Here is a 288,358-nt window from a genome sequence, read left to right as displayed (position 1 = left end):
TGTATGTTATAAAGAACTTGAATTATTGAGATTTATGTTATAAAGAAATTGAATTATTGAGAAGTTACACTTGACTAAGATTGCAGAAAAATTGGATTAGTACCTTCTTTCCTTGACCCCTAATCCTGGGCCCTAAATTTAATTATTTTGCCATCAGATTTACAGTCATTAGTGAAATTAAAAAAAAAAATTAGCCGTTAATGGAACTTTATTTATTTATATGTGGTCCTGAGAATTGAACTCAGTGCCTCACACATCACATGATAGGCAAGTGCTCTACCACTGAGTTACAACCCCAGCCCCTGAAATTTTTGTAGGAGAGATTTCTTCTGAAATCTTTCTGAGGAAAGATAGAATTCAGTATTTGAACATGCAGTAACCTTTAAAATATGCATAATGGTTATGTTACAGAAATTTTCCTTTTTTTCTGTGAACTACTTCTGTATAAAAGTTATATGAATTTGTATGAAAAGACCATTTACATCATGTTATCAATGTCAGTGTACCAGAGTGAATTTTGTTTATTTATTTATTATTGGTACTAGGTATAGAACACTTTACCTTTGGAGCTACATCCCCAGTCCTTTTTGTTTGAGATTGGGACTTACTAAGATGCTTATTACAGGAGGTTTTTATTTGATTTTTTAAAGTGTTAAGATGAGAAATAATTTAGAATTATGAATCTAAAAATTCAGTTCAAACTTTTTTTGGGAAATATATTTTGTGTTTACTTTGCATATTAAATGTTTTTTTTTCCTTATGATTACTTCTGAGATTCAGTCAAATCCTCAGCCCTTTTTATTTTTTATTTTGAGAGAGAGTCTCACTAGGTTGCTTAGTCTTGCTAAGTTGCTGAGACTGGCTTCAAACCTGTGATCCTCCTGCCTCAGCCTCCTGAGCCTCTGGGATTACAGGCCTGTACCACTGCGCTTGGCTGCAGATGCATTTTGAAATGTACAAACTGAGAGGACTAACCAGAGTAGTAATGCTAAAGAAAGTAAATAGGAAAATTTGCTTAAACTGGGGGAAGCAAAGTATGTATAAAATAGAATGTTAAGTGTGAAAGAAAAGAAACAACAAGCATTTTTCTTCCATAATTTTAGGAGTGCATGCAATTATTTCCTCACTTGAAGATGTTTTATTTTTAAAGTCAAATGGTTATGTTTTTACATTGAAAAAAGCCTGTAACTGGAAATGTAGAAAATGCAATTAAGAAAAAATGACGTCTATTTCTTTTACTCTTTGGACTTTACAAAATTAATTGTACTTAATTGTATGCCTTAAATGTGTTTTTTTTTGGGGGGTCTGCTAATTTTAACATTGCATTTATTAGTAAATATAGTAAATCTTAATTTTGATTCTGTTATTTAAAAATTTATATTATTAGACTTTGGTAAGTTGTTTACGTAATCTGACAATGATGAGAAAATCTCTTAAAAGACATAGTACTGGAGTATTTTATTTACATTACTAGACCTTATAAGTTCTTTATGTAGTTTGTAAATAGATTTGTATATGTGCCGATTTCAAAGGAATCTCTTATTTTCATAAAGCTGTACTAGAAAATAGTTTCTTACTACATATTTGAGTATTTTAGATATTTGCTTATGATAAAACTGCATCTTTAAAACTATTTTATAACTCATAAGAGCTGGTATTTCAGGTGGTCCCAAATGTTATTCATTTTTATTCATTTATTCTATCCTGGCAATGGAGAAACAGGTAAATTAAGATGAAGTCTCTATTGCCAACACATTTGTATCTAAGTGGGAGAGAGATGCATAGATATTTAAATAAAATCCAGTGTGTGAATAGGATTCTAAGGGAGTCTTGAGAAGGAAATTAAGGATTTCAGTCTGAGAGAGATGGGAAGGGAGAGGTCGTGACACTTGTGCTTGGTTTTGAAGTATGAAGAACTTCAGCCTTGCATTGATAAAGACCAATCATCATTATTTCAGATCCTGGAACATTTGTTCAGTAGAATAGGTAGAGATGTAAAATATATAAGATTAAAAAATACCGTAGTAATGCACTTCTTACAGGCATACATTTATAAATTTTTCTATACTTCCTTTTTGAACTTTTTTCATGCTTGTAGTATATTTCTGTGGGTTGATAGCTACATTATAAAGCTCTGATACTAATGTTTTTAAAACTTGGGCAAATTATTTATCCTTTCTGGGCTATAGTTATTTATAAAATGAGGAGATGAGTGGTTCTTAGCTACAATAGAATTATCTTGGAAGGTTTTTAAAATTTCACATATCTGCATCCTTATCTGAACCTATTGAATCACAAAAAGCCCTGAAGTACTTCTGATGTTAAGAACCACTGAAATAAGTAAAATGTAAATTTTTAATAACTGTGATTTCTTTTTTTTTTTTAAGAGAGAGTGAGAGAGGAGAGAGAGAGATAGAGAGAGAGAAAGAGAGAGAATTTTTTAATATTTATTTTTTAGTTCTCGGTGGACATAACATCTTTGTTGGTATGTGGTGCTGAGGATCGAACCCGGGACACACGCATGCCAGGCGAGAGCGCTACCACTTGAGCCACATCCCCAGCCCCAATAACTGTGATTTCTTTCCCTGAAAATTATTCACTGTCATGATTTAGTTTTGTTATACTTAAATTTCTGGACGGCTGCTCATAAAGTTCTTTATTGTAGTGAAACTGGCTTCATAGTACTTAATATGCTTACAGGTCCTTTATGCTCCAAGCTGTTTTTTGGCTTTTTAAGTCATGCTAATCTTACTGATTCTAATTCTTATAATCTCCAGTAGATATTCTAATTCTCCCATAATTAGGAATTTTTAAAAATTAACCTCATAAATTGAGAATTAAATGACTTAATTTGTTTTAATTTCTGATTATGAGTAAGGAGTAAATGAATGTTGGATAAATATTGGGTGTTGTTATTCTATCCTGGCTAGAATGCAGGGTCTCACACATGCTAGGCAAAATTCTATCACTGACCTACAATCCTAGCCTTTCATGTTAATTTTTTCCCCTCATTAAATATAGTTCATGGCCACAAAGGTATTCCTGTATATCAGTGACAAATCCTCTAAAATGGTAATGAGAACAACCACCCCATTCACAATATCCTCAAAAAAAAAAAAAAATACTTGGGAATCAACCTAACAAAAGAAGTGAAAGAACTATACAACGAAAACTACAGAACCCTACAGAGAGAAATAGAAGGTGGAAAGATATACCTTGTTCATGGATAGTCAGAACTAATATCATTAAAATGGCCATATTACCAAAAGTACTCTATAGGTTTAATGCAATGCCAATCAAAATCTCACCAGCATTCCTTGCAGAAATAGAAAAAGCAATCAAGAAATTCATCTGGAAAAATAAAAGACCCAGAATAGCAAAAGCAATTCTAAGCAGGAAGAGTGAAACAGGCAGTATAGCGATACCAGACTTTAAACTATACTACAGAGCAATAGTAACAAAAAGAACATGGTACTGGTACCAAAACAGGCAGGTAGACCAATGGTACAGAATAGAGGACACAGAGACCAGTCCACAAAATTACAACTACCTTATATTAGACAAAGGTGCCAAAAGCATGCAATGGAGAAAGGATAGCATCTTCAACAAATGGTGCTGGGAGAACTGGAAATCCATATGCAACAAAATGAAATTGAATTCCTTTCTCTCACCTTGCACAAAAGTTAACTCAAAATGGATCAAGGAGCTAGGAAACAAACCAGAAACTTTGCGTCTAATAGAAGAAAAAGTTGGCCCTAATCTCCATCTCATGGGGTTGGGCTCCAAATTCCTTAATAGGACACCTATAGCACAAGAGTTAAAATCAAGAATCAACAAATGGGACACACTCAAACTAAAAATTTTTTTTTCTCAGCAAGAGAAACAATAAGAGAGGTAAATAGGGAGCCTACATCCTGTGAACAAATATTTACCCCTCACACTTCAGATGGAGCTCTAATCTCCAGAATATACAAAGAACTCAAAAAATTAAACAACAAGAAAACAAATAACTCAACAAATGGGCCAAGGATCTGAACAGACACTTCTCAGAGGAGGACATACAAACAATCAACAAATACTCGAAAAAATGCTCACCATCTCTAGCAATCAGAGAAATGTGGATTAAAACTACTCTAAGATACCTTCTCACTCCAGTAAGAATGGCAGCCATTATGAAGTCAATAACAAGTGCTGGCGAGGATGTGGGGAAAAAGGTACACTTGTACATTGCTGGTGGGACTGCAAATTGGTTCAGCCAATTTGGAAAGCAGTATGGAGATTCCTTGGAAAGCTGGGAATGGAACCACCAATTGACCCAGCTATTCCCCTTCTCGGACTATACCCAAAAGACCTAAAAAGAGCATACAACAGGGACACAGCTACATCGATGTTCATAGCAGCACAATTCACAATAGCTAGACTATGGAACCAACCCAGATGCCCTTCAATAGATGAATGGATAAAAAAAAATGTGGCATTTATACATAATGGAATATTAGCACTAAAAAACAACAAAATCATGGCATTTGCAGGGAAATGGATGGCATTAGAGCTGATTATGCTAAGTGAAGCTAGCCAATCCTTAAAAAACAAATGCAGAATGTCTTCTTTCTTATAAGGGGGGTGACTCAAAACAGAGCAGGGAGGAAGAGCATGAGAAGAAGATTACCATTAAATAGGGACGAGAAGTGCATGGGAATGGGAGAGAGAAGGGGAATTGCACAGAAGATGGTAGGAGACCCTCATTGTTATGCAAAATTATATATAAGATGGTGTGAGGGGAAAGAAAAGAGAGAGAGAGAAACGTGTCACAGTAGATTGGGTAGAAAGAGGGAAGGGGAAATAGGAAGGGCAGCACAATACAATAGACACTAGTATGGCCCTATGTACTAATGTGGCTGTATAACCAATGTGATCCTGCAATCTGTACACGTGGAAAAATATGATTAAGATTTCGTACCCCATTTGATTCAAATGTATGATATGTCAAGATCATTGTAATGTTTTGAGCAACTAATAAAAAATTTTAAAAAAACCAAACATTTTTTTTAAAATACATTCTTTAGTTGTAGATGGACATAATACCTTTATTTTATTTATTTATTTTTATGTGTTGCTGAGTATTGAATCCAGTGCCTCACACTTGCTAGGCAAGCACTCTACTACTGAGCTACAACCCCAGCCCAAAATCTAATTCTTAATAACAAAAGTGTTGACAGTTTATAACACTTAAACTAATGTCTTTGTTTCGTAAACTGAAATGTTCTGTATATTGGAAGCTGAGAAATGTTTTGGGGCAATAGTAACAGACATCTTCTGAATTGAATAGTAATTAGTATCTTATTTGAATCATTAAAATTATTCTTTATTAAGAATTTTGAAGGATGTAGTGGTTCATGATCTTAAGTCATGATTATCCTTAAACTTGTATCTAGAGAACAATAACCATAATTTCTGTATCTTTGAATCTGTTATTGGCTTTAATTAGGAAGTGTAGTTATTAATAAAATTAAATTAATTTGAGGGGCTGGGGTTGTGGCTCAATGGTAGAGTGCTCACTTAGCATGCACAAGGCACTGGGTTCAATCCTCAGCTCCATATAAATATAAAATAAAGATATTGTGTCCACCTAAAACTTAAGAATAAATATTAAAAAAGTAAATTAATTTGAAAACATTTCCAGTAATTTCAGTATACTGTCCTTTCAAGCCTTTTAATCTCAACTGTTTCCATGGATTGATTTCTTTTTTCACTTTTCCAAGTACAAGGGAAGCACTAATTTAAAACAGATTGGCCAAAATATAGGTGATATACAAGAGAAAAAATTGGGAGACTAACCACCGATACCAGAATTCCAGGTTTGATTAGCTGTTGATTGGTTTTTAAATACTCATGTACAATATTCATATTTGTTGTATTTCCAATACTTAAAAATTTATTTATCATAAAAAATAACCGGTAGAGGCCAATGTGGTATTACACAATGACTAGGGGAAACCGAAACAGGAGGGGTGCAAGTTTTAGGCCAGCCTTAGCAGTTTATTGCGTCTCTAAACAAGTTTTTGAGAGAGACCCTGTCTCAAAATAAGAAATAAAAAGGGCTGGGAATGTGGTAATGGTTAAGCATCCCTGGGTCTAATCCCCAGTACAAAACAAAAACAAAAACAAAAACAAACCGAGTAGACCGGGTCTAATAGCATAGGCCTATAATCCCAACAACTCAGAAGGCTAAGGCAGGAGGATCATCAGAAGTTCAAGACCAGCCTGGGCAATAGACTCTCTCAAATAAAAAAGGCTGGAGATATAGTACAGGGGTAAAATGTCCTCTATCCTCAATATCCTGCAAAAGAAAAGAATGACCAGTAAATTGCTTTTGCAGTCAATAATATAGATGATATCCATTCTAGGTATTCGTTTTAGTTTGTTAAAAACTAAGGGGAGAGGGGTTGGGGTGGTGGCTCAGTGGTAGAGCACTTGCCTAGCATGTGTGAGGCCCAGGGTTTCATTCTCAGCACCATATATAAATAAATAAAATAAAGGTCCATTGACAACTAAAAAATATTTAAAAAACAAAACGAACCAAAAACTAAGGGGACAATCTTGGTTCCTTTGTGTCTTCAATTTTGCAAAACCTGCTTTAAAAACTAGGGTGTTTCTTGGTTACTGAGTGAAAAATGACAGTCCTTTTTCTAGCATGAATTGGTCACATTTTATATTTTTGTTTTCTTCCTGAAAATGATTCAAAGATGGGGCTGGTTTCTGTTCCAAGACCTTACAAAAGAGCATTCTTAGTCTGACCTCTAAGAATTTATTGAAAAATTTCAATTAATTTATTGAATTAAAAATAAATCATTCTGTTCTTTAATATTTTTACAAAGTAATGTATTTTACTGATGAGTTAGATTAGAATTTAAAGCATTAAACTAGTCAAATCAATTAGATATTTTACTTTGATAGTAATTACTCCATGAATATTTTGAGTAGCTGAGGCATGGAAAGAATGTAAAAAAATTTTTTTACATAATTTTTTGGGAGTATATAGTTACAGATTGAACTTTTTTATTGTTTTGGAGTCAAATGTAAATTTGTATTGAGGTCTTGTCACATAGTAGATGTAGAACCTTGAACAAAATCAGTTTTTCTGAAACTCCATTCTTCTCTAAATTGGTAGTTTAGGCAATTCTAAAGCATGGGTGTTTTTGCAAACAAGAGTTGAGTCTTGGTTCTTTTCTTGTTTCTTTGTTTTTGTTTAATCTCTTATGAATAGATAGAATTTTTTAAATCTATGTTTCCTATTTAGCTCTTGAAAGAATATGTAGGATTAACCATGTAAAGTTAAGCCAGGGTATGTAATCTTTAAGTGTAATAGCTTGAGAAAAGGATTCAAGAAAGGATTTAAGTTGTAGGGTAGCAGACATACTTCATTCAAAATTCTATTTTAAAATTCTGTCAAGCCTAGCCTAGTCTTGGTGTTTGTAGCCAAACACCTTTATTTTGTGATCCACTTAACACAGGAGGCTAGGTTCTTATTTATTACATTTAAGTACTTTCTTAAACAGTACTATAATTTAATATGCCACATTAAGTAGTCCTAGCCTTTTTGAATTTGAAGGTTATAACTAGAATACTTATTGAGAATAAAGGTCTAATTCTGAGAACTAGAAATTTATATATTTAAATTCATTTGACATCTCTTGGAAATTGAAATTATATTTCCTATATTATGAAAACAAAGAAAGTAAGATAAAGCAAAACACAATACCTTGTTGGTTGTTGGAGGTGTTCTTTTTAAAAAATTTATAGTTTACATATAGTTTCTGTATAGTGAAATAGCCCTTTTTTTTACAATTCTATGACACAATTTGGTAGGGTTATAAAATTGGGGGATTTAGATGTAATTTTGTACTGTATTCATCTTATTTTTTTTTCTCTTTTGGAGTGTAGGGAGGAAATAGAAGTGCTCAAAATTAATTTAGTTGGTAATTTGTTAAAGATTTTGATTCAGTCTCTGTTATAAGTCTTTCTGATATGTATTAGTCTAAAATATATTGGTATATATAGTTTTAAAAATGTTGGTACTTCAGGATGATAATAGCAAAGGATTCATTTTGCATAATATTGTAGCTATAGTGGGATGAGATATGTTTTTAAGTGAGGCTATATTCTAGAAAATCCAAGTTGTCATCTTATAATTTCTTTCTTTTCAAAATGAATTTTTTGTTAGAGTGAGGAAGATTAATTTTTATAAATAGACTTCTGGTTAGATAGAATTTTGCTCTACTGCTTTAGTATAGTGTAGCTTAACTGAGTTACAGTTGCAGTTTTATGCTGGGATGTATGTACCTAGATGATAACTATTAGTAACATCATAGTTTACTTTTTCCTTGTACTTTTTCTTTTTTGCCAAGAATTAATCATATAAATGTCTCTCTTGTAAACAAATCAAGTAAGTTGATTTCAGAAATAAATAAAATAGAGCCCAGTATTTCTATATAGTCTCTATGAACCTTGTATTTTTTTTATTGGTGTTTTATGGTCTGTCAAACACTCAATTTTAAGTTACACACAAACACACATTCTAATGTGGTGAGTACAAAACTTTTTAGGAGAAGTTTGGAATTATAATCTCCACTTTAATAGATAAAGTCTCTGGTACAGAGAGGTAAATCTCTTGCTCATAGTTCCACAGCTTTTTGTTGTTGTTGTTGTTGTTTGGTTCCCAGGATTGGGGGTATTCAACCATTGAGCCATGTTGCCAATCTGTTTTTTATTTTTTATTTTATGGCAGGGTCTCGCTAAGTTGCTTACTGCCTTGTTAAGTTGTTGAATCCAGCTTTGAACTTGAGGTCCTCCTGCTTCAGCCTCTGGAGCTGCTGAGATTACAGGCATGAACCATATGGCTAGTTACATAGCTATTAAGTGATAAAGCAGAATTTTAGGATAGCCTATCCTAAAAACTCTTGTTCTTGGGACTAGAGGTGTAGTTCATTGGTGGAGTATGTGCTTAATGTGAATGAGGCCCTGGGTTCAATCCTTGGCACCAGCAAACCAAACCAAACCAAACCAAACCAGTAAAACTCTATGTTCATAAGGCTAAACTAATTTATATAAGTCAAACAAATACAGTATGTTTAAGCTTAGGGTGATTGAAGGAAATATGTGATTGAGGGAGGGAATATGGTCATAAGGAAATTAACACTAAATTGCTAGTTCTATACTCTATGATAAAGTATGATAAAGACTGTTAGTATTACTGTTTATATTAGACTTTTGGATAATTATTATCATTATTATTATAAACCACAGCTGCCATTTTTAGAGCACTTATGTGCCAATCATTTTGCTAAATGCCTTAAATGGATTGTCCTCTTGAAAGCCTCATAATAACCCTATGAGGTAAGTATTAATTGCCCCCATTTTACAGATGAAGAAACTGAGGCCAGGAGATGTTATATATTCAAGGTCCCATGGCTGATAAGTAGTGAAAATTGAAACCCTGCTAGTTTTATTCTAGAATCTGTGTTTTTAATCTTTGTGGTGTACTGCTTCCCAATATAGTATGTTTAGATAGAATTACTAAGCAGTATGGAAAAAGGTAAACTGCTTCCAATGAAAGAGAAATGAAATTTCTTTCTTTTTGTTTTCAGTTTAAGAAAGCTGCACATGCATCTATCCACACACAATTCTTTAGTTGATTGAATACAGTAAAATTTGTGATCCTGGCAAATGGGCATTATAGTCAACCGTATTTTCATTATTTGGTAATTACTAATACTGTTAGAATGGATGGATGAAATTTTGAGTAGAGTATGAAAGTAATACATATCAGAAGAAAACTGAACATTATTTGGGTGTTTTAGGATTCCATACTATGTTAAGTGTTTTTAAACTTTGATTTTCATTATGCTATTCATGTAAGGAAATGCTAATCAGTAGCTATTTCTTTTTTTGGCAAATTCTTAGTTATTTTATTTTATAATATCTTGGGAAGGAGAAGATAAATTGGAAGATTAATTTACAATAAAGAATATTTTAAAGGAATGATAGTTTATTCTGAGGAAAAGTCTGATACATGCTAATATTATGATGTTGGGGGTGAATTTATATGTTAACTTTGTGTCAATCTGATTAAAGATTATGGAGTTCTAAAATTTTAAAAAAGTTTTGGTTTATCTAATTATATTTAAGAATTAAGGGAATATTTTAAATTGCATTCCTATTCTGCTTATAAAGTATAGGAATGTTTACCTCAATTTTTTTATACTTTGGCTTAGAAGGAAGTTAGGTAATATTTTAAAAATAGTTTCAATTTTGAGCTGAAGTGCAAAAGTCATCCAATAACAATTTATTTTTATTCTTGGCTACCGTTTCTTTTTAAGGTATGTAAAATTTCACTAATGATTTTACCCCTATTTTTATAGCTGCATGTAGTCTTTATTTTTCCATTCTTTCTAACATTATTTAAGTTGGTTTAGGAAGAACACCAAGAGACTGACTGACATGGTTATACACTTACACAGTAGTATTTAGATATATATGAATAGCATAAACTCTATAAATTTATTGTATACTAAAACTTGCTACTTATAATACCTTAAAGTTGTAGCACCAATATAGTTCTAATTTTGTTTTGTTATTCATAGTCTACAGTGCATAAGTTTTCTACTGAAAAGTATGTCATAGTTTGGCAATCATTGTTTACCCGTAATTTTCTCTCTTTTTATTACAATGCTTCCCCAGCAAGGACAAGTTTGGAAGGTTTGCAAAGCTTTTCACCTTCCCTCTGCCTGCTTGCCCGCTTTCAGATCAGTTTCATGTTTCATAACTTCTCTTTCTGTAACCCACAACATAGCCATAGTCAAAAAATACTATATTTTCTCACACATGGCAGGCAGAAATAACTTTTCATAGGATGCATCCTTTTAAAAATGGAATAAAATTAAATTAAATAGAATGTTATAATTTTAGTAATTCCCTAAGAAATAATGTATGACTAGTAAGCATTTAATTAAATGTCACATAATGAAACAGTGAACAGTACTCAAGATTATATTCTGTATTGCTAATAGTTCAGGTAAAAGTTCTAATAATATCGTACATTTGTATAGTGCTTTATAGTTCACTACAGAGAATGCTGTACTGCTGATGTGGTCAAATGTAAACATTTCCATTTGTTGTGTACTTGTAGATATAGACCAGATGTAGATTCATTGTTTGAAGTGCTGCTGGTATGATGGAAAACAGTGTTGTAACTCAGATGTTCAGAGGAACAGGCAACACTCTTTAGCACTGTAAAGATAATTTTAGCAGCTTCCAGTTCTTTTGAACTAGGGCTTTTGTATTAAAATTTTTAAAATGAATAAGGAAAACATTTTGGAGAAGAGATTTAAGCATAAACTTTTATTTTAAAACACCTAGAAAGAAACATATCCAGTACTTAATATTTAATTTTGTGATATTTTATTAGCTTCAGATGAATACAATCCTACCTCAAACCAAAATTTTTTCTTTTTCTTTTCTTTTTTCCTTTTCTTTTCCTTTTTTTTTCTTTAGGTTTGAGCTTTTTCCTTCACTGCTGTTCTGCGCTGACTGCTTTGAAACTTTCCATGCATTTTTTTTTTCAGTAGAAGAACATCTCTGTACTGTCTCCCATTGCATATTTCAGCTATGACAATCCCTGCACTTTGCCTATTCATTTTATCACCTGCTCACCAAAAACAATAAATATCTCTCTAATTTCTGATTGCAGATTTGCTATTCTTCCTTGATTTTAAGAGGAGGATGCATTTCACTTTTCTTTATTACTGTTGTTTTACAGGCATGTGGAGATCCCAAGGCCAAACCATCTTACCTTATTGACAAAAACCTAGAATCTGCTGTGAAATTCATAGTCAGAAAATTCCCTGCTGTAGAAACCCGCAACAACAATGTAAGTATCTTGATATTTCTATTATTTAATTTTAACCATCTGTAAGTTGTGCTTGTAGTATCTCTTATTTATTTATTTGTTTTTATTTTAATATGCAGATTATATACATTGATTAAGGGTTTTAGAGGCAGTATTCTTATCTCTGAAGACAAAAAAATGACAACTACTTTTGCATAGAGCTTTGTTGGTTTTGGTAATTAGCTGTGTTTAGTTTTAAAATACATACTTGCTTTTCTAAGGTTTTCATTATTGACAAAAGCATTTCTGCAAAGTAATACAGTAAAATTATGGTGAATCTTTATCATTCCCATGATACCTCATCATGTGGGAAAGTTTTTTCTTCATCAACTCTTCCTGGTATGTCAACTTTTGGTAGTTCTTTATAACAACATTTTAAAATAGCAAATTTTAGAAAATTTAAGAGTTTCTTTGTGCCTCATAGTATTTTTATTAAGTTTTATTGACTTAGGATCCTTCTTCATCTCTTTTTTAGTTTTATATGATTTCTTTGATTTTCCCATGTTATAATCCATGCTATTTCTTTTGCTTTAGGTTCAAGTTTAGTCTAGAAATTTCCTATTATATGACTTCCCTATTTTGAGAATTTCTGTTTAAAAGATACATTGTTTTTTATTTGTTCTTTTTAGATATACATGACAATAGAGTGTATTTTGACATATTGTATGTACATAGAGTATAACTTCCCATTCTTGTGATTGTACATGATGTTGCCTTATACTGGTCATGTATTCATATATGAAATAGGAAATTTATGTCTGATCCATTCTACTATCTTTCCTATTCCCATACCCTTCTTTTCCCTTCATTCCCCTTTGTCTAATCAAAGGAACATCTATTCTTCCTTCCCCCTCTTTATTGTGTTAGAAAACATAGTGTTATCTTTTTGTTTTATTGAATCACATGTGTTCATTGAAGATTTTTATTTAACCTGTTGATACAGCTTTTATTTAAAACCCTTGAATATAGAAGAAAATTCTAGTCAGAATTAAATAAAAAAGATAAAGTGCTTTTTAAAGAAAAATTTTTAAGTGTGTTTTTGGAAGTACAGGCTAGTAGAGATCTTGGTTTTATAAATCATGTTTTATAATTTGTATTTTATGCATCACAATTTATTCCTGGTTATAAAATAGGTAATTCAAAGTATACACTTCTTAAAAATATGATTATTTGTGTGGAGAACTAATCTTTTGTTACATTAATTGCCTAGCCCATCTGAGATTATACATTCTAAGAGAGAAATTTTATTATGAATGTCTTATTTAAATCTTTACATATCTGCAACATGAATTCTTTAAGAAAATCTTTTTAATTTAATGTGTTCATTTGATTTCAGATTGATAGTATAAATTTTCATGTAGCATAGTTTCTGAAAATGAGATCTTAGAAAATTACAAAGAGCTCCTTAAATATATATTCTTATTCTTTTTTAAATTTTTTTTTTAGTTGTTCATGGACCTTTATATTATTTATTTATATGTGGTGCTAAGAATTGAACCCAGTGCCTCACACACGTGAGGTAGACATTTTACCACTGAGCTCCAACCTCTGCTATATTTTGTTTAATATTAAACAGTAAAATTTCTTGTTAAATTGTTAATTAAGCATTTCTTCTATTCTTGATATGCTCCGCAAACTGTTTGTAATAACAATACTGTTGCTTTTCATTCTTTAGTAGTTGAACTTTCAAAGCACAAAATTAATATTTTTAATAACATCTTTTATTGAGATAAATTATCACAAAACAGTTTACCCATTTGAAGTATACTTTCATTGGTTTTATTATGTTCAACATCCCAGTCAATTGTAGAACATTTTATCTATAACCCCTTTTTGGTGTAACTCTTTTTAGATATACATGACAATAGAATGTATTTTGACTTTATACATTAGCATTTATTCCTTATTTCTTGCCAACACTTCAGTCCTAGGAAAACATTGATTCATTTTCCATCCTTCTCTATTCTAGAGACGTCATAAAAATGTAATTATATAATCTGTGATCATTTGTAACTGGTTTCTGTCATTTAGCTTAATTTTTTCAAGGTTTATCTACATTGTAGCATGTATTAGTACTTTGTTTCTTTTTATTGAAAAATGATAATCCATTATGTGGATTATCATTTTATTCATGGGTTGTTTTTACTACTTTGGCTGTTGTGAATAATGATGCTATGAACATTCATATAAAAGTTTTTATATGTTTATATATTTTAATTTTTAGCATATGTATACACACACACACACACACACACACACACACCCCTATATGTATGTGTGTGTACATATATATCTACCAGGATTAAAATTATGGGGCTATGTGTTAATTCTGTGTTTAACTTTCAAAATTGGTTACATAGTATTGCTGAATGTTGTGACTACTCATATAGAATTTACTCTTATTGTTTGTGAGGCCTGAATTTTGTCATCATATTTTTGCAAATATCCCATATAATATGATTTTTTTTACCTGCTAGATATTTGTAAAGTCTACTGATTTCAGTTTTAATCTGGACCTCCTGAAATATTAGTGAGAGATTCCTTGCCAACTTGGGTTTGGAAATAAGAAATGAGAAGTTCAGTTTTTTATAACTCCATAGAATTAGTTACTGGAGGTTTCAAGACTTGGAATGACAAGTAGCATCTGGGATTGATAAACGTGTAGATTATGGCTACTAAGTACACAATAGTCTTTATATATGCTATAGAACATGCTTATTTTTTCTCAGGGATCAAAGTTAGCACTGGTTCTATGCTGATTCATGTACTACTCATCCCTATTTTCAGAAAAAGTACTCATAAAAATTGTTTTGGTGAATTCAACAAAAGTGCTTTTTTTTTTTTTAAGTTTTTAGAATAGAGTCTTAACAAAAAGGTTCATCTTATTTTTGCAGCCAAAAGAAATGTTGGTGTTTGTTTCTTTAGTAACTCCATTTTTTAAAATTCTACTAAAAGCTGTGAGCACATAGCAGCAGGATTGGTATATAACATGACTTTAACACTGGTGATGTTGGAGTCTATTGAGTCATTTTTACTGTCTCTTTAACCATTTAATCTTCTTTATCCCTAATTCTGGATTTAGGGAAAACTTAGTACCAAGGATTTTTCCTTGGTTATGATGTTCAACTAAATGCTTCATATGCTTCAGAGTAGCTTGATGAAATAAAATTCAAGATGAATAAAAGCAATACCAGTTTTATGATTATAGCTGTCACTTATTATGTGGTGATTATGTGCCAGGCTATGGGCCTTAATAGATTTCCGTTTAATTTCAGATTAAGCAAAGCATTTTTGAGCTGAGAAATTATTTATCTATAACATAATACCTTCTATTATCTTGAAAATATAACTGTCAGATGGAATTTGTTTCTCGTAGGTTTCTGATTTTTTTCTTAGGTATGCCTTATTAGTACATAGAGAAAATATTTGTACGGGAAATTTTTAAAAAAATCTTTTATTGATTTTATTTTTTTTAAATAAACAACAGCAATATTCCACTGCTGGAATTGCATTCGCAGTTCAATTTTTATTACACAAATAGAGCACAGTTTTTCATATCTCTGTATATAAAGTATATTCATGCCAATTCATGCCTTTATATATGTACTTTTTTTTGCATTATAATTCTTAATACGCATGTACCACAATTTTTCATATCTCTGTTTGTATATAAAGTATGTTGACACCCAATTGCACAGGAAAATTTTAAAAGGTCCTTTAAGCAAATCTTTTTTTTTTTTTTTTTAATTAAAGAGAGAGGGGGAGAGAGAGAATTTTTTTTTCAATACTTATTTTTTAGTTTTCGGCAAACACAACGTCTTTATTTTATTTGTATGTGGTGCTGAGGATCGAACCCAGTGCCGCATGTATACCAGGCGAACGCGCTACCACTTGAGCCACATCTCCAGCTCACTTTAAGCAAATCTTAAGGTGTGTGTTAAAACTTTTTGTGCTAACTTTTTTCCAAAAATTTTTTAGACTTAAATTTTTTTCTCTTTCTTCCTCTGTTTGTATTTACATTTAAAAGCTAGCTTGTGCTTTTTTAAATTAAAAAATATTACTTGGCATAAAAATGTCATTATGGAATTTGCCTATTATGCATTTTAATATATAATTTGAGTATGAAAAATTAATGAGAAAATAATATAAATTACTACCCTATGTATGCAGAATTAGAATGTCTCTAAAAAAAAGGACATTATTGGTGAGTGGAGTGTCACAAGAATTACGTAGGGATTCTGGACTCAACATGGTTTTTCCAGTTCTTGTCCTCCTACCCTTTCACCAGGGTAAGTAGAACAAAATAAAAATAGTATTTCTCTTTGGTACCCCACATATCTGTCTTCTTGAATCATGCAATTATCTTTGAATTCCTGTTGACTGGGAAGTGGTAGAATGACTAAGACTTTGATTTAAAAGGAATCATCTTACTATACAGTAATGTAACTGAGAGTTGGGACAGTGTACTTCATTGTGAGTAAATATATCTACATTTAAAAAGACACTAATGGAAACTTGAAATGTCAGTATTCTTTTTAAAAGACAACGACCTCAACGTTTTGAGGTTGAAAAAATGTTAAGATTTACTAGTGAGGAAGCAAACAGAATAGGTGTGGGGTGGAGGTGTAGTGTAGGTAATATCCAACGATTCAGGATTGAGTGTTTTAGATTTGAGAGGCCTAATAGAAATCTGAGTGTAGATGTTGATTAGTCAATTCTATATATGAATCTAGAACTCAGGCCAGGGTTCAGGTGAGAGTTAAACTGAAGAACCCTTGAGAGTTTTAAGACAGAAAAGAAGGAGTGCAGTAATCCTTAATTGACAGTAAAAATGGAGTAAGTAGTGTTCTAGTCATTCAGTTATGGTTAATGATCATGAAATCAGGTTGAGATTAAGTTAGTGTAGGTATCTACTTTCTTCTGCTGTAGATCTTATAAGGTAGTTATAATAAAAGAGACAGGAAATAATTAAAGTGATGGATCATTTAAAATTAAAATGGATAAGAAATGAAGTAGGACATGAGATGGTGAGTGACAGTAAAAAGACAGATGAATAATTAAGAGATCCCTCTTAAGTTCAAAGAATTGGTGGAAGCAGTATATTAGAAATTTTAAGTGGGGATTTATTCTCCCACTGTTGCCACCTGACCTTGTCACCCATATCTCCCAAGAACAATACATGTCCAAAAAGAACTAAGAGGAGCCAAGACAACTTAAAGATAATCTATTCCTGTTTACAGGCTTTCCAATTGAGGAAACAGTAGCATCTGTCATTCACTCTTTCAACTTGTACTCATGTACCAAAAATAACTCTTGGGTGCCCTCTAGTTCTAGGTCCTCTTTAATTTTCCCTATCTTGCTTACCATCCTCATTGCTCTTAGAAGCTCTGATCTTTCTCATTGTTCTTTTTCATACCACTATACAGGGATTTTTTTTTCCTCATTCCTATTATTACCAGTTTATGAGGTCTTTTCTCTTGAGGGAATGTGAGAATTCAACATTGTACTTTTTCTATCATCTTTGAACTTCGTACTTGGATGTTAGTTATGGTGTAAGGAATCAGCTTCTAAAACTGGATATTTACCTTAAAAAACAGAAGTGAGAATTCCTGTGTATCTATATATCCCTTGCTACATTATAAGGTTATATAGGGTAGACTTAGTGCTTTTTTCCTCAACTTCTTCCTAAAGCCTGAAAATATGATTGCAGTATTCACAAATAAATGAATAATATATTATTACGGTAACACTTTAGTTTAAAGGTCTCTTTTCATTCATTTGCCTGTCTGAGTCATATCTGAAAACAGTTGAGAACTAGGAAAGGAAACAGTTCTACTCCTGGGAAATCTTCCCAAGAGAAATGAAAATACATCTGTCCAAAACATGTTCATAGCAGCATTCATTATTCATAATAGCCCCAAACTGGAAGGAGTTCAAATGTCCATTGACTGATGAATGAATAGACAAAACTTGTTATATACATTTAACTGAATACTATTCAGCAATTAAAAGGAACAACTACTGATACATGCTATAATTGGACATCAGAAACATTAGGTTAAGTGACAGAAGCCAAATATAAAAAAGCTCTGCATATTGTGTGATTCTGTTTTATAGGAAATATCTAGAATGGCAAGTTATTGAGACAGGAAACAGATCAGAATTTGCCTAGGATTGAGGGTGAGAATAGGATTAATTTGTAAATGGGTACAAGAGAACTTTCTGGGCTAATGGAGAAGTTCTAAAGCTGGTTAGGGTTGATGGTTTCACAACTATAACTTTATAAAAATTATTTAAAAAAGAGATGATTTTGAGCAATAAGAAATGATATTCTATAAAAATAAATGAAGTTTATTTAGAAAAAGGCTTTTTGGTTCTCCTATGACTACGCCTGTTGAATTTACTGAGGCAAAATTGTAACAAGTGTATTTTGTAACACTCTACATTAAAGGGTACTTTCCTCAGAAGCAAATGATAATTGACAGGAAAAAGAAATAAAAACTTTGAAAAGTATAGCAGACAAGGAATGTTTAAGTTGTCAGATTACCTTGCACATGTCAGTAGCACCTGTTGCCATCTCAACATAAATAGCTTGATACATTTATTGATTGCAAAGATGGCATCTAGTCAGTTAGAAAAGTTTGTTTTATGTCTGGTGTACTCAGGTTATAAAAATTAGGGTAATCACATAATAGATCTATGAAAATTATTAAATGTAAAGGGACTTGCTTATTTGTATTTATATTAACTTTGTAATAGACAATGGTGCCATTAAATAAGTTGTGTTATCTCTAATACAGTGTGATGTCTTTTATGTAAAAATGTTACATGTTAACCAACTCCACTATAGTGAGGCATGTAATTAGTGATTTTCTAGTATTTATGATAAAATTAATTTTACCAGTTTGCTTTAATTTAACCATTTTGTTACCAGAATCTTAAATTTTCAAAATTTTGGCTGAGACAAATTGATATGCTTAGGTAGTGAAATACAGATCATTTTATTACTGAATTTGATATTAATCATTATTATGGTTACCTTTACAGACCACTCCATACTTATTGGCTGAAAAACAATAACAGTTTGTTATTTCTTAATTCTGTGGGTTGACTGGAAGTTTCTTTGTTGGCCTCAACAGCTCTAGATTATAGATATATCCATTTGGCCTGTGTGTTATTAAAATGGCCCAGCTGGATTAGCAGAGATACTGAACTTCTCTCTATCTCTGTGAAATGATATTTCAGGCTTCCTCATACATAATACTTAAGGACAGTATTTCAAAAGAGCAAAATTAGAAGGTGTAAGGCCTAATAATTTAAGTCCCAACTTTATAAGCAATACATTGCACTTCTGTTAGTCAGAAGGCCAGTTGAAACTGAAAGGTGGGAAAATGTAGAACTCTTACTTTTTTTTTTTTGTAATGTGGATTGAAACCTGGGTACTTTACCTCTGAGCTACATTCCCAGCACTTTTAATTTTTTATTTTGAGGCAGGTCTTGCTAGGTTACTTAGGGCCTCACCAAATTGTTGAGGCTCCATTTCAACTTATGGCCCTCCTGCCTCAGCCTCTCAAGTTGCTGGGATTACTTAATAGGTAATAAAGTTTTATTTCTAAGAGACATAGACATAACATTTGTTTCTCTGTTTAATTTTTTTGATTTTTAGTTATTTTCATAAGTAATTGATTTTTGAGAATTAATTTAAACAAATGACTAACAATGTAAATTTGGAAAAAAATCACTTTAAAATATAAAATAAAGGGACTGAATTAGAGGACTTCTGAGAAGTCTTAGTCTGTTGTGACTGATTAATTTAATGCAAATATTTTCTAAAAAGAAATCAGAAGGGGCTAGGGTTGTGGCTCAGCGGTAGAGTTCTCGTCTAGCAAGTACGAGGCCCTGGGTTCGATCATCAGCGCCACATAAAAACAAATAAAAAATAAAGATATTGTGTTCAACTACAACTAAAAAATAAATATTAAAAAAAAAAAAACAGAAATCAGAAGGGCTGTGGAAAAAACTGTGGTAGAGCACTTGTCTAGCATGCACTAGACCCTGCGTTTGATTTCCAGTGCTGCAAACAAAACTAAACAAAAGCATATACATACATATATGTACATATATGTTTATATTTTAAATAAAAGAAAACAGAGCTTTAGTTTTTTCCTTATATTATTTTTGTCTTATTGTATTGAAAATTTATTTAGAGCCTGAATCTGATAGACTTAGACTGTCATCTTACTTTTTGCCAGTTCCTTTCTATACATGATCAATTAGGTTAAAAATGGTATCTTGATTGGGGGTGGGGTTGTGGCTCAGTGGTAGAGCACTTGCCTGGTATGTTTGAGGCACTGGGTTTGATCCCTGGCACCACATTTAAACAAAACAAAACAAAGCAAATAAACAAACGAACAAAAAACAAATAAAATAAAGGAATTGTGTCCATCTATAACTAAAAAAATATTTTTAAAAAAGTATCTTGAGGGCTGGGGTTGTGGCTCAGCGATAGAGCGCTCGCCTCGCACATGCGAGACCCTGGTTTCTATCCTCAGCACCACATAAAAATAAATAAGTGAAATAAAGGTATTGTGTCCAACTACAACTGAAAAATAAATATTTAAAAAAAAAAGTATCTCGATTGGGAAGATGAAAAGAGTTGTGGAGATGAATAGTGGTGATGGTTGTACAACAGTACAAATGTACTTAATGCTCCAGAACTGCACACTTAAAAATAGGTTAAAATGGTAAATTCTTTATCATGTATATTTTAGCACAATAAAAATAAATAAATATACCTTGAAAAGTAATTATGAGGACCGAATTCAGTAGCACATCTTAAATAACAAGTACTTATTACCTAAGTTAGTCTTGGGATAATTTTCCCTCAAATTAATTTACTAATTTGCTCAGAAAAATGTACTTCTGAAATATTTACTGCTAACATAATCATTGTGTATATGATAAAAGAAAAAATCCTACAAAGAATTTTAAATAAAATTCTATAATCCTTTTTTAAAAAATGACTAATCTTTGTGTTGATTTGGATTTTCAGGTAATCTTGGGTGATTTACTTATATTTGATATGTATGTTATATACTTTTAGTTGATCCTCATTTCTCTGTCGTTTCCTATTCTGGAATGACACATGAAATAATTTGCCTAACTTTGGAAATTTATTCAAGGGATTAAATTGCTACTCTGTATGTATTAGTATGCAGAAACTCGATTGAGGTAGGAGTTTATATCTGATATTGAAAACATTTATCAGCAATGAAATTTTAATATTAAGGACTCCATCCATAATTGTTTTGTTGAAACATAAGAATTATTTGTTATTTGTTTATAATACATCCATCATGTGTTATGCTGGAGATACAGTAGGAAATAATATAAACTGCTTGCCCTCGTTAAAATTTTTAAGTTGTAATGTTAGCAAACAACTAAAGTGAATAAATATATACTTTGATTTGGAGGTAAGTGGTAGGAAGAAATGGGAAACAAGATAAGGAGTTAAAGAATAATGTGGGAGAGTAGATTAATTTAGATAAAAGAGTGCTCAATAGTGTGGCCTTCACTGAAGAGAAGTGGGGATGGGTGAGGTATGCTAAGCAGTGGCAGCAGCATCACAGACTTGAGAATGAGAAAATGGCAAAGGTTTTGAGTTGGGAACAAGCAGGAAGAAACAGCGTAAGGACTACTGAGTGAGGGCGGAGGATCATGAAAGGAGATGAGGTCTTAGAAATAGGCAAGGGTTCTTATTTAGATTCTATTCTGAGGCACTGGTCAGGACTTTTTATATTTTATTCTGTGACAGGAAGCCAGTGGAATTAAAAACAAACAAAAACCCTTTTATTTTGAAATCATATCAGACTTAAAAGAAAATTGCAAAAAATGTAGTGTTTCCTAATTCTCTCCACCTGGTGTTAGCATCTTATATAACCATCATGGGAATCACTTTTCTCATGGTAGAGTGGTGGATGTCTTTAGGAAACAATTCTCCTGCTGCTATGTGAATAAGACTGAAGAGGCAAGAGCAGTAGTATAGACCAGTTAAGAGGATATGATAGTAGTCCAGATGAGAGTTGCTAACCGTGTGATAACTGGGACAGTTTTAAATCTCTCCATAGTCTCTTATTTAAGAAAAGCCAGAATTGTTGTAGCGTTCTAAGAATATAGACAAAAGTTTTCCTTGAAGCCAAACTTGTGTATTTTGGTATATTTTTGTTTTTGTTGTTTTGTTTTGTTTTTAAGAGGAACAAAATAGTAGCATAATTAGATCAAGGAAAATAATTTATTAGGCAAAAGCAATTTCAGTATGAAGGATGGTAATAATTGAAATAGGCAAATAAAAAAAACCCTAGCCATATTCCTTTGTTGAAAATATGTGGCCAGGAGTGCTAGTACACACCTGTAATTCCTGCGGCTTGGAAGGCTGAGGCAGGAGGATCCCAGAATTCAAAACCAGCCTCAGCAACAGTGAGGTGCTAAGCAACTCAGTGAGACCCTGTCTCTAAATAAAATACAAAATAGGGTTGGGGATGTGGCTCAGTGGTTGAGTGCCCCTGAGTTCAGTCCTTGATATCCAAACAAAAAAGAAAAACAAAAACAAAATATGTTAGTCATCTCTGTTATTCATTAGTTCCTTATGTTAATTTGCTAGTACCTTTACTTTGAAAGAATGAAAACTGATGAGTAATAAATTTCAATGTTTTAGAAACTTATTTTTCTGTGGAAAATGCTCCTTACCTGAACAAAGATGAATTATCAAGATTGTTCAGTACAGAGATATGATCTTTGCAGTTTGCATATCTGATATTTACTTTCTTTATTTCTAGTTGTTAAACATTTTATTTGAATGTTAGAATAATGATCATTAGCTAAGAATCTTAATGAAAGCATCATGCAGATATTTGGCCAAAATATTTACATGTATCACATGAATATGATTTTAAAGTATGAGTGAATAGAATCAGTCTTTCCAAAATATACTTTTCTAATGTTCTGTTGTGTTACTGATCTGCATTTTTAAACCATTTTCTACTTTTTGTTTACTAAAAAAAAAAGCTTGAGCTATTAAATTAAGATGAATTTGTTCTTGAGTATAACCAAAAAGTATTTTTTGTTAGTATCTACTGATTTTCACCCAAGAACTAAAATGTAGGTTTTTTTTTTTTTTTTTTTTTTACTTATAGTTGAAGTCTGAAAATTGTTATATTGGCCTCTTTCATTGAGGGTTTTGTGGAATTTATTTTCACTAAAATAGGGAATGTAGGGGCTGGGGATGTGGCTCAAGCGGTAGCGCACTTGCCTGGCATGCGTGCGGCCCTGGTTCGATCCTCAGCACCACATACAAAGATGTTGTGTCCGCCGAGAAGTAAAAAATAAATATTAAAAATTCTCTCTCTCTCTCTCTCTCTCTCTCTCTCTCTCTCTCTCTCTCCCTCCCTCCCTCCCTCACTCTCTCTTTAAAAAAAAATTAAAAAAAAAATAGGGAATGTAATTGCAAAAAGGTGTTGAGGATTGTATGAGATAGTATTATGTTTGAAAAAGTGTCTTTCACATAAAGCATGCTCACTAAATATCTGTTCTTATTAGAAGTACTGGGCACAGTGTTAGGATTATTTAAAAGTTTTATTTTTGCATATTTTGAAGAAGTGGTCTATACATCTTCTTTATTATTTGCCTAACATGTAATGCATATTTCTGGGTGCCAGGCATTTATAGATGTTTTCATGTATATTACCTTGGTTAATTGTCCACATCAGCTCCTGTTTGATGATGAATGTACCAGGCTTTCAGGTGTCAAGTCACTTAGTCATGATTGTATAATATGAGATAGGCTTTCTAATATTACCCACCCAAACGTGTCATCTGACACTGATACAAAAGTGTGTTTTATGTTTGCATTATAATCCCTTATTTGATACTCTATCAGATGGTATGGACTGGGGAAATTAAAAACTTGTGTCTAATACATATATAATAGTGTTGGAGATAGCTATGATAAGATTTATTAGAAATTATACTCTTTTAGAGGAGTGAAATGTTGATACATGTTTTGGGAAAGAAGTTTAGTCAGGCATGGCTTCTTAAAAATGGGATTAATATTTAAACTGTATTTTTTCTTTTCTTGTAAACTGAGTTATTTAACAGTAGCAGGATTTGGATATGTGTAAGTGGTGGGATTTTGACATTTCAGTAGGGGAGCAGAGTAAGAAAACATGAGATGTATTTGAATGGATGCAGGGGAAATTTTGATTGTAAGGTAAGTTAGGGCCAGAATATAGATGGTCTTAAAAGCTTGATTAATTGTTTTGAATTTAGTTACCTAGAAATTATTCAATAGTAGCCAACATAGAGCCTAGTAATATGTGGTTTTGGGGAAAATATAATTCAATGAGAAATTTAGACTATATTGAGATTGTATTATTAAAAGAGGAGAGTTGATGGGCATGTAGAAGAGTAGAAAGATAACTTTCTTTTAAAAAAAAGGAGATGAGGTTTCTACTAGTTATTTAGCTTTCACAGATGTTTTAGGATATTTCCTTTTTTTGGTACTGAGAGTTGAACCCAGAGGTGCTCCACCACTGAGTTACATCCCTAGCCCCTTCTCTTTTTTATATTGAGACAGGGTCTCACTAAATCCGTAGCCCTTTTTTATTTTTTATTAGAAGATAGAGCATTACTAACTTGCTGAGGCTGGCTTTAAACTTGCAGTCCTCCTGCTTTAGCCTCCCAAATTGAGTATTACTTTCTTAATATGTAAAATCGAGGTTGTATAAAAGATCATTAAGGCCTATAACCTATTTTATGACTGTCATTAATTGCTCAGACTAGGACACCAAAGTTGAAAGAGAGCATTATTAATAATTACTATAGGCAACTGAAATAAATTGGAATTATTAAACCCAGTAGGAACTAAATTACATTTTGTATTTAAAACTCAAATTTAAAGGACTGAAAAGCATCAAGATATCAATCACATGTTTAATGTTGCTGAACAAGGTAAAGATGATATAATCTGAGGAAATGGTATCATTTAGATAAGTATTCACTTCAGAATGCTGGAGCAATAATGGTTAAAGATGTGCATAAAATAATGATGGAATTGTTTTGAAACAAATATGTTGTACAAAATAGACTCAGCTACTTTCATAGATGAAGCTAAAGATAGTTGCACATCACTACAAGTAAATACCTTAATTCTTCTGGCATATATGGGGAAGAGTGAGATATTTTATAGGCATTAATACTTTAAATGTCTTCAGAGTCTGTATATAGTATTTATGATATTTAAAACCCTGTAGTAATTGAGTTTACCAGACTGCTGTGCTTATTGTTTTAAACTGGCTTTTGTGTAGTTTTTTAAAGAATATTTTTTCTTATGTTAGGTTCACTGCCATAACATTTCTGACTAGTACAATTATATATGAAGGCATCTCTTCCCCAATACTCCCATGTATGCATAAATTACAATATGAGAGCCTCAAAACCATGTGGGCTTTGTAGTAACTTTAATGGTACTCTCAGGCATTTTATGTGTATTTAGATTACCTGGGTATATCTTGTTAAGAAGGCAGATTCTTATTCAATAGGTTTGAGGTGAGTGAGCTCTTTTTTAACTAGGTCCAAAATGGTTGGAAGCTGCTATTCAATAGACTACGCTCAGAATATCAAGGATCCAGATGGTTTATTAAAATTTTGGCCATTTTGTTGTATAGGGCCTTAAATATGTCTAAATTATTTCAATATAGTTGGTTTTAAAAGAATTATTGGGTCTTGCAAATTTCATAATATAGTTCATAAAATAATATTTGTCTTTCACATTTTCCTCTTCCATGTCTTAACTCTAGTTTTGCTTCTTTCTCATTTCTTTTTCATTGTTGTGGTTTTTGCTTTTGTTTAATATATTATTGTGTTTTGTGGATCTGGTCAGGGAACCGTTACTGTATTTTATGTTTGTATCTACATTTTATTTTGCATGCGTAACGTGGCTTTGCCTGGATGTTCTTTTTGGTAAGTTCCAAATCTACATAGCATATTGTTTTTTTGTAGTGTAAATTATAATGTTTTTCACCTTCTTTTCTTCCACTTCTAGAATGTGGTCATGTTCATAATTTGTTTTTAATTTTTTTAAAGAGTTCATTTGATAATTGTTTTTTCCTAACATTTTCCAATTTTCCTTAATAGTAACACATTTTCCAATTTTCCTTAATAGTAACGCAATTTGATACTAATCTGCTTTGATTTGTTTTATAGCTTCACACTATCAGTTGCTGATCACAATTAGCAGTTGCTGTCTCGAGTACTTTGTTTTTTTTTTTTAAATGCCTTAATCATTTAGAAATATTCTAAAAGCTTGTGCTTCCATGTAGCAATCATAAAAGAAGATAGTTCATAGTACAATTAAATACTTCTGTTCTATGTAAAAACACATTCTAATTTTGTTTTCACAGCAACAGCTTGCACAACTACAGAAAGAAAAATCAGAGATTCTGAAAAATCTGGCATTATATTACTTCACATTTGTAGATGTTATGGAATTTAAGGTATGTATTTTAATATAAAATTTAATATTTTGGAAGTAGACTTATAATTGTTAATTTTATAAATTTCTTTGATACTTATAGATAATGAGCTTGGAAGTCTTCTGGAACTGAAATCTAGAGTATATTTTGTTTATTCAGAATTTAACATTATTTTTACAGGGCTGATGATAAGACTCGGGGAGAGGGCTTGCCTACTGTATGTGAGGCACTGAATTTAATCCCTGATACCACATACGCACGCGTGCATTCAACACACACACAATATTAAACACATATAAGATGAAAACAAACTTTTCTTTTCAGGATCATGTTTGTGAGTTGCTGAATACTATTGATGTTTGCCAAGTCTTCTTTGATATTGTAAGTATCCATTTTTCAGAAAAATTTCTTAATTCTTCTTTCTGTTTCCAGAACTCAAGTGACCAATTTCTTTTCTTTAGAAAAAGTTTATGTAACTAGCTTATTAAATTTTAGTAGTGTTAATTTGGCTTGTTCATTAGATTTTTTAAGAAATAAAAATTTTTAATGTATTTTATATTATTAAGTCTGGTACATATTGGGAAATAGTTGTTAATTTTAGTATTAGTTAATTTTAGCATGCCCAATTATAAAAAGTAGAAATATTTTTTCCTGTAAAAGTCATACTCAATAGAATTTTTCTTAATGTTAAGTTAGTTTGAATTCACTGAAAGCCCTTTGCTTTCAGCCATAAAATTATGTAACAGATACAAAACTATTCCCTGTAACTGTCAAATTTTAGATGTTTTTAGTAAAAGTAATTTGATTGAATTACAGGAATAGGGATAAAATAACTACAAAAAATTACTAACTTCCAGTAGCTGCTAGGAATATTTTGTGTGTGTTTAAGTTTGGCAGATAGGATAAAGATGAACTTGATTCCTTTTCTAGACTGTGAACTTTGATTTAACAAAGAACTACTTAGATTTGATTATTACCTATACAACATTAATGATACTGCTGTCTCGAATTGAAGAAAGGAAGGCAATCATTGGATTATATAACTATGCTCATGAAATGACCCATGGAGCAAGGTAGGACTGAAATATAGAATATATTTTAATATTATATTATTATATATTAGAAAATTAACATATTAATATAAAAAGTTTTCTAAAATTCTCAGTTTGATGGCTTACAACTCATCAATAATTTGATATGTCTATTTTAAGTGACCGAGAATATCCACGGCTTGGTCAGATGATTGTAGATTATGAAAACCCTTTAAAAAAGATGATGGAAGAATTTGTACCCCACAGCAAGGTAAAAACTGTTTTGTTTTATTTTTACACTGTAATAATAGTCATAAGAGATGATGTAAGCATGGAGAATTAGATAAAGGGGAAAAACTCCATGGGATATGAAAAATAACTATGTATATTTTTATCCAGTTGTGAACCAGAGAAATATTTGGTTAAGTTCACAATATTGCCTAGAGACTCAGGAATATATTGATTCATTATAGTTTTTAGGTTCAGAATAGTACAAATAGTTAGCAGAGTATATGTTATTGTACTTGAGAATACTGCCATACCAGTCTCCATAGGTTGTAATCTCAGTTCTGCAAGTTACTGACTCTATAATATTGGATAAGTTACTTAATCAACCTCACTGTACCTAAGCTTTTTTTTTTTTTGGTAATACAGAGTGAATTTTGGTAAAAACATTACCTTATGTGATTGTTATGAGAATAAAATGAATTACTTCATAAATAGTGTTTAGATATATAGTATTTGATAAATTTTAGCTTTATTATATTATAATTTTTTAATGAGAAAAATAAGTTTTGTGGAAATAATTTGAAATGTGTATTAAAAAATAGCTGATATTGGAATAATTTTGCTTGTAAAGAATCTTGCCATTATGCCTTGTCTGCAGTTGAGCTAATTCATATACCTATAGTTTCTAAGTGCTTCAAGGAAATTTTTAGGTATCTCATCTACTCTCATCATTTTAAAATAAGGATTGAGGGCTAGAGAAGTATTATGACAAGGTAAAACCATTTGGCAGCAATAATGTCAAAACCAGAATTGAAATCTAGATGATTAGAATCTTGGTTTATTATTCTCTTTGAATGATAAGGATTAATTAAGCTTTTTAGTAATATAATATTTATATAAATATTTTTCCTTGACATACAGTTATTACTAAGGCTTTTCTTTTCTTTTTGTGGTATTGGGGATTGAAGCCAGAGCCTTGTGCATGCGAGGCAAGCACTATACCAACTGAGCTATATCCCCAGTCCCAAGGATTTTCTTTTTCCCATTAAAATTCTGAAAATGTTTTCTCAGTTTAATCTTTTTGCAGAGCTATACTTTAAAGTTTAACATCCCTAATCTGAAAATTCAAAATGTTCAAAATCCAACTTTTTTGAGTGCTGACATCAGGTCTGGAATTTTTACACCACAGTGGAAAAATTCCACTCCTGATCTCATAGAATGGGTCGTATTGAAAGCAGGCACTCTAACAGTATTGTACAAAATTCAGTCCATCTTTTCTTCCTTCCTTCCCTCCCTCCCTCCCTCCCTCCCTCCCTCCCTCCCTCCTTCCTTTCTTCCTTCCTTCCTTCCTGTTTACATAATTCTATTACCAAAAACAAGGTAAGCAAAAAAAAATGAGATCACAAGTTACTTTCAAACTTGGTATATGTGAAACATAAAATGAATTTTGTGTTTGGACTTGTGTCCATCCTGAAGATATCTCATTATGTACATGCACATATTACAACCTCTTTGTCCCATATCTGAGACACTTCTAAACCTAAGCATTTTTGAAAACGAATAGGAAGCCTGTACTTAAAAATTTATATATGTTTTATGTCTAGGAGTTAGTTGACTAATTAATTTGAAAGAGGCTGGTGAATAGCATAACTTTTAAAGTAAAAATCATCAGCATTATGGATTGAGGTGTCAGATAAATTGAAATGCTCAGCATGTCATGGTCAGCTCACACAACTCTGATTTTGGTGGTACTTTTTCTTACCTAAAACTCTTTTCCTTACCCCTCTTTTTTCTCTCTCCATCCATTTCTGATTTTTCCCTAATCATGCACAGCCTGTTTTTATTTGGCCATTTCAAATTTCATTATTTCTTTTGCTGGGTGATTCAAATTTTCTTAAATGTTATTTTGCAGTCTTTTAAAATTCTCTGTAGCCAGTAAATTGTATTCAGCATGTAGTATATTATCAATAAACACTTAGAATTTTTCATTTGAATCAGATCAGTTATTTCATAACTATGATTTTCCTGATGTTCCATGATACTCAGAATTTTGATAGACTATTATACATCTGCCAGGATTTTAAAAAATTAAAATCACATAAATGAATTTTAAAAACATTTTTGTTGGCTACATCAGAATCACTATGTGGATCTTAGCAAAATGATTGATTCTGGGATTCTACTCCTAAAATTTAGTTTGTTAAATTTTAGATGGAGGTGTGTATTTTCTGAACAAATTCACCTTGCAGTTTATTTGTGAAAAATTAAAGAATCACTGTACGGAATTTTTAGGAAGCAAAGATGAGTAACAAGGATAGTTAGAAAAGCAAGCAAGAAACAAATGAGATAAACATTAAATATCTTGATGATAAAGCTATAGTTAACAAAGTAGACATTAAGTAATTTATTAAGAGAGTACAGTGGATTATTTTTATAAGGCATTATTTGAAGAAATACAGAACATGTTAAGCTTTCTTAATACTTAGGCATATAATCTTTAAAGTCTTTTTCTTTTTTAGTGGGAATTATCAGACTAGAAACTTTCACTTTGTGAAAGAATGACAGTTTATCTCTGTCTCTTGAAATAAAGATCCCAAAGTTTACACAGATTTTAACCTCAAAGAAAGTAACAGTATTTCCTGAGTGAAGCTCTTGCTCAGATATGTAAAATCTACATAGCTTTTGTAGAATTAAAAAAAAAAATGTAATGGAGGGACGTCCTAACCCAACTCATAGAAAGCTTCATAATTATGTTCTGTTGTTTTATAAAGGTAGAGTTGGAAAGGCACAGCAAGTTGTAGCTGAAATTTAATTGAAAAAGAAAAAGAATTATTCCTCAACTAACTTTTTCCTCTTTTAATTAGTCTCTTTCAGATGCACTAATTTCTCTTCAGATGGTATATCCTAGAAGGAATCTTTCAGCTGATCAATGGAGAAATGCCCAATTATTAAGTCTCATCAGTGCACCTAGTACAATGCTTAATCCTGCACAGTCTGACACTGTATGGTTCTATTTTTCTCTTTTTGAGTGAAAATAAGTGTTTTTTAAAAAAAATATTTAACAATTTTGTTGAAACTTTTAAAGTTAGAATTAGACTATCAGCAAAGTTTATTATAAATTGCTCATTAAATCCTACTCTTTTGATTTTAGATTTCAACAAAACCGATGTAAATTTAATATGACTAATAGTTTATGTATTTGTCTTTTGAAATTTGTTTTGTCCTATGATATCATGGTAGAAAAATTGGAAGATATAGAAAAAAAAATCAGCTCAAATTTTACTAAGTAGATAAAATCAATATTCTATTATATTTCTTTTCAATCATTTATCTGTATATATGAACACTGCATCCAAGTACAAATCTCTTTTCAGTTGACTAAAATTTTCTTTTGGAATAATATAAACTCTGAAATAGACTTGAAAAATTGGGGAATTGTTATCTACTAGACTGAAGAAAATTTAGGAACAGTATTTTTAACAAGAGAGTTGTTAAAAATAAAAGGGGCACACTTCTCCCATTATTGACTACAAATCTACATGTAGATTACATAGCTTTATTCAGTTTTTCAAATTTGTTGTGGTACTTGATGCAAGAATTGAGGAAGAGAGGAGAGTAACTCAGTATGAAAATTTTTGAAGAATTTCTTTTAACCACAAATGTGTATTCTCTTCTTAAGATGCCTTGTGAATATCTTTCTTTGGATGCAATGGAGAAATGGATCATCTGTAAGTAAAAAAGTTAGTTTTGGGGATTACCCACTAGGTTTTAAGTTTTAGAGAAAAGAGGTAACATGTCTTACCTCTGTGCTTTCCACTATGCCAAACCACTTACATGTACTTTATCTCTTTCAGTCCTAATATTGATCCTGTCATAATGTTGTAGATAGCCTATATTATAGGTGAGGTACCCAAATCTTAGGCAACATAGCTGGTGAGTAGCAAAGACAAAGTAAGAGTCCAGGCTGACACCAAGGCTCATGATCTACTTTATGTTGCCTTTTCAATGTGACTTTCAACACTAAATGTTTGTTTAGCATTTTTGAGTGTGTGTGTGTGTGTGCTGGGATTGAACCCAGGGCCTTATACATTCAAGGCAAGCATTCTACCAACTGAGCTATATCCCCAGCCCTTTGTTTTGCCTTTGCCTTTAGTGAGTTTTTTTGGATGGTATCTATTCAGTTAATGTTTTTGATTTTCATTTACTTTCGTAAATATAAATATTGCTTATCTATTTGACAGTTTGATGAATGAGGGGTAAAATTATTAATTTTTGCTATAGAAAGCTTGCAAACTATGAGGAGAATGGACAGTGTGGCACAGAATGGGAATTGCTATAATATGGTTAAATTTCATCTTCCCACTCCTCAGGCTTACTGCCAAAGGGGAATAATTTTGAGCAGTTTATATTTTATTTTTTTGTAGCACTTTGTTTCTTGATTTATTAACTTTTAGATAGATTTTGTTGACTTTTTAATTTTCTATAATTCTTTATAGTTGCTATATTTTTTATAGTTTTTTATTTTCTGTAGTTGTCTTTAACTTTTTGGATTGATGCTTTTTTTTTTTAAAGAGAGAGAGAATTTTTTAATATTTATTTTTCATTTTTCGGTAGACACAACATCTTTATTTTATTTTTATGTGGTGCTGAGGATCGAACCCAGCGCCCTGCGCATGCCAGGCAAGCGCATTACTGCTTGAGCCACATCCCCAGGCCTGGATTGATACTTTAATAAAATAATAGATACAAAATTGTTGGTATTTCTAGAAAAATGAAATAAAAAGACATAGTTTTGATTCTTAGATTCTGTTTACTCTGACAATTAGATTAGTGGGTTTCTATTTAGAAATCATTGTCAAATTTTATGAAAAATTTAAATTCTCATAATTTGTATGCTTTTTATAATGGACTGGCACTTTGAATAGCAATATTTCTGAGTATATAAAAGGAAGAATTTAACACATACTACCTGTTCTTAGCCATTTTTTAGTTAATTGTATTTTTTATGGGCTTATGATATATTTTCTTCTATAAATATAATTGAGATTTCCATGTTTTGTCTGTCTTTCAACTTAAAAAATAAAACAGTGGTTAAGTACCATTGAGTTTAATCCCGGAAATCAAGGGGAAAAGAAAAATGGATGGGCAAGATACCTCACTGGTTCTTACTGTGTCACTAATTTATACACATGTCTATCCAGAGAGATTGTTTATGTAGTACTGAGGACAAGAACGCTTTTATTTGCCAGAAAATATCTTTTATGACAAAAAGTCAGTTTCCAGTAGTTTCTACACTAAGTTACTGTTCTTTCTCTAGTTTCTTACAGGTAATTGGACTAAATCTGTTGCTTTGATCTGAGGTTTCAGAACTTAATATCTATAGAATTGGGTACTGAAAATCAGCTTTTGAAATATTTCTTTTGCTCAAATGTGTAGTAGTTCTTAGTTGTTTTCTGTTTATGGATATCTGACTAAAGAATGGTGTTGATAAGTAGAGTTAGCTATTATGGCTGACCTTTGGCATTATGTAGGATTTTTTCCCCCCGCCTCATTCTCTGTGAATGTTCATTGTAATGAACAGGGAAGTGGGTCAGGAAATGCACAGTAACCACAGTTGTCAAAGCAAAGAACAGTCACTCTGTGTTTTGCTTTTTTTTAAAATATATTTTATATATAACTATATATGTAGATATAGTTTTAGTTGTGGATGAATCTTTATTATTGATTTATTTATATGGAATGCTGAGAATCAAAACCAGTGCCTCACATAGGCTAGGCAAGTGTTCTACCGCTGAGCCACAACCTCAGCTCTGGGTTTTGCTGTTTTTATATATTTCAACCTTGAACGGAACTACTGCAGAGCTTAAGAGTTACCTCAAACTTAGTACGAATACCCAGTTTGATTTTTCTTTTAATACTCCACTTTCTTTATAGCTTTGCAGTAGATTAATTCAAAGTGTGGTTCCTAAACCGGCAGTGTCAACATTACCTAGGAACTTCTTATATGTGCAGAATCTTGATCTCCATCTAAGACCTTCTGAATCAGAAACTCACTGAGTAGGAACCAACAATCTTGTGATTTAATAAACTTCTCTAAGTGATTCTAGTGTAAGCTGAAGTTCAGGAATCACTATTTTGGATTATAGCTTGGGGTCAAGAGTTATGGAAGATCTCAAACTATTTGAAATGTAAAAAAATTATCCTAATTTCTTTACAGAGTCTACTCTTGCTATGTTGGTTGGACTTGGGAAACTCTTTGGGATTGATCTCCTTTTAATCTGTAGAGTCTGGGATTATTAATTCCTGTCTCTTTTTATTTAATTGATAATCCATTTTCATCTCTTTTATGTTCAAAGATTTTCTCCAACTTTCTTGTCTAGTCTTGGCCTTCTGTTTTGTTCACATTTTTTATGGATATATATATCTTCTTTATTAGGATGTTGGTAGGGAAAGATTATTAGTTTTTGGTTTAATTATCCTTCTCATTTTAGGCAGTCTAATTTAGATTCATTTGCCCTTTTTGATTTTATTTTAAATAAATGTACATACTTAAATTTATAACCCATATCTTTAAAAAAAAAAAAACCAAAACAGAACCCTGTTACTTATAATATAAGTGATAAAAAAATTTTTTTTGTCAGTAGCAAATATTTTATAAATCTGAGTATGGCATTCTTCCATGGATTCTATATCCTTAGATTGAACCAACCACTGATTGATAGCATTTTTAAAAAGTTGCATCTGTACTGAACATGTATAGAGCTTTTTCTTATCATTCCCTAAAAAATAAAATGTATTAATTTAGAATTTACATTGCATTAGATAATTATAAGTAAACTAGAGATGATTTAAAATATATAGAGAATGTTTATACGTATATGCAAATATTGTACCATTTTACATAAGGCATTTGAGTGTTTGAATTTTGATATTCTGGAGGGATCCTGGAACTGTTCCTCTGTATATAATAAGGAATGACTCTATAGAAATAGGTATAAGATATTGGTTTGAGGGATTAAGGTAACAATTCAGTATATAAAGTAAAAATATTTTACATTTCTGTACACATATTTGTTTTATTTAGTTGCATATCAGACCAGGTAATTGGCTTGCTTTTAGGGACCCAATGTATGGAAAAAAAATTTATATTTTAAAAAATTTAATGGAGGTAAAAATATTTCAATATTTATAATACCACTATATATACCTACTTAAATATGTTAACTTGCTTGCATAATTGCCCTTTAGGAAAGTTGAGCTATGGAGAAAAAAGATAAGTTGCTGATTTTGTGTTAAAGTGTGTTAATGTTTGTACAGCTACAATACAATTTGGTAGTTTATAAAATGGGAGTGACTTGAAAATCACAAGGAAATGTCACAGAAAATGGGACTGGTTTGTAACTGGCCCAGCATAAAACCTTGAACATGTATAGTAGGTTCTAAGTAAATGTTGAATGATTAAAAGATGAGGTCTTATGTCTTACTGTAGATAGGACATCAATAAGCATAATAGAATTATATGTTTGTGTAGGATTTCAGGATTAGGTAATAGAAGGTAAAAAATAATTCAAATTCAGATAATAGAGAGTAGCTTAGTATATTGAAAGAATATTTGTCCCTGAAAAATGTTTTATTAAAATGACTTTATTCATAATTCCAGAAATGACATTTTTTTCCTCTCGTTTATTAGTGTGGGTCTGAAGAACTGATTTTGCAAAATACAGGAAATTGGGAAAGAAAAATATTGTTTCATTCATACACACACATACACACACACACACACACACACACACACACACACACAGACACACACACACGTTATCTTAAAAGCCTTAGGTGATTGTGGTTATGTTTCAGGGTCTTTAAAAAGTTACACTGTGACTGAAAGAACTTTGGAATGTTTTACATTTTGTATTTGCTTTTCTTTTTATTTAAAGTTGGCTTTATTTTGTGTCATGGGATCCTAAATACTGATGCTACAGCACTGAACCTTTGGAAGCTAGCTCTTCAAAGTAGCTCTTGCCTCTCTCTCTTCCGGGATGAAGTTTTCCACATTCACAAAGCTGCAGAAGATTTATTTGTAAACATCCGAGGGTATGGCACTTTCAATTAATTTGCCTTTTTTGGAAAAGGGTTGTGAACGGATTATCTTTCCTAAGTAAGATGTAGCCTGTATCATGTTAGCATAATTTTTAAAAACAATTTGCTGAGGGCAGAATAAGATGGTATAGGCTATAACTTCCTGCAGGCTGTAGTCCCAGCCAGTTGTTTTTTAAAAAACTATGCTAATATGGTATTGATCATATTTTGACAGGTACCTCCATAGATTAAAAATTTAAAAAAGAAAGAAATCTAGCATTCCTGCCCTTTAAAAAACTTGTATTCTAGAGAAGGAAAGAGGTGTCTTCTTCTAAATCATACATATATCATATTACTGAAAGCATCATATATGTTTTTAAAAGTTTGAAATTTTTAGAAGTGTTATTTGAGAACGTATTTATAAAAGTAGTGGAAGCAATACAAAAGGAATTCACTAGATTATAATAATCATAAAAGTTAGACTACTGTAATAGGAAGTCATGTTTCTTTACAGTAGAAGTTAACCCAAGTGATTTATTTTCATTTAGTTCCTGTAAAATCAATAATCCTCTGAAGTTTATGTCATGAAAATTTTTAATGCCTTCATTTCTTTCCATTTGAGTTCTATAGCCAGTATTATAAAAAGTCAAGTTGAGCCATACTTTGTAATAATTATAGAATCTTTTGAACTATGGAGCTTCTGAAAAATCCTGGATCCCCTTTACTTATTTTGAATAATTGTATTGGGCTTGCTAACTCCAGATAAAAATGAAATTTGTCTGCAATTATTTCACATCCAATTTAATAATGTCTCAATGAAATCGAGATAAAATAAAACTTCTGTTAGTTATTTTAAAATAAAGATGTGTCTAGCATTGTATAAAACTTGTATAAAGATTCTAGTAATTATTGAATAGTAAAGATGTGTTTAGTATTAGTAGTTTAAGCCACTGTATATCTCAAATTTTTGTGTGCATAAGAATTTCCCTGGAAAACAAATGAAAATCTAGGTTCTTGGGCATTTTATTTGACCTTTTATCTTTGTACCTTGGAGATGTTAAAGGAATTTGTCCTTTCCTCCTTAGGACTTTATTAAGGTTAAAAACTAGAAACAGAAAAATAAATACATCTTAGGTACATTGCTCAGTGACTTTACATGTGATTGCTCTTGTGTGTCCACCACCAAGACCAGGATGTCGAACATTTCTGTTATTCCTAGATAATTTTGTGCCTCTTTCTGATCCATACTGCAGCTCCTAGTCTTCCCTCTCCTTGCTCCATTCTCAAGTGACCACTTTCTGGCTTCTGTCACCATAAATGATTCTAAGATTCTTTATGAAGTGATATGTCAGTCATAAAGTGAGAAGTAGGGCCCTCTGTACTTTTCAGCTCTTGTTTTAGATGGTGGAATAGCCTAAATATTCTGTCTTATATGTGCCTTGTTATTTTCTAATTGATGAAAATTGAAAATAAGGAAACTTGTATTATGTCTTAGCATATTGATCACCTCTTTATGGAATCATATTATTTATATATATATATATATATACATATATACACACACACATATAAAATTTATTTATTTTTTTCTTGATGAATTTTTAAAAATTTTTATTATTAGTTGTTCAGAACATTACATAGTTCTTGACATATCATATTTCATACATTTGATTCAAGTGGGTTATGAACTCCCATTTTTACCCCATATACAAATTGCAGTGGTGCTGAGGATCGAATCCAGGGCCTCAGGCCTCGCATGTGCTAGGCAAGCACTCTACAGCTGAGCCACAATCCAAGCCCCCATATTAAATATATTTAACATTTAAAACCAAGTAGTCCGTGTTCATTGAGTAAACTTATGTATGGTACAAGTAAATATAATGACAGTACAAAACCAAGTGATTTTAATTATCCTTTTAAAATGATAAATTTGTCATTGAGAATCTCTGTATTTAAATTTGAGAGGTTTAAATGTTGATTAAATTATGAGTGACCAATTTAAAATTTGAATTGTGGTGGTTAAATCATAAGTATAAAAGCTTATTAATAAATATAGAGGCAGAAGATTATAGGATTAATGTGTTTTGACATTTGCTCAAAGAACACAAAGGTATGCAGAAGCTGGAGTTCATTTTGATGTAAGTGGCTTTACTAGTTGTCAGGAAGATATATTTTTCTTTAACATTTTAGGGCCTTTGAGTTTTTATAGTTAGTATTCATTAGTATTTGTTTTTCTAATGACACTTTTAAATTGGATGAAGAGAAGAAAACCACATCAAAAGGCTGAAAGATAAAAGGACCATGAAAAACTGAAGTAAATAGAAAGATTTCTGTAAAAGAATCTGTTATGGTTTTGAAAATAAAAGTGGGCATGTGTGTGTGTATGTGTGTTTTTAATAGTAGGTAAAAAAATCACCCATCATTCTGCCTAAAAGTAAGCAAGTGATTTTCTGCCTCATTTTTTTCCATCACAGGACCCCTATGCCCAGAGAGTTACTACTACTGTTTATCCCTTATATATGTCTTTTCAGAATTTTTCTGTTTATGGCATAATCTGACTTTATTTTAGTATCTCTGTTGGGCTTATGGAAGCAAAAATATTTAATAAAATAAAAATCTTCTATGGGTGTGGTGACATGCCTATAATCACAGCTAATCAGGAGGCTGAGGCAGGAGGATCACAAGTTGAAGGCCATTTTGGGCAACTCAGTAAAACCTTGTGTCAAAATAAATAGGGCTGTAGATGTAGCTCAGTGGTAGAGCACTTGCCTAGCATTTGTGAAGCCCTGGGTTCAATCCTTAGTACCGTTACAAATGAATAAATAAATAAAAGTCTGCATTGTAAAGTTTAATCTTATTGTTTGATTTATTTTTCTAGGAAAAGATGTGGACAGACTTCTTCCATTCATTTTATTTAAGGAGCAGTTGATAATAAGTCATTTAGATTGAATTTTAGTATTTCACTGACTCCTTTGTCTGTTAATCATCAAATTAAGATTGACATAATTCAATTTTTCTTTTTACACATAGTTACAATAAACGTATTAACGACATAAGAGAATGCAAGGAGGCAGCTGTGTCACATGCGTAAGTATTTCTCTTTTTTTGTCATACTTTTAATCAAGAGGAATTTCTTAAAGCATTGTTTTTGTGAAGTTAATATAGATTAGTGATGTGAAAGATGTGGCAGTAGAAGAGGGAGAATTTTACTCAAGGAAAAATAATAAGTATATAAGCTCCATCCCTTTGTGTAGACAGATTTTAAACATTTTCTAACGATAAAATTCTCCAAAGTACCATACAAAGGACTTTTGTTTAAGATATCATCTCTTACTGCTTCTATGGTTCCCACACCAATAAATTGTGCTCATTTTTGTATTACCTCATGAAAATTGATTCAATCTAATGCTGTCCCAATAGTGTATATGTTTGAAAGTATGCATACTCCATACCTTTTCCCAATTTTGTTTCTTATATTAGTAAATACATAGATATCCTAAATTAGAAACTAGTGTACTAAGACCTTTGAATGACTTTCACGTTACCTCATGAAATAATTCTACATAATTTGATATTTCACCTTAATTGTTATGTATGTGATATATTTATGTAGAATATTTTCTTCAATGAGCTTTAGATCATGGAGAGAAAATACTATCTGATTCATCAGTATTTCTATAAGGTGGAGAGAAGACAAGTAGTACCATTCCATAAAAGAAAAAAGAAAACCATAAGAAGTTTTAGAATTTAAATTAGGCTGTAGGATAGATATTGGGATTTTAAACCATCTTTATTCATTATATCTATCCTATCATTCATTGTGCCTACTGTTTTCACCTGAATGAGGCATATTTTGTAATTCAAAAATGATTCTCTGCTTGGTGCTTTGTTGCATGCCTATAATCCCAATGGCTTGGGAGACTGAGCAGGAGGATTGCAAGTTCAAAGCCAGCCATAGCAACTTATCGAACCCCTGAAGAACTTAGCAAGACCCTGTCTCAAAAAATAAATAAATTTTAAAATGCATTCTGCTGTCATATATACCTAATTAGAATAAATAAATAAATAAATTTAAAGTAAATAAATAAATACATAAAAAGGGGTAGGGCTATAGCTTGGTGGTTAAGCACCCTGGGTTTAAGCCCCCCCACCAAAAAAAAAAGAATGAAAAATGATTCTCTAGTTAAAATAACATACTTTGTGGAGATTATTAGAATTTCTTTCTAGACCTATAGAAGTACACATTACCATTTCTTCATGGATAGAAATATTGTCATGGTTACCTTTTATAAGCATTTTTACACATAATATATTCTTATTCATTTTATGCTTTTTTAAAATATAAATAATTATAAAATACTAAGCAGTATTAAGTTCTCTAACTTGTTACCTTGTGCCAGACCCAAGTTCTTTATAAACATTTTCTCTCAGGGTTAATATACACTCCTCATAGCAACCCTATGAAGTGAAATGGTCAAAATAACATGTGTCCATTTTCTTCTCAGAAATGATACCAGATGACTTTAATGTACTATGTCACAGAAAAATAATTCAGATATTCTATATACTTGTGTTTTAACTCAGATATTATTTATACTTGGGTTTTTGGTATGTTCATTCATATATACACATACACACACACACACACACACACACACACACACACACACACACACCATTATGTAACTATCTAAAACTTTCTTGAACTAGTGTACATTTTGCATAGTATGAGGTGTTGGAAAATGTAGGATTTTTTTTCCTTCTGTTAATATGTGAGAATAAGACCTAATTTGCATTTTTATTTTAAAATACCTTGTATAGTTGCTGGGGTTGTTTGTAGCTCAGTGGTACAATACTTGCCTAGCACCTGTGAGGTACTGGGTTCAATACTCAGTACTACATAAAAAAATAAATAAATAAAATAAAGGTATTGTGTCCATCTACAACTAAAATAATATTTTAAAAAATGCCTAGGGTATGAATATTTATGATTATGCCTTTCCATATCTGTTTTTGACCTGACTTGTTTAGACAGTTTAATGGGAATATACTATTTAATGGGAATATACTTAACAAATATGGGTGTCAGTAACTTGATATCTATTATGTTTATTTCCATCTGTAATTGACAAAAATGTATATAACAAGATAGAGTTTGCTTTCAAGAGTCTCACAGTCAAGTTTATGAAGTGCTTAGCTTACATAGTATTAAAATCATAGAAATTGTTTAGAAGTAGAAGCCGGATATTGGGAAATGTTTCTTGAAGTATTAGTTTTGATGGGTAGGATTTTTATTGATGGAGAACAGCAGAATAAACATTGCTACAAAAATAACACAAGAAAGGCAACATAAGTTTAGGAAGTCATTTAATGATAAACATAGAAGATTATTTTTATTAGGCCCTCTGTTTCCTAAAAGAACTTTGGAAGTTAACCCTGACATGCTATGTTACTTTAAATTGCTGATGATAATTTTAATAGAAACAGATAAACTATAATGATATCTTTTCCTATAGTGGTTCAATGCACAGGGAAAGACGCAAGTTTTTACGGTCTGCTCTGAAGGAATTGGCTACTGTTCTTTCTGATCAACCTGGCTTGCTTGGTCCCAAGGTAATTGATTTAATTCTTACTTCAATGTGTATGCCATACGAAAAAATTTAAAAGTGTTTTTTCTGTATGAAATTTTACTAAAGTATGAGTCAGGGACTCCATAAAAGGATTTTTGCATTTGGCCAAGAATGAATATGCTGACTTGACACTCATACATCAAACTTGCCTGCATTTTCCTCTGTTCTTATATGCATGCTCGTCCTACATACCTATAAGTTTTCTTTCGTCCTTTCATGTTAGTGTCTTCCCTTTTGAGTTTAATATTGTTTCTTGCCAATGACTTTTCACTTCGAAAACTGTTATGAATATTTTGTTTTTAATCTTTGAGAGTAAATCATTTTGTTGTTGTTTTTAATAGGCACTTTTTGTTTTTATGGCATTATCTTTTGCCCGTGATGAGATTATCTGGCTACTTCGTCATGCAGATAACATGCCAAAGAAGAGTGCAGATGACTTTATAGATAAGTAAGTTAGTGACATTAGAAAAACATTATTTTCTGTTTATTTTGATTCATGGGCTATAGAATGTGAGGTCTTACATTTGAAGCAAAGTTATTTTGAAAAACATGGGGATTTTTGTCAAGATAAGAATATTTGTAGCATATCATTAATGATATAAATTAGAAAAATCACCTGATTTGAAATTAGGGCTTATGTGTTTTCTCTAATTAAGTACTAATAATAAAGTTATTGTTTAAGTTATTGTTTATTCTTTTACTATGCCCAGTAATATTTCCTATGAATTTGTTTTTCTAAGTCATTTATTATACAAAATATTTAAATAAGAATCCTTACAGAGTAGCATTGCAACCCAGTGTGTCATTTGGAATATCTTTCATTTTTTAATCTTTATTCTTTCAACATGACTTCTTAGATAAATGAAGCAGAGAAATAAGAGCATACAAAAATTACTTATTTCTTACTCATCCTCTTTCACTTGTGATATTTAAAAATGATGTATTTATCAGATGTCCAAATTTCATTTTCATTTCCTTTCTATCAGTTTGAGTATTAGTAGTTTTTCATTTTTCTTTTTAGTTTCTATAATTTCTTTATTCATATGAAATAATTTTGAAAATAAGTATAACATTAAATATTAAAAATGCTCTTTCTTGGGCTGGGGATATAGCTCAGTTGGTAGAGTGCTTGCCTCCCATGCACAAGGCCCTGAGTTCAATCCCCAGCACTACAGAATAAAAGAAAAAGAAAAAGAAAAAAAAGAAATGCCCTTTCTCAGAAAGAGTTCTGGAAATAATATCAAAAGCATTTAATATTTTCTTTGATAACAATGCATTTCTTTGATATTTTTCTTGAATTTTTAAAAAGGCACATTGCTGAATTAATATTTTACATGGAAGAACTTAGAGCACATGTAAGGAAATATGGACCTGTAATGCAGAGGTATTATGTGCAATACCTTTCTGGCTTTGATGCTGTTGTCCTCAATGAACTTGTGCAGGTAAAAACTGTTTCATATTATTTCCCCCTATGTTCTTTCCTTCCTAATAATTTGGTAAATGGTTTGTTCACAAACATTTATAAAGTGTAATCATGTGCTCAGCAGTGGAAATATAGTATATATAAATCATGGTTGTATCTTGTTAAAAGAACATTTTATAAAGGTGAAAAAAAATTAGTTGTAGTGTAGTATGGTAGGTGTTATGCATAAGTGTGTATAAAGCTCAGGATGAACACAATAAGAGAACAGTTATTTATTCTGGATATGAAAATGTCTTAGTATTACTTTCATTTTGAATTTTCCTCAATTTTTTTTTTTTAGTTTTTTTTTTTAAAGGGAGAGAAAGAGAGAGAGGATTTTTTAATATTTATTTTTTAGTTTTCGGTGGATACAACATCTTTATTTGTATGTGGTGCTGAGGATCGAACCCAGCGCCATGCGCTCTCATGCCATGAGAGCGCTACCACATGAGCCACATCCCCAGCCCTGTTTTTAGTTTTATCTTTTATAATTTCCATTATTTCTTCAATCGTTTTCACCTTAATGTAAGTTTTCTTTATTCCAAAAAAGTGACCAAAAGGAAAATAGTATTTTATTTTCCTTTATTTTGGGAATCATAGATATCCAAAACTATGTAAGCTAATAATATAGTTCAGAGAAAGAGCTGTAAAAATTCTCTTTACATAGCTACTGGTCTTCCTATACTAATATATTTCTTCTTTCATCCACTAGATGGAGCTCAGATACTTCCTTTCTAGAATGGCCATTAAGAAAAGAACTGAAAATTTAGAGTATCATTGCTTTGTTGTAATTTTATTTGTGAATAGTTATTACTAACCAGATAATCCAGAGGTTATGGTTACTGTTCATTTTTATTCATATCAGCATGCAATCTAAACAGGAAACCAAAATTCTGGTTTCATGTGACTTTTTTAATAGCTTTTTTTTGTTGTTGTTGTAGATGAATATAATACCTTTATTTATTTATTTTGTGTGGTGCTGAGGATTGAACCCAGTGCCTCACACATGTAAGGCAAGCGCTCTTCCACTGAGCCACAACCCCAGCCCTCATGTGATTTTTTTTTTTTAAGGTACTAATGTTTTTAATTTTTCAATCTTTGCTGTGGCTATTTGAATATTTGTTTATAGATTTTTGATTTTTTGATACAGTGTTAATGTTTAAGTTACTTCAAATCTCTTGGTGTCTTTTATATAAAGTGGAGTTTACCAACAGTGAGAAAATTTAATTCCTAGCATTTCTTTTGGGATTATAGTATCAGTAGTAGTAATACCAGCAGCAGGAATAATACTGATGTTAAAGGTTGTTAAATTTATTGGTAACAGTTTATTACATCTATATAACTCTGTGAGGGTACATATAGTAATCATTATTGACTGAAGTAAAAAGACCTAATGTAACTTGCTTAGTATCACATGGATCGTAAGGAATAGAGCCATTCAGACTTAACTCCAAACTCCAAAGTCTGAGCTTTTTACTTCTCTCTTCTGTTGTAAAGTACATTCATAGTTCTTTTAACCTCTTGCTAGAATGTAAATTTTGTTTTTCATTTTTATTTTTTGCTATTCTGGGAATTAATGCATGCTAGTCAAGCATTCTACCATTGAGATATAACCCGTAAGGATGTAAATTCATAGCCAAGATTGTAAACCTTTTAATGTATTTTATATAGAATTAAATGTATTTAATGTATATTATATAGTATTACATTTTTATTTTGGTAAAGCGTGTATAATAAAATATACCATTTAGTTATTTATTTTTAATATATATTTTTTAGTTGTAGATGGACATAATACCTTTATTTTGTTTGTTTATTTTTATGTGGTACTGAGGATTAAACCCAGTGCCTTACATGTGTGAGGCAAGTGCTCTACTACTGAGCCACAACCCTAGCCCCATCATTTAGTTATTTTTAAATGTGTAGTTCAGTGACATAATGTACACTTAAAATTATTGTGTTGGTCTATATATTTGTTAGCTAAGCATTTGCTTTTTAAAAAAATATATACATATATATATATATATGTATATATGTATATATATATATATTTTTTTTTTGCAGTGCTGGGTGTTGAACTTAGAGAGAGACTTGTGCATGGTAGGAAAGCACCTTACCATTGAGCTATGCTCCAAGCCCCCAAATATTCATCATCTCAGCCATTTTGAAAAGGCACTTTTTTATAATCCTAATTTTCTTGAAGTATAATTTCTATGTTATTAAAAGTTATCCATTTTTATTGTATGTTTTGAATTTTGGCAGTGTATATATCCATTTAACTGCTACCACATTTAAGATGTAGAACATTTCCAACACCTATAAAAGTTTTTTGGTACACCTTTATGATGGATTCCCTCACAGATCCCCAACAACAACTGATTTGCTGGCAATATAATTTTGCCTGTTACAAAATGATAATATAAGTGGAATCATACACTTTGTAATCTTATTTTTTTATTTCTTTCACCTAGCAGAATGTTTTTGAGATTTTTGTTGTTGTATATCAGTATTTATTCCTTTTTATTTCTGAAAAATGTTCCATAGTATGACTGTACCACTTTATCTATCTGCTAGTTGATGGACCTGTGAGTTTTTTCTTAATTAGATCTTTTTTAATATTACTTTTTGTTCATTTTATAGAATCTTTCTGTTTGCCCTGAGGATGAATCAATCATCATGTCTTCTTTTGTTAACACTATGACTTCACTAAGTGTGAAACAAGGTAAGTCTTTTTAGTAAAGGCATTTTTTTTCTTTTCTCTTTTTAATTTATTTTAAAGTTTGATTATTAAGGAGAAAATTTAACAGTTAATTTTTAGAGAATTATCTCATCTTTGAACATATGTGGCCTTTTTTTAAAAAAACTTTGTTCTCTCTAAAGCAAATATTTTCAAAATGGGTTTGTGATCATAAGAATGGTGTCTTGCTATTTCTTTTTTTTTTTTTGGGAAAAAGAAATATTCTGTAACAAAAATAAAACAAGAAAGGATACGGAATATTCTAATGAAGTGTCAGAGAGTTTAGGAGAGAAGTTTACTTCTTCTAGCATAACTACCTCCTTTATCTTTATAGTATTTGAGAAGTGTTTCACTATCTTAGTTCTTAAATTAAAAGCTTTTTTTGTTTTTTAATTATATACATAATGTAAATTTTACCATTTAACCACTTTTGCCCATGTAGTTCAATGGTGTTAGGAATGTTCAGATTCTTGTACAACAAAGCTCCAGAAATTTTTCATCTTTAAAAACTGAAACTCTGGCCATTAAGCAACATTCCATTTTCTTCTCTTATCGACACCTAGCAAAATCGTTCTATTCTCTATTCCTATGAGTTTGACTTCTCTATATACCTCATATAAATAAACTATACAGTTTTGATTCTTTGAGATAGGCTTCTTTTGTTTATATGAGTATGTGGTGATGGGGTCTCAGTTTGTTGCCCGGGCTGGCCTTGAACTCTTTGAACTCAGGTGATCCTCTTTAGCCTTCCATGTAGCTGCGACTTCAGGTGCATGCCATTGCATTCAGCTCTATTTTATTTCACTGAATGTAGTGTCCCCAAGGTTCAGTCATATTGTAACCATGTATCAGAGTTTTCTTTCTTTTTAAGACAGAATAATATTCCATTATGCATTCCCAGTGTCTATCTGGATTGTGCCTATGCTATCAATTTAAGAACCTCACCTCATTCTCTCCTCAGTTAAAAAAAGAAAAAAAAAAAAGTTTCTGTACCTTAGTCCCAGTTCCCCACTGACTCACTGAGCTGGATTTTACTAAATGTTTAGGAATAGCCAGAGAGAATTACAACATAGAAAAATTATTTCAGTATTCCCAGAAAAAGGTACAAAGATCACCCACCACAGGAATAATCAGGGTTTTTCTCTATTAGTTATAATTCAGTTCACCTTGAAGCCAGCTCCTCTTTCCTCACGAGTGTTTTCACAACCATTTCAGCTGCCCCTTAGGGCTGGCTCCCTTTGCCTTGCTGGATCATTGCTTGGAATTTGGATGCTTCCATTCTCCCTGGGTTAAGGTTATTGCCTTAGAGGTATCTATGGGAAGAAAATGGAGAAATGTTCCTGTACCTTAGTCCCAGTTCCCCACTGACTCACTGAGCTGGATTTTACTAAATTAGAAAAAAAAAAAATTATATGCTACGTTTTGTTCATCCATTTATCTGTTAAGAATGTTTAAGTTGCTTCCACCGTTGGCTATTATAAATAGTACTGTTGTAAACATGGGTTTATACATGTCTTTCAGACTCTGGATTTAATTCTTTTGGTTATATACTCAGAAATGAAAATGTTTTAACTCTTAAATTGTATGATGTAATTATAGATTTGTGAAAACATTAATTTGCTTTGTAATTTTTCCCCCATTTTTACAGTTGAAGATGGAGAAGTATTTGATTTCAGAGGAATGAGATTAGATTGGTTTAGATTACAGGTATGAATAACAATTTTTATTATTGTTCTGTTTTGTTCTTCATTTTAGTTAACATGAAAAATTTTATAGAAGATATATAATATGTATTTATAGAAGATATATATAGGGAAAGACTTTATTTATTAGAAAGACTTTCTTTGCATATTAACTATAAAAGAAACACAGGGTACTAGTTATTAAGTTTACTTTAAGATAATATAACAGTGCTTTTCAATAAAGTAGATTATAATTTTATAATTTAAAACAAATTATAAAAATTTAAAACTTAAATACCAATCTCTTTTGATTATCCTGATTCAGATATTTAAAGTAAAAGCATAAAATCTTTTTAAAAAATATATATAATCCAGTTATTGACTGTTTTAAAATAAAGACCCAGTTAGTAAAAATTTTAGGCTGGTGGACCAGCCAGTCTCTGTTATTGTTCTAAGAGCAACTATAAACAATATATAAATGTAGGGTCATGGCTGTGTTCAAATAAAACTTTATTTATAAAAACAAATAACTAGGTCAGAGGCCATTGTCTATCATCATCAACTGATCTAGTGCTGTAAGCTTTAATTTTCTGAAATGCAAAAATAGTTTTAGATTTCAGCAGTGTTCAGTTATATAAATCTCTCACATGGTTTTAAAGGGCTTTAAAGTTGAAACTAACATCTTTCTATGTACTGTCAATTTAACAATATAATTTTGTGGCCCTTTAAATGATTCTAATACTTAGGAGAAAAGGAAGAGAGGAATTATTTGCGGATTTTATAATCTAGCTATGGAAAGAAGGCATAAAAAATGTAAACAATTAAAAGGCAGTTGTAAACCTAAAAGATTGAGAGATTTTGGATAGAATATAATTATTCATTAAATATAGTCTTCTCAAAAGGGAGAAAGCTTTTGTGAAGTAGGAATTGCTAATAATGACTTTAGAGAGAAAGCCAGATTTTACCTGGAAATTGAAAGATGGGTAAAATTTGAATTAGAAAATAGCTTGACCAGGAAAAGGGCAAACAATGAATAAAGGGCAAATAAAGAGACTTTTAGTATGAAGTTTTACTAGAAGAAGGAACAGATATTCACAAAATAAATGAATGATTTGACTTTGACTACTGATAATTGGTTTCAGTTAGAAGAGTTCTTGGAAAAGGAACCTGGCGTTAAGAGACAGAAAGAGTTCTGTAGATAAATACCAGTAGCTCCTTTGGTAGAACAGGGCCAATGGAAGTTTTTGGGAGAATATTAGTAGTGTGCTTTGTGCCTTCACTGGAGTCCCATCCAATTTTGATCCTAAAGTTCAAATTTGATCCTAATGTTCTTCAATAGGTCACTTTCTCTTTTTTCCTGCTCTTAAAAGAAGAATTCGGTCTTCATGTATTCTTTGTCATTTTTTCTCCTACAGTCTAAAGGGTCTCATTCCCCTGTTTTCCATCAGTCCCTTAGTCATCTTTAGTTCCTTTTCAAATATCTCATTCCTTTTTGTATTCTAAATTATTTGGTTTGCTGTTATCTTAGACTTTTTTTTTTAATTGTAGATGGACACAGTACTTTTATTTTTATATATATATTTTATGTGGTGCTGAGGATTGAACCCTCACACATGCTAGGCAAACACTCTGCCACTGAGGTACCAAAGTCCTATCTCAGACTTTTATTAAAAAGCATTTAATAGCATATATTTCTCTTTCCATTGTTGTCAGTCCTTTCGCAGGAGTGTTTTATATCACGTTATCTCATTTTATTAGCTTCTTCTAAAATTTTTTTTGTAATGTTCTTTAAATTCTGAGTCATTAAAATGACATTAGTTAGTGGAAGTCTTTATTGAACTCATGGCTACAACTGAGTCCTCTTTATACTCTAAAGCTGATTAAAGGTGAATAAATCTAATAAGGCTTAGTTTGTTATAAATATCAAGAGTATATTTTGACCCCAGAGTATTGTCTTCATTATTCTTCATTCCCACCCCTTTCCTGACAGACTAAGTCAATAAAATGCAAAACTCTGCTTTCTCTATGGTGTTACTATCTTAGTGAATGGTAACATCATCTACCCAACGGCCCCTTGTCATGGTAGAGTTTGAAATTTGATTTTTATCATAGACTTAGAAGGCAAATTCTTTTTTTTTTAAAGAATTTTTAATATATATATATTTTTTCATTATTTGGCTGACACAGCATCTTTGTCTGTATGTGGTGCTGAGGATCGAACCCGGGCCGCACGCATGCCAGGCGAGCGCGCAACCGCTTGAGCCACATCCCCAGCCCCAGATTCTTAATGTTTCATGGATTTTGGCAAAAGACCTGGGCCTCCTTGGGCAGAGACCAAATACTTTATTATTCACAGTACAGGAAACAGTGTGAGGATTAGCATATATGCTTTGATTTGTCCATATCTAATAAGTCCTGCAGTGGTGGCCAGGGGGAGCTGTGTAACATGCAGTGGATTTGTGTCGTAGCTAAGGAACACTGAGTTTGAGGAGCCTTGCATTCTGTCATCAACAGTATTGTATGCTTGCTGTTTGATCCAAGGAAAACATTACTTCACCTCTCAAGTTTGGTATCTGCAAAACAACTCTGAGAAGTATCCTGGGGAATAAGTAATACAGACCTTGCATTTCTTGCATACACCACCACATGTATGGGAGTGCGTGAGATCCATGAAGGACGTCCCCCAACACCCAGAACTCTGGCCAACATCTGTAATTCTTCTGTTGCCCATCATATCTAGTAATTTCCCAGATTAAGCTCTTTAATTGGCTTCTATCCTAGACCAGATCATCATAGTCTTTGTCTGATTTATTGTCACCATGGCTTTCAAATAGATTTCTGCCTCGTTTTCTCATCCTACCTGCACTTGACCATTTCTCCACTCCCTCCATGCAGAACAATCTTTCTGAGACAAAAACTGGCAATTACACAGAACCCTTTCTGGTTCACCAAAAATTCAAATTCTTTAGCATGATATATAATGCCGTAAATGATCTAGTTAAAACTCATTTTCACCATTTTTCTTCTTTTGTTTATGAACTCTGGGCATAGTAAGCAGTTTTTATTCCATACGCACTTCCCTTATTATTCTCTGTCCTCTGAAATGTCCTCTATCCACAGGCATGATTCTGTTCTTTTGTGATTTGGTATCCTAGTCATGGAATTTCTTTTCTTACAACCTGTCTTGATGATTTGAGTTAAGTTCTATTAACTTTTTGGCTGGTTTACCCTAATTTTTTACTATCTTCCAGACTTTTATAGAATCCTTCAAATCAGTGCAGTGTATAGTATCCAGTTCTTTTAGTGATTCAATATAATCTAAAATATCACTGAGTCAACATATACAATACTTAGTTTCATCTGATGTTTGCTGTATCATTTTCTTAAGAGTGAAAATTTCTTTAGGTAAGGTTAACATAAAAACAAATTGCTTTTTCCTTTTAATATTATTAACTTTTGTACTTTGTGATTTAAGATGACCCATATCTTAAATTCTATTTTATGGACATTAATTTATTTAAAAATATTCTTGATAGGAATTTCAAGTTAGGATCACTACAGACAAAATAAAAAGATGAACAGTATCACAATAAATGGTTTAAATATTTTTCAGTAATGGATGTTTCCCCCCATAGAAGATAGGTCAGTCTTTGGTCTCTACATAAACTACTTTTGTTTTTTGTTGTGCTTTTACAGGCATATACTAGTGTCTCTAAGGCTTCACTTGGCCTTGCTGATCACCGAGAGCTTGGAAAGATGATGAATACAATAATCTTTCATACAAAAATGGTAGATTCCTTGGTGGAAATGTTGGTGGAAACATCAGATTTGTCCATATTTTGGTATGTTGTAATTTTCCTCAAATCTGGATTTGAAGTTTTTAGTAGCCAAATATAAGTTTCTTGACTGTTCCTATTTAGTCTGGTTTTTGAGATAATTCAGTAAGACTCTTAAGAATAAAGGAAATAGGAGGCCAGGTGTGGTTTTCGTGCCTGTAATCCTGGCTGCTTGGAAGACGGAGGCAGGAGAATTGCAAGTTCAAATCTAGCCTCAGCAACTTAACAAGACCCTAAGTGAGACCCTGTTTCTAAATTAATACAAAACAACAAAAAAGGGCTGGAGATGTGTCTCAGTGGTTAAGTGCCCCTGGATTCACTCTCCAGTTCCCCCCACCCCTCCAAAAAAAAAAAACCCAAAAACAAAGGAAATAGTAGAATTACTTTAAAACTTGCCAACAAAATGTACCAAGATGGGGTTGGGGTTTAATGTCTAGGTTTAATTCTCTATAAGAACAATCCTTTTGATGTGAATTTTATTTCTTAGGTTTTGTTTGAGGGCATGAAAAACATCCCCTCCTTTGCATAGTTTGACCAAGGGGCCAAAAGTTGTGCATCAGGGTCAAGTAGAATAAATAAATATTAGAAGTTATTAAGTTATCTGGTAATTTCACTTCTATTGTGCTAAGTTAAATATTAGTATTATAATGATGATTCCCTATATTGTGCTTTACTGTCCTTTGTTTCAGTCATAGCCTCTTTATTAGTACTTAGAACTGGAGTTTACTTTTTGCCCCTTTTCTTCCTTCCTAGAAACCTTTGAAGAAAGGTTATGTTTTTGGTATTTAATAAATGTTTGAATGCATAAATGAACTTGTTTGTGACCAGACTAATAAACAGTAGAGCTAGGATTCAAACCTCAAGTATTCTGGCTCACAGCTGTATAATATTAGCTATATTTCCTGATATTTGGCCTTTTTTTCCTTCTTTTATTTTTTAATATTAGGGAAGTGAATTATAATAACAAAGTCTGTCTCTTTATTTCTAAAATTTTGAGGTAACCTGAGTGAATAATGGTAGTAATTTCTAGCTATTGAACAGAGATCACTGTGAAAAACTCTTCCTTTCTTTTATTTTGGAAAATAACCTAATCCATGATCATTTGTGTACTTTGTTGAAAATAGTGTTAGCAGTATTATGGACGAAATCTAACTCATCAGGTAGAAAAGGCCAGCTTCTTAAAGGAACTCATGAACACATCAGTATGTACACTTTTTAGCTTTAGATATATCACATGTCAGATTTATAAGAATTTTAAAGGTTATTTGGAGACCTATATTACTTTCTGACCCAAAGGCTATCCTAGAAAAAAAATTGGACATTTTAGGTATTCAGATACTTTTAGCCACAGAAAGGTTTCTATGACAAAAGAAAGGTACAAGAATTAGATATTCCTCTCATTTTCTTAAACTAAAAGCACTTTGAATAATGTTTAAATTTGTAATTTTTAGTCATACTTCATTAAATTTTATCCATATTCTTTCACAGTTGCATTCTAATTTACATGTCATATCCAGCATAGAAACAGGTTTACTGTTTCTGTTTTTCTCATTACTCTGAGACATTCTGCATTGTATTCACGTATACTCTTTTACATTTAGATTTAACATGTTAAATTTGAATGTAGTTTAAAATTGATGGCATGTGATTATATATTCGGCAGTGTTTTCTTTTTTCATTGGTACTTAAATTAATGGTGTCTCTTAAAATTGATGACTCAACTTTGATGAAATTAATAATGTAACACTTGAATATATATAGTCTTATTCCATAGATGTGGCTTATTTTCTCTTTAATTTTTTATTTTAAATATTTCTTATACAAATAACATTTGTATGACTCCGAAATTATTATTAGCATGTAAAAGAAGCTTTTTTTTTTCCTGTAAAATAACTATTCCTAAGGGCATAAATCCCAGTAGTTGGCAACTTTCATTCACTTGAATCAAACTGAATTAATTGTGCAGTGTTGTGTTAGAAAATTTTTGTTTTAACTATTAATATATTACTATTTATAAGTGTCTGTAACTATAAAAATTACAATTCTAATTTTCAATTTGTTTCTTGATATAGTTTTTATAGTCGAGCTTTTGAGAAGATGTTTCAACAATGTTTGGAGTTACCCTCTCAGTCAAGATACTCAATTGCATTTCCACTACTTTGCACTCATTTTATGAGTTGCACACATGAACTGTGTCCAGAAGAGGTAATTTCAGTGAAGTACTGTGATTTATGTGGTCTGCAGAGTGAACTAGATCAAACTTGTAGCCAACTAATGTTTTCACAGTGGTTTACTTCACACTTAAAGCATGTTTATACAGAATAAAAAAAAATTCTTGCATAGATAATTTGATTAAGGTGTAATAGCTAAAATATATATGTGGATGAATAAATATATGTATGTATATGTTAGAACACTTAATAAAGCCACTTGTAATTGCCTTTATTAAAATAAATATTGAGACAGTTTCCCACTGAAAACAGCATGGTGTTGTGTATTCATCTAACCCCTGCAGGAGGAATTATGACACTATATAAGTGTCATATATTATGTCCCTGCTGCAACTTTATTTTTATTTATTTATTTATTTTTTTTAAAGAGAGAGTGGGAGAGGAGAGAGAGAGATAGAGAGAGAGAATTTTTAATATTTATTTTTATAGTTCTCGGCGGACACAACATCTTTGTTGGTATGTGGTGCTGAGGATCGAACCCGGGCCGCACGCATGCCAGGCGAGCGCGCTACCGCTTGAGCCACATCCCCAGCCCCCCTGCTGCAACTTTAAACAAGCAAAATGCAAAGTTGATAATATCTAAATTTTCCTTCATCCCGTACTTTACAAAAAAAGTCATATGGAGTAGTTATACTTTGAATTTAGTTTACAGAATGAAACCAAAATGTATAAATTTTGTGTTTCCTAACAATTCACAGTGTACATTGTATCTTTGTACATTTTGCCTGACTTGCCCTATTTAAAGTATTTTTTGCTATATAAACTTTAACAGTTATTAAACAATGTTTTCTTTTTGGTTATATAATGTTCTGGATATGGAGATGTTACATATAGTTCTTACTATTGTATTAGGATGAGACTTAACTGCTCTATCTTTTACTGTACATATTGTACATTGGGGTTGATATAGCACTGCTGGAAACAAGAAGAAACTGGACTAGAATAGCACTTTGTATTTAGTCTGTATTCATTGTGGATGCCTTCCTTAATAGCCATATGCAAAAAAATAAAATATTTATGAAAAAAAGGTGGGTCAGGTAATATTTATGGTAAAGATAAGTTTGTATACTTGCTTGCTTTTCATCTTAAACTATTAGTGAAAGCACTTGAAAATTTAGATAATGGATTACTGAGTAAACAAAATCAAAAAGACATTTCTGACTTATGTTAATAGATACATTAAACAAAATCCATATTTGCTGATGTTTGTGAGGTGTACACACACACACACACACACACACACATATACACAATTGCTGAACAATTGAACTAATCAGTTTTATTGAGCCCAAGTATCAAGCACAAAGTTCCAAAATGTACCCAGTATCACAGGGTAGTGATCTATGGTACTTCATGGTGGCATAGATAGTAATAAGGTATGTTTTTAAATTGTTGGACTACCTTTTAAATGTTCTCACCACAAAAAAAGTGAATTGGTGAAGTGATAGATACATTAATTAGCTTGAGTGAATCTTTTTATTTTTTTGTACCAGGATTGAACCCAGGGAGCTTAACCTAACTGAGCTACATTCCAAGCCCTTATTTATTTATTTATTTATTTTTTTGTATATTTAGACAAGGTCTTACTGAGTTGCTTAGGGCCTCAATAAGTTGCTGAGGCTAGCTTTAAATTCTTGATCCTCCTGCCTCAGCATCCTGAATTGCAGGGATTATAGGCTTGCACCCCTATACCTGGCATTGATTGGATCTTTGTATAATTCTCATATAGTTCAAAACATTAGAGCGATGGATATATAGATCAGCGGTAGAGTGCTTGCCTCACGTGCAAGTCCCTGGGTTTGATTCTCATCACATTCTATCCTACACACACACACACACACACACACACACACACACACACTCTTACTATTTGTCAAAAGAGGGAAAAAATATATTTAATGTTTCTTCTAGTCTTTAAAGAAGAAATACCATTTTCTAAGTGTGGTAATAAGAATGTTTATTAAAATTAATATATTTCTTTTAAACTTAGTGTTTTGTTCTATAACTTAGATCTGCAAAACTTGTAGAAAAGAAACTTAAGACTAGAATAACATTGTCAGAATCTTTAAGCATTAGGTAATATCTGTTGTACATTGTATGCCAATATTCCATGGAAAGAGGACTTTGAGACATAATAGCTTGAAGGAAGGTTTTGGGGAAATACTTTTAGAAGTAATACCTGTGCAACAATTTTAATAGATTTATAGATTTTTCTTAGATGGAATGGATTTTTTTTCATCCCAAGCTTGACACTTAAGACATGCTATTAACTCTTCCTCACCGTCATGCCCTATAGATACCACAGTCTGGATACTCTAGTATTCACATGTAAGCTATGCACATCATCTCATATACTTTAAGTCATCCCTTGATGGCTTATAATACCTAATAAAATGTAAGTCCTGTTTAAATAGTTAAGTATGACAAATATAGAGAATATTGACAAAGAATAAAGTCTATACTTATCCAGTATTGATGCAATTATTTCCCTCAAATATTTTCAATCCCTGGTTGGTTGAGTCTGTGGTTGAGGAACCTTTGGATATCGAGGGCTATACAGTAAATGGATTCCACCTTTCACCTGGATTATTGTTGTGGGCTCCTTAGCCATTGTCCTCTAAAAGTCTATGTTCAGCACTGCAGTAAGAGGCAGAGGGAGGATAGTAGACTTGTATAGCATGTTGAGAACAGTTGTTTTTTACCCTCTAGCAGGTAAACAATATTGTATCTGGCTACAGATCCCTTTTGGTTTGGCTTCCTGTTGTATTAGTTTTAAAGGGCATTTTAAGAAAAGTACATTGTAAAGTCTCATGATGAATCTAGGAAAGTTAATTTTTATGTCAAGTATTTTAAAATTTTCTTATATTTCAGCAAAATAGGAATACTGTATATAATCTCTACATTTATAATTATGGAAGGAAGGGAAACTTTTAATAAATTTTTTTTTGTAAAGTATCACAAATGTATTGTGCAAAAAAAATTATGTCATTATATCTTCAACATCCTAGTTGCTGTTGAAAAGAAAAAACAGTCAAACTGTTATAACTCACCAGAATTGGAGAAAATACAGGGGGTGGGGTATGACTTAGTGGTAGAGCCCTTGCTAGCATTCACAAGCCCTGGTTTTAATCCCCAGCACTGCCAAAAATAAAAATACAGATTCCTATAGAAATGGTATATTTGAGAGAGAAGTTGTGTGTATCTTTACATATACATATATAATGTGATAAAACTTAAAATTTTCTTTTGTTTTGTTCAAAGAATACTTGCTTATTAGACTTTTCTTCTTTTTCTCTCCCTCTTTCCTCACTTCTTCTTCCTCTTCCTCTTTCTTCTATTCCCCCTGGTAAGGGATGACTGGTTTTAGAAATTTTTAATGTCTTATGAGTTTACCAACTTGATTTCTAATGCTTTTATTTAAATATTCTTTTTCTGTTTACATGTAAATTTAAAATGAGATAAGATTGAAAAACTATTAAAATTTGTTCTTACACATGTGTTTAATATTTTAATGTTACATAACTGGATTAAAGACTTTGTGGATGTGAAAATTAAATGCATAGTTTTTTATGTTAAGGATATACTGATCTTTGAAGATTCTTCCTAATCATACATTTGTATAATCAACAAGTACTTGTTATTTCATGTTAACTCTGTGCAAATACAATATAGTTGGTTAATTGTTAAAAAGAGGTCAAAGAAATCTATAACATCATTCACTCCTTATTGTAGAATAAGACTTTAGCCTAATTTTCCATGTTTACTTAGTGTTTTAATTTAGATTACTTTCTTGTAACTATTATTATTATTATCATTTTATCTTAACAGAGACATCATATTGGAGATCGCAGTCTTTCCTTATGTAATATGTTCCTGGATGAAATGGCCAAACAAGCTCGAAATCTCATTACTGATATTTGCACAGAACAGTGTACTCTTAGTGACCAGGTATAATTTGCCAATTTATCATTTAGTGTTTTAGGAAAGACTCATAGGGATTAGTACTTCTTACATTTTTGAATGTTCCTGATAGTTTATGCCCTTTGTAACAGAAAGTTCTTGGCTATACTTATAATCCTTGTTTCACATTGCCTTTCTCTGAGTATTTTAAATGTTCATTTTCTTCTGTTATAAAGTTTTCCTTTGAGAGTCTCATGATGATGTAATTCTTTGTGTTCCAAATCAGTTTTTGACTAGATGGTTGTAAGATTCATATGACATTAGTTTTCCTAGTCTTGGAAGGAGTAGTTTTTCAGAATAATTTTTCTTACTGCCCAGAACACTTTTTTCCCTGTGGTTTCTATAAAGTATTAACAAAAATAACTGCTTGCTATTTCAAATTTCCTAGGTCTTTTTTCTACTTCACCTCTGCATCTTCTCTTTCTTTCATCTCTGTTGTCCTTATCTTGTCCTAATTTTGATTTCACTTCTAGCAGTTTCTCCTCAGTGTGGGGCACTCAAAGAGAGATCTGGCTGGTCATTTTGACAGTTAATGGGGATTGAACTGTTTTAGCTTCATCAAAACATATTATAGGCCTCTTGCACTTACTTGCTTTCAACTTAATTCTATAGACTTGTGGAATTTGCTTTTCCCAGTGTCATCAATTTCCCTTTTGTTTCTCCCGGTTTTTCACGCAGACACTATAGAATGACTAAATTTATTTCTCTGGCTCGGCACTGTCCAGTAGAAATATTATGTGAGTCACATATGTAATTTTAAAATTTCTAGTAGCCATGTTTAAAGTATAAAAAGAAATAGGAGAGTCCAATTTAAAAAATATATTTGCTTTAACTCAATGTATACAATTAAAAAAAAGAGTTTTAGGAGGGGCTGGAGATATAGCTCAATTGGTAGAGTGCTTACCTCTCATGTACAAGGCCTTGGGTTTGATCCCCAGTAACACACACACACACACACACAGTTTTAGAATATTATCATATTACTAATGAAATATTTTACATTTTTTCTATTAATTCTTTGAAATTTGGTGTGTATTTTACATTTAAAGGACAACAAAATTTGGGCCAGGCATATTTCAAGTGTACAGTAACCACATGTGGCACATGACTACAGTTATTTGTATAGTGCAACTTTCCTTCTGCCTATGAATTATGCTCATTTTCTTGTTTGTCAAACTGAATGAATGATTTCCCATTTGTGTAATGTAAGATTTCATTCCTATTTAATTTAGTTGCTGCCTAAGCATTGTGCCAAAACCATCAGTCAAGCAGTGAATAAAAAGTCGAAAAAACAGACTGGTAAGAAAGGGGAACCTGAACGGGAAAAACCAGGCGTTGAGAGCATGAGGAAAAACAGGCTTGTAGTGACCAAGTAAGCCGTCTACTTCTATTGTGTCTTTTTGTTCTGGTAGAGACCTTTTCCTGCTATGGCATTAGTGCTGAGAAAATGGTAGGAATTGTGTATTCTTTATTTTTCAGCCTTTAAAGAAAAATCTTTGTGAGCCTGATTTACCTGTTAGTGCTTATTTCATTCTAAAATACAGATTTTGGGATTTTAGAAGATAATATATTTAATAGGTGGTATTTGTCTTAATATATTGACTATTGAAGGCCAAGAATCTGTCGAAAATTTTTCTGAGGTATACTATAAGCAACCTGTAATTTTTTAATTTATTTAAAGTCAGGTAACTGAGACTTTATTTTGTCATGTAGTTGTAATTACAATATACCTGAGGTCATTTTTTGAAACAAATATCAGACTAGGTAGCATTCAGGGCTCTTTGTTTATTTGTTTGATTGATTATTAAACAGTATTCCTTCTCTTATAAAAGACTATAGTAGTATTTGGAAATGATTGTTTTTGAGTGCATAATGAGCTATTACTATTTATTAACTCAGTATAATCATTATTAGCTGACTGTAGAAACAAATGAAGAGTGATACTGTCTTTTAAAAATTGCTCTTTTAAGTTATAAATAACTTATGTATATTTAGTTATACACATAAATATTTTTAACTTGTAAGTTTAAGAAAAAAATCAAATTCTGAAACAAACTCGTTATGTTTATAAAATTAGTTTTGTACCACCTATGAGGAAATGTCATACACTTTATTTAGTGTTTATTAATATTTTTTTCAGCCTTGATAAATTGCACACTGCACTTTCTGAGTTATGTTTCTCTATAAATTATGTACCAAATATGGTGGTATGGGAACATACCTTTACACCACGAGAATATTTGACTTCTCACCTGGAAATCCGCTTTACTAAGTAAGAAAGAATATAAACTATTTTTGCTTGTTAATGTGTTTGTTATATTAATTGTCAGTATCTACAGTGTTTCATTTTATGAGAAAAAGCATCAGTAGAACTGGTATAGTTTAAAGAATAATGAATTGGGAAGTATAAAGAATAGTGAGCTGAGAATTGCATGAATTACCACAGATTTTTGTTCCATACCTGTTGTTATTAATTGGTAACACTAGGCAATCCATATAATCTCTGTATTTTAGCTTCTTTATAAGCAAAATGAGATGATTGTAGCAAATGAGTACATTATAGGTTAGAAGTGCCAACCCAGTAAGGTCCTGAAATGAGTTTAGTAGGCTGCAGTCAATATTTAAATAAAGAAGATTTGGGAGAAAAAGAAGGAAGAAGAAATAAGAAAAGAAAAAAAAAGAGACACTAATGCATTGTGTAAACTTTTCAATTATGTATATACTGAGTTGTGCTATTGGAGATGTATCTTGCAGTAATGTAGGTAAGAGTCAAATGTTTGAAAACCTCATGACTAGGTGAACTCAAATATATTCTGAATTCAAGTGTATGCTGTTAAATGGATTGAAGTTCACTATCTTGAGGACTGGATTTCAAGTAGAATTTTTTAAATTGTGGACATATGTTTTGAAATGACATTGTATATAGTAAGTCAGACACACCTTGACTTTATAAATGTTGCTGCATCTTTTTTGTGAAGTTACACATTTTACTAAAGAAAATGTTAATTTATTTGACAGGTCCCCCCCCTCCCCTTAAAATCCTTAAAGCAGTTTATAAAAAAAAAATTTGCCAAAGATTTTCAAAAGTTTCTCTGGTCATTAATGAGTAATATTTGTATTTGCTATTAGCTAAGCATGTGTACTGTAAGTAATAAAAAAAAATAGTATAAAGCTAAGGTAAGACTTAAAGAACAAAGTAGGACAGTTACCTTCAAGGATCTGTCTTTATAAACAAACTAAAATCTTTATAGATCTAATGTCCAGTGGAGCTTTTAAAGAAAGTGAAATAAAGATAGCCTTGTAGTAAAAGATTGGTGTAGGGAAGTGTTTTAAAATTTGGATTTCATTTTACCCTCATACAGTTTCTTGGGACATAAACAAAGCTGCATAGCTGCATTTTAATGTTTATTTATTAGATATGTGGGCTGTAGTTAATTTATGTAAAACCTTTAAAAATTCTGGCAGCAGTGGTAAATGAATTCAAACTATGGACTTATTAGCCTGTGGTCCTTGTTAGAATCAACATGTGTTAAACAATTTCAAAAACCCTTCATACTTAAATCATTTTTGTAACTAATGTTCTTAGAATGTTATTAATCATTTATATTTCTGTTTCATTATAGTTTTATATATTCTTTGTTAGCTTTTTCCTTGGGATGATAATGACAGTAGTAATTTCATTGCTGTATAAAAATTATTTTTAAACTTATTTTTATTGCTAATTTAATATTACATATCAGTAAGTTGAATGGATTATATATACATAAATTAAAAAGTTATATCTCTTTTATTATTCTCCCCTCCACCCAGATCAATTGTTGGGATGACTATGTACAATCAAGCCACACAGGAAATTGCAAAACCATCAGAGCTTCTAACAAGTGTAAGAGCATACATGACCGTACTCCAGTCGATAGAAAACTATGTGCAAATTGATATTACGAGAGTATTTAATAATGTTCTTCTTCAACAAACACAACATTTAGACAGTCATGGAGAGCCAACCATTACAAGTCTATATACAAATTGGTAAGGAACACATTTAGAAATTTGAAATGATAGAAGTTTTTTAGTAATGAACTGCTTAGGAAAATTAATTTTTATGGATAAGTATTCATATTATCACTTGACTTAAAATTATATGAAGGATGTATACCATAATAAATTTTGAATTAAATTATTTCTATCAGTTATAAATTTACTTTTCTCTTTAGGTATTTGGAAACTTTGTTGAGACAAGTCAGCAATGGCCATATAGCTTATTTCCCTGCAATGAAAGCATTTGTGAACTTACCTACAGAAAATGAATTAACATTCAATGCAGAGGAATATTCTGACATATCAGGTGAATAATACCATAACATTGTTTAGAGAATGAAGAAAATTTGTTTTGCTTGAAAACTTGGTTTCTCTTGTTTTGGCTTTCCATTCTGTTGCAACTATTTTCATTCAATTTTATGTATAACTGTACATTGTATCTTAGAATTACTTCTGCATCTTATGTTATCTTTTTATTGCAAACTTTTTTGAAGGATATTAATAATTTGTTTCTATATTGTATATTCCAAGGTGTAATGTTCATTTTCTTAATGTATTTGCTGTGTCAAAAGTATAAAGTTAATTACATTTCCTTTCAGAAATGAGGTCATTATCAGAACTACTAGGCCCGTATGGTATGAAGTTCCTCAGTGAAAGCCTTATGTGGCACATTTCATCACAAGTTGCTGAACTTAAGGTAATACAGCTTTTATCAGTTTTACCTTTTCCTATAAAACATTTTTGAAGAAAGTGAACAATAAGCCTAGAATGTTAATTCCTTTAATATGACATGAAAATACTAGCATGTAAATAAAATTAAAGAGTGGGCAGAACCTTTCAGTGGCACCTTAATGTAGTTATTTGTTTTATAGTTGAGAAAACAGGAAGTCTGAAGAGGTGAATTGACTTGCCAGAGAGGACTGAAACTCAGATATCTTACTGTTTTCAGTCAAGCCTTCATTCTGTTGTATCATGGTGATTTTTATGAATGATTAGGTTTAAAATTCCAGCCAAAGCTGTTTGTTCAGATTTATATTCAGATGTACTGCTTTTCACAAATTGAGACATAAACATAAACATTGTTAGGCTTCATCACTTTCCTTTTCCTTCTTTCTACTTCTTTGTGGGTCTTTTTTTTTTTTTTTTTTTTTTTGTGGTCATAGGTATTGAATCCAGGGTCTTGCTCATGCTAGATAAGCACTCTACCACTGAGCCATATCTCCAGCCCTTCTTTTTCTTTTCATAAACCCTTTAAACTTGGATAGAAATGTTTAGAATGCTTATTGTTTATTAAACATATAAAGGGCATCAACATTTTAAATAACTTTTAGAAATATCTTAATTCTGAGATGATATATAATGAAAAAGTTTATATATCTACATTTATATATATATATATATATATATATAACTTTATATAACTATAGTTTTTCAGATAATTTGAACTTGGGCTGCTAAAATTTGGGGGGCTTACAAACAGATTAGAAAAGAATGTTTTGAAATATGCCTTTTTTTGTGAAAGATTTCTGGTAGTTATTTGTAAATATCATGTGGCTGTATCTTTTTATCCTAAAGAAGACCTTAATTATTTTAGTTTCCTGTTTTAGATGAAAACCTTTTGTTTGAAAGAGTAAATTTGTGGCAAAAAAAGAACTAAGCAGAGCTTCTTTTACATTGTATGGTTGTGAATAATTTGTGTATCAAACTTAGTCAATATCATATGGATGGATTTGTGGTGAAACGTGTTTGTTCCTTTCTGGAGGAAGAACAACCAGTCTTTTTCAGTGTTTACCAAGTCAATTTCTCCTGCTAGTCTTGAGAAAAGAATTATTTTGGTGTTTTACTGATTAGTTTCAATTCTTCATGGGATCCAAAAGATAGGAAATTTAAATTTAAATTATGCCAAAAAATTAATACTTTTGTTTTTAACACACTATCAAGTAAATTTAAAATAAATAATTAAAAAAACTCTCTTTGTTTTATTTGGTTTCCCTCAGTTTGTTCCAAACCATTTCATTTGTAGTTCCTGTTATTAAATCCCAGCTTTCAATGTCTTAGTTATCAGAATTAATTGCTGAATTTAAATGCATAGAGAGCCCTATTTCAGGATGTAATTGAGGAAGAAGTGGCAAATACTAAGTACATAGACTATATTTTCAAGAGAGAACATCGCGAATTGGTTTTTGTTGGTCTTTTTTTTCCTTTTCTTTCACAAATACTTTAGATTAATGGTTCCCTGACCACCACCAGCAGCATCACCTTAGAGCTTGTTAAAAATGCAAATTTTTAAAACTCTGTCTCATACCTGCTGAGTCAGAAATGGTGGGATTGGGACTTAACAGTGTGTTTTAATAAATCTATCAGAGCATTCTGATATGCACTGTTTTAGTCAGCTTTTTTTTTTCTTTTTTGCTGCTGTGACTAAAAAATCTAACCAGATTAATTGTAGAGAAGGAAAAGTTTATTTAGGAGCTCACGATTTTAGATGTCTTAGTTCATAGGAGGTTGGCTCCATTCCTTGTGGCTCAAGGTGAGGCTGAACATCATGGTGTAGCAGAGAGAAGTGGCTCACGTGAAGATCAGGAAGCAAAGTGAGAGACTCCACTCGCCAGATACAAAATCTACATGCCAAAGGCATGCCCCCAGTGACCCACTTATTCTAGCCATTCCCTATCTGTCTTTAATTACCACTCAGCTACTCAGTTAATCCCATAAAGAGATTAATTCACCGATTGGATATGGCTCTCATAACCCAATCATTTCTCCTCTAAACCTTGCACTCTCTTACACATGAGCTTTTGGGGGACATCTCACATCCAAACCATAACACACACTAAAGATTGGGGCCATTTCTTTGGAGATCAGCAACATGGATTTTAAAACAGACATACCTGAATTCAAATTCCAAATTCCCTTATTTAATATCTTGGTGATTTGGGGTAAGTTTTCCAGCTTCTCTGAGGTTCCTCAGTTGTCAAATTGGAGTAGCACATTTCATTTGGTTTAGAATAAATGCAAAAATTGTTTATACACTGTCTCATACAGGAACTTAACAAATGATTATAATTATTCTTACTATTAAGTATATACTGTAATTTATTGATTCAAAGGCATATTTATCTTATGAATATCCTGAAATTTTATGTATATTATTATATAAATTTATAGTCTTTTGCATATATAAAATAAGATATATTTTAAATTTGATATTTTTGATTTGCTAATATATAACATTAAGTTCAAAGTGCATGAGCACTATCTAGGATGATCTTGGGAACCTTGCACATTCTAGGCCTGTGCTTTATCACTAAGTTTTATCCCCAGCCCATTGCGTGTGTATTTAATCAAGTTTCAGAATGGAAGGAACAGTATCAAAGTAGCCCAGGGAAAGTAAGCAATCTTTTCAAACACTATAGCAATTGAAACTAGCCATTAATTTGATGAGAAAATTTATACTATTGTTTTAGTAAAAATTATTTTTTATAGGTTTTTTTTTTTCTCTGTAGTTTTTCATGTTCCTCTTAAATCACTTGTCATTGATCTTTTGTTTATAGCAAAACCCTCAGAGCCCTCTAACCACATACTTGCTACATCTTTCCCACTTCACAGAATTGAAATATCGTGGCATGAAGCCTGGTATATATTTGGAAAGAGCTCCACAGGTGATTGTAATGTGTAATTAAGGTTGAGACTCACTATAGAGAGCCAAAAGTAAAGATAGTTTTGACGTATGAGAACTTCATAGAGATACAGAGATCAGAAATAGAATCAAATTCTTTGGAATTGTAACGAACTAAGGAAGTGTGATAGTGTCAGACCTAGTTGTAAAGGCATTTGGTATACATAACAATGCAACAAAGAGTAGAATATCTTACTCTTTCCCCCCCATTATTTTGGAAACTCAGCTTATTGTTGTACAGGCTTTTCTCTGCAAGAATGAAATTAATTTAATTGCTGTAGTTATAATTTTAAAAAAATAATTATTTTAGTTGTTGATGGGCCTTTATTTATTTATTTATTTAAATGTGGTGCTGAGAATCAAACCCAGCACCTCACACATGCTAGGCAAGCACTCCACCATTGAACTACAACCCCAGATCTTGTTTTAGTTTTAATTTTTAAACTCAATTGCTTTTCTAGTGCTTTTAGAAAAAAACATCCTATAATGAGTTATACTCTTCCATTGCTTCTTTTTTTAAAATTTTCTCTTCCCTTTTCTCAGTGGTTCCTGAAAGAAAAGTAGATAGATTGCATTTCCACTTTATATATAATAAAACATTTTAAGTATATAATTTGTGCTGGGAAATATTGTTGTAATATAATTGTCATTAAAAGGTATCATATGCTAACAAGTTATTTTCTTTCTTATTATATATATCCAGCCACGTATTCATTGTCTAAAGACGTACTTTGACCAGCTTTGATTTCAGAAAGTTTTTGTTTTAGTTAGAACTTACTGCTTTCTGTATTCATTTAAGTGTCTACTTTTTATTATTGATACGGTTCTGTATCTAAGCATAAAATGATTCTTTATTCTACTGCTTACCTTTGTTGCTTTTTCCTGAACTCATCTTGAATTTGCAAACTGAAGAAAAACATTAATCCTTTGTAAATAAATTTAAGATTCTTTTATTAAAACAACAAAAAATGTGTAGTATAGAGCATCTGGAGTTCATGAATGGTGTTTTCTACTTGATGGATTATAATTTGCAAGCATGCTTTTTATCTTATTAGCACAAAGAGGTCTGTGCCTGACCTAGGCTCTTTCATTCTTATTTTTTTTAGAAACTTGTAGTGGAGAATGTTGATGTGCTAACACAAATGAGGACCAGCTTTGACAAACCAGACCAGATGGCTGCACTTTTTAAAAGATTGTCGTGTGGGTAACTCATGATACTTTTTATAAACATTGAAAAAATCTTTATACTCAGTATTTAAATTTTGGCCAAAATTTCTAACATAAAGCAGTAAATTATAAAAAGTACTCCCTAATTTATGAACTGAACTAGAAAACTTTTATAGTGAAAGGATCTTTTTAGTATATGACTTATCTGTTTCAGACTTTTTTTAAACATACTCTTAATATGTATCAATTATTTAGCAGATATTGTCATTGTCAATTATTTAACAGATATTGTCTAGACTTCGTTTACTTGGATTCTGTGTATAAATAGCAGCTCTTAAAACTATTAAGTTTAATACAGTAAGTCTGCATTAGTTTAGATTAAAAGTATTAATTTTCAAGTCTGTGATTTTTTAAAAATCAACTTTATTGATATATAATTTACATGTAATAAAATACACACAGTTAAGTGAATAATGTAGTAGATATCGACAAGTTTATACATCTATATAACCATTGTCAGAATCAAGATACAGAACAGTTCCATTATCTCAGAAAGTTGCCTCCTGTCCTTTTGTAGTCTCTGGCCCCAACCCAGATAACCAGTAATCTGATTTCTTTCATTATAAATTAAATTTTATATCTGGCTCCTTTCACTAGCATATGTTTTTGAGATTCATCCATCTCTGTTAAGTGAATGAATAATTGTTCCTTTTGGTTGCTAAATAGTATTATATTGCATGAAAACTTGAGCCTGTAAAATTTTGTTTAAATGTCTTCTTGATATTGATTGTCGGAGGTACAGTGTGAAATGACATAGAGTGATGAATATTATTGAAGAGTATTTATCTGGATAACTATTTGGGTACACTGGAATTAATTTTATTTAGCTTTTTAGTACTTGAACCTTTAAGGTTATAATTAAAATTTTTCAAATTCACACTTTATTATAAATCTCCCGAAAACCTGAATAAAATCCTTATATTAAGGAAAACTGAAGAAAGGTTTTTTTTTGTTTTTTTTTTTCCCCAAATAAAAATAATTCTGGAGGCAGGGGGAAATGATTCACTGAGTGTATGCACTAGGTCCTGGGTTCAGTCTCCAGCACTAATGCTGCTGTTTCTGCTGATGACAATAATCTAAAGAAAATTAAAACTAAGCATTACTTAGTTTCCCATTTGATATTTTTCTTTTAAATGCTTTAGAGAATCACTTATCTTGCTTTAAAAAATAAAAACTTGTTCAATAAGAATTAGCACAAAATGGGATTAGAGTTGTGGCTCAGTGGTAGAGCACTTGCCTGGCATGTATGAGGCCCTGGGTTTGATCTTCAGCACCACAAACAAACAAACAAACAAATAAAATATCCATTTACAACTAAAAAATATTAAAAAAAAAAAGAATTAGCACAAAGTTTAAATACACTAAAGATTGTTCTTATACAACAGATCTGTAGTTGTCAGGACTATAAAGGAAAAGCAATGAGGGAGTTTTTTGGGGAAAATGGAACTGTTTGTAATAGCAGTGATGGTGGTAACAAATTTATACATATTAAAATTTATAGAACTGTATCAAATGGAAAAATAGCAGGTTTATTATGATATTTTAAAAAATAAAGTGAAAAGGAAATGATTGACTTGACAATATCGTAGGGAAGAGAATTATGAGTAGGAAATAGGAAAAATTTTTAAAATTCTACACGTTCTTTTTTATTGTTCATTGTTTTACTATTTATATTTTTCATTTGTTCTTTATTTATATTGGTTTTATTTTCCACATTCCTCTCATTTTTAATACCCAATTGACACCTTTATTAGCTTTAAACTCTACATAACTTTCCTAATAGTAAGCAGTGTTTTGACTATACCTTCTGGTTAGAAACACATAATGAACTGAAATGTTAAATACTTTGTTTACTTAACCATCCTCCTTGTGGAATTTAAACAAAAATTCATTGAAGTTCCAAGGAGATTTTGCAAGTTTTCAAAATACAATTCATAGTTTTCAAAATACAGTTCTAGACTCTGTTTACTTGGATTCTGTGTGTAAATAGCAGTGATTCTATGACTTTTAGATTTGTCCAAACAAAAATCTAAACCATTGACTTTCTATTACCTATATTCATTAAATTTGTCTTTAAGTAGAATTTATTAAGCCTTTTTGTTATTTGGAAAAAGAAAAGCTTCACTTAAGAGAGGCTTATGTAGAGAAGACTACACTTGAGTTGAACAGTTTCGAAAATACTCTCTTTAGTCTTTGCTGTCCTTCTTGTGCTTCCTTCATCACATATCCAGAAGTCTGTTATTTTCATAGAAATTTGATTTCATAATCAACAAACACATTCTTTTACAAAGATAAAGCATTAGGATTTACAAAAGTAGCTCTGAATCAAGAAGCATTCTTGAATTTTTTATTTTTAGGAAATGAATCTCATCATGTCCCTATTTTGGACTTTCTGTTCTAACACATTTCATTGGAGCTCCTTAATCCCAGGCCATTATTTTCTTCAGCATTTCTTTCTTTCTTTCTTTTCTTTTCTTCTCTTTCTTTTCTTTCTACCAGGGATTGAACTCAAGGGTGCTTAACCACTGAGCCCACCCCTTATTTATTTATTTGTTTCATTTATATTTATTTATTTATTTATTTAATAATTTAACCTTTATTTTATTTTATTTTTTAAATGTGGTATTGAGGATCAAATCAAGGACCTCACCTATACTAGGCAAGTGCTTTACCGTGGCTAAACCCTCAGTTTCTCCCCTCCAACTTTATTTTTTGAGACAGAGTCTAAGTTGCTTAGGGCTTCACTAAGTGACTGAAGCTGGCTTTGACTTGGGATCCTTCTGCCTCAGCCTCCCAAGCCACTGGGGTTGTAGGTATGCACCACTATACGTGGTGTAATTCTTCATTTAAAAAATCATTCTGTTTACTTTTGCCCTATTCCTACCATCTACAAATCTATAAGTTTCTCCAAAGACCTTTTCTTTAGTAGTACTTTGGAAGTTGTTATTGCCTAAGCATACTTCACTGGTACAGGTGTTGAACTTTGAAACTGTTCTCAGACCATAGCCATGTTTTCCAGGTCTCTTTTGCTCTTATTGAACTTCTTTTGTCTAGCTCACTGAAACTTTAATGCCTCTCTGCTTTCTTGATCATTCTCTTCTTGACTTGAAATATCCATTATGGACTATAAAATTTGGTAAGTGAAACTCTGTTTTCTTCATTTGCCAAAATGTTTATCTCTACACTTTCTTATTCATTTTAATGGCTCATCTTTTACATTTTATCAGTGTGTGATATCCTGTTCTTCCATTCTTGCTGTACAACCCTATTGGGAAAATTTTTTCAGTTGTATTTACCAGGGAGTCTTAAATATTTATCCTCAGCCTTAACTTTTTCTGTTGAGCAATAGACATCAAAATAACAAAACAATAGTTTGATCAGTGCTTCTCAAAGTCTGATCCTTAGGCCATTAGCAGCAAGCAGCATCACCACCTGGGAACTTATTTAGAATATAAATTATTGGGCCTCACCCCAGACCTACTGAATTAAAAACTGTGGGGATGGGACCCAGAACCTGTATTTTAACAAGTCACTTTGAGAAATGTTGAATTAGACACATTCAGCCATATGACCCACAGATAGTTCACATCTCTACAATAGTGGAGTATTTCCCTCTTATGGGAGGTACAAATAGGTGGAGAGGAAAAGCCTGATATTTTTTATTGACCATTTTTTCCTTCTTTGTCTTCCTCTCCTCACATTCCACGTATGATAGCTATAGATTTTGTTTGTTTATTTTGGTGTTGGGGATTAAACCTGGGTTGCTTTACCACTGACCCCATATGCCCAGTCCTTTTTATTTTTCTTATTTTGAGATAGGATCTTGCTGAGGCTGGCCTCAAACTTGAAATCCTCCTGCCTCAGCCTTCAGAGTTCGTGGAATTATAAGCATGCGCCACACACCCAGCACAATAGCTATATTTTGTAGATCAGAATATGTAAACAGGTGGGTCACATTTGACCCAAAGACACTCTTTGGCCCTATACTTCATTAAATTTTTTTAAATGTTTTCCTTTGGACTTTATTTTTAAAATAGAAAATTTCATATAATAATCCAGACTCTTGGCTTCTTCCCTTAAAATCTAGGCAGTACTTTTCCACATGGCGAGGCTGTAGCTAATTAGTAATTGCTCCCTTTAGAATGTTTATAATGTTTCTTTCAGTCTTTTGCAGCCACTATTCTCTTTCACTCAGTTTACTTCACTATTTTATGTTACCTGCCTAAAGGTATTTGAACTTGTAATTCCTCCTGCACATCCTACCTCTTAAATGTAAAGCCCCAAATGTGGTGCTTTGTATTCCTATGGTTCCTATTTATAGCTTCATAATCTTTGTGAACTCTAGTCATACCTTCCTAGTATGTACCCATTTTTCCCCATTCTACCTATCATATTCAGAGTCATATTTCTAAACATAAATTTTCATATAGCTATTTCTTTTTTGTATTTTGATTGGTGCATTATAATTATACATGAGTGGAATCCATTGTTACATTTTCATATATACACACAATAAAGCAATATAATTTGGTCACCTTCCAACTCTATTTCAAAAACCCTAAACATCCTCCTCGTTTAAAGGACAGTATAAACTCCTTAGGATGGCATTCAGAAATCATTATTTGGATTAACCTCACACTTTACTCTTCTTTTTCTTTTCTTTCCTCTACTACCCATGGCTTGCCTGGCTCAGGGCTCAAAGCTGCTGTTCTAGCAATACTTTCTTGGGAAGTTAATGGAAATTTTGGAGACTAAAGGAGGCAAATAGTCCATTAAGCAATAAATGAAATTCATACTGTGAAGTTTATTGGAACTTTTAGTAGGCATTTACATACTCAAAGGGAGGTTATAGGGTATCGTTTTCACAAACTTGTTTGGTAAAATTTTGGAGAACATCCTCTGAAAAGTACTTATGAGATTATCACACTTATTCTAATTCTTCACTTTATTCTCAATTTATCCTTTTTATGATTTTGTTATTGATTTGTGTTTTGGCCTGCAATGTCTTTATCTTCCTGTGCCTCCTTTTTTACCAACTTGGATGCCCCCTCTCCTAATTTCTTTCCTTTTCTAGTTAGTAACAATTTCCTAGTTTTATCTTATATCACCAAAACGCCCTCCCATTTTTTCTAATAGAATTTTAAAAAAAAATTTTTTTTGTAGTCGTAGATGGATACAATACCTTTATTTTTATTTATTTATTTTTATGTGGTGCTGAGGATCGAACCCAGTGCTTCACACATGCTAGACGAGTGCTCTACCACTGAGCCACAATCCCAGCACCTCCAGCTCTTTTCAGTTTATGTTTTGAGACAAGGTCTTGCTGAGTTACCCAGGCTGTCCTTCAACTTGTGGTTCTCCTATCTTAGCCTCCCAAGGACACTGGAATTATAGGCATGTGCCACCATGCCCAGTTTTGCATCACCATTTCATTGAATATCTATCTACTAGTCTTTTATTGGGCACTCTTTTAAGTACTGCAGCTCGATAAAAAGATCTCTAAGATTGATGCTTATTTATGGAATGCATAAAGCATTATACCTTACATCATTTTGCTGTTTTTAAAATTTTCATTATTTTATTTTATTATACCTGTTCATGTTGTTTAATCAAACATGCTTATGATCATAATTTAAACAAGCTATACAGAAACTAGAAAGTCAAAACAAAACACTTCCCTCCATTCCTGCTCTTCAACTAGTAACTATGGATAGCAGTTTTCTGAATACTACTTCCAGAAATTTGTTATGTAAATACAAATAAACATATGTGTATATATCTTTCTTCTCTCACATAAATGTGATCATATTTTGTTAGTCATCTTAGCAGTCGATTTAGATTTTTTGGTAATTAGGTTCTAGATAATTATTCTATTTTCAATCTCATATTACACTGACTTACATGGGGTTTGTGTGTGTGTTTCTTTTCATAGTAAATATCTGTTAGTTTTATAAAATGTAATTGTATTGACACTTCCAATTCTAATCTCCCTTGATTTTGTTAACCTAGCTTGAATATTAGTGTATGTAATTTCTGAATATTGTTTCTTAACCAAGATATAAGTGATCAAATTCATTGATGGGCTTCAACAACCTGTTCCTGCCAAAATGACTTATGATTTCAGTAGACATTTTTTGTTTCTTGACTCAAGACCACAACAGCTTAAGAATTTAATTTTTCAAAGTTCCTCAGTCATTTGAGGTTTAACTTCTATGTACTCTGATCATCATCTTTTGCCCCTAGTCACCGGTTCTTAAATCCTATCTCCACCCTTTTTATATAAATGGCTACATAGAAGATTGAAGATTCTGGTGACCCTTCTAACCAATAGCAAAAGACAGTGCTCTCTATATATTTGAAATAATAAACTAATTAATTGAAAGTTTGCAAAGTTTAAATATTAGCTCTCAATACCTTTTCCTATTAATCATTTATTGTAATCAAATTACCATTAATTGTGCCTTTTATCATAGAAATTTTATGACTTTAAAGAGTTTTCTCTAAGGTTAAGAAAGAACTAAATTCATACTTTTTTCTTCTCTTCTCCCCATCCTTAAAATTTAGCTGTTGACAGCGTCTTGAAGAGGATGACAATAATTGGTGTAATTTTATCCTTCCGATCATTGGCACAAGAAGCACTTAGAGATGTAAGAATCCATTACAAGTATATACCCTGTATCCAAAAAATTCCTTTTGGTTTTCTGGAAAGTTACTCTTTAAATTCACAGCTGGTAATGATATGATTAAAATTCCAGTTTTCATAGTTATGGAAAATAAATTATATAGAAAGTTATTTAGACTCATTTTTTTTGTTTGAGTATTAAAAATTTTAGGATATAATTTGGCTATTATATGACCCTTTCAACTTTGCTATTCATTAAAACATTTTCCATTTTGATTATATCCAGTTTAACATTGAATATACTCCTTTTCATATATGTTGGAACTTTAGAAAAGTCACATGGAAAATAATTTTTATGAAGTCGAGAATTAATGAAATGGAACTATTTCATAAATTTAGAGATATCCACTTAAAACTAATTCTGTGTTCTTATTTGCTGTTCTGACTAGGTGTTGTCCTACCACATTCCTTTTCTTGTAAGTTCAATTGAAGATTTTAAGGATCACATTCCAAGGGAGACCGATATGAAGGTAGTAATATAACTTCTGTTTGGATTTTATAGTTTCTAAACTGAAATATTCAAGTTGTATATGAAATAAAATGTAATAAATTCTAAACTACTGAAAAGTTTCTGTTTTAGAGTTAGCATACTTGCCTTTGAAGTTGCATCCTCAACTTCTCAGCAGCAAAATACTACCTAGGCATTTTCAAAGTTAGTCATCTTTGATCATCCATAGCAATTTAAAATTGGTTAAGAACCTGTCCTTTGTCCTGATGGTCATTTGTGTAGGGTCTTCAAGTGGAATGAGAAAACCCAATAAAATGAGTTGTTTTAAATAGACTCAGTATTTTAAAATACATTTTAAAAAATCTTATAAAAGGATTTAATTATAGGTGGTAATAAAAAGTTATTTTAGTTTCTTGTTTTTAATTAGTAAATATAAGGTAGGAGATTGGTAACCTTATGTGAGCCCAGTTTTTGTTTTGAAATTTATTGAGCCATGAAATCCAACCACTCATCTAATCTCAGCAATTTTCCAGTGGTTATACATCTAATATCTGACTTACCAGTACTTCTAAGCTTTTGTGTTTCCTGGAGAGGTTTTTTTTTTTTTTTTTTTTTTTTTTTTTTTTTTTTAATTGGTCGCTCAAAACATTACAATGCTCTTGACATATCATATGTCATACATTTGATTCAAGTGGGTTATGAATTCTTATTCTTACCACGTGTATAAATTGCAGGATCACATTGGTTATATATCCACATTTATACATACTGCCATACTAGTGTCTGTTGTATTCTGTTGCCTTTCCTATCCCCTTCCTATCCCTCCTCTCTTCCCCTCTCCTCCCATCTTCTGTCTCTACCCAGTCTACTGTAATTCATTTCTCTCTCTCTTTTTTTTTCGCTTTCCCCTCACATCCTCTTACATGTAATTTTGTATAACAATGAGGGTCTCCTTCCATTTCCATGCAATTCCCCTTCTCTTTCCTATCCCTCCCACCTCTCGTCCCTGTTTAATGGTAATCTTCTCATGCTCTTCCTCCCTGCTCTGTTTTGAGTTGCCCTCCTTATATCAAAGAAGACATTTGGCATTTGTTTTTTAGGGATTGGCTAGCTTCACTTAGCATAATCTGCTCTAATGCCATCCATTTCCCTGCAAATGCCATGATTTTGTCATTTTTTAGTGCTGAGTAATACTCCATTGTGTATAAATGCCACATTTTTTTTATCCATTCATCTATTGACGGGCATCTAGGTTGGTTCCACATTCTAGCTATTGTGAATTGTGCTGCTATGAACATTGATGTAGCTGTATCCCTATAGTATGCTCTTTTTAGGTCTTTGGGGAATAGTCCGAGAAGGGGAATAGCTGGGTCGAATGGTGGTTCCATTCCCAGCTTTCCAAGGAATCTCCATACTGCTTTCCAGATTGGCTGCACCAATTTGCAGTCCCACCAACAATGTACAAGTGTACCCTTTTCCCCACATCCTCGCCAGCACTTGTTGTTGTTTGACTTCATAATGGCTGCCATTCTTACTGGAGTGAGATGGTATCTTAGAGTGGTTTTAATTTGCATTTCTCTGATTGCTAGAGATGGTGAGCATTTTTTCATGTATTTATCAATATGCATAAATCAAAGGCATTCCTGTATATCAGCGACAAATCCTCTGAAATGGAAATGAGGACAACCACCCCATTCACAATATCCTCAAAAAAAAAAAAAAAACTTGGGAATCAACCTAACAAAAGAGTTGAAAGACTTATACAATGAAAACTACAGAACCCTACCAAAGAGAGAAATAAAAGAAGATCTTAGAAGATGGAAAGATATACCCTGTTCATGGATAGGCAGAACTAACATCATCAAAATGGCGCTATTACCAAAAGTACTCTGTAGGTTTAACGCAATGCCAATCAAAATCCCAATGGCATTTCTTGTAGAAATAGATAAAGCAATCATGAAATTCATCTGAAAAAATAAAAGACCCAGAATAGCAAAAGCAATTCTAAGCAGGAAGAGTGAAACAGGCAGTATAGCGATACCAGACTTTAAACTATACTAAAGAGCAATAGTAACAAAAACAGCATGGTACTGGTACCAAAACAGGCGGGTGGACTAATGGTACAGAATAGGGGACACAGAGACCAATCCACAAAATTACAACTACCTTATATTAGACAAAGGTGCTAAAAGCATGCAATGGAGAAAGGATATCATCTTCAACAAATGGTGCTGGGAGAACTGGAAATCCATATGCAACAAAATGAAACTGAATCCCTTTCTCTCGCCATGCACAAAAATGGATCAAGGAGCTAGGGATCAAACCAGAAACTCTGCGTCTGATAGAAGAAAAAGTTGGCTCTAATCTCCATCTCATGGGGTCAGGCTCCAAATTCCTTTATAGGACACCTATAGCACAAGAGTTAAAATCAAGAATCAACAAATGGGACATACTCAAACTAAAAAGTTTTTTCTCAGCAAGAGAAACAATAAGAGGTAAATAGGGAGCCTACATCCTGGGAACCAATTTTTTACTCCTCACACTTCAGATAGAGCCCTAATATCCAGAGTATACAAAGAACTCAAAAAATTAAATAAGAAAACAAATAACCCAATCACCAAATGGGCCAAGGACCTGAACAGACACTTCTTAGAGAAGGATATACAATTAATCAACAAATACATGAAAAAATCCTCACCATCTCTAGCAATTAGAGGTTATTTTTGCATATCTTGAAGAACACTGGCTAAAAATAATAATGTCTAAACTCTTCTGTATGACACTTGAGTCTCAAATTGGTGCTTTTTAACCTTTCTGATGGTTTCACCTCTTGTTCCTTCCTTTTCATAATTCTCTTCCCATTATTTTTTCCCTCTTTTTATTAGTACATTGTAGTTGTATATGTTGATGGCATTTGCTTTACATATTCACACATGCACACCATATAACAATATAATTTGACCAATATCACGCCTCAGCTTTCCCCTACTCTCTGCACCTCCCACCCCTTGGTCCCTTTCTCCCACTGATCTCCCTTTGATTTGGGGGAGATATACCCCCACCTTTGTTTGAAGCTACCTCTGTAACTTCCCTTTGATAATTAGGAGATTTATCCCCACTTTTGTTTTCAGCTACCTCTCTAGCTTCTGCATATGAGAGAAAACATGACCCTTAACCTTCTGGGTTAGACTTATTTCACTTAACTTGATGGTCTCTAGTTCCATCTATTTTCTTGCAAATGTCATCATTTCATTTTTCTTTATGGTTGAATAAATCTCCATTATGTGTATATATGCCACATTTTCTTTATCCATTCATCCACTGATGGACACCTACTGGTTCCACAGTTTTGCTGTAGTGAATTGTGTTGCTGTAAACTTGGGTATGCATGTATCACTATAGTAAGATGACTTCAGTTCTTCAGGGTAAATACTGAGAAGTGGTATAGCTGGGTCATATGGTAGTTTTATGCCTAGTCTTTTGAACAATCTCCACACTAATTACCATAGAGGTTGCACTAATTTACAGTCCTACCAATAGTGTAGGACTTTTTCTCCACATCCTTTCCCATATTTGTTATTGTATTCTTGATGGCTGCCATTCTGACTGTTGTGAGGTGAAATCTCAGTGTAGTTTTTATTGACATTTCTCTAATTGCTAATGATGTTGAACATTTTTTTCATGTATTTGTTGGCCATTTGTATTTCTTCTTTTGAGAAGTGTCTGTTTGCCCATTTATTAATTGGGTTATTTGATTTTTTTTCTTTTTTTGGTGTAAAGGTTGTTGAGCCCTATGTATATTCTAGATATTTATCTTCTGTTAGAAGAGTAGCTAGCAAAGATTTTCTCCCATTCTTTGGATTCTGTCTTCACATTTCTAATTGTTTCCTTTAGTATGCTCTTCCCTTTATTTACTTTTCTCTTCATATGTATATTGTAAGTTAATTTTATCTGTATACATGTCACATGTACCCATTTTATCCTCTTAATGTATTTTATTTGAAAATACTGCCCTTTTCTGCCTTTTAAAATCCTGTCTTTTAAGGCCTGAATCATTTGCCATTTTCCAGTGATAAAGAATTTTTTTCTTTGTGTCATCAAAGAATGGATGTTTTGTTTATGTATTGTACAGTTGAACATATTCTATTCTGCCTTGTATTTTTCCACTTATATTTATACCATGTCATAAATATCTTAAGTTTCCAGCAAGCTTTCAGTAGAATTTCTCTTTTGAAAAACCAGATATTTTAAGTTTTATTGACTTATGATAAGTCTATCTGTCTTAAAAAATTTACTCATTTATAGTGTACAATTCAGTGATTTTTAGTACAGTAACAAAATTGCAAAACTGTCACTATGATCAATTTTTGAACATTTTCATTATCCCACAAAGAACCTCAGTACCCAGTGGCTGTTAATCCCCACTTTTCCAGGAAGTCCCCAGCCCTAGGCAATCTGTCTATAGATTTGCATTTTTTGAATGTTTCGTATAATCATACACCACATAGTCTTTTATCACTGGCTGTAATTTAGCACAATTTTCAAGTCACTGATTGTACACAAAGTATTTTCACACCATTTATGTCTTCATATATGTACTTAGGGTAATGATGTCTAACTCATTCCATCATCATTCCTACCCCTGTATCCCCTGCCTTTCACTCCCTCCCCTTTGCCCTATCTAAAGTTCCTCCATTCCTCCCATGCTCCCCTCCCCACCATCGCCATTATGAGTCAGCATCCTCATATCAAAGAAAACATTCGGCCTTTGGTTTTTTGGGATTGGCTTACATCACTTAGCATAATGTTCTCCAGCTCCATCTGTTTACCTGCAAATGTCATGACTTTATTCTCTTTTAATGCTGAGTAATGTTCCATTGTGTATGTGTGTGTGTGTGTACATACCAAAGTTTCCTTATTCATTCATCTACTGAAGGGCGTCTAGATTGGTTTCATAATTTAGCTATTGTGAATTGTGCTGTTACAAACATTGACATGGCTCTGTTCATGTGGTATGCTGGTTTTTTGAGTAAAAACTGAGGAGTGGGATAGATGGGTCAAATGGAGATTCTATTCCAGGTTTTCCAAGGAATTTCCATACTGTTTTCTATATTGGCTGCATCAATTTGCAGTCCCACCCAGAAATGTATGAGTGTGTCTTTTTCCCCACATCCTCGCCAACCCTTACTGTTGTTTGTATTCTTGACAGCTGCCATTCTGACTGGAGTAAGATGATATCTTAGTTTTGATTTGCATTTCTCTAATTGCTATAGATATTGAACATTTTTCCTATGTTTGTCCATTGTTTGTATATTCTCTTCTAAGAAGTGTCTGTTCAGTTCCTTGGCCCATTTATTGATCAGGTTATTTGTTTTCTGGTGTTAAGGTTTTTGAGTGCTTTATATATCCTAGAGATCAGGCTGTATCTGATATTTTTGTGGTAAAGATTTGCTCCCATTCTGTAGGCTCTCTATTCACCTTATTGATTGTTTCTTTTGCTGAGAAGAAGCTTTTTAGTTTGAAACCGTCCCATTTATTGATTCTTGGTTTTAATTCTTGCACTATAAGAGTCTTATTAAGGAAGTTTGAGCCTAATCTAACATGTTGGATATTTGGCCCTACTTTTTCTTCTAATAGACACAGGATCTCTGGTTTTATTCCTAAGTCCTTGATCCATTTTGAGTTGAGTTTTGTGCATGGTGAGAGATAGAGGTTTAATTTCATTTTGTTACATGTGGATTTCCAGTTTTCTCAGCACCATTTATTGAAGAGGGTATCTTTTCTCCAATGTGTGTTTTTGGCGCCTTTGCCTAATATAAGATAACTATAGTTCGGTAAATAAATTTTACTTATTTTTTCTGAATCCTCTATTTTGTACTATTGGTCTACAGGTCTATTTTGGTGCTAATACCGTGCTTTTTTGTTATTATTGCTCTGTAGTATAGTTTAAGGTCTAGAATAGTAATGCCACCAGCTTCACTCTTCTTGCTAAGGATTGCTTTGGCTATTCTGGGTCTCTTATTTTTCCAAATGAATTTTATGATTGCTTTTTCTATTTCTATGAGTAATGTCATTGGAATTTTGATTGGGATTGCACTGAATCTGTATAGTGCTTTTGGAAGTATGATCATTTTGACAATATTAATTCTGCCTATCCAAGAACAAGGTAGATTTTTTCAATTGTCCAAGGTCTTCTTTAATTTCTTTCTTTAGTGTTCCGTAGTTTTCATTATAGAGGTCTTTGACCTCTTTTGTTAAGTTTATACCCAAGTATTTTATTTATTTATTTATTTATTTATTTATTTATTTATTTATTTATTTATTTTTGAGGCTATTGTAAATGTGGTGGTTTTTCTCATTTCTCTTTTAGAGGATTTGTCACTGATATACAGAAATGCCTTTGATTTATGGGTATTGATTTTATATCTAGCTATTTGCTGAATTCATTTATTAATTCTAGGTGATTTCTTGTGGGTCTTTTAGGTATAAATCATGTCGTATGCAAACAGTGATAGTTTGAGTCGTCTGATTGCTCTGGCTAGAGTTTCAAGAACTATTTTAAATAGACATGGTGAAAGAGGGCATCCCTGTCTTATTCCGGTTTTTAGAGGGAATGCTTTCAATTTTTCTCCATTTAGAATGATGTTGGCCTGGGGCTTAGTATAGATAGCCTGTATAATGTTGAAGTATGTTCCTGATATCCCTAGTTTTTCTACTGTTTTGAACATGAATGAGTGCTATATTTTGTTGAATGCTTTCTCTGCATCTATTCAGATGATCATATGATTTTTATCTGTGAGTCTATTGATGTGATGAATTACATTTATTGATTTCCATATGTTAAACCATCCTTGCATCCCTGGGATGAACTCTAATGATCATGGGGCACTATCTTTTTGATATTTTTTGTTTTTAAGTTGCCAGAATTTTATTGAGAATTTTTGCATCTATATTTATTAGAGATATTGGTCTGAAGTTTTCTTTCTTTGAAGTTTCTTTGTCTGGTTTTGGAATCAGGGTGATATTAGCCTCATAGTATGTGTTTGGAAGTGTTCCCTCTTTTTCTATTTTATGAAATAGTTTGAGAAGTATTGGTGTTAGTTCTTCTTTGAAGGTCTTATAAAAATCAGCTGTGTATCCATCCAGTCCTGTGCTTTTCTTGGTTGGTAGGCTTCTGATGGTGTCCTCTATATCATTCTGATTTAGTTTGGGCATATCAAATTTGTTGATGCCTTCAATATTTTCTATTTTATTGGAGTATAAATTTCAAAATAATTTCTAATTATCTTCTGTGTTTCTGTAGTGTCCGTCATAATATTTCCTTTTTCATTATGGATGTTAGTAATTTGAGTTTCCTCTCTCCTTCTCTTTGTTAGCATGGCTAATGGTTTATCATTTTTAATTTTATTTTTTCAAAGAACCAACTTTTTGTATTGGTCAATTTTTTCAGTTGTTTCATCTTCTACTGCTTTTGCGGTTGATTTGTTCTTCTAGGGCTTTGATATGTAATGTTAGATTATTTATTTGTTTACTTTTCCTTCTTTGAAGAAATGAACTCCCTGCAATGAACTTTCCTCTTAGAACTGCCTTCATAGTGTCCCAGAGATTACGATATGTTGTATCAGTGTTCTCATTTACCTCTAAGAATTTTTTAATCTCCTCCTTGATGTCTTTTGCAACCCCTTGTTCATTTACTAGCATATTATTTAGTCTCCAGATATTAGAGTATCTTTTATTTTTTATTTTATCATTGATTTCTAATTTCATTCTGTTGTAGTCTGATAGAATACAGGGTAGTATCTCTACTTTTTTGTATTTACTAAGATTTGCTTTGTGGCATAATATATGGTCTGTTTTAGAGAAGGATCCATGTGCTACTGAGAAGAAACTGTATTTACTCATTGATGGATCATATATATATAGGTCAGTTAAGTCTAAGTTATTGATTATATTATTTAGTTCTATAGTTTCTTTCTTTAGCTTTTGTTTGGATGATCTATCCAGTGATGAAAGAGGTTTGTTATTATTGTGCTATGCTCTATTTGACTCTTGAACTTGAAAAGAGTTTTATTGATGAATGTAGATGCTCCATTGTTTGGGGCATATATATTTATAACTGTTATGTCTTATTGATGTATGGTTCCCTTCAGCAGTATGAAATGTCCACCTTTATCTCTTTTGATTTAGTTTGGTCAAAGACTACTTTATTTGATATGAGGATGGAAACCTCTGCTTGTTTACGTAGACCATGTGAATATTATACTTTATCCTAACATTTTACCTTCAGTCTGTGGGCATCTTTTCCTATGAAATGAATCTCTTGAAGGCAGCATATTGTTTTTTTTTTTTTTTTTTAATCCAATCTACCAGCCTGTGTCTTTTGATTGGTGAGTTTAGGCCATTAACATTTAGGATTATTATTGAGACATGATTTGTATTACCAGTTCTTTTGTTTAGTTTTTGGTATTTAGCTTGACTTGGTTTCTCCTTTGGTTGGCTTTTCCATTATTGTAGTTCTTCCCTTTGCAGATTTTCGTTGTTGTTTTTCATCTCCTCTTCGTGGAATATTTTGCCAAGAATATTCTGTAGTGCAGGCTTTCTTGCTGTAAATTCTTTTGGCTTTTGTTTATCATGGAAGGTTTTTATTTCATTGTCAAATTTGAAGCTTAAATTGCTAGATAGAGGATTCTTGGTTGGCATCCATTATCTTTTAGAGCTTGGTATAAGTTGTTCCACAATCTCCTGGCTTTGAGAATCTGGGTTGAAAATTTTGCTGAGATCCAAATTGGTCTTCCCTTATAGGTAATCTGATTTTTCTCTCTTGCAGCCTTTAAAATTCTATCCTTAGGGCTGGGGATGTGGCTCAAGTGGTAGCCTGGCATGCGTGCAACCCGGGTTCTATCCTCAGCACCACATACAAACAAAGATGTTGTGTCCGCCAAAAACTAATAATAAATATTTAAAAAAAAAATTCTCTCTCTCTCTCTCTCTCTCTCTCTCTCTCTCTCTTTAAAAAAAAATTCTATCCTTATTCTGTATGCTAGGCATTTCATTATAATGTCTCTTGTAATTTTATACATTTGGTGTCCTATAGGCCTCTTGTATTTGATTTTCCAATTCATTCTTCATGCTAGGGAAATTTTCTGGTATTATTTCATTGAAGAGATTGTGAAGAGATTTGGTCTTTTAATGGTATCTCATAATTCTTTGATATTCTTTCTGTTCATGGTTTCTTACCATCTTCACTGTGAGGACAACTTTATTTTCAAGATTGTATCTTTTGTCTTTGTCTGAGGTCCTGTCTTCCAAGCGATCTAGTCTGTTGGTGGTACTACCTGTTGAGTTTTTTAACTGGCTTATTGTTTCTTTCATTTCAAGGATTTCTGGTTTTTTTTTTTTTCATTATCTCTACTTCTTTCTTGAAGTAATCTCTTGCAACTTGTATTTACTCTCATCTCTTTGTTGGTGTGATCAATGGTCGCCTGTTTTTTCTCTTATCTCTTTGGTGGAATGTTCAATTTTTGCCTGTATCTGCTCAGTTAGGTTGTTCTTTAATTCCCAAATCATTTTAGTTATGTATATTCTGAACTCCTTCGCTGACATTTCACCTACTGCACTATCTATGGATTCTATTGTTGTAGTATCTTGGTTTGTTTGGAGCACTTTCCTCCCTTGTTTTTTCATGATGTCTGTGTGTTTTCCTCTCTTGCAGTGTAGATCCAAGTTATGACAGCTTTTGTCCTATTGTCTTATAAAGTGTCCCTATAGGTTACCAATACCTCATTTTTAAGGGAGAGATCAATGTTATAGCACTTAGTGTACCCAATGTGCAGCCATATATCAGTTAGCTATTATTTTTACATTTACAGTCTTGTCACTATAATCAGAAATGATGAGATCGATTATCTTCTACCATAGAGTCAATAGGTTTGTGTAATGGTTTACAGTTTCTAAAGGTAGAAGGGAGCCTGGGGGCTTGGCTGAGATGTTTATGAGGTAGAATGTGAAAATACGGAGATATTAGATGATTTGACTAGTGAGAGGGTAATCATGAGAAGTTGGCTGTTAGTAGGAGAAACAAGAGATAGGCAACCCCTTTCAAGACTCCCTTACCTCAGTAATAGAATAACTGTTAGCACTCCTAGTAGAGAAACCTCTGGTGCAGCCAGACCCACGGGGACCTTGGTGATGTCTTACCAGGTCCTTATTGTTGTCCCTTGATAGAAGTAGCGATATCCCAGTTTCATGGTGGTGACAGCCTCAAGCCTCTATGTATTCTGATGTTGGGCTGTGGACCCACGCTTTGGTGAATCAGGAATCCCAGCACTGGGTAACTCTCCATATGGTGTGCTGGGGTAGGTGTCTCTCTGTGCAGCAGTGTGGCGCGCGAGCTGGGCCTCTCTCTGGATATACGGATCTCGGTGTGGCAGAGCAGGTGGGCTCTCCCCTAGTATTACTTTTTTTTTTATCCCCAGAACTTATTTTTTATTATTTATTTTTTGTGGTGCTGAGGATTGAACCCAGGGTCGCACATGCTAGACAAGCAATCTACCGCCAAGCCACAACTCCAGCCCCCCTAGTATTACTTTTGACTTGATATTTTATATCTCTTTTTTTTTGAGAGAGAGAGAGAGAGAGAGAGAGAGAGAGAGAATTTTTTAATATTTATTTTTTAGTTTTTGGTGGACACAACATCTTTATTTTTATGTGGTGCTGAGGATCGAACCCAGCGCCCCGCACATGCCAGGCGTTGAGCCACATTCCCAGCCCTTATATCTCTTTTGACTTAGTATTTTATAATTATGCTTCTGAGAAAAATAGTAACTTTAGAATAACTCTGCTGAAATTTGCCACAGAAAATATACAAGTTTTGTTTGGCCTAACAGTAGGAGGTGATAGCCAGCAGTGAATCAAAGTAATAAAGCAATTGTTCAGTGTAGGCTAATTACGGTATAGCTATAGTTTCTGCTTATGCCAAATTTCAGAAATTCTCTTGTATTCTTAATAAGCAGACTCTGATTTGAACAGTAAATTTTTTCTTACTAGAGTGAACTCTCAGAAATTTCTTAACATATTTCTTATTCTGTAATTCTTGTATTTTTGTCAGGTTGCAATGAATGTGTATGAATTATCATCAGCTGCTGGATTACCTTGTGAGATTGATCCTGCCTTGGTTGTAGCTCTGTCCTCACAAAAATCAGGTAAAATGCATTAGTACACATGTAGTTAAAATTATCCAGGCAACATAGATATTTAGGTGTGGTAGTTATCCATTTATTCAAATACTTGCTTTACGTTTAAACTGTGTTTATAATTTTTGGTGTTGGTACTATATCAGTAGACAAAAATACAAAAGATCCCTGCCATCTGGAGTTTATACAGTAGCATAGTTTTCACGTAGATGATCTCTTAACTATAGGACTAGATGAGGTTACTAAAGTGGCTTAGTGTATATATATGCAGCAGTGGAGAGGATCAAAGTGTGAATTGAGTCTTTCCTTCAGAGCTCCAGGAAAAGAGGAAGAGCCACGAAAAAAACAACAGAGAAGAAAGTATCAGTGAATTTGAAGAACACTAGAGAAGAGCATCTTTCCAGAAAGAATGATTAACTATGTAGAGTTAAAGAGTTATGCTGACAAGATCAATGTCAATCGAGTTTTAGGGGCAAAAGACAAACTAGAGAGCCCTTAATGATGAATAAGAGGAAAGGAATTTAGAATTAGTTGTTTTATAGTAAGTATAAAGCAACTCAAATGTTTTTTTGTTAAGGGAAACAAAATTATAGTAGCTATAGACAGGAGAAAAATCAATGGAAGGCTGCATGTGCGCGTGCTGCTGGGGATCAGACTCAGGGCCTCCCACATGTTAAGCAAGTGTTCTAGTTCTGAGCTATATCCTCAGCCCATGAGAAGGATTTTTTTTTTTTTAAGATAGAAAAGGTAACAGTTTTTGTATGCTGGTGGGAGACGGTCAGTCCATTTGATAGCAAAAATTGGTGTCTAGAAAATGGTGTGCTATTTTAATTGGACTAGAGTTATTTACCATAAAGAATTTGTGCATCATTAAATAATGTTAAACATTTCAAATAACTTTAAGGCCAACCTTTTGATATGTAGTACCCAGAAGCTCTGATGACTCTGGATTTGTTTACAATTTAAATAGCATTTCTTCTGTTTCTGGTACTGAAATGCTTTCCCCCAACCCTTTGAGGCAATAGTAGTATGGTGTTTTGTTAGGTTTATCAGTTCCTTTCTCATTTAATGATTTTTTTTTGTTTCTTCATTCATATAGTATGTTAATTATAATCATGTGGGTAATTATTACTTGATTTGCTATAGCTATTTTTTCAAATAATCAAGATTTTGCAAACATTGTGGCTTTTTTCTTATGTTCAATTCTTAATTATATGTGATGGTAAATAGTAGGGTCCTGGAAGTTCTCAGGTATCTGATAAGAGGCCAAATGTCTATGTAACTCACAATTTGAGTATATGTTACAATAAATATTTTATAGAAAGTTACTATCTTAAAAGATTTAAGGTAGTTAGAGATATCTTCATTCATGGTGATTCCATCTGTCTTCTGAAGTAGAGACTAGAAATCCAGTTTACTTTCCATATATATCTTTAAAAAAAAAAATATAAATATATATATATATATATATTTAGTTGTGGATGAGGCCTTATTTTTATTTTTTTTTTAATGTGGTACTGAGAATCGAATCCATGCCTCACACATGCTAGGCAAGTGCTCTACCACTGAGCCAAACCTCAGCTCCACTTATATATCTTTTAAATAGTAAATTTCAAATCATAGTCATATTTACTTCAGGAAAAATCAAGGATTTGGGGGGTGATTATAATAATTTATGAGGTAAATTTTCTAAATTGTAGTATATAGAATTATAGTAATTTATCATCAGTTTTCATTTGGGAGATATTAGGATTCAGTTATTCTAACTAAATAAAATTTTAAAAATAAAATGTTGCCTTAACTGTTTTATTAAAGTCCCCTAAAATAATGCCTGAGTAGGGCTGGGGCTTTAGCTCAGTGGTAGAGTGCTTGCCTTTCATGCGTGAGGCCCTGGGTTTGATCCCCAGCACCACATAAAAATAAACAAATAAAGATATTGTGTAAAAAAATATATATATATATCAGCTACTCAGGCATACACATATATGTGTATGCCTGAGTAGCTGATAAGAGCCAGTGGTAATAAATATTTTTAAATATTTTTATTATTAGTGTAATATAGTTATGTGTAATATTGGGGGTTCATTTTGATATAATCATACATTCAGAGAATATAATTTGTTTCTTTTTAGTTCCTACTGCGTCCTCTTTCTGTTCCTTCCTCGCTCCCTATTCCCCTTCCTCTACTGGTCTTCTTTCTATTTTTTCTGTATTTCTTATAACAAAATTGTGACCAGGTTTAAAGAGTTTTATTAAAATACTTTAATTTTTTAGTAAAATAGTCAATTTTAAAATAATTATCTAAATAAATATAAATTTTTACATTTAAAAAGTTTAAATTATCAACTCTTAACTAATCTTGAGAAATTGCTTGATTTTATTCTTAATTTTTCTCCAATAGAAAACATTAGTCCAGAAGAAGAATATAAAATTGCCTGCCTCCTCATGGTCTTTGTAGCAGTTTCTTTGCCAACACTAGCTAGTAACGTAATGTCTCAGTACAGCCCTGCTATAGAAGGTAATCATGGTTTAAAATTGTTTGGGCAATGAAAAAAATCATTGGTTTTGGTATAGTAGCTATTTTTCTCTTCAGGTAATTGATGCTCCTTTATATGACTTAAGTTCTGCCACTTAACTAGCTATGTAACCTGGGGTAGTGTATTTCTTTTTTGAAGCCCTAGTTTCTGATATCTAAAATGTATGTGAGTTCACATGTGGCTGAACGTGTGCATGTTAGAGTATGGTGAGGGAGTATCTAGATCATAGGATTATTTTAAAGATTGAATGATAAAATGATTGTAAAGGATCTTATCGTCTTATGTTTCAGTGATAGTATAAAACCAATGCATGATTTCTTTTAAGGATTTTTTTAAAGTGTGTATATGTTTAATATAATACAGACCTGAACATTTTTTGTTACCTTGCTATATTGCCTTTTTTTTTTTTTTTTGGCACTGGGAATTGAACTCCGGGGTGCTTAACCATTGAGCCACATCCCCATCCCTTTTTTATATTTTATTTAGAGACAGGGTCTCACTGATTTACAAGTTCCTTGCTAAGTTACTGAGGATAGTTTTGAATTTGCGATCCTCCTATCTCAGCCTCCTAAATCCCTGGAATTACAGGCGTGCACCACCACACCCAGTGATATATTACTTTTAAAAACACTAGTCTTTATGAAAGTAAAAGGAAAACAAATCAGTTTGTGCCCCAACTCTTTTAATCATTATTTATTTATAGAGATTGTGAAGTCATCAAAGACTTGCCTTCTATTTCTTGATAGTTGAGGGTTGCACAGATATTTTGGGATCAACATAACCTTATTTGTACTTTTCTAAAAGGGCACTGCAACAACATACATTGCTTGGCTAAAGCCATCAACCAGATCGCAGCAGCTTTATTTACAATTCACAAAGGAAGCATTGAAGACCGTCTTAAAGAATTTCTGGCGGTATGTACAATCAGAAAACAAAACTCATAAAGAAAACTAAAAATTATAAGTGTGAGATGTAATAGAGTAAATTCTCTCTCTGTCTCTGTCTCTGTCTCTCTTTCTCTGACATTTTATTGAGCATCCTTTAATGGCATATTTGTTTTCACATTCTTTTCTCAAGTATATAAAGTACGTTTTCCTTTTAGTGTTTATTGGGTGTTTTATTTTGGAGGGAGGAACATGTGAAAGCAAGGCATTAAAGTCAAGGAACAGTCACTCCATAAGTTCTTCATACAGTTTCTGGTTTTCATTCATTGCAACTTTGATGAACGTTAGTGCATTAGCAATAGTGAATGATTCCCACCACTGTATTATGTCTAGATTAGATCTGTATCAATTGCTGATTGAACGCAGTCAAATACCAAGTGGATATATGTGGCCTTGACAAATTGAACAATGCATGGACAAGGGAATGATGCAGAGATTGTATTTGGAGGTAAAAATACAGCCTCTGCTTTTTCATTTTCATAGTGGACAGATTCTGGAGTGCTAGGTACATTACCTGTTAATAGACTTTAGGATTCCAACCATTCTTCCTCTTCCACATATTTTTTCACTTCTGAGATGAAGCATTGGAAGAACCATTCCATAAACAAGCAATTGGTACCTGTACTATTTCTGATTATGTTGCCAGAACATGGGTAGATGATTCTTATTTTTGAGAACTCTTAGGTTCTTCACCCTGTACCTTGTGTGACTGGCTGTATCATAGTCCCTGCAGTGTTGATACATAGTATCAGAGTTAATCTGTCCTTTAAATTCTATTTGGCATCTTCTTCTAGAAGAGCCTGGTTTCGCCACAGTTGAAGACTTGGAGAAGGTATCCTTTCTCTTTCATCAGTATCTTTGACTCTACTGAAAATGTAGCAGCAGTTTCTTCATTAGCAAATGCAGCCTCTCCAGTAATTATTATAGTTTTCAAACCAAACCTATTTGTGAATCTCTGCAATCATCCCTTATTTGGAATATATGGTGTGGAGACATTCATTTTAGGGAATCCTTTGCTGAAAAGTCTTTATATATAGTTTTAGTTCTTTCTTGCACATGTTGCCATAATTTGGAATACCTATTCTGTTTGTGTCTTCTATCCCAAATTCAATGCCTTTCTCATCTTAAGCAAGCAGTTGATATGTAGTATGGCTGTAACCTTACTATTTTGAGATGTGACAGCAAACTAGCACAAATTTCTTCTTCCTACATAATTTTAAGATAGAAGATTTGTTCTTACTGTAAATCTTAGCAGTCTTAGCATATGACCTTTCTCTAAGTTGACAGCTTTGACCTTTTTACTTACAGGAAGCAGTTAATTGCTTTTCTTCTCTTTGGCCTATCCAAATTGCCAGCATCACTGCTATTGTGCTTTGGGGCTATAACTCAGTAAATTAAGGGTTATTGGAACACAAATACTACATTAGTGCCACAGTCAATCTGATAACTAAGACAGTTAACTGAATGGCTGTTGGGTAGGTAGTATATACAGTATGGATATGCTGGACAAAGGGATGATTCATCCCCCTGGCTGTATGGAAGGGTATGGTATGAGATTTCATCACACTGCTTAGAATGGCATGGAATCTAAAACTTAGGAAACGTTTATTTCTGTAATTTTCCAGTTCGTATTTTCTGACCCTGAAAAGTGAAATCAAGAGCGGGGGTGGTGGTGGTGGTGGTGGTAGAGAAACCACTGAATATTTAATACAGGTACTGGTAAGAGAGAAAATAATGTGAATCATTTTGAAAAGTGTGTTTTCAAGATCAGTAAGAATATTTGATTACATTTATACCTTAATAGCTCTCTAAATTATTGCTTGAATGAAGATATCTAAGTTTATCATTACTTTATATGTAGTACTGAATGACTGAAATGTGTTGGAAGGTGAAGCATACTGAAAATAAATTAGTAACTGATGAACATTTTGTTAAAAACTCAATATGTACATGTACTTTTAAGCTTGCATCCTCCAGTCTACTGAAAATTGGCCAGGAAACAGATAAAACTACAACAAGAAACAGGGAATCTGTTTATTTACTGTTAGATATGGTAAGTTTTATTTTAATTTTCATTAATAATGAAAGTAATTTGAATGTCTTTTTCTTGGTGCTGAATTATTATGTTTTGCTTTTATTGGTAGATTATAATATGTAATAGCTGGGTTCATTTTTACATAATCATGTATGCATGGAATTTAATTTACCCCATTTCAATCCCCATCTGAATGTCTTCATTTCTTGTATTCTCTCAACCCAAGCCATATTACTTTGTAGAAATTGCTGAAAAGACTGGCATCACTCATTTTATCATTAAGCTAATATCAGAAAATAGTAAAATCAAAGTTAGCATTAACTAAGAGGGTATTCTTTTATGAAGGGCTTTTAAATCTGTTGGGAAATACTTGGGCCTTATTTTTTCCCAGTTTATGAGTTTCAGTTCTCTTCCAGTTTACTGATTTTTCTCCATTCTGACTATTTTGCCCATCTACTATAGTTTCCTATAATTCTTTCTGCCTTGTCAGTTCCTTCCCTGCAGTGTCTCTGATCCAGCTATGCTTGTTTCTCCTGCCTGGCTCTTCCTTTACTTAAGAGTCATTTACTTTACCTGCAGAGTTCTGTGTCTGTCTTAAAGACTTAACATAACCCACAGTTGAAATCTTTTTCCAGGTAGTCTTTCCAGGTAATCTTACTCTGGCATACGTTAATCTTTCTGCTTTTTTGAACTCTTAATATTTATAGCTTCTCACTTAATTATAGTTGGTCTTAGGTTTGATTTTGATTTCTAATTTAGTCTTGAGTCTCTAGTTAAACTTAATGGTGTGGACTATATTTTAAATATTTTTATATTCTTTTTTATGTCTAGTATATTGTTGAAGACAATGAAAATGCTCAATATTTTTCTACTGATTGATTTCATTGGAAATTAGCATTTTAAAACATTTTGATAGAATTCACTATGACACATTTACATTGTAGATTTTAAAGTAAAGGGAAAATAATTTGTGTTTATTTCTAATTAGAGCAGTAAATGTTCCTATTGCAAATAACCTGAATTTTGTTGCATTTTTGGAATTTTTCAGATTGTACAGGAATCACCATTCCTGACAATGGATCTTTTGGAATCTTGTTTTCCTTATGTGTTGCTGAGAAATGCATACCATGCTGTCTACAAACAAAGTGTTACATCTTCTGCGTAAAATATCTACTTATTCAAGACAAGCACGCATTTTTGTTGCCTCGGTTTTATCTGTAAACTGTGGAACTATTTTACCTTAAGGCCTGAAAAACAGTTTTGTGGATTATAAATTGCTTTCATACGGTTGTATTTTCTGATCATTGGTTTCTTAATATAATTGTACTACAGTAGGTTAATTTAGTTTGCACATTACTGAATTTACTGAAATTATTCCTATAATTTTAGAGTATCATTTGTTTGAAAGACATACATTATCTATATGTTTTTGATATTTGATAATGGGAAAAAAACCTTTGCTTGTTTATTTCTGAAAAAAAATTGTATTTAGTGATTATTTTAGATAGTGATATTATAGCATTCATCTGTGTGTAAATTATTTCATATAGGGAAGAGTTCTGATCTGTACCTATGTTCTTATTGAAAACAAAATTGGATGTGCATTTCTGTGATGTTATGAATACATTTCTACTTTATTTTGAAACAATTGCCAAACTAAATACTCTAACACTGTATAACATTAAAAATGTTAAAGAACTGCTTAGTGTTAGAAGCAGGTCATGTCCCAAAATTCTAAAACAGCAGCATATGTTGTTGCTTGTATAAAGCCTAGTGATAATTTTAGAATAATTTCATGGTGCCCTGTTGGCATTAGCACTACCATTGTATCCTGCTGTATAATAAACAATCTTAGACATTTATCAACTATTGATACAAATGTTAGTCCCTAACCACTTTTTATATGTTTTAAATTTTTGAAATTCAAGTGTACCTGCCATAACATAAAATAAACAATAGACTGTATCACAGTTTGAATGATTTCTTTAATTAAGATCTTTGGAAATTTATCCCACAATGTGAAAGTTCCAGTGTAAACTTAGTTTAGGAGAATCTGAAGTACAGCATTTGATACCAAGTCAGCTATTAAAAGTCGTTTTTTTGTTTTGTTTGCGTTGCTAGGGATTGAATGTAAGGCCTTGCACATGCTAGAAAAGCATTCTACCTCTGGGTTGCATTCCCAGCCCTTTGTTTAAATGTTTTAAAAAATATTCCATTGGAAAAAATATTTCAATTAGAAAATAAAATTACATGACATTATTTTAAAATGAAGAACTAAAAGAAAATTTGTGTGCCATTAGCTCGATAATTATATCTGTTAACAAATGGAGTTATTTAAAAGAATAGGGGGACATTGAATGATCATGGGACTAGTGTGAATGTTGTTCAAAACTGTAACATCAGTGAATAATGAATGGGAAATACATAAAGGGCCTTTTGCTTGGTGGTTGGCACGTAAAGCAAAGCAACTCATTTAGTTTGAAAACTTACCAGATGTTTTGCTCTTTGATTGGCATTGTAAAGGCTGTTACTCAACAGCTTTGTGTCTGGATATCATAAAGAGCTGTTGTTCACAGCTTCCTGTGTATATACTAGTAGCTTGTGTGGAGATAAAAGAAAGCTGATGTGAACTCAGTTAGAATATTTCTGAGTGGAATGAAATTACTGTGCCATAAGATTATCATACTGTGATTTTGTGTACAATTTATTCAGTTTATATTTAAGGCAGGGAATGGTTGTCACTGTTGAAAAATTTTAATAGTTCCCATGGGATTTTTTGAAAAGAAATTTTAAAAAGAATAGTTTCAGACTTAAAGTAGTCTCAACTGTTCACTGTGTAGTCAGGCTAAGATTTAATGCAGTTGACTTCAAAATATTAGAGAGGCAATAATTTTGTTGGCAATGCTATCTTGAAAAGTAAAATAGGTATTTGAATATGTGTACTTTGGAATATCTGCAAGAGAATAAGGTTACAAAATAGGCATTTTCTACCACTGTTAATAGATCACGCTTTCATAGTCATCTGAAGTTTTTCTTTTCCAAAATTTCTTTCTCATACACAAATATCCATAATGACTTATATTTTATTTGATTACCCCACCCTCCATGAGGTTGGAGGCCCAAAGGCAACTTGGAGGAAAAAGTTAAAAATAAATTGATAACTATTATTTTTCATGTCTTGTTTTACCCTTTGTTATTTTCCTTTAAACTTACACTTTTTCCATTGTTTTCTCTACAGTAATATGATCATACCATAATACTGACCTGTATTCTGCTTATTTCACTCAAAAATAGAAATTTTTTGGTATTCTTTTTAGTGCATTCATATATACCATGACTAATTTAAAAATTTTTATTTGGATGAACATGTAGACAATTTCTTGTTTTTTATTATTATAAGTATCTTGTATCTATATCTTGGTGAACTTGACCTGTTATTTCCTTAGGAAATTTCTGAGAAGTCAAATTGCTTGCTTTTTACCACTTTTCCATTCATTCACTAAGCAGATGATAAATATTTAGCAAATAGTTTTATGCTTGGTGATATTTAGCAAATAGTTTTTGGATATAATGGTGAGCAAAATAGTTTCCCTTTTCCCCTTTCCCAGTTGCATTTTAGTGCTGGTGGACAATAAAGGGAGCAGCCTTCTACTGATGATAGCAAAGTGTCTATGATGATATGCTGGGAGGCAGTAAGGGAGTCTGTGGGGGCACTACTATAGAAAGTGTCATCAGAAAGACCTGAAGAGGACATGCTTAAACTAATACATGAAGGATCAGCGTGAACCAGAACTGGACAGAGGCTGAGCAGTGTAAGTAAAGGCCCAGGAGGCAAGCACAAACTTGACATGTATGAGAAGTTAGTGAACAGTGGACCTGTTAATATCTCTGGCACAAGGAGTGGTCAGGGACTTTCTATTAGCCTCCCATTTGGCTGACCAGCTCTTTTACTTTCCCAGTCAGCCTTCTTTCTTTCCTTGCTTCTTTAATCAGTTCACATCCAGTCTAACCCTGGTTGGTTAATAAAAAAATAAATAAATGAACATGAATTCACTGATATGCTGTGGCATTAATCTGAAAATGGTAAAATCTGTTGTATACTATGAGGTCTTCTGAACTAAGCCGAAATTTTGCCAGTGAACTGTTACCTACTAGTTAATGTAGTATGTAATCATGTTCATTCTATTATAATGACTTGTTTAGGTGAGATTTCAGCTACCTATTTGTAAGATTTTTGTGAATAATCCTTAAAGTAGTAACTCCTTACATCTTTCTTTGATTACTTCTTTATAGTTACTTGAAATGACAGCATAAACCCTCAATTCATTGGATGGCATTAGCCTGCATTTCTAAATAGACAAAATGCCCTCTTTTGTGAAGATTTGCCATGATCTCTTGTCTTTGGGGAAGATTTATTTGAAAGCTTTCATGTCTTAATCTTTAATACAAAAAATGCTTTTTTGGGGGGGTGATTATGATGCTGTTGAACTGAAAGGAAAATTAAATATTTATGACTCTGTTAATTTTCAAAATGGAAAGTTGCTTTAAGTATCCTAATATTTTATCCATTCTTGGATGAGCCAAACTTTCCATACATATTACTGTTATTAACAGTCCACACATCAAGCATATTGAACTCAGGAATATTTCATTTTTAAGAGAAGTTTTCAGCCTATTATTCTGGCCTGAAAATAACAAAATGGGATAAATTGGCAATCTGAAGTCTAGAACCTAGCCACAGAGGGCCATGTCTTATTTTTCATCTAAATGTGCAACCCACTCCCTTATCTTCTTTCTCCTAATTGAGGAGTGAGATAGATGGACATAATTATTGGTATAATAGTGTCCTGGTCAACCTCTGACATGAGGTTCATGAACCTGGCAGATGATCTGGAGACAGGGCTGTACAGGGTGTGTGGCTTTGCTGATAACCGTGCCTCTCCTGTGGTATATGGCTGAGTCACATTCACAGTGCACTGAAATACACACATTTATCAAGTACTCGATGAGTCTTGAAGTTAATATTGGCCCAGGCTCAAACAGAACTTTATCATAGGATAAGCTTTTAGAATACATGAATAAATGATTTTTTTAAAAAAATTAACTTTATTAGAACATTGGTCATTTAAAAAAACTGACAGTTTAGAATCATTAGTTTTTCAGCATTATCAGCAGTTAAATTACCCCCTAAACTCATAAAATTACTCACTTAAGATATTAAATAGTTACTTTGAAGAATGGAGTAGAGAGTAAGGAGCGACCCATAATGAAGGCTACCAAGTTAGAATTTGCTTTTCCTCCATTTGTAATTGACCAGAGTAAAAGCATCTCCCCTTTTTATTTCTAGTATTTTTTCTAGTATTTACTGCATCATGTGGTTGAGGAAAAAATATTGTTCCTAAACCATGTGCTATGCTCTGAATTTTTGTGTCTCTCCCCCACCCTCAATTCACAGATTGAAACCTGATCACCTTATGATGGTGTTAATGATATGGGCCTTTGGGAGGTGATTATGTCAGAATGTGGAACTCTCATAAACTGGGCTAACCTTACGTAAGAGGTTCCAGAGACTTACCTTGCCCCTTCCCCCATATGAGGACACAGAAGTTGCCATCTTTGCCAAAAAGCCCTTGACAAATACCAAATCTGCTGGCACCTGATCTTGAGCTTTTCAGATTTCAGTACTGTGAGAAATACATTACTCTTTTTTATAAGCAAAAAGTCTAAGACATTTGTTACAGCAGCCCAAATGGACTAACATCTTGGTTCTAGAAATGTGGCAATCGAGTAATGTTGCAAATACCAATCCCAAGATGAAAATATTGCTTTTGAATTTGTAATTACATATCAACTTTAGCTGTATACACACCAATTTCAGTGTCTTTGTCTTGAGTAGAAAGAATCTTCAGCAAGTATATGAGAAGGACTTGCATTCTGAAGGTACATTTACACCAGCTGATTGGATAGAATTCAGCATATAAAAACGATTTTTATTCCACATTATATGTACAATGTTTTTATTAATCAGTTATTAATAATGAACCAGAGTACTATAGCAATTAGGTATAGCCATATCCTTTAATCACATGGTCATTGATTACACACAAGTGCTGTATGTCAGGAAGTACCTTGAAGCAGGTGTTTGAGACTTTGCCAAGGCTGAAGCTGGGGAGCAGATAATCATAATTTCCCACATTAAAGCTGAGCATCCCTTCGTTCCTAATTCTTAACCTTTAGCCAAAATATACAAGTCTTTGAGTGCAGTCTGATGCAAGGTCCAGTGGGCAGGACTTGTGATGGTAAGGAGGGAAAAGTTTGACCTTGAATGATGCTAGAGGTTTTGTCTAAGCCAAAAATTCTGGCTAGTATTTATTGAGAGCTCACTATGTACCGCACTGTGTGCTAAGTTTTATCTAATTTAATCCTCTCGATATTGTTCCTTTAGTTCTGACACTACATGATGAGTAGCCCCATCTACTAATATGGAAACCGAAGCTACGAAAAGATAAAGTCCTTTGTACAACTCACATTGCAAGGAAGTTGCAGAGGCCAAGAATTAAATCTGGTACCAAAATTGAATTCTTACTACATAGCCTCAGAACTCTCACATGTTTTTTTCTGTCTAATAGCATTTAAAGCTGCTTTACACTAACTTAACTACAGCTGAGGGAGCAGAAAGTAGCAACAAGTGTTTATGTTATGCCACTTTGAATACTAGACAGGTGCATGCCCATTACTTCATTTAATCTTCAAACCAAATTGCTCAGTGGTAGTTTTCTCCAGTTTTCATAAATGAAGAAACTGACTCAAAACGTTAGATTGTCCAGTGTCACAAAATTTTTTAATGACAGAGCTGAGATTTAAAATTTATGGCTGTTGGATATCTAGCTCATATTTTTCTTGCTGTAGCATGCTCTTTATCTAAGCACTGAAAATGTCCTGGTTAAATGACAGTGGATGCGAGGACACTATGCTCACTTTCTATCCATCCTAGTTGTAATTTGCCTCTTTGTTTCTTTTCTTTTTCTCTATGGTCCTCTTCAACTTAATCTACTGACTCAAATTCTTTCCTAGTTTATCTTCATTCCACAGATAGTTATGTCACATATTTAACAATTTTGAAAATACTCCTTTTAGGCAAGGTGTGGTGGTACACTCCTGTAATCCCAGCAACTGAGAAGGCTAAGGCAGGAGGATCTCAAGTTTGAGGTCAGCTTTAGCAACATAGCAAGACCCTGTCTAAAAATAAAAAGGACTGTGGATGTAGCTCAGTGATAAAGCATCCCTGGGTTCAAGCCCCAGTATCAAAAACCGGAAAAAGAAAACAAAGAAAAACACTCTTTTAAAAAGTCTTAAAATCACAAAATAATTGTGTTCTATGTTAATAAAAATGATATTTTGGCTATTCTGTGAAGCTAATCTAGCTGCTGAAGTGATACCCCACTTTGGAACATATAACTTTCCTAGTATTTGATTAGTGTGAGGAGCTCTCTATTTGCAATTGATTGAAAGATTGACTTTGCCATTAAAAAAGATAGGCTTATTTCAGGATAATAGCTAATCCTTGAATGGGCAAATCATTATGTTGCAATTTCCCCATATACATATTCATTCCCTAATCCTAACCCTAGCCCAACCCCAAATTTAATACTAACCCTAACCTTACCTCTATACTTAAACATAATTTTACATAAGAGCATATATAATAATATGAATATATGTATATTTTGACTCAGATATTCAATAATCAATAGTATATTTATATATATATATTATGATATATTCATATATATACTTCATCAATGCATCCCCAAATTAAGAAAAGTTACTTCATTGTATTTACATTAAACACTTCCCTATTTCAAGTCATGTTTCATACGTATTTTCATGTATATATTCTCATGAATATTCATATTTTTTATATACATATTATTCCCTAGCCCTAATCCTACCCAAAATTTAATACTAATTCTATCTCATCCTATACCTAAACAAAATTTTCCATAATAGCATATATAATAATATGAATATTTATGTGTATTTTGACATTGATATTCAATCAAGGTATATTTGTATGTTATTAAATATTCATATATAAAATTTACCCATGCATCCCAAAGTTTAAAAAGTGACTTCAGAATAAACCCTTTGTTATTTCAAAACATATATGTTTTCAAACATTTTAGCATACATTCTTATGAATATTTGTTTTCTAATATACATATTTATTCCCAAACCCTAACCCTAAAAGACCCTTCCAGGCTGCCTTCCATCAGAACAGCAATATTCAGTGCTTCCTCATAGTGCGGTTACATTAAGCATAAGGTGATTGGCTTATAGATGTTAAGGAGCTCATGTGTGATTGGTGGGCACACCCTACCTGAACTCTAACAGCTATATGCATTCCAAAAACAAATGAGCTTGAGCTTGCTGAACATCCACTGAGCTTGTTGAATGTTGACTCCGGTTTCTCATCTGCCAGCTCTCTCACCAGTGTTGATTTGACACTGCATCTCTCCCTCCCGCAACTGAGGTAGCAGAGTGACCATCTATCACATCAGTGACTAGGAACACATACAAAAGACATGCTGTCCATCTACAACTACAATAAAAAGAGAATGTATTATGAAAATATTATAAAAACATATAAATATATGTGATTTGAAATAGAGAAGGGATTAAGGTGAATCATATGAATAGACTCTTTAAATTTGTGGATGCATGGATAAATCACACATATGAATATGTAATAATATATACAAATATACCATTGAGAATTGAATATTTAAGGAAAAATACACATAAATATTACATTAATATATATTTTATCTTATGTTAAATTAGGTTTATGTAGAGAAATAAATTTAGGATTGGTATTAAATTTTGTGTAGGGATAGGTTTAGGGTTGGGGAATGAATGTATATCAGAAATTTAATATTCATATGAATGTACACATTAAAATTTATATAAACATCTATAGAAATATGTTTTGAAATAGGGAAGGGTTTTAAAGTAAGTCATGTTAATACACCTTTGAAAATTTGGGGATGCATGGGATAAATTACAAACATGAGTATATAATAACATGAAAATATCATTGGTAATTAAATATATAAGTCAAAATATACATGACTATTCAAATTAATATGTGCTTTAATGTTAAATTAGATTTAAGTATAAAATGAGAGTTAAATTTAATATTCAATTTTATGTTGGGTTAGGGTTTTATGTTATGTGTTGGGGACACATGGATAAACATATGAATATATAATGATATATATGCAAACATACCATTGATAATTGAATATATATGTCAAATATACATAAATACTCATATTAATATGCATGCTTTTATGTTAAATATGTTTAGTTAAAGGGATACGTTTAGGGTTAGTATTAAACTTTGTATTGGGTACTGTTAAGGTTAGGGGATGAATAAGTAATTGGGAAATATGAATATTCATAAGAATGTACATATAAAATATGTATAAAAACATAAATTACATGTTTTGAAATAGGGAAGGGTGTCAAGTTAGTCATATCAATACAATTATTATAATATGGAAATGCAAGGATGAAACTTAAATGAATGTATAATAATATATATGCAAATGTTACCACTGATAATTGAATATATAAGTCAATATAGATGTAAATATTCATGTTAATGTACATGCTTTTATGTTAAATTGTGTTTAGATCTTGGAGTAAATTTAGGGTTAGTATTAAATTTTGTATAGTTTTATGTTTAGGGTTAGGGAATGAATATGTGTATCAGAAACATTAATATTCATAAGAATGTATACAAAAAATATATATAAAAACTTTTTTTGGTTTTATTCATTTTATTTTTTTAATACATGACAGCGGAATGCATTACAATTCTTATTATACATATAGAGTACAATTTTTCATACCTTTGTATATAGAATATGTTCACACCAATTCACTCCTTTATACATGTACTTTTTTTGCATTACAATTTTTATTACATATATATACCACAATTTTTCATATCTCTGTTTATATATAAAGTATATTGACACCCAATTCGTGTCTTCATACATGTATTTTGGATAATCATATCCATCACATTCCACCTTGCTAATCCCCTGCCCCCTCTCTTTCCCTCCCACCCCTCTTCCCTATCTAGAATCCATCTAATCCTCCCATGCTCCCCCTCCCTACCCCACTATGAATCAGCCTCCTTATATCAGAGAAAACATTTGGCATTTGTTTTTGCGGGATTGACTAATTTTACTTAGCATTATCTTTTCCAACGCCATCCATTTACCTGCAAATGCCATGGTTTTATTCTCTTTTAATGCTGAGTAAAATTCCATTGTGTATATATGCCACAATTTTTTTATCCATGCATCCACGGAAGGGTATTTAGGTTGGCTCCACAGTTTAGATATTGTGAGTTGTGCTGCTGTAAACATTGATGTGGCTGTGTCCTGTAGTATGCTAAAACATCTTTTGAATCGGGAAGGGTTTAATGTAATATGAATACACATTATAAAATTTGGGAATGCATGGAGAAACCATATACATAAATATATAATTATATATGCAAATATGTCATTGATAATTAAACTCATAAGTCAAAATACACAAATATGTATAAAGACATATCCTTGAACTCAAAGAGCCTCAGCCCTTCCTATAGCGGGTCTACCCTCCCTGAGCCTCCGGGCATCATGGCGAGGTAGTAAGAAAGTGAGATGAAGCCCGCTCCTCTCCCAGGGACTCAGGGTCAGTAACAGTGACTAGAAAGGGCCTCTGGTGGGAAGCCTGTGAGCAGAACAGAGCCACTCCTGTTATTCCCCGGTCTCCTGAGCAGCCCACCTACTCTGAAGTATGCAAGATTCAGATGGGAGGAATGGAGGAATCTGGGAGATCAGCTGTACCCAATCCTCTCATTTGACAGACGAGAAAATGGAGGTCCAGAGGGGTAACACAGGACCCAGGAGTCTACAGAAAGCTGACTCTTAAGTCTTTGGTCAAATATTCTCATGTCTAAAAGGAGATGGTGAGCTATTGGCACTCAGGACCACCAGGGACAGCTGGGAAGATTCAGAAGGACCCTCTTGGACTTGTGGTTGTTTGCTCTGGGGGAAAGTGAGCTGTCATATTGTGAGGCTCATCAAGCAATTTATAAAGAGGTTCACGTGGCAACCAACAGAGAACTCCTGCCAACCTCTCAGCAAGGAGTCATCCAGGAAATGGACTCCCAGCTCCAGTCAAGCCTTCAGATGAGCTGCAGCCCCAACCAACACTCTGATTGCAATGGAAGTAGAAAACCTGAACCAGACCACCCAGGTCTGACTCTGACACTACCCCTCACTGACCATGGAGTGGCCTCCTCTCTGATGGAATTGGACTGAGTCACCTTCAGAAAGTACTGACTTCTGCACCTGCTCATTGTGAAAACTCCGAAGGTTTGGAGGCGTTGGGTCACATGAAGCCAGGGTAGGAAAGTCAACATGGCCTTCTGAAAGCCCAGTGTCTTGTCGTCTGAAGCAAGTGGCAGCAAAATCTTTTGTTGTTTTCCTCCTGTTTTTCATGCTCAGACCCATATATTGACCATTGTCAGTTACATGATTTCTTGTTGGTTGGGTTCCCCAGAACTCATTTTGTGTTTTCTTGTGTTTAAACTGCTGTGTGTCTCTGTTGTTGAAAAGACGGTGTTGTGCCTCAAATAACATTCTGGTAGTGCAAAGGGCCCGTCCTTCAGGGCTGCTTTCTCTAACTGTGAGTTGCTGCCTTGATAAGCAACCTGCTCTGCCTATTTGGTGGTGGTAATCACATGAATTTTTCTTTTTTCTTTTTTACATGGACGGAAGAACAGAATAATAAAGTCTTATTTCAGGACAAAAAAAAAAAGACATATCCTTTTATGTGAAATTAGGTTTAGGTATAGAGTTAGGGTTAAATATTAAATTATAGGTGAATTAAGGGATAGTTTTAGGGAAATAATATGTTCATCAGGAAACAAATATTCATAAGATTTTAGACAAAAATATGTATAAAAATATATAAATATGTTTTGAAATAAGGAAGGATTTAAAGCGAGCCCTATAAATATATTTTTTTTTCTAATTTGAGGATGCATGGATAAATCATATATATGAATATATAATATATAAAATATACCATTGATATTTAAATATGTGTATCAGATACACATAAATATTCATATTAATATATATGCTTTAAAGTTAAATTAGGTTTAGGTATGGGGTAATATTAGAGTTAGTATTACAACTTTGGTCGGATTATGGTTATGATTAGGGAATGACTATGTATGATGGGAAACATGAATGTTCATAAAAATGTACATCTGAATATATGTACAAAAGCATAAATATAATGTATATATATTTTGACATAGGGAAGAGTGAAGTGAGACATATGAATACAATACTTCTAATTTGGGAATGCATGAATAAAACATATACTTTCATAATGTATTTAGATGTACATTTTAATGAACATTCATGTTTCCATCATACATAGTCATTCCCTAATCAGAACTGGGATTGTGGCTCAGCAGTAGAGCACTCGCCTAGCACATGTGAGGCCCTGGGTTTGAACCTCAGCACCACATAAAAATAAATAAATAAATAAAAATAAAAGATATTGTGTCCAATTACATCTAAAAAATAAATATTAAAAAATATTCATATTAATATATATGCTTTATGTTAAATTAGGATTAGGTTAGAATTAAGGTTAGAGTTGATTATTATTAAATTTTGGGTTGGGTTAGGGGTTAGGGTTAGGATTTGGGGAGTATAGTGGCAAATATGAATATTCATAAGAATATATGCCTGCTATATATTTGTTTTGAAATAGTGAAAGTTTTACAGTGAGTCATATAAATGCACAATTTTTTGAGGAGAAATGCATGCATAAATGATGCATATAAATATATAATGATATATATAGAAATATTCCATTGATAATTAAATATATAAGCCAAAATACACATAAATACTCATATAAATATATATGCTTTTATGTTTAATTAGGTTCAATTATAGAGATACAGATAGGGTTAATATTAAATTTTGGGTTAGAAGAGAGTTAGAATTAAGGAATGAATGTGCATATTGGGAAATAGGAATATTCATAAGAATGTACATTTGTAAATATGTATGAAAACATATATAAGTACATATGTTTTGAAATAGGGAAGGGTTTAAAGTGAGTCATATGAATATAATTTTTTTCTAATCATGGGATGTATGGATAAATAATATGAATATATAATGACATATACAAATATACCATTGATAATTAAATATATAATCAAAATATACATAAATATTAAATTAATGTATATGCTTTTATGTTATGTTAGCTTTAAGTATCAAACTAAATTTAGGGTTGGTAACAAATTTTGGTTTTAGTTGAGGCTATGGTTAGGAAATGAATATGTATATTGGAAAACATGAATATTCATAAGAATGTATGACTGAAAGTATGTATAAAAACATATATGTTTTGAAATAGGGAATAGTGTGAAGTGACTTGTGCAGGAACACTTTTTAAATTTAAGGATGCATGTATAAATTCTCTATACAAATATATGAAAATATACAACTGATATTTAAATATGTCAAATACACATAAATATTCATATTGCTACAATCCTTTTTATATTATATTTGATTTAGTTATTTAAATTATTAAATTTAGAGTTAATATTAAATTTTGTGCATGGTTGATGTTAGTGCTTGGGAATGAATATGTATATTGGGAAGCATGAATATTCATAAAAATGTACACTTGAAAACCTATATGAAAACATTCATAAATATTTATGTTTTGAAATACAGAATTATTTAAAGTGTGTTGTATGAATATACTTCTTTTTAATGTGGGGATGCATGGATAAATCATGTATATAAATGTATAATAATATATGTGTAAATATAACATTGATAATTGTGCACATAAGTCAAAATATTCATGAATACTCAATACACTTTTATGTAAATATATATTTAATTAAATAAAGGAGTAATTTTAGGAATAGCATTAAATAGTTTGTAGGGTTAGGGTTAGAAATAGGGAATAAATATTTACATAAGAAAAGATTAAGGACTTCAAGATGGCAGACCAGGGGGAAGCAGCATTCTGTGTTGCTCTGCAATCCAGATCTCACCTAGTCGAAATACTGCATTTCTGAGAGTTTTTGAGGACCCCTATTCAGCTTCTCTCTGCAGAAATTACCAGCACTGTGACCTCAGGCAGGGCTCTGGACCTCAGTGTTCGAGTAGGATGCCGGCGTTTGAGCAGCACCCAAAGCCCAAAGTTCCAGTCCACGCAAGACTTGTAGTGGACTGTGTTGATAGGTGATTAGCGGAATCACCTATCAACACATCTGCAGATCACCAAGAATTCACTCTGCTCCCATGGAGGTCACTCAGCTGTTATCTACCCACAGCACAATGCCATCACCCGGCTCCCCCAACTTCACCAGACACCCCGGTGCTGAAAGCCGACCACCGCTATCTTGGCTCAACATTCTCACCATATTAGGAGGGGACAGTTCCCAGATCGGATCTACAGGGACCAGTGGATTTTCTCAGAAATCACCAGTACTGCGACTGGTGTGACTAGCACTTCAACAACCCATGCAGAAATCAGAGACTCTGGGCTCAAGTAAGTCTCTGGACTCCCGACCCAAAGCCCACAGTTCTAGCTCACGCATGGCTCACAAGCAGCTTAGCAGAAACATCTATCAGCACCTCTGCAGAACTCCAAACTGCACTGCGCTCCCACACAGGTCACTCAGATGCTACCTATTCACAGCACAAGGCCATTGCCCAGCTCCTCCCACATCACCAGATACCCTGGCACTGGAAGCAGACTGACTCCATCTTGGAAAACCTTCCTCTCCATGTTGTGGTGGGCATGGCTATCAGATTGGATCACTATTTGAGCAGGTACCTGATTTCCAATTCCTCTCCCCTCCCCAATCGTATTAACTTGACACAGAGGCCACCCAACGCAAGATCAGCTCTCAGTTGGACTGGAGTGCAGTGCGAACAGGGTGCTGCCTACCTGGTGTGAGCCTGGGGGTGAGAGGTCCCGCAGTTGGGACCTGATTAATAAGAGAGGGGAGGGGACTAAAGTCTGGAGCCTAACAGAGAGATCAGGATTTGGGAAACCTTCAGGCAAAAAAAGACCCATGAGGCACTATTTCCCTGCTGGGACTGATGGGCGGCACTTCCTGCTTCCAGACACTCCACATCAGGTCCAGTCTTCACAGTCTGGTTACCTACACCATCCTGAGGTCAGAGACACCTACTGGATGAAACAACCACACCTACTGGATGAGAAGAGAAAGAAACGGATCTCTAAGAGTACTTTTTTTTCTCTTTCTCTTCTATACTTGGGCCCTCACATCCCCAACATATGTAAAACCAAGAACTTTGCATGAAATAGGACTTTGAGGACTGAGTCACCTGAATAATATAATATAGAGGAATTGCATAAGCCCCCCTTTTTTCTTTTTCTTCTCTTTTTTCTTTTTTTCTTTCCCTTTTTCTTCTCTTCTTCCTTCACCCTCCAAATTGTACTATTTTAAAATCCTGTATTTTTCTAAAAACATATGTGTGTTTGTTTTATGCACTACTGTCTTTCTATGTAATTATCTACCCCAAATTACCTCCTATCTATTCTCCTACTACTAACTGTCTTCACTAGATTTCTCCTTCACATTTCCTAAGATATATTGACTCAATACCCTCACATCTTCTCCCCTCAACATTTAATCCTCTGCCTGACCCCCAGTTCATTGTCCACCACGAGAAACTATAAATCTTTTTATGAAACTACTGATTATATTTTAAATAATAATTGAATCCAACATTTCTGGACATTGAGACTATACTGTAAATGTCTTAAAAACAACAATTTGTTCATAGGTCATGTATTGTTGTTATTGGGATCTGTTAACACTGTTCTTCCCCACAAAGGAGAAATCTTGGGACCCTACAAGAGCACTAAAAATCTATAGGGTAAAAACAATAACACACCAGATCCACAGAGCTAGAAAGGAAGACACATGAGCAATTTGAAAAGACAAGGGAGGAAAGTACCACAAACAAATCAAGACAACACATCATTAGAAGCATTGGCAGCTATAGCAGAAAAAGTGACAGAAAAATAATTCAGGATATACATGGTTAAAATACTCTGGGATCTCAAAGAAGATATAAGTGAACAAATACAGGCAGTGAAAGATCACTTCCACAATGAGCTCCATAAACTAATCCAAGAAGCAAAAGATCACCTCAACAGGGAAATAGAGGTTCTACAAAAAGACCAAACAGAAATCCTTGAAATGAAAGAAATAATAAACAAAATTAAAAACTCAAATGAAAACATCACCAACAGAGTAGACCACTTAGAAGATAGGACATCAGACAATGAATATCAAATAAGTGATCTTGAAAAGAATATAGACCACACAGTGAAATGGTAAGAAACCACAAGCAGAACATTCAAGAAATATGGAATAGCATAAAAAGACCAAATTTAAGAGTTATTGGGATAGAGGAAGGCATAGAGATCCAAATCAAAGGAATGAACAATCTAATTGATAAAATAATATCAGAAAACTTTCCAAACATGAAGAATGAATTGGAAATCCAAATTCAAGAAGCCTACAGGATGCCAAATGTACAAAATCACAACAGACCCACACCAAGGCACATTATAATGAAAATGCCCAACATATAGAATAAGGAGAGAATTTTAAAAGCCACAAGAGAAAGGAATCAGATTACATATAAGGGAAAACCAATTAGGATAATGAAAGATTTTTCAACAAAGACCCTGAAAGCTAGAAGATCCTGGAACAACATATATCAAGCTCTGAAAAATAATGAGTGCAACCAAGAATCTTGTATCCAACAAAATTAAACTTTAGATTTGAAAATGAAATAAAAATATTCCACGATAGACAAAAGTTAAAAGAATTTATAGCTAGAAAACAGGCACTACACAACATCCTTGGCAAAATATTTAATGAAGAGGAAATGAAAATTAGCAGAGGGGGGTAATACACTAAAGGAAAAACTAATCAAAGAGGAAAACAAATTCAAGTAAAATAACAAAAATAAACAAATATGGATGGAAATACAAACACCATGTCTCAATAGTAACCCTAAATGGTAATGGCTTAAATTTACCAATCAAAAGACATAAAGTAGCAGATTGGCTTTAAAAAAAAAAGATCCAACAATATGCTGCCTTCAGGAGACTCATCAAATAGGAAAAGACATACACAGACTGAAGGTGAAAGGTTGGGAAAAATCATACCACCACTCACATGGACTGTGGAAGCAAGCAGGGGTTTCCATACTCATATCAAATAAAGTAGACTTCAAATCAAGGTTAATCAAAAGGGATAAAGATGGATATTACATACTGCTCAAGGGAACAAGACTAACAAGACATAACAATCATAAATATATATGCCCCAAACTATGGTGCAGCTATGTTCATCAAACAAACTCTTCTCAAGTTCCAGAGTCAAATTGACCACAACACAATAATCCTGGGTGACTCTAACATACCTCTCTCACCACTGGATAGATCTTCCAAACAAAAGTTGAATAAAGAAACTATAGAACTCAATAACACAATCAATAACTTAGACTTAACTGACATATATAGAATATTTCAACCTGCATCAAACGGACACACTTTCTTCTCAGCAGCACATGGATCCTTCTCTAAAGTAGACCATATACTATGCCACAAAGCAACTCTTAGCAAATACAAAAAAGTAGAAATTCTACCATGCATTTTATCAGATCATAATGGAATGAAACTGGAAATCAATGACAAAATAAAAAAAAATTTCTCCATCACCTGGAGACTAAACAATATGCTACTGAATGAACAGTGGGTCACAGAAGACATCAAGGAGGAGATTAAAAATTCATAGAGATAAATGAGAACATAGACACAACATATAGAGATCTCTGGGACACTATAAAAGCAATACTAAGAGGAAAATTCATTGCATGGAGTTCATTCCTTAAAAGTTCTATAAGACCTTTAAAGAAGAACTAATACCAATACTCTTCAGTTTATTTCAGGAAATAGAGAAAGAGGCAGTAATTCCAAACTCATTCTATCAGGTCAATGTCACCCTGATTCCAAAACCATACAAAGACACATCAAAGAAAGAAAACTTCAGACCAATATCTCTAATGTACATAAATACAAAAGTTCTCAATAAAATTCTGGCAAATTGAATATAAAAACATATCAAAAAGGATTGTGTGCCATGATCAAGTGGGATTTATCCCAAGGAAGCAACATACAGAAATCAATAAATGTAATTCATCACATCAACAGACTTAAAGATAAGAATCATATGATCATCTCAATAGACACAGAAAAAGCATTTCACAAAATACAGCACTCCTTTATGTTCAAAACACTAGAAAAACTAGGGATAATAGGAACATATCTCAACATTGTAAAGGCTATCTATGCTAAGCCTCAGGCCAACATCATTATAAACAGAAAAATTGAAGGCATTTTCTCTGAAAACTGGAACAAGACAGGGATGCCCTCTTTCACCATTTCTATTCAACATAGTTCTTGAAACACTGGCCAGAGCAATTAGATGAAAGAAATCAAAGGGATATGTATAGGAAAAGAAGAACTTAAATTAGCACTATTTGCTGACAATGTGATTCTATACCTAGAAGACTCAAAAAACTCTACTAGAAAACTTCTAGAACTAGTAAATGAATTCATCAAAGTAGCAGGATATAAAATCAACACCCATAAATCAAAGGCATTTCTGTATATCAGTGACAAATCCTCTGAGAAGGAAATGAGGAAACCTACCCCATTCACAATAACCTCAAAAAAAAAAGAAAAGATACGTAGGAATCAACTTAACAAAAGAGGTGAAAGATCTGTATAATGAAAACTACAGAACCCTAAAGAGTGAAATCAAAGAAGACCTTAGAAGATGAAAAGATATATCTTGCTCTTGGATAGACAGAATTAATATTATCAAAATGACCAAACTACCAAAAGCACTATACAGATTTAAAGCAATTTCAATCAAAAATCCCAATGGCATTCCTCACAAAAATAGAGAAAGCAATCATGAAATTCATTTGGAAAAAATAAGAGACCCGCGGAATAGCTAAAGAAATCCTTAGCAGGAAGAGTCAAGCAGGTGGCATCGCTATACCAGACCTTAAACTATACTACAGAGCAATAGTAACAAAAACAGCATGGTATTGGCACCAAAACAGACTGGTAGACCAATGGTACAGAATAAAGGACACAGAGACTAACCCACAAAATTACAATGATCTTATATTAGACAAAGGTGCCAAAAACATGCACTGGAGAAGAGATAGCATCTTCAATAAATGGTGTTGGGAAAACTGGAAATCCATATGCAATAAAATGAAATTAAACCTATATCTCTCCCCATGCATAAGACTTAACTCAAAATGGATCAAGGACTTAGTAATCAAACCAGAGACTCTGCATCTAAAAGAAGAAAAAGTAGGCCCTAATCTTCATCATGTGGGATTAGGCCCCAACTTCCTTAAAAAGACTCCTATAGTATAAGAATTAAAACCAAGAATCAATAAATGGGATGAAATCAAACTAAAAAGTTTTTCTCAGCAAAAGAAACAATATGTGAAGTAAACTGAGAGCCTACATCCTGGGAGCAAACCTTTAACCCTCACACATCAGATAAACACTAATATCTATAGTATATAAAGAACTCAAAAAGGTAAGCACTGGGAAAATAAATAACCCAATCAACAAATGGGTCAAGGACCTGAACAGACACTTCTCAGAAGAAGATATACAATCAATCAATAATATATGAAAAAATGTTCATCATCTCTAGCAATCATAGAAATGCAAATTAAAACTACTCTAACATATCATCTCACTCCAGTCAGAATGGCAGCTACTATGAAGACAAACAATAATAAGTGTAGGCGAAGATGTGGGGAAAAAGGTACACTCATACATTGCTAGTGGGACTGCAAATTGGTGCAGCCAATATAGAAAGCAGTATGGAGATTCCTTGGAGATCTGGGAATGGAACCACCATTGACCCAGCTATTCCTCTCCTTGGATAGAAGGTTTTAATGTGATTCATATGAATACTTTTAAAAAATTTTGGACATGCATGGATAAATTATATATATGAATATGTACTAATATATAGATGTATATCATCAATAATTGAATATATGTCAAATACATATGAATATTAATATTATTATATATGCTTTTATGTAAAATTAGGTTTAGGTATGGGGTAAAGTCAGAGTTAGTATTAAATTTTGGGTAAATTTAGGGTAAGGGAATGTATATGTATATCTGTAAACATATACTCAAAATAATGTATGTGTGAAAATAAGTGTGAAAACAAATATGAGTATATATGTTTTCAAATAGGGAGGATTTAATGTGAGTTTTATGAATACACTTTTTTAAAATTTGGAGATGCATGGATAAATTATATATATAAATATAAACTAATATATATATATCCCATTGACATTTGAATATATAATCAAAATACAAATGAATATTCATATTTTTACATATGCTTTATGTAAAACTGATGTAAGTATAGGGTAAAGTTAGGGTTAGTACTAACTTTGGGTTGTTAGGGTTAGCATTAGGGAATGAATATGTATATCAGGAAACATGAATATTTATACAAATGTATGCATGAATATATGTATGAAAACATTTACATATGTATATTTTAAAAAAGGGAATGGTTTAATGTGCATCATATGAATATACTTTTTTAATTTGGGTATGAATGGGCTAAATAATATATATGTATACATACTAATATGTATGCAAGTATCCCATTAATAAGTGAACAAGTAAGTCAAAATACAAAAAATTTTCATATCTTTATATATGCTTTTATGTAAAATTAGTTTTAGATATAGGGGTAAAGTCATGGAGAGTATTAAAAATTAGGTTGATTAGGGTTATTGTTACGGAATGAATATGTATATTGGGAAACATGAGTATTCAAGTGTTTATATTTTTTTGTTTTTGTGGAGGATAGGGCATCGTAAATTAAAGGTAGGTATAGGTTTCCAGCACCTAGAATAAAGGGAGCTTAATGATGGTACAAAGAAGCTGTTTCTGAGATTTCTTCCAATGAGATAATTCAATTGTCTGGGGAATTGGGAGAAAGAGAGAAGAATCTGAACCTCTTGTATAAATAGGCATAATGATGGAGAGCATCAGCAATACATCAGAAAGGTGTTCCAAGCCAGGCATGGTTGCATTTCCCTATAATCCAAGCTACTTGAGGGACTGAGGCAGGAGGAAGGCAAGTCTGAGGCTAGCCTCTGCAGCTTTGCTAGGCCAGCCTCAGCAATTTAATAGAACCTTTAGCAATTTAAAAAGATCATGCTGCAAAATAATTTTAAAAAGGGATGAGTATGTGGGGCTGGGGTTGTAGCTTAGTGGTTGAGCGCTTGCCTTGCATGCTTGAGGCACTGGGTTCAATCCTCATCACCACATAAAATAAATAAATAAATAAAACAAAGATGCTGTGACCATCTACAACTAAAACAAACAAACAAACAAATTTAAAAAAAAGGATGGGGATGTAGCACAGTGACACAGTGGTAAAAATGTCCCTGGGTTTAATCCTCAGTATAAAAAAATAATTATAAAAGGGACTGGGGATATAGCTCTCAATGATTAAACTCTGGGTTCATTCCCCGATGAGAGGAAGGAGGTTTCTACACTGCATAGAAATATTTTTTTTAATCTGAAGTATAAGTGAATGGGGGATCAACAGAGAAATCACAAAGTGACTACTTAGATTATTGTCCTGAAATAAAGAAATGATCCTTTCGTTCTGGTGACTCACCTCTAACCAAAGTCTTCATTTAAAAAGGCAGGAGCTTTGGACACTTAAGAGTAATCTAATCCCTTTGCAAAATCATCAGACAGCACTCAGGCTGGTCTGATGACCTCATCTTGCCAGGCACATGGGATTAGTTAACCTTGAAATTTTATCCTATCAGTATAATTCCTCATCTCTTCTCAAGATTGCACTGGCAATTCCTTTGGCAGCTGATCACACAGTGAGGACCACAGAAACTCATAGGCTTTCAAGACAGCGGAACACCCTTGGAGAACAAATGCCTCTGCTGCTGGAGGTTACAGCACCCAGAAGTGACTAGAGGAAGCAGCTGATGACCTCTCCAGTGAGTTCTGCTATTTCTGTCGTGTAGAGCACAGATCCAATAGCTACTGGCAAATGAACTAATATGCCTCCAGTCTGAAGGATAGATCATACAAATCTTAACTATAGTTGGGAAATTGATGTGTATTGAGAAAACTCAAAGCCATCCTATACAAAACTTATTATAGAAATTCTGCTTTGCCTCATGTCTAACTTATTTTACCTTTTGAAGAAGAGCTTTCTAAAAATGTGCACAGAGGTGAGTCCTCAAAATGAGTCTCCCTATGTGAGAGAAGGACCTTGAGAGTACCTAACTCTGGGGAGAATTCCCAGGTAGAGGTGCTCACCATGTGCTTTGACACACTTTTGGCTGGATTCCCAGCTTAAATGGTCACTTCTGGTCTTGATTTTATCACCCTTCATAAAATTTATTCTGGGCACCAGAAGTGTCTCTCCACAATAACTAAGAAAAAAAATCATTACTTGCTTGCAACATTATGCAAAAGATACCCTAATCAATGAAATTGTACAGCATCTATCTAGCCATTAGTCTTTCTCAACTCTCAGTATATTTTCTGTGGAGAGTTGGATTATTAGAAAGTGATTTATTTTCTTGTTTTTGAATCTTCAAATTAATAATAAAACCCCTTATGCCATTCTAAGTGGTTGAAGTTCTAAAGGAAGTCAGAAGAGAACATATTATTGTGACTCTTTTAAAATGTGGAGCATCCTCAAAGATGGTTGTAGTGTAATTGTTTTTTTTTTAAATTATTGCATTATAGTTATACATAGTATTGGGGTTCATTTTGACATGATTAGACAAGCATGGAATGTAATTTTCTTCATTTAAGTCCCCAGTACTTCCTCTTTCCCTCCTCTCTTCCCTCCCCTATTCTATTGGTCTTTCTTCTATTTACTTATAGTATTTTTAGTTAGTGCTTTATAGATCTACATAAAGGTAAATTCACTGTGGTATATTCACATATGTACACAGGGTAGTTTGGTAGTTTCATTCCACCAGTTTTTTTCCCATCCCTCTTCCCTCCTCTTCAGTTCCCTTCCTCTAGTTCACTGATCTCTTTTCTCTTGTGCAACTGGTTTTTGAGAAATTATAGAGTCTTTCAGTTTACTATTTTAACTATTTTAAAAGATTGATTTGCTAAAAGTTTTCACTTAAAAATAATGCTTGATGCAGGAAAGTTAAGGAAATATTAATGTCCAGCTTTAAATCTACTTATCTTGCTAGCAGTTATGTATCTTTCCGGAGTCTAAAACCTCAGCAACTCTAATTTCATTTCCCTTCACTTTCTTTCTCCATCACACAAAATATTATAAAACTTACAAGTAATATATTATGACATACCCTACTATTAGTTCAACAAAGATAGATTTTTTTAATACCTTCTGTGTGCTAGATATTGGAAACAGAATGGTAAAGTACAAAACAAAGTTAAATAATTAAAAACACAGTGTAACTAGTCTTCTCTACCACTACCTACCCTACCCACAGTTTTATTTAAGGGAGATATTGCTGAAGGGGGCATTTCTCTGATTGCATAGTCCAATCCGAATATGTGACCTTTCCCTGGCTGTAACTGATTAAATGAGGGAGGGAAATTGATCCAATGGAGTTTGATCAGGGGGGAGAGGGAAGAAAAAACAGAAGTACTAGGGAAATGGAGCAAATTATATGCATTCATGAATTATCAAAATGAACCCCACTATAATATATATACTAATGCACTAATAAAGACATTAAAAAGGAAAAAAATAAAAAATAGTGGGATGTTTTTTATCAGGCTTTTCTCACATACATCAGAAGTCCAGGGTTGTGGTGGTTTCTTAAGCTGAAAATCTCATGGAGTAGAGGCTGAATCTCATGGGCAGAAATTGGAAGGTTTCCTGTACTCCCAGGTTATGAGAGCAGAGAGCAGCAGAGAAAAAAGAATGGAGCAAACGCACAAAAAGAGACTTAGGAGAATGAGGGTAAGAAACCACCCATATTCTTTTTTTTTAATTTGAATGCATTTGACTGGATCTATATTTCTTGCAACTAAAAGGCCCTGTGCAAGAAAAGTCCTCAATAAATATTTGTTGATGCAATGAATGCACACGCATTGTGTCCTAAATGTTTGGTATGTACACAAACCAGACATGGTACCTGATGTCGTGGAAGTTACTGTTAGTGGAAGAGACAGATTTTACATATTTGATCATGACCATGACACTGATGTTAATACTCATCACTTGATGCATGATAATGGACAGTAAAACAACAACTATTCAACATGTTTGTGACAAAATTGAACAGGGGCTTGTGAAAGTTTCAGTGTTAGTAATCATGGCCACTTAAAAGGCGAATGCATTAGAAAATTAGTATGATATCATTAGCAAACAAAATTAATTATACTTAGCCAAAATTCAACAATGGTTGGACTTCCTTTCTCTTTCCTGCCTTCCGCACGCAATATTGTACTAGTTCACAAATTTTAATTTGGTGCAAGGCATGCTTGACAGAATAAGAGACAGCTATAAATGTTGGAGCATATATTTATTCCAATGGCTAAAGAGTAATAAATCATATTGTCAAGTTGCAATCTAACATTTAAGTTCTATCCTTACTATGAATAAGTAGCAAAGCATTTCAATTCTCCACAAAATGAGACAAAAGTACATTAACTTATCACAGTGGATCATTGAACTTGATAAATGTATTTTTCCTAATTCATACTTTCTCCTTTCTGTTGATAAAAATGTCTTACCTGAATGTGTAATTTTTACATTTTACAGGTTATAGGAAAAGAAAACTACACAACAGGATTGTTACAATGTGCTAAAAGATGGCACTTGTATCTGATTGACTTGTAGAGAGCTCAAGTGAAACCTCTTTGATCTTTGGGGGCTTTTTAACTGAAAGGTTTTGGAAATCCTTTTGGCACTGGTAAAAACAGAACTGTCGAACTGTAGTAGCTGTTTATACTCGGTCAATTTTTAGCAATGGATAAGAAAGTCTTTGCTGAAGCCAATTTATTAGTACACAATTGGCAATGTTGCCTTAAAGGCAAAAAGCAAATTTTTCTTTTATCAAAAATTCCCCAAATTTTTGCTAACATTCAAAGTTATATAAAAGGGTCTGCATTTTCTTATTCAGCCTTTCATCGGCTGAGAAATAGGAACCTTCTGAACATTTTTAGGTAAAAGGAATTTTTTATGATGTAATTGATACCACATCTAGTTAGTTGGACACACACTTTCAAAGGCTAAATCCGTTTGCTGAATTATTTCTATTCAAAGACAAGAAGTGTCCATTGTGAAAAAATGGATGAGTAATGCAAACATTCTCAAGTGTTCTATCAGAAAAGGTACCAATGCAGGTACTGCTTTCTAATGAATTTGGGGAAAAAAACTGAAAAAAACTGTACCCATCTCAAATTTGTTGAGGCAGTTAGTTGTAAGAGAATATAAGGACAGTTTCTCCTAAAATATGGTGGATTTTTTTAAAAAATTGCTTGGTTGATTGATTTTTGTTGTTGTTTTTGAGATGCTGGAGATTGAACTCAGGTACTTTACCACTTAGCTATATCCCCAGCTCCTTTTAAATTGTTATTACAAGTCAGGGTCTCTCTAAATTGCTCAGGCTAATCTTGAATGTATGATCCTCCTGCCTCCCAAGTTCCCAGGTAGCTGGGATTAGGCGTCTGCCACCACACTGTTTTTTGTTGTTGTTGTTTTATTTTTTGTTTTTAAGTTATATCAACTGCAGAATTTTTTCACAAAGTAAAAAAGCAGGTGCTGTTCAGTGTAAAGGTTCAAATAGCTTAGAGCAACAAAAAAGATATTGCAAAACTAACTGATGAATTTGCTAACTTCAGTGACTAAATACTTAAAGTTTGGTATGACAATATCAACATATTTTCATGGCTTGAGATTTTATATTTCAATTTTTTTCATATAGTCTATCTAAATCAGTGTATAAAAGATATTAACTATGTAAGTTAATAAAACCATAGTTTATTGTCATTTTTGTTTTATTCACACATTTTAGGATGGGCTATGAATTATCCCTCTACATGTACTTGAATTCTCCATTGCATCGAGCTTGGTGAGATATAGAGTCTGCTACTCTAGGGATCCACTTCCCAAGCTGCCCCTGCACTTTTGTAGGACATGTGTCTCAGACCAATTCAGTCACACATCACTACTTGAGATGTGAACTGGAGACTAATGATACAACTAGTCCTTGTTTGTGGCAGAGGAGGTGGTAGCCTCATCCTATTCCGAAGAGCAGCAGAGGTCCCTTGTCCAGCTCTGGCAAGCTGTGTTGTATAATGTTCTCGGGAGTGACAGTGAAGTCCTCTCTGGACAATTTCTATGGCTTAATTTGACTACTTCTGGTGGCACAGTGTCCAAGTCTGGGTTGCTAACTTTCTTGACTATTTAGTGACATGATTGTTACCATTTTATGAAAATTTCCCTTTTCTTAAATTGTCCGTTTTTGGGTTTTGCACCCTTGAGGATTGTGACAGATAAACATAGGGTAAAATAGGCTGTCTTTGCACATTTTTAATGCATGAGAGTCTGTTCACTACACTGGACCCATTTTTACAAGTTATGCCATCATAGTGTTGTAACAAAGTTGTGTACTTGGTATGGTGGGATCAGTGAGAGGAAGCTGCCTGGCTAATAAATGGAAAGGCAATCACTTGTTCTCCAAAAACCTGAGTTACAATCATGAATTTCCCCCATGCTCACTCAGACCTCCAAGCCTCTGAAAAATATTCCTTCTACCTCCCAAAGAATTAGAATTGACTTGGAAACACAAATTTACAAATCATTCTGGATTTCCTACTTAAAAACTATCTTCTGTGGGCTGCTCTGAGCTCTTTGCCCCTCCTCCAGAGCTGCAGACCTGTACTACCATACTGAGACAGCTGCTCAGGCTCCTGTGTAATGGGGAGGTAGGGACACTTCACCCTTCCTATAGGTGGTACTCAGCTGATGGTGGTGGAATGGAAAGGGTTGTTCATGAGCAGATTTATTTGTGTCCCCAAATAATGAATGGTTTAGTAAAGCAGCTCTTTGAGTTTGTACTCAGAGCACCTACAGGTCACTGGGGTAGTTAGTTGAGTGTAGACAGGTTAAAGAACCAGCTACTACACCTTTGCAGAAACCACTAATTCTCTTCAACTCTAGGGTCCAGCTGTTGAACTCCTTAGAATACATTTTTTTCCTTTTGTTCATACTCTGGTTTGAGTATGGTTTGTCTCAGGTTGAGGTTTGGTCTCCAATGTATAGTATTGAAGCCTTTAAGCAGTTAATGTTTTCCTGAGGGAGTGAATTCTTGCTCTGGAATGTGACTGGTTATTGTGAGAGTAGATTATTGCCAAGTGAGCCTGGCACCTCCCCTTGGTCTCTCTTGCACACATGGTCTTCCACATGAGCCCACTTACCACTCTCATATATACTGCTACCATGTAATGTCATCTACCTTGAGACCCTCACTAGAAGCCAAGCAGATGCTTGTGCCAAGCTCTTGGACCTCTGTTTTGTTACAGTTAATACAAAGTAGACAAATACAGGATCCTGTCATTTCCTTTTGTGTTTTGGTTTTCTCTGAATCCCCCACTCCATTTGATTGAGCGGACATGGTTACACGTGTCTGAACACCAAATTCATCAGAATTTGTAGTTTTTCACCAGAAAACTGTTTGACGCTTGTTAAATCAATTGTTAGAAATGGACTCCAGAAAAGGTTTTCTTAGCACTACCCACAATGCTTATTTTGACCTTCAGCCCATGTTAGATAGCTTCCTCCATTCTGAGCACTGCAAATCAAACTCAAAATGGAGCACAGAAAACTCTCTATTTCTATTAAATTATGTGTATTTTGGTGCTCTGCACTCTGATCTCTGTGTCCAGGAAAAATTTGGCTTTAAAAGCCATTGTTCACTTAAATAAAACGAAACAGTAAACCCAAGTGTCATTAACAGATGAATGGATAACAAAATGTATACACATACAGTGGATGATTACTCATCTTAAAAAAGAAAGAAATTTTGATATATGTTGATAACATAAATGAATCTGGAAGATATTATGCTAAATGAAATAAGCTATTCACAAAAGGATAGATATTTATGATTTCTCTTAGATGAGGTCTTTAGAGCAATCCAATTCATAGTGGTTACCTGGGGCTGACAGGGTAAGGGGAATGGGAAGTAGTAATGAGGACAGAGTTTCAGTCGGAGAACATGAAAAAGTTCTAAAAATGGAGGGTGGAAATGTTTGCTTAGCAGTCTAAATGTACTTAATATCACAGAACTGCACACTTAAAAATAGTTAAATGGCAAATTTATATCATATGTATTTTACCAGAATAAAAAATTCCCTCTAGAAGTGAGCACCATCATTTTTCTTGTGTGTTTCTCCAGGCATTTCCCTGTACATATATGCATGTATGTGAACATTAAAAATGTGTCTATATATGTGTGTTAACAAAGTTCTGTAGGCAGCTTTCTTTCTTATTCTGTCTTGGACTCATTATTTTTAATTTAATACTATATACCAACTGATACTCCACGTACAGTGTATGAAAACTATTTCCCCACTTCTCAGCAATGGATATTATCAAATTTTTTCACCTCTTTCAGTTTAATGGATGAACTGAATGAGGTTGAGCATCGTCTTTATGTTTGATTTGTAAGAATTTTAGGTCTACATCAAAATTAGTTTTGTCTATCAAACATTTGGGAAATATTTTCTTAATTTATCATTTGTGTTTGTACTTTTATGTTAATTTTTTAAGATTTAATTAAAACTTTTGTGGAACTGGGGTTTGAACCTAGTGGTACTCTACTTCTGAACCATATCCCCTGCCTTTTCATTTTTTTTTTTTTTTTTTTTTTTGAGATAGTGTCTTGCTAAATTGCTGAGGCCAGACTTGAACTTGCATTCCTTCTACCTCAACCACCTGAGTAACGGGGATTTTACCACCATGCCTGTTTTTTTTTGGGGGGGGTGGGATGGGGTGGGGTTACCGGGTATTGAACTCAGGAGCACTTGACTACTGAGCTACATCCCCAGCTCTATTTTATATTTTATTTAGAGACAGGGTCTCACTGAGTTGCTTAGCGCCTCACTTGCTGAGGCTGGCTTTGAACTTGTGATCCTTCTGTCTCAGCCTTCTGAGTCGCTGGGATTATAGGTGTTCCCCACCGTGCCTAGCCATGCCTGGTTTTATACATTATTGTAGCCATACAGAACTTTTAAATAGTTATGTAGACAAACTGTACTCAGTTTTCTAAGATTAATAAGCTTTTCATGTCATTTCAAGAACTTTGAACTTTGAATCAAAAATTATAATTATTCCTCAAACACTTTGTCAAGTACTCTGCTAATTGCCTTCCATTCATTATAATTATATCCATATATACTTATATAATTGTATCCATTATAATTATATCCACCTGAAAACAGGTGAAAAAGTGAGTTCAGAAAGTTCCAGTCATTTGCCCTGAATACAACTGGCAATTGGTAAAGACTGGGTCCAGGCTGGAGAAACATGGCAAAGGTCTGAATAGCTAATCTGTTCACAGAATTTATGACCAGAGGGAACCTTAGCCTTCATAGTCTGTCAATTCCTTCATTTTTCACAAGAACTGGCTCTGGAGAGGTTACACAAACAGGAGAAGCAAATTTTAAAATCTGTCTGAACTCTTGGCTCCCAGCCAGCATATGTTTTTTTTTTTTCTTTTCTTCCAAAAATTTCATTCTCACACTTTCTTGAGTCAACACAAAGGGATGTGCAAGACATTTCTGACAGTGCTGCTTGGTAATTGCACTGCCAGGATCTATGTCCCTTACTGGGTGACTTAGGACTGTGCTCCTTTCACACACACAGGCTGGAGACAGGGTGGCAAGGAGCCCAGACCACTGATATTCAACCTGGGATTGAAACCAGGACTGCTAACCTGGCGTGGATGAGGGGTCAGGTCTCCTTTTAAGCAAGTTTGAGATTAGGTTTTATATTTATATACGTGTGATTTTTCCTGGGGGGAAATAGTCCATATTGTTCATTAGATTTTAAAAATTCATGTTGCTCATTATATTTGAAAAGGGGATGTGGAAAAGCTTAAGAATTATTGAATTGTAGGATCTGTGTAAAATGTTTGTTTAATAAAAATGTTTGCCATGGACTGGATTTCATTCAATGTGTACCCTTTCTTCTTCTAAGTTTTCTCCATTAGTAACTCCCAATTAAGAAAGGCCAGAGTCTGTATTTTAATATCTGCAAATGTGTAAACATTTTAAAAGATTGCTTCTTTTTCTAGAGTTCCCTGTTTCCTTTTTCTGCAATCATTCATGTTTAAGAGGCAATGTTCTTCCAGAGTTTGAGAAAATACATGGGTGAATTGCAGGGACATAGATCTCCCCAAACATAAAATCCTAGCTGCACTGCAGCCAGAGACAGCGCCAACAATGTCATTAGTTAGCATGGCCCAGGCTGCCACATGGAGCCTGGATGTGCTCCTTAAGCAGCTATACTGTTTCTTTGACTAAGTAAGTTACTGGTGATGGGGAGGAGGGAGAGCCTTAGACAGTAGAAAGGAAAAGTGAATAGTATTGTTCAAAATAACAATTGTTCAAAATAACAAAACTTGAAATCCATCTAGCTGTAGCCTCTATTTTGACACCCCTACCCCCAAGTATTTGAAATACTCAACTGGTGTCTTTGGGGGTGGGAAATTAACATAACTTCCTTCTCTCACAGTCTTGTCTTCCAGTCTCCTGGTGGGGCTTTGCTTTGAAATAAGAGTTGTGTATGTGGAAAGGATTCAGGAGCAAGGCTTGAAGGCCAAGAAGAAAAGCAACCGGCCTATTTCCCATCCAAAGTGTAACCAAATACAGCTGTCACTTTAGGCCGAGGTGCTTGGGAAAATGATTTTATTATTATTATTTGTTATTTTTTAAGAAGCAAGTGTGCATTGCTAAGGAAATGGCCTAAAACCTAACGGGGGAGATCTAGCTTTGATGTTATAGTTTTAGATAATGTAAAATTTAACAAGTGAGCTGGGTATTTTTTTCCTTGAGAAAGTGCACAGTCATTTTTTTTTTAAGACAAAACAATTAAATGTCAACTCAGAAATACAAACCAGAGATTCCACAACATACAGAGGGTAATAATAATAATGAGCAAAACCAAGTAAAGCAACAATATAATATTCCAAGCTGAAAAATACTATTCACTTTTCCTTTCTACTGTCTAAATTCAGTTCAAGCAATTATTAAAGGACGTCAAAATTCTCTTGTGTTTTGTCTACCTGTGGGAACTATAACAAGAATTCATTGGAAACAGGAAATGTACAATAAATCCCACTTTTATTACTGTAAATGGATATGTTTTATGGTGTTTGCAACAGTCACATAATTTTGTGGAGAAAATAAGTAAAGTAAATTGTAAATTATGTATTACTAAATAGCCTCTGCTGAATAACAACCTGTTTTTTGCATTTAACCCCCCTTTGTAATAGTAGCTTGTGTCTGCACTGTAGGTAGCAGTTAATCACTGTGATACTGAAATGAAGAGAAAGGAGGCATCTGACCCTGAGTATGTGAAAGGTTATATGCAATAGGGTGTCCTAGTGAGCAGATTAGACAACAAGGACATTTTATATTTTATTAGTTTGGAAAGAAAAAAGTTTGGTGACCTAAAAACTAGAAAATCTTCCAGAAATATGGTTTATTAGTTTAGCAGTCTTTCAAGAAGTCTCTAATCCATGGAATTGGACATTAGGGAGAGGAGAGGGACATCAACCGCCCTAAATAATGCCCTCTTCTGTCTTTTGTAATCCATGCAAGAGAATGTCATCAGAGTTATCTTTTGAATACAGTCACCAGAAAGCTAACTTTTATTTTTTTTTTAATTTATTTTTTATTTTTTTATTTTATTTTTTTTCAGAAAGCTAACTTTTAAAAAAGAAAAGAAAGAAGAAACAGTCTTATTTTCTGGGCCATAAGCCAAATTCAAGAAAATTAAAGAACAAAGAAGGATCTCCTCCCGTGAGACCTCATGTTGAAATTCTCAGCTATATGCATTTCTAATCCACGTGCTGTTTTCTAAAGACTCATGTGGTTTGAGTGACAATGGAAAACAAGGACTAGGTAATTGCTTCTGTCTGTATGTTTCAGGTACAGCATCTATGTCTTGTATCATGTATCTGGTTGAATCCCACTCTTCTAGAGCTGAAGAAGAAAGTTTCCATATTCATTTCTTTAAAACATTTTACATAAGAGCTGAAAAAGAAAGTTTCCATATTTATTTCTTTAAAACATTTTACATAAGTGCTCACTTTCTACAGAGACAATTTTACCAGAAACATTCAGCTCTAAGGTGATATTCCCTAGAGGAGGCAACCGTATTTCCTTCTTTGTTATTAAACTGAGAAGACAGTCCCAGATGGATAAAGCAAGAAGCAATTGGATGCCAAAACAAATTTTCCTATTCCCTGTGCTACCCAGTCCTTGGCCTGATACACTGGATCCCATTTTGCTTGCCATATAGAGGTACTGTCTAAAATTAGATTCCTGTTTACTTTGAAAATTTGAAAAATTGAAGATGTTTCCCAAAAGAATACATTAAAGTGACCATTCTAAGTGACTTTTCAATCATGTTTCTGATGATGCGGGGGTTTAATGCCCTAGAATTGGTGTGAAAAGACAGATATACCTCAAGAAGTCCTAGGAGAGCAAATCGGCTAGTGCAGTTGTCCCCAAGTAATTTTCAGGCCAAGACTGTAATCATCAGCTCTTGTGGCACTGGAGATTCAGCTTTGCCTGCAACAAACCCAAAGGGCACATTTGTAAAACTGGGGACTGAAAAGCGTAAGCACAGAAAAATATCCATAATAATTTGCTTTTTGTCTATAGTCTACTAATTGATTTGTATATGTTATTTTTTCCCCTAGAGATAGTCACTTAAATGATTTTTTCATCTAATAAAGTAATACTTGCATATTGGAAAAAAACAAGCATTACTTGTTTTTATATTTTATCTTATTGAGGAAAATCCATGTCTATTCAGGAAAAAATACAGAAAAACAAAACAATAAAAATGTTAAAATCATCCCCAATCTTATTATTCAGTCTTTTTAAAGTTTACTTTCCACATCTGTATGTGATAGCATGCTATATGGGGTGTTATACACTTAACCATATACATATATGTGTGTGTGATTGTATTAATAGATACATTATAGAGTTCTAGGTAGGTCTGTATCTACATTTATATCTACAATTATATCTACATCTACTCCTATACCTATATCCTCTCTCATCTGTCTCAGTAGTTATATCCATATGTATTTACATGAGATCATATAGTCTCCACGGCTTGATGGATTTTTAAAAAATTTAACAAATCGCAAACATTTTCTCATGACATTCCTTTTCCTACTGTGTGCTCTGTTTAGTCATTTTTAATGCTTTAATGCATAGTAGCCCATATACTATATCCCCAAACCCCTGCTGTTTATCAGGACAAGTTCTCGGAAGTGGAGTCATGAGTTAAGACTGCAAGCTTTTCTCAGTCAGTGACACTTTGTTCTCCAGACAGTCTGTTCCTGTTTCCACCTCCTCCAGCAGGGTGTCACAGGGCCTGCTTCCCTGCCTCATGCCAAACGTTGCTTTTAGTTTTATGGACTGTTTTTTATCTGAAGAGTTCAAAGTGCTCCACAGACAGGCACTTAACCACGTCTTCTATATTAGGAAGGGGAGTGAAAAGGGTCGTTTATGCTTGGTTTATTGTAGGATCCTCAATATTTGGCTGAAATAGGAAACGAAGATTAGTTGAGTGAAGAACAAGAATAGACTCTTTGGTCAGAAGACTACCCAATTAGGTTTCTTTCCTTCAGCTATATCGCCAACATTTCACTTAACTATATAATCAGAAAAAGCTGTTATTTTAGTTAAGGGTGGCATGGTTAATTTTATCCCATTGTTCAGGAATTTCATCAGTTCAGGGTTTCAAAACAAATTCTAATATGTGAGAGTTTAGTGCAGGACAACTTCTTGTTACCAGGAGAAAATGGGTTTTAGAAGAAACTTGTAAAAAGAAACCGAAATAAGGCCGGGTGCGGTGGTATACGTTTATAATCCCAGGGGCTCTGGAGGCTGAGGCAGGAGGATGGCAAGTTCAAAGTCAGCCTCCTCAAAAGGGAGGCCCTAAGCCTCCTCAAAAGTGAGACCCTGTCTCTAAATAAAATTCAAAATAGGGATGGGGATGTGGCTCAGCGGTCGAGTGCCCCTGAATTCATTCCCCGGTATTTCCCCTCAAAGAAACTAAAATAAATTCTTCAACATCAAACTATCCTTTAAAATAGAATTAACTAATAAAAATGTAGATTAAAATTTCTGAGAATAGTTACAAAATGGATTCTTCTAAGCACAAAATACTGGAAAAAATAGCCTTAAGTTGTGGACACAACACCTTTATTTAGTTTTAATGTGGGGCTGGGAATTGAACTCAGTGCCTCATGCATGCGAGGCAAGCACTTTTCCTCTGAGTCACAACCCCAGCCCTTAAACTGTGGTATTTAATAGCCTCTTAAAACAAACTGTCTGCATCTAAGAGGAACTAGCACAAAAGGGGTTGCTATATAAACTATGTGATACCAATGCTACAGGTTTAAAGATAGATTTGCTCCAGGAATTACTGTGAAATGGAATAATCTGCATTGGACTGATGTAGAATATCAAGGGTATATGGAAATGCAGTATGTAAAGAGAGCATTTATGATAGGATAGGCTTGGTCTGGGCAGTGGTTAGTTTCCCAGGGTCTCCACACCCCAAACCGATGATGTCTGCCCTTGTTGCCAAATGCACTTTCTCTGTTCACTGTCTTCTTTAACATTCTCCTCTGTGTTCCTTCTTTTATGTTCTCTCTTATATAAATTTTAATACTTACTTGCTCTTTTTTTTTTCTTCTCCTTTGGTTTGGGCCCATGGAAATTTCCATATCCTGGTCCAATGGGGGAGAAAGAATCTACTTCTAATTATGATTTCTTATATTGACTCACTTTATCTCCAGTGAAATGTTGCTTTGAACAGGTAAATATATAATGGAGGGGAACCTTAGGTCAGGTTGGCCTTTAGCTTTAGGTGGTGAAAGGGAATGCTGCCCCTAGAGTGGGTGCTATTGAATGAATTGGGTCAGGGGTCTGAGACTCTGGACTCATATGCAGCTCCACTGTTTACCAGCTTTTTGTTATTGTTGACTTAAAATTAAGTGTTTTCATGAGTATTAAATAAGACAATGTATCTCAAGCACTCGACACAGTTTATGATACTGAAAAAAATAAAGCTGTTTTTAGTATGATGCTGTAATAGGAGATTATTTGGGACTCCATTAAGTATGTTGATTCTGCTAGGAGTTACTGGAGATTACTTTGCATCCTTAAGAGTCAAATATCAGGTGGGGCACATCGGCACAGGCTATGATCCTAGCTACTGACAAAGGAGGCTGAAGCAGGAAGATTGCAAGTTTAAGTCCAGCCTGGCAACTTAGTGAGACTCTGTCTCACAATAAAAAATGAAAAGGGCTGGAATATAGCTCAGTGATGGAGTGCTTGCATAGCATGCATGTGGCCTTCGGTTCAATCCCTAATACTGAAAAGAAAAAAAAAGTCAAATACCATTCTACCAACTGTGCTAATTCAATGCCTTTCCAATCAATGTTATGGGTTCCTGAGGAGCTTAAGGTTGGGATCACCTATGACTCCAGTCTCTCACTTCTGCCAAATTATATTTGTTAAGAGATTTTTAAAATTTGTTTTTTTTGTTAGTTATACATGACAGTAGAATGTATTTTGACATATCATACATACATCCCATTCTTGTGGTTGTACATGATGTGGAGTTACATTGGTCATGTATTCATATATGAACATAGGAAAGTTATGTCCTAATCATTCTATTGTTTTTCCCATTCCTATCCTCTCTTCCTTCCCCCCATTCTCCCCTGTCCAATCTGGTGAACCTCCACTCCTTCCTTGCCCCTGCCTATTATGAATCAGCATCCATATCAGAGAGAACATTTTGGCCTTTGGATTTTTGGGATTGGCTTTTTTAACTTAGCATGATAGCCTCCAGTTCCATCCATTTACTGGCAAATGCCATAATTTCATTCTTCTTTATGAATGAGTAATATTCCATTGTGTATATATGCCACTTTTTCTTTATGCATTCATTATTGAAGGGCACCTGGGCTGATTCCATAGTTTAGCTATTATGAATTGAGCTGCCTTAAACATTGATGTGGCTGCATCACTATAGTATACTGTTTTTAAGTTCTTTGGGTATATACAGAAGAGTGGGACAACTGTAGATATCATTCCAAGTTTTTGGAATTTCATGACTGCTTTTCTATTTCTATGAAGATCATCATCAGAAACTTAATAGGAATTGCATTAAATCTTCATTTCGATACAACTTTCCAGAGTAGTTGTACCAATTTTCAGTTTCATCAGCAATGAATCATCCTTGCTAACGTTTATTGTTACTTGTATTCTTGATCATTGCCAATCTGACCGTAGTGAGAAGAAATCTCAATGTAGTTTTAATTTGCATTTCTCTGATTGCTAGAGATGTTGAACAGTTTTTCATATATTTGTTGACCATTTGTATTACTTGTGAAGTGTCTGTTCAATGCCTTTACCATTTGTTGATTTGTTTTATTTTGTGTTAGTTTTTTTGAGTTATTTTTTTGTTTATTTTTTTTTAGTTGTTGATAAACCTTTGTTTTATTTATTTATTTATTTATATGTGGTTCTGAGGATCGAACCCAGTGCCTCACACATGCCAGACAAGTACGCTACTGCTGAGTCCCAGCCCCAGCCCATTTTTTGAATTCTTTATACTTCCTGGAGATTAGTGTTGTATCTGAAGTGTAAGTGACAAAGATTTTATCCTATTATGTAGGTTTTCTCTTTATGTTCTTGTTTCCTTTGCTGTGAAGAAGCTTTTTAGTTTGGTTCCATCCCATTTATTGATTCTTGATTTTACTTCTTGCACTTTAGGAGTCTTGTTGAGGAAGTCATTTCCTAAGCCAACATGATGGAGATTTGTTTTTCTTTCTAGCAGGTGCAGGATCTCTGGTCTAATGCCTAGGTCTTTGATCCACTTAAGTTGAGTTTTGTGCAGAGTGAAAGATAGGGGTCTGATTTCATTTTATTACACATGTATTTCTTCTAGTTTTCTCAGTACCATTTGTTGAAGAGGCTATCTTTTCTCCAATGTATGTTTATAGTACTTTTGCCTAGTTTGAGATAACTGTATGTATGTGGATTTGTCTCTGTGTTTTCTATTCTGAACCTTTGATCTTCATGTCTGTTTTGGTGCCAATATCATGCTGTTTTGTTACTATAGCTAATTTAAGGTCTGGTATTGTGATGCCTTCTGCTTCACTTTTCTTGCTGAATATTGTTTTGGCTATTCTGAGTCTCTTATTTTTCCAAATGAATTTCATGACTGCTTTTCTATTTCTATGAAGATCATCATCAGAAACTTAATAGGAATTGCATTAAATCTGTATATCACTTTTGGTAGTATGGCCATTTTGACAATATTAATCCTGCCTATCCAAGAACATGGGAGATCTTTCCATCTTTTAAGGTCTTCTTCAATTTCTTTCTTTAGTCTTCAGTAGCTTTCTTTGTAGAGGTCTTCCTCCTCTTTTGTTAAATTAATTCCCAAATATTTTATTTTATGAGGCTATTGTAAATGGAATACTTTTCCTTAATTTCTCTTTCAGTTGATTCATCACTGATGTATAGGAATGCAATTAATTTATGGGTGTTAATTTTATATCTTGCTACTTTGCTGATTCATTTCTGAGTTCTAGAAGTTTTCTGGTGGAGTTTTTTTTTGGGGGGGTCTTCTAAACATACAATCATGTCATCAGCAAAAAGGGATAGTGTGCTACTTCAGCCCTGTCATGTCACTCAGTAATTTTTGTTTAATTTCCATACATACAAAAATTTACTTGTAAAAAGACATTTATTTTGTATGTGGAAATTTGACAGGAGTTTTAGGAAGATGGCAGGATTTATATCATAGACATGTCAGTGTAAAAATCAAATATCCTGTATTTCCAATGTTGAAAGTGCCATGGTGAAAAGTGGATGCTAGTTTTTGTAAAATGATACTGAATAATAATACTTGGTTCATGGGGTTGTGGTGAGGGTTAAATGAGATAAACCATGAAAAGCATTTAACAATGCCTAGCAAGAAACAGCTAGCCATTACTCTTACTCCCTCACACTTACTTTTGTTCTCTGGCCTGTCACTGGGTGGCTTGGCCCTCCTCTCTTGCTTGTCTTTTCTTTATCTTCTGCCACACACCTTTAGCTCTGGTATCCATCTGAGGCGCTTATGAAAACATTTCTGAAACAGAAAGTTTCCTTTCCAAGAATTATGGTGCCAGCTGTTAAGAAAAAAACATCTTGTTGTCCCACTGTTTATATATTTCAAGCTCATTTGGTAAATTTATTTAAGAAAGTAAGTTGCATATACATATCCTGAATACGGGTCAGTTTTCAGCCCTGTGTCCCATATATTCTATCTCTGCTTGCTTCTACCCAGTTTGCTTGCTGGCCAAGTAGTATGCTTCTTATCTTTATTACAAAAGCATATACTCCTTAGTGACAAGGCTGTGTCTAATACATTTTGTTTTGGCAAAGATACTTGCATGTAAATGCATTCAATAAGTAATAACTGATTGACCCTCTTCCATTCTCCACCATCGCAGTTTGTGTGGTTGAATTCTTTACTTGCCATGTCTCTTCTTATGAGACTCTCAGAAGCAAATGAGTTCTGACCAATAAACATCCCACACTCTGGTGGATTCAAAATGAAAACTGGTAATCAAATCAGATACAACTCACGAAGAGACAATGGAGAAGGGGGGGTTTATAAGAAATTGTACATGTGATTGCACATGTATTTGTGCTGTATCAAGGTCACTTGACTTTATCCTATTAAGTTGAAAAAGTTGCCACTATTAGAACAATTGATCTGTTTTATCAGGAAAATAATTTTCCGCATTCTTCTTCTCTATTAGATTGTTTTAGTAATAATTATGTTAGATCACTTGTTTAGAAGAAAAACAATTGAATAAAATTGAACAATAATAGTATATTCAGTTCTTAGGAAGATATATATATATATACATATATATATGTATATATATATATATATTGTGTGTGTGTATATGTGTGTGTGTGTGTGTGTGTGTGTGTGTGTGCGTGTTGGAAGAAGTGAAAACAGTTACATGGAGACCACCTCTTGGTCCAATTTATTCCACTGGAAGGAAGGCATTCTGGGAATGATTCACTGAGGTTCAACAAGGAGCAATTCAAATGCCAAAGAGACCACTGCGGGAGTATGAGGTCTGGAAGGCATGCCAGTGTGTGTGTGTGCATGGAATGTGCATCTGCACAGCAGGAGGGGTTCTTGTGTGTCACAAAGGCAGAGGTGGCATGCTCTTTGTCTTTCTTGTGTCTACTTGAGCCATTTTTCTGTAGGGTTGGGTGCATTTGGCTTATTATTATTATGATTAATGCTGGGAATTGAACTCAGGGATGCGACATCCCTAGCCCTTTTTAGTTTTTATCTTGAGACAGTGTCTCATCAATTTACTGAGGCTGGCCTTAAATTTGTCCTGTCTCAGCCTTCCAAGCCTCTGGGATTATAGGCGTGCACCACCATGCCCACCCAGCACATTGAGGATTCTAAACAATCTTGTACATGTCCATCCTTGAGCATACTGCAGCTTAGGGCATTTCATATGAGACAGGGCATTATAGAATTCTTAACCCTCAAAGATCAATCTTCATTATTGCTAGAACCTATGGATTCAATGTCTCTTCTGCTTTTAATTATTTTCATAAAGACAGATAAATTTGTGTTTTTCATATTTTAAACCAGATGCAAAATTCTCTCCACCCAGAATGGTAACATGTGACTGAAAGGGCTGAGTTAACAGAGCTTTTCTAGAATTTCATACCAAGGTGAATAACGAGAACCAATTTGACCCCCACTTAGATGGAGCATAGGTCATGGATCTGCCTGCACCTTCTAGTCCAGAAGAATTAAACAATGAAAAGTCAGAGGTGAGAATTTCAAATGTAGGTGTGCAAATCCTTCTATACACCATAGGTAGAAACTATGATGATGGGCATATCAGGAAAGAAGGGTACCACCGAGCAAGCTGTCTGATTCAAAGACAGAATTGCCTCACTGACAGTCACCAGAACTGTTATTATATGGGAAAAACCTGTAGATGATTCTCTGGATTTCAAGAGGAGGTAAGAAGCTCTTCTACAGAGGAAGATGGCAATTATATCTTTGATGAGAAAATATAAGTAATATGGGAGAAATGCTTAGGTTGTGTCTAGGTAGAGCAGAGGCCTTGTGCATTGGGTACCATGAAACCTGGGATGCTAGATAGGTCACATGCCCATGTGACAAAGGAATGTAGGATTTTTCTTTAGCATGGGAAGAAATGCTTTCAAGAATAAATAAAAATAGTAGCTAACATTTGTTATGCTTTACTAAGTGCCAGCCACTGTTTTAAGGGTTTATACATATTAACTGATTTACCCTTAACAATATCCGTGAAGGTCAAGTATTGTTATCATTGACATTTGGGGATGAGGAAATCCAGGCAAAGGGTAAGACCCTTACTCAAGGTTACACAGAGAATTGGTGCCTTCTCTAATGATGGGGAGGGACAACAGCAGACTAACAGAAGACTAAAATCCTAGGAGGCCTCCACTGCCATTCCAGAGGTGAGTCAGAGGTGCAGATCTCAAGAGAACAAGTCTGAGCAGTTTTCCAACTTTGTAATCTCTCCATGTTGGCTATCCAGGTTGTTTCTCTTAATATTCCTGTAAAAATTCTCCTTATAACATGTTAGATAAAAATCATTTGGATACTTATCTTCAAAGATGGTGGATGAAATTGTGTTTGTGACCAAGAAATAGGTCAGGGAAACACTGATCTGTTGCAGAAAAGGAAGACACAGGTTTGGGCATGCACAGAGGTCTTAGTAATGATCAGAATATTCCAGGAAAGGCAGAATATGTAAATTGAGGAAACTGACTTAAGTCTTTGCGACGGAAGTTATGGAATATTCTTTTCTGAAGGTGTTTAGATTTTGGAATTTCCTAAGCTTTGTTTTCTAGATCTGTTTTTATGTTATCACAAAAAGGGGATGGTTTCCTGACGCATTGCCACATCACCCAAAAGATTTTATGCCAGTCACTGCCAACCTTGGCATGCTGGCTTGTAGCAGATTTTACAGAATAGAGATTTATCAATTCTCATTTAGATTACAAATACTAATAATTTACTATGGGAACAGTATACTGTAAAGAATGAGACAGCTGGGTGGATAGCTGGGTGGATGTGGAGGTGTGTGCCTGTAATCCCAGCTACTTAGGGGGCTGAGGCAGGAGGGTCGTGAATTTGAGGACGACTTCAGCAACTTAGTGAGAACTTGTCTCTAAATTAAAGAAGAAGAAGAAGAAGGTTTTTTTTTTTTTTTTTTTTTTTTAAAGAGGCTGGGAATGTAGCTCAGTGGTAGAGCACTTGTCTGGCATGTACAATGCCCTGGGTTTAATCCCCAGTGCTGGGAAAAGAATAAGAAGGAGGAGTAGGGAGAAGAATGGTGAGGGGCATACAAAAGGTTACAGCTGGGCATGATGTCTACCTGTAATCCCAGTAACTCAGCAGTAACTTGAGAGGCTGAGTCAGGAGGATCTCAGTTCAAGGCCAACCTCAGCAACTTAGGTCCTAAACAACTTAGGGAGATCCTGTCCCAAAATTTAAAAAATAAGAAGATCTGGGAATGTGGCTCAGTGGCAAAGCATCCCTGGGTTCAACCTCTAACACCAAAAAAAAAAAAAAAATTACATGTTCCTTTGATGTGAGGCATCAGAGATCTACCCTAGTTGATCTAATTAATGATAAAGTCCTAAAGAGGTGTAGACACTGCAGGAAGCCAAGGCTAGGAAAGAGTCCTGAAGTTCATTCTTATGTGTCAAGGTGGTTGGAGCAGAGGCTATGTATTGGGAAACAACCTCCTGTTGCCTTGGAGAGAAGAATGGTGGGCCCAGTGGAGGGGAGTGGTCAGCCCAAGACCAAGGGAAGCTATGGTAGTTAGGGAGGGAAGCATGGCCTAAGTGGTGGGACAATGTCAGGGGTCTGGTGGTCCTGGGACCTATTCTCAAAGGGCTGTTACTAAAACTTCAAAGGGTAGAACCCGCTTCTTGTGCATCTTGCAAGAAATGTGTGTGGAGAAGGCTGGGCACCAGACCTCTGAGAACCTTCTCATGCTGAAGATTATGATTAAGCAGCCCCCTGACCTTCCAGGACCTTCCTGAAGCTTTGGATATGAGGGGCATGGCGGGTTACTTCCAAGGTCTAACTTCTTTTTTCCTTTCATCCCACTGGGGTTGAATTTAATCTCACTAGGGAAAAGTGAAATTTTAAATTTTATATCAAAATAGTCTTTTTAAAAATAACATCTTTATTCCTAGGCGGTGCTGAGGATCAAACCCAGTGCCTCATAAGTGCTCGGCAAGTGCTCTACCACTGAGCCACAACCCCAGTCTTTGAAATATTCTTAAAGAAAAGTTGTAACACTAACATAAAAAGGATAAATATTCTATTTATTTTTTCATTTACTCACTAATTGATTAATTCCCATAATCCACATTTTCAACCCTCAGGTATATATATAGTCCCATGCTGCCCATTACTCAGCCTCCCTCTTCCTATGTCTGATTTATTTCACTTATAATATCCTCCACATCTATCCACTTTACCACAGATGACAGGATTTTATTATTTTTAAATGACAGAATAATATCCCATTATGAATATTCACCGCATTTTCTTTATCCATTCATCTGTCAGCACCTAGATTGATTCTATATCTTGGCTTCTGTGAATAGTACTGCAACAAACTTGGGAGTGCAGGGATCTCCAGTCCAGTATGCTGATTTCATTTCCTTTGAATATGTGCACTCAGAAGTGGGGTAGCTGGATCATATGGTAGAACTTTTTTTTTTCTTCAATACTGGGGGTTGAACGTGGATGCATTCTACCACTCAACTACAACCCAGTTCCTTTTGAGACAGGGTCTTGCTAAATTGCCCAGGCTGTTCTCAGACATGTGATCCTCTTGCTTCAGCCTCCCAAATCGCTGGGATTATAGGTGTGCACCACATTGCCTGGCTTATTTTTAAGTTTTTGAGGAACCTCCATAGTGTTCTCCATTAATGGGTGTATTAATTTACATCTGCCACCAATGTGTAAGAGTTCCCTTTTTCCCACAACTTCCCCAGTATTTGTTATGTTATGTTTTTTTGATAATAGCTATTCTAACTGGAATGAGGACCAAAATGCAGTTAAATAGAAGGAACAAGTTCTGCTGGTCTACGGCACAGTTGGGAAACCATAGTTCACAATAACCTAATATATATTTTAAGAAGATCTAGAAGAGAAAACCTCAAAGTCTAGAAACACAAAGAAATGAGAAAGAGAAGGAAATGTTGCTCATTCTGATTTAGTTAAACATTGCATACATGTATAGAAATATATAAATATGTGCAGTTACTCAAAGATTCCATACTGAGGACACAGGATGGATGGAACTTGGTTCTTGCCTTCTCCAGAGGTCTTTGGTTTGTGCTTACATCATGTTATGCTATGATTGAAACACCTTCTGGCAGGAAAATGTCATTTAAGTGTGTGTCTCATCACATGCACTCTTTATAACCTCAAAGCGTGGGTTTAACTTTATTTAGCTGTTCCCTTGCACCGGTGTGCCTCAGAGCAGAAAGGAATGTCCAAACACTTTGTTAAATAAGGTCAAACTGTTCTGGTTGCAATCAGTCATGGGGCTGAAATTGTCCATGTGCTCATCCTCACAGATAGTGAGTGGCTTACAGAGAAGACTAGTGCTAAAGTGATTTAGTTTTATAATTTTATTCTAATAACAAGTGATGGTTTGCACTGGACAGGAAAGAAGCATAAGGCATTTGTTGGGATAGGTAGTTTTATGACTTTTTTGGTCAAGACATTTTGTATTCCACTGTTAACAACATTAGATTTTCTTTGCAAAAGTAGAACATCAGAATGTATCTGAAGTGTTATGATTGCTCCAATAAAACAGATAAACCCTGTTTACACACATTTCAATGTTTACTTCATGTCATTGCTGCCCCACAAAGCCAAAATGAAATGAATGAGTTCCAAAACTATTGCTATAATTTATCTAAATTTTTTATTTGTTTGTTTCCTTAATGTGTAGAGATATAATCCCTAAATTATCCATACTAAGGAATCCCCCCCCCCCTCTCTCTCTCCCTCCCTCCCTCGTGCTGGAGAATCAAACCCTGTGCCTTATGTGTGCTGGGCAACTGCTCTGCCTCTGGGATATATCCCCAGCCCCTACACTAAGAAATCTTTAATTTTGGTAGTCATTAGGTTTTGAGTTTAGGCATTTGATTTTTAATATTTGGAAAAAACCAAGACTGCTTAGCATACTTTTATCAAAAATCATCAAATACACAAAATAAACTAAATTTGTGGCTCCATATGCCTGTTGAAACAAAATGGTAGTCTAGGAGAATTTTAAAGTCAATGTAATATTGTTTGGGTTTCTGGGCAATATTTCATGTGAATCAGTTATTATAGAGTCTTCAATTTTAAATTAGAAAAGTATCAAATTTCAAAGAAAAGCCTGATTCTTAGTTTTTCTTAGTTTACTTTATACCAGTCAAATAGATTTGAAATTTGTTGCTGGACCTTTTTACTTAGAATAGAATGCCTTACTAAAGAATTGGTCTTTTGCTTATGTTTTAATTGAAAGTCAGTTGCAAAGACTTCTTCTCGGCAAGCTGTGCCACATAGATGAAGGCGATGGTCACATCTTAGCTAGAGTTGATGGCATTATTCTCTCTCCTAGAGTCTATGTTAATGAGACTAGGAATCTAATTTGAATCTTATGGTGTTGTAATTGTCAAATCAGGACCATCTCATCAAGAGATAGAAGGAAGGATAGCGGTTATGTTGATATTTAGCTGATGAAAGGGCCTGGGAAGGCTGTTTTCTTCTCCCTGCTACTACTGCAAACTGATTCCCCGCCCTAGGTAGTTTCTATACATATCTCCATGTCCCGCTTTTTTCCCCCTTCCTCTTTAACTTATTATTATTATCAATGATGCAATTAACACATACTTCTGATCACATAGAGTGATTTAAGCTACAGATATTTCATAATATTTTCTATTATCATTGAAAATAGTTTTTGGAAAACCCTAACATTACCAGCGAACAACCATGCAACAAAACTCAACTTTTTGTTCTTAACTAGTCTAATGCCTTTATGAGCATATTAATTCAGTAATAAAATTGGGTAAATTGTTTCTTTTAATGATTTAATATGCATATATAGAATTGACCTAAGAATAAGTAGAGAACATAAAATAAATGAGCTTATGTATCTATCTGCACACATACATCTACACATAGAAAAAGAAAAGAAAAGGGGGGAAGAGAGTGCGGGGAGGAAGACACTAGTGAGAGAAGGAAGTTTAAAGGTCACAGGTGAGGAAGGATTTTACTTCCTTTGGAATATTTGCAAATTCGAATCATTTCCAGATCATATTCACTTCCAAATGTAGAAATATATTGCTACAATATATTTGAAGATCCTAGTTTCATTTTTTCTGTTTATCTTGCAAGCTCTTCTAAAATGTGTTAGTTTAAATGAATGTCCTATGCTCTATTGCTATTTTTGTAGTGGCTAACTTTAGACACTTTAAATAAGGACACATTTAACCTAACAGTCTAATGTCAATAATTAGACAAGCAAATAATCCTCCTAATAATAAAAGATTTTAAAATGCATTAATGCTAATGACAACCTTCTTTGGGGTTTTTATTTTTATTTGATTTTTGTCTAATAAATACATATGTTTTTAAATAAAAGAAATTTCAAGAGATCAATTAATGATTCATCATGTATATATATAATAAAGAGCTTTATTATATATACAATTAATTATATATAAAATCAACTTTATTATATATAATAAATAATTATATAACTTTATTATATATATAATAAAGAACTTTTATAAACTAATTAATGAAAATGTATAAAAAATTTGACTCTTGAAAGTGTCACTATTTGTGACCATACCATGTCATTGAGAAACATATTTATGCCTTGATTTGATGTTGGTTCACAAGGCCATGTGAACATGATCCAAATTCATTAATTTTATCAGTAGGGAGTTGCAAATAAAGCAAGCAGGAGGATCTAGGTGGCAGCAAATGATAACCTGGTAAGACACATATTGAATTACAAGCAGATTCACACAGGAGCGTAGTAGTTTCCGTGGATCTTGCTGCAGAATATTATACTATTTTATAGCATTAGCCACAGTACAGATTAGGTTCCTGAAGAATACTCATATTATAAAGCATGTAATACAACTTTGGCCTTATGAAAAACATATAGTATCCCAAAAGCATCTTCAGACTTGGATTTTCTAGGGGGCACGGGGTTATTCAGCACATCATCTGTTCCATCTTATATTCATGTAGTGTTTAATCTCCAGGGCATTTTTATTTATAGACAGGCAAAGAACATGTGATTTGAAGGGGAAATTGGGTTATGGCACATATGAGAAAAATAAAAATTTTGAGCATTGAAGCCCTTATAAACAATGTATATATTCTGTCATTCTGTGACTTATTCATTCTTTATGATTCTATTGATAAAAAAATAATCAATAATATTGTTAAGAACAGCATGTTAGGCCAGGCACAGTGGCACATGTCTGTAATCCCAGCAACTCCAGAGGTTGAGGCAGGAGAATTGCAAGTTTGAGGCTGACTTGGGCAATTTAACAAGACACATGTCAAAAAATTTTTTAAATTTCATTTAATTTAAGAAAAGGGAGAAAAAAAAGAAAAAAAAGAAATAAAGAAAGGAAAAGGCTGGGAATGTAGTTCAGTGGGAAGAGTGCTCATGGGTTCAATGCCAGTTCTGGAAAAAATAAGAGAGAAGGAGGGAGGGAGGCAGGGAGGGAGAGAGGGAAAAAAAGAAAGAAGGAAAGAAAGAAAAAAAGAGAAAAAAAAGTACTTTAAGATCCACCTATCCTTTTGGAATTGTATCCTTTCTGGTGACAAATTGCAAGACGCCCTGCACAGAGGTCTCACTACTATCTGTGTCATAGAGGAACTAGACTCTAGGGTCATACAGTGGTCCCTAAGTCCAATGGGGAAAAAATTAGATTCCTGGGAAATCTTGAAAGAACCCAATAAACAAATTTACCAATCTGAATGAGAAACTAATTGAAAAATAAGTCACAGCAGACAAACTGATGGATATCATTACTAATATAAGTTCATTGGAGACTGTGGCTGTAGATATATGGCTAACAGGTTTCGCTAGCTTTTGACCTCAGGCTTAATAAGAGTTAAGTATGTAGGCAGGGGAGTGCTGGACCACTGTGGACCTCCCCTGCAGGCTGGACTACTCCTAGACATAAACATATGAGGCACCTGAGAAGTCTTGGCATTCTAAAGGAGAAGGCAAAGTCCAGAGAACTTTCTACACTCAAAATCTCAGGTCAGAAAAATTGCTCCTCTGCCCAGGCTCCTCCCATGTTGTTAGTCATGAGGAAAGAATGGAAATATATTCTTATTCCACCACTGGCATAAAGTTCATCCCCAGCATCCTTCCTGCCTTCCCCCCACCCTTCACCTCCTTTTATTTTCTTTGTTCTTTCTATATCTCTCTCTCCCTGCCTGGGGGCCTCATGTTGTATTGATCAGGGAAATCATGAGTTTTCTCTGTACTTTCTCCTAATAATTTATTGCAATCATATCTAATAACCTTAGTAATATAATAGGAATATTAGTTGCAATAATTTACAAATGGAACTCTGTGATTTACATATTTTGAGATCTAGAAATGAAACAACACAGATTTTATTTCTCTATATTTAGGAAAGAAAAAGTATGTTTGCATTTAGGTTGAGAACTTGAAATGTATGAATACCTAAGGAATATTATATTTCTTAAACAATAACAAAAACAACAAAAACCAGAATGAGTTCATTTATCAACAGAACCTAGAAATTTGTTTTCTCAAGAAGTCCTAATAGTTAGGAGCAATCAATTGGCTATTTGGATAATTATTTCTTCTCTAAATATGATTGGACTCTTTTCTTTATAGTTTCTTGATTGCCTTTTTCATAGTCTTACTATGAATTGAGCATTACAATTTTATGGTTTTTCTGTTTGGTTCTTCTTAAATACTTTAGGGAAAATCTTAGACCATTGTGGGCTTGATCACATTCTTTAGCGAGAAACAAGCTTGAAAACAAAATGCACAACAGATGTAAAGCTTTGCAAAGTTCCCCGCCTATCTTTTCACCATACGTGATATTTTTAACACTAGGCTCTCCCTACTGAATTGTTGATGTGGCACAGAGTGACAGAGAGTTCTGTGAGGCCTGCACAAACCTGGCAATTATGGTCTTACACGTACTTCTAGTTAAAACTGTTTATACCTAGAGGAGGAAATGCAATTTTCTGAAAAAAGCATGTCCATGGATGATGTGGGTGGAGAAACAAAAATAAAATGAAAACATGGACCTCTAATTTATTGAAATGAAATATCAAATGTGTCACCTGCAGGACAAATCATTACTTCAAATGTACACAGTTGGGCTCTTACTAAGACTGACTAAATACATGTTCACTAATTGAAATATGTCAGTGAAATGTAAATAGTTTTTCAAAAGCAGTTTATATGCACCATCAAGAATGCCAAGTTAATAATTTTTCACCTGCCAGTTCTTTAGAAACCTTACTTTCCACATTATGTATAGATACTGTCTGAAGAAAACAGGGAGGTATGTGGCCTGGGTAGGGCCGTGTCATCTAAACCCTTTGGAAAGGAAAAAAAAAAAAGGTGTTTATTCTTTCTATATAACTAATTTTTAAAATATCTTTATTTTATTTATTGTTATGTGGTGCTGAGGATCGAACCCAGCACATTGCACGTGCTAGGTAAGTGCTCTACCGCTGAGCCACAACCTCAGCCCCTATAACTAAATTTTTAAGGGACTCAGTTAAGGATTTACCAAGGTCTATATTAGAAAATTCTTTGGATTCATTCAAATATTCTTGCTGCAATATAAATAAAAGCTTAGTAAGTTAGTCTTCTGTCCATTAAGACATAGGACCAATCATTGTACAGTTTTTTTCATCTTGTAGAGAAAACTTATTAGAATTTAAGTTTTAAGATGGTCCAGTCCCCGCTTTGCTTATTGTATTTTTTCCAAAACCTAAAATTGTCTGGTTTTTAGAAGGTGAGCAGTGTTCAGTGAATGAAGGAATGCATGAATTATCTTTTCCAGGATTAAAAATATTTTTAAAGCCTTCAGAAATTATGTTCCACCACTACCCAGAAGAAATTTCATTGTTTCCTCCAGATCCTGTCCAGTTTGTTTGGTCTTATTATCGACAGCATTCTGGACATGAATAGCTATATGGTCATGCGTCAGTCACTACTGTTAGCATCATAACCACAAACATTACAATAGAATCATATAAATAGACTCTAATGGACATTCCACATCAAGTTCTTCTAGAAAGATCTATACTCCTACAAGCCAATTGTATTTTACATACAAATTAAAAATGTTTTAGTTTCAAACCTGGAAAGAAAGGAAATCTAATATGTTCTTTACTCCTACAAAATATTTAAGGGATTCTAATTATTTTTGTTGTCATTTACTAAAGAAGTGTCAAATGTGAATCTCTGTTAAGACAGAAGATAAGTATTTATAGAGATTCTGTACTTGGCATGAAACTCATGTTTGTTTTCAAAATTTGGCTGGTTTTATATTTGTCAGGCTAATTTTCTGTCTCCATCTCCCTTCCCATCTCAGGTAGAATGAATGAGTGATATCTGTCCATGTGACTCCCTTTCCTGGTTCTCTCTCTGGGATCCAAACAAATATCATTTATTATGAATTATAATTTTCTAAAGAGTCTTGGAACCTATCTCTTATAAAAGAAATAAGTAAAATTAGGTTTAAGCAATAGTACAGTTCCCTTGATGTATTCCAGAAACTTGTGTGTATTATAAAGTTGTGGTAACTATGGGCTTGACTAGATCTTTTTACTTTAGGCTCAAGAAATTATTTATTTTTGTGTTCACTTAATAATATTTCATGTCCGGTGTAGTGGTGAATGCCTATAATATAATCCCAGCAACTCAGGAGATTGAAACAGGAGGATCACAAGTTCAAGACCAGCCTGGGCAACTTAGTGAGATCCTACCTCAGAATAAAATAAATTAAAAATGGGATGGGATGTGGCTCTTAGTAAAACACCTCTGGGTTCAATCCCAGTGCCAAAAACATGTATGTGTGTGGCATGCATGTATATATCTCAAAAATGCAAAAATTAAAAAGGTCATGGGGTATAGCTCAGTGATAGAGCATCCCTTGTTTCAGTCCCCAGTACCTAATAATAATAATAATAATAATAATAATAATAATAATAATAATATATCAGTCATATATCTGTAAAATATGAGTGTAAAATATGATTAAATATAACTTAAGAGAGAGGCAAGATATCTGCATTCACCTTTTGAGACTTATGATTAGGAAATTCTCAGTTACTAAAGTTGTTAGTGCAGAGAGAAATCCACTCTTCAGACCTGAGCTTCATTATAATGATCCAGTTCTTTGTGATAGAAGAATGAAGAGAAAGATTGAAAAAGAGTATTATTCAGAGGCGAAGTTATTATCCAGTGATTGGGGAAATGATATGGTTGAGGGCCACCTTGAGGATCAGGACCTCAATTAGAAGGACCCTGGGGAAAACACTGCATAGTATGATTAATACTCTTGGGTTAGCAAAAAGGTCAGCTGGTCAGGATTCACAGATGGGGACCATTAGTTGATTAGTGATATAGGAGTACTAACGCTATTCTAGAAAAGGTTCTGTTAGCAATGGGAGGATCCATATTACAATTTAATCCCTTTACATTGGCTATTTTATTTTGAAACATCTCATTTTGATCCTAGAAATTTTTCAATATCCATTTCTAACATCATTAACTTTTATTCTTCAAAACTGAGGGGAAAAATCTTAGATTAAAAAAAAAAATCTCCTGGGGCAGGGGATGTGGCTCAAATGGTGGCGTGCTTGTCTGGCATGCACAAGGCACTGGGTTCGATCCTCAGCACCACTTAAAAAATAAATAAAGATATTGTGTCCACCTAAAACTAAAAATAAATAAATATTTTTAAAAATCTCCTGAATTTAATAATCAATATAGTTGTTTGACTTCCTGACTTTGGGTAAGTGGTTCTTTTATCTCTGAGTTTTTTCTTTGAATTAAGATATAGAGACTGGGAGACTTGAGGAGGGGCATGGGTGAACTATTTGGTAGAGGTTCATTCCATCATTAAGGTATTAAGGCCCCTTCTGGAACTTCTTTCAAGCTCCGTCTATTCTTTTGTTACAATGGGGATAGAGTGGAGCTGTGACCCATTAGGAAAGTACATTAAGGTCAGAGGGCCAGATGATTGCATGGTGAGTGTTATTGAGGCCATTAGTACAAACTTTGAATAAACGATAGCGATATCTAGACCTCTCCCTACCCCCAAGTGTTGTTTAGCTGTAAGGTTACGTTATTAGAAATTTTGTTTCTGATAAAGAGAAAAGAAGTTCGAAATCATGAAATCTTTACTGCACAGGAAGAGTTTATAAGGATAAATCAAAGCTTATCATCTAGTTCAAAGGGGTGATTTATTAAAGCATTGTCCTTGGACATCAGTATTAGGTTCATCTGGGAAATGTTAGAAATGTAAATTCTTAGGCTTTACCCCAACCCACTGTTCAGAAACTCTGGATAGGGCCTGTCAATCTATTTTTCCAGAAGCCCTCTAGAAGATTCTGCTGCACACATGTTTGACAACCACTGCCCTAATGCTGCAGCAGCTAGCAGGTGGGATGCTTTCATCGAATTGCTTCAAGTCTGGAAGATAAGATCTTCCTAAAGTGGAACTGGTGGATCTAGGGAACTACTAGATCTACAGAGCATCTCAGGGAGAGGCCCCAGGAAGGGAAGTCTTCCCACTTGAAGTCGAAAGCTTCTCATTGGGCTTGACACCTTGACAACTTTGTATTCTTGGCAGGGCAGGGCCAATACCAGGCCAGTGGGATGGTTAGGGTGCAGGCCGAGACCCAGGTTCAGAGATAATCCAGTGCTTCCCTTTCACAGCTCCCTCCTGCCCATGAAAGAGCATGATTATTGGAATTGTGACGAGAGCATGGATTCAAGTATCACTCTGACATGCCCTTATCTATTTGTGAGAACTTTGGGGAACCTCCCCCTTCCTCAGTTTCTTCCTCAGAGCCTCAGTTTCTTCATCTTTGGAATTAATATAGTCTGCAAATTTGTGTGGTCTATGTGCCTCACAGGAGGTGTGTATTCAGTAACACAAGTCTCCTTGCTCCCTGGATACCTCGGACTGATACTTACTATAGAATGACACTGGATTCAGACCTTCTAACTGGTAGATGTCCATTGCTATAGTTTGGATCTAGAATGTCCTCCAAAGCCCCATGTGGAGCTTGGCCCTCAACCTGTGGAGCTATTGGGAGGTGACAGAAATTTTTAAAGGATAAGGCCTACCAGAAGGAAGTTAGGTCCTTAGGTGCATACCGTTAGGGCATTCCCCTGAAGGGAATGTCTTGGTCCCTCCTCCTTTTCTCTCTTTGCTTCTGGGTTGACATAAAGTGAACAGGCCTCCTCTGCCACATGCTACTGCCATGATGTACTGTGTTGTCATAGGCCCAGAGCAACAGGGCCAAGAGACCGAGGACTGGAAACTGAATGGTGAGCCAAAATAAACATTTCCTTTTTTAAAGTCTATTATCTTCAGGTATTCTGTCAGTGATTGGAAACCAACTAACACATTCACGCTCTACCATTTGTTATTTTACATATAAGCCCTGTTTGCAGGAATATAAGCACATTTATTTTTTATTTTTAATTGAAAACTAATAAATATATATTGTAAACACAGTGTGTGTGTGTGTGTGTGTGTGTGTGTGTGTGTATGTGCGCGCGCGTGCGTCACGTTGGGGGTCAAACCCAAGGCCTCATGCATGCTAAACATGTGATCTACCGTTGAGCTATACCCTCTGGTCCAGCACATTTCCTTATACGAAAGATGTGGGCAGTATTATAAACAAAATCTTAGGGTAAGTTTAAAGTTTACTTAAACAGATGAAGAAATGTTAAGTTATTTAACATTAAAGTTCACACTATTGACAAAATAAAATATTGACATTTTGAAGGGGAAGTGTAAATCAGTCAAATTTAAATTTTGGTAATATGGTGTGGCTGTTTCAATAACACCTAGTAGTATCTTTTCTAGACATTGCCACAGAAATCCTTGTTAGGAATGTAGATGAAATGTTAGTGGCCATGGGCATGACTCAGTCTAAGGAGACTGGCCATGATTGAGTCTGGGTATACTTCCTAAGCTTCTATAAAGCCCAAATTGACCCATAGTTCCAACTAGGTTCTAGGGGGCCTTATGTTGCAGCTCTCAGAGATCTAGGAGTACTCAGTCCTGGAAAAGACATGGATATGTCTTGTGGAGTCTTTTGCAGAGTCTTGGAATCTGGTATCCAGGAGATTTTTTTTTGCAGCACAGTATTAGTACATCAATAATTTGCTCTTGCCATCTTTTTCAAAAGTCTAATTTGCATCCTTAATTTCAAAACCTGAGTTCTAAAAGACTACTAATTGCTCTGCCCATGAAATACATAATTTAGAACTCTAATTTTCTAGCCCCTTGCATATTACCTGCAGATTTATCTAGGTGAAAATTTCAGTAGTTATAAGGAGAAGTCTAAAGCAGTTGGCTGTCTTTTCTGTAGTCCAGGTGCAGTTTTATTTAGTGATCAGTGCACTATCAGTTAAATTATGGTTATATAAAATAAAGCATAAGAGAAACAAATTACCTACAACCCATTTCTCCAAAGTACAAGGTTTCAGTGTTCTCTTGAATTTCTGTAAATTTGGGCCTGTTGAAGGCACTCACTTCTGGGGATGAAGGTCATCTGTTTCTGGCAACTCCATGCCATATCTAACTTGTGTTTCCTTCATGATCATATAGTGTGTTTTTCAAACTTAGGTGTAACTATTATCCCTAATTGTATATTATATCTATAAGACATTTAAAAAATATTTATGATGTTGTGTTTCAAATTCTATCATCCCTCATTTTTTAAATGACTTTTTTGAAAGAAACAGAAGATGAATTGTCTCGTTTCAAAAATTGTACATGCCCTTTAGGGAAGGCAGAGCACATCTGGATAAAATAATGAAAGATAATTTTTCAAAGTAACACATTGGCAGGTGTTACGCTTTTGTAAACATGAACAATATTCAAGGAGAAACAATGAGAAAAATGAAGAGACTCAGAGTACTCAGAAAGGGTACTTGGCTACAATGTAGTTTATTTTAGGTTTTGATAAAGACAAACTTGGATTAAAGAAAAGTTGCAAAGGACATGTTAGATAAAAGGGAGAGTTGACTTTTGCTCAGGGTAAGGAAACCAGACTTTATTTCAGATAGTGGTAGAACCAGTAAAACAATGGGCTCATTTCGTCTTACACTGTAAATTTTAAGATGAACAGGAAAACATATTTGGCAATATTATATTATGTCTCACTTCTTCCTTTTAATTTATCACAAATCAGTGCCATACTTTTAAAAATCTGGATTAACTCCCAAATATTCTAATATTGACTTTTTAAATTTTGTTTTTTTCCACTAAATTTTATGTGCTCAGTCATTTTTCCCTCTAATTCATCTATATTATTTGGCCTTGTTTTTTATGTGACAATAATGGTAGGCCAGGGAAAGCTTTTTTATATTAACTAAATGACTCCCTATCTACTATCTGTTGTTGTTTTTCTCTCAATGGAACAAACTTCCTTTTAACACATTTACTGCAGTCACAAACTGCTGTTAATGGTCATTTTAGAGATAAAAATTCCATAAACTAAAGTTAGCAGTGACATTTTATCAGTGCTGTTAAGGCAGTGCTGGGGAATGGAAACTGACATCTCACTGTGTGCTGGGAAGTGGGGACTTATTTTCTATGCATGTTATTGACAGAAATGGATGAATTAAAGCAGAGAAATATTTCAATGATGCAGAGCAAAGGTGACTTCCTGTTTTGCTTTAGGTTTTGTTGCCTTCCTTTCTTAATGGAGTCTGTGTTTTCTGACATTCTGCAATCCTTTCGCTCTGTGATTTCCCATTGAAAGGGCATAGCGCCGGGGTCTCCGCAGGTCATTCCATGTAGAATGTGCTGAAAGGAAGTGGGTGGTTGGACAGAGAGGGAAAGAGGAGACTTGTTAGTGCTAGGAGCAGATCAGGAGAGATCTGTTTTCTATTTTCTCCTCCCGGATTAAAACTCATCTGGATGGGATGGAAAGGGTTATTACTACCGTCATTAACTATGTGGGGTAGTTTTCCTAGACATTTCTTTCAAGTGTGAGGCGAAATTGTTGTTCAGAAGAATTAGGTAGTAAAGGTCGTTTTATTTCAGGGAAGGAAGGAAGGAAGGAAGGAAGGAAGGAAGGAAGGAAGGAAGGAGAGAGAGAGAGAGAGAGAGAGAGAGAGAGAGAGAGAGAGAGAGAGAGAGAAACTGTTTGAAGATGTTAGTTTCCACTCCTAGAAAACAAAACTCTAAAGTTCTAATTCTCCAGAGCAAATAAAGAAGAATACAGACACCGGTTCTTTGCTCCTGGTGAACTACTTATCATCACCCACAGCATTTCTGCTCTTTATGAAAGGCAATTTCCCTTTAGTTATTCGGAACGCAGACCTCTGTGGTCTTTAGCTCTGGGTTGATAAAGCTTCCTTGCTGCTCACTAGGTGGGCGAGGCGGGTGCTGTTTTCTGCGATGTGGACATTTAGTGCTGTTTAAGCCTTCCTTCCTCAGGTCTGATCTTAGAAGAAAAGCTGCGTTGTAGTTTGCTGAAAGGAAATACTCCAGGGAGTGAGGGGCCCCAGTGGGGGTGCGGAAATTAGTGGACTCCTCCCTGGGGAATTGGAGTGGGCTCTTCAGTCAGGGGCAGCGGCTCGTCTTTGGGGCTTCCCATTGCGGGACTGAGGAAGAGATGCCCCGCTCTAGTGGGCACTGCTTGGGGTTACCGCATCTTCACCGCTTAGCAAGACTTCCCTCCCATCTCCCGCAACTCAGAGACTTCTCCCCCGCACACCCTTTCCCTTCCAGTGAAGAGGAGCAGGCGTTGGAGGCTGGGTCTGCCCGGGGGGCGGAGCTCCCCCACCCGTTTGGAGGTGGGAGAGCCAAGAGCTGTAGGTCCCAGCCGCAGACCTCGGGGCTAGGCTCTTCGCAGCGCACACCGAAAATTGATCTTTCTCAGACTACGGGACGTAGCAAACTCCTACTGTACCCTCCTCTCCCATTAGTTTCCCCCCTGTTTTCCGCCTTCCTCCCTACCCGGTCCTCCGTCTCTTATCCTCGCTTTAGAGAATTGAATGCTTCTTGCTAGCATCTTTTTGGTATCCAGCGGACGCGATACCCCAAAGCTCCAACTACCTTAGCTGAATGTACTTTTTATTTCTTCCTCTGGTGTTCCTCTCATCTGATTGATGTGCAAATTCTGGTTCTTCTGCCAGAGGGAGAGGAATAAATAGATGCTGCTGCGCCCGAAGGCTTAGACGTTTGGAAAGAGCAGCCAAAGCGGCGGGAGCGGAGCTCGGTGAAGCTCGTTGGACCCCATTGGGGGAATTTGATCCAAGGAAGCTGTGAGATTGCCGGGGGAGGAGAAGCTCCCAGATCATTGTGTCCACTTCCAGGCAACAGGAGGAGACGGCGGAGCGGACCTCTCAGCGTCCACGGTAGTGTTGCTCCCTGTCCCGTTCTGCTGGGATCATGGTCTGCGGCAGCCCAGGAAGGATGCTGCTGCTGCGAGCTGGGCTGCTCACTCTGGCTGCATTCTGTCTGCTCCAGGTGCCTGGAGCTCGGGCAGCAGCCTGTGAGCCCGTCCGCATCCCCATGTGCAAGTCCTTGCCCTGGAACATGACCAAGATGCCCAATCACCTGCACCATAGCACCCAGGCCAATGCCATACTGGCCATCGAGCAATTCGAAGGTCTGCTGGGCACACATTGCAGCCCAGATCTGCTCTTCTTCCTCTGCGCCATGTACGCACCTATCTGCACCATTGACTTCCAGCATGAGCCCATCAAGCCCTGCAAGTCTGTGTGCGAGAGGGCCAGGCAGGGCTGTGAGCCCATCCTTATCAAGTACCGCCACTCATGGCCGGAGAGCTTGGCCTGCGAGGAATTACCAGTGTACGACCGGGGCGTGTGCATCTCTCCGGAGGCCATCGTCACAGCGGATGGAGCAGGTGAGTCTGGACAATGCCCACCCTGCCCCTGCCCGGACACTCCTGGTTATTCGCCTTTATCTTCTAACTCCGTTTTTTCTCTTGGGATCTTTTAATCTCTCCCTTGATCACTCCCCTAGTGAGCACCATTCTTCTTTTCAAGTTTCACCTCATCACTCTTCCAAACTGTTGCACTCTCTTTTAATAGCTTATTTGTCTTTCTAAAGCACTCTATTCATTCCACTCTCATCACACTTCTGCTCCACACTGACCCTTTATTTTCTACTCTTTCCATGTGGAAGCAGCCACATTTTGTTTACTAATGCTCTTTCCTTACTTGCTTGTTTATAATCACTGAGTTTTCTTGCCTGATTCTCTTGCAGTCTCAGTCATCAGATTTCTATGTCTAGTGTTTTAGCTGATTAAGATTGTATGGAGAAAACAGAAAACTGAAAACCTCATTTGTATCTGACCATTGAAAACACAAGATGATTTCAGTAACCTTGCTCCAATCTGCAGATGTTAGTGGTGAGTGTTTGCTCAAAATCCAATTTGAGCAATTACCTTCACCTTAAATTTCCCCTTCCTTCAATGAGATGAATTGTAATTCCATTCCAGACTAAAACAGTTGTGAAACATTGCTATGCACTGCTAATTAGCTTCTGCGGCTTGCTCCAGCCATAGAGTTGGCAGACTGAAATTACTGGACTCTTTTTCACAGGCCCACACGATTTCAAGTTATTCTGTAAATGGCATATGGATTAAAGGAGTTATATTTTAAGAGTGTTATCTTCATATACTCATGTTATTTAATCTCACCTCTTATCCTGATCTTATGCTCTGTAAATGGTTTGTCTTTAATACCTTATTCATGCTTTGTGTGTGCATCATCCACACATTCATTTCACTCTTTCTCCACCATAAAACTTTTTTGTATTTCTCCATTTAATGGAATAACCACAAGTTGGTTTCTCACTAGTTTTTGGCCTAATTATGACTTTCATAACTCTAAGTCCCCCAACTAAGCCTCGTACATTAGGGTCCATTTAATTCTAATTCAATATTACTCCCTCTGGCTAACCCAAAACTCAAATTTTACTCCTCATATGCTTTAGGAATGAAAAAAAAATTTATCATACTAGTGGTCCTCTTTTATATCTTCCCCAGATTAACCTTGTTTTTAGTTGACTCAGTTGTCCCATCCACATTTGTTCAATGGGTATCAACGTTTCCTTCTTATGTCTTTTAACTTGCTCAGCTTGGGTTCATTGTCCCCAGTCCATTTTTGGTTAGTAGTTCTTAGTTATCAGGGGACTGATTCAGAGAATTACTTCCTATACACATTAACATAAAGTCAGAGGGGAATGGAAAATGCTTGTATGAACAGTAAAAAACTGAAACTGAATAGAAAGATTTCAAGAACTTATTGAACCTTACTTAGTTTATCACTCTTTGAATATACATATTGTATTCTAATGTTAATCAAGAACCAAGAACTGGTTGTATAAAATAATCAGAAGAAACATTTCTTAATCTCTTTGGGGTAAAAGAGCACCCTTGAGCCTTTACACCCAGTAAAGTTAGGGACTCTACAGACTCTGGCAGAACTCAGGGCAGTTGCTACCTGTGGTTTGCCAGGCACTTAGAATCAGTTAAATACTGGCGCTCCCCTCAGGCCAAGGACTAGGAATGAGGTGGCAATGATTCACATTGACATGTGTCCTCTCCTTAAAGGACAAGACTTGCTCTAAAAGCTGTCTTAGAGATGGACCTGGAAGGAGTGAGATTTGGCAAGGTTAATGGCTCTCAAAAAGCATGGTCAATATGGATGGGAAGCAGTTTCATTAAATGTCCCTGAGTTACCTATCACCATGGACCAAATGTGGAACAATTGCCTCATTGAAGCATTCAAATAGGACATGCATGGAAACAATTTGTCAGTCCGGGGGACCTGATTTCTGAGCTGCTTTAAAATGCCATAATATTAGTTTTGCTGTCAGCATGCTTGCTAGAAAAATAAGTAGGGGTAGGTGATAGCTGGAATCATATTTTAGTAATGATATTCTCTCTGCCCAACCTTCAGTGTGAATCAAAGACTGTGGTGGCAGGAGGAAGCTAAAGGGGAGTAAAGTCTGGGAGTAGAGGGGTAGATTCTAGCCTGAAGGGTCCCCTAGCTTCCAGAGCCAGTATGTTGAAAATTACATTCCCCACATTGGGTCAAACTGTCAGACACCTGGAATTACTTAGGAACCACCACATGTGGCTGGTTTTATCTACAATGCAATATACTCCTTGGTTTAGTGGGATATGATAGTTCAAGAAGCAGATTTTTTTTTCCTGCAGATATAAATAGAGCCCTGTGTCTTATGACTAGAGTCTATCCAGTCAGATATAAAAAGGAGCTCTCCCTGAATACAGTGGGACCACCTTTAACATTCCTTTAACACTGAGGATTTTCAGATCCTGCCAGTCATAGAGATCTGTTCCCCCATAGTAAATTGTGACTCCACAAATAATCTTAGGGTACTTTACAAAGCAAAGCCTTACTGAAATAAAATAATGCTTCTTTGCTTTCAAGACACTAAGGGCAAACATACTTAATTTAGAAGGAATAGATTACATGTTGGCCATTACTAATAAATTCATATTGTTTATTCTTTCTAAGTATTTTATATTTGTTGTAGAGTATGGCTGCATATACTTCTTTTTATCCTTTGAGAACTCAGTTCAATTTAGCCATTCAGCTAGTTTAGTACACTGTTTAGTCAAATCTTTACTACTGCACAGTGAGTAAAGAATATGGACTTAGAGTCAGGCCAACCGGGAATTGTATATCAACTCTGCCTCATATCTACTGTTGCTATAGGAAAATTATGTGACCTCTCTGATTTAGTTTTCTTATCTATAGTTGGGGAAAAAATTTGCCCACACCCAAAGAAAATGGTGAAGATTGATTTAAACAGCATGTAAAGCATTGAGCCAGTAGTTGGTACATAGTATGCTCAGAACTAATTGTTGCCGCTGTTACAATTTTTCTATTATTATCACTGTTATATAAAATTGACTGATTTTTTCTTTCATTGTTTTTGAAATGTTAATGTTGGTAAACACAGATATTGCCTAGGACTTTTAACAATTATCTCTATTGAGCAAACATTATACTGGGACCTAACTGGAGAAGATCTTATTTCTTCTGTGTATATGAAATGAATAGTTCACTTTCTACAAAGGGACCTGGACCTCAGGCTCAAGAGGAAATCCCTTTGGGAGTAACAAGAAAGAAGAATGAGTCTGATGGGTATCTGTAAATTATAATTTATCTCAGAAATCAAGTATTTAAGAAAATTTATGTAGGATATTTTGCAGCTTTTTCTACAGCACCTACAGTTGGTCATGCCAAGGTTTTTATAATCAGCCCTCAGTTATTGCTGGATTCTGTGTAGTGCTGACTTGTCCCCTAGCTCTTGCTCAACACATTCTGCAGGCCCTCTTGCCTGGTAGAGCTGCGCCAGCTTTTGCATGCGGGAACTGCTGTTTAATCATTTCTCCACTCTCTGAGGAACAGTCAGCCTTTTCTTTAGCTCTAGTCTACAAATATTTGAGGGACCAAATACTAAGAAGGAAGGCTATGAGGAGAAATATGGAATGGAAAGGAGAAATGGAAATTTTAGATTAGGACTAGAATTTTAAAAAATCATGTTTCTAAAGATCCTTCATCATGTGAAATATGCCAAAGCACCCTGGGTGGAAAAGTATCTCAGTTTTACGGCACGTGTTTTATTTAGAGTTAACTTTCTATTAGCAGTGATATGAAATGTTACATAGTGCCTAAATCATGTGTGTGTGTGTGTGTGTGTGTGTGTGTATGTGTGTGTGTGTGTATCTGTGTATAGTGATGCTGGGGATTGAACCCAGGGCCTTGTCCATGCGAGGCAAGCATTCTACCAACTGAGTGAGCTATATCCCCAGCCCTCCTAAATCATATTTTAATAATTGGCTTTTAACACTCTCCTTCCCAACAAATTTTAAAAAGTTGTTCAAAGAGCAAAATTGACTATGTTATATTATATTTGGTATTTTTCTTTCTACTAGGCGTCTACAAAGAGGAGAGCAAGAGGAACCATATAGACATAGAGTTTTAAATAATTAAGAATTGGCTGTATTTCTTCAATCTAGAGTTTCAACCACTTAGTTGGAATTTCAGATTTGCCATTAATTTTGTACTTTGAACAAGTCCCTTGGCATTATCATTGATTGGGGATTATGAAGAAGAATAGAAATATTTATATGATGTGATTGATAATGGTAATGCACACATTTATATGTTTCTCAACATCATCACTGGGAGAGGTTGGGCCATCTCAAGAGAGGGATCATTAGCAGCAACTCTTAACATGTTCTAGGCCCTATCCTTAATTGAGTGGCAATTAAGTGGCAATGTTCCCTACATTTTCATAACTACTGCTCCCATTTTGCAGAAAAGAAAGCCAAGGCATATAGAGAAGTCAAGTGACCTATCAAGTTAGGTTAGCTGTTAAGAAAAAGAGGATTCAAGCCAGAGCATGTCCTATACTGTACTTTCTCTCGGTTGTAGCCTAGTGGTAGAGCACTTGCCTAGCATGTGTGAGGTATTGGGTTCAATTTTCAGCACTGCATATGAATAAATGAATAAAATAAAGGTACATCAACAATTAAAATATATTTTTTTAAAAAAAGAAAGAAATGTGGTTGGTAACTTTACAGAGAACTTGTGCTTTTACCCATCAGGTTGCAGTTAAAGGAATAAAGTTTTTTCTTTGTATTTTGAAAGCCCATTTGTATTTGGCTTGTGAGAAGAAAGCCCAGGGGATGTCAACACGTAGGAGGTTATCACCTTGCTGCCTTGTTGAGTTAGCAGAACACACATTTCAGGTTCTCTCCTCAAACCTGAGTCCCTCCATCTCAGCTTGCATCAGAGTGAACTCATCCTTTCCTCACCCTCCCACATTGGTTCTTTCCTAGAATTTTCCTGGTATCATTGAGAGTACCACTGCACCTCGTTGTCTAGCTTGGGAATCAGCCTTGATTCTATTCTTTTCCTCATACCTCACATAAATATTGAGTATTAAGTGTGGTTGGATCTACTCTGAGTTCAATTTCCTTCCCTTCCTCTCTAATGTCATTTTCTTAGTTTGGACCTCATCCTTTGTCATGTGGATTATGGCCATAGGATAGTGATTGGCCCTCTTATCTCCAATATTCCTCCTCCCTATTCCAACAGGACTTCTCTTTCTGAAATGAAAATGTGTTGTTTGAAGTCCTTTGGCCTACCTATAGCCTTCAGGATCTGACCCCTTCATCTTGATTTCTCTCTGCCTATCCTGCTCTGTGCTTTAGCCATACCAGAGGATTTCGGGGCTCCTGAAGAGCACTATAGTGTTCTACCTCAGTACTTTTGCAGTTGTATCCTTTATCTGGAAAAACTCTCTCCACCTTCTCCAGTTCCTAAGGACACTCCACTAGAAATCCATGGGCCATAAAATCTACTAATGATACAGAATAATGATAATGATATAAAATAATGATACTATTTTAACTCAGGATAATTTTAATGCTAGACTTCCTAAATTTAACTTTCTAAAAGCAATGTCTAAAATTTATGATCAGAAAAAAATGCTCGTTTTTCTCTTTACAATTCTAACAATTGACTTATAAGCATTTTTATTTATCTATCTATTTACTTGTGGTACAGGGGATTAGAACCCAGGCCCTCTTATGTGCTAGGCAACTGCACTACCACCCTCTAAGTATAATTAAAAGTGTAGAACTATTTCATTGTGACTATGACTATGAAAGAAGAAAAACATTCTCCTTGACTCAACTGTTTCAAAAGATTTTTCTTTTTCCATGGAAAGAGTAATTTTTAATTTTTACATAAATCTTTGAACACTAGCCATTTTAAATGTGGACCAATATCATTTTAATCTATACAATAATTTCTATGAAGATTATTTTTATGTAAACCATATTTATTTTATCACATTATTGTTCAGGAGTAGAAAAACTATCAGCACATTATCCTAAAAATTGCATATATTTACTGAATGAAGTTTAAATAGAATAAGTCATTAAGATAGTAATTTATGCTCAAGTTGAGCCAAATGTTTTAGAACTAGTGTTTGTTGACTGTTTATCTATTTATTTATTTGCAGACCTGTATCTTTTCTTGGATATAGCTTTATAAATACCAGCAGAGAGGTGGAGATGGAGCTCAGCAGAAGAGCATATGCTTAACATGTAACAGGCCCTGGGTTCATTCTCCAGCACCAGAAAAACAAAGAAACAAAACCAGCTCTCCAGTATCAAAGGAAACAAAAAACAGCTAATAATTACTAAACCTGAGAAAATAAGTCATTAGTTGTAATTGTGATTGTCATTGTCCCAAGATAGTATAAACTTTTCCTTGTTTAATTTATGATGTGACCTATGAAGAAAAATGATAGAGAAAGAATGCTATTTTCTGTTAGAATAAATAGAAGCATTGATCTCACGTAGCAAGGTGTTAACACAGGTGTGACTCTCTTGTATGCAGGTGTGAGTTGCAGTGTCAGTGAGAATTCATGGCTAGGTACACATCTCTCAGCAGGTGCTCTGCTGGCAGTGGAATTCATCAGAGGCTGCTTTCTTAATTAGAAAACCTTTATCATTAATCAGAAGACCTTTATCTTAATTCAAAGACCATCATCTTTACCATTTTTTAGGATTATGATATCATAAAAAAATTAATGCAATTTCTAATGTCACATTGCACTGGCTTTGAACAGGTCCTAGGCAGTAGATTTCCTTTCTGCTGAATAATTATTTGGTCTTCTGTTAATAGAAATGCCTAGCACACTTTCTGAATGTTTTCCTTAGGCACTAAAGAGCTCACTGTGTGCCAGCACAGTGTGACACACACCATTGTTGATCAGGAGTGTTCAGTTCTTTTTGTCATCAAGTTACAGTGTTTGGTGAACGCCTAATGTCTGCAAAGCCTTTATTGTGATAGGATGCTCGTCATTTACAACTTTTGTTTCAACCACAAGTTACTCATTGAATCCCGAAATTTTATGAACAATTGAGGATTCAAGAGTATATCACCTTTCAATCACATCACGGAATAGATCTCATCCATATTCAGTTCACAAATAAAAAAAACAGCCTTACAACACTAATAAGGTTCCATTTCCTTAAAAAATCTGGCTCTTATGCAAATCAAACTTGCCACTGAATTAGATTTTGATATAGGAATTCTTGAAGTAATAACAAATATGTTATGGCTCTTTCTTTATTCTGTCACTTTCAGATTTTCCTATGGATTCTAGTAATGGCAACTGTCGAGGTGCAAGCAGCGGTGAGTACATCAGGATCTTCCTGGGTTTCATTTGTGGTCAAGCTAGTCTTTGATGTAATCTCAATACTCAAATTTATGGAAGTTTGTGCCCTAACATTTTAACAGTTTTTAAAAGTAAAAAAAAAATTATTTATATTAATTTTATTTTTAGTATTAATATATAATAAATTTAATTTTTGGTATAGAACTTGATATACAGCAATTTTAATGAATGTATAAATTCATGAACCAACAATACAATCAGAATACAAAACAACTCCATCACTCCCTAATAGACTCCTTTATTTTATTTTTTTTTAAATATTTTTTAGTTGTTGATGGAACTTTATTTTTTTAAATTTATTTATATGTGGTGCTGAGAATCAAACCCAGTGCCTCACACATGCTAGGCAAGTACACTGGTTCCGCTAAGCCACAACCCCAGTCCAAGACTCCTTTTTTTAATCTCCCTGTATAATTAGGTTTTCCCCTAACCACTGTCAATCAGTGATACATTCACTATCATTTTGGTAATGTATTTTTGGGCTTGTTGTATAAATGGAATGATAGACGGTGTGACTTTTTGAAATTGGATTTTTTCACTCAGCATAATGCCTTTGAGAATCATTCATCTTGTTCCATGTATTAATAATCCATTCCATTTTATTGCTGAATATTTTATTACTTTGGATGTATTACCATTTTGTTTGTCCAGTCATTCCTTGAAGGGTATTTAGATGTTTCCAGCTCTTAGCAATCATTAATAGAGGGGCTATATGCATTCTTGTATAGGTTTTTGTGTGAGTATACATTTTCATTTCTTTAGGGTAAATATCTAGGAATAGGATATCTGTGTTATATGGTAAGTATACGTTTAACTTAATAATAAACTGCTAAACTGTTTCCAAAATGACTGTTAAATTTTGCCTTGTAAGATTCAAGTTACTCTGTATCCTCATTAGCACTTGGTATTGTAAGCCATTTTAATAAGTGTGTAATATAGCTCAGTGTTCAATTTGCAATTTCCTAATGGTTGATGATATTGAATATCTTTTCATGGGCTAGTGTTCTGTCCACATCTGTTTTTTTTTTTTCTGGTGAAGTGTCTGTTTAATTGTTTTACCCATTTTAAATTGAGTTTTCTAAACATTAAAAAAAGATTTTTTTTTAAAGAGAGAGAGAAAATTTTTAATAATTATTTTTCAGTTTTTGGTGGATACAACATCTTTATTTTATTTTATGTGATACTGAGGATCGAACCCAGTGCCACATTCCCAGCCCCTAAACATCAAAGTTTGAGTGGTTATTATTTTTATGCATCCAAAGACCTGTCTTTTGGTTTCTTCATTTTCTCTACTGTTTTTCTATTTTCAGTTTTATTGATTTCCATTTTTCTTCTACTTTCTTTGGTTTTAAGGTAGAAGCTTATATTTAATATTATTTGACACATTTCTTCTTTATTTTTCTAGTATAATATAATGCTATAAGTATCTAAGAATGACATTAGTTGTAGCCTATAAATGTTGATATGTTTTTTTCCACTTTTCTTCAGTTCAAAATGTTTTAGAATTCCTTGAGACTTCCTCTGACTCGTGCATTATCTAGGATTGTGCTGATTAATTTAATAATATTTGGGGATTTTCCTGTTATAAATATTTTACTTTAAAATTTTTTTGTGTTACTTTAAAATTCTATTATGGTCAGAGAACATACTTTAGATTCTTCTAAATTTGTAAAAGTTTATTCTAAGAATGAGGATGTGATCTATCTTGATGAATGTGTACTTGAAAAAAGTATATTTTGATGTTTGGTAAAATATTCTTTGAATGTCAGTTCCATTCAGTTGATTAATACCTTTGTTTAATTCTTTTTTTATTGCTAGTCTCCTGTCTGCTAGATTTATTGATCACTGAGAGAGATTTGTATCTCAAACATTTTTGTGTTCATTTTGATTTTCTTTTCAGTTCCGTCAGGTTTGCTTCATGTATTTTGAAGTCCTGTTATTTGGTATGCACATATTTAGTATTTCTTATGTCTTATAGTGAATTGATATTTTTAAAACATAGTGTCTCCCACCTCTGATAATTGTCTCTGCTTTAAAGCCTATTTTTGTCTGATAATAATATAAACACTCCAGCTTTCTTTTAATTAGTGTTTTCAATGTGTTTCTCTATCATTCTACTTTTAACATACCTACACATTGTTTTTTGATGAATTTATTTTTATCATTATTTTAAAAATAAATTTCTTGTAGACATCATATAGTTGGATTGTGTTTTTTTGTTGTTGATTCTTTTTTTTTTTTAGTCCATTCTGTTAGTCTTTGTCTTTTGATTGGTGTAATTTGACCACTTAACCTAATGTAATTATTAATATGTTTGTATTCAGGACTATCATTTTACTTGTTTTCTATTTGTTTGTTTTCTTCTTCATTCCCATTTCATTCTTTCTTTGGGGTTATTTCAATGTATTTCCCTCTTCTCTTCCACACATACTCTTGGGAGTGTGCTGGTGTATAAAATTGCATGGGAATATATATCCCCAGGAGATAATATCTTATATTTTTCTTTTGACCATTAAAAGAACTTTCAACAACTTAAGAGCTTACTATCTCTTATTTCCCAATGTTCCAGGCTTCTTTCTGGTATCGTTTCTCTCCTTTTCACTTCCCTTAGTACTTTTAGAACCGTTCTGGTGGCAATAAGCTCTCTATTTTCCTTCACCTGAATATGACTTCATCTCACCTTTACCTCTGAAGGATATTTTCACTGGATGTAGAATTCTGATCTGGCAATCCATTTCGCACTTTAAAATATTCTGCTCACTTCTGGTTTCCATGTTTCTTATGAGAAACTGGCAATGAATGAATCATTGTTCGTCTGCAAGTAATGCATCTGTTTTCTCTAGTTGCTTTAAAGATTTTTCTTTGTCTTTAGTTTTTAGCAGTCAGATTATGACATGCTTGGCCATTGATTTGTTTGAGTTTTTCTTGTTTAGGATTAACTGAGATTCCTGAATTTACAAATTTATAATTTTTGCCAAATTTACAAAGTGTTAAAGAATTATTTTTTTCAAATACCCACTTTTTATATCACACTGTGAAAGTTAGAAGACATTAGCAACACTATAAACAATATATAAAAATAGTACAACATGTAAAACTACCTGGAATGAGTGCAGTGTTCCTAGGTTCAGTGTTTACTGTTCTGTTTTTAAAACTGTTTTCCTGTTCCCTGGTATAATGGGGGTGAGGAAAACAAACAACAGGCAAAACCAAAGCTCATTCTGTTTGTAAAAAAAACACTGATGGAGACATATTTCTGAAAAGAAAATATAATTTGTTCACACACAGAATTTTATACTTTGGAGAAATGTAACAGCTGAGATGGATCATGATAAAGCAGAAAGTGAAGAAGGCACAAAAACACTGTAACCCACATACTGACCTCTTTCCAAAGTGTCAAGCTGTTTGTGTCTGGAAATTTGGGAAAGAAATTCTTTCACTCCAATTAATTTATTCTTTGCCTCAAAGCTTAACAATTTTTTTTTCTTTTGGAGATAATGACTGTGAGCAGCTTCCAATTTGTGAGGGTTTTACTGTTGTAAATTTGCTGTCATAATAAGGAATAGACCCTCTCTATTTGTATGGCATGAAGTATGGGGGGAAAATAGTTCATTCCCCTCGAGTCTCTTTGTCAAAGCAGCACAGAAAATTTAGGCAGACAGTGACATGATTTGATGAAAAGGTATGTTTATTAAAAGAATTTAAAAAAAATTTCCCCAGGAATTTTTGGTATGACAATCAATTTATGAGCATTTATATTTAAAAATGAACAAATTTCTCTAGAGGAGATGTAGTTAATTTCTGACACTTATTAACTACCCAATCATGACAAAGTTATTTTTCTGAGTCTGTTTCCCAACATAAAATCAGATTGTACTGACCCCTGAGTTCCCTTCTGCAAATGCTTACTAATTCTAGAGGTCAAATTAACCTGGAGTGGCTTCCATGCTTTACTGGAAAAGAATTAGGATAGATAAACAGTATTTTTGTAATAGTACAGTAGCTTGTAACTGCAGGATTTTCTTCATGACTTTGCAGCCAATGATATTCTTTCCTCAGCAGTCCTCTCTTTCCCAGTTCTTCTCCCAGAGCCCCACATCTGTGGGCACATCCAGAGGCTCCTGTGCTTGGCCTCTTTCCCTCTATCCTCATGATGATTTTTTGCTATCAGAGTTCATCCAGCTACACAGATCATTGTGAAGGTAGTTCTGAATCAAACTCCCAGGTAGAATACCACATTTTTCCTCCAATAAAAACTTCTCTCCAGCTATCCTACTTGTACTTTAAATATAATATATTTAATAGCTAGAGTAAGATTTTCATTAAAAAATTTTTCTGCTGGGCATGGTGGTGCATGCCTATAATCCTAGTGTCTCTGGAGACTGAGGCAGGAGCATCTCGAGTTCAAAGCCAGCCTCAGCAAAAGCGAGGCACTAAGCAACTCAGTGAGACCCTGTCTCTAAATGAAATACAAAATAGGGCTGGGGATGTGGCTCAGTGGTCGAGTGCCCCTGAGTTCAATCCCTGGTACAAAATAAATAAATAAATAAAATTTCTTCATTCAGCTCTCTTATGTATTATGTGCCACTGTCATTTTATAGATCCCCGATTCTGAAGTTTCATAGCTTGTTTCAGTCCATTATTCTACCATTCATCAAAAATGTAATGAATGCTTGTACCAGACACATTATATACCAAGACTATGAAATGAAGGAGTAGACAGGTGGCTGGCACTTTGTTTTCCTCTACCTCCTTTTCCTATGCCTAGCATTGATTAGACATAGGACATTCTAAAGGCTGTGGAACTCATTTTGTCTTTTTGCTCATTGATCTCTTTAGAGTATATCATATAAATGCAACACTTTAGATGCCATAATGGAAAACAATCAGAATTGCATTGATTCTTCCTATATTTTGAATATTCTGAATGTCTCTTAGATATAGAAACCTTATGTTATTAGGTAGTTTATTTTAAAATTTCCAAAAAATGTGAATCCTAAAGGAATAAATTAAACTTTCTTTTCTTATTAATACAGCGGTAGTCCTTTCAATCTTAAGCAATTCCCTTTTACAAAATGCAAATTACTCTGAATTGAGTTCTTTATTACAATATTTGAGGTTTGTTTTCATAGCTCAGTTGAACAAATGTTACTTATGCTTTTTAAAGCCTTATTATATTGAACAGGTTCACCAGCCAACTTCATCACATTTTCTATATACTGCTTTAATCCAAAATAAAATTTAATATGATATTTTTGCCTTATGTAGATGTTTAGGAAATAAATATTATTTTAAACAGGTAATGAATGGCTGCTAAGTCATGGCACACTTCATTTTATAGAAAAATGAAAGGAGTATCTTATATGAATTTTTATACTAATGGTGTTCATGAAGGTTTAATTTACTTACTGTAAAATGCATAAATCTCAAGTGTATGCTACAATGAATTTTGACAAATATATAGACCCAGAACAAGATAGAGAACATACACATTGCCCTTTGAAATTTCCTTGTGACCACTTTAGGCAAGCACAGTTCTAATTTTTATTACTATAGGTTAGTATTATCTGATTTTCAGCTTCAAGTAAATGGAATAATATGATACATCTCTTTTGATTGGCTTCTTTTGCTTACTATAGTGTTCTTGAGTTTTATCCATCTAGTTCTGTTCATAACTTCATTATGTTTATTGCATAATGATACAGGCTTTTCTGAGCATAATGCCAATGTGACATTTTAAATTCTAGCCTTTTAAGTCTTGTTCCTGGTTTAATACAGTTCTTGTTTTCTTGTTCTGTAGAAATGGCAATGTTTTATTCCCCATCTCCACTTCCTCATTGTCATCAGGACACTAGGGTTCTGGTACTTTGTTTTTTAATATCTAGGAACAACAAACCCCTATAGGTTTTCCATAAACTGTACATTTGATGACTTCTAATTCTGGGACAAGACAATGTGATTGGTTCTAGGGGTGTATTCTAGAGATGTTTTTCATCTCCTTCTTTCTAGAAGGATGGTGGAACTAACCTTCTAGGAGGCCAATTAGTAAATTCATGCTCCCTTTAAGGTCTTTCAGAACATCCTGAACTTTTCCATTTAGTCTTATGTTAACTTCATAATCCTAATTTCAGGCATCCACTCTTTGCCTAACGACCTCTTTTTATTCCAGCTCATTGACTCTGATACCATCACTACTATTTTTCTCCCAGCTCCATTAAGACGACCTATCCATCAACAACCACTTACTATCTGTTGAATTCCTGGCCTCCTGTGTGCTTGAGATTTCACTGTCTATGGTAATAATTATCCTCTTGAAAACACCATCAATTCCCTTTCTTCTCTTCCTCTGTTATACTTACCTGGCAAATTCCCGACTCTAGTTGCTGGAAATCACTCATCTGGGGTGACTGACAACCAACATTGCCCAGTGATTTTATCTACTGGAAAACTGCTCTTTCCAAATAACTGCTTCATATTTTGTTCCTTCACATCACCACCGCCTGCTTCTCAGTCTCACATTCCTCCTGGCTGATGACTTCACTTCATCTTGCAATGAGAAGGTTAAGAGCTGTTGGGAGAAACTCTCTTATCCTCCACCAACAAATTTATAGCCCTGTCAGTATTGGTGCCCCTCTCTCTTTTTTCTCATGTGGCAGATGAAGTGTCCTGGCTTTCAAAGTCTTATTGTCCCTTTTGCTGAGAATCCTGTCATCTCCTTGCCAATTAAACTCAATGGGCCCTTTTATTTCTGAACTAATTTGAGCTTTGAGGGTCATTTAACACGGAGGCCTGCCCTCCTTTTTCCTTAGAACTCCCTCTTTTTTCAGCTTTCCTGACTCCACAGCCTCCCTTGTTTCCTCCCACATCACTGGATGCTCTTCCTCAGTCTCCTTTTTGGACTTTTCTTTCTCTGTCTTTTGTATATATCAAGACATACTTCCTGCCTGGGTGAATAGGACTCATTTTTTAATCTTAAATATTATTTCCTCTGAAGCCAGTTTAGGTTAAGTCATTTGTTCTCATTATATATACATATATACACATTGTACTTTTCTTCATAGCATATATCATCCATGACAGTAAGTTGTTTTGTGTGTAATTACTTGTTCCATGTTTGTATCCTCTTCTGGATTATCTGCATTGCCCATCAGGTGTTCCACAGGACTATTATAGAGTCTGGAATATAACAGATGCCCAATCAATATAGGTAGAGGGCATGAATGAATGTGCAGTTGACTAAGAGGGTTCAACAAATGTGAGTGCTCTTTCTCTTTACCATCTCACATTTACAGAATGTTGAATATCTCAAGGTGACAGAGTCAGAGGACATTTCTTTTTATGTTTTATTTTTTCATAATTGTAGATGGACAGCATGCCTTTATTATCATTATTTTGTAAATGCAGTGTCAAGGATCGAACCCAGTGCCCCACACATGCTAGGCAAGTGCTCTGCCACTGAGCTACAGCCCCAGCTTGAAGACGTTTCTATAGAGGAAAGACAATTTCATGGTTGATGATGTTAATAGATGTTTAAAATTACCTATGTACATGCTCATAGACACTTCTTGTAGCCAGATAAAAAACACAAATCTCAGCTAGGTCAGAGTTAAGGATATAGATCTTCAAATCATGAAAAATTTATTTTCTATATCATTTAAAATTTTCTGTTGTCTGCCCCTAAGTTTCTTAAAATGGAGGGAGAGAGGACAAGTGGGTCTCAGGAGTCAGATGTCAGGATATAAAACATTCAGTGTATTTGGCACAAATTAATATTACTTGAACTCTGACCTGATTAGAAAGTTTAGTCTTGGGAATTAAAGTGGAAATTTAACACAAATAGAATAGTATCCACCTCCTGCTTTTTGAAAACAAATCTTTAGTTCGGATTTCAGATCATTTCCTAGAAAAATCAGAAAAAAATATTCACTCAAAGATAGTTTTCTGAAGTCATGGTACATGAAATATCATAGGACTTTTGGAATCTGGTGAAGTTAATTATAGTCTTACAGCTTTGGATGAGACCCAAAATAGTTCAATCCAAACAAAGGTCAGGGCTTGTTGGAAAATTATATTATAATTAAGCACTAACTCAAAGAAGTTTGTGTTAAATAGTGAAGATCTGGTAAATATCAAAATTCATAATTTCTTCTGGTACTTGGAATTCCTTAGAGCTCATAAAACTGTGTCAAAAATACTGCTATTCTCACTTGAATTAAATGTATGAAATATGATATGTCAAGAGCTTTGTAATGTTTTGAACAACCAATAACAAAAAAAATTTTAAAAAAGAGAAAAAAAATACTACTATTCTCATACATTTTTCAATAAATAACTCTATTATATATCAAACTAAAAAATACAGGATATGTTCATTTTCCTCTCTGAACTAATAATTTAATTATTAGAAACTCACTTTGGAGAGGGAAGTTGCTCATTGCTCTCACTTTGCAGCGTGCTGGGGAGTGCTTCCCAAGTTGCAAACCAAGTTCTAGGAGGTGCAGGGCATGTTAACTTCTCAAGTTTGTACTAGGTGAATAAGTCATGTTTGTACTAGAATAATAAGCAGGCCTCAGGTTCAGTAATAGAGAAATAGCAGAGCATTAATTCTAGGAGAGTGACTGAAAGAATCGAATGAGAGGAGTGCAGGAATGTGAGGAAGCACTTGCCTAGGTCAGTGGCCCATCATAGCCCATGGTTGCTATTGGGATGTAGCCCTGCACACTGTCCCATGATTCAGGATATTGCGCTTAATTCAAGGCTTCCAGGTAAATGAACTGCTGATATTAAAACTTTACTCAAATTTGGAGATCTTTATCTTCACTTGGTCTATTTTTTTTATCAAAGCTGCTCCTTCAACTTTTTAAATATATATATTTTTCTCTTAGATAAAACACCAGGGCAGACTCTTATTTCCTTCATATGCGTTTCTTTTCAACAGCGAACCATAAGAAAATCATGTCTAATGGTTTTGTGCAAAGTTCAGTAAATATTAGATTTTATTTTGCCAGTATAGAAACCCAAACTTGAAAACCGTATGCCATTGGGAAGCTCGGAGAAGAAGACTACAAACAATTAAACTAGTGACAAGAGTGATGCTAGGGCCCAATAAAATGTCCAACTATCAGGAAATCATCTGTTGGTAGCAAAGAAAAAGAAACCATTGCTTTGATTTAGGGTGATGGGCACAAAAAATATAATAAATATTTCATGCAATGTCTCCTTCTATGACTTTGCAATTTCCTAGTTTTAAGGCTTTTGTAAATAGTATGGATGTTTGTGAACACAATTTAAAAGAGGGATAATGTTTCCTATCCATCGACCTAAGATATACTTTTCATGAATATATTTGTGTTGAGTAAGCATAAATAATGAAAGGAAGTTCTTTCACATGTGAAGCTTGTGAATATAAAATTCTACTTCTCCTTACTCTGTTAATTTATTGAGTTATTAGTTACTTTTGACTAGACAGATGTTTGCTTATAGCAATAGCTAGGAATAGGGGCATATCTACATGCATTATGGCACTTTTTCCTCAGAGACAGCTCGGGTAAAAAGTGCATTGCAGATGAGCAAATTGTAGTCTCAAGAATAAATTGCTTAGCTCATCAGCTATTAGGTAATAATCTAATTATGTATATGCAATTGTATACATAATTTCTTGAAATCTTCTTAAGTCAGATTTAATTATAATATAATTAAAATTCTTTATCTGCCTGGGAAGTTTTATGGAATACATTTGTTTATGCTTTAAGCAAAGTTATATGGGTAACATCAAATTAAATTCAATTCAGTGACAGTTGCTATTTTTTTTGCCAAATGTTTTTTATTAGAATATCAGCAAATTTCTGAAGAATTACAAATGTGTAGATAATTTATCTACATGTATTATTATTATTATTATTATATTAACATATTTTTTTGTGCTGGGGATTGCACTCAGGGCCTTGCACTTGTTAGGCAAGTGCTCTGTTACTCAGTTATACCCCCAGCTCCTGTAGGTATTATTTTTAATAGATATTTATTTATTTATTTTTAAATAAAAGTTCATATCAGTATGAGGATAAATCAAAGACAAGAGCATTTATTTCTTCAGACATATTCTAACATTAAGGATCTCTCTCTTTAAAAATGTATAACAGCATAACATTTTATATAAAATAAATCAACTGTATAAGAAGCCAAGAGCTAGATAGCCTTCCATTTTCTTTGAAATGGGAATATAAACAGTTTGTTAATAAGAGTTATTTTTGCAGTAGTCTTCCTCAAAATACCAACAAGCACTGATATCACCCATTGTTTATTTAGCTGAGATTGTTAATCACAGAAATCTCGAATTAAAAATTCCCTATGGAACAAGGCAGGAAGATGCCTTGTGTAACACTGAGAAATTCCCAGTTCTCTTATGGAGGAACACTAGTTGCTGTTGTGACCTGTCTCTAGAGGAGAAACTTATTTCTAGGACTTGAAACTGACAGAAATCATGCTACTCCTCTTGGGACTGCTGTCACTTATTTACAGATTCAAAGGGCATAAAATTTGTTTGGATTAGAAAATACAATAGCCAGCAGTCAACAAAAGTGTCAGCTTTTCATTGTTCTCATGCTAACATGCATACTTTTAATTTTTAAATTAAATTAAATTAAATAATTAATTAATTTTTGGAACTGGGTGGTCCCAGGGGTGCTTTACCCCTGAGCTATATCCACAGAACTTTTTATGTTTTGAGACAGGGTCTTGCTAAATTGCTGAGGTTGGCCTCGAACTTGCAATCTTCCTGCCTCAGCTCCTGAGTCACTGGGATTACAGGTGTGCATCACCATACCTCATCATAAAACATGTTTTAAACAAAACTATTTTGTTAGGTACTTTTCTCTGATTCATGTATTCTTTTTTTTCCCCTTTTCTGTATTAAAATAGAGGAAACTCATAGCATTTAATTTTTAGTGGATCTTTCTCTGTGGTGCTATTTATAAAAGACTATATATAATCAAATATTTTCTGAGGTAATTACAGCTATGGTAAGGCTAACTTCATGATGACTCATACTTTCTAGGTTTGTGTGTTATTTTCCATTTTTATGTTTCTAGGTCTGTGTATTACTTTCCATTTTATGTTGCTATTGCTAATAATTTACCGTGCTTATGGGGTATATTTCTTAGCTAAGTAATCTCTTCTATAAAATGTATAAAAATCTACTCTGCATGATGTTAAATGATCTAAAGATAAAACATTTTGAGATAATTAGAACTTTTTTTTACATTCATCTGTCCAACATAAAGTGTGTTCGGGTCATGCTTTAAGCAATCATGTGCCAGATATTTTTAAAATATGGAATTTCTGTTTTCAAAATATGTACATAGTGATTTCCTCCAAAAAGTGTAAAGATACTATTGCATGTAATGGCATCTGTTCTACCTGTGTGAGGGGCTCATTAAGTTCACTGGGTTGTAGCAATACCTGCTTATCTTCCCAAGTAGGTTTCAGATTTGGGATGTAATATTTGGAAGAGTGCTGTGTAATCTGTAAAATATGTATAAACATCAGGTAATATTCCACAGCCATGGGCCAGCAACCTGAGTATATGTAGAGAATTGCTCTCAGCGGGCATCCATTCTACTTGCATAAGCATTGAACAAGTCTTTTTCAGGATTTGGGTCCTGCTTATCTCATGCATGGGGATGAACAGTGTTTTCTCAGGATTTGGATAGTTGGTTAGAGAGTGGTAATTTAAGGATATACAGACATTGAATAAGAGGCTATATTGATAGAAGTAACAGGTGCATATTTCCAGGAAAAAGAGAGACAGAGTTGCAAAGAGCCTTTTTACCACTGAAGTCATATGTAGTCTTACCAAAAATATGAGTAAATAAAACTAATATGGAACATTTGCTTATAATTAAAATGTATTTTTCAGAACGCTGCAAATGTAAGCCTATTAGAGCTACACAGAAGACTTATTTCCGGAACAATTACAACTATGGTAAGGCTAACTTCATGGGTGACTCATAAGTTACTTTCTAGGTCTGTGTTTGTGTGTGTGTGTTTGTGTGTGTGTGTGTTGCATGCTCACACACATGAAAATAAGCAGTGTGGTTTAAATAAAAAGGGTTAAAAGCAAATTAAGAAGGACAACTTTAAGAACATAGTTTCCCTGCTTCAACCAATGTCTCACATGGGCAAAGTTCTTGACAAATGCTCAATTTTGAGCATATCAGGCAGTGTTGCTGGAACCTTGCAGAAGTTTTAAAATGGATGGGTTTTTCTGTACCTGGGAAGTAGAGGAGGATCTTAGCTCCTGTTTGGAGCTGCATAAGCCATCAGTTGTGCTCCACAGGGGTGAACAGAAGAGCACTTTGATGCACCAGAAGGGTTAAGGTCAAACATGGTTCTTTGGTCTATCCCATGGACTGGGATAGACCAGTGGAAATAACACTTACTAGGTGTTGTTGATATTCAGTAACTTTTATGTTTTGCTATCTAGCTTGACCTAAAAATGTGACATTCAGGTAAACTAATATCAATCAAAGAGCTACCAACACAAATGTATCTGAGTACCTTTGAAGGTTGAAGAAAACTTTTGTCTCTGTATCAGGGACTGTGCTGGATGGTTTCCAAATACTCACTTGTTTGTTTTTCTCAACTCCAAATGAAAAATAATACTGTTCTCATTTTATCAATGACTAGTACACCTAAGTTTTTCCTTCATCAATTATTCGTAATGGATTTTTGTGTTCTCATAAGGTATTTTTGAACGTGATTTTGTACTGACGTGCTTTGGTGTCATAAATATTACCAACATATTTACAAGGAGAAATTACTAGAGTTTCCAGTTGATAAAATATGGGACTAATTAATGTTTAACAAATTCCTTTGGCATTGTGTTTTTCTTTTTAGAACAGGTTGAGAATATCCCTTATCCAAAATACCTAGGACTAGAAATATTTTAGGTTATAGTTTTTTTTTTTTTGAGATTTTAGAGTACTTTCATATGTTTAATGAGATATCTTGGGAATGGGACCCAAATCTAAACACAAAATTTATTTATATCTTATATATACCTATATTCACTGCCTAAAGGTAATTTTATATATTTTTAATGTACCTGCATTTTGACTGTGACTTGTCACATGAGGTCAGGTGTGCACTTTTGAACTTCTAGTGTTGCACTGATGCTCAAAAAGTTTTGGGTGTTAGATTTTTGGATTAGGAATGCTCACTCAGTCTGTATCTGTAAAACCGATAACTATTGATGCTAAGTCAACGAGTAAACACGGTAATTAAACAGACTCTTAACATGAACATTATTTTTAAAATGAGAATCTTCTTGTGTTTATGTGTTCTATTTTCAAGGACATAGGATATATAGAGCAGATTTACTTCTATACTTTTGCAACTTGGAAAGAGGGAAATGGGTAAGACTCTAAAGTAATCTTTGATATCTTCAGAAATACTATGTATTAAGAAGAACAAAGCTGAAAATTCTCAGTCTAGTTAAATCTCTTTAAAATAAATGCACTTAGTTTTTGACTTAGTTTCTGAAAGTTTCCTTCAGTGAAATCAATTTTTACTTTTTTGGTTTATTACTCATCTTAAGTGGATGGCTTTTCCTAGCTGGTGATGGACACTTTCCAAGGTTAGAAGGTTATGTTTATCTAAGAAGTCAAATGCCTGACTGCTTATCTGAAGACCTTCCCTGTGTGAATTGATGTGAAAAGCCTCAAGGAAAAGGGAGATCTTAATTTTTAGACTAGCTTTTTAAGATTGAAAAATGCTATATGAACGTTTAAGTATAGTTACAATAAAAATTAAAATATAATTTTATATCAGGGAAATATCGTCAGTTCCATTTTACTTATAATTTTTTACTTTATCCAACTTCTTGGTGTGAAATGTTTGTTGCTACTATCTTTGTTAAAAGTTAAAATACTAGTTGTTACAAATCCCTGGAAAGAGAAGATTTTGGACAAGGTAGCCGTATGAATGTCATAAAATGAAATGGGATATGGATCGTGATTTTAAAAGAGGAAAAAACTTTTTTCAGAATCAATCAATAACCAGACCGTCCATAGTATGAGGATTATCATTTGTCTGAGACTTACAAATTTGGGGGGCAAGGCAGGTGCTTGATTGATTGAAGGAAAAACTCTGAAAAGGAAATATATTTTTACTTTCAAAATATGTTGATTTTTATTTTGTATATTTGCTTCTGTCCAAATAGGCATAGGAGCAATTGGTAACTCAGACAAAACTGCTGCTTCATTCAGATTAACTCAGTTACAAACTCTTGAGTTTTAACAAAATTACTTGAATAATAAAGTAGGTCTTGTAGAGAGATATTTATTTTGGAGCGGGTACATGTGCTAAAAATTTCTAATGAAAATAGTAGACACACTGGGTAAATAAATCATTAGCTTGAGAACATTTGCACAGTTCACTAATCTCTAATGGTTGATGGATGCTATGAAGCACATTCGTATAAGCCAGGACACAAAAACATGTCTGCGAGCTAGGGTTAAGAATTTATCGTCTGATTCTCTCAAACGACATTTCAAAAAGGGCAATCTTATCTCCCGTTAAAATTCAGAATCAAGAGGACACAAATAGAAAGGTTACTTGCAAATCAAACCAGGCAGGGGCAGTTAGGCAGTTTTATTTTGTTTGCTTTAAATTCTCATACTCAGGCAACTAATTCTCTGAAGGTTGAAATAAGATTTCATTCTAAAGTATTTTAGAAATTTTTCAGTACCTTAATTTCTATCAGATGTAGGTTGTATTGGTAGAATATTAAGTTTCTGTGATGGAGTTGGAACATTGATGGAGAAATGGTTTATTAGGTGGCTTTATATCTGTGTGGATTACTTTTTCCAATCCCTTATCATCTTGAGCACTTAAAACTCATGGGAAGGTCCTCAGATGAAAGAAGTTTGCAGATTGATTGCAGACCAAGAAGCTTTCAAAATGTTTTCATTTGGATAGATTCTGTTCTCCACTATAAAACATCCATGGACATTGAAGCAGAGCAATGAGGACCCCTGAGCAAATGCTACTGACCTCTTACTAATTGACATTTTTTACATCTTCCTAGCTTTATTTATTTATTTTGGTACCAGGAATTGAACTCAAAGGTGCTTAACCTTTGAGCTAAATCCCCAGCCCACTTTTAATTTTCATGTTGAGACAGGGTCTTGCTAAGTTACTTAGGGTCCTGCTAAGTTGTCGAGGCTGGCTTTGAACTTGTGAACATCTTGCCTCAGCCTCCTGAGTTGCTGGGATTATAAGTATGTGCCACTGTGCCTGACTTTTCTTGCCTTTTTAAAAAAACTTTTTGTTAAAAAACTTATTTACCAGAAGTAGGAATCTAAAGAATTTGGCTCTTTCAAAGGAGAACTACTGAAAACTAGCAGAACTGTGCTTTCTAATTATTATTATTATTATTATTATTATTGTTGTTGTTATTATTATTGGTGCTGGGGATGTAATCCAGAGCCTCATACATGTTAGGCAAGTGCTCTACCACTGAGCTTCATCCCCAGCTCCTGTGCTTTCTAGGTTCTAAGTCAACTGCTTTGATTTTACATCTGAAGGCAATTTGTCTTCACATTGAGCAGTGAAGCTGACTCTTGAAAGTGGAGGTCCAGTACCTGTGCCTCTATTGTGAGAGGTAGATTGATGCAATTGGCATATTAAAATGGACCCCACAATACACCATGGGGAGGAGTACTAGAGCATCTGAATTCTGAGTAGATAGATGCAGAAAACAAGGTCTAGCCATGTTTTAGAAGAAAATTTAGTATGCTTAAAGGGGAGCATAAAAGATAATATGCACTGAAACAAAGGAAGAGTGAGCTAAAATGAGAGGATGAAAAGATTGATGAACGAATTTGGGAACACTATTAAACAAGACAGCTTATAACACTAAAAAGACTCTCAATGAGAAACCTATTAATAGGCCCTGCAGCAGAAGCAAAGCATGGTGAATAGAGGTCTTTACATGTGGTGAAATTAATATAGTCTAGATTCTTGCTGGCAGCATTTGGGATTGCATATATGTATACACACATATCTAAAATTAAACTTTTGGGGAAAATTGTATCAGATTATTCACTCAACCTTTGATAATCGAATTGGATTTTTCAAAATGAAACACACACATATATGCATTATACATGCAAATATACACATACACACAAATTAGAAGGGTAGGCATGTTATTTAGTTTATCACTCACTGTAGGCTCAGGCAAAATCTCTTCTCAAACACTGAGCATCAATTGGATAAGAATTGGCTGGAAAGAAGCCTCATTGTCTATTTTGAATAGGGCGCTTGTGTGTTATGAAACAGCACATCAGCTTTGTTGTCCTCTATCACAGTCATCAGGGCTAAGGTCAAAGAGGTCAAGACCAAGTGCCATGATGTAACTGCAGTGGTGGAGGTGAAGGAGGTTCTCAAGTCATCTCTGGTGAACATCCCAAGGGACACCATCAACCTTCACACCAGCTCTGGCTGCCTGTGTCCTCCACTTACTGTCAATGAGGAGTACATCATCATGGGCTATGAAGATGAGGAACGCTCCAGGTAACTCACACTTTGGGGTTCAGAATAATGTCTTTGCTTACCCTACCCTCTGAGTTTCTTTTTAGAGACCTTACTGTGGCATCTTTACCTTAGGACTTTTTGTCTTCTTGGGTATTACAGATAGGTTGTAACTGGATCTTTAAATTTCATATATTGGATAGCAAAGTTTGTGCATGCAATTTATGGGTGGGAATTTTTTTCTGGAGACAGGAATCCTAGCTTTGTTTTTAACCATGACTCCCAAAAGGTTAACAATTACTGTTCTCAAACTGGGTTCTCCTATTCTAGAATAAACATATGTAGTCATTTTTGGCACTAGATTCCTTATGTTTTTTTAAAAGAATGCTTTACTTTTTCAAAAATGGTTGCTTGTTTAAAAAAACACAGGTTACTTTTGGTGGAAGGCTCTATAGCTGAGAAATGGAAGGATCGACTTGGCAAAAAAGTTAAGGTAAGCCTATATTTCATGTTCAAAATATTACAGTGTACAGAAAATAATAGTAGAAAACCAGCCACCTGTCACTTACAACCACATGAGAATATTAAAACTTTAAAATATAATATATAAAAATGTGTGTGTGTATATATAATTTGTAAGAACTGAGTTTGCCAGCTTGTCTTTAATATCTCATTTAAGGAATGAGCTCCCTGTATATCAGAGATCCAACTATAGTTGCCACAACGTCTCGTAAGTCAAGCTTTAGTTAGTCCATTTCTGGTAGGGAGGCTCCACATTATCATTAGGGCTCCAGGCACCTGATTGCTTAATGCTTTGCCATGTTTTTAGGGTGTTGCTTTCATCCTCACAGTTATCTGGGGGTTACAAGATGGCTTCTGTGCCTCCAGCATCACATTTCATTTCAGGTAGAAAGAAAGGAGAGGCAAAAAGGGATTTCCAAGAGCTTCAGCAACTTTTTCTTAGGACTTTTGATCAGAAGTGGATATATATATGTCCATTTCCTAGCTGCAAGAGAGGCTAGGATTTTTCCCCCTTTAGGTGTAAGGCTTCCTTGAACAAATTATGGTCCTGTAAGAAGGGAAAATAAATGGTGGTAGGAAAATACCAAAGTTGTCCAATGCATAGACAATAATTCCTACACACGAGGTTTAGCCTGAATCATCTGCCTGCCTGACCAGAGTAGGTCTTTACAAAAGTACTGTAGCTTTATTTTTAATCCAAGAATTCTTAGATTCTGAAATTGATATAAAGAAAAATGAAGTAGGAAATTACTTCATTATAGAAGGTTTCATTTCTTCTTACAGTACTAAGCAGATCTGTTTCAAAGAAAGGAATGTAGGGGGTGATACATAGGGGGTCAAAGAATCTCAAAGGATATGTGTTAAGAGTGGGGGTGGGAGGTGGGAACTGTACCAAACATAATACATCCTCTTCCTTCTGCAAGTCTGAAGGCTTGGGAAACATTTACAGAGTAAGTTAAACACCCCTGGGCAGTTGATCTTATACATCTGGCACTCGGCATAGCAGACACATTCGAATTTAAGTGACCTACAAAAATGTAGAGGGCACTCTTTTGCAGGGAGAAACTACCACTGGTTAAGTTCCCTTTTCTCCACATATTTGTCAAAGAGAGGTGCACTCCAAGTGCAGACTTATCACCATTCTAGGCTTATGTCTCTCTTCAGTTAGTTTGGTGTTTACTAAAGAAGTGGCTCTTCTTCAGCATGTTGGAATTTCTTCCTGTCCTTTTAATTTGGTTTTCTGCCTGCTAATGCAGAACAGGAATTTGTCCTAAATTCCTGCACTGGTTGGAAGAGCTTTCGACATCTCTGCTGCAGGGTGGGTAAGGAGCCTCACTGCTGCCCTTGTCCACAGGACGCCTGGCTTTTCTGTCCCTTCTCTTAGTAAGGGGACAACGTGTTTACCTTGCTTGCCATGGGGAACTCACAGAGTTATTGTGAGATCATTTATGTTCACAGTCTGGATTTAAACATACTAATGGAAGAAATAAACCAATAACTCAAACCATTTTTTATTTGTATGTACTTAGTAGGGGCCAAAGTGTTTGAGTGGAAAGTCTCTTTGACCAGAATTATTGAGATCCCTATTTTAGTTGACCAGTGAACTTCAGACTGTACAAAATAATCTTATGGAAGATATTAGTTTTTTATTTAATCAAAGTTGCCCTTTTCAGCTGATGTTTTCTCTATAGGTGGGTGGATTAAGTATTTTTAAAAGAAGTTTTTAGGCTTTTTCCATACAAATGATTGGTTTACCTAAGATCATTCAAATCAAGATATTTGGATTGCCTTGGGGAGTTATGATCAGAATTTTTTTTAATATGGAAACTGTAAGATAGTGGAGTAAAATATGCTGAAAAGAACTTATTTTCATTAATAGAAAAATAACTAACTTAGTATGTGCTATCACTAGATATTTTTAGTCAATTTTCAGAATAATCATAAGTAGGTTCTGTTATTAATTTCAGTGTAGAAATGATGGAGATGAGGTTCACTAAATTAAAAAAAAACTTTGCATTGTAAGTAAGTGGGGGGGGAGTGAGGATTTGAACTTGAGCCATCTGATCATTAGCTTCTTACTACTTAATGTGTGATCCTTAGACCAGTAAAATAGGCATCACCTCAGAGAGTATTAGATATGATGACCTTGAGCCCCATCCCAGACCTACAAAATAAGAATGTACCTTTGTGTGTGTGTGTGTGTGTGTGTGTGTGTGTGTGTGTGTGTGTTCTGAGGATTAAACTCAGGGCCTCACTCATGCCAGGCAAGAGCTCTACTGCTGAGCTACATCCCTAGCCCAAGATCCTGAGGTGATTTCTGTGTTCATCAAAGTTTGAGAAATATATCTGTAGTCCTTATTCACCACCTACATTCTCAAACATAACTTCCATTTAATTTCTTGCATTATATGTAAACATTTTTGGCATTGTTAATATGTACTGTTAGTAAATGTGAAAGTGGTTATTAAAGCATTGCTTTATAAATTATTATTAAATTATTGCTTTATAAAACAGAGGAAGTCTAGCACAATAACTCACAGTAATCCCAGTTACTTGGGAGGCTGCAGCCAGGGGATCACAAGTTCAAGGTCAGCCTGGGCAACTGTCTCAAAATAAAAAAATAATTAAAAGAGCTAGGGATGTATTTCAGTGGTAGAGTATACCAAGTTCAATCCCTAGAACCACAAAACAGACCAAAGAAATTAAAGAAGGGCAGGATCTTGTCTGTTTTATTTGTTGCAGTTGGTAGACGTTGCTTAGAAAAATATTTTAGAGACACCATCCCTCCATATTTTTAATTGCTCACATCAAACAGGTTTTATTTATTTATTTATTTTTGGTACCAGGGATTAAACCCAGGATTGCTTAACCACTGAACAACATTCCCAGTCTTTTTTATTTAAATATATATTTTTTAGTTATAGTTGGACACAATACCTTTATTTTATTTATTTATTTTTATGTGGTGCTGAGGATCGAACCCAGGACCTTGCATCTGCTAGGTGAGCACTCTACCACTAAGCCACGATCCTAGTCCCCACCCCCAGTCCTTTTTATTTTTTATTTTGAGGCAGGGTCTTGCTAAATTATTTAGGGCATCCCTAAGTTGCTGAGGTAGGCTTTGAACTTGGGATCCTCCTGTCTCAACTTCCTGAGTCACTGAGATTACAGATGTGTGCCACCATGCCCAGTTCAAACACGTTTTAAAAGTCTATACTGTTATGTTTTCTTTAGAAAAGAAGATGAAAAATAACCCCTCCTACAAATTCTGTATATAAATCTTCCATTTGTATGTCACCTCAAGAAATACTCACAGATGCTGGTAGATATTTGCATCACCATTTATAAATATGGAAATTTTAATTTTAAGCCTTGATATGAAAGTATTATTAAACATATTATCAATGCCCAACTTTATGCTTTTTAAAATCTGAGCACTATGTTCATAGAGTACAGTTCCTTTATTACCCTGGGATATGGATTTTATACTTTTGGGAAAGTAGCAAAGTGCTTTAGAGATCTGACCTGGCATTCTTATCTCATTGTTAAAAGTCATAGAAATAGTGACCCTGGTGGTAGGTGCATATGACTTATTTTTGCTTTTAAATTTCACAGCGCTGGGATATGAAGCTCCGTCATCTTGGACTGAGTAAAAGTGACTCTAGCATTAGTGATTCCACTCAGAATCAGAAGTCTGGCAGGAACTCTAACCCCCGGCAAGCTCGCAACTAAATCCTGAAATACGAAGAGTAACATCAGTGGACTTCCTATTGAGACTCGCATTGCTGGACTAGCAAAGGAAAATTGCACTATTGCACGTCACATTCTATTGTTTACTACAAAAATAATGTGGTAACTGATATTACTTTTATTTTCTGTTTTTCTCCCCCCACCCACCTTTTTTAATGGCCTGGGGTTAGATCCTTAAATGTATTACATTTCCTATTTTACTAATCACGAAAAAACTATTTTTAGGGGGGCAATAACAATAAATTAAACATGTGGATACTAGGGCCCCTTTGCTGGAGTCCCCAGATGTTAATTTCATGTTCTGCACCCAGATTGGAAAAAAACAAAATTGGCTGTAAGGAGAGATTTCTGCTATAATGCAGAAAGCTAGATATGCTTAAAACGTTCTCTGCTGATCTAATTACAGCCTTATTTTTGTCTGCCATTTGGGCATTTTCCTCATGCTTAGAAAGTTCTAAAGGTTTATAAAGGTAAAATGGCAGTTTGAAATCAAATGCCACACAAGTACAGGCAAACCAATCAAGCACCAGGAAAAAGCATTTATGAGGAAATGACACACAGATGAATTATTTCCAAGATTGGCAGGAAGCAAAAAAAAAAAAAAAAAATAGTGCCAGGAGCCAAGGAAAGAACATTTTGCCTGATTAAGAAGCACAATTGAAACCAGTAGCCATTTGGGCGTTAACCGTAGCATTCTTCTTTTGGCAATATATTTGATTTGTTCATGAGTATATTAATCAGCATTAGGGAAGTGAATTGTCACTAGGCATCTGCTTGTTATCACCATAGTTTTGTTTAATTTGCTTCCTTCTAAATAAGCCCATTGGTGGAAGTGTCCCCACCCTTCTTTCATAATAAATTGGATTTAATGTATTGACCAGGAAAAGAAAGTATGTACACATGTGCACCAGGATATTCCTTTAAAAAGGCATGTTGCTCTATAAAATGCTGTAGTTTACAGGACAGTGAAATGTGCAAAAATTTCTTTCTTTTTTTTTCTTGGTGTGTGTGTATCTGTGTGTATGTGTGTGTCTATGCACTCACATACCCAAGCTGGTCTAAAGTATAGGCCTGTGTACAGGCCTGACATTATCATTTAGATTTGTGCTGTTTAATGCTCAATTGAAAATGTTTAATAAAGGAATTATAGTTGTCAGGAAAGATTATTCTGACTTTGGAACCAAGTCTACATTCTCATTACCCAAGCTGCAGTGAGACCCCCAGGGACCATGGGAAACAAATGATGTTTTTAACTTCCTCCATCAGGGTTCCTTAGAGCATGTGCCAATCACTTGAAAGTCTCTTTGCTTGCAGTTTACATGTGTGATATTAGTAGAACCAAATTTCTAAGCTATGGTGTGCTGAAATAAAACTTATGAAGCAAATGGTGCTGTCTTTCCATTTTTGATAGATTCCAACCAACAATAACTTCTCTAACCCCAAAAGAAAGAGTTCTTACCATTGCCTGTGGGAGACTGAGTAGGCTTGTTGGCTATCATATGGTTTCTTTCAGCTAATTTTGCTGTCTGCTCTTTGGACTACATTCTCTGATGCTAGGGCAGGGGCATCTCTTTCGAGATGTTGCTGTCATATCCTTAAGGTACGTTTGGGTGTTACAGGGTAGTGAAGAAATCCAAAATGAGGAGCTGAACCTCAGAATTGCTCTTCCTGGTATTTGTGCTTCAACTTGAGCTTCTAGGACTGAAGAATTCTTTTTTTTTTTTTTTTTAAAGAGAGAGAATTTTTCTTTTTTTTTTTTTTTTTTTTTTTTTTAAAGAGAGAGTGAGAGAGAGGGGAGCACAGAGAGAGAGAGAGAGAGAGAATTTTAACATTTATTTATTTTTTCTTAGTTCTTGGCGGACACAACATCTTTGTTGGTATGTGGTGCTGCTGAGGATCGAACCCGGGCCGCACGCATGCTAGGCGAACGCGCTACCGCTTGAGCCACATCCCCAGCCCCGAGAGAGAATTTTTCAATATTTATTTATTTATTTTAGTTTTCGGCGGACACAACATCTTCGTTTGTATGTGGTGCTGAGGATTGAACCCGGGCCGCACGCATGCCAGGCGAGCGCACGAATGCGCTACCGCTTGAGCCACATCCCCAGCCCCATGAAGAATACTTTCTTCCTTCCCCTTTTCCTTTTTTCCTTCCTTCTTTCATTCTTCTTTTGTGTGTGTGTGTGTGTGTGTGTGTGTGCTGGGGATTGAACTGAGGGCCTTGAACATATTAGGCAAGTAGACCTACACTCACAGCCCAATGATGAAGCAGTTTAGTGTGCAATGAATATTGGAGACATTTCCAGCAACTGCAGTCTTTTTTTTTTTTTTTGATAAGGGAGAGTTATAATTAGTTTCTGTATAGGAATTTAACACAATTGATGCTTAATGCATATACAGTTTTGATAAGTATAAACAAAAGTGGGCCAGATTCTTAGCAGTGTTTTTGCCATATCCATTTTCATATTCTGTGTTGGAGATATTTGGTTTTGCTGCAGTTTGAATAAAGTCCATGTGGTTTTCCAGTTTGATAGGTACAGTATCTTCAGTAATGAACTACATGCAGATCCCTTTGGGAGATAGCGTGATTTTATCCTGATACATTTCTTTCAGACTGCAGAGTCAGGTCTACTCTGAAGTTTCTATAGTGCAAAGATATCTCATTAATGCCTCTCTACAGGCTTCTCTTGCAGATATCCACTGCGAGGAAGTCATTAAAGGTTTAATATACATACATCCTTCTCAGTAATCTTGAGATCTATAAAATCAATTATAATTTCTTAGAAAATTTTGTTTTTCTTTAGTCAAATAGCAACAACAACAATAAAGTCAGATGCATGCTGAATAAACTGATACAAATTAGGAGCAAACACAGATTCTCTTTTCCTCCGTTGTGAGTATTTGACTGTGTCACATACAGTGTAATCTGACTTGCTGCCATATGTTTCACTGAGCATTTGGGGATGGGGTGGGACAAACCCATGTCCTTCCACATCTGTTATCTATTAAGAAGGCAAATACAAAACTTACAACCACTATGAGTAAATAGCACTAGTTATTGCCTTCTCCAAGAAATTACTCGCTATTAGATTTAAACAAGCAGAATTATTTTTAAAAGTATTTCAAGACTGATACTTATTTAGCTCTATGAATTTTAATATTTTAGTACACACAACCATTCAAGAAGATAGTAAAAATGAAGTAAATCAGAGATTTCTAATACTGTGTTACTGAAACCTGCCCTATAGAATTAAAAGTATTGTTCCCAACTGTATCAATATAACAAAAGCAATACAGTCATACCTTCCGTAGTGATTTCTTAGGGGTAATAACATCTAACAGTGGCCACTCTACACAAAACACTTGCACACGTGTTATTTATTCCTTGAATGTTTGTGAAGTAGATATTATTATTCACATTTTATAGATGAGAAAATTGAGGATCCAGAACTTCAGAGATATGTAAGTAGCTGATCTGGGCCTTAAACTCTTAATCTTATTTCCCAAGTTATATGACTCCTATCATTGCAATTGCCTATGAAAAGGTGAATGCAGTGGGCTGGCGACATAGCACAGTGGAAGAGCCCTTACTTAGCATGCCCGAGGTCCTGGGCACCACAAACAACAACCAAATAAACAACAACAACAAAAGGAAATGTGTCCTAACATTGAAACGACGTATAAGTCATGTAGCAGCTACTTATGTTTATTTCTTAAGCTGATATCTATTGACTGTATGTCGGAAAGTCTGCATGACAGAATTATAACTCTTACTCCCAAATACTGTCACTTCACTTCTTCAGTTGTCCTCCCCGACAAAATCAAATTTTCCATGGAATTATTCCAGAAGAGGATATTCAGATGAGCAAACATTCTTTTAATATTAATAGTTTGGAGATATGTGATTCTCAGAAACAAAACGGTATGTTCTAATTTCTTTTTTTTCCCCTTGAATTTGGAGAAAAGTATGAAGTTAACAGTGCTCAACAAGGCCTGGAGGAAAATTGAAATTAAAAGTTGATGGTTGCTATAAATAAAACCAGAATGGCGCTTTCCATTGGGAACTCCTATTTCTCACTTTCAGATCATTTTCTTTATCCCTCCCCATCAGAGCAATCCAAAAAGAGAGCTATTCTACATGACCTAATTGCTTTTCTTTCATTAAGTATTTTTTTATGACAGGAATTCAACATGTTTTTGCAAGATAACGAAAGGTGTTCTCCTTTGGGTAAAGTGCGAATGTCATCATGTGTCCACTTTGGTGGGTGTTGAGAACTCAGATGGCCTATGAAGGAGGAAAGGATGTGATGTGCTCAGCGAAGTTTGTCCAGAAGGAAAGGATCTGTGGACTGTAGAGGATGCTGATGCAGAAATGAAAGAAAATAAAGGAGCTGTCCACTATCTACAGGAATCTGGAAGGCAGGACCACACTTCCAAGTAGCCATCACCATGCACCTTGCATGCTCAGCCACATGAAATGGGATTGATGTTAGGAGGGCAGGGCTGGACTTGAGGCATCAGCAAATGCAGGTCAGGGGTGATGTGTGAAGCACAGGATAGCTCTATGAAACAGGGAACAAAGTATTTCTTATTCATACTGAATGACAAAGCTAATAAGTAAAGTTGATTGGATTTTCTCTAATGTCTTTATTTCTACATTATTTGGTGGTTCTGGGGGAAATCTTCAAAGAGTAGGATTTGAAGTGAGTAATTATAAGCCTAGGAGAACTTGACAAAAGAAGAGATCAAGATGAACAGAATTCTCACTGAAAAACTTACCCCATGACCTATAACTTAAGTCATATATCAAAGCTTTAAAGAGGAACAAGAAACTCAGATAATATACCCACAAAGATGGTACTGTCCTGGCTTCATGCATTCACTTTTTTCTTCCCAGGCTATTCACGCCTATTTTGCAAATTAAATCAAACACTTGCCTGCAGAAAGTATATACAGTATTATTAGAAAGTCAAGCATGAAGCAAATGGAAGAAACTGTCTAACGTTCTTTAAATCCATGGATCAACATCTTGAAGCTCATCCTGATTTCCTTTAGATTCCCAGCTCAGGCAGTCTCACTGTGAGTCTCACCCCTCAACACCTGGAACTCCAATTGCCCACATTCCGTTTTCTTTGGAGATGGCACTTTGAGACATTCAATCATGAAGACCCTCTTACTTCACGTTGAGAAGGACTTCAGAGGTGAGACACCTGGATTCAAATTTCCACTATGTGTCTCATTGGATGTTTAGTCTCCTCTCTGAGTTTCAGTACGTGAGATGACCGGAGTGGAGGCTGTTGAGCAGAGCCTGGAGCATGATCGATGCTTAGTATCAGGATTATCCTACCTGTTACTCCAGAACAATCTCTTTGAGGTACACCATTCCTCAACAATGCTCTAACAGATGCTTACCAAGCCTGGAAGGAAATGTGACTTCCAAGAAATCCTACTCCCTACCCTGGTCTCTTCCTTCCATGTATAAGAGGCCAGACTCTCAACTAACTTAAATTCAAGCTGAAGATTGAATTTCATACTTTTTTTTTTTTTTTTTTTTGCGGAGCTGGGGATTGAACCCAGGGCCATGTGCATGTAAGGCAAGCAATCTACCAACTGAGCTGAGCTAGGGAGCCAGCCCGAATTTCATACTTTTCCTTTAGTGAGAGAAGTGTGCTTAGAAAGTTGCATGACCAGGAAACTGGATGAATACGTATTCAATTTTTAAAGAGATAAGATGATGAAAAACGACATAGTATTCAATTCTACAAATATTTCTATCACTGATGCAAATTGATGTTTTTATTCTAAATGTTTTGAATTATCTTGGTAACCAAAGAACCAAAAGACTTCTCTATCCACTTTAAAAAACAGAAGATGGTGAACGTATAGGAAGTTTAACACTTCACGTTGGTTATTTCTATAGAGATGTCCACTTCCAGGTTAATTTAATTAATCCTTGATTTAGGTGGATGGAGTTTTAATATTTTACTATTATTCATTGTAAGCCATAGATTGTTTTGCTTACTTTGCTCTTTTATGTGAAATATTTTTCTCTTAATTTTATTTGTAAACGTTTGGCTCCCCAGAAAGGTTGTCATTGGTAGCAAGGACAGGCCACTTGGAAAGATGTGAGTTCTTAATAAGGGTTGAATTTTTGTCAGAGGAGCTTCTTGGCGTTTTTCATTTCCTAGGGAGTTGCCGAAGTACTAAAATTCTATTGAGACAAGTGTTTATGTTTCAAAAGTGCAGGCCCCGCATTCCAGGCTATACACTGAGGCTTCTCAAAACAGAGGCAGATTTTACTGAATCTAGGAAATAAGGTTAACTCATAAAGGGCTTGAACTAGTCTATATTAGAAAAACAGGCAATAACCAAGGAACAATCTAATCCAGGGATTGGCAAACTGTTCTAAAGGGTCCCCTAGTAAATATTCAAGGTATTTTAGGTCATACAGTCTGTTGCAACTACTCACCTCTGAGTAGTTGAGACTCAAAAATAGACATTGATGATATGTGCATGACTGAGCTTGGCCAAGTTACAATAAAACTTACAGAAACAGGTGGTGGGCTGGATTTGGCAGATGAACTGTAGATTTCCTCCCTGAAGTCTAATTGAATGCTTATTTTTTGAATGATTTTATTTTTTGGACTTAATGAAATTGTTGGTTTTGGTGGCACAGAAACTTGACTACTAAACAAGGTTGGGTTTGTGCTGATATAGAACTTTGAAGTCTTACCATTAGAGATTCAGTCTTTTTAATCAAAACATCGTTCATTTCACAAGTCTGCTTAAAATTAAGTTCTTACGAAATTTATTGAGTCATTATTTCCTTAGTATTGATTAGCTTATTAAGAAACTGGAGCTGAAAGGAAGCCTGGAATCTTCATGAGGGTTACCAGTTATGTAAAGCAGAGAAAAAGGGATTAAAAAGGGAGAAAGCATAAAAGTTGAGATTACGACCCCCAACTTGAACAGTTATCCTGAGGATCCGCTGGTCAACCAATCATCTTTTTTTCCTGCAAAGGCATATTCCTTAGGAATACTATGTAGTTTTTTCATTATCTTGGTTCCTACACGTGCATTCAAGAAACACCTATTTGTTACAAAAATTGAAGGAAAGAAGTGGAATAGGAGGCTCCATCAGCACACACACACACACACACACACACACACACACACACACACACAAAATCCACATATGATAGAATCTAAGAAGAAACAAAGACAAAGGAGAAAATTCTTTAAAAGTCTGGTCTCATTTCTGACTTTCCCTCTCTCCCATTATTCTAGTCGTATGTATTGAAATGAGGCCCTTGTGCTCATTATCATTTATTTTTAAAGTGGGCTTTTGAGTGGTGGTAAAAAATTATCAATTAAGTTGGAAGTTTTTATTTTTAAAAAACCTTTTTTACTTTTTGCTATTTCCTTAAATCTTTCACTTAAGTAACTAAAACAAAACAAAACAAAAAAACACGAAAAACTTTGGGAAGTGTTGCTTGAGCACTGAAACCTTCTTGTGTGTTTAACCCATTCACCATGAGCTTGATTTACAACTGTTTTTCTTGCTTGATGAATCCCATATGCCCTGTAATTTAAACATCTTAATGTGCTCTCACTGGAGTGCCTTTTTATTTGAATGTGAATTGATTCTGAAACTGCTCCCAATCAGAAGTTTGAGGCATTGTAGCTTAGAGTTGAATATGATCATACCAAGGTTCAGTCTGCAAGGGATGGGATTGAAGTTCAATTGCTGTCATAATTAACCTAGCTCAGGTTACTTTAACTGTAAAATATTCTTTTAAGCTAACTGTTTAACCTGCACAAATAAATGAATGGTGTAGACTCTGAACCACTCAACAAATGAAATGAAGTTTGTTCATACAAATGCAAAAGAAACTGGAGTTCATTCCTGAATTTGTGCAGCTTATTATTATTATTATTATTATTATTATTATTATTACTTTGATGAATTTTTGATGGAAGGCAAACAAAATTTTTTGTGGCATTCTAGATCTGAAATTATACTAATTCTTACCTATTTCAGGTAAAAACAAATTCAAACCATGTAATATAGTGGTTTATCCATTCAAAAAGAGTACACTAGAAGACATCTAATGTTCTCCATTTGTAGATACTTCTAGGGTTTAATAACAATTCCTGCTATGAAATTGCACTGCAGGTTTTAGCATCACGTGTCAAATTACAAAAAATACTTACCTATGATATGAAAGTTATCTTCTCAAGTCATTTTTCAACACTTTACTCTTCAATAACCAATTTGAAAGTATTTCACACTTAGCTTGAATATTATCTTAGTAAGTTCTACTAAAATTTCAAGACCTAGTTTTCTTCTTCACATTCTGGAAAAAGCACGTTAGCTCCAAATGTGCTGAGGTGAAGGTGCCAGCTCTCCTTGGAGAGGAGGTGGGCTTTTTGCCAGAGAGTGGGAAATGTCTCGCAGTGATGAGACCAAGCTGACTTACAAACATACCCATAAACAAGGGAACAGGTGCATAAACACGCAGGAAAGGTTAGGCCTGAGCAGGGGAAAGTCCAGAACTTCATAGAGGATGCTGGCATCCTGGCCCAATCTGGTGTCACCACAGCCAGGAACCATGCTGAAGAAGAGCTCTACCCCTGAATCAGAGGATGGTGATTTTGAGCCAGGTAACTAGGCCCAACACTGTTGCATAACTGCCTTTTTTCTTTCTCTTTCTTTCTTTCTTTCTTTCTTTCTTTCTTTCTTTCTTTCTTTCTTTCTTTCTTTCTTTCTTTCTCTTTTTTTTTTAAATCTCAGAAAATAGGTGTAGGTTTAAAATTCCTGAGCCTTTGGGTAGATAGAGAGGGAATAATGATTGTTTTCTCTGCACCTGGAATTTTGTCATGCTATATAGGTTGCTTCTCACCATGGGAGAAAGAAAAGAAAAGCAAAACTGCTTCAATGATGTACGTACGAATTTCAAATTTTAAAACAGTTCTTTACATTTTTTTCTGGCACGGCTAATTTCAAAGGACACTTCATCATTCAGTAATTCTATGACAAATATTTACCAAATGCTACTGTGCCAGACGCTATGGTTAGTGATGGGTGGTCCTGCAGTATCTGCCCTGCTGGAATGCACAGGCTAATGGAAGAGGCAGACCACATGCAAGTGACAAACTGGGATGTGCTAGGAAGGATAAACAGGAGGCAGTCACAGAGCGGGTGGAGAAGGAGCAGGGAGAAAACCAGCTTCACAAGGGTGGTCACTAAATTAGAAACGTGAAATTCATATGTATAAAGCTTAGGGTCCTTCACTTGTTCTGGCCCCTTCAGAGGCCCTGGGTTTTTCTGTGACCAATGAGTTTTTGCATAATTTGCAAATTTAAGATTTTTTTTTTATTGGTTGTTCAAAACATTACAAAGCTTTTGACATATCATGTTTCATACATTAGATTCAAGTTGGTTATGAACTCCCATTTTTACCCCAAATACAGATTGCAGAATCACATCTATTACATATCCACAATTTTACATAATGCCCTATTAGTAACTGTTGTATTCTGCTCCCTTTCCTATCCTCTACTATCCCCCCTCCCCTCCCCTCCCATCTTGTTTCTCTACCCCATCTACTGTATTTCACTTCTCTCCTTGTTTATTTACCCATTCCCCTCGCAAATCATCTACACTTCAGGCTTTACACAGCTTGGGTTCACACTTGGAACCTCTCTGAGGAAAGCACATTTCAATTAATTCCAATAGGACAAGGGGAAGCTTGATGCGGTGACAGCAGTTCAGGAGGTCTGAGGGGCCACTAGAAAATTCTGAAGTTGGTAATTGCCTAGTCAACTGGAGAGGCTGTGAATGGAGTTGATGGGAAATTGGGAGAAAGGTAGGAGATATGCTGAAGAAAGTGGCAGGGGTGATACATAGGGTCACAGGAGCCATTCTAAGGAGTTGGTTTGCATGAAAGTGATGGGTGAAATCATTGGTTTTAAGCAGGAGAATGACATGATCAGATCTTTTTTTTTAAAATTTTTTTTTAATATTTATTTTTTAGTTTTCGGCAGACACAACATCTTTGTTTGTATGTGGTGCTGAGGATGGAACCCGGGCCGCACGCATGCCAGGCGAGCGCACTACCGCTTGAGCCACATCAGATCTATGTTTTTAAAAGATCTTCTAGAACTGATGTGGTTTTAGGGTTGGAGCAGAGAAAGGAGCTTGTTGAGGTATTCCAGGTGAGAAGTGACATATTTGGATTAGGCTGGTTTCTACCCCAGGCCAGGGAGGAAAGTGGACAGATTAAAGGTATATATTAGATTTTGATCACAGGACTAGCTGGTGGATGGATAGAGTTGGGAAAAGAGCCAAAGATGATTTGAGCAATCTTCAGACTTGAGCCATGGGTTGATGATAGTGCTGCTACTGGCTAGACAGAAAGATCCAGGGGAAGGCAGATGCTGAGTGGGGGTGATTGAGAATTCTGATGTGGTTGTGATGCATTTGAGATACAGATGAGCTGCTCAGTAGGGAGGTGTTGAGTTGGGAGTAGTCAGATACACGAACTTGCAACTTAGAAGAAAACTTTAAAAACTCAGTATTATTTGGCAAATATATTTCTAAAATAATTACAGTTTTTATTTCTATTCTTACTATTGGCCTCTCATTTTATAATTTGAGATAAGACAAAGTTTAAAAATTGGAATACATTGAAGAGCTGCTTTCAGTGGAACTGCAGGATTCTTAGTAAAAGATTTTGGGAGTTAGGTAGAAGTACTGCCAGGGGTTGAAATAATCACAAAAATTCGTATCAGGAATATCTAGGAAGGCATTTGTTAATATTATAATGGATCTGGCTTTACATGTGTAACTATGTCAATGTCAACATCTCTTTGAAGGTGATCTAAAAGAAGGATTATGGATTTAGACATGATCTGTATCATTTAATCCCACTGGAGTGTGCAGGAATGAATTAGGCATGTGAAATATGTATACAGTGCCATCTCAATAAATCAGACTTTAACTCTGTTATCTGAGTTAGTTTACATTTCTTTGTGGTCTGTGAGAAACAATTATATGACCATCACTGAATCATTTCAATCAATGAAGAGATCAGGTTCTTAAAGCATACATGAAATGTGGCCAACATTGCATCTGTGGGTTAAAACTTTGCCCTTAGAAGGTTTCAGTTCGGAGATATTTTTCCCGGAGCTAAAAACTTATTTTTGCAGATAAGCAAGTAAGAAAAATATCAGCTAATCTGTCTTTGGAATTTCTTTTGAGTCTAACTGAAAGTTCAAAGTGTCAACTGCAATTAAACATCAGTGATCTGTTGGTATGGGATCCTGACATATCTATATTTGTGTGTACTGTCTATAGTATTAGAGATTTTTCAAAAGGTTGGGAAATGGGGGCTGAGGTTGTAGCTGAGTAGTAGAACGCTTGCCTGGCATGTGTAAGACACTGGGTTTGATCCCCAGCACCACTTAAAAATAAATAAAATAAAGGTATTGTGTCCATCTACAACTAAAAAATAAAATTTAATTTTAAAAAAGTTTGGGAAATAAAGGTATATTATAAGAGGGGAGTAATTTTTTTATGCTGGTATTAACAACAACAACAAAAAATCTTACCTTTTCCTTAGACAATATAGACCAGTATACAAAATCAGTAGTTGCAAATGCAGTAAAAGTATTATTTTAAAGCAATGTTTTCATTTAAGCTTTTAGAGACTATGTTGGTATTGAAATAACTTTGGGATAAGGAAGGAGATCATGAGCCTGCAAAGAACTAATCTCTTGGTGGGTACCATCTGTTACTGCAACATGAAGAATGCAAGAGGCAATCAGCATTCAGCTCCATATGAAGTTTTCCATCAGTAGATTTTGTACGAATTAGTTTGCATCTTATCTTCAGAACCCCTTCCTTCTGATTCTTCTCTATTTTTTGATGACAGTTGGTGACCTATGGATTTTTATACCCCATATTTGTTGGACTTCTGTCCTCTGACCCTTTACACACAATTTCTGCAGTATTTAGTTCAAAGCTTAACAACAACAAAAAGAGCAGGAGTGAGGAATTTAGCAAAAAATGATAAAAGATGCAAGCACAACAGGCAAGCCAACACAAGAGCTTTAGGAGTAAAAACACTTTTGAGATGCTTGGCGTTCAAGTATTAAACTCTACAGAAGTGTGAAGTAAGTCAGGCATGGTGGCACACACTTGTAATCCCAGCTACAAGGAGGTTGAAGCAGGAGGATTGCAATTCAACTTATCAAGATCCTTTCTCAAAATAAAAAATAAAAATGATGGGAGATGTAGCTCAGAGAATAAAGTGCTTGAAAAAAGATTACAAATTAATGGTAAGATAATGTTTTAGAGATAAGTGGGAAAAGATGCAAAGACTATGATAGGATTAAACTAAGATGATTCAGGCGACATTGCCAGCAGTGCTGAAAGAAAAGTAATGCAGTTTTCAAATTCTGCCTATTTGTAGAATTTTAGGTATGTAAACTAAATAGGGCAGATAGCCACCCCATGCTATTTCCTTATGGGGTTATATCCTTTATCATTTCTGTCTCCAACTCAGACTTTCTTCAGCTGTCCTCCAACTTCATTGTCTAAAGTCAAACCAATTAAAAAGTACATGTTAGCACAATTGAAGTCAACAGTACCAAAATGTGGAATCTGAAAAATAACTCCAATTCTGCTTTTGGCTGGACAAGTTAACTGTATGACAGTCATACATGGTTTTTGTAGCCAATCTTATTACCAAATGAGATCTGCCTTCACCCCCGAGCTCTAATGCACCCAGGGGAACAGTGGCATGCAGTTCCAGAAGGCAACCATACCAGCAGATTGTTCCAGAATCCTCTGACAGAGCCAGATTCTACCCTAGGAGCTTCTCTCATCCACCCCTCTACTTCCCTCAGCTTTCCTACACGTAACTGCACTGTTGCTGTCTCTCACCAGTTACATTTAAACTACTACAAGCGGCTAAATAATTCAGCATTCTGCTGGTCTTTTTTTTTTTTTTTTGGTTAAAGAAGTCACCTTTTATGAAAAGAAAACCTTCAAGAGATATGAGGTCTTCATCTCCTTGTTGCCAAGTGTCGCTTTTGTTAAAGCTTGAACAGAGAGTGAAGGAATAACTTTTCATTAGCTACCAAATGGAAAAAAAAAAAAAAAGCTCAAGTTTCTGACTTTACACAAGATGAATTTAAATTTGGGAAAAGCAGCTCAATTTTCCCGTGATGCTTTTTAGTAAATACGTAAGATAAATGCACCGCAGCTAATTTTGCTCTCTGTTAATAAAATTAGTTGCATGTGCAGTCTGGTTGACCCTGCCTTGGACAGCACACAGCGGCTTTGGCATGCTAATTGAATTGTCAACAATAAACACAGGAAAGCAGGCACTTAAAGCTACCATTTAGGGACCACAAAACCTTTGCTTAAAGACTGCCTGCTGTGTCTCCCAACTATGCATGAAAAGCAATTAAGAAAGGTCTTGTATAACTGTAGTCTGCTAAATCCAGGGTAAACTGTATGGTGGAACTAACAAAAGACACACAAAACACTTGCAAATCTTCTCAGGACCAAACTGTGTGCAATGGTGCTTGTTAGAATGTGTGGCCCAATTAATGGAAAAACACTTCGCTAAAAGTTAAATGGCCCTGTTGCCTTTTGCCCTATAAACGGGTGTCTAGCCTTAAGCATGAGAACCCTCTCACCACAAGCTTATTTTACCCAGGTGTAAACACAATGAACTAGATAGGAAATAGTCTAATAACTTCACCAGCCTAGGCCAACTAGTAATGCTAAGAATTTATACTGAATAAATACATACCTCTTTGTTATTTCTAATTGTGATCATGAAAAGGTTACTAAATTCCCACACACGATGTCACAAAAGACACTCTGCCAACACAACAGCTCTATTTGACACCCATGGAAGGGAAGGATTGCAGGCATTTATTATGGGTTAGGGTTAAATATAATAATAATAATAATAATAATAATAAAGCCTGCATTTTCTGGCAATTACATGTTAGGGTCACATAAACTGAAATTACCAGTTTTTAAAATTGTGTGACGTTATTGTCATCTTACTAACAATTTATAATTTTGACATGTACTTTACCACTTAAAAAAACTACTAATTGTTTTAAGTGCTAGATGACACAAGTTTTTGGGTGTTATTCAAGTAATTTGCAGGACAATATACCCACAAGATTTCTTACACCCCTAAAGCTGATGCCTGGTGGTAGGGTGTATGACAGCAGTGTCTATGTTAACCTAGGAAAGGCCATGAAAAATGGCCTGTAGAAACTGGGGGCATGTTTAAAGTTGCCAGCCAATGTTTTCTTAAAAGTGAGATTTTGAAAACACTGAAAGCAAAAGCTTGAAGTCTGCTAAAAATAGAATGACTTAAAAGCTGCTGGCTGGGAAAGCAGATATTTTAAACCTACATTTTAAAATTGAAAACAATTTATATTTATTCTTATGTTGCTGTATACATAAAGTATGCCCAAATTGAAACAAGTTGTTTTATCAAAGTTTTAACATTAACATTATTCTGTAGGAGACTAGAGTTTGTGGGAATTACATATGTACATACATATCAGAAAATGTTTTATTCAGCTGATTCCAATTGGCTCTTAATTATATTTTAAGATTAGGGAATGACATATTGTAGTTATTTGATTTTTTAAGGATTATTTTTGTTATTTCAAGTGTGGACCTTAAGTGCCTTTACTGTGGACAGCAGCATGCTTTGTTCTGTCAAGAAAAAGCAGCTGTAATAAGTTTGGGTTCTTTGATTCTAAGTCTCTATTTTTAGTAAGTCAAGGAAATGTCTCAGAAAATGCTTCTTTTGGCCATTTCTCCCCCCCACCCCTTTGTCTTGCAGTGCCAAGTGAAAACTAATCATCCTTAGGAAAATTAAATTCTAAATCATACAACATGTTGATTTCATAGTTTGTGGATTATGCCAGTAGAATAGACTTGACATTTCTAATACCAAATTATTGTAATGGTATTTTAACATTCCCACAGAATAAACCTGATATTAACAAAGCTGCAACACACACACCACTTCTGCTTTAAATCAATTGATTCAGGTAAAATATGACATATCAGTCAGAGGTTGAAAACCCATGAAACAGAAAAAATGTTTTATTTCTCTTTTGATTGTCTCACTTTTATTTTGTTCTTGCTTACAAAAACCCTGTGAAAAATAAGTCTTCTGAAGGTACTGTCCTTGCTTAATGATTTGAAACATCTATTAAGTTTGAAGGATTCAAATGAGTTTCAATATTTCACAAAGTAGAATATTCCTATGTTATATCTTGCAAGGCTGGGTAGCTGCTTTTCATTGCTGGAACAAAGCTTGTTGGGCACCTGGGTTCTCCCTGGATATTAGTGAAGGCCATGAATATTTCTGAAAAAACATTCAGACACAAAATGAAAGGAGAGAAAATCAGCCAGCATTCAAGACATTGCCCCTAAATGTTTGCAGTCAATTAGAGCCCTGTTCAAGGTTAGGCTGGAATTCCTCCAGCTGCGGTGTTCCATGTAAAATAAAATACTGCCAGCTGTGGTCAATTATTTGATTTCCCTGTGAAACTCGAGAAACGTGTAAACACTGTTAATATAGTAAAAATTGATCAAGTGTGACATGCTATGTAATTTACTGATTGCAATAGCCTTTTAGGTATCATTTCAGAGCAATATCCACTGATTAGTTTCTAGATCTCAAGGTCAAAAGTAGGAGTTTCAAATTTAGCTTTATATCACAGCACAGGTCAAGAGACCTGTTTTTTTTTTTTTTTTTTTTTTTTGCCACTTGATAAAATAGTATCAACTGTTAAATGTTTGGGGAGTAGTGTTTAATAAAGTAAGAAATGCTTATGGAGGAATATAAATGAATAAAGTAGGACTCAAAGTTATAAACATAATGATTCCAGTTACATAAGAAAAAGTAGGTTTAAAAATGCTAGAAAATCAAAACATCTTTTTATTCCTCCCCTGGTTCTCATTTCTGTTAAACCAAAATGTTTCATTCAAAGATTGTATTTGGCAGTCTGCATATAATTTGGGAAAGATGTAGAGGGGAAAATATAGTAAAACCATCAAAAATAGTTAAGAAGCAAAAGTCAAAGAAAACCAGTGAAAAATTGAAAAATAGAACGTCTGAGAGCCCAGGCATTCACTTCCACAACTTGTGCCAACAAAGTAATTCCCAACATACCTGTGCTTTGGTGATAAACATTTCTGAGGATCTCAATATGCTCATTATATTTGGAAAGGGTAATAAAGACAAGACATTTAATCACTTCATGGTGAGGAGGGTAAACTCAGGAGCTAGTCATATACCTGACATCCCAATCTATAGAGGTGGAGTAACAACATCACCTACCTAATATAACCTACCTACTAGACAACCAAGTGTGACCATGCACAGAGAGCCCTCAGCACTCTGCTTACTTCTGGTACAACAGGTATTACCTGTTCACAGGTATCACTGATTTTTATGAGTTTTAAAATGTCTAATTTTTCAAATTATCAACTATAATTCTGTAAGCTTTATTTTCCTAATACAATATGCAATCAGCATTTTAAATACATTTTTTTTGTGGGCCCAAAATATTTTAAATTCCCTATGAAGAACGTTTCAATGTATTATCTTTTGCAACTCTCAGAGTTCAACAATTGTAGCTTTTCTTAAACTGACTAGCTTACACACGTCTTTCAACATTGACTCAAATATTGCCACCTCCTTAGTCTGCTATTTGCATTTAAATTCTACCAAAATTAATATTGTCATTTTGTTGTATTGAATATTCATTTACTATTGAGGCATAAATGGTCCGATGTCAACTTTGGCTCTATAGATTTGACTAATCTGCAGACTAATCAGAAAATGGGCACGAGCTAAGGCTGAAGATTATGTCCTTATTCTGGGGGGATAATATTATCATCTATTTTCAGTAGAGACACTTTAAAAGTCTGTTATATTTTATTTTATTATTATTATTATTATTTTACTGTGTAATCACTCCTCAGAGCTGTACTTTCATTTGTAATGACTTAAAAGGGGAGCAGAGAGACACAAATCTTTGAGTCGCTGGGTAACTTTGGCCTGTCTGGAAAAAAAAAAATTACAAAATATGTTGCTTACTAAGGACTCTGTTTTATCTTATCTATTTGCCCTGTCGTGGATTGAACCCACAACCTTGGCATAACTAGACAAGTTAGCACAGGGAATCATTTTAATACTCAGTCAAGTACATCAAACCCTCAATGTGCTCAGCACCCCCTCCTCACACACGATGTTTACTCCAATCTGAAGGGTCAGTCCAGTCTAGGTAGCTTTGGGTTCACCATATGAGTTTCTTCCATAGGTTAGGATCACCACTTGTACTCCCATGCAGGGGTGGAGTATTCCAGAGGGCCCCTGGAAGTTGAAGAGGCATAACCTTAGAGTTTGCATGTCCTGTTGCATGTGCTCTTACCAGGTCTAATGAAGAACACTGCCCTAACTCTACTGGCTCTTTTGTATGTGAGGGCTAAAACTTCCACCTTGGTGTAACTGAGCCAAGAAGGCTCCTTACAAAGGTTACACCTCTAGGTCATATCAAGGCTTTGAATCTGCTACCACCAGGGCCCAGAAGCTCTGTTTCCCTTTGGTGAGTTGGCTAGGTGCCTTGTCTGCTTTGTCACCACAATGCCTGTTTTTATTTGGGGGGCTTTGTCTTTCCCTTCCACTGTGCCTTTGGCCAAGTCTTCTTAGGTCCTCAGATAGGAACTTCCAATCACTTGGAAGTTCAGAAGGGATTGGGGTCTCCATATGCAAACTTGTCTACTTCCTCCCCAATTTCCTTTAGGCTCTGTACACTTGTAGTTTGTGGGAGGAGAAATTCAAGTTTCATTTCTCTTGAGCACTTCTCTACATGTCTCGTAGCATTGACAACCTATACATCAGCGATGTTTCTGACTTGGACCAGTTCTCAAATCATCTCTGTAGTATTTCCTTCAATTTTGTTTTCACTGGGTTTTGCAGATGACTTCCAAGACAAGATTCCAGATTTTATGGAATTCTCAGCAGGTAGTATTTGCAGTGGACGTACATTCCCGGAACTGTTTAGATTATCCTTAGCAAAAGACCAGAGGCATTTTCACTTGGACAACCACAGTGCCTCTCTCTGTCTTTCTTTTATACTCACTCACCACACTGTGAGCACGGAATAGATATTAAAAACATTTTATTGTTGCTGGGCATGGAGACAGGCTGGCACTCAAGTTCCTTATAAATACCACATGACTTTTGGTGATTTTCCCTGAACTACAGCTGAGCAATTGTTTCTGCAGTAACCAGATAACTTTCTGGATTTGAGGGTTATTTTACTGTTAAGAGAAAATCAAGGTAATTCATGCAACGAAGATAAAAATACTGAAACTTAAATATGCTGGGTCAACCTTTAATTTTCTTGAAAGATTCTATGATTTATAACTCATGCTATATGATTATTGAAGTTGAAAGAAAGATCCCTAAATCAAATCAGCTGGCAGTAAATGAAGGCAGATTAAGTCACACACACACAAAAATAGATTTGTGTAATTGTTTATGTTACTTTATCTAAACATAAATTTCACTAGTAAACCCCCAGAGCAGTATTTCATTTCCATTTGGAAAATTGCAATTGGTGTTTTTTTCCATTGTCTATTTTGGTTCTTTTGAAAGGAAAGTGGAAACACGGCCTGATGAGGTGACAGTAATGCCTAAATCCACACCCCGCCACTAACGTTTCTCCCGACCAGATTCAGTGTTCAAAGTCTCTAACACTCGCTGCTATTAATAAAAGCTGAGTAAAATGATGCCTTTGTCTGTAGACATTAGCAGAATTGTAGCTGAGTTCCAAAGGATTGGGGGTGGTGAGGAGGGTGTGAGAAGGCCAGTTGTCCAGGGCACCATCCTAATGGATTGCTAAATTTGTTAAGGGGGAAGGGCACCCAGCCAGCCATCACTGAACCACAGTGCTCTGTAGCCAATCTGGGTGTCTATGATGCTGGGAATAGTTGGGCTTACTTTGAGCAGTTCTACCACATGTGCTCCTCTGAAACTCTAAAGACTATATACTTTAATAAAGCAAATTTAAAAAAATTGAACATGCAGTCTTGCTGTCTACATATGTAAATGACTAACTTAGAGTTAGGTTATGAGAATATCTAAATGTAAGTCTGCAATCCCAGTGGCTCTGGAAGCTGAGGCAGGAGGATTGTGAGTTCAAAGCCAGGCTCAGTAAAAGCAAGGGGCTAAGCAACTCAGTGAGACCCTGTCTCTAAATAAAATACAGAACAGGGCTGGAGATGTGGCTCAGTGGTCAAGTACCCCTGAGTTCAATCCCCAGGATCCCCCCCCCAACAAAAAAAGATATTTAAATATTTCAGATCAATTAGGAAAACCATACTGTTCCCTTCCCTCCTCAGTCGAACCTTCTGGAATAGAAAAATATCTTTTCCCATGTAATTCTTATTTGAGGACAGTGCAATGTTTTAGCACTATGCACAGACACTAAAATCATTTAGAAATCCTGGGCCTCATCCTGTCCAACTGAAACTGAATCTCTGGGGGTAGGTCCCAAGAATCTATAAGTGTAAATGCTCCCCAGGGCTCTGAAGGTGATTCTGAAATGTAATGAGGATTGGATGAGAACCATGTGGCAATGGTTAGTTACTACCATACTCTGTGGCTTTAACTTACATCAGAATCACCTGAAGGACTTGTGAAAACAGATTTATAGGCCCCACTCTGGGCGTTTCCAACTCAGCAGTCCAGAGTGAGATGGAGGATTTTCATTTCCAAGTTTCACTGCTTGTGGCCACTCTGGGGACCACATGTTGAGAGCCACTGCTGTGATGTGAACCCTGAGCCATTCTGCACCTCCTAAGGTATTGTCACCCCTAGAAAACTTCCAGAAGTGTTATCCTTGTTTATGGTTCAGATTTGAAGAAGGGGCATTGAGCCAGTGCCAAAGAGGCAGGCTTTTCAGTGAGAAAGGGACTTTAAGAAAAAAGATAAGGTGAGAATGTTATAAAGATTGGATTTTGAAAGTAGAGAAGTTTGAGGAGAAAAGGCTAGGGGGAATTGCAGTGGGCATAAGAGAATCTGAAGAAAAATTTAAAGGTGTGTTTTTGGGGGTGTCTGTGTCTTCCATGTGCCAAGAAATATGGGTAAAGGATCACTCTGTTGGCACCCTGCAGTGGCAAGCCTATCTGGAAAGAACCATGTGTTATTTTGCTTCTATATCCATAAAATACCCTACTTTTTCCCTTCATCTTTCTCTTCCACAACTTAAGTTGGACAATTCCTAAAGAAATGTTAGAAGGAATGAGGTTTGCAAAGATTCAAAAGACTGAATTCTTAGAGTTTGAGGGGAAAATAAGAGTCTACGAGAGGTTGTTTAGGGGCTATGCTGGAAAAGTGTATCCTGTGGCTCTTTTCTCATTGGTTGAAAGAAACCCTGGAATGTGGAGCTCCCCTGTAGTTCAGTTGTGTTGGGGTGAAGAGGGAGGAAGGGTGGGCCAGGCTGTCTCAGATGGAGGCCCAGGCAAGCTGCCCTTCCACGTAGAGCTATCCGTGTCCACAAGGTGCTGGGACAAAATCCAGTTTGGGCTGAGAAGCTCTGAGGTGATGCAGAGAGGTGGGTGACTTGGGAAGGGTGTGGGTGCTGGAGGAGCGCCCAGCACTGTCTGTTACAGCCAGCCAAGGGTTCAAGTTACAGGAGTCAACCCATTAAAAAGAGAACAAAATACTATGTAAATCATTTCAATGTTCTCTCTAGATACCATATAATGCTTATTCTGATAAATTAACTATACCCAAACAAGCTTTACTTCTGTAGTGTCTATCCTCATGGCAAGGGACACTAATGAGTCTTAAAAAGACCTCAGAGTAAAGAAAATGTGGTATATATACCCAATGGAATATTACTCAGCAATAAAAGAGAATAAAATCATGGCATTTGCAGGTAAATGGATGGAGTTGGAGAATATAATGCTAAGTGAAGTTAGCCAATCCCCCCCCAAACCAAATGTTTAATGTTTTATCTGATATAAGGAGGGTAATTCATAGTGGGGTTGGTAGAGGGAGCATGGGAGGATTAGATGAACTCTCTATAGAGCAAAAGGGTGGGAGGGAAAGGGAGTGGGCAGGAAGGTAAAACAGATGGTGGAGTGAGATGGATATCATTACCCTAAGTACATGTATGAGGACACAAATGGTGTGTATATACTTTATATACAACCAGAGATAACAAATTAGAATTTTAAAAAAGACCTCAGAGTTAAGTGGGAACAGGGGTTCTGGTCATCAATGGACAAGATAGCTGTTTTCTGAATTGATGAAGGTAGGTACAACTGAAATAGAAAAGTGGCATTTAAGTTTGTTTTTGAAGAGTCAAATGGGACCCTGCATGCTCTAAAACATGAGAAAACAAGGCTTCCTAGAGTGAATGATACTTGAGAAGTTAAAACTCCCTAGATGAATTCATTTTCACCAATTTGTAAAAAAGAGAAAGTGCTTATGTCTTTCTAACCATTTCTTCTCTCCAAGGCCTTGCTGAACTTTCAAAGCAACTATAGAAGGGCTAGAAGCAGGGAAAAAGCATAGTGTAGTCACTTGGTCAGCTTTACTCTTAGGTGGTCTCCCTATGACTTTTAGCAGCTTTTGTTTTAGGTCATGACACTACTTTTTCTTTTTTTTAAAATTTATTAATTTTAATTTATTATATATGACAACAGAATGCATTACAATTCATATTACGCCTATAAAGCACAATTTTTCATATCTCTGGTTGTACACAAAGTAGGGTCACATCATTCATGTCTTCATACATGTACTTAGGGTAATGATGTCCATCTCATTATACCATCTTTCCTACCCTCATACCCCTTCTCTTCCCCTCCTTCCCCTTGACCATATCTAGAATTCATCTGATACTCCTATGGCCCCCCAACCCCATTATGAATCAGCATCCTTATATCAGCAATGTATGAGTGTGCCTTTCTCTCCACATCATTGCCAACACTTATTGTTGTTTATGTTCATAATAGCTGCCATTCTGACTAGAGTGAGATGGAATCTTAGAGTAGTTTTGGTTTGCATTTCTCTAATTGCTAGAGATGTTGAACATTTTTTCATATATTTGTTGACTTATATATCTTTTGAGAAGTGTCTGTTCAGTTCCTTGGCCCATTTATCGATTGAGTTATTTGTTTTTTTGGTGTTAAGTTTTTTGAATTCTTTATATATCCTAGAGACTAGTGCTCTGTCTGTGCATGTGGTAAAAATTTGCTTCCATTCTGTAGGCTCCCTATTCACCTCACTGATTGCTTCTTTGAGAAGAAGCTTTTTAGTTTGAATCCGTCCCATTTATTGATTCCTAATTTTTAATTCTTGCACTATAGGAGTCTTATTAAGGAAGTTGGGGCCTAACTCGACATAATAGAGATTTGGGCCAACTTTTTCTTCTAATAGGCGCAGTGTCTCTGGTTTAATTCCTAGGTCCTTGACCCACTTTGAGTTGAATTTTGTGCATGATGACACAGAGGAGTTTAATTTTATTTTGTTGCATATGGATTTCTAGTTTTCCCAGCACTATTTTGGTTTCTTTTTCTAACTGAAAACTATGCAGATGTGTTTAAATACAGAGAAACACAGTACTGAACATGGACTAAATGTGCATGCTCCAAGTTCACACATGTACCTCATATAACCTGATGGAGAGCAGACATTAACTCACCACACTACAAGCTTCAGTGCATGACATCAAAGCAAACACCAAAGTTAAATTTATCTAGAAAGAGGGAAAGGGGTCATTTCACCAATGAAGCAACTGACAGAATTGCACAATTAATATTTTAGTCATGTATAGTATTTGCAAACATCTTAAAAGAGCACCCCATTGAACTGGCCTAGGAATAAGAAAACCTGACATCTAGTCCTACTTTTTTCATTAACTAGCTGCACTGTCAAACCTCTTCAACTTCCTGAATCTCGCTATTCTCTTGAAAAATGATTATCACTGAGGATAGAGCTACAAATATCCTCAGAAACAAATGAAGAATCTGATGTTGGCTCCTTAGAAACTTAGTTTTTGAAGCAACTGAGATTTTGTCTTCAGCTGAGATTTAAATTGGGTAAAGCTCAGAGTTGTACCCTTGGGTTTGGGGATGAGGCCAAGGTAAGTTTTTAAAATAGCACAAAGCAATCAGTAGAACCTTGTCCTCAAGGTAGGAATATACAGTTGTTATAACAGTTCAATTTTGGCAACATTAGTATAATACTGCATAGAGTTGAATGACTAATGAAGCCCCCCCCCCCCCGGACCTTTTTGGAGGTAGGAAGAAGTTTGCATTCCTCAATGGACATAGACTAATAGATGAGTTACACTAGAATCTTTAGATCTTATTTCTCTTTCTTCTACTGCTCTTTATTAGTTCTGATACTGGCAACGCAGAATGAATTTTAAAAAGATACTCAGTCATTTATCTTATTTGAAGATTATATTTATGATTTCTTTCATATAAATTTTCATCATAAATTATAATTGAACTGTTAAGGATGCAACAAAATTATTAAGGTGATAAAATTATTAGCTATTTCACATAATTGCATTAGTACACCAATTGATAAGAAAGTTACAGCAATATATCATTTGTGACATTATCTTACTAAAACTTAATTTTCATTATCAATATTAATCATCTTTATATTAGTTCTCAATTCCCTCTCAGAGCTTTCTCTCTGAATTCTTCTCTTTTCTATGTCTTAAAACACTTGCTTTTGGATTGCCTTTAAAAAAATTTTTTTTTTTTAGTTGTAGATGGGCACAATACCTTTATTTATTTTTATGTGGTGCTGAGAATCAAACCCAGTGCCAATATATGAGAGGCAAGTGCTCTGCTGCTGAGCCACAGTCCCAGCCCTACTTTTGGATTGTCTTTGCTTCCATGAAAAAATACACTCAGTATGTTCCCATTCTGAAAATGATTACATTCTTATCTGCAGACGGCTCTATCTTTCCTTGTGTTTCTTTTTTTTCTTTCTCTATTTCTCTTTATTTCCTTGTCCTCTTCCCTTATTTTTCTGTTCTTTTTCTCCTCCCCCAGCCTCACCCTTTCATTGATCAAGTGCTTTGTGGAAGAGATACCAACTACTTTAGTCAGCTTTTTTGCTGCTGTGACTAAAGGATCTGACCAGCACAGTTATAGAGGAGGAAAAGTTTGAGGACTCATAGTTTGAGATATCCTAGTCCAGAGAAGGCTGGCTCCATTCCTCAGGGCTCAAGTGAGGCTGAACATCATGGCAGCAGAGGGTGGCAGAGGGAAGTAGCTCACATCAGGAATCAGAGATTCCACTCTCCAGATACAAATATACACATCAGTTCTTACCTCCTCCAGCCACCCCTACCACTTTAATTACCACTCAGTTAATCTCTGTCAGGGGATTGATTCACTGATTGGGCTAAAAGCCTCACAACCCAATCATTTCTCCTCTGAACCTTCTTGCATTGTCTCACGCGTGAGCTTTTGGGGGACACCTCACATCCAAACCATAGCACTAACTCTGTGTTGCACACTGCACTGAGTTCTAGCAAATGTAAGTATACTGGAAAATTTGGGGTCTGCCTTCCTGAGGTTTATAATATGGTAAAGACAGAAATTTTATATAAATAGGCAGTCATTGTCATAGCTTCCACTTTTTACCCTCAATCCACTGAGATTGGATTTGAGCTCTAGTCTAGGCTATCATGACTTTTGACTCCAAAGCAATAAACCATTTTTAGTGTTTTATCATTTCATTTTTCTGGAAGTTTCTTTCTCCTGAGTTTGTTCCTCTGGTCTTTGCTGGTTTTCTTACTCCATTTTTTTTTCCTTCTGGTCTGGGTTCCTTTTCCTGCTTCCATCAATGTAAAAGCATTTCATAATGTTCTATCCTCAGTTCTTTTTTGTATTTTTTTCTTTGATTTCCTGAGGCAAACCAACTACTCGCATGTGCTCAGCTACGTATCCAATCATAACTTTTTCTTGGGGCCCAGTTCCTTTTATTTAACTGCCTGGGTTGCAGGGTATCTAGTTTACATGAAACACAACAAGTCCTAAATTGAACTTATTTTCTTTAAAACTGGTTCCTCCTCACTTGTTTGCTGTCTTATTTTTGAGAATTTCTTAAACTAGGCTATTGTAAATAAGAGCAGCAAGATTTAAGAACTGGCTGGTATAGGTAAGATTCGAGTTGAAATTTAAATGACAAGAAGTCGGTCACATTTGGGGATATATTGTAGGTAGAAAGATCAGAAAATAAGGAGACCCAGAGGTAGAGAACAGATTATGAGGAGGCCACAGAAGAGGGAGACTAGTGTGGTTGGAGGATATTGGGAAAAGGGAAAGACAATGTCAAATAGGTAGAGAATTAACAGAACTTATTATCAACAAGATTGCTGTCTACTATGGAGAAGGTTTCATTTTATTCTAATTAAAATGGGATGCCACTGAGGATTCCTCAGTCAGGAATTAACATTTTACTTTAGAAGATCACTCCTATTTACTCCATGAATAACAAGTTGTGGAAAAGCAAGTGGAAAATGTGTTGTTCAGCGAGGAGGCTGTTAAGTAGCACATGCAGTGAACAGGACAAATGGGCAATACTGGGGAGCTGGAGATGGAAGCTGGGGTGTATTTTGGACTTTAGCATCAATAAGTCTGAAAAGATGTAGAGGGGGAAAAATAAAGGCATCTATGATTACGCCTAGGTTTTGACATGAGCAACTCTAGAGCCATTTTACTTAGATGATAAAGGTTGGGAAATGAATACAGAATTGTTTTGAAAGAGGAAGAGGGACAGAAAGTTCTGTTTGATTATGTTAAATATGAAATAGGTAGTACATTCCCCATAAGATGTCAAAAAGGCAGATGGATGAATGACTGTGGAGCCTGGCAGAGAAGTTGGGACGGGACCTAAATGTGGGAGTCCTTGACAACAGATGGTATCTGAAGCCATTGGAATGAGTCAGTTGTCTAACAAGTGAATGTACATAAAGAGCAGAGGGAAGGCTGAGGATGGATTCCTGAGTTACTCAAACGTTTAAAGGTCAAGAAGGAGACAATCAAGCAGACTAATCAGGTGTGGACAGTGGGGGTAAAGACCAGGAGAGTATAGTACCATCAAAGCTGAGAGAGGGTCTTGCTTTATTAGGGAATGATAAGTCTCTAGTAATGTAAGGGGAGGGCAGAAAAGGGACACTAGGGTGGAAGTTGTTGTCAATAGTTGTGATGAGGACAGTTTTAGAATGGAGGTAGTCTAGACTTGGAGGGAGCACTTCAATTTACCCTAACATAATCAATTTCTTGTATTCTTCATTAAGTTTATAATAATTGTATTAGCTGGGGACGTAGCTCAGTGGTAGAGCTCTTGCCCAGCATGCACAAGGCCCTGTTTAATCCCCAGCACCACAAACAACAATAATAAAACCTAGAAACTAAAATGACTATTGACATTGCTATGACTCTTTATTATGGTTGAAAATGGTCACTATGATTGAGAATAGTGTGTATGAAGACAGAGACATAAAGAAATAGAATGACCTTTCAGGAACCGGCATTAGTTGAATATGACCAGATTACATGGTGTGAGGGGGAGATCGAAGGTGGAAGAGGATCAAAAAAAAGTGAGGGTTAAGTTGGACACGTAGAAAGGGGTCAAAGGTAAAAATAAAATTGTACGGATAGATGAGGTAGACCAAAAAGGGTGAAATTGGAAAGGTAGGGTAGATATAAAAGCCCCTTGTATGATAAACTATAAAGATTATTTACATTCTGTAGATAGTGAGGGGGCTGTTAAAAGCTTAAATGCAAATCATGGTATTTCAGAAGCATAATTTTGGCAGAATTAAGGACAACAAACTGGCTAAAAATGAAGCTTTAGGAAATTGAAGGATTTTGCATAAGGACACTATTAGGGTATCTAAAGAGGGTTTAAGGATTCATGAGGGATTGAAGATTGAAGTGAGTGAATTGCATATGACAGAAAAGAGAGTTACTAGAGCAGCAGTGCTGAGTATTGGACCATTATCTTTAATTGCTTCAATTTTTTAATGAAGGCCCAAGTGTATTAATCTACCTTCCTATTTTATTAAGTACTATAAAGCATTATTTAGGTTTTAATATCTTTCTATTTGCCTGGTAATGTTAGATCATTTTGGAAACTTGTGTAAGATTAAATTTGTGTACCATCCTGGGAATCATCCTATAAATGAGATGCTGTTTAATACACACAAACGCCATTGCTGTCTTGATGTCAGCATGGTCTATCATTTAGTATTTTGAAATAAAGGTGAAGAGTAGAACTTAATGCAGGATTTAATCGTGGTTTTTATATCTTAAGCCTGCTGAAATGGTTCTTCTGAAATGGTTCTTCTGAAATATATTACATTTCAGTCAAAGATTCAAGGAAGAATTTGTTGTTCATGTTGGGGAAATGTCATTAAACTATTTTAACTAGAATCCTTATAGCTATTTTGTTTTTAGCTTGGAGTTATTCACATAGGAACACAACTTTCCTGAATTTTTAAATCTCTAGTATTTTTGAGTCTGGGACACCAAAGTACTCACATGTTCAAATATGGCAGTGCTACAGTGTGGTTTTCTATGACCAAAATAGAAATAATAGATCAAATTCATTTACTTAAAATTATGTAGTTTTTGTTACAATAGACATCATGAATTGTGAGATTAGAATGAGGTTTGTAACTTCACTGTTCAGAAAAGAATGTTTTTGGCCTGTAATACTAGACTTATCAATAAAAGGATAAATGTTCCATAACACCATTGAAGGGTCTGTGGGAATGATGGACAGGAAGAGAATTTCTTGGGGCTCCAGAGCAAAAGACTCTTGGTATGTGTTCCATTTAACAGGTTTCCCATTGTATAGGTCTAGCTGTGCATTCACCAATTAACTAAGATTCAAGCCAGTGTGCTTTAAGAGGGGTGCCATCAATATTTCCAGTAGGGAAACAGGGGATGTAGCTCAGTGGCAGAGCACTTGCTACCATGTACAAGGCCCTGGGTTCCATCTCCTGCACTGAAAAACAAACAACAAAAAAGGAAACTTTGTACACATCTGAAAGTAACTTACTGACATTGTGGAGAGAGAACCCCTGGATAAATCACATTGCTGGAAGGCTTATATCTTGTCACTTTTGAAAAATAGAATTGCTGATAGTGAGCTCAGTGGTGGAGTGCTTGTCTAGCATGCTCAAGGCCCTGGGTTTGACCCTCAGCACTGCCCCCCCCCAAATTGCTAATGTAAGTGAGGATCTCAGTTATGTTACAAATAGACATTTACTAAGCAAACAGTAAGCAGCCAAAAATTGCATTAAGTGTGTGTTTTTAATATAGCAATACAAGAGAAACATAAAACCGATCAGTACATGACTGAATAGCTAACTACTCAAGGATGTGAGAAAGTAGATTACTTTCCACAGAACTTTAATATTAATATTGAATGGAGCCTTATGCTGATGGAATCTCATCCTCCAACACATTAAACTTTTTTCAAACTTGATATATTTGCAATTCCTATAATATTTGGGTTAGGACTTTATATAATCACCATCCTATCTTTAGTCAACTTGGGTCACAACCAACCTTAAAACTTACAGTAGACACTTAATAAATTTTTGAATTACTGTCTGAATGCTAAATGCCATTTAAAATTTCCTATTTTTAATTCCTAATCTTAGGTGAAAAATTGTTACTAAAAATATGCTTATATCAAAATACTGTTGATGGACATTGTGGATTCATGTTTGAGGTTCTGTCTACTCACTAAAATGTATTCGTAAGTCCTAAACCAATACTCATGGAGCTTTTGCTGTCATTGCTTGACATGTTCAGAGTGGCAAAGAATTTGAGTTGTTGTCCTTCTCAGAATCTATTTAGTGTCTTGATTTTTCACATTTTTGCACTTTGTGTTGGTCATTTTGCTGCTTAACGTGATCTCCAAGCAGAGTGCTGAGGTGCTGGCTAATGTTTCTAAGTATAAGACAGATGACTGTATCAAAATATGTAGGTGTTGGATAAGCTTCATTTAAGCATGCAGTATAATGCTGTTGGCCATGAGATCAATATTGGCAAGTTAATAGTGCATGTTAAATCTGCTGTCTTTAAACAGAAACATACAAGAAACAATACTATGTCTTGACTGGTTGACATGTTGTGACCAGAGGCTTATAGAAATCTAACCCTGATTTTTCCTGGGAGTAGTGATTTAGCATCTCATAATTCAGTGTTTAGGATGACTTTACAGAACATAACTTCTAAGAATAATGAGAATCAATAGGCTGTATTTACTGGTGATATGATATCTGAGGTTTGCCTAAAAATTATTCAGGGAGGCATACAGAGTTGGGACCAGGCATAGATGAGACAAATTGGCAAAGGGTTAAAAATTGTTAAAGTTGCATTATGAGTATCTGAGGCTCATTAAATTGTCTTCTCAGAAACAAATAACCCAATCAACAAATGGGCCAAAGACCTGAACAGACACTTCTCAGAGGAGGACATACAATCAATCAAGTACATGAAAAAATGCTCACCATCTCTAGCAGTCAGAGAAATGCAAATCAAAACCACCCTAAGATACCATCTCACTCCAGTAAGATTGGCAGCCATTATGAAGTCAAACAACAAGTGCTGGCGAGGATGTGGGGAAAAGGGTACTCTTGTACATTGCTGGTGGGACTGCAAATTGGTGCGGCCAATATGGAAAGCAGTATGGAGATCCCTGGGAAAGCTGGGAATGGAACCACCATTTGACCCAGCTATTGCCCTTCTCGGACTATTCCCTGAAGACCTTAAGAGAGCGTACTACAGGGATACTGCCATATGGCTGTTCATAGCAGCACAATTCACAATAGCTAGACTGTGGAACCAACCCGGATGCCTCTCAATAGATGAATGGATAAAAAAAAATGTGGCATTTATACACAATAGAGTACTACACAGCACTAAGAAATGACAAAATCATGGAATTTGCAGGGAAATCGATGGCACTAGAGCAGATTATGCTAAGTGAAGCTAGCCAATCTCTAAAAAACAAATGCAAAATGTCTTCTTTGATATAATGAGAGCAACTAATAACAGAGCAGGGAGGAAGAGCTGGAGGAAAAGATTAACATTAAACAGAGACATGAGGTGGGAGGGAAAAGGAGAGAAAAGGGAAATTTCATGGAAATGGAGAGAGACCCTCATTGTTATACAAAATTACATATAAGAGGTGAGGGGAATGGGAAAATAAACAAAGAGAGAAATGAATTGCTGTAGATGGAGTAGAGAGAGAAGATGGGAGGGGAGGGGAGGGAGGATAGTAGAGGATAGGAAAGGTAGCAGAATACAACAGTTACTAATAGGGCATTATGTAAAAATGTGGATGTGTAACCGACGTGATTCTGCAATCTTTGTAATGTTTTGAATAACCAATAAAAAAAATAAATTGTCTTCTCGGGGCTGGGGATGTAGCTTAATGGTAGAACACGCACTTAACATGCCCAAGGCCTTGGATTTGATCCTTATTACTGACCCCTTCCCACTAAAAAAAAACCATCTCCAAAACAAATCTGAAGACCAGCCAAACAGAAAACCAACCAACCAACCAACCAACCAAACCCATTTCCTCTATTTTCACAAATATGTTTGACATTTTCCATGATAGTTATCTTTTCAAAATGTCATTCTAACTAGTTAGAGACTTCAACTTCAAACCTTTTTGTTGTTTCAATATATTCTAGTACTAGATTTTTCCTAAATGACTTTTTTTTCCTTCCTGGATCATTCTATTTCTAATGTAGCTAAATGATAATGGAAGGAAATTAGAATAAAATCTGAGGGCTATGAAAGGAGCCTAGATGAAGTATGCAGACCTAGAAAAAGTAATTTCTATGCCTTAGAAGATTCTGTTCCCCTCACTGTCAGAGCTTTATCTAGACAACTCTCCTTCCTGCCTCAAGGATGCAGAGAGATCCTGCGTTCATTTGCTCTTCCGAAAAGAACGTTTGTAAGGGGTCCTCCAGGTAAGCCCAGCCTGGAAACGGTTTGCCTTAATAGTAGAGCATTTTGTTTTTTTAGTTGCATGTTGACCTTGACTCTTCAGTGTGAAGGATGGTCTCAGGACTGCCCTTGATAGACGAGGCATGTTTAAACTGACAGCTTACCGAGAGGGAGGAATAGGCCACTGGCTCTGTTTATTTTTTTTTTAATAAAATAACAGCCCAAATCGAAAGAGACAGGAGAAAAATACGGGGAAAATAACATAATCGTACCTTGTGCTTTCCTAAAGTTTTTTGCCTGTAGGGCTCAAAATATTCTCTAAACATAAACTCAAACTTCAGTAGCTCCAAGGTACAGACAGGGCAGGTATTGTGGCCTGCATCTGAGAGAAGAGGTCAAGCAGGGCAGGGAGCCGACAGAGCCAAGACTGCGACTCAGAACTGGACTTCTCTGCTCAGCAACCAGCCAAATTAACTGCAGGACTTTCTCTCCCTTCTTGGGTGGTTTCCACTTGCACCTAAGGGCAACTCATTCCCTTATCACAAGCCTCTTGTGATCCTCTTCTCCCCTAAGGGAGAGCTTCCCTGACCACCCCATTGGAGCAGTGCCTCTCCAACTCCAGCCCCGGACCCTTCCCTACCCTTCTTTCCCCTTTTATAGCTTTGTTGTTTGCTCCTGGTTTCCTCCCATTAGGATGCTCCTTGAGTGAATGTTGAGTCCAATGACTATTGAGCCCGTGGTGTATGATAAGTAAATACTTCTTAATATTAATAGTAAAATATAGTAAAACTCCTTTCCTTTATGCAAACATACTTGTAGTTGGGAATTAAATAGTTATCTCAAGGGTCCGAGGAGGCTAATACGAGACAGTTTCTGGAGGTTACTTGAATTATAACAGGAGAGAGCTTGTTGTGTTCAAAACCCAAGGAATAAGCTTTAATGCATAGCAAGTAAGTAATATTTGAAGAAAGTTATTTTTGAATAGCAAGGGGTTCCCTGGATGATCTCTGATCTAAGACCAACACCAGCTCTTGTAATAGTTATGACCAGAGTGGGAGCAAAAGAAGAAAAGTAGGTAAGAAATAGACTTCGACCAGTGTATATCAGCAGTGCTGGTTAAATTGCAGAGAAGTAAAACAAATAAAAGGTTTTACTTTAACCAAAGTATAGTTCATGCTTAGGAGTAAAATCTTTCCATGCTTTTTAATAACATCATTTTCTTTTTTACACTTTTCTTTATGTGGGATATCTGACATTTACTGATGGGCTCTGGTGAGAATTGGACCCAGGACCTTGCATAAGCTAGGCAAGTGTTCTGCTACTGAGCTACAACCTCATCCCTTATTAAGAATTTTATTTTGAGACAGGGTTTTAATAATTTCTCCTGGCTATCCTTGAATTGTGATCCTCCTGTCTCAGCCTCCCCAGTAGCTGGGATTATGGGTGTGTGTGGCCATACTCAGCTCTCCAACCTTTATCTGAACTGCTTTCAACACCCACAAGCAAAGGAGGAGTTGTCAGCCAAGCAACTGAAGGAAAGCTTCTTTTAGAGACCCTGACCTTCATAGAATCGACAATAAAGCAGCAAGATGCCTTGCCTAGGGTCTTTCCTTTTCTAAGAAGGAACACTTCCAGGTGGTCTTGAGTGGCGATCTTTGAACTGTTGTGTGTGTGTGAGTATATGTGTGTGTGTGTGTGTGTGTGTGTGTGTGTGTGTGTGTTTCCCTCAAAGAACCCATCATCAGAACAAATTGTAATTGGGATCAAATCAGGACATGATTAGACCTCTGGAACTTCTGAAAAATGTAAATGTCACTTTAAGGTCTATCTAGATGATAATCCATATTGTGGTTATTCTGTTAGTGTGTTTGATTACTTCTAACTTGATGCTGCACACATTTTGGCATTTTTTCACTCATTTGCTTTTGTTTCCATTCAGTCTTCTTCCAGGGAACATTTAGGATGGCTTAATAAATACGCACAAAAAGGAAAACAAAAAACAGATTACACTAAAAATTGGAAGAGATCAATATCACCAAAAAGTAGTAGAAAAGGTGAGGTGAGAATAGTATCTAAACATGAACCATTTGCTATAAGGTACACACTGTTGAGCACTTTGCACACATGGGGTTGTTTAGTTCTGACAATAATCCCTGGAGATGAGAACTATTTTCTCCATTTTATAGAAGAGGTAACTAAGGCATGGATGATGATGAAGACCACACGAATTTTAAGTGGTCAAGCTCAGGGGCTCAATACCCAGGTCCTCTGGCTCCATGATCTTTACTGACTCAACAATGAAGCTGGAAATAAAGCTGAGACACAAAGTAGAAATTGTTGGTTCCTATGGTCCTGCTAGGGACTGACCACATATTTGCTCCTAAGATTATTTTGGCAGACAAAGTAGAGAAGGAAAAATGATCCGTAATATAATGCACAGTGTTTAGGAGATAAAAACAAGCCAGTTGCTCAAGAGTAGCCTAATTATTTCTGGTTGAGAGACCAGGAAGAAATTTCTCTTGTAAATCCTCACAAAGAAGTCACTATGTGATAAAGTAGACACTCTTCTCCAATAAGTCTGACAGATTTTCATAGGGCTGTTTCTTAAAACATCCCCACTGTGTCATAAGGTATAATGAACGCTGAAGCCAAGTTCAGTAAAAGGCAATTCAGGAGAGAGGGGGATTTCAGAAGATGTGGTCAGGTTTGTGGATCTTTGTTGGTCTGGCTTGTTTTAGGAAAACATTTTAGGCTATTTAGAGGGAAAAATGGGCTATAGATTCTGCAGGCCACTGTCCATAATTATTACTCTCAACTGAACTTTTGTAAAAATTTGAGTGGTAGTGGATTTGTGGTTATTCCTTGACCAGTACCTCGGGTGTAGTTCTATGTTAAGTATGGAGTTTCAGCTGTACTAGTCAACTGGAATGGAGGAAGGAATGCTTTTATTTCTTACTTTTAAAAAAGTCAGACATACTATTTGTACATCTTTATAGGGTATTTTATGGCGATCTGGTACATATATAATGTATAATAGGATAATGAGCACTTTTACATCATCCAGTGTTAATTATTTTTATGTGTTGGGAATTTTGTTCTCTTCTGGTCATTTCAAATATAGCATATGTTCTTTAAACCAATGATTACCCCACTGTGCTATATAAAATCAAAACAAATTCCTCCTCTGTGTTTCTGTGCCCCTACTTTTAACTTTTCCATCCCTCTTCACACGGCCACCCACTTCCCTTCCCAGTTTCTAGTGATCACCATGCCACTCTATTCTTCAGTGAGACCAAGTTTTTGGTTTCCACAAATGAGTGAGAACATATGTATTTGCCTTTCTCTGTCTGGCTTGGCTTATTTTGCTTAACATAATGACCTACAGTTCTATTCCTGTTGCTGAAAATGACAGAATTTACTTTTTTATTGCTGAATAATACTCCATTGTGTATAGGTACCCTATTTTCTTTACCCATTCATCCACTGATGGGCATTGGGGTTGATTACATACTTTACCTATTGCAAATAGTGCTGTAATAATCATGGCAGTGCAGGGATCTTTTTGATAACAATGATTTCATCTTCTTTGGATATATAACCCGTAGTGGAATTGCTCATTGCTAGATCATTAGGTTTTACATAATGGCTGAACTAATTTACCTTCCCACCAACAGAGTATGAGTTCCCCTTTATCCATATCCTCCTCACACTTATTTTTATCTTGATGATAGCATTCCACTCCAGTTAGAATGGCTATCTCATTATGGTTTTGATTTGCATTTCCTTAATAATTAGTGAAATTGAAAAAAATTTTTTCATATTCTTTTGGGCCATTTGTATGTTTTTTTTTTTCTTCAGTACTAGGCATTGAACCCAAGGGTACTCTACCACTGAGCACTTTTCATTTTTATTTCGAGAAAATATCTCACTAAGTTTCTTGGACTGGTCTTGAGTTTTGTTTTTCTCTGAGAAGCTGAGATTACAGGTGTGAGCTGCCATGCTTGGCTGTGTCTTCTTTTGAGAAATGTCAATTCCGATCTTTAGCTCAGTTTTAAATTGGATTGTTTGTACTTTTGGTGTTCTATGTTTCAAGTTCTTTTTATGTTCTGCAGATTACTCCCTACTGCATAGTTTGCAAACATTTTCCCACATTATGAAGGTCGTCTCTTCACTCTGTTGATTATTCCCTTTGCTGTGCAGAATCTTGTTAGTTTGACATAATCTTATTTACCTATATTTGTTTTGTTGCCCGTGACTTTGGGGTTCTATCCAAAAATTATTGCCTATGCCAACGTTTTTAAGTATTCCCCCTGCCCCCCTTTTTTGGTAGTAACTTCATAGTTTCGGTTTTAACATTTAGATCTTTGATCCATTTGGAGTTAATTGTGTACACTGAGAAGAAGGGATCTAGTTTCATTCTTTTGCATATGTACATCCAGTTTTGCCATTCAATGAGGAAATCGTCTTCTCTCCACTTGGTGCCTTTGTCAAATCAGTTGGTTGTATGAATGTGGATTAATTTCTGGGTTCTCCTGATCCCTTGGTCTATGTGTTAGTTTTTATGTGAGCACTTAGCTATTCTGTTAGTTATAGCTTTGTGGTAGTTGATTTTGAAGTCTGTTACTGTGATGTCTACAGTTGTGGTTTGTTGCTTTTCAACTGAAGGTTGCTTTGGCTTTTTTGGTCTATTTCTGTGAAGAAAGTCATTGGCAGTTTGAGAATTGCATTGAATATGTAGATCACTTTGAGTAGTATGGTGATTTTAACAATATTAATTCCTCTCATCTACAAACAGGAATATATTTTTTTGTTTCCTCTATAATTTATTTCATCATTTTAAAAATTATATCTTTATTTATTTTTATGTGGTGCTGAGGATTGAACCCAGTGCCTCACATGTGAGAAGCAAGCTACTGCTGAGCTATAACCCCAACCCCTCATCAGAGTTTTGTACTTTTTTTTTACTGAACAAGTCTTTCACTTCCTTGGTAAAATTTATTACTAAATATTTTATGGTTCAATGGAATTGTGTTCTCAATTTCTTTTTCAGAAAGTTCACTATCAGTTTTTTAACATGGTGCTGTTTTTAGGGCTGGGCTATAACTCAGTGATAGAATGCCTGCCAAGTATGGTGAAGCCATAGGTTAGATCCCCAGCACTGCCCAAAAGCAAACAAACAAAAACGATTGCTTTTTTTTTTTTGATCTTACAACTCTACTGAATTATCAGTCCTAACACTTTCTGATGGAATATTTAGTTTTTTCTATGTAAAGGATCATATTATCTGCAAACCTGGGTAATTTAACAACTTCTTTTCCATCTTGGATGCCCTTTCTTTCTCTTGCCTAATTGCACTTGCTAAGATTTCCAGAAGCATACTACACGAGAGTGGTGATACTAAACATCTTTCTCTTATTCCAGACCTTAGAGGAAATGCTTTCAGCTTTTTCTAATTCAACATGATATTGACTGTGTGTTTTTCAAATTCAGCTCTCAGTATTGTGAAATGTTCCTTCTATACCTAGTTTGTTGATAAGTTTTTTTTTTTTGCAAGAAGGGGTCTGGGGGCTGGGGATTATAGCTCAGTTGGTTGAGTGTTTGCCTCACATGCACAAGGCTCTGGGTTCACGCACACACACACACACACACATGTACGTGTGGGAAGGTCTTGAATTCATGGGTTCCAGTGATCCTCCCACTTCAACCTCCCAGGTAGTTGAGACTATAGGTGTAGGTCACCATGGGCGACTTTGTTGAGTGTTAATCCTGAAGGAATGTTGAATCTTCTCAAATGCTTTTTCTGCATGTATTGTGCTGATGATATGGTTTTTGTTTAAAAAAAATGTCATGTTTATTGATTTGCGTATGTTGAATAATTAGTACATACCTGAGATGAATACGACTTGATCATCTTATGATTTTTTTTTTTTGATGTGCTGGAAAACTTGATTTGCTGTGTTTTTAAAAGTTTTTGTACCTATTTCATTAGAGGTATGTGTCTATAGTTTTTGTTTTGGTATTAGATAATGCTGGCCTTGTAAAAAAATTTTGACAGAGTTCTTTTTCTTTTTCTTTCATTTTTCAACTCTTTAATAGTTTTAAAAGGAATTGCTGCGTGGATGTGAACACGCTGGTCTTGATCATTAACCTGTTCAAAAACTGGGAGGAGCTGAAATTTGCTAGTATCTTCCCCAGCTTCCTGTGCCTTCCTAATTCCCCACTGGAATGGAGTAAGAAAAGTCAAGTTTTTTTTATTTCAATTTTTTTGGAATAGTTTAAGAAGAAAATTGTAAACTGGACATAGTGGGAGGCTGAGGCATGAGGACTGGCAGCAAGTTCAAGGCCAGCCTGGGTATCTTAGCAAAATCTTATCTCTAAATAAAGATACAAAGGATTTCAGAAATAACTCAGTGAATTGTAATTAGTTCTTTAAATGTCTTGTAGCATGCAGCAATAAAACCATCAGGTTCTGGATGTTTTTTTTAGACTGGAGACATTTTTTTCTCTTGTGGTGAGAATCAAACTCTGGGCCTCACTCATGCTAAGCAAGCTGTCCCCTACTGAACTAAACCCCCATCCCCAAATACTGGAGACTTTTAATTAGTGTTTTAATATCATTACTCATTATTGGTTTATCAGTGGTTCAATTTTGGAAGGTTGTATTCAGGAATTTATTCATTCTTTGTTTTCCAGTTTTTTTTAGCATATAATTGTTATCTGTTGAAATTTTGTGGCATCGGTTATAATCTCTCCATTTTCATCTCTGATTTTATTTATTTGGACCTTCTCTTTTTTCTTGATTAGTCTAGCAAAAGTTTTGCCCATTTTGTTTGTTCTTTCAAGAAACCAACTGTTTCATTGATTTTTGGTATTGTTTTTTAGATTCCATTTTATTTATTCTCTTTATTCTTCTAAGTTTGGGTTTGATTTTCTCCCTCTTACAAGTCCTTGAGGTGCATTGTTGTTTACTTGAGATCTATTTTTTTATCTGTACATTTATTGATATAAACTTCTCTCTCAGTACTACTTTTGCTGTATTCCACAGATTTTGATATTGTGTTATTTTCCTTTGTTTCAAGAAACTTTATTTCCCTTTTAAATTCTTCAGTTAGCCATTGGTCATGTAGAAGCATTTGCATTTTTTCCACTATTCTTGTTGTTGGTTTGTGGTTTTCTATTGTCTGAGAGGATGAGAGAGATGATTTTGATTTTTGAAAGCTTATTGAGATTTGATGTGTGTTTTAATAGATCATCTATCTTGAAGAATGTTCCATGAATTGATGAAACGAAGATGCATTCTGTTGCTGTTGGATGAAATGTTCTTTAAATGTCTATTGTGTCCATTTTCTATTTCAATTCACGTGTTCCTTCATGTTCTGTCTGTATGATCTTTCTGTAAAGGAATTGGGGTGTTAAAGTCCACAACTATTAACTCTGTCTCTCTTTCTTTGTATCTAATCATATTTGCTTTATATATTTGGGTGGTCCCATGTCGATTGCATTGTGTATTTGCAATTTTTAGATCTTTTTGAATTAATTATCAAAATATAAATGACCTTCCTTATTTTTTTTTAATAGTTTTGATGTAAAGTCCACTTTATCTAAAATCACTACAGCTATTCCTGCTTGCTTTTGGTTTTGGCTTGTGGGATATCTTTTCCCAACCCTTCACGTGTAGTCTATGTATATCTTCAATAAGTCAAGTTTTTTGTAGGCAGCATATGCTTGTGTCCTCAGGACCCATAAAGTTTATAGAGTTTCCTGGGGACCATTATTTTAAAATCTTTTTCAGGCATTTCATATATTTCCTTCAAATTGGTATCTATTTCTGAAGAATTGTTCTCCTTTGGAGGCATCATATTTCATATTTCTTATATCTTTATATTATGTCTGTGTATCTGGTGTAACATTTGATGTTTTTCCAATTTTTAAAGTAGCTTTGGAGGAAAATGTTTTTCACTTAGATGGGATATGGTATGTCAGTTGAATAGTGTTTTGAGTTTGGCTATAGGAAAGTCCAAAAGCATACTCTTTGTGTGATTTCTTCATCTTCAAGTCATGCCAGCAGTATCTATAAGTGCCTCAATAGTCTAGACTGCAGCAATTCCTGAATGTAGTTGTATTGCTTTAAAGTGGATGAAGACTTACAAAGATGTATGTTCTTAGGTCCTGCAAGTGTTGAAGTCTGATGACACAGGGCCTTGTGGAAGCAGTCGCCACAGTCTTGGTGGATCTGAATGTGGAAAAGACTGTCCCAGTTTTCTCAGGTGTATCAAGGATTGTGGAGCCAACAGCTATGGTCCCTGAGCCCATGGATGAACATAGGTGATGCTGGAGTCTATGGTACTGGTGACATGGACTCGAGTTTTGGAATAAAAAGGGGACCTTTCCTAAGTCCTGTGAGTACAATTGTAGCTTTCGCTGGGACTTTAAATGCTGTTAGTCATGTTCATGGAACTGTAGGTCACAGATAATACCTCTCCAGGTCCCAAAGGACAAGCACAAGTGGGACCAGGGCTTTTGGATCAGCAGCTTGGCCCAAGGTCCATTGGTTGCAGAGGAAATTTTTTGTAGGTCTACTAGGCAGGTGAAGGTAATATTTAGGCTTATGGCACTAGTATCCATTCTCTGAGGGGTATAGAATATGAAGGAGACCTTCCCTAAGTCCCATGTATTGAGCATAAGTTATGCTGGAGGCTGTGGCTTTGGGATCTGTCCTAGAGGTGGACATGGATGGGAACACCCTTACATCAGATGGGTCAACTCTAGTGGGGCCAAGACTTGTGGCATAGGTAGCCATGGTCCTGGAGCTGCAGGATATGGATGGGACCTGTCCCTAGTCCTAAGGGATAAAGCCTAGGTTATGCTGTTTGTGTACCAGTTGCTGCAGTCCCAAGGCTGTGGACTGGGGAGGAGAACTTTCTTAGTTCCTGTGTGGCAAGTGCAAGGGATGATAGGATGGATGCTGGTAGCTGTGTTTCTGGAACTGCAGGATGCAGATGAGACTTTTAACGGGACCTCATGGACAGATGTGTATGATGATGGGGCTTTGGATACCAGTAGCTACAGTTCCAACCCTGTGAGATGGGGAGGAAATCTTCCACAGTTCCTGTGGGGTAAGTGCAGGTGGTACTAGTAATTGGGGCGATGATAGCTACATTCCTGGAGCTGCATAAAGTGTCCAGTACCTGCTCCAGCAGCTGCAGTCCCAAGCTGTGGGCTGGGGAGGATATCTCCCCTAGTTCCTATGAGGCAAGTACAGGTAGGAAATGCTGGCTTGTGGCTGAGGTAGCCACTGGTCCTGAAGCTACAGAATATTAAAGGGGCTATCCTCCACCCTGTGAGGCATGGATAGGCCCAAGGCAGCATCAGGGGCCAGTTGATGGCTCCTAAGGCAAGATGGCATCTAACAGTGGCTACTGTAGCAGCTTAGGTCCAGGGGTTGAGGGAGCTCCAATGTGAGTTCCTGCTTTGAAGCAGAGCAGTTACCTAGAAGAGCCAGCTCCCCAAACTGACTTGAAGCCTGTGAGAACTCTGGGATTCTCCTACAGTGAGGACTTCTGGTCTGCCATTATGATGAGGTTGCTGATACTTTCTTGTTCACTCCCCCAGTGTGGAGTTCACCTGTGCTTACCCCCAGCCACGGGTAATTGTTTTGTTCTTTCCTCTGGGCTGCCTTTCTGATTTCGTGCTATTTGGGGTTCTCATCACATTCTTGCCAACATCCAGAGTTTTCCCTCAAAATACTTCTTTCCTTTGCTTTCGGGTTCTCTGTGGCAGAGTAGTGCACAGGACACCTCTGTTTCACCATCGTGAATTCTTCTGAGGGCTAATTTTCTTGTAGAAGCTGAGCACTAACAGGGATGCTGTTTGAGTGAAGGGCCACCCTCTCTGTATACGACTACACTGAGTGAAGCAGAACCTGAGGCCTTGACCACCCCCAAAATATATGCAGCGCAGATCAAGGGGGATCCAGAAGTTCCCCATGGAGTGTTTCATTCTAAAGCAGGCCAATCCATATACCTGCCTTGGTGATTTGTTTTTTTTTTTTTTTTTTTTTTTTTTTAAAAATTTCAAGACAGAACTCTGAGAATTTTTAAACTGAAGGATAAAACCACAGTCATAAACATATAAACATGATTTTAAAAATAGTATGAAAAAGCTAAGCAAAAATAACGGTATTTTGTGCCAACCTTCTTCTTTCCCGTTTAACTGAGAGGTCACGACTTAAAATTTTTATTTTTACTTTTTACACAGATTCACCAGTTTTTAATATTTTTCCACAATTTCATTATCATTCTTACTCTATTTACATATTAAGTGAGATCCATATGATTATTTGAACCATATGAGACTAGTTTGCATACAGCATGTTTTTTTTTACCCTTGTTAAAAGAAAAAAAAAAGTAGTTAAATTTTACAATGTTTGAGCAAGAAAAAGGTTTTAAAACTGGGTAGCGGAGAGCACTTGCCTAGCATGAGAGAAGCCCTGGGTTCAACTTCCCGTACTACAAAAAGAAAAAAAAAATCCCCAAACAAAAGAAACCAACCCAGAAAATTGGGCAACATTCCAGAGCAAAGATGGTTCCAAATGCTCCTTCCACCACATGTACTGGTTGTATTTTATGGATAGAAGAAAGAAAGTGACATTTTGACAATGTAATTGGCTATGGTTATCATTTCCCTTAAGTGGTCATGTTTTGTCAGCTTTCAGTCTCTGATTGGCTAGAAGTTCAGCTGCTGTGTTTGGCTGAGACTCAGTAGTTTGGTTACATGGATATATTCTTAGGCTTTAATTTGTTTTTACATAAAGGTAAAGTAGAGTTCACTATGTATAGAAGTCATTTTGAGCCAAACTTAAGTGTACAGAGGCTGGTTTAAGACAAATTAATTTTGGTTGAATCTCCTTAAATATTTAAGGAAGTGTTTATTTCCTAAGCCCAAGTTGACTATTTTTTATTATAATATCAGTACACAACATACAGGAAACTAAACATTGGTTCAATATTTAATCTATAGTTCATATTCCAGTTTTGTCAATTGTCCCTATAGTGTCCTTTAAGCATGTGTTCTCCTTTAGTGCAAAATCCATTTCAGGATTGAGTATACCATTTATTTGTCATTCTTTTTAATCTCCTTTATTCTGGAATGGCTTTTTAGCCTTTCTTTTATAACTCTAGCAATCATTCTAGTTTTATTGATATAAAATTGTCACAAAATAAACTATGTAATTCATGCTATTCTATAAGTATTAAATATGTATACATCTATGAAACAGTGTAATTAAGAAAAGGAAAATCTTTCACCACCAAATGCTCCCTCATGTCCCTTTGTTATGTTGTTCTCCAACCATCCACTGCTTTCTCATTCTATATACAACCACTAAACTACTTTGTTTTTAGAATATCATATAAAATGGAATGATATTTACTTTGTCTTTCAGCATGATTATTTTGAGAGCCATCCATGTTGGTGGATATATCAATATTTCAATTTTTTTTTTGTATGGTGAAACACTCCTGTGTGTGGCTATACCAGATTGTTTACCCATTCACCTGTTGACAAACACATAGATACTTCCTTCTCTATCAAATATTAAGCCATGAAAATTTGTGTACCAGTCTTGGTATGGACATATTTACCTTCTAGGTAAATACCTACATGGATATACCTGAATTCTATGTTAGGTATATGCTTCTCAGGAAAGACTGCCAAACTTTTCCAAAGTAGTTGTACTATTTTATATTCCACTAGCATTGTATGAGATTTCCATATCCTCCAGGTTTTAGCCAGCACTTAGACTGATCAATACTTTTAATTTTTGTGATTCTAATAATTGTGTAGTGGTATCTCAGTGTGATTTTTTTTTTTTGCATTTCCCTAGTGACGAGTGATTTAAACATAATTTGTTTATTTGTTGTCATCTGTTTATGTTCTGTGGTGAGCTATCTTTTAAAGAATTTTCTGAGTGAGTGGTATAATACTCATGTGGCATATGCAAGGTCCTGGGCTTGATCCTGAGCACTGCAGAATAAAAACATTTATTAATGTTTGTCAATTAGGGTTGTTCTTTTATTGCCTCTTTATTAGATTTAGGTTATGTGTGTCCAGCTAGAACACCATAAAAAAAGTAACAGTTCTTCTCAGAATATCACATCTAATCACATTTATTCCTTTATTCCTCATTGGTAATATGATCACTAGGCAAACTTTCCAACTCACCACTGGATGTTTAGTTTTCCACACTCTATCTTCTAAAAAGACCTAGAAGCAATTACACCCCATATAAATTATCACATGTTCAGTTTTTAATTTCTAAATTCCATTCCCATTTGGAAAGATGGCTAATTTCAGACTGTAGCAGGAAAGGAACAAGTAGGGCTATAAAGTCTTTCCATGACTAAAAGCAAAGATGTCTAAGAAAAATAATAAGGGCACATCATAAGGACATGAGACAGCTTGAAAGGGTGGTTGTTCTCTGTCTAAATCTGGTACATCAATATAAGAAGAGCAATGAATTATAAACCATTGAATAAAAGAAGACTCTTTAAGGTCATACTGATCATACCAAGAGAAAGGGAGGGGGAGATAGGAGAAGGGAATCATATTCATTTCTGTTTTATTTAAAAAATGTCAATTCAAAGCCAAGTTGAATTATATTTCTTCTTCCATATGTTTAATGCTATGGTCATTCATTGGAGGGAGTCTGAATAGTCTTCATTTCGTGTTCTACTAGTTGTTTCCTATGTGATCAAATTTTTCCCAAGTCCACAGACATGAATCTGACTTCCTCCTTCTTTCCTTCACAGATACTTTCCCAAGGTCTCTGCTCAAGAGCCCCACTCTGATCTAGGTCATCTTTAGTCTTCCTGCTTTGCTGCTGCTGCTGCTGTTGTTGTTGTTGTGTGTGTGTGTGTTCACTGCTCTTTTGGGTTGGAACCCTTGTTTCCTGAATTGAAAGTAGTTCTGTTTATGCCTTCATTTAATTAAGACATCCCCTCAGTTAACCACTTGAGAAATATTTCCTTATAATTTGCCTGGTACTTGTTAGTCAGGGTATATGTGAACTTAGAATTTAATTTGCAGCCTTTCAGCATGTCTAGAATTCCAATTATAATCTGATTCTTCCTTTGTAGGTAACCTGTGTGTGATGTTTTTTCTCTGGAAAGTTTTAAGATTGCTAAATTAAATAAGGACATTGGGCTGAGGCTCTCTCTGGATTTTGAGTTCCTATATAACAAACTGCCCTAATTTAGTACTTAAACCAACGGAAACCAATTTAGGAGTATAATTTTTGTAACAGGTAGCTAGGTCTCAGCCAATCACAAATAGATGACCTTCTGCCAATCACAGGTAGTCAACTGATCAGACCTGTCTAAAAAAGCCAAATGCCTCGTTGTAGTCAAGCTGTCTGGATCTTACTTTGTTTTCTGTCTATAAATGCTCACTGCCCATGTTGCAGAGTGGAGTTCTCTAAATCTCTTCTTGTTCTGAGTGTTGCCTGACTGAGGAGTTTTTCTTTGATCAAATAAACTGTTAAATTTACTTTTTCCAAAGTTTTTCTTCTAATGGGATCTTATTTTGGGCTCTGGAGTTTTGCAATTTCACTTTGAGTAAAAGTTTAAGTCCTTGCAATGACTTTCAAAGCCCTTTTAAATCTGGCTTCCTATCCCTCCCCCCACCCCCTAACTCCTAGCAGTCTTCCCCTGGGTCAATCTATTCCAGCCACATTAGCCTCCCTACTGTGCCTTGAAATTGCCAACCTGCCTTGGAGCCTGTCCTCTACCCTTGTGCTCTACTGTTAGATAACCTGTGGCTAGTTTTTTTCAACTCTTTCAATGACATCTTTTCCAGCACACTACCCAGCCCGCACCACTTAACACTGTTATCCCTCTGCTGCTGCCGCACACTCACAAACCCTCTCATCCTGCTCTGCTTTTCTCTTTATACCTGAATGCATCTACTAACATACTGTAATTATCACTTCATTAAAATCAAATCTTCATGAGATTAAGACATTTGTATAATTCACTGTCTTAAATGCCTAGAACATAGCCTAACACACTGTAGTGCTCAATTTTTGTTGGACAATACCGGGTTCATATTGATCTCATGTAGGAAGCTAAAGTGAAATCAAATCAATTATACTAGGATTTGAAACAACTGTAACGAAAGGCTTTAGAAGAGGAAAAAGACTGAATACGTCCTTTACATTATTCTTGGACTTCAAAATGTTATTCTATTCCACACCCAGAATCCCTCCCAGCAACTACATTAGTGTAATCTTGGCTAATTCAATAGAACAGTTGCTTCAGCTTATAAGGAAAACCATGAAATATCATAGTATATAGAGAGAAAAATAATTGTTCATTGGTGCCATACTAGCATTTGTGAAGCTCACTTGACCTTATGTACCCATTCTCTAAATTTGCATTGAGTACTGAGACTGTGGGCTATAAGGTGAACAGGGTAGTATCCTGTATCAACGTTTATGCAGTCTAGGGCAGGGATATGGGTAAATAAGTAGGTGTGAATTTACAGGGTAAGTTTTAGGATTCCATTGAATATATTTTTGGAGTTCAAACTTAAAATGTTGTGTGCAAATTTGTATGGCTGAATGCTGCATATTTTTTAAAAAGTGAGAGGCAGAATAAAGCAGTCATTTTTAAAGCTAGGCCCCACTTGTCAAGGGTTTCATAGAAGAACCTATTGAAGACGAGACATGGAATTGGAGCAGGTTGGGCCAGTATTTGTTAATAGCCATATAATCATCATGGGCAAATCTATTTTCTCCAGCATGGTGTCAGACTAGTCACTGGCTTTTAGCTGGGCTGAGCTTTTAAAGTTCAAGATATTTATGTATGTTTTCTAAACTTTATAGGAGCTCATTTTTTACTAATTTGGCCAAAATGGTATTCAAACATACTGTGTAAATGGCCACCTGAATATATTTCTTCCTTAATTCTAATTTTTGAGGCGGGGTGAGGAGTTTTTATGTTAAAGTTTATTCACACCAAGGCAGGCTAGTAATGATTTAGGAGGCCCAAAAACTAGGCTCTAAAGTTTCTTTAATTGGAGAATTACTGCTTGGATTCAAATTTTATGGCTTGATCCCATAATGGATGAATTGCCCTACTTCTGAGGCAACACATTTAATAGAGGGTAAATCTGTGTATGGGTGTTTATTCACTGAATTTAAAGAGTGTATACTTTTTATTCCAAATGAAAAACTATTAAAAATATTTACTTGAAAATATGCCTTAAAGTTTCAATACCAGAAGAGTGAACAAAGGGAGAAAGAGTAAGGATAGTTGAACAGGAGGGGAGAAGAGAAAGGGGTTAGCTGCAGTGGATAAGACAGAGCTGGTTGTGGTGATGCTCACCTGTAATTCCAGCTGCTCATGAGCCTGAGGCAGGAGGATCACAAATTCAAAGCCAGACTTAGCAGCTTAGTAAGGGCCTGAGCAATTTTACAAGACCCTGTCTCAAAATAAAAATAAAAAGGGGCTGGGAATGTGGCTCAGTGGTTAAGTGTCCCTGGGTTCAATCCTGGGTTTTAAAAAAAAAAAAGTGTGTGGGGTGGGTTAGAGACAGAGAACAAAGCAAAGGTAAAGTCAGAAAACAAATGAAGTCATAAGGCGAGATTGATGCTGGAAGGCATGATTAGTACTAGTGGGATTTAGGGAAAGATGCTTTAGTAGATAATGGCTTTTACTTCTGACATTTTATATAGCAGGTTTAAACAAATCTAAGTATTGGGCGGTCCTATAAGACACAAGTATTGAATTTATAAACTTCTCAAGCTTCACAGTCATGTAAACTAAATGAATAGGCTACCAAATATTTAGTAGTGTGAAATTCTTCAGCAACTCTTGAAGTTTGTAAGTAAAAAGCGAGCTGCTTGTGTTCTTGAAGACCTAGCTATGTAGTGTGTAAGACGATAACAGAATGTGGGGAAAGCACGGAATGATGCTGGGCTGAAGAGAAGCTATATTTTCTCAGAGACAATACTAAGCTCTGGGGAGAGAGTGACAGAAAGGGAGGGAGAAACAGTCTTACTGTGTTGTGCCTTTGGGATTTTAGAACTAATTTGCTGCTGCAGCAATGTATAGTCTATTCTAGTTAATAGATCAATAGAAAATGGGAGGAGTGCAAACAGTTAACTCACAGTGGAAGGAAAACAAATGGTCAATAAACATAAAACGAAAGGCAAATTAAATAAACAATGAAATATTTTACAATATTTATATTGGCCAACTTGGAAGATGATAATACTATGTGGCACTGAATGAGGAGATGAGTGCTGTCACATATTGGAGATTTGCTCAGGTACACACATAGCCTTTTTTGGAGGATAATTTGACAGTATCAAATTTGACTTTCATGAATATAAGGCATAGTTCACATTTGAAATGTATATGCTAGATATCAACAGGAGTTTTGTAATAGTGAAAAAGCAAATGTTCAGAAAGGAATACTTAAATTGTTAGCTTCATATTATATCATTAAAATATTAGAGCTATTAAAAACAATAGCATAGGATAGATAGTGGCGACTTGGGACCATTTCCAAGACATATTAGATGAAGATTCAAGTTGCAAAATACATAGTGTAATTTTAGGGCTCTTAGACTATATATTTGCATATGTAAATATTTATTTCTATATAGTAGTATCTACAGTTTGTGGGTGACTATCAAAGAGATCTCAGATTTTACTTTATAACTTGTGTTTTTATTTCACAACTTGGCTGTATTTTTGTGTTATCTCTGGACTTAAGAAATTAAAAACAGAACATAGAAATATGGAAGACCAGGGCTGGGGTTGTGGCTCAGTGGTAGAGTGCTTGCCTTGCATGCATGGACCACTGGGTTTGATCCTCAGCACCACATAAATAAATAAAATAAAGGTATTGTGTCCATCTACAACTAAAAATATAAACAAAAACCATAGAAGACCAGAAAAATAGAATTTAAATATTTTTAAATTGAAAAAAAATGATGTTTAACACATGTATGAACTATGACTCCAGATTAGTGTTTTGTTTTGCAAAAGGGGACAAGTGATCAGTATCAAATTACCAATTAGACCTGCAAATAACTGGTTTCTGTTGCATAGCCCCTATACATCCTGATCTCTTCACCCCTACTATTTCCACTAAGAGGTTTGGCCTCCTGATTTAAGCAGACGTTTCTCATAATAGTTATCTTAGTTTATTCAGGGTGCTGTAACAAAATGATATAAACTTAGTTGGTTTACAAACAACAAAAATTTATTTTCCTGAATCCTGGAGCTGGAAGTCCCAATCTATGTGCTGGTAGGCTGAGTGTCTGTCTGGTGAGGTTCTGTTTTCTGGTTTATAGATAGCATCTTCTCACCGAGTCCTCTCATGGTGAAGGGATTAGTTAGCTCTCTGACTCTGCCATCATGCCATTGACCTAATCACCTCTCCAAAGCTGTACCTCCCAGTACCATCAGCTCGGGGTTAGGATTTTATTGTAAAAACTTGGGTGGGGGGCTGGGGATATGGTTCAAGTGGTAGCAAGCTCGCCTGGCATGCGTGAGGCACCACATAAAAATAAAATAAAGATATTGTGTCCACCTAAAGCTAAAAAGCAAATATTAAAATAAACTTGGGTTGGGACAAGCATTCAATCCCTAGTAATAGCCTCTAAAAATAATTATCCAAAGATTATTGTAAAACAAAATAAAAATTTAGGTCACTGAATCCTCAATTTTCTTCTCTCTTGCCAAAGAAATTTCCTCCTTAAAATCTACTAAATTTATGGAAATTGAATGTGTGCCTCCAGCTTGGGGCATGTGGCTTACCTAACAATGTTTCTTGGTCCAATTTCTATACACCTTCACACCTCTTGGCTAGGGTATGCAAAGAATCTTGAGCAGTTCCTAGGTTCCCCATATGTCTGGTTTTAGGTAATGTCAAGAGGAATGATGATTTCCACTCCATAACATAGGGCAAGGGTGAGGAACTGCACCCTGAGAAACGTGGAAGTCAAGTCAAAGTCTGTGTTCTGCCTTAGGACAAAAAAAGAAAGGGGTGTATGCATTCATACATGCTACCATAGAATCTGTGTGAATCCATTTCATATTAATTACATAACTATTTACCGATGTATCTACAGTGCCTTAGGTGGACCATAGATGTTTATATGAATAGTAGTATTTAAAATTTTCTAGAATAACCTGAGATAGATGCTGCACAATGAATGAAACTCTTAAAGAGCTTTGGGGGGAAAGGTCTAGTTTCTAGTATGCACAAGAAGTTTTTATACAGAAGCAGTATGGAGAGAATAACATCAAACTGTTGACCTGTGAGAGAGAAGGAAAGGTTCAGTACAGAAGGAAAGAGCAGTCCAAGAGGAGCAGCTGCTGGTTGGCTGTTGGAAGCTGGGTACCTGGCACTGCCAACCACCTTGGGCCACTCCCTTGGGAAAAGCAGAAGTCACATTAGGAAGGTGCTCTACCCTGTGCTTCAGGCAAAGTCTGCTGATCTTCCTTCAGAAGATGGTGAGATCTCTGACAATCTAGTTTGACTGGACAATCTCTAGTCAATTCTTTTCATTTGAGAATTGAGTCTTACTGCCTCAGTGAGGGAAACAGGATACAATTTTCCATTAATTTCAGAGCTTAAGCCAATTACATAAGCTCTAGGTAGTGAAATGGCTTTCAGATTCCAAGCTGAGAAGTAATGAAAGGAAAATGAATTATACCCACTGTCTTCCAAAGTGGTCCTACTTAGTGCCAACCAATCCCATTTTTATCCTGTAACTTTCCTCTAAGACAGTAAACCAGTTTACTGAGTAACAAATGACTATACATTTTTCATTTGGCATTCTGCATACATTCAAGTATTATCTCAGTTATAAAAGACCTTTTTTAAAAACAAATTTATTTTTAAAACTTTATCAAACAGAAAACGGGGATTATACTGTTCCCCCTGCCTCCCAATTTATCCATTACTCAAGTTCAATACTTGATAAAACACAGCCAGCCTTGTTTTATGTTTTATTAAAGACCACCTCCAGACCCTGGATTATTACTCCTGACACCCCTAAACCCACACATTTCTGGTCACTGAATTATTTTAATGCATATCCCAGACCATGCTATAATTTCAAAAATACCATAAGCATACTTAAAAATAGAACACCCCACGTTCATGCTTAATATCTAATATTAATTTTCCTATTTCTTAATTTTTGTTAAAATCAAGATCCAAATAGTTCACACAGTGTATTTGGCTGATATGACACAAAACTTTCTTTTTGTGGAATTTCTTTTAATCCGTAGGTTACATTTCCCCTATTTTTTTTTTTTTTTTTTGTCTATAGAATTTTCCACACTCTTGATTCTTGGTGCCTGCATCTTTTTTTATTAAAACACATTTTGTTTTTAAACTTCATGATTTCTTGATGCAGCAGGTAGAAGAGTCATCTTTTTCTATGAGGCAAATAAGTTAATCATGGTACAGAAAGTAAGCAAGTTTTCTAAACTCAGTATCAAGTCAAAATCTGTTTCTTAAAGCAAGTGCTTTTTTTTTTTTCACCTAAATGGCAGGACTTTCTTTTTTAGATAACTAAAAAAAAATTTTTAAATTAGTAATATATGACAGTAGAGTATATTAGAACTCTTATTTCATAAACTGAAGGAGTACTTAAAAGCACCAGAAAACTTTGAACATTTTGATTTTTAAAAAATCAAGCAATTATCAGAACTATTTTATAAGCACTTTATTATTTCTTAAAAGTGATCCATGGAGCTGTAATGTAGGCACCATTCTTCATGGGTCTGTTCAGGCTCAACGTATGTGTATATCTTTATATGTCTATAATAGTACGTGCACGCACCTGAATTTCTTAAATTTACTCTTTCATGCTTTTCACATACTTGTCTTATTACATTAGATTATGAACTTTTGAATGCAAAATATTATGATTTTTCATGGTCAATAAGTGGAGTTCAGAATTGTTTTGGCGAAAAAACAAAGGCAATCTGAACTCCGCTGTGATTCTTGTTCCACACTGAGGTAGAAATGGTATTTTCTGAGTCATGAAATGTCTCTGCTTATTTCTCACTGCCACCTACTGGTGTTGATGTTTCTAACTAAAACCCCCAGAGAAACCTGTCTTAAGAACTTCTAGAGGAGAAAAACTGAATTATGAAGTCATAAAAAAGTCAAAGTTCCTTTCAAAAGAATAGATGCAACCTTGATAGACGGAGCTACTTTAAATATTACAATAGAAATCTCTAACATCTGAAAAAGTTACTATAATATAATACCCTAAAACTTTTTAAGGGATGCTAATTAAGCTTAAAACTATTAGCTATAATTTTTTGAGGCATAATATTTGTACATCTTTGTAGGTCATGTGGTGGTTGCTCAACACATGTATAACATGTGGAGTAATCAAACCAGGAAGAAGCACTTCCATCTGTTCAAATGTTCATTTTTTTTAAATTAATTAATTTATTTTTTTATTGTTGGTCGTTCAAAACATTACACAGTTCTTAATACATCATCTTTCACAGTTTGATTCAAGTGGGTTATGAACTCCCAACTTTACCCCGTATACAGATTGCTGTATCACATCAGTTTTATGCTGGGAATTTCATACTCTTCTAGTCATTTTGAAATATATTGTAGATTGTTTTAACCAATAGTTACCCTAATGTGCTAAAGAATCGGATTTTTTCCACTATTTAACTTCTTTCCATCTCCCTTTCCCCTTATTCTTCCCAGTCTCTAGTGATTACTATTGCATACTATTTTTTTATAAGATTACCTTATTGTTTTTTAAAAAACGAGAATGTGGGATATTTATCTGATTTCGTCTAATAAAATGAGCTTTACTTCCAGGCTGTTGCTGAAAATGGCAGAATTCATTCTTTTTATGGCTAAATAATATTCCACCCTGTGTGCATGTTTTACACACACACACACACATATATAAAAAAATAGACATAATTATACACATATTACACAAAATTATATACAGACATTATATCTCCCATTTTCTTTGCCTCTTCATCCACTGATGGGTATCTGGGTTGAATTCATGTTTTAGCTATTGTATATAGAGCTGTAAGAAATGAGTGCAAGTACCTTTTTGGTCCAATGATTTCATCTCCTTTGGATAAGATATTGCAGTAGTGGAATTGATGGATGGATTGTGTGGTAGTTTTATTTTTAGTTTCTTTGCGGAACCTCCATACTAGCTTCTATAAAATGGCTGTAAAATTTTACATTTCCACCAAAATAGTGTCTGAGTTCCCCTTTCACCAGTGGGGCAGTTTTGTTATTTGTTTTTAGTTATGATAGCCATTCTAATTGAGATGGAATGTATGGTTTGGATTTGCATTTCCCTGATGATTAGAGCAATTGAGAATTTATTTGGTTTTATTGGTCAAATAAAAGATTTAAAGAATTAAGACTTCATTGATCTTCTGCACAGCAAAGAAATAGTTTGACATAATCACATTTGTCTATTTTTTTTTTTGCCTGTGCATTTGGGGTCCATCAAAAAAAAATGCCTATACCAATATCTTGAAGTTCTCCCCTTGTTTTCTTCTAGTAGCTTCACAGTTTCAGGTTTAACATTAGGTATTTGATCCAATTTTTTTTTTGTGTGTGTGTGTACTGAGAGGAAGAGATCCAATTTCATTCTTCTATATATGTATATCCGATTTTACCACCACCATTTATTGACAAGATTGTCCTTTCTCCATTGGTGTTCTTGGTGCCTTTATTTTTTTAAAAATCAGTTGGCTGCAAAGAATGTGGTTAATTTCTAGATTCTCTAATTTGTTTCATTAGTCTGTCAGTTTTTATGCCAATGCCATGCTGTTTTGTTTCCTATAACTTTGTAGTACCGTTCTTTTTTCTTCTTTTTAAATTCCTCAGTTATTTTGGCTATTCTGGGTCTCGTATGGTTTCATAAGAATTTCAGGATTTTTTTTTTTGTACTGAAGATTGAACCCAGAGGTGCTTTACCACTGAGCTCCCAGACCTTTTTTATTTTTTACTTTGAGACAGGGTCTTCTGAGTTGCTTAGGACCTTGCAATGTTGCTGAGGCTGGTTATGAACTTGAATCCTCCTGCCTCAGTCTCCCAAACTGCTGGGATTACAGGACTGCACTCAGCTAATTTTAGGAGTTGTCCCCTCTAGTTCTGTGGAGAAAGTTGTTATTTTGATGGGGCAGTTGTAATTCTTAAGATATGAAATAATGAAATTATAATTGTTTTTCAACAATTTGTCACAGATATAATCTAAAAATTTAATTTAAATTTACTTAAAATTTAGTATATTTCTGGTTAACAGTTAAAATATATATCTGTGATTAAAGCCATATGTTATTCTCTGAACTCAGAAGGGAAGAAAGGCATCTGTTTTTCAAAGATAACTGTACATAAGGATGGTGTGGGGACTTGAGATATTTTTAAGTCATAAAACACAACAAAATGAATTCTCAAATTTACATAATGCTTATAAAATGTTATTTTTCTTATTTATTTTGTATTTAAATTGACAAAGATTGAATTAACTTTCCAAAGTGCTAATATGGTGACTTGGATTATAGGTTTTTTGATTATATCATGTTGAGTCTTGAATTCTTTATTATTTGAAACAATGAATTGCTAAGGTTTTAATTTAAAAAATCACAAAAATATAGTTGATCTTCACATAATAACTCCATTTCTCTACCAAATGAGATATTGCTGTTATAAGTCTGAAAAGTATATAAACTTAAACATCATCTTTACATACCATTAAAAAAAAAATGTTGGTTGGGTACAGTAGCACATGCCTGTAATTCCAGTGGTTTGGGAGGCTGAGGTAGGAGGATCACAAATTCAAAGCCAGCCTTGTCAAAAGCAAGGTGCTAAGCAACTCAGTGAGACCCTGTGTCTAAATAAAATACAAAATAGGGCTGGGGATATATGGCTCGAGTGCCCCCAAATGACAGTGAGTTCAATCCCCAGTATCCTCCCTGCAAAAAAGAATTTAAGTTCTTATTTTTTCTTTTACATGAAGTAATAGTATGCAAGTCATCATAGTAATTTACTGGTAATAGGATAACTTAATAGGATGTTTCTAATTTCATTCCCCTCCCCAAACCAACATGTAGTAATCACTTTTGAAAATATTTCACCTCCTCAAATAAAATAAAAGGCATCCCTGTCTTGTTCCTGTTTTAGAGGGAATGCTTTCAGTTTTTCTCTGTTTAGAATGTTGGCCTTGGGTTTGTTGTATATACAATGTTTAGGTATGTTCCTCCTATCCCTATCTTTTCTAGTGTTTTAAGCATGAATGAACACTATATTTGTCAAATGATTTTTCTGTATTTCTGAGATAAACATGATTCCTTAAGTCAATTTATGTGGCAAATTGTTCACTGAATTTTTATGTTGAACCAATCTTAAAACCTGGGATGAAAGCCACTTGATCATGGTACACGATTTTTAAACACATTTATATGCAATTTTCCAGTATTAAGAATTTTTGCATCAATGTTCCTTAAGGATATTGGCTGAAGTTTTCTTCCCTTGATCTGTCTTTGTCTAGTTTTGGTATCACACTGATACTTGCCTCATAGAATGAGTTTGTAAGAGCCACCTCCTTTTCTCTTTCATGAAATAATTTGAGGAGGATTGGTATAAGTTCTGTAAAGGTCTGGTAGAACTCTGAGGAGAATTCATCTGTTCCTGGGCTGCTTTGTTGATAGGTTTTTACCTGAAATTGATCTGTTTAAATTTTCTATATTCTCCTGGTTAATTGGCCAAATCATATGTCTGTAGGAATTTGTCTTCAAGACTTTCTAGCTTGTTGAAATACAAATCTTCCAACGATTCTGTTAATTATCTGGATTTCTGTAGTGTCTGTGGTGATATTTCCTATTTCATCATGAATTTCAATAACTTGATCCCCCCTATTCTTCACTTGGTATTTATTCTTTAATGTATGAGCTCAATGCCATGAACTTTCTTCTTAAAACCACCTTCATAGTGTCCCAGAGATTTTGATGTATCACTAGTCTCATACACCTCTAAATATTTTTTTCTCCCCAGTTTCTTCTGCCCTCATCATTCAAAGGTGTATTATTTAATCTCCAGGTGTTAGAGTGGTTTCTATTTTTTCTTTTTGTGGATTCCTAGTTTCATTCCATTATGATCTGATAGAATGTAAGTTTTTTTTTTTTGTATTTGCTAAGATTTGCTTTGTGGACTAAAATATGGTCTATTTTAGAAAATGTTCCATGTGTTGCTGAGAAGAGAATGTAGTCATTGATGAACAAAATAATCTGTACATGTCTATTATGTCCAAATTATTAATTGTATGTTTTAGTTCGGTAGTATCTTAGTTTTAGTTTAGATGTATCCAGTGATGAGAGGTGTTAGTCACCCAGTATTACTGTGTTGTAATTTGAGTCTTAAAATAATGAGAAGAGTCTGTTTGTATGTAGATGCCCCATTATTTGTGGCATAAATATTTACAATTGTTATTCCTTGTTGTACAATTACCGTAAGCAGTATGAAATGGCCTGTCTCTTTTGATTAATTTTGGTTTGAAGTTCACTTTATCTGACATTAGAATAGCAACCTGTGCTATCTTATAAGCATGTTTATAAGACCCACGTGAAAAGTATGTTTTTCCCCAACCTTTCACGTTTAGTCTGTGGATGTCTTTGCTGATAAGGTGTCTCTTAGAGACATACAGGGTTGGGTCTTGTTTTAAATACAATCTTCCATTCTGAAAGAGATCCTAATTAGAATAAGTCATACTCCATGTATGTATAAGTCAAAATACACTCTACTGTCATGTATATTTAAAAAGAACAAATAAAAAAATTACATGAAAAATAGTTTGAGGCAATCATTTTAGAAATACTTCTTTTCCCAATTGTATGAAATAGGTTGTTGGTATCCAGGTGTATTAAAGGGGGAAAATAATGAAAATTCTATAAAACTGCTAATAAACAAAATAAATCCAATATCTCAATTATGTCTTTTGATTTTAGAGTTTAGACCATTTACATTCAATGTTATTGAGAGATGAGTATTTCCTCTCATTTTGATTTTTTTGTTCTGGTGTTTTAAATTGAATTCTTTTAGAGAATCAAATTCACAACTAGAAAGCCTGCACTACAAAATGTACTCAATATTTCATGAAGAAGAAATAAAAAATAAAAATAAAAACCAACAGAAGGAGGAACTACTAGAATAGTCAAAGAATTGAAATCCAATGTTAAGTAGAAAAATGACTCAAGTCAGTGAATTAATAATATTTTTATGGACTATCAAAACTATGTTTATAATCTAGGTTGGTGTTTGGCCTCGGTTTTATTATTACTAAAAACAAGCTTATTCACTATTAGAATTTAGATGTATTAAAATTTTTCACATGTGTAAGGTAGAATATTATCAAAGATAATAAGGTTTACTTTTCGTCAGACAATTTTATGTAGGTGTCATTTTAGAAAATTGAAGATTTTGTTGATCTAACCTTTGTACTATTTAATAGTCATGATGGAATCAATGTGCCCAATTTGAAACATTTGGTTTTGTGGGCAGGCTCAAAGGATTAAGACTAGACTAAAATTATACCAAAATTGTATTAAATATTTGGCTTAAAATGCTACTCTTTGCAAATTGTTGTGAGAAACAATGTTACTTTTTTCTTGAACTACTTCCAAGAAAATTTCCACTTTGATCACTACAGGAAAACAAAGAACAATTTAAAGAAAACTTTAGAATAAAAAAGGTAAATTATACAATTACTTCATTTTTGCTTTATTTTAATTATACTTTTACTCTTGGCAATACTAGAGATTGAACCTAGTGCTTCAGACATGCTAGGCAAGTGTTCTAATACTGAATACTTCTGTAGCCTTTGTTAAAATATTTTGAGTAGCCCAGGATGGTCTCATACTTTCAATCCTCTTGCCTAATTCTCTCAAGTAGATGCAATTATATGCTGTGCCACCACAACAGGCCCTTAATCATATACTTTAAAATCGGAAAAATTAGAATAAGCAAACATCATTAGTGTCCAAAACACCAGCTCCAAGTAGTCATATACTTTAAGAATTAGTACAGTTACACAAGAACAGACTCACAAAAATGGTGTGTTGGAAGAAATGGCACCTTATGCCTGGCACTCCTTGATGATAGTCTACTAAATGAATGAAGCTGTTAAAAACCTAAGTCCACTGGGTGTAGTGGTGCACATCTGTAATTCTAGCTTCCTGGTAGGCTGAGGCAGGGAGATTCCAAGTTTGAGGTCAGCCTAGGAAACTCGCCAAAAAATAAAACGAAAAAAGTTAAGTGGTAGGGCACATGTTTAGCATGTGTAAGTCCTTTGTTTAATCTCTAGTAGCTAAACAAACAAAAAAACCCTCAAATCTTCCAGCTGTTTTGAGAGATCCAAATGACATTGATATTACTATAGAAAACTTCCTGATGTATGTATGTATGTATGATACAGGTTACCTAATTTGACTCCGGGGGGTTCCTGGCTTTGTAGCAGATTCCATAGGCACATGATGTAAGCCAAGTTAATATTGACTTTTTTACTGCCTAAAAATGTTTCTCAGCTGGTAAAGGAAATAATTTTATAGGTAACAATGTAAGTCCTTACACATTTGAATTCAGGAATAGAACTCTTAATCAGACACCTGGAAGACCAGGAACAAGAGTTACATTCCTTTTGCACATTCCTCAGTGTGCAAAAGTAGTAGTATGCATGCACTGGTGTGTTTAGTGCATACTTTCCAGTCGTTTCTTTTTGGATCCTTGTAGAAATAAGTCAATTCTGAAGAATTGAAGGCTTTAATTAATGAGTAAAAGACTCTTATCAATTGTAATTTAAAAATTTGCTGGTAAATTTAAGGTTAGAAGTGGTTACTGTTCCATGAGCTGATATGTAGAAAAAGCAGAATCCAAGGTAGGGAGTTAAAAATATAAAAAATATGGGAGAGAATATGAATAGGGTTAGAGTTGAAAATGAATAGGTCTATTATTTTTTGTATAATAGAATAGTCTTTATCCTGCTCCCCAATATTTTGTCATAAAGTGATAAGCAAAATTCTTCCAACACAATAAACCATAATATGAATAGGTTTTTGGAACATGAAAAAAGATTCTTTTATTGACTTCTGATCAATTTAAATTTGTACCACTCCATATATTTTGAATTATAACTAAACAACTACAGGTTACTCAGTTTTGTTAAAATGGAAGGAAAAAACTTTGAGTCTTAACAACTCTGAAACTAAAAGATCCCATTCTAGAATTATATACTTGATTTTTCTTAAAAAAATAACTTCAGTTATTATGTCAATATCTGAAAAAGCAGCCCCTGACAGTAAACGAATAACTGGAATAAATAACCACACAGTATCTATGTGAGCTACAGTAAAGTCTTTAAAATTATCTTTCCTATTTGAATAATGAACAGATTGAAAACCATAACTATGGGGGAAATTAGTGTAAATAAATGATACAGGTCAAAAGAAAACTCAAAAGGCAAATTACGTAAATACTGGAGGTATCTATCAGTGGCAAAATTTTTATGAAAACAATTTCAGAAAAATAAACAAATCTTTAAAATATAGAGCTCTAAATACTTGATATATTTGGGGGTAGGTACTCTATAATGCCCATTTAATTGTTGTGATTTTTTCCCCCTTGGATTTTTTTTTTTCCAGATGATAGGGCAGTCTATAGCATTTTTTTGCACTTACAAGTGTTGCAAAAATTTTTTCAATTATAAAAAATTTAAAGCATTTCTTGAACCTTTAAAAGATGAAATGGAGATACAACATGAAAACGGGTATCTGTATTTTTCTATTGCATGGGTGTTTTTTAAAAACAAAATATATGGTCAGACATGGTTTTTAGGAGGTGACCAGAAACCAACTTGCCTCTTTCCAGGTCAGCCAAAATACTGCAAGTAGGGAGGGAAAAAAAAAAAAAATCCATTTTGTACAGTATGTAGAGAACAGCAGAGTAGACTCATTAGAGCCAGACATTCAAAACACCATTTCTAGGAGTTAGCACTGTAGGCCCAAAGACTGATTTTGGCCTGTGGTTTATACTTTGTATGGCCCTGAGCTAAGAATGGTTTTTCTATTTTTTAAAAGGATCATTACAGACAACAAGGAAAATTTAACAAAAAACCATATATGGTCTGCAAAACTTAAAACATTTATGATCTGGCCCTTTACAGGAAGTTTGCAGACCTTTCATTTTATACCAATGTTGTTCAGAATTCAGGCAGTGCAATTACACGTCCAAGGTAATGTTCATTAATTTCCACCAGGAACATAGTTAGCATTCTTTCTTAAAAGGTGTCTTCTGATGCTATTTTCAGACTTTTTTTTCTTTTCAATTTTTCTTCCATTTTTCAACATCAAAGTTCATCCTGTGTTAATAATGTAAAGGTGATTGAAAAGTATGACTATAATGTTTACAATAAGGTGAAATATAAACTATCCAACATTTTACCTTTTTAAATGTACTCATTATTCTTAATGAATAACCATAAAACATACCTTTCTTAATTGTAACAATGGGAAGGGAAAAAAACAAAAACAGAATATCTCCTAGTTTGCACTTGACACCAACAGATACATTAAATCACATCTGGCATGCTTTTAGAGTTAATTTCAGTTATGATATTCTTTTTTAAGACTAAACTTTTTTATTTTGAATATTTATAATTTCAGATATGTCACAAATTTAAAAATAACCTGAGAAAACTAATATTCAAAACACTTCAATAAAACAAGAAAATATAGAACTATTTCTGTAGAACTTTCTTTCCTAACCTCTAGATTTGGATAAAATACTTGGGAAGCAGGCTGTAAGGCTTTCTCTACCGGGGTCTAACAATTTTTAACTGGATTGTAACAGAACCTGTGTCCTTTATTTTTCGTACTGGGGACTGAACCAGGAGTACTTTACCACTGGGTTACATCTCTATCCCTTTTTATTTTGAGACAGGGTCTCAATAAGTTGCTGAGGATGGCCTTGAACTTGCAAATTCCCACGTTAGCCTCCAGTGTTGCTGAGATTACAGGTATGCCCACCAGGCCAGGCAAAAAGAATCTGTATTCTAATGGGTTGTAAAAAGCTAGATTTCTTTAGAGTTCTCCAGAGATTTTGCTGTTGTCTTTAACCTTATAAAGAAAAACCCAGGGCTGGAGTTGTGGCTTAGTGGGAGAGTGCTTGCCTCGTACTGTGAGACCCTGGGTTCGATCCTCAGAACCACATAAACATAAATAAATGAAATAAAGGTATTGTGACTAACTACAACTAAAAATAAATATTAAAAAAAGAAAGAACCCAAGATAATTCATATGGGATTGTATTAAATTCCATTCAAAAACTACTCTAATATTCACAAGTCTTTGGTCTGTTTCTAAGTACTCCCTAGAATGACACTGAATTAGGAGGAAAGAAATGAACTGCCTTTTGAAGAATAACAGCAAAGTTTATAATGCTGCTTAATACATTAAAAATTCAAGGAGGAACCAAGATGAATAATGGGTTTAAACATACATTTTGATTATACCAAAAGAAAATTTGCTATCCAAAATGTGGCGGGGCTTTAGTATATTTATTCCTAACAATTATATTTGAATAAAATTTAAATAGTTAATGGCCAACTCATTTTTTTTACAGCTTTATTATACATTTAACATGCCATAAAATTCCCACAATTAAAGGAATCCAGTATTTTTTATAATATCTACAGTTGAGCAACTAATTTTAGAACAGTCCACACTCCAAAAGAAACTTTCACCCATTAGCAGTCACCCCCAATTTCTGCTCTTTTCCACTCTACCCTAGGCAACCACTAGTCTATATTCTGTCTCTATGAATTGACCTATTCTGAACATTGTATATAGATAAAAGGCCACATATATGATTCTATGACTGGCTTCCTTGACTAAGCATAGGTTTTCAAAATTACTTAAGTAGCAAGCAGCACTTCTTTTAGGGCTAAAAATTACTCCATTGCATAGATAAACACCATATTTTATTCATTCAGTAATGAATAAAATATTGATGGATATTTTTTCCTATTTCGAATGTTTAAACATTCACATACAAGTTTTTTGTATGGATCTTAGTCATTATTTTCTGCTAACTGGTGTTGCTTGTACAAATTTCTAAGCATTTCAGTGTCTAAAGGCTGTTTTGATATATTTCCCAAAGTAGAAATTTCCATTTTTATATATTTTTTAAGCTTCACTTTACACGAACTGCATACTGAGAATACATTTTGGTAACTTTTGCCAGTTGGTTCCAGGTTCAGTTCTCACCTTATTTCTCTTTCCTTGATTTTGAAGAGTTTCCAATTTTCCATGAATAAAGGCAGCAATTGTTTTTGCATCTCTGGCATTTACTTGCTCTTCCCAAATATTTTTCTAAAATTAAAAACATTACCATTAAATACTTAATCAAAATACAATATTTCTGTCTAAGAAACTAGGTTAAATATGCTTTGAAGTTCTTTTGTTCTAAAATTTTAAGTGTTTGAAATTCAGATTTCTTTGAGGTCACAGTGGGAACATATGAGAAAAATGTATTGCTGACCTCAAAAAACAAACTGAATAAGAAAAGATACCCCTAGGGCTGAAATCATTCTAAACTATAATAAGGGAAAGCAAGTAGTATCTCCTGGTTTTCATCTGCCCATGCCAGAAGGATGGCTGAAAATCAGGGGCAGGAGCAGGTCACTGTATCCAGACCTGCTTAGTTTAGATCTTAAGCCACTGGTTTCTTATTCTTTATTAATCCCAAACTGTATGCTACCATTTTGCTTTTGTGAGTTGGTTTGCATTCATTTACTTCAATCATTATTCTGCTTTGGTTTTCCTCTCTGGCCTGAACTTCTGGATTACCCATCTTTCAGTATGGACAGGGACCTGTGGTCCCTAACTTTGTCCTCTGGATACATAGTAATATCATCTTTTCAAATACCTTTATGTCCTGGTTCAGTCTGACTTCTCATTGTATCAATACTTTGCTAGGATCATTCTACCTGAATAATACACTGATTTATGTCACCCATTTCTAAGTTATTGTGAAAACTTGAGATAGAACAATTGATTCCAAAAGAATATTCGGGTATCTTACCTCCATGGTGCAGTTTACCTTGCAAATACGCTAGGCAAGTTGTCTACTACTGAGCTACATCCCCACCCCAGAGATCAATTCTTAATAAATCTTTCACTGAAAAACTTAGATTTGTGATAATTCTAGGTTTCTAAAATTTGTTACTTAATTTCTTTAGTTATTTCAAATGTATTATAAGTATCAATAAATAATATCAGGTGTTAACCTGGTTAGTCTCCCTTAAAAAGCATAAAAACATTTGGAATTATTTACTTTGAATGGTTTGCCAGAAAATAGTACATGGCAAATACTTGTTTTATCAGTTTTTTTCTTCCAAAGGAAGTAAGCTCATTACTTGAAAATGAATTCAAGCAGCACAGAACATATTAAATAGAAATTCTGAAAGTAAATATTTGAAGTATAGTATGTATTACAGGTGTTCTTAAGTCACTATATAACAACCTTTTGAGACACAAATGTTCTTTTTTTTTTTTTTTTTTGTTCAACTGGCCACATCAACAAGATTAATAACTTTCTGCCTTCCTTAATTTGGATTTTACTGGACATCAGTGTCATTTATTTAGTTTTTCCACACCTTTTTTTAAATTTATTTTTTATTTTTTTTAAATTTTAGCTTTACCTATTATAATTAGAATCCTCTTTCTACTTTTGGAATAGAAAATATTTTTTCTTCTTTTGGTAGCTAAGTGATATTCAAAGGAACATTATTTTCTTTCTTTTTGTAGGATCCTACAAGAGAATATATTTTATTTTTCACCACACTATATAATCTCCTTAGTCTTCCTCCTTTTACTTCTTGGGTTTAAAAAACAAACCAAAACAAAAAAACCAAAAAAACCTGGTTGTTTTTATACTTATTCATCATTCTCACCATTCTTTCATTACTTTTTTTTTTCTTCAGTGCTGGGAATCTAAATCTAGAACCTGTGTATTGTCAGACAAGTGTTCTACCACTGAATTATATCCCTTGATTTACTTACAAATTAATTTAGTATAAGAAATTTAGTCTTCTACTGTCTGAAAGAATAGAGAAATTCTTATTAAAATAGTATCATAGCTTGTCAAGAAACTTTTTTACTTTGGAAAACAAAAGTCACAAGTACTTTCAGTTACCAAGTTACACTGGCTAAAAGACAGCTTCTGTATCAGTGATTACACACTTGCATTTTGTTAAAAGCACCTCACTAGTAGAACCTTAGTTTTGCTTTTAAGTAATAACAAATGAAAAAACAAAAAAGTATACTGTTAGTTGTGCCCACAAGTCATTATGACTTAAACAAGGGACCCAAATTTTTATTTTGTAATCTAAGTCCCTAATGAATATTCCTGAAGATATATGCTCATTACTAAGGCTATTTCAAAAGTACAATAAAAGTATTCTTTAAGTTTTCATAGAACTTAAAAATACATATTCATTCTATAAAAATATAGAAATACAGCCAGGTGTGGTGGTGCATGCCTGTAATCTGCTCTGGTGGCTGAGGCAGAAGGACTGTAAGTTCAAAGCCAGCTTAAGCAATTTAGCAAGGGTCTAAGCAACTTGTTGAGAACTTGGCTCTAAATAAAATATGAAAAAGGGCTGGGGATATGGTTCGATATTTAAGCAATCCTTAATACCCCCCCCCCCCGCAAAAACAAAAGATAGGAATACAAAATACAAAACTTCACAGAAGGGCTGTGGGTTGTGGCTCAGTGGTACAGCACTTGCCTAGCATGTGTGAGGCACTGGGTTCAATTCTCAGCACTGCATATAAATAAAATAAAAAATAAAATAAACCATCCATAAACAACTAAAAAAAAAATTAAAAAACGAATTAAAAAAAAACTTCACAGAAAATAAGTACTTTGAATTCTACCACCTAACCATGTTAATATTTTGTTAGATCTCTTTTTATGCACAGCATAAAAATTTCAAGGCAACTGAGGTCCCATCAATAAGACAGAAATCTTTTTTAAGATCCCCTAAATAAAAAGCTTCTTTTAATAATATTTAAAAAGACAAATGGAGAAGAAAGTTGAAGAAAGCAGTACTCAGACTGAACAAATTCCCTTTGGAGATTGTCATGCTAAAAAAGGAAAACAGAAAGCCTATACATACCTTTGTTCTTTCGTAGGAATAAAATTTAACAGTTGGATAGGCTTTGATACCAGCTTTTTGACATGTTTGGGCATAAGCCTGACAGTCTACTTTCCCAGCTTTCACTTTTCCTTTAACCATCTGAAAAAACCAAAAATATGTTTTGCCATTTTTTTCTCTTTGGCATAAACTGTTCTGGCAACCATAAAACAATATGACATTACTTCATCCTTTATATAATTTAAAATTTCTTAGTCCCTTCCTATCAGGTCTCTCATTCCTTTCAGTATATACACATGTGATCACACAAGGATGGCAATGATTCCTGAAGCTGCTAGCATCCATCTGTCTCATTTTTTTCCCTAAGCAGCAGTCTATTCTTTCACCATTTCAGTCTGGTTTCTGGTCTTATTACTCCATTTACTCAAAACTGTTCTAAGATTTATCAGTGACTTCTACCTAACACCATTTTGGTCATTTTAGGACACTGCTAACTATTCCTTCTCCTCTTGGCATTTGTCACTGCTCCTTGTGCTCTTCTTTCTTTTTCCAGCATGGTAAGCTCCTTTACCCTCAAGTTATAATATCTGATCAGAGTTCCATCTTTGGCCAACAATCTGTTCTTTATAAACAGTGTTTCAGGGTGATTTTATGTATGAATGTGCTGATGAACCCCAATTTCTCCCCTTGACTTCATATTCAACTGTGAATCTGCTTACTTTACATGAATGTCTCATAGGTACCTTAAGATACAACTTGCCTAAAATTGATCCTTTGCCCTTAACATATTACTTTTCCTATCCTACCATTCACTCAGTTCAAGCCAGAAACTAGGGTTATCCTAGACTTTTCTATTTCTCATCTATAGCAAACATTAAATTCTGTTTATTCTTATCTCTCTCATATTTTTCCCCTTCTTTCTATCACCACTGCCCTAATACTGGTTCAAGTTATCTCTCACTTAGCAGAGATATTTTAATCGTCCCTATCTCCACTTTGATCTTCAAACATATTGGGGCACACAAATTTGTATTAGGATACCAGCAAAGTTGCAGGAATTAGCATGTATATGGCCCATGTGCGCACGCGCGCACACACACGCCCCAATCTCATATTGAAGGTTTGAGAAATCTAAAAGTGTGATTTAAAAAAATTTCTGTCATTCGCAAAATGTTTCAGTTTACCTGTATTTTTAAAATAACTCATGGGAGGGCACCATATTATTTTTGGTGCTCTAAAACTCTTTATGTTGGCTCTTGTTTGTCCATCAAGGTAACCTTTCTAAAATGTAAAATGGGTTCCTGCCATAACCAGTGGTTCTCCCCTACTATTAATAAGGAAGATATTCTAAATGGTATGTAATCACTGAGGTAGAATGTACATTCTGATAGTATGGGAAAAAGGACTAAACTCCTGGTTCCTGCCCGTTTTTCTGAGCTTCAAGTTTTACTATTCACCTTCCATGTTTGGACTCTGTTAATACTACACTAACAATAAATATTCCAGAACTGCTTTTCTCACTTCTTGGTACATAAGCAAATACTGTCTTCTGTATGGAGTACTCTCTAGCCAATTCTTTCAAGCGCTAAGTCATGTAATTCTTACCTCAAATACTAACTTTCCTGTATTGATTTTTGTTTCCTCCTAGTATATATTTGCTCACGGTATAACTTCATTCTAATCTTATTATGGCAATTATCCTATTGTGTCATCTATATTTATTTGCATTTAATCTTCCCACTAGCTTAACCTCCTTTAATATAGCTTTTCATCATTGTAGCCATAGTATCTAGCATGCTTTTTACTTGATGCTCAGGATTTGTTGAATGAGTGATCCTCCTCATGTTTAATAGTTTTCTACTATGTTCCAGGAATAATTGCATCACAAAATTTATAACAAGGCTGTTTCCAGTACATAAGGGATGAGAGAGTAAAACACTGGTAAATTCTTTGAAAAAAGGAATCATGAGGAAAACATGTGATTAGGTGGAAAGAATGAATACCTCTTATTTGAAGAACCAGTCATTAATCTTTTACAGTTTATAGAACCTTTCAAAAACAATCCCTCTGCTAAAAAATATTCCTTTGGCATGGGACACAAATATTTTTATTTCAGATTGGTAGAACTGGTGTTGATTTTAAAATTTTCATTCTGAGTGTTATGAACCAACAACTCTGAGTTCCTTGAGTTACGTAGGCAAGGAAGCTATGAATTTGGAATAGGTCATCAATATGACTGTTATGACAGAAACATCAAGAACTCAGACTGCACTGAGTTACATATTCCAGTTCAATTTTATAAGCATTTACTGAGTCAGGCACTAGGAATACAAGGATAAGACAAGAACCTCAGTCTTCTGCAAGAGATAAATAAACAAATAGTGTGCAATGTAAAAATACACTGTTGGAATATATGATATCTAGGTAACATTGATTTAATGATAGGAAGAGGACACAGAACCAGTGGCATTGGAGGTGGGTTTCACAGGATGAGGAAAAGACAACTCAGGGAACCAAGGTAAAGATGGGACATTTCAGAAACAGAGCAGCACATAAAGAAACATGTTCAGAGAACCTATAGTGTGAGCTATAGGGCAGAGGTAAAGCTGAGAGGCAGGAAGAATCAGACCAGAGACCTGAAGTTAAATACACATGAAAGAACCTAGTTAACATGCCAGAGAAGGCACTGTTTTAGAAAGATCACCAGGGCAGCATTGTACAGGGAACAATGGCAAGTATGACAAGACTAGGTGAGAGATAAAGGCTTACACAAATGAAGCCTGCAGTGGAGATGGACAGATGACAGATCTGAAAGACATTTAGGAGACAGAACTGATGGGATCTTGTGTTTGTTTCTGAGGTTTATGGCTAGGTAGAGGATGATTTTATCGGCCAAAATAGAAAATGTTGGCTGAAAGCTTCAATTAAAAAGAAATCAACTGCAAAGATTAGCATCACAGAAATGGAATAGTTTTCTAAAACTCAGAAGAAACTTTATAACTAAATTACGAATTATATTTGTTTTAACCAATTACTAAAACATGCATATGACTACAACTTAAAAATATAGACAAGACTTACCCTAGCCAAGAGCTCAAATTCTGGAGCAAAATTTTGGCAAGGCCCACACCAAGGAGCATAGAAATCAACCACCCAATGATTTTTCCCTTGTAAAACTTTTTCACTGAAAGTCTGAGGTGTTAAATCTATGGATACTTGAGGTAAAAATCTGTGAAAAGGGATCAAAATAACTTTTCATTAAATAAAGCCAAAGCAAACACTAATATTGTAAGGCTAGGTTAAAAATTATTCCAAAGAAGAGTAATGTAATAAAGTTCAGCTTTATTGTGGTAAATATAATCCTTTTCTAAGTAATTTTAAATGTTAGAATCTTAATCCACAGAAATTTAACTATACACTTATGAGGAAGGTAAATTGATTTGACTATTTTATACAATGAACTTTGATTACTCACCCTAGAGCCCAGATTCTTAGGGAATAAGCATCTCTATTCCAACCATTGTAACTACTAAAAAAAAGAGGGAAAAAAAGGTAAGATACAACAATGGTATTTTTTGTTATTAGATATATTCAGAAAGTAATCTTAGCAATTTTAAAAATACATTTAGTTAACATCTTTCTTCTAAGAAATACCTAGCTACAAATACTGATTACATGTCTTCCAAAATATTATTTTTCTTGGTTTATTTTTTTTAGGGAAGAGGAGAGGTGCTGGCGATTGAACCCAGGGCTTTATGAATGTTAAGAATGCATTCTACCATTGAGTTACATCCCCAGCCCTACTATCTTTTTTTTTTGCTTCAGATAAACCAGAATGTTGAACATCTCTGCAGCCCTACAGGAAGTTCAAAATTCAAAATGTCCAAACCTTTAGGAGTTTCTAAATTTTATTCAAGTTATTATCTATAAAATTCCCATCTGCTTTAGGATGCATGTCAAAAGCTATCTCAAAAATACTTTCCCCACAGCTGTGATTCTTTCCTCCTTTGAAACACATGGCTCATTTTGACTTTTAAAAATAACATTCATCATATTCTACATTTGAGTTTTTTATATGAAGTACTATATTGTGGTTGGAGACAGCCTGGATTCAAATTAGGCCTGGGTTCAAAACTCGGCTTCAAACCTTAGTATGAATGTGACTTTGGAAAGTTTTCTAAAGGCTAAGAATCTGTTTTCTTCTCTGAAATAGTAGGAAGGGTAGTAATTCCTTCCTCAGAGCATATGTGAGGATTATTGGAAATAATATGAGTACAGTGCCTAAAACCAGACTATTAAGATTCTTCAAATGTCTTACTATTCAATTCTTTGTCTTCTGAAGTGCTCACTAATACACTATCTTAAACATAGTGGGTTCCCAATAAATATTTGTTAGGCTACTTTCTATTTAGTTAGGATAACTTAGATGTTACTTGTATAATTAAATGTTTATAATAAATGTTTTCAAATTTGAGAGAATACTTACTGATACTGATAATCTTTATTTGATTTTTTGGGAAAAAATCTTATCTCAGGGTATCTTTGAACATTTTCTTGGGCACAAAAAGAATGATACTGTTGGCAGTCTACACTGCCTACATTGATCAGTCCAGTTAATGTCTATAAAAGAAAATGGTATACATATATCAATGATTAGAATAAAATTACCTCCTTTTCTATATTGAACCCAGGACTTCATGAATGTTAAGAATGCATTCGACCATTGAGTTACACCCCCAGCCCTACTATGAAATTATTATTTGCCAGTGATCATCACCAAATAACAACAACTAAGGACTCAACACAGACCATTTATGCTAGGGAATTTGAAATCTAATAATCACTTTCCACAACTACTGCAGGTTAAATAATTAAATTCATCCATTAATTACGTAAGAAAAATGTATTTCTAAAATTTAGTGTTTAAAAACTCAACACTAAAGGAAGCTCTCTGCCATGGTATTTCAAAGAATTACTTTTTCTAATAAAGGCAATCATTACAGGTATCCTTTGACTCAAAGGTCTCACCCAAATTAAAATTTATTGAAAAGAGCATAAAAACATAATATTCAATATGAAGATATTAAAAATAACTTCAATTGCACTTTCTTTTCTAGTATTTAAACATTTGCTTCCAATCTTTTGTAATTTGTCACACTGTGCCTATTTGTAGAAAATTTTCTAATTTTTTTTGCTCAAGGCTATTTTTACTAATTTTTAAGCTCTAAAAATAAAATGGTAGAAAAAATTTAAACAGAAGGGGACACTGGCAAGAATTTGATCAAAAGTGTACCAGATACCACACCAAAAAAGGTAGACTATTTTGTACAGTTCGCATAATAGAAATAGAAGGTAGAATCTTAATGGTATGATCAGAGCTGTTTTCAGAATAACTGTTAAATAAACATTTTTTGTTAAGTGGTAAGACTTTATTTAAACTATTTTACTATACCCGGGCCATTCTTTTCCATTCTGGCATTAAGACTTGACATGGATGGCACCACGGAGAATAGAAATCTACCATCCAGACTTCGTCATGTTTTCTTTGTTTAACTAGTTCACTGAAAGTGGTCGGTGTAAGAGTGATCACTGAAGGATTCCTAAGATCCTAAAGAAAGCATATGCTATTATGTTAGACATACAAGAAGAGTTGTTGATATATTCTTTAGAAAATTGCTGGTATGTGTCATTCAGAAAGTTCTTGATTTAGAAAGAGCAGTAGAATAGAGGGAAGGGAATGGGAGGTGGAATGAAGGGTGGTGAAGGGGAAGTGCTGGGGACTGAATTAGAACAAGTTATATCCCATGCTTTTATAATTATGTCAAGATAAATTCTAAAGTCACACATAATTAAAAAGAACTAATAAAAAACCGAAAACAAAAAAGTTCCTGCTGTAGAGAAATGAAAAAATGCTAAAGGAAATTTAAGAAAAATCTATAGTAAATTGTTTTTAATATGAAAATGATAACTAAGCAAAATCCAAATTTAGGATTTTCAGTTTTCTTAAATCAGGGTATGGTTTTCTCTTATTTCTTGGGCTGGGAAAAGGGGCAACTTTATTATATTATCTACTCATAATAAATAGAGTTCTAAGAATTAACTCTAGGTCATATATAGTTCTGTTGAGGAAACAAGAAAAACTGGTTTGGAAATGACCTTTTAATAAATTTGCCATTCATAATTTTATTTTTTATTTTTCATTTTGACTGGAGATTGCACAACCTATTCAGAGAGCACGTATTTAAATGCTATTTCAATAAAGCTTCAGTATATAATGATCAGGTAATACTAACAAAAGTGGTCAGCTTCACTGAAAAAACACAAAACATTGCTTTGAAGGAGAAGGGATTAGATAAGTAGAATAGAGTAGGATAGTCATTAAATGGAAAATAATAAGCTGGAATTTATCCTTTCTTAGGCGGTCCCTATAACAATTTTAGTTAAGACTATACGAAGGGAATTAGATGATGCAGTTGCAGGGTACTTTTACTAAGTAGCAGTCTTAGAATTGCTGTGCTCAGAGAGAACAAGCCAAGGGGATGGGTAAAATTCTATGTGAAAGTATGATTTCATGTATTTAATAAATAGCTGCATCTGTTATGCACAAGGTATTCTAGGCAAAAAAACACAACATAGACAAAAAATTTCCTTGTCAGAAAATATCGTAGCATAAAAAAGAGTAAGTCCCATTATTAAACATTATTATTCATTCACAATGTACATATACAGAGAAGGATTTCTAGTCAGAGGCTGTAATGTAAAATACCTCTATGAACTCCAAGATCTGGTTAGCAGAGTGATGTCCTTCATACTCATGGATACTGGACTGGTTGAATACCACTGTTGTTGGATAAGCCTGAATGTTATACTGTTAGGAAGGAGAATAAAAATTGAACAAAGATGTTATATATCTTACCAATTTATTTTAAATTTATAACCAGTTTTCCTTTAAGAGACAATAACAAGATTTTAAAAAACCTCACTGAATTTCTGGTGGCTGAAAAATTTTAACCTAGTCAAATTTAGCAAAGAAATAACTGATTTCTTCTTTATAGCTACTCTGAGCCTTAAAAATCAAAGGCACTGAAACATTAAGTGAGCATGGGTAATTATGTGATTTGTTTCTTTTTGTCCTACTAAACAAAGATGGGAAGAAGCTATAAAAAGTAGATTATATTTCTAATTTCAGTTGCTTTTTTGAAATCATAGTTACGAACTCCTCATTTTTCTAGAGGTAGCTGATGACCATGTGAACAAAACAGCAAGTATAAAGAAATAAAAATTAATGAGTACATAACTTTCTTTTGGTACTAGGGACTGAACCCAGAGGCACTTAACCACTGAACCATATCGCCAGTCCTTTTTGAGAAAGTGCCTCAACAGATTGCTTACAGTCTAAGTTGTTGAGCCTGGCTTCAAAACTGATCCTCCTGCCTCAGCCTTCCAAGCCACTGGGATTATAGGCATGTGCCACCATGCCTGGCTACATATAACTATTTTCGGTTAAAGAATTATGAATCATGCCCTAAGAATTTGGTCACCTTTTATTCCATATGCAAGATAATCTTCATGATTAAAAAATGCTTTATTTCTTCCTCAGAATTAATATGGGTGCCAGTTTTCACTTTTGAAGAAGTTAGGGACCCCTATCTGCAGATTTGCTATAGCTGATCTTTGCAGGCTTCAAGGTGATAAACACTTGCTAGCAAATTAGAAGCTTAATTTCAGAAAAAAATGTTGCCGCTAGTTTTTTTTTTTTAATCAAAGTTTTGAAAAATGTACAAATTCAAATAATTCACTGGATTAACAAGTTTAAATATGTGGTTTCTCATTTATTCCTCAGTTCTACTTAGCAGTTAAAATTTCAAAATCTCCTTAAAAGATGAGGAAACTGGAGTTATTGAGAGGCTAATGACATGGTCAAGGTGAATCAACTAGTGAGTAGCAACTCACTTCTATTTCAAGTGAATCTGATACCCCATATTTTAGACTCTTTATCTCAAGTCATTAAATATCATATCATAGGTGTAAAAGTAGAAAAACTACAGGAACTCAAAGAAAATAATTTTTTTCACAATAATTTTGCATTTTTTGTTGGCATTTATTTTCTAAGTCCCACATGACTTTAGAAACTGAAGGACCTATTTACTTCTTAAAACCCCCCAAAAGCATAGTTTAATAAAAATTCAAACTTACTGAAAATAAGAGAATAATTAATAAACATCTACATCTTTCTCCCTTCTAATAAACATTAGATAAAAAATAACAAAGATTAGATAACAAACCTATATATCCCTCACCTATATTTAACAAGAATGAACTTTGACCATACTTGCAGATTGTTGATGTTCTCTTTCTTGATTTCATTCACTTCCTTCCCCCTTACAAGGTACACCAATATCCTGAAATTAGTGTGTATCTACTGATGTTTTTATATTTTTGCTAATATGTATATATTCTTAAGCAGTATGTGGTAATGTCTGAATATATACAAATTTTTATCATACTTTATGCTATTCTTTAACCTGTTTTTCTTACACACACACACACACACACACGTAAAATACGTAACAAAAAAAAATTGGGGGGGGGGTCTGGTACTGGGGATTGAACTCGGGAACACTTGACCATTGTGCCACATCCCTAGCCCTATTTTGTATTTAGAGACAGTTCTGAGTTGCTTAGTGCCTCATTTTTGTTGAGGCTGGCTTTGAACTTGCAATCCTCTTGCCTAAGCCTCCTGAGCCACTGGGATTATAGGCGTGGACCACTGTACTTGGTCCTTATATTTTTGAGATTTACCCATGCTGGTAAATACATTCATATGTATATATTCTTTCTGTAGTGCCAGGGATCAAAACCATGACCTTGTGCATGATAGCCAGGTGCTCCACCACTAAGCTACATATATCCCCAGCCCAATATACCTCTTGTTAAATATTCTGCAATCCCAGAGTGTGACTATTCATCTATCTGCTCTTGTTAGATTTCTAAATTTTTGTTCATTTGGTGAAGTTAGCTAATTTTTGATATAATTTGCATTCTCAATCACTACTAAAGTCATAATGTCACTTTGGCAACAGTTCAAACACGTGGTCAAATTCATTAGTTTTTTATCCTTATAGTTTGTACTTTAAGTATGGAGGCAAGAAATTTATTCCCCCACACAGATACTATAAAGATTTTCTACTACATTTACTTCTGTTTTTAAAACACAATATTTTTTTTTTGTTTCCCTTCTTTCCATCATTCAGCATTTTAGTTTGAGTCAAAACATCACAAAAATAGAAAGGAAATACTTTCATGTACTCATGTAGTTATGATAATCTATAGAATGGCTTCTCTTATATCATCTATACCTTCTTTCTACTCCTACCAAAATTATTATTTTAAAGCAAATTTCAGATCTATCATATTCATATACTATCCATCAATAGTATATTTAAAACAAAGATTTTCCCAAGTAATATAACCATTGTATTAATTTCACATCTAAAAATTAGTAAGTCTTTGAATAATCAGATACCCTGTGTTAGAAACTGAATTGACACTTCTCAGAAATAAGGATGGTCAAAAAATATATGAAAAAATGTTCAACATTTTTAGCAACTAGAGAATGCAAATTAAAACTACACTGAAAAACGCACTGAAATTTCATCTTACTCTAGTCAGAAGGGCAACAATCAAGAATACAACAATAAATGTTGGTGAGGATGATATATTGACAGTGAGGTGGCAAATAGGTGCAACCACTCTGAAAAGCAGTATGGAAATTCTTTAGAAAGCTTGGAATGGAACCCTCATTTGATGCAGTTATTCCATTTCTCATATCCAACGAATTTTAAATCAGCACATTACAAGTGACATTGCCACATCGATATTTAAAGTAGCAGAATTCACAACAGCTAAGCTGGAGTCAACCTAGTTGCCCCTCATGGATGAATGGATAAAGAAAATGTGGAATATGTATACTAAGCTATAAAAAAGATTGAATTTATGACATCTGCCATGGATTGAAGACTTTTACGCTAAGTCAAATAAGACAGGCCCCCAAAGCCAAAGGTGGAATGTTTTCACACACGTAGAATGTGGAAGCAAACCCATAATAAGGGGGGAGAGGGTAAGAACAGACATTTAGTAGATTAGACAAAGGAGAATAAAGGGCAGAGGGAGAGGAAAAGAGCGGAATGAATCCAAAATAATTTTCCTATGTACATATATGAACACACCATAGTGAATACCACCATTGTGTATAACCATAAGAATGGGGTCTTGGAGTAATATACATTACATGCTTGTATAATACCTCTGTCATGTATAACTAAAAAGAAATATAACCACTCCTACCCACCAAAAAAAAAAAAAAAAAAAACCACTGCATTCTAGTTAATCTTTTATGTCTTTTTCATTTTTTCCTCCTACACCCTCTTCAATTGAATTTGTTGCACAGAGTATCCTGAAAAGTTCTTTACATGCTAGGATTCGTATGTTGTGTGTTCATGGTATCAATTGGATTTCCTCTGCAGTCACAGATCTGGAAATTTGATTTGCTTAAGGACCAATTTCCATCCCCGAATCCCCATTATTATTTTACAGATGGTATTATATGCTTCCATCATGAGGTGTAACATGTCTGGTTTTTGTTGAAACTGAGGAGTGAATATTTACCCTAAGAAAATATTTTCATGTAAACAAAAGTTTCAAAAATTTCCTTCTGTGACCTACACTTAGTACAAATATGGGGAAAGCCAAAGAAAAAAAACCGAACTACCAAAAAAAAAGTAGAATTAAAAAGATCTTTAATGGAAAATTGCAAGCATATCATCTAGTCAAAGTATTTGCTTAACTGTGATAAATAAGACCTTATCTATATTCAACCACATTTTCTACTCATGATTTAATCCAATCATAATTGTATCAATTTGTTGGAATAGTTACTACTACAAATAGAAAATATATACTTGAAAAAGTACTTTGTTTTAATATTAAACTGCCCATAGTCTCTATTTTATAAAAATCTTAGAATAAATTTCTTATGCTTTGCCTTACCATGTTACAGAGTTGTCCATGAACTGTACAGTCTAGTGTACCAAATTTAAGTTGACCATAAAGAAGTGTTGATGCTTTTCGAAGCTCTGGCAATAAAGCTCGACATGGTGGACACCACTAGGAAGAAAGTATAAGCACTGAGCCAAATGAAACAAATCCCTTCAGTCTTGTAACAAACAACATGCTAATAAGTAAGACAAACTATACTTAGTGGCATCTGTTCTGGGTATATATTTAATATTCAGAGGAGTAATTACATTGGCACTCATTTAGAAGCATGAAGTAGTAGTTCTAGTATTAACAGTCAAATCATCTTATATATCATATCCTTTTGTCATGACGAGAGAAATATGACAATACTGAAATCTGATTAAAAATAACTTACCGGGGCGAAAAAGTCAACAAGCCATGGTTCTTTGTCATTGGAAGGAAAATTTTGAGGTCCAAGTGTGGTAACATGAGAATTAACACTTTCTTTGGCAAAGGCAAGTATGTCATATAAAATCTTCTTTCCTTTAAAATTGAGTAAGAGAAAACTTAAAATCTGCATTATGTCTTTTACATTTATGAAAACATTCAAGAGTTTTACACTCAAGTTTGTCTTGTTTTAATATTTTGAGTGTAACATGTTGATAAGTTTGTCTTGTTTTAATATTTTATCAACATGTTGATTTTGGAAAGGTTTTAGTGTTCTGTATATTGCACACAAATTGGCTCTACTAGGAGTATCCCTTCCTTGCACACTCTTCTGGTTTTTGGACTAGTTAAAATGTCAAGACCTCTGTGAAATGTTTCTTCATCAGAGGTAGAATAATCTTTATAGTGTTCTTTGAATTCTTTATTTACCACACTCTAACTACTACATCTGTTTCTTCAACCTAAACTAGTCTTAGGAATCAAAACCTGAATTATTAACTACCCCATAAACACTTCAAACACATTTCCTTCTAATTTTGTTCATTTTCCCACCTTTTTTTTTAATCATCATACACATGGCTAAATAAGATTCTCCAGAGTGATTTTTGCCTTCTCTTTGTATCATAACTTCATCTATTTTCTCTTACCATAGCTTCAGCACCAATGCCACCACCTGAATTCAATTTACCTTACAGCAGTAGCCATGCTGGTATTTGTCCCAGCCCTTAACCAATTCACTTTCTACATTACAACCACAGTTTTTAAAGAACTGTATTTCTCCCTGCTTTAATGCCTCTAATTATTTGCCAATGCCTAAAGAATACACTCCTTTGATTTGGAAAATAATCTTTCTCAACTAGAGAATATTTTCCCAAGAGCCTTTTGACTTATTGCTCCACAGTCAAAATTACTACTTTTATGTGTCAGAACCTGTTTTAAAGGCAATATAAGTACAGCACAAATGAGGGGGGGGGGAACTCCTTATGGGGTTCATGGTCCAGCAGAAGAGATGCAAGACACTTATATCACTATTCAAATATGAAAATAATGGTACCACATTCTCCTGCCTTTTTCTTATGCTCAATTGCTTTACAGATTTCTTTATCTCTGACCATCCTTAAAGGTGATCTAGTTCACTCCAATTCTGATCTTTTACTTCTCTATTCACTCTTAAACAACTCAATCTTACTCAGGTTTTAATTAACAAGATAATTTAAATCTACACTTTCAGCCCAAATTTTTCCTGAAGCCCAAGTCTCTATATTCAAAAGTGAAATGGATGTGTCTATTTTTTGTAAACTCCTCAGCTAATATTTCTCCCCTCAATGAGAAATAACAACAATTATTCAATGGTGAACTCACAAAGTAAAAAGCATGAATACAGAAGAGACAATTTCTCTTATGTGACTTTACATCAGGCTTCTGCCTATTCTCCCTCTAATCTTGTTCCAACCTATACTAGTAATGAATAGCCACCTAAAATGTAAACTCATTTAAATCATTTCTCTACTTATAATCCATGGTCTTTGCTCTGCCCTCAGATTAGACACAATTTTGGACTCCTGCTGCCCTCTGCATTTTCAAGTCTTGTTCCTGTCAACACTACACTATCTAGCTATCCTAAAATTCTCGCTTGTCTAAGGTCTATATTGGATCCCTCACCTTAGAACCCATAAATACATCTGCTGGTTCTTGTGCCTGGAATGTTTATCACTTCTTTGGGTAACTTACAACACAGATTGTTTATTCTTAATTTCTTCCTAAATACAAACTATACTTATCCCTTGTGATTGCTGGTTTCCAAGATGAACCCAGAGATCTCATACCATTTTACAAGTATGTATGTGATGGGTTGGTGCATGCCATCAACATAATATAGGCATGTGATAGTTTATCTTGTCTGAAATTAGGTCATAAAAATACCATTGCTTCTGTCTTGGTCACTCTTCTCTTAGATTACTCATTATGGAAGAGGTCAGCTACTATATTGTGAGCAGACCTATAGGAAGCTATACGTGGTGTGAGGAATTTAAGTCTCCTGCCATATAAGACTTCCTGATATTCCATGCGTCAGCTTGAATCCAGATCCAGGAACTGTGGCCCTTGCCTACTGTGACTGCAACATCATGAGAAAACTTGAGTTCAAAACTACCTGACTAAGCTATTATATTCTTGACCACCCAAAACTGAATTACTTATTTTGAGCTCCTAAGATTTGGAATAACTTGCTACTCAGCAGTAGAGACATAAAATTACTTGCCTTAGACATTTAAAAAATGTGTCCATTTACTTGTCTGTTTTTCTTTCTAGTCTATAATGTTCCTTAAGGCAGAGATTAAGTATAGTTCACATGCTGTCCTATTTATCATACTGTACTTGGGACACAAAGATACTCAATTCCTATTTAAAGCTAGAGCCAGATGTGGTAGTACACACCTCTAATCCTAGAAACTGAGGCACGAGAATTGCAAGTCTGATGCTAGCCTCAGCAACTCAGATTCTTTCAAAATAAAAGGGCAAGGGATATAGCTCAGTGGCAAAACACCTCCCAGGTTCAATTTTAATCTCTAGTATTGCTATTAAAAAAAAAAAAGCGGGGGAACAATACAAGGTATATTATAAAGGTATATTAGTAAATAGTAAATGAAAGAGCTTAATGATGCTCAGTATACTTTCTGGGGGAGAAACTATGTTAAGTTATAGTTATTATAAGAATTATTTGGAGCTTACAAAATATTTTGAGGAGCTAGAAGAGTTACAGTGCAGAAAAAAAAAATCACATGTGAAAACATAAAGGAGTGAAAGGATCCAAAAGCAGTAGGAGCTATGATTACTGGGCAGACCATGAAAATACTCCATTTACAACTATTTACTGAGTTACTATGTACCATTCTAAGTGCCAGAAAAAGAATAGTGAGCAAAACAAAGTCATTGCTCCTATGCTGAGAAATCTGAAATTGAATCTAAAAGAAATTGTAGTCAAGGCAGAAAAGTGATGTGAAAACGGTGTTCTGGGTACCAACTCTGCAAACAAGATAAGGAACCAACTGCAGGAGGAAGGACTAAGACAACTATAGTCCTACAGGAAAATATGTACAATAGATGAAGGAGGTGATGAACCTGAAGCAAGGCAGAAAACTGACAAGAGTGGGGTCTGAGAAAGTTTCAGAGGTGAAAAAGAATAAATCTCTTTTAGTAATTTCTAGCACTTTGAGGATCTGACAGTTTATAAGCACCTATACTGTAGGATTTTGTAGTAGACACAATGCATTCAAAATCTACCTAGACTCATTTCTAGTTCTTTCTCATGGGGCAAGATGCTTATTTTTCTGAGGCTGTTTTCTCATTTACTAGTGGTTGTGAAAATGAAAATAAATCTTAAGTTGTAATGAAGTTATTACAACTTAGTAGTAACTGTAAGGGTTATCTTGCCAAGCCTTTTTGATATAGTTCCTTCAGCCCAGGGGGCTTAACTTCTTTTACCTCTATATTTGTTTTGGGAAATTGAGCATTTTATACTCAATTCAAATAGCACTTTTCTTGTAATTTATGAATAATGGTCATTAAAATATTTTTTGTTTCATTATACATCTCCCTTCTCCTGATCCTACCAGACTGTATTTTAATCTTCTTGAGAGCAAAGTTTGTCTTATAAGTTTGCAGCCCTAACAAATAAGGGAGTGCTTGTTACCTATTAGGCATTTCATAAATACCTGTTATTCATTTAACTGTATTACAGTTGATGGTTTGTATCTTTCGCTACATTTGTCCGCTTTCAGGAAAGGGACTCTGATGTCTTCCAAACTCTAGGAAAACTAAAGTCCCAAATAAGCTGAAATATAGAGATGCAATTATAAATTCAAGAGAAATAACAAAGCAGTTAATGGAGAAGTATGATAGTCTAATAGCAGATAAATCCAAAAACAATGTCTAGAAATTGTCTATAATGGCTAAGATGCTATCTGTGGCACACTGGAAATTGCAGGTGTTGCTTGCTTCTGCCAACAAGCAAATAAATTCCTCACTACTGTGACATGTTACCAAAAGTACTTTTGATGAAACAGTGATCAAAATACTGAAAAGTTTTACTTTAAAAAGAAGGGTTAAAAAGAATGTTAATTTAAAGATTTTCCCCATATTTACTAACAAATGAGAACAAACATTATGTCCACACAAAACAAGGTAAAAAACACAAATGGAACATTTGTATTAGAAGATAGTTATCATTTTTTCCCATTCTTACCATGATGAATTTCATATTCTTTGGTTCCTTGTCCTTTAAATACTGCTAGACAAGGTTGAAAAACATAGAGATTGCTACAGATGTCTGGTGCAGAGGAGCAGTCAAACCTTCCGACCTACAGTAGAAAGTGAAGGTTCAATTTGATGGCAACAAAATTCTTATCCATTCCACTTCTAAATATTCATAAAGACAACCCCAAAATGACCCCATTCTAATGACACTGCTTCTCAACAGAAGCTAATAGTTATTAAACAAGAAATAGTTCATTGACATTACTGAAACTCAATTTAAAGAATACTATTTAAAGAGTTCAAAAATCTGAGAAAATGTGAAGCAAGGAATATATCCTCCAAAAAATGTAAGGGCTGTTTATCTAATCTTGGGATGGAAGAGCATCCAAAATGAATAAACAGAAGTGCACTATGCTGTTAGCATCACAGAGAAGAACAAGGGCAACAATGGACTAAATGCATCTTGAGAAGAAATAAAAACATAAAAAACCCAAAGAGAAACCCCAAAACTAAATAATTCAACTGGCGAGGTATAAAAACAAAACAAAGTTTCAACAATAGGCTAAAGCAAGTAAAGAAAGAATTTCTGAACTTGAAGAGTTGGATACAAGAACTCCCCTCTGCAAAAAGTAAATCAAGACTATTATATCCAGCAAAGCTACTCTTAAAAAATGAAGGTGAAGTCTTTCCTAGACAAGCAAAAAATGAGAAAGGTTCAACTCAGCAAGAGTATGTAACAGTTGTAAATATATATGAACCTAACATCAGACCACTCAAATATATCTAGTATTTGCTTTATGTAAAGACAGACTCCTAAACAATACTTCACTTTAATCAATGGACAGATTAACATACAAAATGTCAAACAAGGATACATCAGAGTTGAATTATACTATAGAGCAAGTGGACCTACCATTTACAGGACATTTCATGCAACAGTTGCAGAACACACATTCTTCTCATCAGCATACAAAACATTCTCCAGGACAGACCACAAATCATACATCAAACTTCAATATATTTTTAAAAAGTGAAAATCATGCATCTTCTCTGACCACAATGAAATAAAACTAGAATTGAATAAAATATGATGCAAAACATACAGGCACCTGGACTCTGTGTTCTTGAATAACCAATGTGTCACTAAAGAAATTAAAAATAAGAAAAAAATCTCTTGATAGAAAAATGAAAAACATCAAAAACTGGGAGACACAAAAGCAGTAATAAAGAGATTTATAGCAATAAATACATGCACTAAATTATAAAACCTAATGGTATACCTCAATGACCTAGAGAAGAAAAAATCAAATCCCAAATTAGAAGACACAAAGATCAGAGCACAAATAAATGAAGCAGTAATCTACCATCAAAGATCAAGAGCTGAGGACTTCACAACTGAATGTTAAAACATCCACAAATAACTAACTCCAATTCTCAAACTATTCCAAAAGACTGAAAAGGTAAACACTGTCTAATTCACTACATGAAACCATGACCCAAACCAGACAAGAACACAACAAATGAAACTATATACCAATATTCTTGACGAACACAGATGCCCAAGATAACAAAATACTAGTAAACTGAATCCAATAGCTCATTATGGAGATTATATACCACGATCAGGTGAGATTTAGTGCAAGGCTGATTTCAACATATATAAATCAATAAACATATCAACAGAATGAAGGACAAAAGATATGATTATCTCAAATTCAGAAAAAATTCTGTAAGACTCAACATTTCTTCTTGATAAAAATTAACAAATTATGTACAGAAGAAACATCTCAACATATATGACAAACTAATAGCTACCATTCTATGGTGGATGGGAAAATGCTGAAAGCATTTCCTCTAAAGGATCTAGAATAAGACGAGGATGTTCATTTTCATGAGTCTTATTTCACAGAATATTGGAAGCCTTAGCAGAAGTAAATAGCCAAGAGACAGAAATAAAGGTCATCCAAAGTGGAAAGAAGGAAGTCATATTATGCCTGTTTGCAGATGATGATTTTATATATAGAAAAATCCAAACATTCCACCAAAAAACTGAACTCTTAAGTTAGTAAAGGGTACAGCATACAAAACCAACAAATTAGGAGCATTTTTATATGATTAAACTAAAATGAAATCAAGAAAGCAATCCCACCTATAATAGCTATGAAAAAAATCTAGAAATATTTAAATCAAGGAGATGAAAAATCTCTACAATGACATTTCTAAAACACTGATGAAAGAAACTTTACCAGGACACACAAACAATAGGACATCCATGTTCATTAATCAGAAGAATCAAAATGCCCACACAATCCAAAGCAATCTACATTTTCAATGCATTTCCGATTGAATACCAATGATATTCTTCATATGAGAAATAAACAAAACCCTAAAATTCATATAGAACCACAAAGACCAAAAATAACCAAGATAATCTATGTAAAAAGAACAAAGCTGGACTAGGTTTGGTGGCGTCCACTTGTGTCAATTTACTCAGGGGGCTATGGCAGGATTGCTTGAGCCCTGGAGGTCATAACATAGTGAAACACATCTCAAAAAACAAAGATGGAAGCATCACAGTATTCAATTCCTGACTTCAAAACAGAATGTTGAAAAAGGAAAAAGCCTAGTACTAGGATAAAAATCATTATGCACACCAATGGAATAAAATAGCTCAGAAACTAATATACATTTACACTGTCAACTGATATTTTACCAAAGTACCAAGAAGACATAGTGGAGAAACAAGAGTGTCTTCAAGAAATGGTGTTGGCAAAAGTGGACAAACACATGCAGAATAAAACTGGATCTCTTTCTCACTGCACACAAAAACCAACTCAAAATGGATTAAAGACCTGAATGTTAAACCTGGAATTATGAAGTTACTATAAGAAAACGCGAAATCTTTCAAAATATTGGTACACGCAATTATTTTTGGATAGGACCCCAAAGTCTCAAGCACTAAAAAGGCAAATGGGCTTAAATCAAACTAAGAAGCTTCTATTATTTCTATTAAAGAAAAATGTTAAAATAGGAAAGGATAACCTGCAGAAAAGATCTAAACAGACATCAAAGGATGACAAAAATAAACGGTCAACTGGCATGGAAAAATGCTCATATCACTATCAGAATAATTAAAAAAAAACTTATCAGAATAATTCAAATGCAAACAACAAGATTATGACTCCAATCCAGTAGAATGGGCATTATCAAAAAGAAAAATCAATCCTGATGAGGATGTGGAGAAAGAGGAACTCTTAAACACTGCTGGTGAAAATGTAAATTGGTACAGCCATTAAGAAAAATAATATTGAGGTTCCTTACAAAAAACAAACAAAAAAAAAAACCTAAGAACTATCTTATGGTCCAGTTATCCCAGCACAATGCACGTATCCAGAGCAAATGAAACCACTGGATCAAAGATATTCTTACAATTCCCAAGTTTATCATAAGCACTAATCACAAAAGCTAAGGTATGCAATCAACCAAAGTGTACTGATCGATCAATGATAAAGAAAATGATAAAGAAAATGTGATATATATATAAATGTGATGTATATAGAAAATTAGATGTTAAAATATGTCACAGCAACATGAATGAAATCGAGGACTTCATGTTAAGAGACATGTTTTCATTCACTGTGAAAGCTTAAAAAAAAAAAAGTAGTCTCACAGACAATGAGTAGGACTGGGAAAAGGAGTGAGGAAAAGGGGAGAGAGGCTCAATAATGAGTACTAAAACAGTTAAACAGGAGGAATGAATAGTGGTGTTATATATAGCATGGTAGAGTATCATGCTCTACCACAATATATTTTAAAATAACTAAAGAGTCTGAAGGTTTCTAATACATAGCATTTTCACCTCAAACATTTATCATTTCTAACAACCCTGATATGATCATTATACTATATACATGTATTGAATTATCACAGTATACCCTGTTAAGTATATACAAATAATGTGCCAGTTTAAAAAGAAATTCATATTGAAATATTTTGGATATATGAGGTTAAATAAAACATGTACTAAAAAAAAGGAAAAGATACTCTTCTATAACATCTTTCACAAAATCTGTAAGATACAAATTTGTCAAATGCTAGAAAAGATGAAAATTCACACTTTTAAATATCATGTCCATGTTTAATAGAAAAAACATAAATAAAAAAACAAATGAAAACCAACACAACCAAGACCAAAACACTTAAGGGCTTCTTAATCTACCAAGTCAATAAACATTTTTGTTATTTAAAATTTAATCATATGTAATGGACTAACAAGGAAGCACACCATCAGAAGACAAGGCAAAATACATTTTTCTTACCTGAATATGATCATTTTTAAGTAGAGTTTTCAGTTTTTTCAACTCAGGATCATCTGAATTTTCATTTTTTCCAAAATAAAAAAATAAGAGCCACCGATGATGTGCCAAACGATCCTTGAAAGTGGTAAAGAAACATCAGATGGGAAATTCTAAGGTAGATCTAATCTTTATTTCTTTGACTTTGAGGTTAGTTTTAGCTATCCTGCTCAGTTACAAATATAATCTAAAATCCAGACCATCATGCTCTTATTTTATAGCTTACTGGGAATAATGCTATGTAAATCAATTCTATAATATTATAGGTGGCTAAATCACTGAGTCATAAAATGTTCAAGCAGATGACTGTGCCAAGAAAAAAATATAGTTTAACTAATATATAGCTAAAATTTTGGGGAGGGGTTGAAGAAGTAAGTTTTGCAGGTTTAATAAAACTTATACTTGGTAGAAATATATACTTGGATAGCTCTGGGATCAGAAAGTAGAATACGTGATTCTAACTGAATATTTCTAAGAATTCTAATCACAAATAATGCTTAGTTTTCAGTGAACAACAGAAAGAGTACTATAAGCAAGAACATTAAGTTCCAATTCAGATCCAAAGTTCCTTTGTGATCAAAATCTTGCCTTTTCAACCTTCAAGTTGGGTAGGTTCTTAAATTATAGATTTACTTTGAATTACCAATATCTCAGTTCCAGGAATCCAAATGTAATCTAGAACTGCTTAATACAGAATTCTTGGAAACTGCTACATTTAGTTCTCTTTAGTGATGAATAAAACAATGCTGACTTTAATAATTAAGGACTTGAAAAGTTACCAATATTTATTACTATATGCCACTATTAATAATCATTACCTCTAATGTGCTTGCCGAAAGTAGTTCAAAATCTGGAAGATTACGTATTATTTCCAAATATATTTCTTTAGCATCCAATGAATTAAGAAACTAGAATAAGAGAATCATGTTGTAATCTTTGAGTAAACAAGAAGAAATCTGAAGTTTTTCAAAATACTTCAAAATGTCTTTTAATTTTTAAAAAAGTATATCACATTTGGGCAATTATTTAAAATACTGAATAATCATATGACCAGGCTTTTTAAAAAATAATGAAAAAGAAATTCCATTAGGTGTTTCAGTATATAAAATTTTCTATGGAATCCTTATAGTAATTTGCTAAATCACCACAGAAATATACTATGTTCAGTTTAATTTTAATGCTAACTATGTTTACATGTCTTATGTATTCTTTTAGATTTTTTTAAATGTTTTTTGTTTTTAGACATTTATTTATTTTTATGTGATGCTGAGGATTGAAGCCAGCCAGTGCAAGCATTCTACCACTGAGCCACAACCCTAGTGTAGAATTTTTAAATCGAATTTTGATGATCTAAGACATTTTACACCCCAACTAATTAATAGTGGTAAGGTAAGAAAAACTTATAACCACAAAACTGAAATGGTTTTCAGAATACTGTTCACAAACCAAACAATATAGGAGTACTTATACTAAAATATACATATGGCTCTAAAACATGCTTAAGATCTGACTATTTAAGACAAAAACTGAAAAAAGGCACACCTCCCTTCTAACAAATCTCCTTTATTTCTGTCTCACAGAACCCCCTCTGCTGGTCCAATTCTCCATGAAGCAGCTATTACAATAAAGAATGCAGCAATGGTTTACATCAAGTAGATGTATACGAGAGTTGAAAAAACAATTTTATATCTTTAATCATGAATCATCTGTTTAATAATTAAGAAATACTACTTGAAAATGGCTTAAAATATAAAAATGCTTCAATTAAAAAAAATTTGGTTGTAGATGGACACAATACCTTTATTTTGTTTAGTTTTTTTTTTTTATTTGGTGCTGGGGATCAAACCCAGTGCCTCACTCATGCTAAACAAGCACTCTACTATTAAGCCACAATTCCAGCCCTTAATGTCTCAATTTTATAGCTTATAGTTCCATACTTTAATCAGTCATTATAAAGATCACACTAAAAATACTCATAACAGCTTTATATACGTGTATGATTAGTATATTATAAACTCATTATAAACTGTATTTGTCTTATAGAATTTGCTAGTTACACTTTTAAAGGACTGTTTAAACCTCACCTTTCAGATATATTTAGCTGAGATAATACTTCAGTTTTTTAAAACTTGAATAAGTGAATTAAGATAAACATACAGGATTACTTACTATAGCACTGCTTATAGCCTTCAAAAATAGCTTTTATGAATCTTCTCTTGATACTTATTTCTAAGTATATCATATTTACTTAGTGAATTATGCTAAGAAATTGTTTATTAAAGGTGTATACACTTTAATAAAGAAAATGAGTTACTGAAGTATATATGTATGTATATATACACACTCATATACACACACACACACACACTGTTGAAAATATATACCTAGAGTATATATACACAATACAAACTCATAGATACACATAGAGATGCCATACAAACACACAATAATCACCAGAATACTCCTAGGCACTTGGTATACACCAGTGAACAAATAAACTTAAAATTTAATGCAGGAGAAAAATAATGGGAAAGTAAATAAATTACAGTGTATGTTATAAAGTGATAAGTACTCTGTAGCCATAGAGGCAAATTATAAAACATCTTAAAGATAGTCAGATTTTATTTAAAGATAGTCAGATTTTACTGACAAACTGTTTATAGGGTACGAGAAAAAGAGCAATCAAAATTGACTGCAGGATATTTGGCCTGAAAGAGAAAGGACAGAGTTTTCATAAACTGAAATGGAGAAAATTGGGGAGAAGCAGATTTATATATGGGAGTATTAGCAAGATAATTATAGGCATTTAAATCTGACATATTGACTAGTATCTTGGGAGATGCTGAAAGGCAGTGTACATATGTGTACATGTCCATGCATGTATATAATATTTCTGGAGTGCAGGGCAAAGGTCTGAGCCATAAACTATGGACAGTCATTATAGAGTGTATATGTAAAGGATCTGTAGGGTATTTACCAAGACTTGATGGTGGTTGTCCACAAGTGATTGAATTTTAGAAAATGTTGGATCTTTTTATATTTCTGTACTGTGCATGAATTTCTGAAATGAGTATATGTTATAATTATCAACATTTAAAAAGCAGAATTAAAATAAAGGAAAATGAAAGAAATTTGTCTTTATTATTCTTCTTTATATTTCTTTTGGGAGTCCCCAGGAAATCCCATTATTTAGCTCACTTCCTCGACAACTAGCTTGAGTCTCAAGTTTCCTGGTTCAGAAACACAGGGAGGTGAACTGTATCAGATTTCCAAATTTCTAGATTTCTGAGTTTACATTAGAATCCCACAGGGTACTTAAAAACATAACTGGGTCCTAGCCAAACCTATTAGGGATCTACATTTTTTACCATTAGAAAATACAAAAATAAAAACTTAGGTTAAATGAAAGAGTATTTTTATCATAACAATGTATTTCATATCTTTGAAGTTTAAAACTATAATGGTTTTAAATGTAATAATACAAATGCCAGTTTGTAAAGAATTTTATAAGGATTATTTTTAAACTAAAGTATATAATAAACAAAATCCCAAGAATTTACATATTCTAATTAATGAAATGATCCATATAAACTGTTTCATTTCCTTGCTAACTGCTTATAAAAGGATACATTTTTAAATGTGTGTGCATGTACACATTTATAAGTAAAGAAATTTCCTTAAAGTTATTCATACCAAAATACTGTTTTTCTCCTTGCTATTTAAAGTGGCTCCAGGAGGAAAATAAGCAGTAGTACTTGTTGTAATATCCAAACTTTTACAAAGGTTGTCCTGGGTGGCACAGTCCATCCATCCTACGTTAACAAGGCCATCCTAAAAATGTTAAACAAAAAACACACTATGTTGTAAATTAAGAAAAAGTTAAAACCCAACATTTCTATTATAAAATTACAACTTTTAAAATAGTACTCAATAACCTGAGATAATACAGTTTTCCATTTTCCCTTGATGTTAACATCTACTTTTTAGAATTTGTACAAATCTACAAAAAACTAAATTTATCATTTTTTAAAAATAGAAAACAGGCTGCTCAATAATCTTTTAGGTTAAAAATCAAATGTGACTTGTTTAAGAGTCATCATTATTATTGCACTTTCAATATGTATCATATAGTTTATCAGACATTTTGTCTACAGCATACATTTAAATTAGTACCTTCCAAGTGTTCACCTATTGGTGGCTGAGTTACTTTAATGTGCTCTAATGTCCTATACGAAAAGTACATTTCTCGGAACCTCAAGTTACTGAAAAAATTTTCTGGACTAAAGTTAGTAAACAAACAGAAGAGTAACATACATTCAAGTGCAATTCCAAAAAATAAAGGATGGGACATTAATAATAATTGATATAATAGCTGAAAAGTTTCTACAACTTTGAAAACATTAATCTATCGATTTGAGAGGTCAAATAAATCTTAAGTAAACGTCTATTCAAATCATAACAAAACTTCAGAAAATCAAAAATCTTAAAAGCAGAAATGATAATTTTGATTTAGATGGTGTTATTTGGGAACATACATAAGAATTAACTAAGCTATACACTTAAGATGCATTCCCTTAACTGCATATAAGAAATAACTAGAATAAAGAAAAGTAAAATTAAAAATACATGCTGGCAAAGTGTCAGAAGTAATAAAGAAATTTGTGTTCAAGGTCTCTTGCTACCCTATCCAGGAAATGGTTAAGTCAGGGAGGCATGTTGTAAGCTCTAGGGTATTAGAGCTTAAAAGGACAGTTTAAAAAAACAAAACAACAACAACAAAAAAAAACAAAAACAAAAACTGGTAACTAAAGAGATGATAGTGAGGAGAAATGAAATTAAACCACTTGACTCACCTAAAAGAAGGCAAGAGAAAAGAAAAAGGATTATATCATAGGTGGGACAAACAGAAAACTAATGAGACAGTAAATATACACAATATATCAGGAATAATATTAAATGTAAATGGAGTAAGAAAACTGATAAAACACCAAAATTAAGCATATGCCGATTACAGAAAATATACCTTAAATATAAGGATACCAGAATGCCAACATTAACCAAAAGAAAGTAGTAGTCATACTGATGTCAGTCAAAGCATATTTGAAGGCAAGAAACATTATAGAAGAGAGTTATTTCATCAAGCTGGAAACTCATATCACAAAGAAAAATAACAATTCTAAGTTAGTACCCACATGATGACAAAGGCTCAAAATATATAAACAAAAAGAATTAATGGAAAAAACAAATATCCATAATAACAATGGGTAATTAATAAAATATTAACCGATATTAAGACACTCTCTTCTCCGTGCCGGAACAGGCAATGAACTTATTAAGATCAATATTTGAATGGTAGTGTTAAACTTGACCCAACTGATTTTACACAGGTGTGCATCTATGAAGTACAGAATTTACTTTTTCAAATGTACATGAATATTGTTAAAAACACTGAAACCATGTTTGCTAACCACGGTAGAATTAAGGTGCCCATAAATAACAAAAACAAAAAACTTGAAAAAAAAAGAAAAAAGAAAAAAACCCCTCTGTTTGGAAATTAAGTCCTAAATAATCAATAATTCAATAAAAATAAAAGGTTATAAAGTATTTTGAATTGACTGTTAATAAATAAATACATTTCAAAATATAGAATATAACTAAAAGCCATATTCAGTAATCCATAGTTTAATTCATATATTACAAAGGAAAGCCTAAATCACAATAACTTAAAAAATTAAATGCAAATTAAATTCTAGGGAAGCAGAAGGAAGGAAATAAAGCACGTAAATGAACAAAATTGAAAATAAATGCAAAGTAGAAATTTTAAAGCTTGATAAATTTCTCCTAATGTTGACGGGAGATAGTACAGAAAATCATTATCAGAAAGTGAAAGTGGGAATCACTAAAGAAGTTACAGATAAGAAAACTCCACAAAAATCATAGGATATTATGTATAACTATATACTAGTATATTTAAAAATTTAGTTGGAAGAACAAAAACAATTTCCTAAACAGAGAAAATAACCTGAATAATCTGATTTAAAAAGGAGATTATAGATACAAAGAAAATTCTAGGCAGATGGCTTCCCTGAAGTCTACCAAACAAAAATATTATTTGAGGGGGAAATAATGCCAATCATACAGAAACTGCTTCAAGAAGAGAAAAGATGACTTTGCATCACATTTTTAAGACCAGCATTTCCTTGATGCTAAAAGTACACAAAGACTTTGCTGGAAAGGAAGAATATAAAAGGCTAACAACTCCAATCCTCAAAGATTAACAAAAAATACTTATGTTCAGAGCTCATCTTCAAATATTTTTAATATCTGAGACTTAGTTTTAAAAAAATTATTTTATTTGTTTTTAGGTACGCCAATGGAACTCAGGGGGGCACTCAACCACTGAGCTTTATTCTCTAGTTCCTTTGTACTTTATTTAGAAGCAGGGTCTCACTGAGTTGCTTCGTGCTTCACTGTTGCTGAAGCTGGCTTTGAAGTGGAGATCCTCTTGCCTTAACTTCTGGAGCTGCTGGCATTATAGGTATGTACTACCACACCCATCCCTAAGACAGATTTGGTTTTGATATAAATTCTTAGAAGATTCTCAAGGAATTTTAACATTGTGTTGAAAAACCATTGTCTAAGTATAGGGTGAAATAAAGGAAGAGAATGAAATGTAAGTATACCAAGTTAATCATTTTAGTGTTAGATAAAACAATTTGTTTTTTAAAAAAAAGTCTATAATGCACAAAGAGGTATAAATAATAGCCACTAAAAGAATATGCTGATCAAGATCATACATTATGTGAAAATATAGATATGCATTGCATAATAATTTGGTGAACAATGAACAGCATATAGGACAATGATCCCATAAGATTATAATCCAGTTGAAAAATTTCTATTGCTTAGTGAACACATTAACTAAAGATGCAAGTGAAAAGCAGTCTAATGAAAGAAGAACCCAAGAACTTCACTTCCCTGTTACGGGTCTAGTAAAACCTTTGAAGACCTTACTGAGCTCCTTACAAAGTTTGAAAACATGAACCCTAACATGAAAAGGTTTACATTGGATGGTCACAGATATTTATGAAAAGAATGACATTTCCTCAATAAGAGCCTCACGCAGATTCAGAAAGATTCCAGAAGGCAGTACTATTACGAGAGATGATAGCTCCATGCCTGAAGACCTTCCAGAAGAAGAAAATGTGGAGATGAAGGACAGTGATACTGACAATTCTGATATTAAGGTGTAGGCTAAAGTGCGTTTGTTTTTTAGTTTTTTTTTTTTTAAGGTTTAAAATGAAAACAATTAAGAGAAAAACATTTATAGAATAAGCACCAAAAACACAAAAATCAATAAAAATGATAAAAAATCAAAAGAATATACATATAATCTATTTTTATATAGTTGTACAATGTTTATGTTTCAAGCTAAGTATTATTACAAGAGTCAAAAAGTAAAAATGTATAAAGTAAAAAAAATTACAGTAAGCTAAGGTTAATTTATTACTAAAGAAATTGTTTTCATAAACTTATTGTAGCAAAATTAGTATCTTATAAAGTATACAGTAGTAGATAATAAGGCTCTGAAACCTCATATTCACTCAAGTTATCTACCTGAAGAAATTTCTAGTCCTACAAGCTCCATTACCTACTAAATGTTCAATACAAGTGTACCATCTTTTATAATATACTTTTTTTTTTTTTTTGAGAGAGAGAGAGAGAGAGAGAGAGAGAGAGAGAGAGAGAGAGAGAGAGAGAGAGAGAGAGAGAATTTTTTAATATTTATTTTTTAGTTTCCAGTGGACACATCTTTATTTTTATGTGGTGCTTAGGATCAAAGCCAGGGCCTAGTATATGCCAGGCGAGTATTCTGCCGCTGGTGCTAGGCGAGTGCTCTGCCGCTGAGCCACAACCCCAGCCTAATATAATATACTTTTATTGTACCTGTTCTATGGCTAGATACATTAATACTTAACCACTGTGCTACAACAACCCCTATAGCAACACTTATAGCAAGTTTTAGTCTAGAAGCAATAGGCTACATATAGATTAGGTGTGAAGCAGGCTACACCTTCTAGGTTTGTGTAAGTATACTCTGATATTCATCTGATGAAGAAATTATATAATGTCAATTTCTTAGGACATATTCCTCCTGCAGGACTCTATATAAAAATGAACCATTCAGTTGGAAGTTTTAATATGCCTGCTCAGAAATTATGGTTCTATATCAAGTAGAAAAAAACTAAATGATACTGATATGAATAACATGGTGATCTGATACAAAAATTATACCCAACATAATTATACCCAACATACATATACATAGAGACTTATTATTTGAGCTCACATAGAAGTTTCCCAACTTTTACAACTGAAAAACTCCCAAGCCAATGCATGCTATCATAACATTAAATAATCAACAGACGACATTCTTCAAATCTTAACATGATATGAGAATAAGAAATAACAAAGTAAAATCAAAACAACAGGAAACAAATTTTGGAAACGATAAGAATACTACTATATAATTAGAGGAATTCATAATAAATGTAGAATACTTACACAAATGAAAGCACCACATGAAAAGGTACTTAACACAACTAATTATTTAGAAAGTTTTATCTATGAATACATCATTCAGAAAATAAGAAAAATTACAAAAATATGAGTTAAGTGTTCAAGAAACTATGAAAAAAATTTGAAGTCAACTTATAATGATGTAGTTTTACAAAAAGGATGGATGCTTACCAACATGCCACTAAGCCTAAGTCGTGTCTGTGAAGTCAAACAATCTGAGGGGAAAAAAAAACTTTATGAGGCTATTTAAGCTTTATTAAGCCTATCCTCTCATGCCTTTTCCTCAAATTACCATGTTGATTCTAAGACCATTAACTAAAATAAATAATGAAACATTACTTAGTAGTCTCATTTTATATACACAAACTCTCATTCCTTCTCATTAATTTTTCAGGATTTCTAGCTACAGAAAAGTAAGCATTTCTTTAGAGTCTTCACAAATCTGAAAATATATTCTCCACTAGTTTTATGAAAGTTCTGTAAATATGAATGGTAGGATACATTTGAGTTTAGATTTGGAAGAAAACGGGGCTGTAGTATCATAGAGCCTACAGAGACAGGTAAAATCAAATTGCCTGGGTTCAAAAACAAGACAAAAGAATGTTAAAAAGTTCAAAATGTTTTGTGGATAGACAACAATCTGGGCATTAGGTCAAAATGAAATAAAATCCCTTTGCAAAAAAGTTTAAGGCTGATTTTTGTTCAAAAGCAGTATCTTCCTGATATTGGTCTTACAGGAGGGGTTGAATGGTTAATTTTAGTTATATATTATAATACATTCCTAATAAAGGGGCATTATCGTTGAGAGGTAAAGTTTGGGGAAAAGATTCATGTTGGGATTAACATATAAAAATGTATTAAATTAATGAATTAGGATATTTTGTAACATTGGGGCCAATTTTTAATCAATCTCATTGAATGCAGTTTATGTTAGTTTGGCACCTAGGGTATTGAATTTCAACTTAGTTCACTGAGGGAAAGGTCCTAGAAATGAAAAGTTATCATTTTCATATACACAACTTTATGAGCCAAACATATTCATTTTAATATCTAACAAGGAAAAATTCACACTTCCAAATACTATTATTTGGAAGGAATTATTGTTGTTAACAATAATTATTTTTGCAATATGCCAAATACACTAGTGGCTATCTAAGCTACAATTTATCATGAATACAAGTAAACTGAAAAACTTGTCCAACAAATACATGTGACATTAACAAATTAACAATGTGATAACATCTTATGTAACAAAAATGGTACATATTCAGTAAGTAAAAAGTTATAATCTTGTGTCTAAATCATGGTTTCAAATCATCAATTATTTAATGAAAAGGCAATTACAGTAGCATATTTAGAACTGCCACCTAAAATTTAATGTTACAGTCTTCATTTTAGGATGAAAAAATAATAAAATTACCTCCTCCTTTGGAACAAAAGGTGATCAGCCAGCCAATACCAGCAGCAAAAGCAGTTTGTATGGAGTTGACAAAATTTCCTTTAAAGAAAATAAAAGCAAATTTCTGATCACCTATTACTCAATATTGCAACAGTCTTCCAAATGAATTTGTCTTTCTAATCTTATCCTCTTCTAATTCACTGTATTAAGTTATCTTTCTAAAAATCCTCTTAAGTTTGTCAAAATCCTTTACTGGCTCTCCAATTTTTCATCACATAAATCTAAATTCATTATTTCCTTAAGAAGAATATCCAAGATGGCAAGAAAGGCCTCTTGTAATCTGAGTTTTATCTAAATATGTAGACAAAACTCCCGTCTCCCCCCACACCACTCTTAACACATTACATCTTTTTGTCAGATATAGAAACTATTGCCAATTCTCAAAGGCACAGTGCTCTCTGAAGACTTCCTATTCATTTCCACTGGAGACTGGATATGACATCTTCGAAGAAGTATTTTCTAACCTTTCCTCATCTAGGTTATTTCATTTCTTTTTTTTAAGTATTTATTTTTTAGTTATAGTTGGACACAATACCTTTATTTATTTATTTTTATGTGGTGCTGAGGATTGAACCCAGGGCCTTGAACATGCTAGATAAGCACTCTGTCACTGAGCCACAACCCCAGCCCAGGTTATTTCATATATTTTATGCCTCTCTAAGCTTATGTCTATCATAAGAGTTACTGTACTGTATTTTAATTGTTCATTAGTATTTTCCTCATTAAAATAATGAGGTTGTTGATGGCAGGAATTATGTATTTCATTTCTGCAGCCCTAGTAATTAATAGTTTCTGATATATAAGTGGTACCCAAAGAATTAAATAAATATCCCTTTAACCATAAATACTGTCATTTCAAGAATAGTTCAGAGAAATAAGCCTAAAATCACTTGATGAATTAAAAGCCTAAGAAATGTTTTTGAACTTAAATCTGGATAGGCATGAACTTACTTCCTATGCTTATAAAAGCAATAAAACATACATTACTAAACATTTAGCTGCATTTTAAAAACCGCCTTGTCACCTATGTCCATCTTAGATCCATTTCTCATACCTTGTTAAGTTTCTGTAAAAATAACTAGGTTTGGGGCTGGGGATGTGGCCCAAGTGGTAGTGTGCTTGCCTGGCATGTGCGGGGCGCTGGGTTCAATCCTCAGCACCACATAAAAATAAAATAAAAAGATGTTGTGTCCACCAAAAACGAAAAAATAAATATTAAAAATTCTCTCTCTTAAAAAAAATAACTAGGTTGTTAAACATTTACTATTCAGTTGAAGTCAGAGCAATGACACAATTCCTCTTTAAGAAATATGGAAAAGATACTTCAAAATTTCAGTATTATGACCAAAATATTAATACTGCCATTGTAAAACTTAAAATTCCCATTTAAAAGTATCCTTGAACATCAAGCACATTAAGAAATTAAAATTACCTGTTGATAATTCCGACACTGTGCTTCTAATATGCTGCATGGCAAAACTCACTAAACTTTCCTTTGATCTGTCTCCATAATATTTCACTGCAGCCTATTGAATGTTATAAAAAGAGAAATATTTACCTTTTCATTTTAAAACTCACTATGAGGGTATCAAATATTTTGATTTTACATTATTTTAAACAGGTATCTCTCAACAGTGTAGTATCATTTCCAATGATATTCTGAGAAAATGGATAGTACAGATTCTACAGAAAGAATTTGATTAATACTAATAGTTTTAGTTCTATCACAGGAAACTTGGAAAAAGGAGATTGGAGCTTAATATTCAACAAGTTAATATCTACAAAATACTCTGTGAACAACAAACCACAATATGCATGTTGAATAAATTAAGACAGAAACTGAAATTGGAAAACATTTAATTTTGGCATACACCAAAGTTAAAGTAATGGCATTTAAAAGTATTCATAAAATAATCCCAAAGTGAAAAGTGTACGAGTCAATGATCACCTATATTTCAACAAGACAGATCTAAAGAATATTACTATGAGTTCTACGGATATTACTATGAGTATGCATTATTATTATTTAGATGGCACCTAAAGTAACACTTAAAAACCTATATATATGTATACTGTAGTTTATCTAGCCATTTCACTTGTTATTAAGTTCAACAGATTTGAAAATTGCTAATCATCTCTTACCATTCCAGATCTAAAAATGAGGAGGCTAGGATAACTGTTGACTCCTTTCATTCGGCAAAGCATTCTATCATCACCACAGTTCACAGCTCCAATTCGAAGTAATCCATCCACTTCTCTAGCAAAGTCTCTCCACTATGACAGAAAAAGTATATCTCTATTCATTTTTTCTCCTTAAAAACATCTCAAGCTATGAAGCCTTAAAGGAAAAAAATTTTATCAAATAAAACTATACATATGTAAAAATATTTGATAATTATTTAATAGTTATAATTATTACAAATAGAAAAATCCCAACATATTAAAAAATAAAAAAATCAGAAGGTAAAAAATACATACAGTGGGAGCTAAATCATGGCAGTGTGAACATCCTGAGGAGTAAAAGTTTACAAACCACACTTCTCCAGAATTAACAGCAGCATCTAAAAGTACATAAAACCATTTACTAAACGTTACTGTTTATTTTAGTTAAAAAACTTTGAGATTAACAGAAAAAACAGTCATAAATCTTTTATAACTACCTTTATCATTTTCTATAAAAACTTTTTATTTGAAAATATTTCAAATGTCAAACCAACAATAACTTTTAAAAAAAAACTTTCTTAAACCCATATTTGGTAAGAAGCATGCATGAACTGCAAGAAAAATATGGCTCTAAAACTTAAATAAAAAAGACACATGGAAATAACAGCCAACCTTATGTAAGAGCTTGTGTGGATAAGAGAAACAGAACCAGTGAGAAAGATTCAGAGTGAGGTTCCCCTACTATCTATTGCATAGTTTAAGTATGTGGTCAAATCAATTCTGATGCCTATTTTAAATTCTCAAAGAATGAGAAACCTACACAATATAGCAAGGATTGTAGAATTAATTTAATCTTTGCCATAGATAAGACATTTACCTTGGAAAATCATGTTGTTCAAGAAGTACTAGATAAAGGTTTTTATTATTTCAAGACAAATACATATTTGCTAAAATAGATTTGAACATGTCTAACCAGTAATATGTTATAATCTGTAAATGACTTGATGAGGGTAAAGAAACTTAATTCATTTTATAATTTTAACATTGTAAGGGTGTATATGTACATTCAAAGGCACAGGCAATTTGCTTTTGGTTAAGGGTTTTCATACAATTCTACATCAAAATCAGTTATTGGTAATTTTATTTTTTTACTTTTTCCCCCACAATCTATTAGTAATTTTAAAATAAAATTTTCATAAATTATAGTGAGACATCAAAACAAGCATATTGTATTAACTATGCATGATTAACTCAAGTTAATTTGATATATGTATGAGTCAATATTCACCTGTGTTTCAATAAGATAGATTTATGGAAAAATAGTTAATTGTACACTATAGGCAAAATAATTTATAATTTTATCAACTGTTTTTAGCAATGCTTAGAAAGTGACAGACAACGCTGTCTAGGTTAAAACAATTCCCATGTTGGCTCTGACGACCAATGGATGCTAATTTAATTAAAAATCTCAGTAGAATGCAAGCTTTACTAGAAAAAGTGATTACCTTATTAGTTATAACTGTGAAAATGTGTAATTTTGGTACTTTGTTTTTATGGACACTTCTAACACATCTACCCAGTTCTGGATGATTAAGAGTAATAAGATTAAAAGTATTTTCATTAATTTTTTTTTCTTTTTTGAGACAGTCTTGATGTTGTCTAGGTTGGACTTGAACTCATGATCCTCCTGGGATCAGAGGTGTGTTCCACTGTGCCCAGCTACAATTTTTTTTAATACTACATTTTCAGAGCACAAAGAAATGCTTTTACATAACTCAATGACCTAAAAGACTTGAGTATATTTCAAAATCCAATTTTTGGTCTCTGAATTACCCAACTAAAACTGATATCTGTTAATAATTAGATAACTACAACTAATAGTTTCTTTAAACACAGAAAAATGCAACAAAAGGCAGAAGTGCTTTGAGATCCTCTTTCTTATACTATTTTCTAAAGGATGCCTACATTATATGGTACTACTAAGAATGACCAGTACACATGTGAGACATTCTCCACTTTTGCAAATACCATCCAGAACTTGATTATAAAGACTGAAACACTACTGTGCTATAACATATAAAAAGATAAAATGAATATTTACTGAGATAGATGAGAACATTTAAAAGCTGTGAAAGTGTAATCAGATTTTTCCTTCTGAACAAAACTTGAACATTTTGGGCTTTCCCTCCTGGTAAAATTTAACTATGTAATTTGGACTAATTCTGCCACTACTAACAATTGGAAAACTGGACAAAATATAAAAGATCTTTGTTAAAAGTATACCAAACAGTGAAGAATCAGGGGCTAATGGTATGAAAAAAGGTAAAAATTAAAGAGTCAGTGTTTGTCACTTTGAGAAAATGTAGCAGCTGACAAGGAAGAAATGAGCAGAGATTTCAATTGATTTATTGGGCCAGAAGGACAAAAGGGCATTCAGGGCACATCTCAAGAAGGTTTCTGTATATAAAGAACTGGAAAGTGACTAGTCCTCTCAAAATTCAAAGCACAGCTTTTGAATTACGCTATTTGAAACTGCTGGTGATCCTAACTGGAAGAAAATACATTATATTTCCTAGAGGAAGAAAACAAAACTAAAATAATTCTATATTTATGAAAACATAAGACTAAGCAACTCAAAGCAAAAGAAAACAACCGGTAATAGACATGACATACAATTGAGGGTAGTGTGATATTTACATAAATACAAATTGACTCTACCATCTGTTTGACATCTTACTTCTGCTTCTTCAACAACTTCAGAATTATCTTGACTAAGTCTAGTAATATGAAGAGTAGTATTAGATATCAAGTGGAATAATGGCAAATATGTATTGAACTATCAATGTTAGCTAGTAATCTAGTCTTACATTTTGTGGCTGTAATAATTTAAAACTACTATTTGGAGTTCTATGTGAACTGTTAGTGGTTCTCAGCCTTTTCCACATAGTGACACAGCTGAAAAAGCTTGAACTAATGTGCAATATCAGTAAAGTCTCATTCTAGGTGGACTCATAAACTAGTTCATTTGCAGGTTTTGTTCAGTTCCTTTTATTCTATCTGTAATTCCAATGTTTTCTGCCTTCTTGGTCCACACAACACTCACTAAAATAGTAGATGATGAGTGACAATAACAACCACACAGGAAAAGCTACAGATTTATATAGTGAACATGCTGTAAAGTTATGTCCACCAGTTCATCACATGGGTGTTAATTTATCCTACCAATAAGCCAAATGATTCAAAATTTTCCTACTTCCTTTGTAGGGAAGATATATTTTCTCTTTACTCAGAACTTGTATTCACATGCAAAACTTATAACAGGGCATAGTTATTTTTTATGCCTGAATTCACTGATATAAAAAGTTAGAATAAAAGGTAATACTTGCTTAGAAGTAATAAATGGTACAAAATCAAGTGACTATAATATATCTTTTATGATGATAATACATAAAAACATAATATATACTTTTTGCAACTGGTATGCTATTTTAGTTTTCTAAATTAAATGTGATTATAATACAGAAGAATAAAATGAGAATTTAATTTGAGGTTCAATTTATTGCTTTGAAATACAAAAGAATGAATAAACCTATTATTATTGTATAAAGACTGAAAATATAAGAATTGAATCCAGTTTTTGTTAGTTTCTGAAATGAAATATGCATAAATATATTCTTAATATTCATTTTCACACAAATCACAGATCAAATTAAATCTGATTCAAAAATAACCATATACCAATCCAAAATTTTAAAATAAAAAAGCTCAGACATTGGAAGTTTTTCTTTTTCCCCCTTTTTGGTTCTTTTTAGTTATACAAAACATTAGGATTCATTTTGACACAATTATAAAAGCATGGAATATAATTTGCTTTAATTCAGTCCCAAGTATTTCCCACTTCCTTCTCTTCCCCCCTCCCTCTACTCTACTGATCTTTCTTCTATTTATGGAAATTTTTTTGTTTTGCAAATATGCAGCAAGCTAATTTGGCATCCAAATCTGGCGGCCTGAATGGACACAGAGCTACATATTATTTTTATTTCTTTTGTTTGATTTACATATAAATCATATATATGCATTTTTTTCATACATATGCATTTTGCTACAGAAATACTAGTGTCTTTATTAATGGCATACTACCTCTCATTCTTCTGGAAACACTGTTTAATATATAAACAATATTCCATTATTACCTTTCTAAAATCCAAAATGTTTCTAACTTCTGAACACATTTAGATCCAAGAGATGACACTGAGATTGAACTAGTTTTAGAAAATCATGTCTACAAACTTACCAAATTCTCTTCTTTCCAATGTTATGATTTCAGGATCATCATCATAAATACCTAATTTTTAAAATATACAAAAATTATAAACACTTCTCCATAAAAGTAAATTACCACGTAATATTCATTTTTGTTTTAACCATGAAAAAATAAAATTTTTATATAAATTCTCAAACTTGCATAATGTGTAGTAAACTAACAGAAAAACCAACAGGAAATAATACTATTGGTGATATATCTGCAAAGTGATATAAAAATATTAGTTTTCTTAGGCTGGGGCTGTAGCTCAGTGGCAGAGTGCTTGATTGCCCATGTATGAGGCACTGAGTTTGATCCTCAACACCACATAAAAATAAACAAATAAAATAAAGGCTTGCTGTCCATCTACAACTACTAAAAACAAAAATAAAACAACAAAAAAGACATTAGTTTTCTGATCTGGCCTGTCAAGAGTGTGAGTATATTGGGGGGTAGAGGAAGTTCCTAATATTACATAATTTTATCTCCACAGAAAATTTCTATTTTCTAACATTTAGCAGTAAATATGAATTTTACTTACCATAATTAAAATCAATGTGAGAAAATTTCTCATTACTATATAAAATATCCAAATAGTACTAACAATGGATATAAAACCAGGAGTCGGCAACCTTTTTCTATATAGGCCATTAGTAAATATTTGGGGCTTTTGAAGACCTATGATTTTTAATCACAAATACTAAACTCTGCCTTCAAAATGTGAACATATAGCCAACATGAAAACAATTAAGCATAACTGCATTCCAATAAAACATTTTATATAAACAGGTGGTGAGCCAGATTTAAATGGTCAGTAAAATGTAGTTTGCTAACAGCTGACACAGTTATGGAGTTGCAGAAAATATACTTGAAAACATGATTTTGAAAATAAAATCAGAAGCCTTTTCTAAAAACAAATTTAAAATATTTTTGTCAGTTTAATATAAAAGCATATTTCAGTTGTTAAACTGCATTTGAGGTTAATTAATGACTGAGAAATACTGGTTATTCTGCCTTTATACCAGTGTTTGTTTTCTGTCTCCCTTGGTTCCCTTGTTTCCTCCCTCTGTTCTTACCTTATTTTTTGTTACACAGGAGAAGGATGGCATTTCTACTGAAGTAACCATTATTAAACTTAAAAGACTATTTACCCTTTTTGGAAAACACGATGTTCTAGAAATTAATTTTAATGCAAACATATGTAAATGTACATACACACACACACACTTCTTTTTAAGTAGGAATTTTTGGCCAATACACTTTCATATCTGTACAGATAACCTCTGTATACCAAGTGACCTGCCTTAGAATTCCACTCCCAGAGTAAATTCAAAGAAGCAAATCAAGATGATACATATTAAATTCACAAGCTAAGTGGTGAAACAAAATTAACTTTTTTTTAAAATCAGATAATAAAATTCACAACATATGACCTTACCAAAATCATAACGATAATAGTTCCAGCTTTCATATTGGCTTCCTTGATTATCTTCAAGTCCTTTTTCTCCATATTTGTCATATTTCTTCCGAAGATCTTCATCTTTAAGTACTTCATATGCTCTATTTATTTTTAAAAAATCACCATGTGCATTTGGGTTATTCTGTTAAAAAATATTACAAATGACAGTTATTTAAGACACATAATCCAAGTCCTTTCAGAACCTATGTGTAGATTAATTAAAACAAAGATTTTTTGAATACTATATACTAACATGGAGGGGGTTTAGTACAAAGCGATATGAGTAATCATGGGATAAAATCAAGAAATATTTTCTAATTACAAATACAATTGAATAAAAACAAGACTCTGAAATCCTTAATTTTTAAAATATTATTTTTGAAACAATCATAGATTGTAGAATATTTTTCTGAGGCAGATCAATATATTAACTTAAAAAAGTATGTGCTCCAATCCCTCAGATAATTACATAAGAATATAAGCAATAATTCAAAACTGGATTGGCAGTTTTTCTTTTATTATATTTTGGTTTTTGAAGGATGCTTTCATTTAAATAATATATGAATGTAGGTCTACCATCTTTAATTAATTCAATTAAAATTTTTAATTAATTTAATTAAAAGAAAAACTGAAAAAAGTGAAAATCCTAAATATAGATCACAAAGATAATTAACAAGTTCTAAAGAAATACTGTTTCTATTGCTCAGCTTTATGTTTCAGAAATAAAATCTTTTAAAGAAAAATTCTACCTTGAAAAAAAAAACTTAATCATTTGATTCTTAATAATGATGAAAGCTATTATTGAGTTCATTACACAAATTACAAACAGACCATAAAAATTAAAAGTAATTTTAAAGATCACATTATTGGATACACAATCAAATATTTATAAATGGAAGTACATCTGAATACTCTCAAGTTTTAATATATAAAACTTTCTAATTGGTCTGTGGTCTTATGTGTGAAAAAAAAAAGGGAAGTTAAAGCACATAATTATCAGTTATTATTGTCATTTCTGGCAAGACACTAAGTTCTGAAAATTTTTATTTTCTTCTTCTCTAAAACAGTTGATCATAACTTAGTCTACACTAAAAACTCCTTTACAGACATGATAATTTGGAAATTATTATCTTTAATATATGTGCTGAAAATAGTTTTCAAATTAAGAGGGAACTGCCTATTCCTTCCCACCATTCCAGACGAGAATATTTTTCTTCTGTTTTTAACTGAATTGTCACTTCTGGCATGTGACTGTTCCTCAGCACTTTAAACTCTTAACTTCAAAATACTTTAAATATAAAAATGTACTAAAATAATCAGATATTTTCAAAAGCAAAACTTTACTTACTGGGTTTTTATCAGGATGTAACTTCAATGCTAATTTCTTAAAAGCTTGTCTTATTTCTCTACTGCTTGCAGTTTTGGATACTCCAAGTAAACTGTAAAAATCTTGATCTGTGCCCACTAAAACAGCCATATACACTATGAGAAGACAGAGACTGATTCTTTTTAAGTCTCTGATATAGTCATCCTTATTTAACCAGACTCCCATTCTCTTTCTTATATAAGCTCTGATTTCAAAGTGAACATTAAGACTGACTTCTGGGTCCAGCTGATGTAATACGCAAATTTGAGAACTTCTGTCCGCATTACTTCAAGGGTGAATCAAGTATCAATGGATTGTCTCCAAAAATGTTAATCTAAACAGAGAAAACCAGGCAGTTAAAACACATTTCAAATGAAACTGCAATAACATAAATTATTTCAAATAGCACGGTCAAGCCATAAAATGTCCATCAAATGGCAAATCCGTATGAATGATGCAGGATCTATTCTTCATGGCCTTTCCTCACAGCTTCCCTATTTTGGTGGTCAAATTTGTGTAAATCTCAAGACAGCAGTTAAAGGTATTGAGTGGTGGTAACTAGCTAGAACACTCAATCAAATGCACACACACACACAGAGCAATTTATACAATGGGGAAAAACCTCTGATCAGCATCAGAACATAAGGGCAAGAAAAGGATGTATTTTCTTCTTTCTACCTAGCATAGGTGTTGTCCTTTTGTAATACCTTTTTCTTTTTTTAGCTATTTTTACACTCCTTAAAGCTGTGAGGTTTTCTTTTTATTAGATCTCATTTGTAGGAAATATCTTTTCAGGGGACTGGGAGGAAGCACAGTGTTTTTCCACAGGGTCTCTACTTTTCACATAACTTTTAAAAATACAACAGTTAATTACCCTGTTACAATAAGTAACTTAGATGGTAGGCCATCTTTCCCGAGTTTTCTAAGGTGCTTATACTAAATTTGAGTAGAGGCTATTTTACAAAAATAGAATAATAGTTAATGTATTTATACCACAAAGTTCTGAAGTTCAATATGAATAAAACTAAAAACAATAGGAAAAGGAGAATCAGTTATTTAGACAAGTTCACCACTGAAGGGTAAAAAGAATCATTATTTCATCATATCACAAACTAGTACACTTTAGTACCCAAGATTTCAAAATGCTTTGAAAAACTTAACTTTCCAAGCATCCTCAGCCAGTTCTGCCTTTCTTCCTTTAATCCCAAATGCCTCGTTTTAAAAATTCCTCCTTACCTGTGAATGGTCTTCGTCTCGTTTCTAATCCCACCTTTCCATGCCCCCAAACTATACCTTTGGGAAATATACTGATGAAGAAGAAACACCCAGGCTGAAAACAACCTTCAGAAAAAGAGAACATCTCAAACATCACTTTGGGATGAGGTGTTCCTCCCCTGGGGTTGTTCTGTCAGCGTGGGTGTGGCTGAACTGCCCAAGCTGGAGCTCTGGGACAGATGGAAGCTGCAGGTAAATGCTAAGAGCGTTTCGCGAAACGCGAAAGCCTCCCGCAGACATCTCCCCGGAGTGAAATGGGGGAGAGAGTGGAGACGGGGAAACAGGGCTCTCTTGCGCGTGTCCCAAGTGTCAGGTCTGATCAAGAGAAAGGGAACCCGAACTGACCAAAGCTAAAGTGAGAAATGGGAGCAGGAAGCCGGGAACCGACAGACAGAGGGCGGAGCGGGTAGACGGGAGGAAGAGCTGGACGAGAACACCGCACGCCGGTCGTCAGAGCTAAGAAGGGGGGATTCAGGAGCGCAAGTACGCCGACCCTCCCTCCCCGGAGGGCCCAGGCCGCCGCCGGCTCCGGGACAGCCCCAGCCCCCGGCCCATGCCCACCTCCGTGAAGCCTCCAGCGGCTACTCCCCCATCCTCAATCCCCGGCGGACCCTGTCCAGTCGAACCCAAACTGTGCGCGGAGAAGGAAAGCACGCACACCCCGACCGCCAGGCCGCCGAGCTCGGGATGGGGGAGCACGCGCCGCACCGGCAGCGAGAGCGCGCGGACAGCTCCGGTCCGCTCCTCGTTCCTCGCGCGCAGCTCTCCACGGCGAGCCGGGGCGGAGCCTACTGCGGGGCATTGTGGGAAAGGCGTGGAGGACGCGGCCGGAGACCCGCCGCAGCGGCGCGGTGGGGAGGGTGGTGTAGGTTTAGGTTGACGTGGCTGTCTGTCCGGGATCCGGCTCCAGCTCCGGGTCCATCCCGGAGCTGAGGGACGCGGTTAAGATTGCGCAGTCAACGCCCCCGCATTAAATGAGGCAGGCTCCGGCCGCCGGCGGAAGAAAGGATGGGGAAGCCCGCCCCTTCCTGGTCCGGTTGCCTGGGTGACGGCGAAACCCTGAGGGAGGGTTTGGGCGTGAGATTTCCTTAAATCCCCAGTTTTAATAGGAAGTCGAGGACGTGCAAATTTTGTCTGGTTGATGGATGGGAGACACCCCCAAAAGGGAAATTTGGCAGGAAAAGGGGAGATTCCCCGTACTGACACTTCAGGGTGACCCTAGAGAACTAAACAGACAATGGGAAACTTGCAAGAAATAAAAACGCGAGTGTACCAACAAACATTTGAACATTCTCCAGTAGTTCCTGGCTTCTGAGTCGTTCAAGCCAGATACTAGGGCGTTATCCATACTCCTTTCTTTCATCTTGTATCTACATGATCTGGTACAGAATGCATTTTGAACCTGGAGCAATGTAACAACGGAAGTAGCTACACTTAAGGACCATCAAAAGAGAACAACACAACGAAGCTGATACCTATTTATGACATTATGCCCAACACGAAATAAGTTGTGGTGGGTAGCAACTTCATTGGTAGTATGCCAAATATCAGCTTATAAAAATTTTATGACTACATGGGATCTATAGCTAATATTGTAGGAAACAAGAAGAAGTAGAATGAACAAAGCAAGAAATATTAGAAGCAGCCAGATGTGATAATTGTCAACATGTACCAGGAAATGGTCTAAGAATATATATATATATATATATATATATATATATATATATATATATATATATATATATACACATGTATTAACTCAGACCTCCTATTAGATAATGGCTATTATTATACGCATTACACAGTTGCTGAAATTGTGATTAATATGTGTTTGAGCTGAGATTTACGCCTAAGCAACCTGGCTCCAGGGACTATGATGTTAATTATTATGCCACACTGTAAACCAACATTTTTTCTTTTTAAAATTTTTTCTAATTAGTTATGAATGCATTTTGACACATCATACATAAATGGAGTATAACTTCTCATTCTTCTGGTTGTTCATGATGTAGAATCACACTGGTTGTATAATCATATATGTACATTCATTCCACTATCCTTTCTACCCCCAACCTCTCCCTCCCTTCACTCCCCTCTGCCTAATCCAAAGTATATCTGTTTTTCCCCAGCACCCCCTTATTGTGAAGTTAGCATCCACATATCAGAACATTCTGCCTTTAGGGATTGGCTTATTTCACTTAGGATGATATTCTCCAGTTCCATCCATTTACCTGCAAATGCTATAGTTTCTTTATTCTTTAAGGCTGAGTATTGTGTATATATAACATATTTTCTTTTTTTCATTCATCTGTTGAAGGGCATCTAGGTTAGTTCCATAGTTTGGATGTTGTGAATTGAGCTGCTATAAACATTGCTGTAGCTGCTGATTTTAAGTCTTGTGGGTATAAAATGAGAAATGGGATAGCTTGAAAAACAAACTGAAAACTGGAGAATTAAGCTGGGCCCAGGTCATCTTTTTATAAATGCCATAACGGATGAAGACTTAGATATTTTAGATGCTGAGGAAGCTTTTTAAAGCTTTTAAGTAAAGGACTGATAGTTATTTTACATAACTATCTCAGATATTGGCAAGATGATACAAAGGGGAGAAAGCTGGAAAAGGGAGAGTAGTTTGGAGAATATTAGGCCAAATGTAGCAATTTAAAGCAATTTATTAAAACTGTTTATTGTTCTCTGGGCTAGATCCTTTGGGATCCTGTACTGAGTAAAGATATGGTCCTGCCCTCAAAAAGCAGTATAATAGAGTTTACATCAATTATTCAGACAAGTCTGTAATACTTAGTGCTGTGAGGACGAATAATGGGAAAATGACCTACTCCTGGAAACAAAGGTTTGGAAAAGGTCATACCAAATTTTAAAAAAGAAAGGAAGAAAAGCATAGAAGAAATTTAATATAATATGAGGCCAGGAAATGGAGAATGTTCTGGGCAGAGGGCACAGCAAGTGGATAGCCCTGTACTTCAAGAATGTTTAAGGAACAAAAATAACAACAGAATGCAACATGCCAAAAGGAGAGAGTTAGCAGAACAAAACTGAAATGTAGGAACAAGATTATGCAGTCTTGTTCATAAAAATACTCATATTAAGGATTTTTGTCTTTTTTCTAAGAGCAACAGGAAGCTACAGAACAGTTTCATGTAATGGAATGCCATTGTATGTTTGTTACTTAAATTTGTAGACAATCTCAAAGTTATAAAACATTAAATTAATATTACAAATACTTTGTTTTTGTCAACCATTTTGGAGTAATTGCTAATTTGTCTCATTATCTTCCCAACCTGTGGTCTGTCTGCCTGCCTGCTTTTTCTTTTCACATATAAGAACATAACCACAACACAGTCATCAAAACCAGGAAATTAAACTACTACATTTTTATTGTCTAATCCACAGACCCTATTCATCTTTTGCCAATTGTCCCAATAATGTCTTTTCAGTAAAAGGATCTAGTAAGGAACTACTTTCTTCATTCAGTGTCATAACATTTTAGACTCCTTCGGTAAGTTTCCTAGTTTTTTCTTGACTTTTAAGGCCTTGGCAATTGTGAATGACACATGCCAGTTAGTTAAAACATAACTTTCTGTTTGGTGTGTCTCACATTTTCTCATAAATAAATTATGCAGTTATGACAGGGATACAATAGAAATGGCACTATATTCTTTTCATTGTATCTTATTATTAGGTAGCCCAGAGTTTGATTTGTCTCATTGTTCATAGTATTCATTTAGATTGCTTGATTATAAACTTTTTGTGACATTTTTCCCCTATAAAGTTACATTTTTCCTTTTTAAAATAAGTGCTTTGTGACAGAGGTACTTTGATCCTCTGTAAATTTCCTACTTATCACTAAACTTTCAATTATTCATTAATTAATATTTTTGTAGATTCATGGATTTCCATTTCATTAAATGGACATCTATTACTATCACTTATTTAGATGTTTAAGTGGTTTCAGACTTTAAATATGTTTGTTTTGTGCACAGTATGAAGTTCTAGGCTCCTCTAGGACTTTCACTGCCTCAGACCTGACAGTGAATTCTTTAAAAAGTCTTCGTTCTTTTGAAGAACAGTAATTCGATAGCAAGATCGGGGAGCTAGACATGCTCCATGCTGTTGGGACTATTGCTTCTCTGTAGACAAAGGTAGGGAACATATGCTCCTATATAGATGCACATACACACACAATATTCACATTTACATGCATACAACTATCAGTTTACAGTGATACTTCTCCTTGCAAGGCAATGCCACAGAACTCAGAATTCATTCATTTTAATTTTATTTCTTTTTACATGTGTAGTTCCTTTCTTTGAAAACTGGTCTTCATTATCCTTGATATTCTCAGTTGTTCAATTCCCCTTGTGTTAGTTATCTTTTCATTGCTGTGACCAAAATATATGAGAGGAGCAACTTAGAAGAAGAAAACTTTACTTTGGCTAATGGTTTTAGAGGTCTTAGTTCATGGTCCACCACCTCCATTGCTCTCATGGCCTGAGATGAGCAGAACATCATGGCACGAGGGTGTAGCAGAGGAAAGCTGCTTGGCACGTGGCAGCTGGGAGGAAGAGAGAAAGTAAGGAACCATAGACTATAGATAGAGTCTGGGCCACACCTTCAGGAATCTATTTTCAGTAGCCACATCCATCTTCCTGCAGTAATCACCCAGTAGTCCATTCATATTATTAATCCATTTGATGGATTAATGTAGTGATGAAGTTATAGCTCTCATAATCTAATAATTTCTAAATTGCCTATTATATTATCCTTTCAGGAGACATTCCTATTTCCAAACCATAATACCCTATGTTATTAATCTCTCATTGCTGATGCCAGCCTGTCCACTGTTTAGTTGCCCTCTTTATCCCACTTGGATTCCACAAGTTACACTGAGCAGATGTTTTACTCACTCGACTTAGGTTCCAGTCTGGGTCAGGCTTTCCAATCACAGAGATACACAACTCACCCTGAAGGGGCTCCAATACATACAGACTCACTTTTCCTCCTTTGTATGGACACTCTCCTCATCTTGGTTGGTCTCTGACATGGCACCAGTCCAATCTAATGGTTTTTGATTATTGAGTTATTTTAAATAGGGAAGGGCCATTATCATTTTAGCTATGGTTTGAATAATATATTGTATAAGAGCAACAGTAGATATGAGAAAATGGGCTAGTTGACCATTGAAATAATCCAGGTGATTGATGATGTTGGCTTGGGTTAGGGTAGAGTTCTTGTGGATTTAGATGAACAGATTCAAGAAGAAAGCATAACTCAAGTTCATTGCAGCACTATTCATAATTGCCAAGATGCGGAGACAACCTAAGTATCCATTGACAGATAAATGGGTAAGGAAAATGTGGCATATATACAAGGAAATTTATTTAACCGTAGGAAAGAAGGAAATCCTGCCTTTGTGATAACATGAAGAATGAGAAAGACTTTGTGCTAAGTGGAATAATCCAGAAAATTCAATGCAAATACTGTACAATCTCATTTATCTGTGGAATCTTAAAATGTTGAACTAATAGAAGCAGAGAGAAGAATAGTGATTTCCAGGAGCTCAGGCATAGGGGATATGGGGAAATGTTGGTCAAATAAAATACAGTTTTTCAATTTAATGAATAGATTCTGGGGTCTAGTGTACAGCACAGTGATTATAGTTAATACTGCATTGTCTACCTAAAATTTGATGAGAGCAGATTTTGAGTGTCCTTATTACCTACGATGCCCATACACAGATGTAACTTGAGTGGTGATGGACATGTTAATTTAACTATGGTAATTAGTGTACTGTGTATTCATATATCAGATCATGTTGTACATCTTAAATATATTCAGTTGTTAAACGTTTTTAAATAGAAGAGAGAAAGTAGAAGATAATATAGAGGATTTGGTAATGAATTCATCAGTATGGAGTAGAGAAAGATATAGGAACATCCATCTCTACAGAGAATTAACAACAGGATGTCTGGTTCAAGGGGACCAAGACCTTGCCAACTTCGATATAATAAGTCAACTCAATACAGTAACTCCATCATGTATACACAAGATCATTTCGCCATTTCACCTTTTAATTCTATCAGGGGAATTACCTTTCAAGATCCAATATATGTTGCTTCTGAAATCATTAATTGTGAACCATTCAAGGATATTTGATCTCTCCATCCATTATTATTGCATCTGTCCAACACAGTGTACTTAAACTTTATTGATTGGTTTACTAAAGTAAATTCTTTGAAATCAGAAATCAGAAATTTGGTTTCATTTTTTCTCAATGCCTTACTTTAACAATGTTTGGCATCCATTCAATACATGCATTATGATGGAATGAAGAATCAATATTTATTATGGGCAAAGAGAAAGGAATGTCCCTTTGTTCCTAAATTTATCATTGTCTGATATGGTGGGGGATGGTTAAACATATTCACACATAGACACAAAATAAATGTTAAAAGAGTGATATAAACAAAATGGTATATAGGGACTTAAGTTTTGAGTGAATTGCTCAGAGGACAATTAGGGGAAACTATGGGTATTCCTAGATAAATTTAAAAGACAAAGTAATTCTTTAAAATATTTGGAAATTTTGAACCAGGTAGAAAATTTTTTAAAAAATTATTTATTTTTTAGTTGTATTTGGACACAATATCTTTATTTTATTTATTTATTTGTATGTGGTGCTGAGGATTGAACCCATGGTCTTGCACATGCAAGGCAAGCACTCTACTACTAAGCCACAACCCCACACCCAGATAGAATCTTTGAGATCATAAATTCCATTCTTTAGATAAAAAAGTGGCATTTATACACAATGGAATATTACTCAGCACTAAAAAATAACAAGATCATGGCATTTGCAGGGAAATGGATGGCATTAGAGCAGATTATGCTAAGTGAAGTTAGCCAATCCCCCCAAAATGAATGCCAAATGTCTTCTCTGATATAAGGGAGGTGACTCAAAAAAAGGTAGAGAGGAAGAACATGAGAAGAAAATTACCTCTAGATAGGGAAGAGAGGTGGAAGGGAAAGGAAGAGGGAATGGGAATTGCATGGAAGAGGAAGGAGACCCCCTTCATTATACAGAATACAGGTATGATGAGGGAAAAAAGAAAGAAGTGGGTCACATAAGATTGGGTAGAGAGAAGTGATGGGAGGGGAGGGGAGGAGAAGGGAGGAA

General features: G+C 34.3%; 3 protein-coding genes and 1 long non-coding RNA gene across 9 annotated transcripts in view; 3 read left to right on the top strand and 1 right to left on the bottom strand.

Annotated features, from left to right (window-relative positions):
• Nckap1 (NCK associated protein 1) overlaps positions 1-92,098 on the top strand; it is a 98,524-nt gene extending 6,426 nt beyond the window's left edge. The window contains exons 2-32 of one of the 4 annotated variants that reach the window (XM_021725979.3): positions 10,741-10,758; positions 11,819-11,929; positions 26,410-26,496; positions 26,800-26,856; positions 27,406-27,548; positions 27,687-27,777; positions 30,599-30,736; positions 31,414-31,462; positions 35,672-35,828; positions 38,844-38,900; positions 41,330-41,426; positions 41,785-41,891; positions 42,753-42,885; positions 45,546-45,627; positions 47,291-47,349; positions 51,021-51,166; positions 53,233-53,365; positions 57,220-57,339; positions 58,584-58,723; positions 59,492-59,623; positions 61,162-61,380; positions 61,566-61,696; positions 61,989-62,086; positions 66,175-66,268; positions 72,860-72,942; positions 73,367-73,447; positions 84,533-84,626; positions 87,019-87,135; positions 87,959-88,068; positions 90,062-90,151; positions 91,182-92,098. In XM_021725979.3, the coding sequence (XP_021581654.1) occupies positions 10,741-10,758; positions 11,819-11,929; positions 26,410-26,496; positions 26,800-26,856; positions 27,406-27,548; positions 27,687-27,777; positions 30,599-30,736; positions 31,414-31,462; positions 35,672-35,828; positions 38,844-38,900; positions 41,330-41,426; positions 41,785-41,891; positions 42,753-42,885; positions 45,546-45,627; positions 47,291-47,349; positions 51,021-51,166; positions 53,233-53,365; positions 57,220-57,339; positions 58,584-58,723; positions 59,492-59,623; positions 61,162-61,380; positions 61,566-61,696; positions 61,989-62,086; positions 66,175-66,268; positions 72,860-72,942; positions 73,367-73,447; positions 84,533-84,626; positions 87,019-87,135; positions 87,959-88,068; positions 90,062-90,151; positions 91,182-91,298 (3,291 nt within the window). In that variant the 3' untranslated portion in view covers positions 91,299-92,098. Of the gene's footprint in view, positions 1-10,740; positions 10,759-11,818; positions 11,930-26,403; positions 26,497-26,799; positions 26,857-27,405; positions 27,549-27,686; positions 27,778-30,598; positions 30,737-31,413; positions 31,463-35,671; positions 35,829-38,843; positions 38,901-41,329; positions 41,427-41,784; positions 41,892-42,752; positions 42,886-45,545; positions 45,628-47,290; positions 47,350-51,020; positions 51,167-53,232; positions 53,366-57,219; positions 57,340-58,583; positions 58,724-59,491; positions 59,624-61,161; positions 61,381-61,565; positions 61,697-61,988; positions 62,087-66,174; positions 66,269-72,859; positions 72,943-73,366; positions 73,448-84,532; positions 84,627-87,018; positions 87,136-87,958; positions 88,069-90,061; positions 90,152-91,181 lie in introns of all 4 variants that reach the window. The other 3 variants (XM_021725978.3, XM_013358297.4, XM_005324684.3) reach the window with 3 other exon arrangements.
• A 54,603-nt stretch (positions 92,099-146,701) lies between these two features.
• On the top strand, positions 146,702-177,540 carry Frzb (frizzled related protein). Of its 2 annotated transcripts, XM_040294560.2 has the most exons (7): positions 146,702-147,956; positions 155,260-155,307; positions 167,265-167,330; positions 171,721-171,925; positions 172,313-172,376; positions 175,379-175,407; positions 176,021-177,540. In XM_040294560.2, exons 1-7 carry the CDS (start codon positions 147,479-147,481, stop codon positions 176,031-176,033), a joined length of 903 nt encoding a protein of 300 aa, XP_040150494.1. In that variant the 5' UTR covers positions 146,702-147,478; the 3' UTR covers positions 176,034-177,540. The 2 variants fall into 2 exon arrangements, with proteins under 2 accessions (XP_040150494.1, XP_005324739.1); XM_005324682.5 differs by lacking the exon at positions 175,379-175,407 and having other exon boundaries at positions 146,707-147,956.
• Positions 177,541-184,157: 6,617 nt separating this feature from the next.
• LOC144365581 (uncharacterized) lies at positions 184,158-262,774 on the top strand. Its single transcript, XR_013424188.1, has 3 exons — positions 184,158-184,819; positions 236,265-236,340; positions 262,139-262,774. It is a non-coding gene; the product is annotated as an uncharacterized LOC144365581 (long non-coding RNA).
• On the bottom strand, positions 233,028-282,146 carry Dnajc10 (DnaJ heat shock protein family (Hsp40) member C10). 2 transcript variants are annotated; one of them, XM_005324681.5, is made up of 23 exons: positions 281,725-282,146; positions 279,871-280,222; positions 278,502-278,664; positions 277,055-277,105; positions 273,076-273,158; positions 272,740-272,871; positions 272,030-272,123; positions 270,559-270,636; positions 269,310-269,353; positions 264,252-264,389; positions 261,377-261,466; positions 260,523-260,636; positions 256,193-256,307; positions 251,918-252,045; positions 251,533-251,649; positions 247,250-247,351; positions 245,936-246,091; positions 244,970-245,103; positions 243,959-244,012; positions 243,565-243,712; positions 240,505-240,624; positions 237,590-237,694; positions 233,028-235,683 (listed from the first exon to the last, which is right to left on the bottom strand). In XM_005324681.5, exons 2-23 carry the CDS (start codon positions 280,072-280,074, stop codon positions 235,672-235,674), a joined length of 2,382 nt encoding a protein of 793 aa, XP_005324738.1. In that variant the 5' UTR covers positions 280,075-280,222; positions 281,725-282,146; the 3' UTR covers positions 233,028-235,671. The 2 variants fall into 2 exon arrangements, with proteins under 2 accessions (XP_005324738.1, XP_077873832.1); XM_078017706.1 differs by having other exon boundaries at positions 281,824-282,146.
• Positions 282,147-288,358: the final 6,212 nt, after the last annotated feature.

This window comes from Ictidomys tridecemlineatus, chromosome 7, assembly GCF_052094955.1.
Source record: "Ictidomys tridecemlineatus isolate mIctTri1 chromosome 7, mIctTri1.hap1, whole genome shotgun sequence".
Classification (NCBI taxonomy): Eukaryota; Metazoa; Chordata; class Mammalia; order Rodentia; family Sciuridae; genus Ictidomys; species Ictidomys tridecemlineatus.
Note: the sequence above shows the minus strand (reverse complement) of the source record. Positions and strands in the feature narration are given on the sequence as shown.

Excerpts from the sequence above, each read along its gene's own strand:
- Frzb (XM_005324682.5), top strand. The coding sequence starts at position 147,479 with ATGGTCTGCGGCAGCCCAGGAAGGATGCTGCTGCTGCGAGCTGGGCTG. Across the intron at positions 167,331-171,720 it reads CCGGAACAATTACAACTATG|TCATCAGGGCTAAGGTCAAA; the intron begins GTAAGGCTAACT and ends CCTCTATCACAG. Across the intron at positions 172,377-176,020 it reads GACTTGGCAAAAAAGTTAAG|CGCTGGGATATGAAGCTCCG; the intron begins GTAAGCCTATAT and ends TAAATTTCACAG.
- Dnajc10 (XM_005324681.5), bottom strand. The coding sequence starts at position 280,074 with ATGGGAGTCTGGTTAAATAAGGATGACTATATCAGAGACTTAAAAAGA. Across the intron at positions 272,124-272,739 it reads TCATTTTTAGATCTGGAATG|GCTGCAGTGAAATATTATGG; the intron begins GTAAGAGATGAT and ends AACATTCAATAG. Across the intron at positions 252,046-256,192 it reads AGAATATGAAATTCATCATG|GAAAGAAGATTTTATATGAC; the intron begins GTAAGAATGGGA and ends TCAATTTTAAAG.